The sequence below is a fragment of the Haliotis rubra genome, unplaced genomic scaffold (assembly GCF_003918875.1).
Source record: "Haliotis rubra isolate DU_JTF1 unplaced genomic scaffold, ASM391887v1 Scf892, whole genome shotgun sequence".
Classification (NCBI taxonomy): Eukaryota; Metazoa; Mollusca; class Gastropoda; order Lepetellida; family Haliotidae; genus Haliotis; species Haliotis rubra.
The window spans coordinates 18,010-304,621 of NW_025767626.1; the positions used below are offsets into that span (position 1 = coordinate 18,010).

Genomic DNA, 286,612 nt, shown 5'->3' on the forward strand with positions numbered 1-286,612 from the left:
TTTGGGTGATGAAAAATCGATGAATTTCCTTAGACCTGAGCAAATGGTTCTCCTCTGCACCTGCTGTCCTACTGTCACAGAGACACATCATCCATACTCAGGATTTTTATTTCCATTTATCTTGAGAAAAGCAAAGAATTATACCCAAAGTCATCATTCATACCTAAAGAGCTCTCTATTATCCATTTTCAAGACAAATGTTGTTATTTGGGTCCTTAAGGCACCACTGGTGTATGCGCTTTGGAGGGAAGCATGGGTTTTGCAAGGAACTTCAAAAATCTTCCATTTTTTCTTTCAAAGCATCACCAGCTGCACGTGTTTGAAGCAAACTTGAATAAAGGGTGAAATGTCAAATAACTTTCTTTATGATGACGATTCAGTTCAGAAAGGCCAGGAAATTAATTTTTCCACCAGATACCCCACACTGTCATAAATACTGGCTGATCCAAGTCACACAGAGGCATATGATAAGTGAAAGTACACAGCACACCATCTGTATCTATACATGGCCTGCATTATCAGACTGGATGTTGTAGCAGAACATGATGAAGATACACCAGTATTGGCTGTTCTCAAAGGTATTGTAGTGTATTGCAAAGAAAAATACTTTGTCCTCCAAAGCACAGACAAACTATCTTGGTTTAATGAACATATTTTGCATTACATTTTAAAACCAAATACTTAGAAAGACTTCATATTTGAGATCATTCACAAGTCTGCAAAGTAAGTGATCACTCAGTGTATATAATTATACACAGTAAAAAAAGTGTTGCACCCCCATATTAAAACTCTGGTTACGTTGGCATATCCAAAACACACGATCAGGTTGTTGATGATAACCATTCTGCTAGGATTTGGTGTTGAAGTCATTAATGTTTTCGTAGTGAAAACGATCTCTAAAACATAGCAACCTGCACGTGAATATCATACTTCATGATTTTTGCAAATTGCAGTATGCTCATGTGATGAATCTCGCCTATAAAAATTGTTTTTCTGGCCGTTGAATCCATTGTAACGCAGCATGCCGGGTGCGAGAATAGCAGATGCAGTCAAGTGGCAGATTATTGGACTCCATAGGGCAGGTCTGTCCTTCAAGGAGATTGGCAGAAGAACCGGGCGTCATTACTCCACAATAAGCCGCCTGGTGAGAAAACATGCGCAGACTAATGATGTAAAGAATCGCAGACCTTCAGGCAGACCACGTATAACCACAGTCAGGGATGGCAGAGCATTGCTAAGGCTGGTCAGGCGACAACCCTTTGCTTCAAGTGCAACCCTGAAACGCCAATGGCTTCCTCATCGTCAGATCAGCGACCAAACAGTGAGAAATCGTTTCAAGGCCGCTGGATTGAGGTCCAGAAGAGTCATCAAGAGCCCCCAACTCACAGAGAACCACTAGAGGTTACGTCTAGCCTGGTGTAGACAAAGACAAGGGTGGAACTTGAGGTCTTGGAGAAAAGTCCACTGGTCAGACGAGAGCAGATTTCTTCTGCATGTTGTGGATGGCAGAGTCAGAGTTTGGAGGCGTCCGGGTACAGCTTATGCACCTAGGAACATCATGCCAACGGTACCATATGGAGGTGGATCGGTTATGGTATGGGGTTGCTTCTCATTTGACTGTAAGCTGTATCTAGTGACCATACAAGGCACTTTCACGGGCGATTGCTACATTCAGGAAGTGCTTGATCCAGTTGTTGTGTCCCATTTTGACAATCATCCACTTGCAACCAGGCCAATATTCATGGATTATAATGCTCGGCCACATCGTTCACGAGCTGTGACCCAGGTCATCCAGAACAATGCACTGACTCACCTCCCATGGCCAGCAATGAGTCCAGATCTCAATCCCCTGGTACACATATGGGACATTTTGGGCCGTCTGATACAACGCAGGGATCCTCCTCCACAGAACGTCGCGGGAACTGGAAGCAGCATTGCCGCGAAGAGTGGCAGCAGCTGCCCATAGAGCGATTTCGGACGTCTGGTGAGGGGTATGAGACGACGACTGGAAGCTGTTATCCAAGTACTGGGCGGAAGTTCACGATATTGACTGTTAGGTGTTTGTCCACTCTCTGTATGTCAGTTTCAGCCTAAGAGAAGTTTTGTTTCGACATTAAATTTCCATTTTTTACCATACTTAAAACCGTCTCGTTTTCCTTGAATTTGAACACAATACTTAAGGGCAAGATCCTTACATACCATGAGGTCAGGGGATACCCCATTTCAGTTCATTTTATAGGCACAAGACTGGTTTTTGGTGTATGCACCATCCAGGTTCTAATTCCCATTCTGTTATCGTTCAGTTACGCCAAAAACATCATACCCCGGAAAAAAAGATAGGGGGTGCAACACTTTTTTTACCGTGTATATAATGAAAAGCCAGCTACAATGAATTCTAAACTCTCACACTTTGGGAATTCTTCTAAGTTGACAGTAGTCTACTGTGCGAATTGCATCCTTGAAAATCCCAAATGCCTTTATGCAAAGTCTTGAACAACACAAGAAGCTTGAAAAAGTGTGTTTTTGCTCAATCTCTAGAAGAGTTGAAGGAGAAAGGTAAATGTTACTGATATAATGAGGTATTTGGGAAACAGCGTCGCTTAAGGGTTTCAGCGTTATCAATATTCATGCAGCATGATAAACAGTCTATCTTAAAAAGAGAGTGTAATGTTTGATTCAGATAAGTAAAATAACTTACCCATGAATTGTCATTCCATCCATACGGTTGTTTAAATTGATAAGGATTCTGTTATACCTTGTTGATCAGTGATATCAGGACTGTTTGACTTGCAGCTTGCAAAACACTGGATGTTGACAATCATGACATACGAGTCAACACATTAAGTGATGGAACAGAAACTGATGAGGATGATACAGATGTGCTCATACTCCTACAATCTGTACCAGCAACACCATTGGGAACCTGTACCAGCAACACCACTGGGAACCTGTACCAGCAACACCATTGGGAACCTGTACCAGCAACACCATTGGGAACCTGTACCAGCAACACCATCGGGAACCTGTACCAGCAACACCACTTGGAACCTGTACCAGCAACACCATTGGGAACCTGTACCAGCAACACCATTGGGAACCTGTACCAGCAACACCACTGGGAACCTGTACCAGCAACACCATCTGGGAACCTGTACCAGCAACACCATTGGGAACCTGTACCAGCAACACCACTGGGAACCTGTACCAGCAACACCATCGGGAACCTGTACCAGCAACACCACTGGGAACCTGTACCAGCAACACCTGGGAACCTGTACCAGCAACACCATCGGGAACCTGTACCAGCAACACCATCGGGAACCTGTACCAGCAACACCATTGGGAACCTGTACCAGCAACACCACTGGGAACCTGTACCAGCAACACCATTGGGAACCTGTACCAGCAACACCATCGAACCTGTACCAGCAACAACCAGCAACACCATCTGTGCCAAGGAACCTGTACCAGCAACACCATTGGGAACCTGTACCAGCAACACCACTGGGAACCTGTACCAGCAACACCATCGGGAACCTGTACCAGGAACACCATCGGGAACCTTACCAGCAACACCATTGGGAACCTGTACCAGCAACACCACTGGGAACCTGTACCAGCAACACCATCGGGAACCTGTACCAGCAACACCATTGGGAACCTGTACCAGCAACACCATCGGGAACCTGTACCAGCAACACCATCGGGAACCTGTACCAGCAACACCACTGGGAACCTGTACCAGCAACACCATTGGGAACCTGTACCAGCAACACCACTATGAACCAGTACCAGCAACACCATCGGGAACCTTTACCAGCAACACCATTGGGAACCTGTACCAGCAACACCATCGGGAACCTGTACCAGCAACACCATCGGGAACCTGTACCAGCAACACCATCGGGAACCTGTACCAGCAACACCACTGGGAACCTGTACCAGCAACACCATTGGGAACCTGTACCAGCAACACTATCGGGAACCTGTACCAGCAACACCACTGGGAACCTGTACCAGCAACACCATCGGGAACCTCTACCAGCAACACCATCGGGAACCTGTACCAGCAACACCATCGGGAACCTGTACCAGCAACACCATCGGGAACCTGTACCAGCAACACCACTGGGAACCTGTACCAGCAACACCATCGGGAACCTGTACCAGCAACACCATTGGGAACCTGTACCAGCAACACCATCAGGGAACCTGTACCAGCAACACCATTGGGAACCTGTACCAGCAACACCATCGGGAACCTGTACCAGCAACACCACTGGGAACCTGTACCAGCAACACCATTGGGAACCTGTACCAGCAACACCATTGGGAACCTGTACCAGCAACACCACTGGGAATCTGTACCTGCAACACCATCGGGAACCTGTACCAGCAACACCACTGGGAACCTGTACCAGCAACACCACTGGGAACAGATAACATCCAGCCCGCAACACAGGAACTGAGTACAGTTGAAGACACTGCACACCATGAGAGTAGTGTCAGCTTGTTAACGGCTGATAACATCCAGCCCGCAACACAGGAACTGAGTACAGTTGAAGACACTGCACACCATGAGAGTAGTGTCAGCTTGTTAATGGCTGATAACATCCAGCCCGCAACACAGGAACTGAGTACAGTTGAAGACACTGCACACCATGAGAGTAGAGTCAGCTTGTTAACAGCTGATAACATCAAGCCCCCAACACAGGAACTGAGTACAGTTGAAGACACTGCACACCATGAGAGTAGTGTCAGCTTGTTAACGGCTGATAACATCCAGCCCGCAACACAGGAACTGAGTACAGTTGAAGACACTGCACACCATGAGAGTAGAGTCAGCTTGTTAACAGCTGATAACATCCAGCCCGCAACACAGGAACTGAGTACAGTTGAAGACACTGCACACCATGAGAGTAGTGTCAGCTTGTTAACAGCTGATAACATCCAGCCCCGCAACACAGGAACTGAGAACAGTTGAAGACACTGCACACCATGAGGTAGTGTCAGCTTGTTAACGGTTGATAACATCAAGCCCGCCAACACAGGAACTGAGTACAGTTGAAAACACTGCACACCATGAGAGTAGTGTCAGCTTGTTAACGGCTGATAACATCCAGCCTCCAACACAGGAACTGAGTACAGTTGAAGACACTGCACACCATGAGAGTAGTGTCAGCTTGTTAACAGCTGATAACATCCAGCCCGCAACACAGGAACTGAGAACAGTTGAAGACACTGCACACCATGAGAGTAGTGTCAGCTTGTTAACGGTTGATAACATCAAGCCCGCAACACAGGAACTGAGTACAGTTGAAAACACTGCACACCATGAGAGTAGTGTCAGCTTGTTAACGGCTGATAACATCCAGCCTCCAACACAGGAACTGAGTACAGTTGAAGACACTGCACACCATGAGAGTAGTGTCAGCTTGTTAACGGCTGATAACATCCAGCCCGCAACACAGGAACTGAGTACAGTTGAAGACACTGCACACCATGAGAGTAGTGTCAGCTTGTTAACGGCTGATAACATCCAGCCCCCAACACAGGAACTGAGTACAGTTGAAGACACTGCACACCATGAGAGTAGTGTCAGCTTGTTAACAGCTGATAACATCCAGCCCGCAACACAGGAACTGAGTACAGTTGAAGACACTGCACACCATGAGAGTAGTGTCAGCTTGTTAACGGCTGATAACATCCAGCCCGCAACACAGGAACTGAGTACAGTTGAAGACACTGCACACCATGAGAGTAGTGTCAGCTTGTTAACAGCTGATAACATCCAGCCCGCAACACAGGAACTGAGAACAGTTGAAGACACTGCACACCATGAGAGTAGTGTCAGCTTGTTAACGGTTGATAACATCAAGCCCGCAACACAGGAACTGAGTACAGTTGAAAACACTGCACACCATGAGAGTAGTGTCAGCTTGTTAACGGCTGATAACATCCAGCCTCCAACACAGGAACTGAGTACAGTTGAAGACACTGCACACCATGAGAGTAGTGTCAGCTTGTTAACAGCTGATAACATCCAGCCCGCAACACAGGAACTGAGTACAGTTGAAGACACTGCACACCATGAGAGTAGTGTCAGCTTGTTAACAGCTGATAACATCCAGCCCGCAACACAGGAACTGAGTACAGTTGAAGACACTGCACACCATGAGAGTAGTGTCAGCTTGTTAACAGCTGATAACATCCAGCCCGCAACACAGGAACTGAGTACAGTTGAAGACACTGCACACCATGAGAGTAGTGTCAGCTTGTTAACGGCTGATAACATCCAGCCCCCAACACAGGAACTGAGTACAGTTGAAGACACTGCACACCATGAGAGTAGTGTCAAGTTGATCAATGTATTTCTTCCCAACGACTAGGTTGGTCTTTAAGTATACATCTTTAATTTTAGCTCATCAGGTCTGAAATCCAGAGTTAGCTCCCTTTGAATTATCTGCCCACCAGAGCTTCATTGAGACCTGATAACCTTGACATTCTTCTGTTCCTGAAGGAAAACATGAAGTGAGAGTTTGTTTGTGAAACTTTGTTATTACAAACTGTGCAACTGAAGTTTAGTTTAACCATATATATATTTTGTGGTATCAGTGCATCTCCACTCATGTGGATACATACCTGTCAACTCTCATGTATTTACCCAGAAATGTACGCATAAAATGTGACTGTATGGCACTGTGGCACTGTGGCACTGTATTCGTTCTGTCTGTTCATCAACCTTAAACAATTCACTTTCATATTTTGTCTTGGAGGTTTAGTCCCTTCTGCCATGTAGGGTGCCTGGGTAGCTGAGAAATTAGCTCTCATAAGCTTATCATGACAGATAATTTAAATGTCTAGTTTAGCAATGTTACAACTGTGACAATAATTTATTATTGTGCAAAGGTTTTAAAGTGCTGTTATGTTTATTTCAGCAAACCTTGTAGGAATGATGACGAATGAACCATATTCATAGTTCGTTGATGGATCAAATGACACAGGCATGGAGAGAAGATGATTCCTTTGACAGTTCGAGTCTTCGATGTTAATTCAAGTAGAGTAGAATTTCATCTTTTTAACATGCCGCACAACCGGAGTCAGTTCTGCAACTGCTGCTACGATATTTGATAAAATCATATATTTCAAAAACTTATATGGCATGACATTCTGTGGCAAAATTGTGTTGTGTTTGGTGTCGACAACACCAGTGTCAATCTTGGAAACAAAAACAACATCAAGACAAGAGTTGTGCAACACGTCATGTTACTCTGTTTGATGTGCTTGCCATTTAGTGCACAATGTAGCCTGCAAAGCATCAGATGCTTTTCAACATGCTGTGAATTTCAACATTGAAGGTTTTGAGTTGATGTTTACTACTGGTTCCAATCCACAAAGCATAAGGCCTTCCTCACAGACTCCACACAGGTAGTCAAACATGTATGGCTCAGTCCGGAGAGAGCAGTGTCGCGAAATCTTCAACTCTATGAAGGAAGCAAACGCTACTGTACATCCACAGATGAGAGTAATGCAAGGTTCCACAGATGAGAGTAATGCAAGGTTCCACATATGAGAGTAATGCAAGGTTCCACAGATGAGAGTAATACAAGGTTCCACAGATGAGAGTAATGCAAGGTTCCACAGATGAGAGTAATGCAAGGTTCCACAGATGAGAGTAATACAAGGTTCCACAGATGATGAGAGTAATACAAGGTTCCACAGATGAGAGTAATGCAAGGTTCCACAGATGAGTAATGAGGTTCCACAGATGAGAGTAATGCAAGGTTCCACAGATGAGAGTAATGCAAGGTTCCACAGATGAGAGTAATGCAAGGTTCCACAGATGAGAGTAATGCAAGGTTCCACAGATGAGAGTAATACAAGGTTCCACAGATGAGAGTAATGCAAGGTTCCACAGATGAGAGTAATGCAAGGTTCCACAGATGAGAGTAATGCAAGGTTCCACAGATGAGAGTAATACAAGGTTCCACAGATGAGAGTAATGCAAGGTTCCACAGATGAGAGTAATGCAAGGTTCCACAGATGAGAGTAATGCAAGGTTCCACAGATGAGAGTAATGCAAGGTTCCACAGATGAGAGTAATGCAAGGTTCCACAGATGAGAGTAATGCAAGGTTCCAGCAGGCTTCGAAGTTTTAGAGATAGAGGAAGAGGCTGCTGATCGCAAGAATAATTCGGCAGTAAACATTTCCCGGAAAATGAAAACATACCATTTCATTGCTACTGCCTATATGTTGTCAGATGTAGTACCTCACTGAAATGTCTGAGAAACATGGACAACCCTGACTATACTCAATACAAATGAATTCTGCTTCAGATTCTTGAGTCTGAATACTGACTACAAAATAATAAATGGTTAAAACTAGTAATGTAGCACTGTGATAATGATAATATGGAGACCAACAAACGTTTCTAATGCAGACCATGCACTAATGTAAAAGAACTTCAAACTGTTTTCTTTTTTTCAAAGCTATGAAATCACTGTTGTAAGCATACTCTCCCAAACAATGTAGTGAGAATATACACTCCTATAACATTGTCAGCAGCTTCCCAGTTGATGGATTAGCACAGGACAAATGGACTAGTTTTAATATGATTATGATCATTCTTTAAACATCGGTGTTGTCAAATATCAAAACTATCATTTTAATAAAAATGAAAGTTCGCATAAATAAAATTGTAACAAATGCATAAAGATACGCTTCGAAAGTAACTTGCTTGAGAAGTTCACATTCGTTTGAGAACACTGAGGGCAAACTGTGACTCGATCAAACTATGGCATCAGCACCAAGAGGAAAATTGCACTTACCAGGTTTTTTTCTCATAAACATATTTGTTATGCCAAGTTTTGTTAGTGTTCTCAGATTATTTAAACTATATATAAACTGTCAAACACTAGACACAGATAGTCACATAGACAGTCACAGTGCCAACACAAGACAGACATGACATGACATGACATGACATGACATGCTGGCACCATCACACAAGACACTAACCTGACATCCATGATCTTCAATGCACATACATGCCTACTGGAAAGAAGTGAAGAAAACTGAAAAGTTTGGGAATTTTCCTAAAAAACTAAAGCTTTTTCAGTAGAATATTCAGGGTGGGAGTGTGTCATTTCTACAAGAGAAACCAGTGACAGTGTGACAATGTTGTACCTCCCCTGGTGCTATCTAGAGTAGGTCAGTGTTCTAGACATCTATGGCCATCCCATGCCCTTCATGAGCCTCAAGGTCCACATCAACATTCTCACTTGTTTCAGTGGCAGAAGCAACATTTGTGTTCACATCTGATTCAATGTCATCAACATGTTCAACTGTTTCACCACCAAAAGTTACAGGAATGTCTGTCACAGGAATGTCTGTCACAACAGTAGACAAATTCTCTAAGTCACAGTTTTTAGCACCAAACTTGTTTTTCTCAGCAAGGATGCAATTTTTACATTTGTCCAAGTCTGCAGTTTCTGCATCTCGCTCTGCCATGTGATTCAAGGTCAACTGCCAAGCAATGGCTGTTTTTTCACAACACGGCAAGTCACTGACAAAGTCAAACAATTGTTTCTCATCCAAACTATCTGTCTTTGGAGACACTTTCAATATAGACCCTTTGGACGACAACACCAAATCACATTCTGTTTCTGATTCACTGCAAAACAGAGACACAACACGTTCAGAACTGAATCTCTTCAATTTTGGTCCTTTCACAAATGTATGGCTTAACTCTGACAGAATTTCTGCCTCTGACGAAATAACTCTTGAATGTAATGCTGAATCCGCAGAGATAGACTGATCACCAAGACTAGATTCTTCCACCTGAGTTGTAGTATATGAAGACGCTGCCTGCGATGACGTCTCCTTGATATCACTGTCATACCCAGACAGGTCGACCTTGTCCTCATCATCAGGAAGGAGATGCAGCCCCGGGTCAGGACTCCCGACCTCAAGACGTCCTTCCAGCCCGCAGAGAGAAGCAGCCATGTCCTTCCCTCCCCGCGGTTTCTTTCGTGGTTTCTTTCGTGGTTTCCTATGTTTCTTCACCTTTTTCTGTAAAAATAAAATATTCATGAAGAAAAGAGTAGATATGTGTTGTGTTCAGTGTGTTGTGTATAGAATTATGGTATGTTGATACTGGCCAGGGTCAGAATCCTCATGCCTGATCCCAGGGCATGGCTGGACGGGTTGTGTTGTGGCCAGAACTGATCCCAGGGTGGATGGCCAGGACAGAATCCATGGACCCCAGTGGCACACGCAATAAAACACACGCATGGACATGCAGGGCCAGGGTGGTGGCCAGAATCATGGCACACAGGACCCAGGGTGGCATGGCTGGTGTGGATGGGTGTTGTGTTGGTGGTGTGGCCAGGTCAGGCCTAGAATCCATGTCAGATCCCAGGGCGGTGGCTGCATGCTGGCTGGCCGGGACGGGTGTCAGGGTGGCTGCACAGAATCATGGCTGTCGAGGATCCCAGGTCAGGCATGAATCATGGTCAGGACCTAGGGACAATCACCAGGACCAGGAGACGACATGGACATGTTAGGTTGTGAACTGAGGATCCCAGGGTGGACAGGAAGGACAGGAAGACCAGGAAGGAGACCAGGAAGAAGACTTGTGGTATGGAAAGAAATGAGGAAGACCAGGACACAGGAAAAGGAAGTGGTATGGGAAAAGGAAGGAAAGGAAGGAAGGTGGAATCCCTGTGGCATGGCATGGCACAGGATCCCCAGACCTGTGGCATGACCAGGACCCAGAATCCCAGGAAGGAAGAACATGGACCCATGGCCAAAATGGACCCCAGGAAATGGACATGGACCCAGGCACAGGACCTGAATGCAGGACCTGGGAAGGATCCCACAGGGACCCAGGAAGACCCAGGAAGAGGACCAGGACCCAGGACCCGGCACAGGACCCGTGGAAGGACCAGGCTGGTGGAGCTGAGCCCAGCCAGTGGACCGGACCCAGGAAAACGGAAAGGACCCAGGAATGGACACAGTGGACCAGGAAGAACGGAAGGACCCAGGAACCCCAGTGGACCTGACAAAGGAAATGGACCTGTGGAAAGGACCCAGGAAGGACCCAGGAGGGACCCAGGACCCAGGACAGGACCTGAAGAACGGGACGGCAGGATGGACCCGGACAAGGACCAGGATGGACCCAGATGGACCCCAGGAAGGACCCAGGACCCAGGACCCCAGGAAAACGGACGCAGGACCTGACTGGTGGACCCCAGGACCTGGAGGACCCACAGGAAATGGAACAGCCCAGCAGACCAAAATGACAACAAGGCCCAGGCCAAGAGGTCCATGGACAAGGCCCGAGACGGAGGAACCCACACATCCCAGACGCAATGACCGGACAGGACACATCCCACAGTGGCTGAACAACCCACAAAGAACACCACAGTCCACGGAAGAATGGAAGGAGTCCATTGAAGAATGGCATGAACACCATTGAAGAATGGAAGGACATCCATGAATGGAAGGAAAAGACAGGAATGGAAGGAAGGAAAATGGCCCATTGAAGGAAGGAATATCCATTGTAAAGAATGGACATCCATTAAAGGGACAGTGGCTGACACCATTAGGGACAGGAACACGACAGGGAAGGAAAGACACCATTGTGTGGATTGTGTTTTGTACCTACCTTAGGCAGAGGTCTGTTTGCATCATGGAGACTCAAATGTTGAAGCATCTTGTTCTGCAAGGCAAGGAAGACAGTCAGATCCCTACACCGATTCTTTCCCTACCTCTTCAAGATATATAGAACCAGCATATATTGTTTACTGTTATGAAACATTTGCTCCTGTGTTGCCCTCTTCCACTGGTCAGATATAACCCAGCTGTTTCAGAATGGCCACTGATTCATGGTCATCAACACACTGAACCCTACAATCTACACTGGCACGGTACAACAGTACACACTCATCTTTATCCCTTAAAAGTGATACTTAAGACATATTTTCAAGTCAAAGAGATGCTGACGACAAATTCTCTTGTCGAAGAGATACTGACGACCAATTTTCAAGTGAAAACTGGTTGACAACAAGTTCTCAAGTGAAAGAGAAACTGACAACCAATTCTCATGCCAAGAGGAAACTTCCTGTCTTCAACTATGATAATGACTCACGCGGTAGGAGAAGGTCCTGTCACAGCCCTGATGCTCACATGGAATGCGTTTCCCATCATGGTAGGATCTGACATGAGCCTGCAGGTTCTTCTTGCTGAGGTACATGCGCCCACAGTTATCCCTGCTGCACTCAAACACAGGTCTCTCTTCCATGTGGACTGGCAGGTGCTTCTTCAGATTAAACTTATTCAGGAACTTCTTCCCACACTCAGGGCAGTTTAGAGCTGAAAACAACATTCTCACTTTTTTCATCTATAACTCACTGAGATGGAGTGAGTGAGTGAGTGTAGTTTTACGTCGCACTCATCAATTTTCCAGCTATATGGCGGCGGTCTGTAAATAATCAAGTCTGGACTAGACAATCCAGTAATCAACAGCAGGAGCATCGATCTGCGCAATTGGGGACCGATGACATGTGTCAACCAAGTCAGCGAGCCTGACCACCCGATCCCGTTAGTCGCCTCTTACAACAAGCATGGGTAACTGAAGGCCAATATTCTAACTCGGAACTTCACGGGTCACTGAGAAGGAAACATCACTTACACTTAGTTCATCAATAACTAACAGACTTGGAAACATCACACATTTAATTCACCTAGAATTCTAGGTTATTGTGAGGGATGACTGTATATATACTTCAAAATACTTTGTTGTTGTCACATTTAGCTTGAAAACGATGTAAGAATCTACACAGAAACGATGTTCTATGTAATTAACAAGAAGTTGTTATCCATAAAGTCAGACACTTTATTGTGAAACACTTACAAGATAAGAGTTTAAAATCTGAGCAAATATCTGTTCATATCAAGAGGAAATTTCATCATAGCTATTATATCTAGCATCACTGTGTCCTTTCTCTGCCCCCACTATTGGTACAACGTTGAGACAAGGGAAGGGAAAACATCTTTGTATAAATGTACACAGCAGGTGCTTGAATACGCATGCAGGTGTTAACACAAGTGAAACACTCACCACTATGCTGCAGTGCCACATGTTTCCGCACGAGTGACCACGTCTCGAACTTCTCCTGGCATCCTGGCACTTGACACAGATACCCTGAAATATTACAACCACATCATCAGCACACATTACCCTGGAACTTTACAACAACCACACATCATCATCGACACACATTACCCTGGAACTTTACAACAACCACACACACATCATCGACACACATTACCCTGGAACTTTACAACAACCACATCATCATCGACACACATTACCCTGGAACTTTACAACAACCACACATCATCATCGACACACATTACCCTGGAACTTTACAACAACCACACATCATCATCGACACACATTACCCTGGAACTTTACAACAACCACACATCATCGACACACATTACCCTGGAACTTTACAACAACACACATCATCATCGACACACATTACCCTGGAACTTTACAACAACCACATCATCATCGACACACATTACCCTGGAACTTTACAACAACACACATCATCATCGACACACATTACCCTTGGAACTTTTACAACAACCACACATCATCATCGACACACATTACCCTGGAACTTTACAACAACCACACATCATCGACACACATTACCCTGGAACTTTACAACAACCACACATCATCATCGACACACATTACCTTGAACTTTACAACAACCACACATCATCATCGACACACATTACCTGAACTTTTACAACAACCACACATCATCATCGACACACATTACCCTGAACTTTACAACAACCACACATCATCATCGACACATTACTCCTGGAACTTTTACAACAATACACATCATCATCGACACATTACCCTGGAACTTTACAACAACCACACATCATCATCGACACACATTACCCTGGAACTTTACAACAACCACACACATCATCATCATCGACACACATTACCCTGGAACTTACAACAACCACACATCATCGACACACATTACTCCTGGAACTTTACAACAACCACACATCATCGATACACATTACCCTGGAACTTTACAACAACAACCACACATCATCATCGACACACATTACCCTGGAACTTTACAACAACACATCATCATCATCGACACACATTACCCTGGAACTTTACAACCACACACATCATCATCGACACATTACCCTGGAACTTTACAACAACAACACACATCATCATCGACACACATTACCCTGGAACTTTACAACAACCACACATCATCATCGACACACATTACCCTGGAACTTTACAACAACCACACATCATCATCGACACACATTACTCCTGGAACTTTACAACAACCACACATCATCATCGCACACACATTACCCTGGAACTTTACAACAACCACACATCATCCATCGACACACATTACCCTGGAACTTACAAGCAACATTACATCATCATCGACACACATTTTGGAACTTTACAACAACCACACATCACATCATCGACACATTTACCCTGGAACTTTACAACAACCACACATCATCGACACACATTACCTCTGAACTTTACAACAACCACACACATCATTCCACTGACACATTACATTACTCCTGGAACTTTACAACAACCACATCATCATCGGCACACATTACCCTGAACTTTTACAACCACACATCATCATCGACACACATTACCCTGGAACTTTACAACAACCACACATCATCATCATCATACACATTACCCTGAACTTTACAACAACCACATCGACACATCATCATAATACACATTACCCTGGAACTTTTACAACAACCACACATCATCATTTCCATAATACATACTCCTGGAACTTTTTACAAATAACCACCCATCATGGAACTTCTTTTTTTACAAACAACCACACATCATCATCGACACATTAACTTTCTGGAACTTTACAACAACTACACATCATCATCGAATACACATATTACCCTGGAACTTTACAACAACCACATCATCATCGACACACATTACCCTGGAACTTTACAACAACCACACATCATCGACACACATTACCCTGGAACTTTACAACAACCACACATCATCATCGCATACACATTAATTCTGAACTTTACAACAACCACATCATCATCGACACATTATCGCATAATACATTCTGGAACTTTTACAACAACCACACATCATCGACACACATTACCCTGAACTTTACAACAACCACATCATCATCGTATTAATATTACCCTGAACTTTACAACAACCCACATCATCATCGACACATTACCCTGGAACTTTACAACAACCACACATCATCATCGACACTACATTACCCTGGAACTTTACAACAACACACATCATCGACACACATTACCCTGAACTTTACAACAACCACATCATCGACACACATTAATTCTTGAACTTTACAACAACCACACATCATCGACACATTACCCTGAACTTTACAACAACCACACATCATCATCGACACATTACTCTGAACTTTATAACAACCACATCATCATCGACATACACACATTACCCTGAACTTTACAACAACCACATCATCATCGACACACATAACCCTGGAACTTTACAATAACAACCACATCATCATCGACACACATTAATTCTGAACTTTACAACAACCACATCATCATCGACACACATTACTCCTGAACTTTACAACAACCACACATCATCGACACATCCTGGAACTTTACATGTAATCACACATCACATCATCACACATTACCCTGGAACTTTACAACAACTACACATCATCATCGACACACATTACCTTGGAACTTTTTACAACAACCACACATCATCATCGATTACATATTATTACCTGGAACTTTTACATAACAACCACACACATCATCGACACACATTAATTCTGAACTTTTACAACAACACACATCATCATCGACACATTACTCCTGAACTTTTACAACAACCACACATCATCATCGACACATTACCCTGAACTTTTACAACAACCACACATCATCATCGACACACATTAATTCTGAACTTTACAACAACCACACATCATCGACACACATTACCCTGGAACTTTTACAACAAACACACATCATCAAATAAACACACATTACTTACTATGAACTTACAACAACCACATCATCATCGACACACATTACCCTGAACTTTTACAACAACCACACATCATCATCGACACATTATCACCCTGAACTTTTACAACAACCACCATCATCATCATATACATAATTCTGAACTTTACAACAACCACACATCATCGACACATATTACCTTGAACTTTACAACAACCACACATCATCATCACACATTAATTTGAACTTTACAACAACCACACATCATCATCGTTGCCACACATACCTCTTGAACTTTAGTAGTAACAACCACACATCATCATCATAATACACATTACTCCTGGAACTTTTACAACAACCACACATCATCATCACACACATTACCCTGAACTTTACTTACAACCATACATCATCATCGCACACATTACCCTCCTGAACTTTACAACAACCACACACATCATCGGACACACATTACCCTGGAACTTTTTACAACAACCACACATCATCGACACACACATCGACATTACATTCTGAACTGAACTTTACAACAACCACACATCATCATCATACACATTAATTTGAACTTTTACAACCACCACATCATCATCGACACATATTAATTCTGGAACTTTACAACAACCACACATCATCATCGCATACACATTACCCTTGAACTTTACACAATCCACACATCATCTGAACATTAATAACACACACATTCTTGGAACTTTACAACAACCACATCATCATCGCATTACATTACCCTGAACTTTACAACAACCACACATCATCATCGACACACATTATTCTGGAACTTTACAACAACCACACATCATCATCATACACACATTACCCTGGAACTTTACAACAACCACACATCATCATCTGAACACACATACCATACACATCATCGAACTTTACTGGAACAACCACATCATCATCATCACACATAATACACAATTCTTGAACTTTTACAACAACCAATGGCATCATCACATATCACATTACCCTTGAACTTTACAACAACCACACATCATCATCATTACACTTTTGAACTTTTACAACACCACATCATCATCGACACACATTACCTCCTGGAACTTTACAATGTCAACACACATCATTGACACATTACTCATTCTGAACTTTACAACAACCACACATCATCATCGCATACACATTAATCCTCCTGAACTTTACAACAACCACATCATCATCGACACACATTACCCTGGAACTTTACACACAACCACACATCATCACACATCACATCGACACACATAATTGGAACTTTACAACAACCACACATCATCATCACACATTACCCTGGAACTTTACAACAACCACATCATCATCATCACACACATTACACCCTGGAACTTTACAACAACCACACATCATCATCGACACACATTACCCTGGAACTTTACAACAAACACACACATCATCGACACACATTACCCTGGAACTTTACAACAACCACACATCATCGACACACACATTACTCCTGAACTTTTACAACAACCACCACATCATCATCGACACACACATTACCCTGGAACTTTTACAACAACACATCATCATCACACACATTACCCTGGAACTTTACAACAACCACACATCATCATCGACACACATTACCCTGGAACTTTACAACAACCACACATCATCATCGACACATTACCCTGGAACTTTACAACAACCACACATCATCATCGACACACATTACCCTGGAACTTTTACAACAACCACACATCATCATCGACACACATTACCCTGGAACTTTACAACAACAACACACATCATCATCGACACACATTACCCTGGAACTTTACAACAACCACACATCATCGACACACATTACCCTGGAACTTTTACAACAACCACACATCATCATCGACACACATTACCCTGGAACTTTACAACAACACACATCATCATCATCGACACACATTACCCTGGAACTTTACAACAACCACACATCATCATCGACACACATTACCCTGGAACTTTACAACAACCACACATCATCATCGCCACACATTACCCTGGAACTTTACAACAACCACACATCATCATCGACACACATTACCTGGAACTTTACAACAACCACATCATCATCGACACACATTACCTGGAACTTTACACAACAATCCACACATCATCATCGACACACATTACCCTGGAACTTTACAACAACCACACATCATCATCGACACACATTACTCCTGGAACTTTACAACAACCACACATCATCATCGACACATTACCCTGAACTTTACAACAACCACACATCATCATCGACACACATTACCCTGGAACTTTACAACAACCACACATCATCGACACACATTACCCTGGAACTTTACAACAACCACACATCATCATCGACACACATTACCCTGGAACTTTACAACAACCACACATCATCATCGACACACATTACCCTGGAACTTTACAACAACCACACATCATCGACACACATTACCCTGGAACTTTACAACAACCACATCATCATCGACACACATTACCCTGGAACTTTACAACAACCACACATCATCATCGACACACATTACCCTGGAACTTTACAACAACACACATCATCATCGACACACATTACCCTGGAACTTTACAACAACCACACATCATCGACATACACATTACCCTGGAACTTTACAACAACCACACATCATCATCGACACACATTACCCTGGAACTTTACAACAACCACACACATCATCGACACATTACCCTGGAACTTTACAACAACCACACATCATCATCGACACACATTACCCTGGAACTTTACAACAACCACACATCATCGACACACATTACCCTGGAACTTTACAACAACCACACATCATCGACACACATTACCCTGGAACTTTACAACAACCACACATCATCGACACACATTACCCTGGAACTTTACAACAACCACACATCATCATCGACACACATTACCCTGGAACTTTACAACAACCACACATCATCATCGACACACATTACCCTGGAACTTTACAACAACCACACATCATCATCGACACACATTACCCTGGAACTTTACAACAACCACACATCATCATCGACACACATTACCCTGGAACTTTACAACCACACATCATCATCGACACACATTACCCTGGAACTTTACAACAACCACACATCATCGACACACATTACCCTGGAATCATCACACACTTTACACATTACCTGGAACTTTACAACAACAACCACACATCATCATCGACACACATTACCCTGGAACTTTACAACAACCACACATCATCATCGACACACATTACCCTGGAACTTTACAACAACCACACATCATCATCGACACACATTACCCTGGAACTTTACAACAACCACACATCATCATCGACACACATTACCCTGGAACTTTACAACAACCACACATCATCGACACACATTACCCTGGAACTTTACAACAACCACACATCATCGACACACATTACCCTGGAACTTTACAACAACCACACATCATCGACACACATTACCCTGGAACTTTACAACAACCACACATCATCATCGACACACATTACCCTGGAACTTTACAACAACCACACATCATCATCGACACACATTACCCTGGAACTTTACAACCACACATCATCATCGACACACATTACCCTGGAACTTTACAACAACCACACATCATCATCGACACACATTACCCTGGAACTTTACAACAACCACACATCATCATCGACACACATTACCCTGGAACTTTACAACAACCACACATCATCATCGACACACATTACCCTGGAACTTTACAACAACCACACACATCATCGACATACACATACATTACCCTGGAACTTTACAACAACCACACATCATCATCGACACACATTACCCTGGAACTTTACAACAAACCACATCATCATCGACACACATTACCCTGGAACTTTACAACAACCACACATCATCATCGACACACATTACCCTGGAACTTTACAACAACCACATCATCATCGACACACATTACCCTGGAACTTTACAACAACACACAACCACACATCATCATCGACACACATTACCTGGAACTTTACAACAACCACACATCATCATCGACACACATTACCCTGGAACTTTACAACAACCACACATCATCATCGACACACATTACCCTGGAACTTTACAACAACCACACATCATCATCGACACACATTACCCTGGAACTTTACAACAACCACACATCATCATCGACACACATTACCCTGGAACTTTACAACAACCACACATCATCATCGACACACATTACCCTGGAACTTTACAACAACACACATCATCATCGACACACATTACCCTGGAACTTTACAACAACCACACATCATCATCGACACACATTACCCTGGAACTTTACAACAACCACCACATCATCATCGACACACATTACCCTGGAACTTTACAACAACCACACATCATCATCGACACACATTACCCTGGAACTTAAACAAACCAATAGTTAAAAAGGAGGCAATACATAACCCGGGCCCAAAAATGGCAACAGTCACACTTTTCACAAAGACATCTGGCAACAATGAGAAAAGATGAGTGTATGTTGTGGAAGCACACTGAATAGTTATATATGAATCTCAGTTCAGAATTATCCCAGACTGTTGCTCCTCAACAATAACTGATACACAATTGGAAGCACACAATTCCAGGACCCATCTATACATTCACACCTGCTTACCACACCATTATTCAACACTGTCTCAGTTTGCTGACAAACAGACACCTACCATCATGCATCTTTTGATGCCTCTTCAGATTGGCCTCACAGCTAAAAACCTTTCCACAATTCTCCTTTGGGCACCTGTGAACATGAGGTTATTTAAACATCTTTGGCTTTCTTACACAACTGTGATGCTACTGAACTAATAAGCTAATAAGCTAATACACGGGCTACCAAAGAATCTGCCAGTAAAACGGCCGAAAAAAATAACAAGTTCTTAAACTGTGAGGCAAGAGCAGGCTAAGAACTTAGTCATGATGCTGTGTGGAGATCACAAGTGTAAAGGGAACCAATCTATCCGCGGGCCATTGTCATACCTATAACGGCTCAGAAGGGATGGAGGTAGGTGACTGTCGTTCTATCTACATCAAGGTGATCAGCAAAAAAAGAGATGTGGACTGGCAAACCTGTCACTAAGGCATCAGTAATACAAGTTCAAATTCAAATACGAATTATATGAAAGGACAAAGGTCAAACTAGATGAAATTCATGCTACAGTGAAAGATGAATTCTGGGATGAAAGCACGCTAAAGAAGTTCACAGTTCAGTTGGACTAAATCACTTCTGGGGGAAATTGGTGCCTGTTCTAATTTGAATCACACTGAGGTTAAAAACTGACAGGAACATCTTCCTCCAACAGAAGCTGCTGATCATAATGCATCCACGACAGTAACATCTGCTGTTGAGTTGAGTTGAGTTGAGTTGAGTTGAGTTGAGGTGGTGAGGTGAGGGAGTGAGTGAGTGAGTGAGGTTTACCACTATTCCAGCAATATCACGCTTCAAACACTGTTTCCCTGTGGCCAAATAGAACATGAATGAAGATAAACCTCCCACCTGTACGAGTTCTCAAGCAGGTGCTCCCGATGATGGCGCCGCAGGTGCTTGTGAGACTTACAGACCTTCCCACACCCCTCCTCTGGGCACTGAAACACAGTTACTCATTATCAACTCCATCTATTGCTGTAGGCAGTCACTGTAACCCGGGTCTTCGGAGCCAACGCTTTAACCACTAGGCTACCCCACCGCACTCACAAGCCTTGACATTCAAGTGACCTGAGCAGTAAATTGGTAAGAATAATATTAGAGGTTAAATATTAATAAATATAATTTCCTGAAAATGAATCAATATCAAATGCATTTTTATAACCTCTAAAATTATTCTTACCAATTTACTGTTCCGTACATCATCAAAAATAGAAGGAATATTGCAAAGTTCATATTTCGCGACCATTAGCAAACAGAAAAATCTTACAGTATATTTTATTTTCCACCAATCGGATGGCCTGAGTCAGTTTGTGCGGATCTGCTCAGGTCACTTGAATGTCAAGGTCATCTATGGCCAGCAAGTGAGTATGATTGCCGATGATTTTGGAGAAAATGCCAGCTAACTGTCGAGGAAGTGATATATAGATGTTGCAAAAAGTTTTTAGACCCATGGAATACCGCTGCCCAATTAATTTAGTTCTACATAGGTGCTGTCAACGTGCCAGGAATTAATAAACGAATTTAAAAGGTGAGTTTTCGCTGTCTTGGCTGATCCATGATTTTGGTGTGGAATTGCGGAGGTAGCTGTTTTCGGTGAGTCGTTGCGTTCAGGGTTTTACACAGACTTTTAAAAATGGGAGTCATGGTGACACAATATATATATTTGGGAGTCATTTTCAATATTTGGGAGTCATGAAATTTTTAATATTTCTTTGTGTTAATCATTCTCAGTATGTAACTGTGTATGTCACACCACCAAATGAAACTACAGCATTGTTCAATTCAAACAGCCAGGATTACTGTCTCCTCTGAGTTCTCTGGAACAATCTGACAGCTCTGTAAAAGTCAAACTATCATCAAATCGATTTTATTGAACTGAATTGTGAGGGCCACCCATAAAACTTGCGTCAAGCTTGACTCGTATGATAATATTTTGAGAGTCGCTTACAAAATTGTTGCGTCAAATACGCAGGAATTACGCGTCATGTAAAACCCTGGGCGTTTCACTTTTGAAATAATGATCCGAATGTGACCATTTATAGCCCTTTTTGTAGGGAAATCATCTAGCTTTCGATCCGTAGGCCTCGGAGGGGCCTTAAAAATATTTTGCATGGTGAAATTTAATTTTGATTTGAGGAGGGATTGGTTTCGTTGTTACATCCCTTTCCCTTTATATAGTACTAAGGTAGGGTCTATATACCTATATATCTTTCTAACGCTGTTTTAAGCGCAACACGCCCCTGTGGCTACAGAAACCCTCTTCATGTTACTTCATGTTACTTCATGTTACAAATGATGGAACTAAGAGTCAGGTTTTACTGCTTCGCTACAATTTCCAACAGGCCCCCAAAGTCGAAGTCCATTGGTCCTCAGCCCTAGCTAGGGAGTTCTTCGAAACTGTCAATCAATGAAAGGCGGAGCAGCTCAGCAAACACTCCGTTTCATGTTCAGCACCCATCCCATCAATGACAGCACATATCCCTCCATCAGCCTTGTTGTCATCAACAGTCAGTGGGCGAGGGAGACGAACACTTCATAATCTCCCACAAGGATTCGGAATACACACTCCACTAGAATTTAGCAAGTACCGTTTTTCTTCTAATAAGCGACTGGGTGCTTATTTTTTTTTCACAGACTTCCAGATCCGGTGCTTATTACAGACCCGGAGTTTGTTGAAGCCCCAGCACTTATTGCGCTTACTGGTTATTGGTGCTTAATTGTTAGTGAGTGTTACATCAAAGTTAGGGACCATACCTTAATAAACATATTTTTTATCAAGGGTGAATGCATTAATATAAAACGTACCCAGTGCTTATTAGAGACCCATCGCTTATTAGAGACCTGACATTTATTAGAGTCCCGGGGCTTACTAGAACCCCAGTGCTTATTTCTTAAATTGCTGCTTTACCTCCAGCACTAATTAGAGGAAATACGGTACGTGTGATCACCTTGGTGTGGATGTACAAGGACAACAGTGGAATAGTGAACAATCGCTGTAGCCATAACCAAGTGAAGCTTCTACAAGAAGCGAGGATGTTTGATAGTGCAATAGTGAACAATCGCTGTAGCCATAACCAAGTTAAAGCTTCTACAAGAAGCGAGGATATTTGATAGTGCAATAGTGAACAATCGCTGTAGCCATAACCAAGTTAAAGCTTCTACAAGAAGCGAGGATGTTTGATAGTGCAATAGTGAACAATCGCTGTAGCCATAACCAAGTTAAAGCTTCTACAAGAAGCGAGGATATTTGATGATTGTCCATGCACCTTCAAAGGTCTTCCAGTGAGTGGGAGAGGTGAGCCGACATGATCGCCTCCATGAATCTCTACCTGTATACTTTGGCTATCACAGATCTCTAAAGATATAAACGTGATCTAAATGCTAAATGGTAAGATGTAATGTCTGTGGAGACCAATGCAGATGGTCGGAGTGAGTTCAGATCAGCACATTTAGGAGATAAACGTACTGTGTTTGGAAATTAGATGAATGTTAGACCGAATTGATAGTCTCTAAATTTCATTTGAAGCCAATAACCCCCCCCCCACAAAACGCGTCGCGGGGGATAAAAATACAGCAATATGCAATACAAAAATCATTATTCACAACTGCAATAATTCTGCAAAAAGTAATCATCACAAATGATTTAACGCACTACAAACATTGAGACACAAGCACTGCATGGATATGTAAGTCAGGGAAGGTACATACCACATATCTGCTGGGCGACTCATGCTTCCTCTTCACGTGCCTGGCAAGGTTCCACTGGTTGGAGAATTTGCTGTCACAATCTTTAACTTGACACCTGCAATATTGTCACATTCATTGAAGCATCTGCTCTCTCTGGATCTCTATTCCAACACTGCATATGGTATCAGTCTACACTCAACAGCTGACCCACCCAGGGTGTCAACATTTATCACTGGCATATTGATGCCATGGATCCATGAACAAATAACCAAGGGTTTATCAGATGCAAACTTAAGAATGACTCAACTGGACTAAATAACTGAAGCATCCACATAAGATTCATCCCACATTTCTGTAATAATTCAAACCATGGCGGTGACCTAGTTTTTTAGGCATGTCACAAGAACTTTGCCTCTGTGTACATATTAACTTTTGGAAGTACATGTCACACTTTCTTCACTCATTAACTAAGTTTATATTCTGAAATGGTAATCCACATTTATCAACAGCACAAGGCCCCACACATAGTTTGTATTTAACATACTGGGATCCCCATTGTAAAGATTATATGTCCTAGGTCCTAACCTTCCGTCCATTACCAATCAGTGCTTATTGCCTGTCCTCACTAACTCCTGGCTTCCATTTGTTCACTGCTATTACCATTCCGCATACACTTAGAGAAATAGACTTGTGATATAAGAAGGTGAAATTCTTCCCCAATGTGCATCACTTCCAAACGTCATTGAAAGACTTGAAGAGCGTCACTGTTGTCACTGTATTGTGAAGATGAGGCTCTGACCACAGTTTCCACAGGGATGTCCACAGTCAGTCTTGTTGGAGTTGCTGCCCGTCATGTCCAGCACAACGAACTGTCAGCTTGAAAACATGGAAGTGGAACTGCTGGGAAGCAGACAGCCCGGACCCAGCAGGGCCAGTTGGCACTGGCAGGCTTCACAATTATTCAGCCCAAAATGTCTGTAACATTTCCAAAATATATCTATAATTTCCCAAATAATGCCCCAGATAGCATTCAGACGTTGACCCAACGTTGGCAATGGTTTTGCCAACATTGCAAACGTTATTTAACGTCGAATGCTATCTGGGGCTATGTTAGTTCTACATTAGATCCCAGTTTTGTAGAGGTGACTTGTACCGTCCTGGATTTAGGAGAAGTAATGGAGCCACTGCATAGCTGAAAATACTGCTAGAGAATACCTCAGACAATATTTCCTAGTATTTCCTCTTTCTAATTTTCCTGCCAAGTGCACTCACTGTCTCAGTTAAGAGTCACAGACAAGTCCGTTTACTGAACAGTTCTAACAGCAGTGCCCACCTGACTTGCTGGTTGGTGTCCGTGGCCTGATCTCTATGTGTGAAGTCAACATGTCTCTTGAGATGGGCCGCTCTGCTGTAACTTTTAACACAACTTTCATGGCTGCAGACAAATGGTCTCTGAAAACAAAAAATTAAATCTCTTTCCTTTATCCAGAAATACAACTGCAAAGTTATTTCATAAACAAAAACGAATACTGAAATTTACTAGTTTTACGGACTGTGAAATTTGTTAGACAAGAACCTGTATATGTTATGGTGTTGGTCCTGCATCACGTCTTGGAGTGAGTGAGTGAGTGAGTATAGTTACTTCTCTGAAAATAAGTAATGCACTTCTCTCAATAATACTATCAGCCCTACTGTAAACTCCAGTCAGCCCTAACAGACAATGGATTTTACCATATTTACAGGAAGCACAATACTGTTTCCCATATGAAACTATACAGTCCTGTGACGTAACTTGTACACACAATGTCAACTGGATATGTTTGCAAAATGTTTGACATGTGTTTGATAGGAAATTCCTCAAATGTAACAATCAAATTTGCAAAACATCAGTAGGACACATGAGACAGATGTGGAAGACTAGTTTAGTCCAGCGGACTAATTTATTGTTTGACCTGTGCAATGCCAATGGTGAGGCTGTTCGAAACAGTTATTGTTTTACAACTGACATTTCTATTCTGGTATCAATGTTTAGAGTATTAACAGTTCAGACAGGTCCATAATCCTAATCTGCAAAAGGCTGAAGGCTTGATATGCTTCATATGACAGTTGTAAAAATCTAAGAAATCAAGTGAAGCATGTAGCATATTGCTTGTCTTTGACTTGAAACTAGACACTGGAATTTGACATGTAAACAACAATCAAGTGAAGCATGTAGCATATTGCTTGTCTTTGACTTGAAACTAGACACTGGAATTTGACATGTAAACAACAATCAAGTGAAGCATGTAGCATATTGCTTGTCTTTGACTTGAAACTAGACACTGGAATTTGACATGTAAACAACAATCAAGTGAAGCATGTAGCATATTGCTTGTCTTTGACTTGAAACTAGACACTGGAATTTGACATGTCAACAACAGTCAAGTGAAGCATGTATCAAGTACAACACACCTGAAACGGTCAAGACATATCAGTCAGCCAATCAATAACAGACTCAAGGCCAGCCAAACAAGTCACTGATAACATGAGCGCTGTCTTGCAAATTTGGGTCAGATTACAAGCAATGAATGTAGTCACATTCTATGACAACCAATAGCCATGCTGTACTCATTTGCTCATCAACATGTTTCAAAGAGTTAGCAATTCTGATACGACAGTGACATCAGTGATCATAGGGTGATACTATACTGAGTCAGCAACCAATCCAAAGCCAGTGTCTTGCTTAGTTAAATATGGTGAAAATTCACAAGTTCATCACTAAATATCATCCAATAGTCAGGAAGAGCGCACTTTACCACGCTCACTTTTTCAGATTAATTAACAGTGCAGGGGCCCGAATGCTCCTTGCCGGATTACTGACTTCATTAATCAGTGACGTAATTAGCGCTATCACAGTTTATGAGTTCTCATTTTAACAGGTCATTAGCACAGCAGTCATGTGCATGTGCACACCTTTCCCATTCTATGGTTTTTTTTCGTGCCATTGTTTCTGGGACTGCACTGACAAGTTCCGAATGGGGCGAAATGTGTTTCAATTAGATATATTCAGATTACAATGCCCTAAGGCAAGGTCTAACCCTGAACCCTATGGGTCGGAAAGGGTTATTTGCCTCTACAGACATGTCAGCTCCCATGTCAGGATCGGGTCCCCAACCCTAAGGATCGGATAGCGAATCTAGCCGTAAAACTAAAGATCGTAAAGGGTACCTCACCCTTACCCTAATGATCGGGGAAAGAGTGCCATACCCTAACCCCTAAGGATCGGAAAGGGTTGTTTGCCTCTGAAGAAGTGCATTTATTTGTAAGAAAGCACTGGAGCGTGAGGCGAGCAACGATATAGCGAGACAGCGGGCGCGCTATTTAGTGCGAGTTTGCTCCGCGGAGGGCAGTCATCGCTGGCTGGTGCTGCACCCGGTAAACTGCATTCTAGCACAACAGTCCCCAAACCCACAAGCTGTGTTGACATACATAGGATACAAAACGTACAGTATTGAGATTTAGTATTGCTTGGCCCACACAATTCTAACTAGATCTACATGATACTGGATCCGGATGCAGCTTGAATAAGAATGTCATTTAATAGGACAGATATAACTAATTACCTCTCCGGTATGAGAACGTAAATGTATCAGCAATCTGCTCTTTTTATGGAAGGATTTCCCACATGTTTCGTGGGAACAAACAAACAAGTTGCCTCCACGTGGGCTTGCGTCCGCCATTTGCTTCGGCTATACTTCAATAATAACAACTCAATGTGTTTGTGAGCCAGGACATAGTAACTGAAATTACCTGTTCAGTTTTGTCTCATTCGGATCCTAGAACTTTGATTGTATGATTGTAGCTTACATAGAGTAAATACACTAAAAGAAATCGGTGAAAAGTACTGGAATGTCCGACACACCAAAGTTCAAACGCACGCCTTGACTCCATTGATAAACACGATGTTTTGGTCTAGTAAGGTTCCTTTTAGAGTTGACCCGACGAAGAACCATGCCACAAGATCTGACGTTGATCACTGTAACTCTCTATCTTCCACATCTAATAGTTCTTCCGAGACACTGAAGATTTACCGACTGCATGTATACATGCTGTGTCACTATGGTCATGCATGAAACGCTTGTATGAAACATGTACTTACTGCAGAGTGAATATAACAGCAAATTTGACACAGCCGAATTTCTTTGAGTGAGTGAGTGAATGAGTGAGTGAGTGAGTGTGGGTTTACGTCGCTTCTGCGCGTTGACAGAACTATCACGCCAAAGGACACCAGAAATAGTGCTTCACACATTGTGCTCATGTAGTGAATCAAACTCAGTCTTTTGGGATGACGAATGAATGATTTAAGCACTAGCTAGGCTACTCCAACCGCCCGGCTTCTCCAATGGCTGGGAAACAGCAACCCTTAGACAGTAGAGGACATGGTGAGTGTCAGAACGGTCTGTTCACCGCTACATTTTAAAATTTACAAACATGAAGTAGGCTAGACAGGCGACACCCCAGTTCATTAAGGTACTGTAGTATCTGTCAACCAGTCTAGTCATTAAGGTACTGTAGTATCTGTCAACCAGTCTAGTCATTAAGGTACTATAGTATCTGTCAACCAGTCTAGTCATTAAGGTACTATAGTATCTGTCAACCAGTCTAGTCATTAAGGTACTATAGTATCTGTCAACCAGTCTAGTCATTGCTATAGTATCATGTAGTACTATAGTATCTGTCAACCAGTCTAATCATTAAGGTACTATAGTATCTGTCAACCAGTCTAGTCATTAAGGTACTATAGTATCTGTCAACCAGTCTAGTCATTAAGGTACTATAGTATCTGTCAACCAGTCTAGTCATTAAGGTACTATAGTATCTGTCAACCAGTCTAGTCATTAAGGTACTATAGTATCTGTCAACCAGTCTAGTCATTAAGGTACAGTCTAGTCATTAAGGTACTATAGTATCTGTCAACCAGTCTAGTCATTAAGGTACTATAGTATCTGTCAACCAGTCTAGTCATTAAGGGCTATAGTATCTGTCAACCAGTCTAGAAGGTACTATAGTATCTGTCAACCAGTCTAGTCATTAAGGACTATAGTATCTGTCAACCAGTCTAGTCATTAAGATTACTATAGTATCTGTCAACCAGTCTAGTCATTAAGGTACTATAGTATCTGTCAACCAGTCTAGTCATTAAGGTCTAGTATCTGTCAACCAGTCTAGTCATTAAGGTACTATAGTATCTGTCAACCAGTCTAGTCATTAAGGTACTATAGTATCTGTCAACCAGTCTAGTCATTAAGGTACTATAGTATCTGTCAACCAGTCTAGTCATTAAGGTACTATAGTATCTGTCAACCAGTCTAGTCATTAAGGTACTACAGTATCTGTCAACCAGTCTAGTCATTAAGGTACTATGGTATCTGTCATTAAGGTACTATAGTATCTGTCAACCAGTCTAGTCATTATCTGTCAACCAGTCTAGTCATTAGTCACTATGTAGTGACTATACAGTCAACCAGTGTCATTGTCATGAGTGACTATACAGTGAGTGCATGATATCGCCTAGTTGACTCTCATGGTACCTGGCCTGGGTAGCCTGACCGTGTTGATTCTGTGTCATGGATCTTTGTTTATTGTGTACCTTGGTATCTGGCCTGATTATTGGTCATGGAATGTGGCCTTTGTTCTGATCTGAGAACAAGCTGCTTTACACAGTTTTCACAGTTACAAGAACATTGTCAATAAAGTTACTTGTCGATGTGCAAATTGACACATTCAGTTAACCATCTGAATCAACGTTTATCGAACCCTGACTCTTAGCCTTCTCAGCTCGACACCCCTCTGGTAGTCCCACCAAGGTCACACAACAGCTACATATCCATAGCAACACATCCACAGCTACAGCAACATATCCACAACTACAGCAACATATCGATGGGTTAGTTATACAACAGTTGTATACACTAGGTCAGCAGATCGCGACAGTCACCTGTTATCTATTGATCTTTAGACGCCCTAGTTTTACGTTCCAGTGATTAGGTGATGGGACGCCATACAGTAATTAGTGCCCAACTGGGCCTATGCACCTCAACTCGGCCATCTTTGCACAGGTATATCGATGATCATATAAGGTTAAAAAACAATCAAATAGCCAATATTTTCCCACTGATTTAACCCCCTAATTTTGAAATAAGCGAGGTGTAAGACGCCCCCATATTGAGATCTACCCATTGACACCTATACTTGTGCCGTGTGGTCACTGTCTAGGTCTGTCCTCTGAGACTGGACACGACTTCATAGGCGGATCCAGAAAGGGGGTGCAAGGGTACGCACCCTTCCTTTTGTCCTGAAAGTTTATTAAATGACCTTTGAAACTCTCGTGAAAATGAAGTGTGCACCCCCACTTTCTCAAGAGTGTGCACCCCCTCTTTCTCAAAAAGCTGTATCCGCCCCTGGACTTCTGTTTGGCGAACACCTGGTATCACCACTGTTAGTGATTCATAGCATGCCCCTGACATAGTCATACTGTGAGCACATACTTCTTATGAACTAACGGGATCGGGTGGTCAGGCTCGCTGGCTTGGTTGACACATGTAATCGGTTCCCAATTGCGCAGATCGATGTTCATGCTGTTGATCACTGGATTGTCTGGTCCAGACTCTATTATTTACAGACCGCCACCATATAGCTGGAATATTGCTGAGTGCAGCGTAAAATTATACTCACTAACTCAATCAATCAATCAAACAATCAATCGATCACACACGCTGCAGCGTTTTCAGACATTCTACAGATCATGTGACCTGCTTGCTATCTGACAACACGAGTGACATGTGACGCTACTGATGGCACACTCTGGGTGATAACAGCTATTATCACCACATGACATAAACATTATTAGTCGCGCCCCGTGGGATGTAGGGAAGCATTCTTTGTCAAAAGGTAGGAATATTCGATGTCATGATGTTATTTAACAGTACCATACCACTTGTGTTTGTTTTACACGCTACTTTTGGTGTTGCTACGTCACATGGTAGGTGTTACCAGGGACAATGTCCAAAACAACATAACCATCTGTAAACACCACTACATATAATGGTTGTCGAAGAGCTTCATACAAGTGGCGAATAAAGCAACATATTTGGCTCCTATGTTAACAAAAGAATTCTGAAAAAATGCATCAGTACGATCAAGCTAAATAAACCTCATACAATGCCAGCTGCGTGTACCACCAAAACCCTGTCTCATAGATCAACTGTACACAGTCCTCGTCGTTATCCATATTCACAGAAAGTGTTGGACACAAGTAGAACTATCACGATGAGTATTCTCCCAAACTCACAGGAGTTGCTTCAGTGTTATCACTGTCAGAAGAGAAACAAGCTGAACTACATCAAAACATTTGACTTTTCAGTTTTGTCAGAAAGAAATCCAATTTCTCACAAACAGCAATATGTGAAATGCTAATCACAAATAACACCTATGTGGAATATATAGAGAATCTCACCCAAGTGTCTTCTGATATCAATTATATCGACCCGAGTTGATAAAGTTACAAATGTCCGAGGCTTGCCGAGGATATTTTTAACTTTATCAACGAGTGTTGATATATTTGATATCAGAAGACACGAGGGTGAGATTCTATTTATCATCCAAAATCACTCTTCATTAATTTTCAATGAAAAATGTACATCTCTGAACATGGTACTGCCATTAGACTTGCAGTGCAGCGATGTCATAGCATTGTGACGTCATCAAGTACATGATGTCATAGCATTGTCAGGGCATTGTACAAAATCTACTGTCAAAACGATATCTCCTAGGAGATATTGTTTGATCTCACACAAGCCATATCTCCTGTGGAACACAGTTTTGGATGATAAAGACAAGAAGTAGGCATCCCTACGGGCACTCATTGTGTCCCCCATCTTGCGAATCTGCATGCGTATAGGAATCTGCTCGGACTGACTAAAGAGACTCTAACCACGAAGCTGAACCTAGGCTTCAGGTATACTGATGATCTGATATTGTTCACAATAATGGTCAGATGGCCAGTTCCCTTCCACTGGTCTACCACCTGAACTAGATACACAGGGGTCCAGTCAGACCTTATCTAACATTTCCTATTTAAATCTATGTATAAAGATCCAGTGACAGCAGACTATTCACAAGACTCTTGTCTTTGCAAAAGCCAACAATTAACCCATTATGTCTAGTATTATTTCCGAAGGTGTTAAAGTGCCTCATACGACTCCTGCTTAAAAGTTCTTTGATCAGATCTACAGAAGCCTATCTGTAACATTCCATGTTAGACACGTCGAGGACAATTCCAAAATCGACGTATCAACGACCAAACTGTGTCCGAATGAATTCGTTTTCGACTTGCACCAATTGTCCCATGTTGTTTCTAAATGTACAACTGTACACATAAACCACACAGACACACACATGCACACACATACGTTCGCATGCACGCACACACTCACTCGCGTTGAGGAGTAATTGACATACGGATCTTTCTTCCTCACGATTCAATGTTGCTGGTCACATACGCTGTGAATTTAATTGATTGTGATAATATCAACAACCCAACAGCTACCCGGAACAATATCTATATGAGTGATTAGTATTTGATTAGTAGAAGTGTGGCATTCTGAAAAGATCGGGTTTTCCTGGCAAAATATAAGGGGAAGTGTGTAAAGTCTGACACAAGTTTCGTGACACTAAATATGTACTTCATGATCATCCAATTTCCTCCTGGCACCAACACCCGCCTCGGACAACGTGGTGGCTACTGTTGGGGAACCCAGTGGTTTGTGTGAGAAACCTTGATTAACGCCATCTTTCCCTCCCGACAATAACATTCAGGTATTCGACAAATGGAACTGTTTCTCCGATAGGTGATGTGTATGCGCCATCTTTCTACACAGTGATGAAAGAATGTTATTTATATCATAAGGCAGGTATCAGTCTGCTAGGTGACAGGAACAGGGAACTCTGTTTATAATAGTTTCGAATCGAAACAGTTTTTATGATAATTGTAAATCTCCGTTTAATGTGCTACTTTATTGTACATTTGATAAAGACGTACAGTCAGCCCGTTGTAGGTGTGTGTTGTCAACATGGTTGACGTGTGAACATATCTTGGCTGCCATCAAGTCTCGGGATAAAGACGTACAGTCAGCCCGTTGTAGGTGTGTGTTGTCAACATGGTTGATGTGTGAACATATCTTGGCTGCCATCAAGTCTCTGGATAAAGACGTACAGTCAGCCCGTTGTAGGGAACATGGTTGATGTGTGAACATATCTTGGCTGCCATCAAGTCTCGGGATAAAGACGTACAGTTGTCAACAGGTGTGTTGTCAACATGGTTGACGTGTGAACATATCTTGGCTGCCATCAAGTCTCGGGATAAAGACGTACAGTCAGCCCGTTGTAGGTGTGTGTTGTCAACATGGTTGACGTGTGAACATATCTTGGCTGCCATCAAGTCTCGGGATAAAGACGTACAGTCAGCCCGTTGTAGGTGTGTGTTGTCAACATGGTTGTGTGAACATATCTTGGCTGCCATCAAGTCTCGGGATAAAGACGTACAGTCAGCCCGTTGTAGGTGTGTGTTGTCAACATGGTTGATGTGTGAACATATCTTGGCTGCCATCAAGTCTCGGGATAAAGACGTACAGTCAGCCCGTTGTAGGTGTGTGTTGTCAACATGGTTGATGTGTGAACATATCTTGGCTGCCATCAAGTCTCGGGATAAAGACGTACAGTCAGCCCGTTGTAGGTGTGTGGTTGCCATCAAGAATCCGGCTGCATTACATGTCCACTCGACTTGAACAACTCACTGCTTTCCCAATATCCTTTATCAAGTCGTATGGAGACTTCCGTATCGGATATTCTATTACTGAAAAGAGAATCGCGAGCTGTTCTTCCATGAAGTATACATGTATATTTGTTATAATGAACTTCAAACTAAAGCCCTGTTTATACGGCAACATTTGAACACGTGTGTATTTTTTGCATATATGTAAATTTGCTTACACGAGTATATTTGGTCGTATAAACGCAATTACACATATGCAAATTTTACTACCCCAAGCAAACATACGCCTGGCCTAGACCAGGTGCAAATGTTTTACTACCGATGGATAAATGCTTATTTTTGCTACCCTAAGCAATTGTGGTCGTATGAACGCAGGGTGAGCATTTTACTCAGGGTGAGTTATTTTTTCCCGCTCGATTTCATAATGGCTATTTTGGTGGTTTCCCGCCTAAACTTTATGCGCCTTATTGGTCAGATATCTATCAGTTGATGTCTAACTTCCATTAAGAACAGACACACGACAATAGCGAACCGGAAAGAAACTCGTGGTGCCAAAAGATGCGGTTCCGCTTGGAATGACGAGGAAACAAACTGCCTATTGGCAATATGGGAAGACAACAGTATAGAGGAATTACTGGAAAACCCCACAGCAGCAATGTTTCAGTTTACAATACTGTCGCCTAAAGAGGACACACAGAGAGGGTAAATCTAACCTGAAGAAAAGTGGAAAGGAAAGGAAAATTTGTAAGTTTTTTGAAGAACTGGACGCATTCTAGGTACCAGACCAGCCTCGTCGCCTCTGAAGGTTATAGATACATTGACCAAGAAAGTCGAAGATGAAGGAGGGGATCCTTGTGAACCTGCTGATACAGCACAGGCGAACACACAGGCTGTTGATGACAGTTGTGCTGACATGACACCTTGTTGATAATAGAACTGAAAGGGATGAAAAGGATGCATCTGACACGGAAAGCAGAAAGAACTGGAGGGGAAAATGAAAAAGTGAAGAGCGAGAAGAAAAGAGCTCAGAAGACAAGGATGGAAGTAGCACTAAAATCTGTGATGGATGGATTTAGTGCAGCAAACAAGAGAGCTGATGATAAGGTTCTTGACCTTGAACGCCAGAAAATAGAACTTGAACGCCAAAAACTTGATGTTGAGAAAGTCAAGATGAAATCAGATGAAAGACAGAAGCGTGAAGAGCGACAGCACCAATTCAACATGATGAATATGATTATGAGAGCTGTACGGGGGACAGGACAGCAGCCCCCACCTGCCCCATACAGCACGGGTCGTACAGCACAGTATGATTATGAGAGCTGTACGGGGGACAGGACAGCAGCCCCCACCTGTCCCATACAGCACGGGTCGTACAGCACAGTATGGTTATGAGAGCTGTACGGGGGACAGGACAGCAGCCCCCTCCTGTCCCATACAGCACGGGTCGTACAGCACAGTATGGTTATGAGAGTTGTACGGGGGACAGGACAGCAGCCCCCTCCTGTCCCATACAGCACGGGTCGTACAGCACAGTATGATTATGAGAGCTGTACGGGGGACAGGACAGCAGCCCCCTCCTGTCCCATACAGCACGGGTCGTACAGCACAGTATGGTTATGAGAGCTGTACGGGGGACAGGACAGCAGCCCCCTCCTGTCCCCACAGCACGCGGTCGTACAGCACAGTATGGTTATGAGAGTACAGGGGCACAGTACAGCAGCCCCATCCTGTGAGAGTCGTACAGCACAGTATGGGGGACGGGGGACAGGCAGCAGCCCCTCCTGTCCCATACAGCACGGGTCGTACAGCACAGTATGATTATGAGAGCTGTACGGGGGACAGGACAGCAGCCCCCTCCTGTCCCATACAGCACGGGTCGTACAGCACAGTATGGTTATGAGAGCTGTACGGGGGACAGGACAGCAGCCCCTCCTGTCCCATACAGCACGGGTCGTACAGCACAGTATGGTTATGAGAGCTGTACGGGGGACAGGACAGCAGCCCCCACCTGCCCCATACAGCACGGGTCGTACAGCACAGTATGATTATGAGAGCTGTACGGGGGACAGGACAGCAGCCCCTCCTGTCCCATACAGCACGGGTCGTACAGCACAGTATGACGGAGGTGTAACGGTCAGGTCCGGGCCCTTCATCAAGCTATTCCTCTACAGTCAACCAGCAATCTTCAACTGACGATTCTTGGATAACTGATACTGAAGACGGAACAAGTTTCTACAATTTGTAGACTTCATTAATGACACAAGACTATAAATGATACATTCATGATTATTTTAACTATTGCTCAATTCTGTGTTCTCATCAACCGCCATGAAGATTCATTGGCGTTTTGTTTCTACTTCATCCTTGGAGTTAGTTCCAGTTTGTGTCTTGAGACGTTTCCGTTGTGGAAGTTAAGTGTTTGTCCAGTCATATGCTTAGTGATGCTGTAATCATCTTGTTCATTTGAGCAATCTAGACATTATCTAGATATAAGTCTTGCAGTGATTCATGTTCTCTTATAAATAAAGGATTTTTAGATTTAGTGCACATTTTACTTTTTCCGAAAAGAAGAAAAAGCATGGTTTTCACCTTCTGTTACCAGCTTTGTATAATTACTGAAAGCTCTCGTAATTAACCTTACAGCTTTAAGATGATGCTGTTGAAGCCATGACTTGTCATTCACTAACGTCAAATGTTTACGTATCTTAACGTTTCGAAAATCATGATCCTGGTTTTGAGGCTATCGAAAGTGTATATTATTGCTAATGTAAGATGTCATGTGAAATTGATGTGGTAACATAAAAGAAATGATTGATTATATCTTCACAAAATACTTTAATTTGAATTTTGAAACACGTGCATGTACAAGTGTAAATGTTTACAAAAATCACCAATATGAACTATACATGGTTTACTCAAAGTAAATGTCTTCACAAATGAATAATGTCTTTAAAACACATCATTGCAGAAAGCCTGCGCGATTTCATCACGCTGAGCTTTCGCACATCGGATCCCTTCGTCGCCCCTATCCTTTACATCCAGTTGGTAGTCATTTTCTTCTTCGTCTTCTTCTGCGTCCCAATCCTCCCTGTAGAGATCACGTACACTCTCGCAAATGTTGTGGAGGACAACACGGCATGTAATTACCGTGCAGGCAAATTTGACGTCAACGTCCATCTTCTTCTGCAAACACCGCCAACGTCTCTTCAAGCGACCAAACACGTTTTCAATCGTCATCCTGGCTCGGCTGAGTCGATAGATGAAGGTACTCTGAGTTGGAATGAGATTAGCTCTGCCTGTGTAGGGCTTCAATAACCATGACTTTAAGGGGTATGCTGCATCACCAAGGAGGTGAGGTGAAATTGGGTTTAACGTCGTGCTTGAGAATATTTCGCTCATATGACGACGTGCATGCGTGTGTATGTGTATGTGCGGCTGCTTGTACTAGCCCAGACTTAAGCTGGTTTATAGTGCTAGCCCACTGAGATACCATGCCGCAATGAAGCATGAATACCCCACTCAGAAACATTATACTGACTCCGAGCCGACCAGTCCTTGTTGTACCCATTAATGCCGAGCGCCAGGCAGGGACCAACAAGTACCATATTTTAACGTCTTTTGGTATGACGCGGTCGTGAATCGAACCCGCGACCTTCCGCTCTCCGGGCGGACGCTCTAACCACTACACCACGGAGGTGGTCGCATCACCAAGGAGCACCAAGGGCATTTGTGTATTTCCGATGTTTTTCAATCAGTTTGGTAAGAGAGAACCATCATCGAGGAAATAAACCATCATCAAGGAAATAAATGTCTGAGTTCACCAAGACACTGGCGTCATGCACTCTGCACACTGGCCAGCCAATATTGATGTTTGTAAACAGCAGGTTGTGGTCACATACCCCTTAAAGGATAAGAGAAAAGAAACCTTTCCTGTTCAGGTAGTCACCGTGTGAATCTTTAGGAGCTATGATATGGATGTGACTGCCATCTATAGATCCTACACAGTTTGGAAATCCCCAACGCTCCTCATAACCCTTGATAACATTCTTCAATGCGTCTCCCTGGGGAACCTGACGTATTCAGTCAGGAGAAGTTTCATGATGGCTCCACACACTTGATGGACGCAGACACATATGGTTGCCTTCCCGACACCAAAAAGGTTGGCCACAGTTCTATATTCTGCGGAGGAAGCCATCCAATAGATTGTTATAGCAAGCTTTTTCTTCACATCCAGTGGTTCCTCAACCGTATGATCAGAGGGAGAGCTCATCGTTTAGTCAAGTGCAGATGAATTCATATGTTTCGCGTTGCATTCTAAAATTGTCAAACCATTCGGCATCAGTGAAATGATGGCAAACAACTTCAGTATACCAATGATTTGATCTTGGCTTTCTTCTAGAAGTTCGATCATGGGAACATCCCGGTATCAGACCAAGACTGATGTAATATGGGAAATGCCTATACCTTCTTGATATCTCACGTCTTACGCCATCCATTGTTAGGTCAGAAATGAACTATAATCAAGATTTACTACCACTTTGCCTAAAGTACGTATGAACGCATAGCAAATATGCTCACCCTAGCAAATTACACACCCTATGTAAATTTAGTCATGTAATGTTGCCAACGTTAAATTTGTACATCTATTACTGTTGTATATTTTTGCCGTATAAACAGGCCTTAACAGACAGTGTAGCTGTTGAAACGAAGCATTGCATTCTTGTATTCCTGTTGCCAACGCACGTTGCCTACGCTAGGCGCTGTCCTATGTTACTTGTGTTCTGTTACCCACGCTACTTGTGTCTAAAAGTTTGAGCTGGATGCCTAATGTATTACTGTTTGCTGTCACGTTACTTGTATTACTGTTGCAAAGAAATGTTGCTCGTTACTTGTGTTACTGTTGCCTATGTGTTACTGTGTGTTACTGTTGTTGCCAGCGTTACTTGTGTAGCCTTCTGTTACTGTTGCCAGCGTTACGTTGCTTTGTGTTACTGTTGCCAACGTTACTTGTGTTACTGTTGCCAGCGTTACGCTACTGTGTTACTGTTGCCTACGTTACTTGTGTTACTGTTGCCAGCGTTACTTGTGTCTAACTGTTGTACGTTAGCTGTTGCCAGCGTTACCGTGTTACTGTTACCTTGTCTGTTTGTCTACAGCGTTAACCTGTGTTACTGTTGCCTACGTTACCTGTATTACTGTTGCCAGCGTTACCTGTGTTACTGTTGCCAGCGTTACCTGTGTTACTGTTGCCGTTAGCGTTTACCTGTGTTACTGTTGCCAGCGTTACCTGTGTTACTGTTGCCAGCGTTACCTGTGTTACTGTTGCCAGCGTTACCTGTGTTACTGTTGCCAGCGTTACCTGTGTTACTGCTGCCAGCGTTACCTGTGTTACTGTTGCCAGCGTTACCTGTGTTACTGTTGCCAGCGTTACCTGTGTTACTGTTGCGTTACCTGTGTTACTGTTGCCTACGTTATCTGTGTTACTGTTGCCAGCGTTACCTGTGTTACTGTTGCCAGCGTTACCTGTGTTACTGTTGCCAGCGTTACCTGTGTTACTGTTGCCAGCGTTACCTGTTACTGTTGCCAGCGTTACCCTGCGTTACCTGTGTTACTGTTGCCTACGTTACCTGTGTTACTGTTGCCAGCGTTACCTGTGTTACTGTTGCCTACGTTACCTGTGTTACTGTTGCCAGCGTTACCTGTGTTACTGTTGCCAGCGTTACCTGTGTTACTGTTGCCTACGTTACCTGTGTTACTGTTGCCAGCGTTACCTGTGTTACTGTTGCCGTTACCTGTGTTACTGTTGCCTACGTTATCTGTGTTACTGTTGCCAGCGTTACCTGTGTTACTGTTGCCTACGTTACCTGTGTTACTGTTGCCTACGTTACTTGTGTTACTGTTGCCTACGTTACCTGTGTTACTGTTGCCTACGTTACCTGTGTTACTGTTGCCTACGTTACTGTGTTACTGTTGCCAGCGTTACCTGTGTTACTGTTGCCAGCGTTACCTGTGTTACTGTTGCCAGCGTTACCTGTGTTACTGTTGCCAGCGTTACCTGTGTTACTGTTGCCAGCGTTACCTGTGTTACTGTTGCCAGCGTTACCTGTGTTACTGTTGCCAGCGTTACCTGTGTTACTGTTGCCAGCGTTACCTGTGTTACTGTTGCCTACGTTACCTGTGTTACTGTTGTTGTTACTGTTGCCACGTTACCCTGTGTTACTGTTGCCAGCGTTACCTGTGTTACTGTTGCCAGCGTTACCTGTGTTACTGTTGCCTACGTTACGTTACTGTTGCCAGCGTTACCTGTGTTACTGTTGCCTACGTTACTTGTGTTACTGTTGCCAGCGTTACCTGTGTTACTGTTGCCTACGTTACTTGTGTTACTGTTGCCAGCGTTACCTGTTACTGTTGTTACCTGTTGCCTACTGTTGTTACTGTTGCCTACGTTACCTGTGTTACTGTTGCCTGCGTTACTTGTGTTACTGTTGCCCGTTACCTGCGTTACTGTTGTGTTACTGTTGCCTACGTTACCTGTGTTACTGTTGCCTACGTTACCTGTGTTACTGTTGCCTACGTTACCTGTGTTACTGTTGCCAGCGTTACCTGTGTTACTGTTGCCTACGTTACTTGTGTTACTGTTGCCAGCGTTACCTGTGTTACTGTTGCCGTTAGCGTTACTGTTTACGTTGTGTTACTGTTGCCTACGTTACTTGTGTTACTGTTGCCTACGTTACCTGTGTTACTACGTACTTTATTACTGCCATTGTTACTTGTTACTGTTGTTACTGTTGCCAGCGTTACCTGTGTTACTGTTGCCAGCGTTACCTGTGTTACTGTTGCCAGCGTTACCTGTGTTACTGTTGCTGCGTTACTGTGTGCGTTGCCTGCGTTGCCTGTGTTACTGTTACCTTGTGTTACTGTTGCCCACCTGTGCGTTACCTGTGTTACTGTTGCGTTACCTGTGTTACTGTTACGTTACTTGTATTACTGTTTGTTACTGCTTGCCAGCGTTACTGTGTTACTTGCCTACGCCTGTGTTACTGTTGCCTACGTTACTGTTGCCCATTACGTTACGTTACCTGTGTTACTGTTGCCACGTTACCTGTTACGTTACCTGTGTTACTGTTGCCAGTGTTACGTTACTGTTGTACGTTACCTGTGTTACTGTTGCCAGCGTTACCTGTGTTACTGTTGCCTACGTTACTTGTGTTACTGTTGCTAGCGTTACCTGTGTTACTGTTGCCAACGTTACCTGTGTTACTGTTGCCAGCGTTACCTGTGTTACTGTTGCCTACGTTACTTGTATTACTGTTGCCAGCGTTACCTACATTGCCAACGTTACTTATATTACTGTTGCCAGCGTTACCTGTGTTACTGTTGCCTACGTAACTGGTATTAATGTTTCCCCGAGAAAAGTTTATCGACTATGGAATGCAGTTCCCAATTCACCATCGATTTAATCAACGTTGACAATCCGAAAGAATATAATATAACACGTGTCTTATGTTAAATATCATCCTAAAATTTTTCATTTTTGTTTATACCGATAGCCCAATTGTTTAATCTATACACAAGTGGTGGATAAGAAGGTTTGCTCAAAGTACCTCACTACCCCTGGAGCTGATAGCAGACAATTCCCATACACCCAATATCTCTCCCCCTATCTCGTGTCGACGGCCTGCGTCTGTTATGACATGCCTCATCCCGTTGTCAGCAGCGAGTATTGTTCCTCTTGATGTCCCCTAACCCCCACCCCAACTCCTTGAGATCCACACCCCAACCCTGCTCCTCGTTGTGTCCCTTATCGCCTGAAACTGCGTTGTTCGTGTATCTGATGGTTCTGCTCAGACCTATAGTTCGTCACTGATGACATACGGGTGGGACAATTGCGATCTTTAGACTCAAATAAGTGTCAGTACAGCTGATATATTAATAATCTATAGTCAAAGGGGTGATATTATATTTATGGCTTTTCAAATCTATTCTCTGAGAAAATTCAGGGTAAACAAGTTGTAACAGAGAGCCCTCTCTGCGGAACAAATATCAGGTGAGAGTTGGTAGTTTGGTAGGGTTTCCAAACCGTCATGCAAATAGACGTGAGACAGATTGCATGTCCCTAGATGCAGTGACACAACAGGGTCCCGACGAGTTACCGCAACCACCACCATACCAGCATTAGGTATAGCGTACTTGGTACCGTAACATCTGACTGGTGACAACAGGGTCCCGACGAGGTACAGCAACCACCACCATACCAGCATTAGGTATAGAGTACTTGGTACCGTAACATCTGACTCAGATCCACTTGGACCACTAGGTCAGCGCCGGTCCTGTAGCCCAGTTTCACTCCGACAGTGGTCAGGTGGTCCTCTATGTCTGTGTTTATATAAAAACAACTATTGACAGGTGTATTTACTCTCGAATATTTGAAAAAGTTATTACACGAATTTGTGAAATCAAACACTTACCTTCAAAGGCTTTCCATAACTCATCTTCTTGCGACAACAGGTATGTATATATTTGAAAATTTGGACGAATAGTATTATTTAGATCGTGTGTGACGAATAGATTATTCGTCTGATATAGTACTGATATAGTACTACACGGATTGTATAGTACTGATATGTTATTGCGCGGACGATATAGTACTGATAGAGTACTGCACGTATGATATTGTATTAATATAATATTGCACGGATGGTATTGTGCTGATACAGTACTGCACGGATGGCATTGTACTGATATAGTACTGCACGTATGATATTGTATTAATATAATATTGCGCGGATGTTATTGTACTGACATAGTATCGCACGAATGGTATTGTACTGACATAGTATCGCATGGATGGTATTATACTTACATAATATTGCATGGATGGTATTGTACTGTTATAGTATTGCATGGATGGTATTGTACTGACATAGTATCGCATGGATGGTATTGTACTGACATAGTATTGCACGGATGATATTGTACTGACATAGTATTGCATGGATGGTATTGTACTGACATAGTTATCGCATGGATGGTATTGTACTGATATAGTATTGCACGGATGGTATTGTACTGATATAGCATTGCACGGAAGGTATTGCATGGATGGTATTGTACTTACATAATATTGCATGGATGGTATTGTACGGATGGTATTGTACTGATATAGCATTGCACGGATGGTATTGTACTGATATAACATTGCACAGATGGTATTGTACTGATATAGCATTGCACGGATGGTATTGTACTGATATAACATTGCACGGATGGTATTGTACTGATATAACATTACATGGTATGATATGCATTGCACGGATGGTGTACTGATATAACATTGCACGGATGGTATTGTACTGATATAACATTGCACGGATGGTATTGTACATGATATAACATTGCACGGATGGTGGTATTGTACTGATATAACATTTGTATTGTACTGATATAACATTGCACGGATGGTATTGTACTGATATAACATTGCACGGATGGTATTGTACTGATATAACATTGCACGGATGGTATTGTACTGATATAACATTGCACGGATGGTATTGTACTGATATAACATTGCACGGATGGTATTGTACTGATATAACATTGCACGGATGGTATTGTACTGATATAACATTGCACGGATGGTATTGTACTGATATAGCATTGCGCAGATGGTATTGTACTGACATAGTATTGCACGGATTCGATTGTACTGATATAGTATTGCACGAATGGCATTGTACTGATATAGTATTGCACGGATAGTATTGTACTGACATACTATTGCATGCTTGGCATTGTACTGATATAGTATTGCACGGATGGTGTTGTACTGACATAGTATTGCACGGATGGTATTGTACTTACATAGAATTGCATTTTTGGCATTGTACTGATATAGTATTGCACGGATGGGATTGTACTGATATAGTATTGCACGGATGGCATTGTACTGATATAGTATTGCACTGATGTATTGGATGAGTGCACAATTGCACGGATAGTACTACACAGATTTATGTTTGCTTGGATAGTACTATATGGATTCAGTACTGCACAAGAAGGCATTTTAGTATTGCACATATGGTATTGTACAAATATTGTATTTCACGGATGATAATGGATGAATTTGGTATTGCACGGATGGTACGATATGGATATCGCTTTGCATGAATGGTACTATACTGACGTCGTATTGCACGGGTGTTGGGGTGGGGAGGGGTATACTCACCACGTTGCTATAGTTACTTGTCATCCCATCCAGGATTCGATGATCTAGCACCAGCATCAACTGTCACGTCATGCCTCGCGCCAAGCGCTCCGCCAGCATCGACGGCATCAGAATCAACCCTCACGTAACGTTCCGAAGCAAGTCGTCGAATGGAAGGGCGTCGTCGTCGGAGGTGTTGGTGCAGAAGGGGAACCTGACGCCGCAATCCTCAGTAGAGACTTCGTTGTCAGAGACGTCGCCACTTCTGCCCGACACAGTGACGATAAGGCTGGGAAACGGGTATGTGTTACTTGTGTGGGTGGGACCTGACGTACACACAGCACACATTGGCTGAACATTGAGGTAGAGGCTTGGCGCTGGTCTGCATCCCATGGAGCAGAGATGCTGCTGAAGATAACCAAGCATTTTCACGGCTTCATGAGTTATAATGGGGTTTTCATACATTTATCAGCACATTTGAAAAATATTCTTTAGAATAGTTTGGATAATAATCAGGGAGCTGAAGCGATCTAAATGCCCGGTTATGAAGTAAAGAGCAGCTGAAGTAAAGATGAAGTAAAACAGTTAAGAAAAGTATCCCGTCATTTGGCTGAACTGCTTGACATCAACAGTACCTTGGCTCATCATTAATGACACATGAAATGACGGAATCGTGTATTTTCCAGGACTGTGAGGGAGTCGGAGAAACAGCTGCTGGAGGAAGAGCTAGACGACGACGTCTTCACGCCTTCAAAGCCGTTAACGAAGAAGGCCGTCTTCCATCACATCAAGGTCGCCGTCATCCTTGTCCTCACTGTGGTGTGCAGTGTGAGTATACCACCAGGTGTTCACAGTTTCCACTGTATATACCCCAATACCAGGTGTTCACAGTCTTCGCCTGTGCTTCGGATAATCCCAGGTGCCGTATACCCGACACCTGGAGGCCACAGTCTTGGCATGTGCGGATAATCCCAAGTGGCGTATACTTGACACCAGGTGCTCACAGCCTTCGCCTTTAACTCCGAGAAACCCCAGGTGCCGTATACCCGACACCGGGTGGTCTCAGTCTTCGCATGTATTCCTGATAATCCCAGGTGCCGTATACCTGAGCAATCTCAAACTGTGCTATAGTGATCCCAAGTAGCTGTAAGGAAGTAAGCGAGTTTGGCCGCATCGGTCAGTATTACAGTTGTATGATAGGGTGTCAGATCGATATAGTGCGTGAAGAGGTGTTTGCGGGAAGTGAACTCACGTGGCCGGGAAGAGGAGGTGTTTGCTGGATGTGAACCCACGTGGGAAGCGGGATGGTCCTGACAAACCAGGACAAGATTAGGGAGAGGTGGAATAGCGACTTTTGGTAAATCAATTGGGTGCGTGAGGAAACCGGTAGTGACGGTAGCACTTTTACCGCGACCACAGTGATTTGTTGAGAAACTAATCAGGACGAATCAGGATTCGAACTTACATTAATACGTACCTGGCGCGCCTCGGGGCGCCTTAGACTCCGATCCCCGACACCACGTCGCCAGAACTGCACTGAAATGTTCCTGATCTGTTGCAGTTCTACATCGCCGTGAACCACGAAACAGAGAAGGAGTGGCGTCAGTTTAGCGTGGAGCCGCTACAAAGAAAAGGTAAATCTTATGATATATATGGCGTCTAGTTGTACAGCATGCCCTACGACGCAAAGGTAATCCTTACATGGCGTCTTTCTGTACGACATGTCCTCCAACAAAAAGGTAAACCTTACATGGCGTCTATCTGTACAACATGTCCTCCAACACAAAGATAAGCCTTACATGGCGTCTATCTGTACAACATGTCCTCCAACACAAAGGTAAACCTTTCATGGCGTCTATCTGTTCAACATGTCCTCCAACACAAAGATAAACCTTACATGGCGTCTATCTGTACAACATGTCGTACAACACAAAGGTAAGCCTTACATGGCGTCTTTCTGTACAACATGTCCTCCAACACAAAGGTAAACCTTACATGGCGTCTACCTCTTCAACATGTCCTCCAACAAAAAGGTAAACCTTATATGGCGTCTTTATGTACAACATGTCCTCCAACACAAAGATAAACCTTACATGGCGTCTAGTTTTACAACATGTCCTCCAACACAAAGGTAAACCTTATATGGCGTCTACCTCTTCAACATGTCCTCCAACAAAAAGGTAAACCTTATATGGCGTCTTTCTGTACGACATGTCCTCCAACACAAAGATAAACCTTACATGGCGTCTTTCTGTACAACATGTCCTCCAACACAAAGATAAACCTTACATAGCGTCTATCTGTACAACATGTCCTCCAACACAAAGGTAAACCTTATATGGCGTCTTTATGTACGACATGTCCTCCAACACAAAGATAAACCTTACATGGCGTCTAGTTTTACAACATGTCCTCCAACACAAAGGTAAACCTTACATGGCGTCTATCTGTACAACATGTCCTCAAACACAAAGATAAACCTTACATGGCGTCTTTATGTACGACATGTCCTCCAACACAAAGATAAACCTTACATGGCGTCTATCTGTACGACATGTCCTCCAACACAAAGATAAACCTTACATGGCGTCTATCTGTACAACATGTCCTCCAACACAAAGGTAAACCTTACATGGCGTCTATCTGTTCAACATGTCCTCCAACACAAAGATAAACCTGATGTGGCGTCTATCTGTTCAACATGTCCTCCAACACAAAGATAAACCTTGCATGGCGTCTAGTTCTACAACATGTCCTCCAACACAAAGATAAACCTTACATGGCGTCTAGTTCTACAACATGTCCTCCAACACAAAGATAAACCTTGCATGGCGTCTAGTTCTACAACATGTCCTCCAACACAAAGATAAACCTTGCATGGCGTCTAGTTCTACAACATGTCCTCCAACACAAAGATAAACCTTACATGGCGTCTATCTGTACAACATGTCCTCCAACACAAAGATAAACCTTACATGGCGTCTATCTGTACAACATGTCCTCCAACACAAAGGTAAACTTTACATGGCGTCTAGTTCTACAAAATGCCCTACAACGCAAAGGTAAACCTTATATGGTTTCTTGTTATGCCAGCATATACAACCCAAAGCAATCCTTATACTGCATGGCCTGCAACGTCAAGGTAATCCTTATACTGCGTCTATCTATACAGCATGCATCCCGGGTTGTTAAGGGGATATCTGTGTCTTTCAGAAGTCCATCAGTGGGTCCACAACACTTTTATTCGTGTCAATTTGTATAACTACATGATGTTACAACAATGACTAGGCGGCATGTCGGAGGCGATGGTCAGCCAACCCGCCTAGTCGCTGTCTCAGGGTCAAGTCTCGATTAACACAAAGCATTTTCAATTTATCCCTGAGGGTCGAAACCTGATCAGACTGTCACGTGTCGTATTTGTGACAGATGTGTGGTCAGCCTGCAGTATCTCGCACCTCATCCACAATGTCATGCTTCAGTGGCCAACCAGCCTTTGTCTAACTTTGATTATAGGCAGCTAATGACTCTATGATGGTGGCCATGATGACAATGATCAAGCTGTGTTGATTTCATTTCTATTGACAGCATGGTCATTACTTAGAGAGATATTCAATTTGCATAACTCAAGGAATATCATAAATATCCCTGATAAACACTGTTCAAACGTGCTTGCGATATACGCCCTTTCTGTAAAGAAGGACGTGACCCACGTCCTTATGCACATTGTGAATGAGGTAGCGATAACATTTCAACATATCTAAATTATAGGGATAAACATAAAATGCTATAATCAGTTGGGGCTTGGTTTTACCTTGACAAATAATTATACAGGCAATACAATTCGGAAGCTGATGTGACCAATATCTTTCATTATTTAGTGATGACATGAATTACACAGTCTTCAGTAGCCTATTTGGATATGCTTTGTACCATATGACACATGGTGTCAAACACTGATGATATGCATTCATAAAGTTGAAATGACTAATTTAAATGAGATTTGCTGATAGCAATATCGACATTAAATGACAGTAAATATGTTTTTAAAGACAATTTCCTTTGGTAAATTAAGATACATGTCGTGGAACCCATTTATCTAAATCAACATATTGACAGACGAATAACACACTAAATCAAAGTAAGGCAGATACAAGAAACAACTATAGATGAATACCGTCCACTGAATAACCTGTACGATGACAAGTGTATCAGAAACAAAAAGTACAAAGTAGCATGAATATGGACATGAAATGGATCGTCATTTTCTATCATCCTATCAATCAGGCAGGACAACAGTCACTCTCCTTCTCTCTCTTTCAATCTCTGTTACAAAATGCTCTCTCTCTCTCATTCTCTCTCATTCTCTCTCTCTCTCTCTCTCTCTCTCTCTCTCTCTCTCTCTCTCTCTCCTGTATCTTTTCTACCCTTTCTCTCACTGTCTCTATTTCACTCTCTATCACTCTATCGCTCTCTCTATGCCTCTCTCACAATTACAACTCCCTTCTTGTATCTCATCTCCTTGCGTCACGCAACTCAAATCCTATACACACATCATTTGATACATAATATCCATAATTTGACATATCAATAACATTATATTAAAATTCAAGGGCATAGCATCAACATGCTGATCACAAAAAGACATTATAAGCTGTTCTCGGGAACACACATCAGCGACATGACGATCAAATCAATGTACATGAAAGCTAGTACATATTGATAAGAAACGGGCAGTGGTACAGAGTACTAATAGAACGGTACATACTCAAATATGTGTATGCTACTACCGATAGAATACAGAAAATGGACATGAAATTGAACATATTGACAAAGAAAGCATTTAGTGGTGCAGGAAAACAATTGACGGGGTAGAGGGGATTGAGGCGACACTCCTGGGGACTCAGATGGTATAACCCACAGTGGACACACTTGTATGGGTGTGTGTGGGACTGGTAGATTGGAGGCGGGGTGGGAGGTGCTGGGATGGGAAAGAGTGGGGTGTGTGTGTGTGTGTGTGTGTGTGTGTGTGTGTGTGTGTGTGTGTGTGTGTGTGTGTGTGTGTGTGTGTGTGTGTGTGTGTGTGTGTGTGTGTGTCGGCCGTGTGTGGGAAAGCATTGTTCGGGGAAGGTTGAAAATAATTTGCTGGGTTATGTCGCTCCTCCTGCAGTCTGTTCGGCTGAACGTTCGTGGGTGAAGCGACAGACATGAGTCCGTCAATACCTGCTAGTTTGTAAATGTCCTCTGCTACCTGAACACTTTCAATCATGTCCGACAAAGTGTCATGGCGCCTGGTGACAATAAATTGGACGATGTGGGGGAGGGCGTTTCTGAAAATGAGGTCTTTAATAAATTGATCATCATTACAATCCAAAAGGGATGCCTCATACCGCACAGATTGAAGCAATGAACGAAAGTCTTCATGTTCTGTTTGTTTTCTGTCAATCAGGGCATTCTTCCGAATAATGGCTTGGATGGACGTTGGACCATACCATTGTGAAAAACATTGTCTAAGTTCAGGCCATGTCATGTTATCTTTACTAGGAAGTCCTTCATACCAAATTGAAGCTGACTGTGATAAATATAAGGGGAAAAGGTTAACAATTTCGTCATCATTGTAATTTTGAATTGCCACAAATTTCTGGAATCGACTAAGCCAGGAAGGTGCTGATCGGGAATCATGTCCGTCGAATAATGGCATTGGAATGGTTGTGAAGTTTACACGGGGTGGGGTACAGACAGCGTGACGGTCAGCGGGCAGGGAGGAGCATGGAGGGTGAGAACAGCAACGGCCACAACAATGGGGATTGTAAATACGGCAGTGGTGATCAGGGTGTTGAGGGGCAGATGGAGAATCTGAGCGGGTGGATGTATTGTCGTGAGTCGTGATTTACTGGAGGATCCGTCATAAGATTTAGAAGAAAAGAAAGGTATTGAAAAAAAAATGAATGAATGAATGAAACGGTTAACATGTGACGTGTAATGTACATCGGAAATTGATTTCACCTACACACAAATCTTCTGACCATTTCGCGTGATATACGTTTAAACCCCTTTTCTCTGAGAGAGTTCCTCTATAGCTTAAATACTGGTAACCAAAGCAGCGTTAAACTGGAATAATGTACCTCTCCTTCAGAGCTTGAGTTTGGGGATGCGAGTGCCTCGTACCCCGTCGTCAGGGTGTCGCTTCAGGGACCCTTCCTGGAAGAGGAGGACGCTGAGGCGGAAGCGGAGGGGACGGGCGGGGTGGAGTCGACGGAGCCGATGCAACTCCAACTAGATAATCAAACGGTCAGTACTCAAAGCTACAACATGGTGTCCAGTGTTATACACTGCTCTGACAGGGGTAACCAGTGGTGTCATGGTATTTATAGGTACTCTAACATTGTATGAGAATCCTTTAGTGCATCATGGCATGATAAATTGTTTTGTGAAGAAGTATATTTGTCAGTGATAAGTCCTTGGCGGCATTGTTTCTTTAACTCTGATACAGATTATTGTGTAGTCGACTTTGAATTAGTGAGAAGTAGTAGTACTACTACTACTAGTAGTAGTAGTAGTAGTAGTAGTAGTAGTAGTAGTAGTAGTAGTAGTAGTAGTAGTAGTAGTAGTAGTAGTAGTAGTAGTAGTACCAGACATTGCGATAGTAACAGTGGTTGTGATAAGGTTCAGATGACGTTGCTTGATACTGATGAATTTCGCCCCTAGTGGACGCTGCACGTGAATGCCACCCAGATCCAGGGCGGAGTCCCCGTGACACTGAACCACATCTTCACATGCCACAGGTGAGTCACATCTATATTTTAATGAAAATAGGAAACTGCGAAATGAAATCGACGGCCGTCAATGTGCATGTGAGCATAAAATGCGACGTCACCATCAGCTGTTATCCTGTTCATACAACCATTATCCTGTGCATACAGCCGTTACCCTGTGCATACAGTCGTTACCCTGTTCATATAGTCGTTATCCTGTTCATACAGTCGTTACCCTGTTCATACAGTCGTTACCCTGTTCATATAGTCGTTATCATGTTCATACAGTCGTTACCCTGTTCATAAAGTCGTTACCCTGTTCATATAGTCGTTATCCTGTTCATACAGTCGTTATCCTGTGCATACAGTCGTTACCCTGTTCATAAAGTCGTTATCATGTTCATACAGCAGTTACCCTGTTCATAAAGTCGTTACCCTGTTCATATAGTCGTTATCCTGTTCATACAGTCGTTATCCTGTGCATACAGTCGTTACCCTGTTCATATAGTCGTTATCATGTTCATACAGTCGTTATCCTGTGCATACAGTCGTTACCCTGTTCATATAGTCGTTATCATGTTCATACAGCAGTTACCCTGTTCATAAAGTCGTTACCCTGTTCATACAGCCGTTATCCTGTTCATACAGCCTGTTATACAGTCGTTACCCTGTTCATACACAGTCCTGTTACAGCCGTTATGTTCATACAGTCGTTACCCTGTTCATACAGTCGTTACCCTGTTGATACAGTCGTTATCCTGTTCATACAGTCGTTATCCTGTTCATACAGTTGTTACCCTGTTCATACAGTCGTTACCCTGTTCATACAGTCGTTATCCTGTTCATACAGCCGTTATCCTGTTCATACAGTCGTTATCCTGTTCATACAGTCGTTATCCTGTTCATACAGTCGTTACCCTGTTCATACAGCCGTTACCCTGTTCATACAGCCGTTATCCTGTTCATACAGCCGTTACCCTGTTCATACAGCAGTTACCCTGTTCATATAGTCGTTACCCTGTTCATACAGCCGTTATCCTGTTCATACAGCCGTTACCCTGTTCATACAGTCGTTACCCTGGTCATACAGCCGTTACCCTGTTCATACAACCGTTATTCTGTTCATACAGTCGTTATCCTGTTCATACAGCAGTTACCCTGTTCATACAGTCGTTATCCTGTTCATACAGCAGTTACCCTGTTCATAAAGTCGTTACCCTGTTCATACAGTCGTTATCCTGTGCATACAGCCGTTATCCTGTTGATACAGCCGTTATCCTGTTGATACAACCGTTACCCTGTTCATACAGCCGTTACCCTGTTCATACAGCCGTTACCCTTTAATACAATCGTGTATGTGCGACCAAACGATGTCAGGCAGTGAAAACATACCAATGCTAGCATTTTTCCCGTGCCCACGAGTCATCGTATTGTCGACGTTTTCACTTCCAGTTTTCTTAGACCATGTTCCGTGGACGTCAACAGCAGCTCAGACGCCACCATCTCCTTCTTCTACTCCTACCATCCTGTCGCCTCTGACCACGAGAACAACGTCATCTACGCACTGGTCGTCCTCATCCTCGTCTACGTCCTCATCATCCTAGAGGTGAGCGTGATGGGATGGGTACGCTGGCCGTGGGTCGGTGGTAGGGGGCAAGTGATGTCAGCTGGGCACAGGTAGATAGCCTGAATCCCACGAGGGCGTTGTTTACAAACCTACAGACACGATCAGTGCGAATTCCAAATGACGCTGAGTAGAACTAGATGAATGTTGTATTACTTATTACTGAGTACAAGCAGAAGGTGACTAAGCTGTGTCTATAATACTGTATGGTTTCCATATTTCAAAGGAAGGCAGACGAACTGAGAACTGTTTTTACCAAAAGGTAACAGGCTTTGTCAAAACTTCACTAGGATTAAAATCTGTCACCCAAACACCTAAATCGTAAGATCAAGCCTCAAGTATGTATGGGATATTTCACCATCGAATGACCATCTCTTATTTGTATCAGACTACCACCAAACTTACTCTCTCTTGCGTGGCAGTTTGGTCGTGTTTAAATGCTACTTGACCAAGTTCTGTATACTGTATTGACTAACATGTGAACACGTCATTAAGTACATTTTCTTCAAACCATGTTTGTGACTCTGGCAGGCGATACTGTTGGCGTTATATAAGGGAGGTTAATTGTGTCCGTCCCTGTATTTCAGCTGGTCCACAGAACCCTGGCCGCACTGCTTGGCTCCCTGGCCGCCGTGGCGGTGTTGGCTGCGCTCAATGAAGTACGACGTTTTCGCATAGCCAGTTGTCCAGAGTTATAAATAGTGAATTTTATATATACATGTATGTATAAAGAGAGAGAGAGAGAGAGAGAGAGAGAGAGAGAGAGAGAGAGAGAGAGAGAGAGAGAGAGAGAGAGAGAGAGAGAGAGAGAGAGAGAGAGAGAGAGAGAGAGAGAGAGAGAGAGAGAGAGAGAGAGAGAGAGAGAGAGAGTCTAATATTTCTGGGCAGAATGGAATGGTTCTATTATGTAAACTTTGTCCGTTGTGTCTGGAGGTGTGATAACGACGTGTGTATTTAGTCAGCGCCCCACCTGTATTATAATTATGTACAATGATATCCGTCGTGTCTGAAGGTGTGATAACGGCGTGTGTATTTATTCAGCGCCCCACCTGTGATATATGTACAATGATATTTATTGTGTTTGAAGGTGTGATGACGGGGTGTGTATTTATTCAGCGCCCCACCTGTAATATACCTACAATGATATTTGTTGTGTCTGGAGGTGTGATAATGGCGGGTGTCTTTATTCAGCGCCCCTGCAGTATAGAAAGAATGATATCCGTGGTGTCTGAAGGTGTGATAACGGCGTGTGTATTTATTCAGCGCCCCTGTAGTATAGAAAGAATGATATCCGTGGTGTCTGAAGGTGTGATAACGGCGTGTGTATTTAAGCCCCCTGTAGTATAGCGCCCTGTAGTATCTGAAGGTGTGATAATGATATCCGTGGTGTCTGAAGATATCCGTGATAACGGCGTGTGTATTTATTCAGCGCCCCTGTAGTATATAAATAATGATATCCGTGGTGTCTGAAGGTGTGATAACGGCGTGTGTATTTATTCAGCGCCCCTGTAGTATATAAATAATGATATCCGTGGTGTCTGAAGGTGTGATAACGGCGTGTGTATTTATTCAGCGCCCCTGTAGTATATAAAGAATGATATCCGTTATATCTGAAGGTGTGATAACGGCGTGTGTATTTCTTCAGCGCCCTACGATGGAAACGATTGTTAGCTGGATAGACACGGGAGACTCTCGCCCTCCTGTTCGGCATGATGATCCTCGTCGCCATCTTCTCCGAGACGGGATTCTTCGACTACTCGGCGCTGAAGGTGAGTAAGTGAGTGATATTTATGTGTCTGGCTCAGCGGGCAAGATTAAACAGCACACATTCATGATAATGCGCATTCACGCACACGCGCACGCACACACACTACCACTGAATAACACACTCACACACAAAGAAACGCAGACACTCAAAACACACACTAACACATGCCCGCTCGCACGCACGCACACACGCACCTGTGACGCTGAAGCCACAGTATCCCTGGAAGCGCCGTAAAATCCTACCTGGGAATCGTGGTATCACCTCAGTCTCTGTCCCACACAGTGTGCGAAATAGGCACTGGTCCGCTACCCCGTGGCTAGTAAAAATCCAGTTGGGCCAGTAAATCTCTACAGTCACTGGCCCGATTGGCTAGTGAATTTTCACGAGGTCATTTTGTAAATATATCACTCTTTCCAACTTGTTTAGTTATAATACACTTTTAAATCATGAAAGATTATGGCCTGATAAAAATGTTCATCATATCAGCAGCTTAATGATGAAACCTGAGTCATGTGGCAAATATCTTATTCTCAACTATTTTCAAAATCTTTTGCTTAGTTCCTACATTCAAATTTCGGGCTAGTGAATTATATTGTGGGCTAGTAACTTTCCGGGATAGCTTGCCCGACTGGCTAGCAAATTTTGGAAACTATTTCGCACACTGCAGTCCTACATACATCCAGTCATAATTCTTTATCGACCTTTATCGTGTTTATCTTACAGGCTTACCAGCTTGCTAAGGGGAAGATATGGCCGCTCATCACGCTGTTGTGCATCTTTAGCGGTGTCGTCTCCGCTTTCCTCGACAACGTCACCACTATACTTCTTCTTGCACCTGTCACCATCAGGTACAAATATATTACCCGTTACCATCAGGTAGAAATATAACACCTGTCTCCATCAGGTAGAAATATAACACCTGTCTCCATCAGGTACAAATATAACACCTGTCAACATCAGGTACAAATATAACACCTGTATCCATCAGGTACAAATATTATACCTATCACCATCAGGTACAAATATAACACCTGTCAACATCAGGTGCAAATATATTACCTGTCACCGTCAGGTACAAATGTAATTCCTGTCACATTCAGATAATATCACCAATGTTACAACGAGTTAACTTTGTCATACTTGTCATCATCAAGTGATATTGTCATCTCCGTCACAACCAGGTATAACTGTCTCACTTGTCGCCATGAGTTATTATCATAGCACCTGTCACTAGGAGGTAACATCGTGCCTGTTGTACGTTCTGTGTCCCAGACTATGCGAGGTCCTCAACCTTGACCCGAAGCAGATTCTCATGGCGGAGGTACTGTTCTCGAATATCGGCGGGACGGCGACAGCAATAGGCGACCCTCCTAACGTCATCATCGTGGGTGCTACAGCGAGTCAGGTTGGTTGGTTTGTTGTTTAACGCCGCACTCAGCAATATTCCAGTTGTATGGCGGCGGTCTGTAAATAATCGAGTCTGGACCAGACAATCCAGTGATCAACAGCATGAGCATCATTCTACGCAACTGGGATGCGATGACATGATATGATAAAACAAGTCGGCGAGCCTGACCACCCGATCCCGTTAGTCGCCTCTTACGACAGGTATGGGTTACTGAAGGCCAATTCTAACCCCATTTTCATGGGTAACGAGCCAGCTAACTGGAGCAGGTATATATCGCCAAAACAGATCACAGGCACTACACCATGACTGACACCTGTGCCTTTGCTGTGATTTTTATTTGTCTATTTGTTTTACAGGTGTGAAATTTTTTGTAGACACGAATGTGCCTTCTTCTCCGTGTTTCAGTGTAGCCCCAGACACCTGTGTGTAGCATTGTATAGACGCTGGTTTACCTGTCTCCGTGTTTCAGCGTGGCCCCAGACACCTGTGTGTAGCATTGTATAGACGCTGGTTTACCTGTCTCCGTGTTTCAGCGTGGCCCCAGACACCTGTGTGTAGCATTGTATAGACGCTGGTTTACCTGTCTCCGTGTTTCAGTGTAGCCCCAGACACCTGTGTGTAGTATTGTATAGACGCTAGTTTACCTGTCTCCGTGTTCCAGCGTGGCCCCAGACACCTGTGTGTAGTATTGTATAGACGCTAGTTTACCTGTCTCCCGTGTTTCAGCGTGGCCCCAGACACCTGTGTGTAGCATTGTATAGACGCTAGTTTACCTGTCTCCGTGTTTCAGTGTAGCCCCAGACACCTGTGTGTAGCATTGTATAGACGCTGGTTTACCTGTCTCCGTGTTTCAGCGTGGCCCCAGACACCTGTGTGTAGCATTGTATAGACGCTAGTTTACCTGTCTCTCCGTGTTTCAGTGTAGCCCCAGACACCTGTGTGTAGTAGTGTATAGACGCTAGTTTACCTGTCTCCCCGTGTTTCAGTGTAGTCCCAGACACCTGTGTGTAGTATTGTATGGACGCTAGTTTACCTGTCTCTCCGTGTTTCAGTGTAGCCCCAGACACCTGTGTGCAGTGTTGTATGGACGCTGGTTTACCTGTCTCTCCGTGTTTCAGGGTATCACGTTCTCTGTTTTCACGATGCACGCCGCGTTTGGCATCATTTTCGTCTCCGTCTTTGGCTACGGTTTTCTCCGCGTCTACTACCGCAATATCGAGAACCTCAAAAACCAGGAACCGCCCGATGTCATAGGTATCACTCGCCAGCTCACGTGTAAAATATTCAGTAAACACATTTGTGTTGTGTAAAACATTATTTGAAATTATTAATCTAAAATCTTAAAATAAATTGAACGTCTTAAACCTTTACTACATTGAGTTTAATTGTTACCTTTTTCTCAATCTTTATTAGTACTTAACCAACGTCACAATGTCTGCAAGTGGCTCTTTGTCTGTCGAATCAGTCCACTGGTTTTCAGTTCCAGACGCGTGTCCGCCTGTTTCGTCAAAGTAGACATTCATTTATTTAAAACGTGAATTATGAAAAAATAACCTTTATTAATAACGTGTTTGTTTCCTCTGTGTAGAACTGCGGCGTGAGATCGAGCTGTGGCAGAAGACAGCGTTCCGTGTAGGGATGCTGACGAGGGAGGAGAGTATTGTGAAGGCCCTGATACTGCAGAAGACGGCGGAGTTGGAGACCACGCTCAGCAGAACTCTCCTTAAACGGAGGTGGGAATCCGACATCACCATCACCGACATAAACAACGCACACCATCAGACGTCACCATCACCGACACACACCACTCACCTTATCAGACATCATCGCCATGCACAACTCAAATCATCTGACTTCACCATTATCGACATGCACCACTCACCTCATCAGACGTCACCATCATCGACATGCACAACTCACCTTATCAGACATCATCGACATGCACCACTCACATCATCAGACGTCACCATCATCGACATGCACCACTCACATCATCAGACGTCACCATCATCGACATTCACAACTCACGTTATATCAGACGTCACCATCACCGACATGCACAACTCATGTTATACCAGACATCATCAATACCGACATGCACAACTCATGTTATATCAGACATCACCATCACCGACATGCACAACTCACGTTATATCAGACATCACCATCACCGACATTCACAACTAACGTTATATCAGACGTCACCATCATCGACATGCACAACTCATGTTATATCAGACATCACCATCATCGACATGCACAACTCACGTTATATCAGACGTCACCATCACCGACATTCACAACTCATGTTATATCAGACATCATCAATACCGACATGCACAACTCATGTTATATCAGATGTCACCATCACCGACATGCACAACTCATGTTATATCAGACGTCACCATCACCGACATTCACAACTCATGTTATATCAGACGTCACCATCACCGACATGCACAACTCACGTTATATCAGACGTCACCATCACCGACATTCACAACTCACGTTATATCAGACGTCCCCATCACCGACATGCACAACTCATGTTATATCAGACGTCCCCATCATCGACATGCACTACTCACGTAATATCAGACGTCCCCATCACCGACATTCACAACTCATGTTATATCAGACGTCCCCATCACCGACATGCACAACTCATGTTATATCAGACGTCCCCATCACCGACATGCACAACTCACGTTATATCAGACATCACCATCACCGACATGCACAACTCATGTTATATCAGACATCATCAATACCGACATGCACAACTCACGTTATATCAGATGTCACCATCACCGACATGCACAACTCATGTTATATCAGACATCATCAATACCGACATGCACTACTCACGTTATATCAGATGTCACCATCACCGACATGCACTACTCACGTTATATCAGACGTCACCATCACCGACATGCACTACTCATGTTATATCAGACGTCCCCATCACCGACATTCACAACTAACGTTATATCAGACGTCCCCATCACCGACATTCACAACTCACGTTATATCAGACGTCACCGTCACCGACATGCACAACTCATGTTATATCAGACGTCCCCATCACTGACATTCACAACTCACGTTATATCAGACGTCCCCATCACCGACATTCACAACTCATGTTATATCAGACGTCCCCATCATCGACATGCACTACTCACGTTATATCAGACGTCCCCATCACCGACATTCACAACTAACGTTATATCAGACGTCGCCATCACCGACATGCACAACTCACGTTATATCAGACGTCCCCATCACCGACATGCACTACTCACGTTATATCAGACGTCACCATCACCGACATGCACTACTCATGTTATATCAGACGTCACCATCACCGACATTCACAACTCACGTTATATCAGACGTCCCCATCACCGACATGCACAACTCATGTTATATCAGACGTCCCCATCACCGACACAACTCATGTTATATCAGACGTCCCCATCATCGACATGCACTACTCATGTTATATCAGACGTCCCCATCACCGACATTCACATCTCATGTTATATCAGACGTCCCCATAACTGACATGCACAACTCATGTTATATCAGACGTCCCCATCATCGACATGCACTACTCACGTTATATCAGACGTCACCATCACCGACATTCACAACTAACGTTATATCAGACGTCACCATCACCGACATGGACAACTCATGTTATATCAGACGTCCCCATCACCGACATGCACTACTCACGTTATATCAGACGTCACCATCACCGACATGCACTACTCATGTTATATCAGACGTCACCATCACCGACATCCCCATCACCGACATGCACAACTCATGTTATATCAGACGTCACCATCATCGACATGCACAACTCACGTTATATCAGACGTCATCATCACCGACATGCACAACTCATGTTATATCAGACGTCATCATCATCGACATGCACAACTCATGTTATATCAGACGTCACCATCACCGACATGACAACTCATGTTATATCAGACACTATCACCGACATGCACAACTCAAGTTATATCAGACATCACCATCACCGACATTCACAACTCACGTTATATCAGACGTCATCATCACCGACATGCACAACTCATGTTATATCAGACGTCACCATCACCGACATAACACAACTCACGTTATATCAGACGTCACCATCACCGACATGCACAACTCATGTTATATCAGACGTCATCATCACCGACATTCACAACTCATGTTATATCAGACGTCATCATCACCGACATGCACAACTCATGTTATATCAGACGTCACCATCACCGACATGCACAACTCATGTTATATCAGACGTCACCAACACCGACATTCACAACTCATGTTATATCAGACGTTATCATCACCGACATGCACAACTCATGTTATATCAGACATCACCATCACCGACATTCACAACTCACGTTATATCAGACGTCCCCATCACCGACATGCACTACTCATGTTATATCAGACGTCATCATCACCGACATGCATAACTCATGTTATATCAGACGTCACCATCACCGACATGCACAACTCATGTTATATCAGACGTCACCATCACCGACATTCACAACTCATGTTATATCAGACGTCACCATCACCGACATGCACAACTCATGTTATATCAGACGTCATCATCATCGACATGCACAACTCATGTTATATCAGACGTCACCATCACCGACATGCACAACTCATGTTATATCAGACGTCCCATCACCGACATTCACAACTCACGTTATATCAGACGTCACCGTCACCGACATGCACAACTCATGTTATATCAGACGTCCCCATCACCGACATTCACAACTCACGTTATATCAGACGTCACCATCACCGACATTCACAACTCATGTTATATCAGACGTCCCCATCATCGACATGCACTACTCACGTTATATCAGACGTCCCCATCACCGACATTCACAACTAACGTTATATCAGACGTCACCATCACCGACATGCACAACTCATGTTATATCAGACGTCCCCATCACCGACATGCACTACTCACGTTATATCAGACGTCACCATCACCGACATGCACTACTCATGTTATATCAGACGTCACCATCACCGACATTCACAACTCACGTTATATCAGATGTCACCATCACCGACATTCACAACTCATGTTATATCAGATGTCACCATCACCGACATGCACAACTCACGTTATATCAGACGTCATCATCACCGACATGCACAACTCATGTTATATCAGACATCATCAATACCGACATTCACAACTCACGTTATATCAGATGTCACCATCACCGACATTCACAACTCATGTTATATCAGACGTCCCCATCACCGACATTCACAACAAACGTTATATCAGACGTCACCATCACCGACATTCACAACTAACGTTATATCAGACGTCCCCATCACCGACATGCACAACTCATGTTATATCAGACGTCACCATCATCGACATGCACTACTCACGTTATATCAGACGTCACCATCACCGACATTCACAACTAACGTTATATCAGACGTCACCATCACCGACATGCACAACTCATGTTATATCAGACGTCCCCATCACCGACATGCACTACTCACGTTATATCAGACGTCACCATCACCGACATGCACTACTCATGTTATATCAGACGTCCCCATCACCGACATTCACAACTAACGTTATATCAGACGTCCCCATCACCGACATTCACAACTCACGTTATATCAGACGTCACCGTCACCGACATGCACAACTCATGTTATATCAGACGTCCCCATCACCGACATTCACAACTCACGTTATATCAGACGTCCCCATCACCGACATTCACAACTCATGTTATATCAGACGTCCCCATCATCGACATGCACTACTCACGTTATATCAGACGTCCCCATCACCGACATTCACAACTCATGTTATATCAGACGTCACCATCATCGACATGCACAACTCACGTTATATCAGACGTCATCATCACCGACATGCATAACTCATGTTATATCAGACGTCATTATCATCGACATGGACAACTCATGTTATATCAGACGTCACCATCACCGACATTCACAACTCACGTTATATCAGACATCCCCATCACCGACATGCACAACTCATGTTATATCAGACGTCACCATCATCGACATGCACAACTCACGTTATATCAGACGTCATCATCACCGACATGCATAACTCATGTTATATCAGACGTCATTATCATCGACATGGACAACTCATGTTATATCAGACGTCACCATCACCGACATGCACAACTCATGTTATATCAGACGTCACCATCACCGACATGCACAACTCAAGTTATATCAGACATCACCATCACCGACATTCACAACTCATGTTATATCAGACATCATCATCACCGACATGCACAACTCATGTTATATCAGACGTCACCATCACCGACATGCACAACTCATGTTATATCAGACATCACCATCATCGACATTCACAACTAACGTTATATCAGACATCATCATCACCGACATGCACAACTCATGTTATATCAGACGTCCCCATCACCGACATGCACAACTCATGTTATATCAGACGTCACCATCATCGACATGGACAACTCACGTTATATCAGACGTCATCATCACCGACATGCACAACTCATGTTATATCAGACGTCATCATCACCGACATGGACAACTCATGTTATATCAGACGTCACCATCACCGACATGCACAACTCATGTTATATCAGACGTCACCATCACCGACATGGACAACTCATGTTATATCAGACGTCACCAACACCGACATTCACAACTCATGTTGTATCAGACGTTATCATCACCGACATGCACAACTCATGTTATATCAGACATAACCATCACCGACATTCACAACTCACGTTATATCAGACGTCCCCATCACCGACATGCACTACTCATGTTATATCAGACGTCATCATCACCGACATGCATAACTCATGTTATATCAGACGTCACCATCACCGACATGCACAACTCATGTTATATCAGACGTCACCATCACCGACATTCACAACTCACGTTATATCAGACGTCACCATCACCGACATGCACAACTCATGTTATATCAGACGTCATCATCATCGACATGCACAACTCATGTTATATCAGACGTCACCATCACTGACATGCACAACTCATGTTATATCAGACGTCCCCATCACCGACATTCACAACTCACGTTATATCAGACGTCACCGTCACCGACATGCACAACTCATGTTATATCAGACGTCCCCATCACCGACATTCACAACTCACGTTATATCAGACGTCACCATCACCGACATTCACAACTCATGTTATATCAGACGTCCCCATCATCGACATGCACTACTCACGTTATATCAGACGTCCCCATCACCGACATTCACAACTAACGTTATATCAGACGTCACCATCACCGACATGCACAACTCATGTTATATCAGACGTCCCCATCACCGACATGCACTACTCACGTTATATCAGACGTCACCATCATCGACATGCACTACTCACGTTATATCAGACGTCACCATCACCGACATTCACAACTAACGTTATATCAGACGTCACCATCACCGACATGCACAACTCATGTTATATCAGACGTCCCCATCACCAACATGCACTACTCACGTTATATCAGACGTCACCATCACCGACATGCACTACTCATGTTATATCAGACGTCCCCATCACCGACATTCACAACTAACGTTATATCAGACGTCACCATCACCGACATTCACAACTCACGTTATATCAGACGTCACCATCACCGACATGCACAACTCATGTTATATCAGACGTCCCCATCACCGACATTCACAACTCACGTTATATCAGACGTCCCCATCACCGACATTCACAACTCATGTTATATCAGACGTCCCCATCATCGACATGCACTACTCACGTTATATCAGACGTCCCCATCACCGACATTCACAACTCATGTTATATCAGACGTCATTATCATCGACATGGACAACTCATGTTATATCAGACGTCACCATCACCGACATTCACAACTCACGTTATATCAGACATCCCCATCACCGACATGCACAACTCATGTTATATCAGACGTCACCATCATCGACATGCACAACTCACGTTATATCAGACGTCATCATCACCGACATGCATAACTCATGTTATATCAGACGTCATTATCATCGACATGGACAACTCATGTTATATCAGACGTCACCATCACCGACATGCACAACTCATGTTATATCAGACGTCACCATCACCGACATGCACAACTCAAGTTATATCAGACATCACCATCACCGACATTCACAACTCATGTTATATCAGACATCATCATCACCGACATGCACAACTCATGTTATATCAGACGTCACCATCACCGACATGCACAACTCATGTTATATCAGACGTCACCATCACCGACATTCACAACTCATGTTATATCAGACGTCCCCATCATCGACATGCACTACTCACGTTATATCAGACGTCACCATCACCGACATTCACAACTCATGTTATATCAGACGTCACCATCATCGACATGCACAACTCACGTTATATCAGACGTCATCATCACCGACATGCATAACTCATGTTATATCAGACGTCATTATCATCGACATGGACAACTCATGTTATATCAGACGTCACCATCACCGACATGCACAACTCATGTTATATCAGACGTCACCATCACCGACATTCACAACTCACGTTATATCAGACATCCCCATCACCGACATGCACAACTCATGTTATATCAGACGTCACCATCATCGACATGCACTACTCACGTTATATCAGACGTCACCATCACCGACATTCACAACTAACGTTATATCAGACGTCACCATCACCGACATGCACAACTCATGTTATATCAGACGTCACCATCACCGACATGCACTACTCACGTTATATCAGACGTCACCGTCACCGACATGCACAACTCATGTTATATCAGACGTCCCCATCACCGACATTCACAACTCACGTTATATCAGACGTCCCCATCACCGACATTCACAACTCATGTTATATCAGACGTCCCCATCATCGACATGCACTACTCACGTTATATCAGACGTCCCCATCACCGACATTCACAACTCATGTTATATCAGACGTCACGATCATCGACTTGCACAACTCACGTTATATCAGACGTCATCATCACCGACATGCATAACTCATGTTATATCAGACGTCATTATCATCGACATGGACAACTCATGTTATATCAGACGTCACCATCACCGACATTCACAACTCACGTTATATCAGACATCCCCATCACCGACATGCACAACTCATGTTATATCAGACGTCACCATCATCGACATGCACAACTCACGTTATATCAGACGTCATCATCACCGACAGGCATAACTCACGTTATATCAGACGTCATTATCATCGACATGGACAACTCATGTTATATCAGACGACGTCACCATCACCGACATGCACAACTCATGTTATATCAGACGTCACCATCACCGACATGCACAACTCATGTTATATCAGACGTCACCATCACCGACATGTCAATAACTCACGTTATATCAGACGTCATCATCACCGACATTCACAACTCATGTTATATCAGACGTCACCATCACCGACATGCACAACTCATGTTATATCAGACATCACCATCACCGACATTCACAACTCATGTTATATCAGACGTCACCATCATCGACATGCACAACTCATGTTATATCAGACGTCACCATCATCGACATGCATAACTCACGTTATATCAGACGTCACCATCACCGACATTCACAACTCATGTTATATCAGACGTCACCATCACCGACATGCACAACTCATGTTATATCAGACGTCACCATCACCGACATGCACAACTCATGTTATATCAGACATCACCATCACCGACATTCACAACTCATGTTATATCAGACGTCACCATCACCGACATGCACAACTCATGTTATATCAGACGTCACCATCACCGACATGCACAACTCATGTTATATCAGACGTCACCATCACCGACATGCACAACTCATGTTATATCAGACGTCACCATCACCGACATTCACAACTCACGTTATATCAGACATCCCCATCACCGACATGCACAACTCATGTTATATCAGACGTCACCATCATCGACATGCACAACTCACGTTATATCAGACGTCATCATCACCGACATGCATAACTCATGTTATATCAGACGTCATTATCATCGACATGGACAACTCATGTTATATCAGACGTCACCATCACCGACATGCACAACTCATGTTATATCAGACGTCACCATCACCGACATGCACAACTCATGTTATATCAGACGTCACCATCACCGACATGCACAACTCATGTTATATCAGACGTCCCCATCACCGACATGCACAACTCATGTTATATCAGACGTCACCATCACCGACATGCACAACTCATGTTATATCAGACGTCACCATCATCGACATTCACAACTCACGTTATATCAGACGTCATCATCACCGACATGGACAACTCATGTTATATCAGACGTCACCATCACCGACATGCACAACTCATGTTATATCAGACGTCCCCATCACCGACATGCACAACTCATGTTATATCAGACGTCACCATCACCGACATGCACAACTCATGTTATATCAGACGTCACCATCACCGACATGCACAACTCACGTTATATCAGACGTCACCATCACCGACATTCACAACTCACGTTATATCAGACGTCACCATCACCGACATGCACAACTCATGTTATATCAGACGTCACCATCACCGACATGCACAACTCATGTTATATCAGACGTCCCCATCACCGACATTCACAACTAACGTTATATCAGACGTCACCATCACCGACATGCACAACTCATGTTATATCAGACGTCACCATCACCGACATGCACAACTCATGTTATATCAGACGTCCCCATCACCGACATTCACAACTCACGTTATATCAGACGTATCATCACCGACGTCACAACTCCATCATCAGACATCCCCATCATCGACATGCACTACTCACGTTATATCAGACGTCACCATCACCGACATTCACAACTCACGTTATATCAGACGTCACCATCACCGACATGCACAACTCATGTTATATCAGACGTCACCATCACCGACATGCACAACTCATGTTATATCAGACGTCACCATCACCGACATGCACAACTCATGTTATATCAGACGTCACCATCACCGACATGCACAACTCATGTTATATCAGACGTCACCATCACCGACATTCACAACTCATGTTATATCAGACGTCACCATCACCGACATGCACAACTCATGTTATATCAGACGTCACCATCACCGACATTCACAACTCATGTTATATCAGACGTCACCATCACCGACATGCACAACTCATGTTATATCAGACGTCACCATCACCGACATGCACAACTCATGTTATATCAGACGTCACCATCACCGACATGCACAACTCATGTTATATCAGACGTCACCATCACCGACATTCACAACTCACGTTATATCAGACGTCACCATCACCGACATGCACAACTCATGTTATATCAGACGTCATTATCACCGACATCACAACTCATGTTATATCAGACGTCACCATCACCGACATGCACAACTCATGTTATATCAGACGTCACCATCACCGACATGCACAACTCATGTTATATCAGACATCACCATCACCGACATGCACAACTCATGTTATATCAGACGTCACCATCACCGACATGCACAACTCACGTTATATCAGACGTCACCATCACCGACATGCACAACTCATGTTATATCAGACGTCACCATCACCGACATGCACAACTCATGTTATATCAGACGTCACCATCACCGACATGCACAACTCACGTTATATCAGACGTCACCATCACCGACATTCACAACTCATGTTATATCAGACGTCACCATCACCGACATGCACAACTCACGTTATATCAGACGTCACCATCACCGACATGCACAACTCATGTTATATCAGACGTCACCATCACCGACATGGACAACTCATGTTATATCAGACGTCATCATCACCGACATGCACAACTCATGTTATATCAGACGTCACCATCACCGACATGCACAACTCATGTTATATCAGACATCCCCATCACCGACATGCACAACTCATGTTATATCAGACGTCACCATCACCGACATGCACAACTCATGTTATATCAGACGTCACCATCATCGACATGCACAACTCATGTTATATCAGACGTCATCATCACCGACATGCACAACTCATGTTATATCAGACGTCATCATCACCGACATGGACAACTCATGTTATATCAGACGTCACCATCACCGACATGCACAACTCATGTTATATCAGACGTCACCATCACCGACATTCACAACTCACGTTATATCAGACGTCACCATCACCGACATGCACAACTCATGTTATATCAGACGTCACCATCACCGACATGCACAACTCATGTTATATCAGACGTCACCATCACCGACATTCACAACTCATGTTATATCAGACGTCACCATCACCGACATGCACAACTCATGTTATATCAGACGTCACCATCACCGACATGCACAACTCATGTTATATCAGACGTCACCATCACCGACATTCACAACTCATGTTATATCAGACGTCACCATCACCGACATGCACAACTCATGTTATATCAGACGTCACCATCACCGACATTCACAACTCATGTTATATCAGACGTCACCATCATCGACATGCACAACTTCATGTTATATCAGATATCACCGACATCACAATCACCGACATGCACAACTCGTTATATCAGACGTCACCATCACCGACATGCACAACTCATGTTATATCGACATCATCACCGACATGCACAACTCATGTTATATCAGACGTCACCATCATCGACATGCACAACTCACATCATCAGACGTCACCATCACCGACATTCACAACTCATGTTATATCAGACGTCACCATCACCGACATGCACAACTCATGTTATATTATATCAGACATGCAACAACTCATGTTATATCATCACCGACATGCACAACTCATGTTATATCAGACGTCACCATCACCGACATGCACAACTCATGTTATATCAGACGTCACCATCACCGACATTCACAACTCATGTTATATCAGACGTCACCATCACCGACATGCACAACTCACGTTATATCAGACATCCCCATCACCGACATGCACAACTCACGTTATATCAGACGTCACCATCATCGACATGCACAACTCATGTTATATCAGACGTCACCATCACCGACATGCACAACTCATGTCATATCAGACGTCACCATCACCGACATGCACAACTCATGTTATATCAGACGTCACCATCACCGACATGCACAACTCATGTTATATCAGACGTCACCATCACCGACATGCACAACTCATGTTATATCAGACGTCCCCATCACCGACATTCACAACTCACGTTATATCAGACGTCACCATCACCGACATGCACAACTCATGTTATATCAGACGTCACCATCACCGACATGCACAACTCATGTTATATCAGACGTCACCATCACCGACATGCACAACTCATGTTATATCAGACATCACTCCATCACCGACATTCACAACTCACGTTATATCAGACGTCACCATCATCGACATGCACAACTCATGTTATATCAGACGTCACCATCATCGACATGCACAACTCACGTTATATCAGACGTCACCATCAACGACATTCACAACTCATGTTATATCAGACATCATCATCACCGACATGCACAACTCATGTTATATCAGACGTCACCATCACCGACATGCACAACTCATGTTATATCAGACGTCACCATCACCGACATTCACAACTCATGTTATATCAGACGTCACCATCACCGACATGCACAACTCATGTTATATCAGACGTCACCATCACCGACATGCACAACTCATGTTATATCAGACGTCACCATCACCGACATGCACAACTCATGTTATATCAGACGTCATCATCACCGACATGCACAACTCATGTTATATCAGACGTCACCATCACCGACATGTGCACAACTCATGTTATATCAGACGTCACCATCACCGACATGCACAACTCATGTTATATCAGACGTCACCATCACCGACATGCACAACTCATGTTATATCAGACGTCACCATCACCGACATGCACAACTCATGTTATATCAGACGTCACCATCACCGACATGCAACTCATATCTCATGTTATATCAGACGTCACCATCACCGACATTCACAACTCATGTTATATCAGACGTCACCATCACCGACATGCACAACTCATGTTATATCAGACGTCACCATCACCGACATTCACAACTCATGTTATATCAGACGTCACCATCATCGACATGCACAACTCATGTTATATCAGACGTCACCATCACCGACATGCACAACTCATGTTATATCAGACGTCACCATCATCGACATGCACAACTCATGTTATATCAGACGTCACCATCACCGACATTCACAACTCACGTTATATCAGACGTCACCATCACCGACATGCACAACTCATGTTATATCAGACGTAACCATCACCGACATTCACAACTCATGTTATATCAGACGTCACCATCACCGACATGCACAACTCATGTTATATCAGACGTCACCATCACCGACATTCACAACTCATGTTATATCAGACATCACCATCACCGACATGCACAACTCATGTTTATATCAGACGTCTCCATCACCGACATTCACAACTCACGTTATATCAGACGTCACCATCATCGACATGCACAACTCATGTTATATCAGACGTCACCATCACCGACATGCACCATTCACACTCATGTTATATCAGACGTCCACCATCACCGACATTCACAACTCATGTTATATCAGACGTCACCATCACCGACATGCACAACTCATGTTATATCAGACGTCACCATCACCGACATGCACAACTCATGTTATATCAGACGTCCCTTATCACCGACATTCACAACTAACGTTATATCAGACGTCACCATCACCGACATGCACAACTCATGTTATATCAGACATCACCATCATCGACATGCACCACTCACATCATCAGACGTCACCATCACCGACATTCACAACTCATGTTATATCAGACGTCACCATCACCGACATTCACAACTCATGTTATATCAGACGTCACCATCACCGACATGCACAACTCATGTTATATCAGACGTCCCCATCACCGACATTCACAACTAACGTTATATCAGACGTCACCATCACCGACATGCACAACTCATGTTATATCAGACGTCACCATCACCGACATTCACAACTAACGTTATATCAGACGTCACCATCACCGACATTCACAACTCATGTTATATCAGACATCATCAATACCGACATGCACAACTCATGTTATATCAGACATCACCATCACCGACATTCACAACTAACGTTATATCAGACGTCACCATCATCGACATGCACAACTCATGTTATATCAGACATCACCATCATCGACATGCACAACTCACGTTATATCAGACGTCACCATCACCGACATTCACAACTCATGTTATATCAGACATCATCAATACCGACATGCACAACTCATGTTATATCAGATGTCACCATCACCGACATGCACAACTCACGTTATATCAGACGTCACCATCACCGGCATTCACAACTCATGTTATATCAGACGTCACTCATCACCGACATGCACAACTCACGTTATATCAGATGTCACCATCACCGACATGCACAACTCATGTTATATCAGATGTCACCATCACCGACATTCACAACTCACGTTATATCAGATGTCACCATCACCGACATGCACAACTCACGTTATATCAGACGTCCCCATCACCGACATGGACAACTAACGTTATATCAGACGTCATCATCACCGACATGCAGAACTCATGTTATATCAGACGTCATCATCACCGACATGGACCACTCATGTTATATCAGACGTTATATCAGACGTCACCATCACCGACATGCACAACTCATGTTATATCAGACGTCACCATCACCGACATGCACAACTCATGTTATATCAGACATCACCATCACCGACATTCACAATTCACGTTATATCAGACGTCCCCATCACCGACATGCACTACTCATGTTATATCAGACGTCATCATCACCGACATGCACAACTCATGTTATATCAGACGTCACCATCATCGACATGCACAACTCATGTTATATCAGACGTCCCCATCACCGACATTCACAACTCATGTTATATCAGACGTCACCATCACCGACATGCACAACTCATGTTATATCAGACGTCATCACCATCGACATGCACAACTCATGTTATATCAGACGTCACCATCACCGACATGCACAACTCATGTTATATCAGACGTCACCATCACCGACATGCACAACTCAAGTTATATCAGACATCACCATCACCGACATTCACAACTCATGTTATATCAGACATCATCATCACCGACATGCACAACTCATGTTATATCAGACGTCCCCATCACCGACATGCACAACTCATGTTATATCAGACGTCACCATCATCGACATGGACAACTCATGTTATATCAGACGTCATCATCACCGACATGCACAACTCATGTTATATCAGACGTCATCATCACCGACATGGACAACTCATGTTATATCAGACGTCACCATCACCGACATGCACAACTCATGTTATATCAGACGTCACCATCACCGACATTCACAACTCATGTTATATCAGACGTCACCATCACCGACATGCACAACTCATGTTATATCAGACGTCACCATCACCGACATGCACAACTCATGTTATATCAGACGTCACCATCACCGACATTCACAACTCATGTTATATCAGACGTCACCATCACCGACATGCACAACTCATGTTATATCAGACGTCACCATCACCGACATTCACAACTCATGTTATACCAGACATCGTCATCATCGCCAAGGACAACTCATGTCATATAAGATATCACCGATATGCACAACTCACATTATCAGACGTGCACCACTCACCTCATCAGACGTCACCATCATCGACATGCACAACTCACCTTATCAGACATCATCGACATGCACCACTCACATCATCAGACGTCACCATCATCGACATGCACCACTCACATCATCAGACGTCACCATCACCGACATTCACAACTCATGTTATATCAGACGTCACCATCACCGACATGCACAACTCATGTTATATCAGACGTAACCATCACCGACATTCACAACTCATGTTATATCAGATGTCACCATCACCGACATGCACAACTCATGTTATATCAGACGTCACCATCACCGACATTCACAACTCATGTTATATCAGACATCACCATCACCGACATGCACAACTCACGTTATATCAGACATCTCCATCACCGACATTCACAACTCACGTTATATCAGACGTAACCATCATCGACATGCACAACTCATGTTATATCAGACATCACCATCATCGACATGCACCACTCACATCATCAGACGTCACCATCACCGACATTCACAACTCATGTTATATCAGACGTCACCATCACCGACATGCACAACTCATGTTATATCAGACGTCACCATCACCGACATGCACAACTCATGTTATATCAGCCGTCCCCATCACCGACATTCACAACTAACGTTATATCAGACGTCACCATCACCGACATGCACAACTCATGTTATATCAGACGTCACCATCACCGACATTCACAACTCATGTTATATCAGACATCATCAATCACCGACATGCACAACTCATGTTATATCAGACATCACCATCACCGACATTCACAACTAACGTTATATCAGACGTCACCATCATCGACATGCACAACTCATGTTATATCAGACATCACCATCATCGACATGCACAACTCACGTTATATCAGACGTCACCATCAACGACATTCACAACTCATGTTATATCAGACATCATCAGAACCGACATGCACAACTCATGTTATATCAGATGTCACCATCACCGACATGCACAACTCACGTTATATCAGACGTCACCATCACCGGCATTCACAACTCATGTTATATCAGACGTCACCATCACCGACATGCACAACTCACGTTATATCAGATGTCACCATCACCGACATGCACAACTCATGTTATATCAGATGTCACCATCACCGACATTCACAACTCACGTTATATCAGATGTCACCATCACCGACATGCACAACTCACGTTATATCAGACGTCCCCATCACCGACATGGACAACTCACGTTATATCAGACGTCATCATCACCGACATGGACAACTCATGTTATATCAGATCACCGATATCACGTCATCACCGACATGCACAACTCATGTTATATCAGACGTCACCATCACCGACATGCACAACTCATGTTATATCAGACGTCACCAACACCGACATTCACAACTCATGTTATATCAGACGTTATCATCACCGACATGCACAACTCATGTTATATCAGACATCACCATCACCGACATTCACAACTCACGTTATATCAGACGTCCCCATCACCGACATGCACTACTCATGTTATATCAGACGTCATCATCACCGACATGCACAACTCATGTTATATCAGACGTCACCATCATCGACATGCACAACTCACGTTATATCAGACATCTCCATCACCGACATTCACAACTCACGTTATATCAGACGTAACCATCATCGACATGCACAACTCATGTTATATCAGACATCACCATCATCGACATGCACCACTCACATCATCAGACGTCACCATCACCGACATTCACAACTCATGTTATATCAGACGTCACTCATCACCGACATGCACAACTCATGTTATATCAGACGTCACCATCACCGACATGCACAACTCATGTTATATCAGACGTCCCATCAATGACATTCACAACTAACGTTATATCAGACGTCACCATCACCGACATGCACAACTCATGTTATATCAGACGTCACCATCACCGACATTCACAACTAACGTTATATCAGACGTCACCATCACCGACATTCACTGCGGCTCATGTTATATCAGACATCATCAATACCGACATGCACAACTCATGTTATATCAGACATCACTATCACCGACATTCATAACTAACGTTATATCAGACGTCACCATCATCGACATGCACAACTCATGTTATATCAGACATCAGCATAATCGACATGCACAACTCACGTTATATCAGACATCACCATCACCGACATTCACAACTCAACGTTATATCAGGACGTCACCATCATCGACATGCACAACTCATGTTATATCAGATGTCACCATCACCGGACATGCACAACTCACGTTATATCAGACGTCACCCATCATCGGCATTCACAACTCCATGTTATATCAGACGTCACTCATATCACCGACATGCACAACTCACGTTATATCAGATGTCACCATCACCGACATGCACAACTCATGTTATATCAGACGTCACCATCACCGACATTCACAACTCACGTTATATCAGATGTCACCATCACCGACATGCATTAAACTCACGTAATATCAGACGTCCCTCTCACCGACATGGATATGGGGTTACGTTATACGACAGACGTCATCATCACCGACATGCGGGAACTCTTATGTGATTATCAGACGTCATCATCACCGATATGGACCACTCATGTTATATCAGATGTCACCATCACCGATATGCAACAACTCATGTTATATCAGACGTCACCATCACCGACGTGCACTACTCTGTGTTGCATCGGACGTCAACAACACCGACATTCACAACTCATGTTATGTCGGACGTTATCGTCACTGACATGCAATAACTCATGTTATATCAGACATCACCATCACCGACATTCACAATTCACGTTATATCAGACGTCCCCATCACCGACATGCACTACTCATATGTTATATCAGACGTCATCATCACCGACATGCAACCTCATGTTATATCAGACGTCACCATCATCACGACATGCACAACTTCCATGTTATATCAGACGTCCCCATCACCGACATAAAACAACTCATGTTATATCAGACGTCACCATCACCGACATGCACTTCATGTTATATCAGACGTCATCACCATCGACATGCACAACTCATGTTATATCAGACGTCACCATCACCGACATGCAACATCATGTTATATCAGACGTCACCATCACCGACATTCACAACTCATGTTAAATCAGACGTCACCATCACCGACATTCACAACCATGTTATATCACATCATCATCACCGACATGCAATTTCAATGTTATATCAGACGTCACCATCACCGACATTCACAACTCATGTTATATCAGACGTTATCACCGACGGGGATATGTACAACTCATGCTATATCAGACGTCACTCATCACCGACATGCACAACTCATGTTATATTAGACGTCCCCATCACCGACATTCACAACTAACGTTATATCAGACGTCACCATCACCGATATGCACAACTCATGTTATATCAGACGTCACCATCACCGACATTCACAACTCATGTTATACCAGACATCATCATCATCGCCAAGGACAACTCAGGTCATATAAGATATCTCCGATATGCACAACTCACATTATCAGACGTGCACCACTCACCTCATCAGACGTCACCATCATCGACATGCACAACTCACCTTATCAGACATCATCGACATGCACCACTCACATCATCAGACGTCACCATCATCGACATGCACCACTCACATCATCAGACGTCACCATCACCGACATTCACAACTCATGTTATATCAGACGTCACCGAACATCACCGACATTCATAACTCACAACTCCATGTTATATCAGATGTCACCATCACCGACATGCACCAACTCATGTTATATCAGACGTCACCATCACCGACATTCACAACTCATGTTATATCAGACATCACTTCATCACCGACATGCACAACTCACGTTATATCAGACATCACCATCACCGACATTCACAACTAACGTTATATCAGACGTCACCATCATCGACATGCACAACTCATGTTATATCAGACATCACCATCATCGACATGCACCACTCACATCATCAGACGTCACCATCACCGACATTCACAACTCATGTTATATCAGACGTCACCATCACCGACATGCACAACTCATGTTATATCAGACGTCACCATCACCGACATTCACAACTCACGTTATATCAGACGTCACCATCACCGACATGCACAACTCATGTTATATCAGACGTCACCATCACCGACAATCACAACTCATGTTATACCAGACATCATCATCATCGACAAGGACAACTCATGTTATATCAGATATCACCGATATGCACAACTAACATTATCAGACGTGCACCACTCTCATCATCAGACGTCACCATCATCGACATGCACAACTCACCTTATCAGACATCATCGACATGCACCACTCACATCATCAGACGTCACCATCATCGACATGCACCACTCACATCATCAGACGTCACCATCACCGACATGCACAACTCATGTTATATCAGACATCACCATCACCGACATTCACAACTAACGTTATATCAGACGTCACCATCATCGACATGCACAACTCATGTTATATCAGACATCACCATCATCGACATTCACAACTCACGTTATATCAGACGTCACCATCACCGACATTCACAACTCATGTTATATCAGACATCATCAATACCGACATGCACAACTCATGTTATATCAGACATCACCATCACCGACATTCACAACTCACGTTATATCAGACGTCACCATCATCGACATGCACAACTCATGTTATATCAGACGTCACCATCATCGACATGCACAACTCACGTTATATCAGACGTCACCATCACCGACATTCACAACTCATGTTATATCAGACATCATCAATACCGACATGCAGCAACTCATGTTATATATCAGATGTCACCATCACCGACATGCACAACTCACGTTATATCAGACGTCACCATCACGACATTCACAAACTCATGTTATATCAGACATAATCAATACCGACATTCACAACTCACGTTATATCAGACGTCCTTATCATCACATGACATGTTATATCAACTCATGTTATATGCACCACTCAACATCATCATCACCATCACCGACATTCACAACTCATGTTATATCAGACGTCACCATCACCGACATGCACAACTCATGTTATATCAGACGTCACCATCACCGACATGTATAAACTCATGTTATATCAACGTCCCCATGTTAATATCAGACGTCACCATCACCGACATGCACAACTCATGTTTATATCAGACGTCACTATCAACCGACATTCACAACCTCCATGTTATATCAGACGTCATCATCATCGATAAGTGACAACTCATGTTATATCAGACATCACCGATATGCACAACTAACATTATCTCATGTTATATCAGACGTCACCATCATCGACATGCACAACTCACTGTTATAGACATCATCGTCACCATCACTGACATCATCAGACGTCACCATCATCGACATGCACCAGACATCATCACATCATCACCGACATGCACAACTCATGTTATATCAGATCGTCATCATCAATCACCGACATGCATAACTCATGTTATATCATACATCACCATCACCGACATTCACAACTAACGTTATATCAGACGTCACCATCATCGACATGCACAACTCATGTTATATCAGACATGACCATCACCGACATGCACAACTCATGTTATATCAGACATAATCAATACCGACATGCACAACTCACGTTATATCAGATGTCACCATCACCGACATGCACAACTCATGTTATATCAGACATCACCATCATCGACATGCACCACTCACATCATCAGACGTCACCATCACCGACATGCACAACTCATGTTATATCAGACGTCACCATCACCGACATGCACAACTCATGTTATATCAGACGTCCCCATCACCGACATTCACAACTAACGTTATATCAGACGTCACCATCACCGACATGCACAACTCATGTTATATCAGACGTCACCATCACCGACATTCACAACTCATGTTATACCAGACATCATCATCATCGACAAGGACAACTCATGTTATATCAGATATCACCGATATGCACAACTAACATTATCAGACGTGCACCACTCACCTCATCAGACGTCACCATCATCGACATGCACAACTCACCTTATCAGACATCATCGACATGCACCACTCACATCATCAGACGTCACCATCATCGACATGCACCACTCACATCATCACACGTCACCATCACCGACATGCACAACTCATGTTATACCAGACATCATCAATACCGACATGCACAACTCATGTTATATCATACATCACCATCACCGACATTCACAACTAACGTTATATCAGACGTCACCATCATCGACATGCACAACTCATGTTATATCAGACAAGACCATCACCGACATGCACAACTCATGTTATATCAGACATCATCAATACCGACATGCACTACTCACGTTATATCAGATGTCACCATCACCGACATTCACAACTCATGTTATATCAGACGTCATCATCACCGACATGCACAACTCATGTTATATCAGACATCATCAATACCGACATTCACAACTCACGTTATATCAGATGACACCATCACCGACATTCACAACTCATGTTATATCAGACGTCACCATCACCGACATTCACAACTAACGTTATATCAGACGTCCCCATCACCGACATTCACAACTCACGTTATATCAGACGTCCCCGTCACCGACATTCACAACTCATGTTATATCAGACGTCCCCATCACCGACATTCACAACTCACGTTATATCAGACGTCCCCATCACCGACATGCACAACTCATGTTATATCAGACGTCCCCATCATCGACATGCACTACTCACGTTATATCAGACGTCACCATCACCGACATTCACAACTAACGTTATATCAGACGTCCCCATCACCGACATGCACAACTCATGTTATATCAGACGTCCCCATCATCGACATGCACTACTCACGTTATATCAGACGTCCCCATCACCGACATTCACAACTCATGTTATATCAGACGTCCCCATCACCGACATGCACAACTCATGTTATATCAGACGTCCCCATCATCGACATGCACTACTCACGTTATATCAGACGTCACCATCACCGACATTCACAACTAACGTTATATCAGACGTCACCATCACCGACATGCACAACTCATGTTATATCAGACGTCCCCATCACCGACATGCACTACTCACGTTATATCAGACGTCACCATCACCGACATGCACTACTCATGTTATATCAGACGTCACCATCACCGACGTGCACAACTCATGTTATATCAGACGTCACCATCACCGACATGCACAACTCGTTTTAACAGACATCACCATCACCGACATTCACAACTCATGTTATATCAGACATCATCATCACCGACATGCACAACTCATGTTATATCAGACGTCACCATCACCGACATGCACAACTCATGTTATATCAGACGTCACCATCATCGACATTCACAACTCACGTTATATCAGACGTCATCATCACCGACATGCACAACTCATGTTATATCAGACGTCATCATCATCGACATGGACAACCCATGTTATATCAGACGTCACCATCACCGACATGCACAACTGATGTTATATCAGAGGTCACCATCACCGACATGCACAACTCACGTTATATCAGACGTCACCATCACCGACATTCACAACTCATGTTATATCAGACGTCATCATCACCGACATGCACTACTCATGTTATATCAGACGTCATCATCACCGACATGCACAACTCATGTTATATCAGACGTCACCATCACCGACATTCACAACTCATGTTATATCATACGTCACCATCACCGACATGCACTACTCATGTTATATCAGACGTCATCATCACCGACATGCACAACTCATGTTATATCAGACGTCACCATCACCGACATGCACAACTCATGTTATATCAGACGTCACCATCACCGACATGCACAACTCATGTTATATCAGACGTCACTATCACCGACATTCACAACTCATGTTATATCACACATCATCACCGACATGCACAACTCATGTTATATCAGACGTCACCATCACCGACATGCACAACTCATGTTATATCAGACGTCACCATCACCGACATGCACAACTCATGTTATATCAGACGTCACCATCACCGACATGCACAACTCATGTTATATCAGACGTCACCATCACCGACATGCACAACTCACGTCACCATCAACATTATTCACAACTCATGTTATACCAGACGTCACCATCATCGACAAGGACAACTCATGTTATATCAGACATCATCATCATCGACATTCACAACTCATGTTATACCAGACATTATCATCATCGACAAGGACAACTCATGTTATATCAGATATCACCGATATGCACAACTAACATTATCAGACGTGGCCATCATGGCCACACACCACTCACATCAGGTCACGGATTGGCTGGCAATATATACATGTACCTTGATGCGTCACAAGCCCCTGTAGCATCACCTGTCACTGGCATTCACCACACGGCGGCCGAGTTATACAAGTTTATTTAACATATTGCTTATGACGAACTGTTCCCTTAAACTGTCTCCGTCCAAGCCTCCAGGTGAGTGCAGACCCTTTGCTGTTGTCTCAATGTATAACACGTGCTGTGTTGTTTCAGGCAAGACGAAGAACAAGACTTCCTGTCCACGTATCACGATTTAAAGAAAAAGGTACTTGTCGTGCGGCGTGCTACTGATACCCGTCACTATAACGCCGTATTTCTACATAAACCAATAACTGGTGTTCCTTTTCTTTAAGGACTATCTGATCCTCAATTCTGTTTGTTTCCGTGCTAAAAGAAAGTACTGAGGTTTTAATTTAAATAGTCATATTCCCAATACTGGTGCCTGTTACCCAGTGTAGTAGTTCCTGACGCCTCATCTGCCTTGTCGGGCGCTGGGTTAGCCTAGAGGTTAAAGCGTTCGCTCGTCACGCCGAAGACCAGGTTCGATTCCCCATGGGTACGACGTGAAGCCCATTTATGCTGTTCCCCGCCGTGACATTGCTGGAATATCGCTAAAAGCGGGCTAAAACCCAACTCACTCACTCACTCATCTGGCATGTTTCAGTACCGGATTACCAACTTTCCCTCCTCATCAAGAGCGGGTGTGTGCTGTTCGCCGTGGTGCTGCTTCTGTTTCTGCACTCATTCATACCCGCCTTGCACGTAGGCCTAGGTGAGGTCACGTGTTATCTCACGTGTCTATATTGCTCACGCGCATCCGACGTTAATATAGCTGGCACTTGCGTTAAAGCTGGCACTTGTGTTAGAGGCATACTTTGTTTACCTCACTCCGTCAGGAGAATTATTTTCTAAAAGAATTCATCAAATTATGTTCATCTGAGTAAAACATGATGCAATCAGAAATCTCTGAAAAAACGTTCATATTTCTTAAATGACCTTCACACATGATTGTTTACAATGAACGAGTATTACATGCGGCACATCAGGTTGGATTGCGATCCTGGGGGCGCTGTGGCTGCTTGTCCTCGCCGACATCTCAGACATGGAGTCCATCCTGCACAAAGTGGAGTGGTCCACTCTTCTCTTCTTCGCCGCGCTCTTCACGCTCATGGAGGTAGGAAGAGCTACGTCATATTTTAACATGCAAGACCAAACTTCAATCTGACAATACCATTTCCTCATCAATCTCGTTTGGTGATCCCATATTTGTGACGTTCCTGAAGACAGTTCCTTGAAAACAGTGTTAGTTGGATGTCGACTTACACTCACTCCTTGAGGGGGATGACACAACATCTGGCTGATCAATCCCTCATGTCGTGTACGGCGGTTAACGCCCTTCCCCCATCCTACTTCCCATCCCCGCCAACTTCTGTCACCGCCTGTGTTTACATGTGTCTGTATTGGTCACACAGGCATTAGCAGAACTGGACCTCATACATACGATCGGGACGGCCATGAGTGACGTCATCAAATCCGTAGACGAGAGTCCAGGCTGTTGGCGGCTCTTGTCATTATCATCTGGGTGTCTGCATTGGCCTCCAGCTTCATCGACAACATTCCCTACACCACCGCCATGGTCAGTTGCGACGTTGACAACTAGATGATAACTAGGAACTGAAGACTACTTTAAGGATAAGATATTCTTGGATAGTATAGGTCCCAAGCAGTTTAGCGGCCGTATGACGGCAATCAGTACACCGCTGTCAGCAAGTTATAATGCTGAACAATCTTCACAACGGGTAACATTTGTAAACAAAGAAACATAAGACATGTGGAATCAAACTGACATAAGACATTTGTAGAACGTCTCTGCCATAATCTGCCTTGTTGATTGGCCCGTTGTAGTAATGACGTCATGCTGTTGCTAGGTACCGGTGTTGCAGCAGCTGAGTGAGGACAAAGAACTCAATCTGCAGTTAGTTCCCCTGATGCTGGCTTTGGCGTTCGGCGCATGTCTGGGAGGTGAGAGGAAGGGTTTGTTGGCACGAGGAGAACTACTCAAACGTCACTATTCAAACATACATGATCCCCGAACAGTGCCATTGTTAAAACTCATTTAACTCATTTGCACTCTTGGTCAAATACATGGGTGGAGTCAGGTAACATGTTGGCCCCTTGGTCAAATGCACGTTGGTGGAGTTCGGGAACGTTTTGCACCCTTGGTCAAATACGTGGGTGACAAATTGGCCCCTTAGTCAGATACATGGGTGGAGTTCGGGAACGTCTTGGCTCTTTAGTCAGATACATGGGTGAAGGTCGGGAACGTTTTGCACCCTTGGTCTGTTACATGGACGGAGTTAGGTAACAGCTTGGCCCCTTTGTCAAATACATGGGTGAAGGTCGGGAACGTTTTGCACCCTTGGTCAGATACATGGGTGGAGTTAGGTAACATCTTGGCCCCTTAGTCAGATACATGGGTGAAGTTCGGGAACGTTCAAGTTGCACCCTTGGTCAGATACATGGTTGGAGTTAGGTAACATCTTGGCCCCTTTGTCGAATACATGGGTGAAGTTCGGGAACGTTTTGCACCCTTGGTCAGATACATGGGTGGAGTTCGGTAACATCTTGGCCCCTTAGTCAGATACATGGGTGAGTTCGGGAACGTTTTGCACCCTTGGTCTGATACATGTTTGGAGTTAGGTAACATTTTGGCTCCTTAGTCAGATACATGGGTGGAGTTAGGTAACATCTTGGCTCCTTAATCAGATACATGGGTTTGGAGTTAGGTAACGTTTTTCCCTTAGTCAGATACATGGGTGGAGTTAGGTAACATCTTGGCTCCTTAATCAGATACATGGGTGAAGTTCGGGAACGTTTTGCACCCTTGGTCTGATACATGTTTGGAGTTAGGTAACATTTTGGCTCCTTAGTCAGATACATGGGTGGAGTTAGGTAACATCTTGGCTCCTTAATCAGATACATGGGTGAAGTTCGGGAACGTTTTGCACCCTTAGTTAGATACATGGGTGGAGTCCGGGAACGTTTTGCACCCTTAGTTAGATACATGGGTGGAGTCCGGGAACGTTTTGCACCCTTGGCCTGATACATGGGTGGAGTCAGGGAACGTTTTGCACCCTTAGTTAGATACATGGGTGGAGTCCGGGAACGTTTTGCACCCTTGGCCTGACACATGGGTGAAGTTCGGGAATGTCTTGGCTCCTTAGTGAGATACATGGGTGGAGTCCGGGAACGTTTTGCACCCTTGGCCTGATACATGGGTGAAGTTCGGGAACGTTTTGCATCCTTGGTCACATACCTGGGTGACCTACGTACGCTCGAGCTTACCCTGGTTCTTGATATGTGTGGTAAAATGGCTGGTGTGTTCTGGCGTAAGGACATACTTACCGAAACATGTCAGGAGTTCACCATCCGGGATACCAAGACTTGGACCTGACCCCCAGCAGCCTCGGGACGGTGTGGGTCGTTGCTCTCAGTGGATTCACAAACTTTCACTTCAAATTATATTTTTTGTATTGGGTACAGATTCGCATTTCTTGGTCAGGTATCATCCAGTTGTTTAGGTACGAGGGGGTACGGGTTGTCCAATACTTTGATATGAGACTGCCCAAAAAATCTCGGTTAAACTTTCCTTGAGTACAGATTGTCCAGTTCCCCTAGACTGGAATATTAGTAGGCCGCCATGTCACAGCAAAGAATGCAGTGTTAAAACACACAGAAGGAATACTGAATACACCAAAATGTCAGCTCACACCATACTATAACTGAGCTGACAGGTCGCTAATAATTCAATCATTTGATACGGTTTATATTTCCAAGGCAACGGGACTCTTATCGGAGCTTCTGCCAACGTGGTATGTGCCGGCATAGCAGAGCAGCACGGGTACGGCATTTCCTTCAGAGAGTTTTTCAAGTAAGTACTTCATGATATCATCACTAAGTAAATGCGGTGACAGAAGTGTAATCTGCTGGTAAACGTTCCAAGCAATTATCCGTTATTCTTGAGGTAATGTTTTCAGGGTGTCGAATTGCGTCCCTTATTTCTGTCAGATATACGATCTGAAAGCTAGATTTGGTAATGATCCGTGGACTGTCAGCGCCATATTTCAGATTTTGCTCACAACACAGCAGAAAATGTGTAAGATCTTCATGGCTCCGCTCCTGTGGTTGGCATGCTGTGACATAACCTATGTCCAACCTCAATATCTGAGTCTACAACAGGCTTAGTGAATGTACCTAAAGGCTTTTTTCCAGGATGGCATTCAACATGATTGTGTACACAAAACATGATTGATAAAATATTCTGTTGCAGAGTTGGATTTCCAATGATGCTCGTTACTGTTGCCGTAGCAACAGTGTACATGATCGTCTGTCATGTGTGGATTGGCTGGAACACATAGATGTACACAGATGTTCTGGTTTAGATTGGATGCTAAATTTACTGCTGAACTTTGACGGCAGAGCTTGCCAGTCTATTCCAAGATGCCTGGGGTGAGTGGCCTGTACCACAACTATCCACTTGGAATCGGGAGCGGCTACTCTAGCTGGGACTGTACCACAGCTATCCACTAGGACCTGGGAACGGCATTCGAAATAGCTACTGGCCCGCTAGCCAAAATGCTGGCTGATTGTGAATCGGGCCAGTAATATATCGTTAAAGTTATCCAGACTGGCTAGCTGAAAATCTCAGATAATTTGTTGTTTATTTAATGCACATGAACATGATGAAGCCAAGTATTAAGGTGTTAAAAGTCCGTCCGCAAAAGTTTCGTGATATTTATTCTCTTGTCACACGAAGATCGCTATATAAAAGATGTTAATAGCGTTGCGCAAAAGAGGTTAGGAGCCATAACAATACAAATGTAACGTTTCACTTGATTGGCCAAGGCTCTACTAGTATCCAATCAGCTTCGCTGTTGTCAATTACCAAACATCACACCAATTCTGGCCGATTTCCATTTTGATATTGATATTTTGCTGGGCAGGTGAAGTATGATGTGGGCTAGCAACATTTAACTAGCCCTCCTGGCCAGTGACTTTTCAAAATTATTCATACACTGCTTGGGAGTGGCTACTGTAGCCTGACTGTACCATAGCTATCGACTAGGATTTGTGTAGCTCTGTGTACTTTTTTACGGTGTGGGGGATCAGCAGCTTCTGTAAAGGTGGATGTAACTGTCTGGAATCATGATACTAGGTGGGCATGACCACGCTATGTGCATTCTTCCAGAGACCAGTGTTGTTCCACATGAACTTTGTTAATATTACTAAGCACTTCCTTTGTTGACCTGGAACTTGCATGAGCTACCACTCTTCCAGAAAGATGACAGAGGAATTCCGTCCCAGTTTGTAGGCTGGGTGCTCACCGTGCATTACTGTGTTCTACAGGTCATGCAGGATGCTGTCAGGATTTGGGTTGACCACCATGTCTGTACTTCAACAATACTGAAACCAAGACTAGATACCATATATTTTGCCTGCACCTCAGTTTGTACATGAAGCACGGTATGAAGATCCACATTCAGCCCTCATCAATCAGCTCTCTGTGCATGATTAGGGAATTCAAATGATCGTTTCTTTCCACATCATATCTGATATTTGATACACCTTTAATTAGTCATGATATGAGCATTACATGATGTCTCACTTGTTTTAGTTCATGTTCATATTTATTCATAAATGACATGTACCACCATCAGCATCCATAGTTCATCATCAGACAACTGATCAACTGAAATAAAATATCATCGCTCTCAGCTCTGTGTGACTTTCTATGCAAAAACAACATCAGATCGGAGATGATTTGGACAAGTCAGCCATGGCCCAGGTCATGTGAGAATTGGCCTTCTTGCATAATCATCATCTGCGATATGTGATTATGGGTACTGGGATGGGATAAGGGGTAGTGGGTTTAGGGTGGGATATGTTATTTTGGGAACATTTGGAAACTGGTGTGGTGGAATATAGGGTTGTGGGTATGGGGTAGTGGGATATGGGATGGGATAAGGGGTAGTGGGTATGGGGTGGGATATGGGGTGGGATAAGGGGTTGTGGGTATGGGGTGGGATAAGGGGTAGTGGGTATGGGGTGGGATAAGGGGGTAGTGGGTATGGGGTGGGTATGGGGTGGGATAAGGGGTAGTGGGTATGGGGTGGGATATGGGGTGGGATAAGGGGTAGTGGGTTTAGGGTGGGATATGGGGTGGGATAAGGGGTAGTGGGTATGGGGTGGGTATGGGGTGGGATAAGGGGTAGTGGGTATATGGGGTGGGGTAGTGGGTATGGGGTGGGATAAGGGGTAGTGGGTATGGGGTGGGTATGGGGGTGGGATAAGGGGTAGTGGGTATGGGGTGGGTATGGGGTGGGATAAGGGGTAGTGGGTATGGGGTGGGATATGGGGTGGGATAAGGGGTAGTGGGTATGGGGTGGGATAAGGGGTAGTGGGTATGGGGTGGGATAAGGGGTAGTGGGTATGGGGTGGGATATGGGGTGGGATATGGGGTGGGATAAGGGGTAGTGGGTATGGGGTGGGATATGCGACTGTGGGTACATTTAGAAACTGGTGGGCTGGGATATATTAGCGATCTATTGTGACCTTTTGCCCCAATCTCCAGCCAAGAAAGCTCCTTAGAGCAATTCTTCAAAGGCATTTAGAAGTTGGTGTAGTAATACAAGACAAATCTTATGGATAACAACTTCTTGGTTTATTTTTCAAAACGTTTCTGGGCTAGTTCTTGCCCCTTCTTCAGGTGAATAATGGTGATAGTGAACAGTACAGTATATATATAGATGTACAGGAAGCCAGATATGGAAATTGAGTAATTGAGTATATACAAGGTATAATTAAGTATGTACAAACAATGCAGTGAGATCAAAGAGCAGAATACAATGATACGGTATGTTTTTACTGTAAGGGGCAAGGGTGTGTTTACATAGCAGAGTGGTTAAAGCAGATAGAGTTTGAGAGTCTATGATTTCTGGGTGATGGACCAGGTGCTGGGGAGGTAAACCCCCTGATCTCTGTTGATCTCAGGCACTAATCTTCTTATGTTGACTGACTCACACAGTTTTCATTGGCGCCAATTGCTGATGTTGGAAGCCAGGACTTCGGTGTGTTGCCAATATTGATAGAGTGGTTGGGATTGTTAACGATGTGTTCTGAGAGGGCAGATTTGAGATCAGATTTTCCAACTGAAGTTTTATGTTCTTTAAGTCTTATGTAGAGTCAGTCAACATAAGAAGATTAGTGCCTGAGATCAACAGAGATCAGGGGGTTTACCTCCCCAGCACCTGGTCCATCACCCAGAAATCATAGACTCTCAAACTCTATCTGCTTTAACCACTCTGCTATGTAAACACACCCTTGCCCCTTACAGTAAAAACATACCGTATCATTGTATTCTGCTCTTTGATCTCACTGCATTGTTTGTACATACTTAATTATACCTTGTATATACTCAATTACTCAATTTCCATATCTGGCTTCCTGTACATCTATATATATACTGTACTGTTCACTATCACCATTATCCACCTGAAGAAGGGGCAAGAACTAGCCCAGAAACATTGTGAAAAATAAACCAAGAAGTTGTTATCCATAAGATTTGTCTTGTATTACCTTAGAGCAAATTCTTCATTCTCCAGCTGTCGGTTCCAGTGTGATCAGGTTAACAAAGCTCTTTGAAACTGGTCAAGATACACCTGAAATCTGGATTTCATAGTTGTATTTGAATAACATATAGAGCTTGGGAAAGTTTCTTACTGACGTCACTGCAGGTTACAGTCTTGTGATGCAGGGTGAGACAGGAAACAAATCTTGGACAGCTTTAATGGTACCTCCATATCTGTCTGTCCGTACGTAAAACACATATACATGTATTTTGCTTGATCATCTGCTCCCAACTGTACTACAGTAAAATCACACTTGTTTATCAATTTTGTTCACTCGAACAACCCATCATAAAAGCATGTTTTTGATTCTTTCTCTCCACTGTGACGAGGGGCTTGCCTCAACAGCTCCCTGTCACATCAGCAGTAAAACCTCAACTCACACCAGAGACAGCACCATCCAAGCATTCTCCATGGGAAGTATACACTTGGCATGCTCTACGGGCTGCGCCAACTTCAGGAGCCCCACAAACTAGCCATGTGTCATGGATGGCGGTCGGTGTGGTACAAAATGTTAGATGCTATCACAGAATTGGGATACGATCACATTCTGTCAACCAATTGAGCGAGCCTGACCACCCGATCCTGTTAGTCGCCTCTTACGACAAGCATGGCTTACTGAAGATCAATTCTAACCCGGATGTTCACGGGTCATTGAGACATGAAGTACCCACTCAGATACTAAGACATACACATATACATATCTGTGACATATCTGAAATGATTTTTAAAATATTTTTAAACCAATGTAACAATGTACAACAAGGTGGGTATATTCTTGGTGTGATTTTGATAGTTTCTGTGTTCAGCGTCTGCTTAACAAAAACACACAGTGACAATGACTTCTATAATTCATACACTAGTATCTGTAAACTATTGTGTGATGTAGAAGATAGCCATTGCACATTACTTTTCACACTGTTTGCTTCTAAAACATAAATAAAAATAATATGAGCATTCCTCCATTGTGAATTTTGTTGAGTCATTAGTTATCGCTGAGAACAGGTCCCATGGAAACCATTCAGTCATACTGTTTGTCACACAGCAACCATTTAATTATCACTGTCTCTCTGTCTGACATTCCGTGCGCCAGACGCCAACTTTCTCTTCTTGAAGGTCACTGACCCTGATCCACCTCCTAGAGAGGTCACCTTCTTCTCCTTGAACCGCGACTTGGGCTCCTGTTTTGGAAGATCAGGGAGGGGAATTTCATTCACCATCTTAGGCAGCTCCATATCGGGTGGACTGGAAACAAATGTGTAAATCATATTTGATCACCATGAATTGAAATGATATATCATGGAAGAGTGAGGTACAGACTGTGACATATCTCTCAGGAAGGTATGAGTGAAAATTGACTTATGTCATACCTTCATGTAAAATACTTTAATTTCATTGGTCAATGATGCTTTAGCATGTTTCCATGTGACCCCTCCCAAAAGGGTGACAACTGGAAAAAATATTACCTGCTGCCACGGAAACCACCAAACTCTCTGCCGAGAAGCTGTATCACTAACAATCATATGACATCATAATATGACGCATGCAGAGCCCAGAGTTAAAAAAACGTTCGATTAGCTGTTTTGAGTTCACTGTGTGCACATTTACAGTGTCTATTCTAGAACTAAAAATCTAGGGGGGATTTGTCCCCCCATCATGTAAAAAAGAGGGGGGATTTGGAAACAGTAGGGGGGGATACCAGTATTGCTGTCCCTCTAAATAATGTACCTGTAACCTCATGTGAATAAAGAATAACAAACAATATGAAGTTTGTTTTTTAGGTGAGTTCTATCTTTTTCTGTAATGACTGAAATGAATTTCCCAAAATTGAACTAGATTCCTTGAAATTCACATCTTTAAAACTCTATTCAATGCTTACAAATAATTTGTCCACATCCTGTCCACTCAAAGTCAACTTCATAACTTCTGATTCAGATTGTTACATATTGAAAGAAAATCTTTGAAAGATCCTCCTTTGCTTTTTGGTTTTGAATTCCTCAAGGGCCTTGCTGGCATCAAAGGTTGAAACAGGTGGGCCCTCAATACTTATTATCATCAACTCTTTGAGTGCCTTCTCACTCAGTCTGTTTCTATGTGATGTTTTTATAATATTTTGACTTGAGAAACCACGTTCACAAATTGCTGTCTGGACTGGCAAAGTTAATCCAATACAGGCAAGCTTCAGAAGGTTTGGGAAAAGGTCCTTGTGATAGCCATCAATGATTCTCCATAATTCATGGAATTTGTCTCTTGGATACTTCTGCTGAATCAGGAGGCGTTTTAACAGGTCAAATTCTTGTTTAGCTGACTCTGCATCGATGAGGGCGGGCACATCACCCTTAGGGCTGCCATGTTGAGAGATCAACACATCTAGTTTCTCCTTACCATGACTTTGAAGATTTGTTTCAGCAACAAATGACATGTCCCTGAATGCCAACACATCAAAAGATGAAATCACTGTAACACTTTCAGGGGGGAATCTTGTGTTAAGATTTCCGATGAGTGTCTTAATAAAGGTTGTCATGGTTGACTTCACAACTGCCTCCTGCTGTTTCTTGTATTTCAGTTCGTGCCCATAGAGGTGATTATCATCTGTCAACAGAGACTGGAACTCTTGTCTGTAATGTCCATCATTTTCTTTCAGGTACTGAAGTTTATCAATTGTACTGGCAACCACTGGCTTCAGTGATGCAACATCCAAACTGTCTTTTTGCATCACCAAATTAAGCTCAGTTATCACTGGTATTACATCCATAAGACTCCAGGTCAGCGCAGCAAACTTGAAGTTAGTGATTGACTTCAAAAGACCTGTAGCTTTTGGATCCCTTGATAGTTCCGTTGATTGAAAATATACAACCAGGCTGTTCCAGGATTTGTAGATAGCTTCCAACACATTGTAGAAGCTGAACCATCTTATATCATGCATTTCTCTTACTTTGATATGAGGCTGATTGAGCAGTTCCTGTAGCCTAGCTAGTCTGCTGCTTCTAACTGATGACCCCTTGAAATAATAGTACAGGCTTGTGAGAGTAGATTTGTACTGTTGCATAACGTCAATCTTGGCAGCAGACTGGCTTGTACATAATGCAAGTCTATGTGCAACGCAATGGATGTTGATAAGAAATGGGGATGATCTTCTAAGCTGTGCTGCTACACCATTTATAGATCCAGTCATAACACTGGCACCATCAGATGCAAAACACAAAATCTGTTTCACATCAACACCAATATCATTGAAAATTGCAAGGAGTTTCTGGGTTATAGCATCTGCTCCCTTTTCACCTAAGTCAAAATTTCCCAGAAAGTGTGATCTCACATTAAAGTCTTTGTCAACAAATTTGACATAAACAATGAGCTTTCCTGTCACTGAAATGTCTGTGCTATTAGGGAAAGCTGGTGGTCACTGGTTTGTGCATGTCTAGATAGTGTGGATGTACGAAAGTTATTGCAGCCATCACCAGTAAAACTATTGCTCATTTTATTTGTGTTACAATAGTCACATAACATCGCACCAAGCTCGTTTTGAGAGAGCCATGGCCATTCTTTCAACCATTTTTTTCTGAAAAACACTTGGTTTCATCTTTTTAGAGTCGGAAGGACCGGGGTCGGTCTCAGGGTTTTGCTCGCCTTTCGATTCACACGTCACTGTAAGAGACGTATCGGTCTGGGAAGACGTGGTTGTCACTTTCTCAATGGTACTTTGTGCAAAGAAATCAGTTATTTTCATTCTTTTGCACGACATTATTCACGCCAAATTACCACAAACCGTTGTAAATACAAAAATTCGTCTACATTCGTCGTCTGCATTACTTCAAGTGATAATATTATTTGATTTCGAAAATGAAACTAAAACGAACGGATTTTCTTAAAAAGATCGAGGAAACTGTGTCTTGAAAGCGATATACAATAAGCAATGTGTTTAGAGTTTTTAGTCTATGGTTTTCAAACAATTAATTAATCAAATCATAATTTTATTGAAAAGTTTTATCTATTTTCATACTGAAGTGAATGGGATTTCGTTTCCTCAGTGCCGGTAGTGGATTTTACCAAGGGAGGTTACTCTGTCGTGTATTCCTGTTGCTATCGACTCTGTGGCTGACTCTGATTTAAAAATCATTCTCTGTCAATATAAAGCTTTTTACGTATGGTTTTTGAAAGGTAGGTAGGGATAAAATTACTATGCGCGACAATTCGCGCTGTGCTGTTTTTTATGAGGGGCGATTTGATAATCATCAGCGTGAATCGCGCAATCGCGCGTCCTAGAATAGACACTGCATTTATTTTACCAACTTTCAATGCTTTATCTAAACTATTTTGCAGCATTTGCACACTCAACTTAAACATAATTAACCATTTCTATATCAGTTTTAAGCCTGTCAAAATATGTTTCACTGATTTTAAAAATCCAGTCGAGAGGCAGATGTCATTTTGTTTACATGTAATATAGTCAGGAGCGAGCTTATCAATCTTCAAAATAAAACAAAAATGTAATTTTCTGAGTAAAATTGATATTTTATACTTATCCTGACTCATGCTCTTTTGCTTGTCTTCTTCTTCTTGCGAACATAGTGGAACACTTGTATCTCCCTAATTGAAGCTCCCTTCAATGTAAAATCACTAATTAGTACTCACCACGAGTTGCCTCCCTTTGCCTTTGCGCGTGAAAGGCGGCGCCACCTTCTGGCCTCATGCTTCACTCTCTCCTGATATAGCGAGCCCAACACTTGAATTTACAGGTTAATCCAAAGTGTTATGTGGGGAGGATGGGAGGGCTTACCTCATGACTCAGGATAAGTATAAAATATCAATTTTACTCAGAAAATTACATATTTTTCCTTATCCTGACTCATGCTCTTTTGCTTGTAGAATCCTACGGAAACGGAGGTGGGAAGACCAGAATACTTTGGATTTTATAAAATTAATTAGTGATTTATATATATATATGTAATAACCCCCTTTACGGGAACTTCATAATGGCACTGAATTAGGATAATTCCTGCTACTATAAACCATAAGTTTATCCGCTGCCATAGATGGGGTATTACAATAATAATATACTATGATAATAGCAATAAAGGTATAAAAAGCGACTCCAACATGGAGAAGCTACCCAACTGTACATAACCATCAGTACTGGGCTTAAGGCTAAGTAGACTTAAGCTAAGTATATAAATAGCCCTAAAACTTCATAGAGTTATAAGCTAGATAATACTGGTATGAAATATACATAATAATCTCGTAAGAATATGTCTTATCGTCTACGAGGGACTGTCAACTGCTGTGCGAGGACCATGGGACCGAAATGGTGAATACCTGAGACGTCCTCGGTGGTGATATCTCTCAGATAGTGATTAGCAAACACCATGTCGGATTTCCAAAAGCAGCCCTCCATGATGGTATTTAATGAGCAGTTACCATGTAGAGCGAGTGTGGAAGCCAATGCTCTGATCTCATGTGGATTAGATGTTCTTGGAGGGTCGAGTCCTGCAGCCTTGTAGGCGTGAAGTATGACAGTTCTGATCCATATAGACATGGTGGTACGAGAGACTTCGGTCTGAGTCGTTGCCGATAGAGGGATGAATAATCGTTTGAGATGTCGTCGCCTCGTTTTGGAACGTCGTAGATAGATTTTGAGAGCTCTGACTGGGCACAGAGATAGGTCCAGCGTATCTTGAGATCTGAGAATCGAGGAGAGTGCAGGAACATGGAATAATCTGTCTGGTTAACCTGGCAATTGATTTTTGGCGATGAAATCCCATCGTAGTCCCAAGTGCACTGTATTTTGATTGTCATCAAACCGTATCCTCTCATATATTATGATAAGGGTCTTGGGTCCAAGTGATGGTTCCGGTGAAACCCCTTATCTAACTGACGTGCTGGTCTGCTTGGGGGAATTAGCTCAGCAAAGAGTCCGAAGTCACAAGAAGCTAATTACAGTTTTATTAACAAGAACAAAAATAACATGGGGTGGCCACAGAGAGTCGGTACAACCCTCTGGGCTGAGGGTTAGAGCTGACCTGTGTTGGGAGTCTAAACCCTACTGATGAACAAATGGAGTTGGTGACTATTTATCTAAAATTGAAACAATAAAAAGATTCCTTGAATGATACAAAATGGGTGTTCCCTATACTAACCAATGAAATACAGAATATGCGGTATGGGGTGTGTCCTACAAATGAAATGACCAGACAGGGAGAGTACTTAATCCTACTAATCCTATTTCAACTGGCACTAATTGTGTTGACGCATGTCCTGGAAGCTTCCTAATTTAACTGGCACTAATTGTGCTGACATGTTGCTTGGGTGGTTATGGTGTTACAATAGATGGCTTAATGACCCTAATTTAAAGTGTTTGCACAATATATTTTAATGGAGATGATGACATGTTTACTTTATCAAAGCAGTTCATTAAATCGTCTAGACATTACTTTGTCTTACTGAAAGGTTTGAGTCCTTGAAACCTTAGGCTAAGATTTATCTTGAACATCTGTGATATTGTAACTTATACCTTTTTCAATAGTATGTCTGTGAGATGAGTTTTACTACTTTTGACTGGAGTCTTTCTCTAAGCTATTACAGATACATGATGAAACTAATATTCTATATTTTATATTTTCCTAATATCTGAATCCTAATATATCGCTTGTAGTGGTTATAATTAATAATGAATTTTCGTATGAATTATTATTCCATGATAACTTCCCCGCTGTCTGAAAAAGTTTGGTCCCCAAACTTGGACAAAATAAAAAAAATGATTCTTAGATGGACAATGGTACAAACTTAGTTGATGGACAATCATCTGAAACTGGTAGTACAGTAAATAATAATTATATATATAATATTCTCTCTTTGTATTTGGGCAGAGGTTGTTTCTGTTGTCATCAGGGTGTCTGGATGTGGAATCTGGCTGGTTTTGGCACTGTACTGGTTCATCTTGAAGTGATGGAGGTGCAAGAACGCCTTGTGATGGTTCCACATCCCGAGTTTGGAGTTGATTTGTCAATTATCCCATGCAGATAGATGATTTTCATGAAAATACAAAACAAATGAGAGTTAGCTTGCCGTCAAAATATATGAAAACTTATTCTGATGGTTTCAAGTGTACGGAGTACATATAAATGAAATGTACATGAAGTAAATATATGGAGATACATTTCCCTGCAAATAAATTTGAGTTGTTAATGCATAGAAGAAAACAAAATGACAGTCGCGGACCTGGAATGAAATGATACTCTTTATGCTGGACTACACAATGTACGTGGGTATATTATATATTGATATATAATATTGTGTATGAGCAATTATATATAGATGTGCTAGTACATATAACAAGTGCATAGGTTCATTGAGCTCATACATATACATATTTTGTTTTGAACCATTTGTTAGGTACCTTGTTAATTTGGCTGATTTTGTTAGTTTCAACTTTTAAACATCTCAATTGTTTAGGATTTTGTTTAATTTTATTTTATTTTAGCTTTGGTTTATTTTGAGTTTACTTCACTCAAATTTTGGTTCGTTTGTTTTGTGTTCGCTAAGTTTGTTCTGCATTTTCGTGCAGAGTATTTCGCCGCTTCGCGGTTGGCTAAGTTCATTCTGCTTCGGTGCAGAGTATTTCGCTTTCGTTTCGTGTTGGCTAAGTTTGTTCTGCTTCGGTGCAGAGTATTTCGCTTTCGTTTCGTGTTGGCTAAGTTTGTTCTGCTTCGCAGAGTATTTCGCTTCGCTTTGTGTTGGCTAAGTTTGTTCTGGCTTCGCAGAGTATTTCGCTTTCGTTTCGTGTTGGCTAAGTTTGTTCTGCTTCGTGCAGAGTATTTCGCTTCAAGCTTCGTGTTGGCTAAGTTCGTTCTGCTTCGTGCAGAGTATTTCGCTTGCTTCGTGGTTGGCTAAGTTCGTATGAGTTCACTTTGCATTTGAGATTGGTTGATCAGATCAATGCTCAAAATCTGTTGTGATGCAAATAACTCAGATGATCAGGCTGATGTCATTTGCTCACAACTAGTGATATCAGGTAACACTAAGTGAAATGACAGGACAAATATACGCTACCCAGAGCTAACAGATCCATTTATTAACGAGGTACTGTACCTTTGCAGGAATATGATTATCTGGCGACCACAGGTGTGGGTCGGAAATGAATATTGGTAAGGTATATGGCATCTGTAATCAGTGTGCACTGCACGGTATTCAAAGGAGCCAACAATGCCGATGCCTTCTTCTTGTACAAAAGAGCGCTTTGGATTTATAGATGGGTAATTCACCAGGAGTATCATAATCCTCTGGGGTGTCAGTATCAAACCATTTACAGAGATCCACCCAGCTCTCATTGATGTAATCCTGTATGAGGTGGAGAGGAACAGCTTCAAAATACGCTGTATGATATCTATGATCACTTTGTCATAGTTATATGAGACTTTGACATAGCAATCTCCTTGAACTATTTCAATGCCCACAACTCTCTTTATATTTGGATTGATTTCTCGTGAGGTGTATAGGTTCCATTGGGTATGGTTCAACGCCCAATACTTGGTCTGTAATGATTGATTGCTGTCTGAAACTTTTGACAGTACATTGACTGATTTATCGCTTTGTGTTGATTCTCTTTGGTTGAAAAATTTGTGATTCTTCAGTGGCCGCTTTGGCCGCTTTTCCTGACATGTTTTCTCTTGACGGAAATTCTCCGAATTGAGTCTGGAATGCTGCTGCCATATTCCCATGTGTTTCCTCTTTCTGGATCCGCCCATTTCACTCTGTAGTAGATTTTGTTATTTGCTCTCTTGGAAGCAAGAATTGAGTGAATGTCATCAGGATTGAAAACCTTGGCATCATTTGTTGACGTTGGTTGTTGGGTTGGTTGTTGAACTTGACTTGCTTCTGATTGTGGCCTTGATTTTGGCTGATGATGCTTGTTGTTTATTCCTCGCTTTTCCCTTGTTTGTATTTCCTTTCTCCTTGCGCATTGGTTGGATTACTTGGACCTGGGGTGCTCTGCTTCTGCTTAGTAACTGCTGCACTGGGGCCAGCAGAGTTTTCCGGAGTGGCTTTCTTCTTCGTGAGGAGTATTTGGTTTGTCTGCTTTCGCTTTTGGATTGGTTTTCTTACTCTCTGTTGTACAGGTGATTGATCTTTGGTTGAACTTGTTGACTGGGCGTTGTTGCTGTCAAGCTGTGGGTCGCTGACTTGTTCCTCGTTGTCATCTACGACGCCTGAATCCATATTGTTTCTGTTGTTGAGGTATGGTTCTGGCGGATACTGTGGGCTTATCAGCTGGATCGAAATATGGCTTCAGACGGTTGGCATGGACCAGTGGTTTGTGTAATTTGTCGTCAGAACTTCGGCGTAGTTTGTAGGTGAAATTTGGACCTAAATGAACAATGTAATAACTGCCATACCACTTTTTTGTTAACTTGTTGCAGAGGCCTTTTTTCTACTTTTTGACAATATAGCCAAACTCTTTGGCCTGGGGAGAAATCTGGCTCTTTAGCCTTACGATTGTATTGTTCAGAATACACCTCCTTTGCTCGAGTGGTGTTTTCAGCTGCAATAGTCCTTGTAATTTCTAACTCCTCAAGCAAATTTGAAAGATAGCTTTTGTGGTTGTGGCCTAAATTTTCCTTTGGAATTAACGAAACATCTTGTGGAGCTCTCATTTCTCGGCCAAAAAGCATAACAAAAGGGGACTTTTGGGTTGATGAATTTGGAGCCATCCGATAGGCCATCATGATGCCTGGAAGAAACCGGGGCCAATCATTTTGAGTTTTGTTACAATAGGCTCTAAGTGATTGATTGATGTAGGAATTGAGCCTTTCTACACAGCTATTTGTTTGGGGATGGTATGGGCTAGTATGAGTGAATTTGATGGCCAAAAGTTCACAAATAGCCTTGATTAATTTGGACATGAAGTTCTGACCTCTGTCTGAAATTAAGGTCCTTGGAGCACCATACCGGCAAAATATTTCTCTCACTAGAACATCTGCTACCTCTGTGGCTTCTTGGGTTCTGAGGGGAAAGGCTTCACACCATCTAGATGCTGCATCAGTGATGACCAAAATGTGCTTGTACTTATCTGGTGTTGTTGGCAAAGGACCAAGGATGTCAACATGCCATCGGGTGAAGACTTCTTCAACAGGTAGTGGACGTAGAGGTGCCTTTTTGCTGTGGTAGTGCCTCTTGGTCTGTTGACATACCTCACATGTCTGGACATATGTCGCAATATCGGTGTACATCTTGGGCCAGTAGTATTTTGGTCTCATGGTGTTGTGCATCCTTTCTTTTCCATGGTGGCAACCGCCAAACTCGGAATCGTGGTAGGATCTCAGGACCTGATTCCTGAGAGTTCTTGGAACTGCCAGCTGTTTAATGAATTTGTCCGCATGGCCCTTCTGTCTCTGTGGGACAAATCTGTATAAAATTCCTTCATCGATTTCAAAGGTAGTGGCTTCAATAAGAATCTTTTGGCGATCCTTTTCATTTTCTGGAAGGACATCATCTTCTTTGTAGTCGAAAATCTGTGTGAAATCTGGACAAATCCTTTGTAAATGACGTAAGTTGGGATGTGCATTAATATTTACCTGAACCATTGTGGCTTGTGTGACATCGCCACTTGTAGCGTGTAATGCTGCAACAACGCTTGCTGGTACTGTTTGGTAGTCCGCTTCATATTCAAAGGTGACAGACAAATGAGTTGTCTGTGTTTCACTAACTAAGTGATTAACACTTGGTATGCAATCATCCTCAGTCTGAGTTGATTGGGTGACGTGTGAGGATAGTTGTGGGCTTGTTGAAATGTTGGTATGGCTTCTTTTCCCAAGTGAAGTTACTGTAAAGACGGTTTTCTCAGCATCTTCTTCTGTTTGATTCTGACAGTTAATATTTTGCTCATATTCCCCTGCGTGAGAGCCGCGATCGGCATTCCCGCTGGCTTTGCCGCCAGCGATGAACGATATCAAAAGTATAGGTAGACAGTTCTAATGACCATCGCCCTAACCTACCTGTGGCATCCTTTGATGGATTTGAGCCATTTTAATGCGATGTGGTCTGTGTAGACAGTGAATTGGGAATTTGCAAGGTATGGACTAAATGATCTAATGGCTTCAACTAAAGCTAAACCTTCTTTTTTCTGTGATGCTCCAGTTCTTCTCGCTGCCGTGAAGAGCTCTGCCTCCAAAAGCTATAGGGTGTTCATTATTCTTCTTGTCTTTTGACTTAAGACAAACCCTATGCTCATATCGCTGGCATCAGTTATGCAGAAAAAATTTTGTCAAAGTCTGGATAAGCCAGAACAGGTGTGTTACACATAGCATGTTTGAGTGTGTTGAAAGCCTGATCACACTCAAGTGACCACTGGAACTTTGGTTTCTTACCAGTTTCTGCCTCTGAATGCTTTTTTAACAATGCATTCAATGGCAGTGCTATTTTAGCATAATCTTTCACATATTTTCTGTAAAAGTTTGTGAGGCCTAAAAATGAACGAACCTGTTTTTGTGATTTGGGTATTGGGAAGGTTTTAATTGCTTCGACCTTTTTGTCATCAACTTGAACACCTCCAAGAGGATAAAACATGACCAAGAAATGAAACCTTGTCTGTTGCAAAATTGCATTTTGATGGCTTCAGTGTTAATTTTGCCTGTTTGAGATAGTAGAAGACTTGCTCCAAATGTTGGAGATGTTCTTCAAAGTTTTTGCTGTAGATTATCAAATCATCAATGTAAATCAACGCAACTTTGAAAAGCAATTTTCTTAGCACTTTGCTCATGAGTTGCTGAAAACAAAGTGGAGAATTAGACAAACCCTGGGGCAAACGTTTGAATTGATAAAGGCCTTGATGGGTGACAAAAGCAGTTTTATGCTTTGAGTCTTCATGTAATGGCACTTGGAAGAAGCCATTGGCAAGATCTAAAGTGGAGAAAATTGTAGCTTGGCCATTGCCGATGTGATCAACAACATCGCCAAAAACAGGGAGTGGCCATGACATTGGTAATGTGACAGAATTTAATTTTCTGTAGTCACAAACAAATCTATATGAGCCGCCACGCTTCTTAACTAAGATGATGGGGCTGAATACATTGAAGTGGACTCCTCAATTAAATCATATTTGAGAAAATCTTCTACAAGTTCTTCAGTGACTTTTGGAGATGAGGAGACTGACGATAAGGCCTACACTTAACAGGGGATGGTTGCCGCGTGTCAATGACATGCTCTGCATGCCAGTTTTTCCTAAATCTGCAAGGCTTGTTGAAAACATGTCTCTATTTTGTCCTAAAAAGCTGAGTAGTCTTTGTTGTTGGTCAGGTGTCAGTTGTGTCTTGGTCAAGTCGAATCCTAAATCTTGAGCAATTTTGACATAATCCCTAGTGGCATTGTCTGTTTTCTTAACGCCATTGTTAACTGTATTATGAAAGGTTGGTTGCAGTCAATTTCAAAGATAGAGTGGTTGTCAATGTAACTAAATTTGCCTACAACTGTACCCCTTGTCTAAAACCTTTTCTTCTTGGGAAGGATTCATAAGCCTAAATGTAGCAGTTTTCCTGTGCTTTTGAGAGGGTCCTACCACCTGCTACTTCAGAATGAGCAGTGAGGGAGGCAATTGGTTCAATGAGGATGAGGGAATCATCTTTGCCTCAGGCAGTTTTACCTTAAAATGAATTTCACTCTGAGGGGGCATATAAATTTGATCTATTGTTTTTGCTAATCCACAAATTTCTTGAACTGAAGTGGCAATGAAATTGATGTATTGCCTATCTGAGGTGCTGTTGCCTATTATGAGGGAATGGCAGCTATAATCTAAGACTGCATCGTTGTCATTGAGGAAGTTTTCACCTAGTAGGACTGACTGTGGTAATGAGGGCAGGACATAGAATTGTTGTGAAAATTCCTGATCTTCAATGACAAAATCTAACACAACTGAACCCAACACTTTGTGCAATTCACGCCAACACCTTGAATGTGTGGAAAAGGTGAGTTTCCAAATACAGGGTTGTTGAAAGCTTTGTTTAGAAAAGCAAACGAAATGCAGCAAATGGATGCCCCTGTATCTATTAAACAAGTTGTTGTTTCAGTGCCAAATGTTACCTGAATTACACTTTTGGCAAGGGGCGTGACTAAGGACACAGTTGGAATTTCACTTGCAAAGTTACTTTCCATACCAGACTCCATATTGGCCATGACACCTTATAGTATGTACCGTGACTATAATTAAGAAAGACAAGAAATCAACAATGTAAAGTAGTACTTACAATTTTTGAAGACTTTTTCTTCCTTGGTTGGTGACTTTAAGAGTTGGTGGTCCTTAATCCAGTGTTGAGATCAGAGGTGGATGCAGTCGCTTGTTATTCCATATGTTCTTGTAACTGGTTGTAGTTAGTTCCTGGGCTCCGAGGTTCAAAATCGCTGATTCTCCGCCAACTATTATGATAAGGGTCTTGGGTCCAAGTGATGGTTCCGTGAAACCCCTTTATCTAACTGACGGTTGGTCTGCTTGGGGAATTAGCTCAGCAAAGAGTCCGAAGTCACAAGAAGCTAATTACAGTTTTATTAACAAGAACAAAAAAATAACATGGGGTGGCCACAGAGAGTCGGTACAACCCTCTGGGCTGAGGGTTAGAGATGACCTGTGTTGGGAGTCTAAACCCTACTGATGAACAAATGGAGTTGGTGACTATTTATCTAAAATTGAAACAAGTTGGTGAAAAAAAGATTCCTTGAATGATACAAAATGGGTGTTCCCTATACTAACCAATGAAATACAGAATATGCGGTATGGGGTGTGTCCTACAAATGAAATGACCAGACAGGGAGAGTACTTAATCCTACTAATCCTATTTCAACTGGCACTAATTGTGTTGACGCATGTCCTGGAAGCTTCCTAATTTAACTGGCACTAATTGTGCTGACATGTTGCTTGGGTGGTTATGGTGTTACAATAGATGGCTTAATGACCCTAATTTAAAGTGTTTGCACAATATATTTTAATGGAGATGATGACATGTTTACTTTATCAAAGCAGTTCATTAAATCGTCTAGACATTACTTTGTCTTACTGAAAGGTTTGAGTCCTTGAAACCTTAGGCTAAGATTTATCTTGAACATCTGTGATATTGTAACTTATACCTTTTTCAATAGTATGTCTGTGAGATGAGTTTTACTACTTTTGACTGGAGTCTTTCTAAGCTATTACAGATACATGATGAAACTAATATTCTATATTTTATATTTTCCTAATATCTGAATCCTAATATATCGCGCTTGTAGTGGTTATAATTAATAATGAATTTTCGTGATGAATTATTATTCCATGATAGTTATCGCTGGCGGCGGAAACGCGTATGCATTGAAGCCTTCCCAGGATATGCTTAGAGCGTCCGTTGCCCACGTTCGTGGATCCGGGACTGGTGATACGAATGTCATTAGCTGATTGTTGAAGCGAGTGGCGAATAGATCTACTAGCGGAGCTCCTATTTGCTTGATAATCTGTGCAAAAATTTCTGTATGGAGCATCCATTCTGTCGGTGACGGTAGATGTGGCCGAGAGAGTGCGTCTGCTAGTACATTCTTGGCTCCGGGAATGTGACATGCTCTGACATGTAAGTTGAGATCGTCGATTAGATCGAACAGTTGAAAGCATAAAGTCAATAGGTTTAGTGATCTCATTGAGCCTTGTTTGTTCACATAAAACGCCACTGTTGAGTTGTCGGTATGAATCATCAGATGCGCCTTTTGCAGAATGGTGTTCCAATGAAGTATGGCGTTGATTACCGCTTTCATCTCTAACATGTTTATATGGAGCTTGCTTTCTTGCTGATTCCATTACCCTGAAGCCGTCCGGTTGGCGAGATGAGCTCCCCAACCTTGGAGCCGGCAATCGCTGCCTACATAGAGATGGGTTTTGAATTCTCGCTCTGTTAAACAAATACCTTCGCAGACATACGACCTCCTGGTCCACCATAGTAGATGAGGTCTGAGGTGTTTCGGTAGACTGAATGGTTGTAGGTCGTTGAGATGTGCATTGATGAAGACCTGTAACGGACGTAACTGTAGTCTGCCTCTGACTGTCATGTCTTGGGCTGACGTGAGGAGACCCAACATACTCTGCCAATGTCGTAGTGGTAGCGGAGAGAGTAGGGCTAGTGGAATGGTCTGTTGGATCTTGAGCCATCGGTCTTCTGGTACGACGATACGGTTGAGAGTCGTGATAAATCGAATGCCTAGAAATTGCAGATCTTGCGAGGGTACTAGGTCCGACTTGAGTAAATTTACTAACCATCCTAGCTGTGTTAGTAGCTTGATGATGTAATTTAACTGTAGTTTGAGACGCTGTGGATCTTGATCTACTTGTATCCCGTCGTCGAGGTAAAACGCACTGCGTAGCCCTAGACGATGTATGTAGGTGACGATAGGTTTCGTTACTCTTGTGAATAACCAGGGGGCCGATGATATTCCGAATGGGAGTACTTTCCATTGGTAATGCCGTCTAGTGTAAACCGTAGGTATTTCCTGGATTCGGGATGTATCGGGATGTGTAGATACACGATCTTGCAGATGTATACTGGCCATGTAGTCCATGGGACTAATTAAGTGTCAGAATTGAGGTAGATGTATCATGCTAAACGCTGGTGGTTTATGAGATAATCTCCGCTGAATGTGCTCATGTTGTAAATGAGTCTGTATTTCTCCTTGGAGTTTTTCTTGGGCACTAGGAAAACTGGGGAGTAGAAGCCTGGCTTCGATGTTTACTTGATCTAGTACTTCTATGGCCTGCTTGGTTAGGAGAGATGTAACAGCCTCTCTTAACTTTGGTAGTTGTTGTGCCTGGAAGCCTAACTTGTGAGGGTTGACTGTCAGCGAGGCATGGCCTGTAGTGGGATACGACATCCGTGCTGAAGAATGTTGGAGACATATGGGTCTTGTAACATTCCCCAGTTCTCCCAGTGCAGTTGAAGGCGTCCACCCACTTGTGACGGTTGTACTGGAACGGCTGGGGGTGGAAGACTCCAGTCGTTCCGAACCTGTCTTTCATCGTTTATAGTTGCGGGAACCTCTGGGTGCCCTGCCTCTTCCTGATCCTCTTCTGTAGTTGCCATATGGGCTTAATTTAAAAGAATCTTTCCCCTGAGCTGGCCATCTTCCTATCCCGCGCTCTCTGTAATCCAGTGAATTTAGATTTCCATGAATATCTTTGTGAAGTCTGCCTGATGACGCTGGCTAGCGTGTCCATCGACTTTATCATAAGGACTTCTCTAGAATCCTTAGTGACTTCCTTGGAGAGTTTTTCTATTCCTCCGTCAAAGATGGATGGTGAAGACAACGGGGCTGTATAGAGTGGAGCTGTAAACTGCTCACCCCAGCTGCAGGAAGCGAGGAGGCCTTGACGACAAGCTAAAGTTAACGCTGCTGAGACTGATGTGAGATGATCCGTTAAGAACTGCTGGTCCTTCTTCTGCATAAGTAGGGTCGAGTAGATCATTCTATCATCCTCAGATGTCGTGGTCTCAAATCTGGTGATAAGAGTCTCATTGATCGCTCTAGATCTATTAAGGCCAAAGAACATTCGCTTTGTCATGGTTTCTATCTGAACCAGCTTGCGATCGCCAATCTTTATAGTTCTTATTCTTGACATCGCTGATCACTTTGTAATTATCATCGATGTCTTGTGCCTTGAGGAAGGGGTCCATATTATGGGTTGAGAACTTCTTAGCTGAAACTGCGGTAGGTGTGGGCTTTGGACTTTAGTGGCTTTATGGAAGGCTGTGTCCAGATTCTGTGGCACCGGTGAAAGCAATCGGTCGATCGGAGGTAGGGTGATGGCGCCTGCATCGTCCTCCTTCATCAGGTAAGTATGCTCGAATTACCACTCTTGGAAGGTGAAGATAGGTCTAGGTTGTTAACCATCCAATAGCCGTGATCTCAGCCGCCTGAGAAAATGATGCCTCCATCATCTTCTACAACGGGATCGCTGATGAGAGGTTGATGCTCTTCTGATGGTGAGCTATATGCTTCTACCGCTGTACAGGGTGATGTTAAAGGAGACCTGACTTCCGTGAAGACTTGTGTGGTGACCTGCGAGGAGATCGACGTGGTGATCTACGAGGAGATCGGCGAGGTGAATGGCGAGGTGATCGGCATGGAGAATGGCGAGGCGATCGTCTTGGTGAACGGCCTGACGAGCTGCGTCTAAAGGTTGACTTTCGCGGAGATCTGTGAGGTGAATGTTGATAGCTTCACGAAGCCCTTGTGGAATCCCTGGATGATCTTCTGGACGAAGATGATTTAGAACCTGTTACTGGTGCCCTTCGCGGAAGACCTTCGCTAAGCTTCATCTGCGCGTCCGTCCTGGGGAGCGACGACTTGACCTTCTGCTAAGGCTTTCGGAAGTCTGGGGGTCCGAAGTCAGAGTCCAGGGATGAGGTGATCTTCCTTCTCGAGCCTTTATGTGAGTGTTGATCATCAGAGTCCAGGTAGGTGATGATCTAGAAGCCCTTCGAAGGCTGTACATCTGGGTCCTTCGTCGAGGTGGTCTGTGACTTCCTTCGCGGAGGTGGCTTAGTCGCGGGCCGCCACGCTGGACGGGGTCCTCTGGTGATGTCGTTTACGTTGGAGCCTTCGCGAAAAGGCTCAGGCTCTGGGCTGGTTGTCTCTCCAGTCTGTAACGGTCCTCCATCATCTTCATGATTTGCCGCATCAGGTCGCCTGGGGACGGTTCAGAAGATGTAGTCGGTGCCCCTCTGGCGATGTTAGCGACGGGCCCTCAGGAAGATCGTCCGACATCAGTGTAGACACATCAGGCTGCATGGCGATCTGTGCTGACGTAACTGTTGCCGCAATAATCGGGTCGTCTCTTGTGGCATAGATCGGGTATGATGATCGGCTGATCATCATACAGGCCCAGTTCAGCAGCGGGAACAATCTCGCTGAGAACGTTCTTGAAGACTTCGTGAGATTTCCCCTTGGAGGTAGACGCTGCCCTGGGGGTACGGAGTCTGGCGCTGAGTAGATGTCGAGGCCCTCTTAGACTTTGGCTCTTGCGATGGGACGGGATGTCTGGGGAAGCAGGACGCTTCTTGGAGACGGCGGACTGAATCCCACGCCTCCTCCGAGGGAAACTCTAGCGGAACACCAGACGGGAGGGGGTCAGTCCGACAGCAGCTGACTGGCTAGGGTCCCATGTATCGCCATGGCTAAACCTTGTTTATGTGACTCTATCTGCTGCACGCCTCAAGACGCAAAGATGATATTTATTAAATGCAGAATTAGATAGATTAATACAGTAACTGCAACGTGAAGAAAACGCACAAGGCGTAGTACAGCTAGGGCATATTAAATGCGGGTCAGCAGCAGAAAAATGTAATCTACAAATAGTACAGATTCTCATCAACGTAAACTAGCTGAACAATCACGAAATCCCGTGAATAAACAGTAGAAATACGAATAATTATCAATACATATTAATGAAGGATACTAGCTACACCTCTATAGTAAACTATAAGAGGTAACTAACTAAGAATAACCAAAGGATATAGTGTGTAGGGAGACACAGGCGCTCTCACATCCTGCTCACTGGGCGAAGAAGGAGAGAGTGAAGCATGAGGCCAGAAGGTGGCGCCGCCTTTCCCGCGCAAAGGCAAAGGGAGGCAACTCGTGGTTAGTACTAATTAGTGATTTTACATTGAAGGGAGCTTCAATTAGGGAGATACAAGTGTTCCACTATGTTCGCAAGAAGAAGAAGACAAGCAAAAGAGCATGAGTCAGGATAAGGAAAAATTGATAGATTTTGTACATTCATCATGGCGGTAAGATAAATATGTTGTAAACTTCTCACTCAGGTAACACGGTCTGATGTAAGACAGTTTGACCCCCATCAGAGAGAAGCATACAACTTATAGTATACATATCCAGAATGTTAGAGTTAGGGGCATACAGAAACACGTACAGACTTCGGTATAGTAACACTGAAAGTATGAGTGATGTACAGACTGTGGTATAGTAACACTGGAAGTATGAGTGATGTACAGACTGTGGTATAGTAACACTGGAAGTATGAGTGATGTACAGACTGTGGTATAGTAACACTGGAAGTATGAGTGATGTACAGACTGTGGTATAGTAACACTGGAAGTATGAGTGATGTACAGACTGTGGTATAGTAACACTGGAAGTATGAGTGATGTACAGACTGTGGTATAGTAACACTGGAAGTATGAGTGATGTACAGACTTCGGTATAGTAACACTGGAAGTATGAGTGATGTACAGACTGTGGTATAGTAACACTGGAAGTATGAGTGATGTACAGACTGTGGTATAGTAACACTGGAAGTATGAGTGATGTACAGACTGTGGTATAGTAACACTGGAAGTATGAGTGATGTACAGACTGTGGTATAGTAACACTGGAAGTATGAGTGATGTACAGACTGTGGTATAGTAACACTGGAAGTATGAGTGATGTACAGACTGTGGTATAGTAACACTGGAAGTATGAGTGATGTACAGACTGTGGTATAGTAACACTGGAAGTATGAGTGATGTACAGACTGGTATAGTAACACTGGAAGTATGAGTGATGGTACAGACTGTGGTATAGTAACACTGGAAGTATGAGTGATGTACAGACTGTGGTATAGTAACACTGGAAGTATGAGTGATGTACAGACTGTGGTATAGTAACACTGGAAGTATGAGTGATGTACAGACTGTGGTATAGTAACACTGGAAGTGAGTGAGTACAGACTGTGTACAGACACTGGAAGTATAGTAACAGACTGGAAGTATGAGTGATGTACAGACTGTGGTATAGTAACACTGGAAGTATGAGTGATGTACAGACTGTGGTATAGTAACACTGGAAGTATGAGTGATGTACAGACTGTGGTATAGTAACACTGGAAGTATGAGTGATGTACAGACTGTGGTATAGTAACACTGGAAGTATGAGTGATGTACAGACTGTGGTATAGTAACACTGGAAGTATGAGTGATGTACAGACTGTGGTATAGTAACACTGGAAGTATGAGTGATGTACAGACTGTGGTATAGTAACACTGGAAGTATGAGTGATGTACAGACTGTGGTATAGTAACACTGGAAGTATGAGTGATGTACAGACTGTGGTATAGTAACACTGGAAGTATGAGTGAACAGACTGTGGTATAGTACTGGAAGTATGAGTGATGTACAGACTGTGGTATAGTAACACTGGAAGTATGAGTGATGTACAGACTGTGGTATAGTAACACTGGAAGTATGAGTGATGTACAGACTGTGGTATAGTAACACTGGAAGTATGAGTGATGTACAGACTGTGGTATAGTAACACTGGAAGTATGAGTGATGTACAGACTGTGGTATAGTAACACTGGAAGTATGAGTGATGTACAGACTGTGGTATAGTAACACTGGAAGTATGAGTGATGTACAGACTGTGGTATAGTAACACTGGAAGTATGAGTGATGTACAGACTGTGGTATAGTAACACTGGAAGTATGAGTGATGTACAGACTGTGGTATAGTAACACTGGAAGTATGAGTGATGTACAGACTGTGTGGTATAGTAACACTGGAAGTATGAGTGATGTACAGACTGTGGTATAGTAACACTGGAAGTATGAGTGATGTACAGACTGTGGTATATAGTAACACTGGAAGTATGAGTGATGTATGAGGACATAGACTGTGGTATAGTAACACTAAAGTAGTAAGAGTGATGTACAGACTGTGGGTATAGTAACACTGGAAGTATGAGTGATGTACAGAACACTGGTATAGTACAGACAGTAACACTGGAAATGGAGTGATGTACAGACTGTGGTATAGGAGTGGAGTATGAGTGATGCAAACGACCGGACAGACAACAGACCAGATGACACTGGTATAGCAACACCGGGGCATGAGTGATGTACAGACTGTGGTGGCCCAGAACACTGAAATGAGTGGACACAGACCGTGGAGTATGGAGTGATGTACACACCGGAAGTGGAGTGGTACAGACAGTAACACTGGAAGGACACTGGTATAGTAACACCGGAAGTATGTGATGTACAGATGTATAGTAACACTGGAAGCATGATGGAACAGACCATAGCACCACTGGAAGAACATGACTGTGGTATATAACCTGGAAGTGGTACAGACTGTGGTATAGACACCGAAGCATGAGTGAACAGACCAGAAGTATGAGTGATGTACAGACTGGTGGTGCATAGTGAGCATGACCGTACAGACTGGATAGTAACACTGGAATGCATGAGTGATGTACAGACCAACATGGAAGGAGCACGAACACAGAGCACACACCGGATGATGTACAGACTGTGGTATGACATGGAGGAGTGATGCACAGTACACTGGAAGTAAGGTGGAGTAACACCAGACTGTGGTACATCAGTAACACTGGAAGTATGAGTGATGTACAGACTGTGGTATATAAACACTGGAAGTATGAGGATGTGGACAGACTGTGGTACAGTAACACTGGAAGTATGAGTGGTACAGACTGTGGTATAACACTGGAAGTATGAGTGAATGTACAGGACAGTGTGGGTATGACACAACCACTGGAAGTACAGACCAGCAAGTGGCAGTACAGACTGTGGTAGGAGTAACACAGAAGTATGAGGATGTACAGAGTATGAGTGATGATGCACAGTAACACTAGAAGCGGCACAGACAATAGTGGAGATGTACAGACAGCTAACTGGGTAGGATGGAGTGGATGTAACACAGAGTGATGGACAGTAACACTGCAACATGAGGATCCCACTGGAAGTATGAGTGAGAGACACCTGGAAGTGGACCAGACACAGGAGATGTACAGACTCACACTGGAAGTATGAGTGGACAGACTGTGGGAGATGTACACAGACTGGAGTGAGTAACTTGTGGTATAGACCTGGAGTATGAGTGATGTACAGACTGTGGTATACCTGAACCAAGGACCGTGGTACAGACTAGTATGAGTGATGTACAGACTGTGGTACAGGCCCAGACTGTAAGCACAGGAGTATGGAAGGATGCACAGACAGACTGTGGTGGAAGTATAGTAACACACTGGAGTGGAGACTGTGGCATAGTAACAGTATGAGGATGGACAGTACAGACTGTGGAAGGAGGATGCACTGACTGTGGAGTGAAGTATGAGTGATGTACAGACTGTGGTATAGTAACACTGGAAAGGAGTGGACAGACTGGTGGTATAGTAACACTGGAAGGATGAGTGATGTACAGACTGGTATAGTAACACTGAAGTATGAGTGATGTACAGACTGTGGTATAAGAACACTGTAGTAACAGAGTGATGTACAGGTGGTATAGTAACACTGGAAGTATGAGTGATGTACAGACTGTGGTATAGTAACACTGGAAGAGTATGAGTGATGTACAGACTGGTATAGTAACACTGGAAGTATGAGTGATGTACAGATGGTATAGTAACACTGGAAGTATGAGTGGATGTACAGACTGTGGTATAGTAACACTGGAAGTATGAGTGATGTACAGACTGTGGTATAGTAACACTGGAAGTATGAGTGATGTACAGACTGTGGTATAGTAACACTGGAAGTATGAGTGATGTACAGACTGTGGTATAGTAACACTGGAAGTATGGAGACTGTGGATGTACACACTGGTATAGTAACACTGGAAGTATGAGTGATGTACAGACTGTGGTATAGTAACACTGGAAGTATGAGTGATGTACAGACTGGTATAGTAACACTGGAAGTATGAGTGTCGTACAGACTGGGGTATAGTAACACTGGAAGTATGAGTGTCGTACAGACTGTGGTATAGTAACACTGGAAGTAGGAGTGGAAGTATACTGTCATATCCAGAAAGTATGATTGAGATACTCACGGCTCAGCCTCCCTGACTGTCTCCCATGTGCCGTAAGCACATCGTGCCCACTTGGGGTCGTCCCTCTTCTTGGGGGGTGGTTCATCAGCTGGAAGGGGTATGTCTACAGGTAAGGGGTCGTCACTAGTTGGAGAAGGTTTATCGCTAGGCAAGGGGATGCTCTCTACAGGTAGGGGAATTGATGAAGGAGTTATATCGTCTGTACTCTCTTCATCATATTTCCTTTTCAGTGAATCATTCTGTTTCTGAAATCAACAAATATATGATTTACCATAACAACTTAATAAAAGAGTGACAGAAAACTGTTTAAAACAGTTACAAAGTCAGATTCCTCAGTTTGATACCAGCATAAAACAGCAGTAGACATGAGTATTTTCATACAAAACAAAAAGCTTGTCTGCTGCAAAAACCTCTCAGCTGAGAGTTCAAAGCTGCAACTATTAACCACTCTCTACCTCAGTGCCACGATATCATCACACAGCATCACATCCTTGTGTTAAAACGGGACAGCGCCGGCCCAGGAGTGTGATAGTTCACAAATGCATCTAGTATGTTATTGGTATTTACTTCACTGACTGCTTCATCCTGGGTTGTCTCCCCTTCCTCTGTCTGTTCCTGCTCTGCAAGTGTCACAAATGAGTCGGGCGTCTCCCACACAGATTCTGCCAAGACCAGGAGGATACTAAGTGGTATGCGATCAGGTTATTTAAGTGAACTGCCTGAAGTTTAACCCCACACTGCCTCCCATCATCGAATGTCTCCCCTAGGTTAAAATTCAAATACATTTGATTCCCCATAACTCGCAGCTTAACCCCATCAATCAACAACTTGACCCCCATATAACCCACCCATGACCCAAAGAACTCACCACTATCACCAACACTCAACACTCTGTTGAAGCACCAGCCATTTGGTTCAGCCCATAGCTGGCTGCAGAATTGATCGCGGGTGCTTAACCCAGCACTGGCTGGATCAAAAATAAAGAACTCTGCCCTAAGGCTGGCCCGTGTCATCTATGGGACTAGCCCGTTTACACCTTCACTCACCCCCTTGCCTTGGCCCTCAGCACTCACCCCCTTGACCTCATTCACTCACCCCATTGACTACTTTACTTACCCCCTTGCCTTGGCCCTCAGCACTCACCCCCTTGACCCCTTCACTCACCCCACTGACCCCTTCACTCACCCTCTTGACCCCTTCACTCACCCCTTGGCCCCCTTCACTCACCCCCTTGGCCCCTCTTCACTCACCCCTTGACCCCTTCACTCAACCCCTTGGGCCCTTCCTCACCCAATTGATCCCCCTTCACTCACCCCTTGACCCCTTCACTCACCCCCTTGATCTCCCCTTCACTCACCCCCTTGGCCCCCTTCACTCACCCCTTTGACCCCTTCACTCAACCCCTTGGGGCCTCTTTAGGAGTAGCCAAGTATGTTAAAGCGTTAAACTCATCTCAAGGACCCCTTCCGAATCCCCCAGATTTACATTGTGTGAAGCTCATTTCTAGTGTCCCCCTTTGATATTGCTGGAATAATGCTAAAAGCGGCGCAGAAACCAAACTCACTCACTCACCAACCCCTTGGGCCCTTCCCTCACCCAATTGACCCCTTCACTCACCCCTTTGACCCCCTCCCACTTCCAGGTCCCTTCACTACCCCTTGACCCTTCACTCAGCCCTTGGACCCTTCACTCCCCAATTGGACCCCTTCACTCACCCCCTTGACCCTTCACTCACTTGCCTTGGCCCTCAGCACTCACCCCTTGCCTCCCCTTCCTCACCCCTTGACCCCTTCACTTCAGCCTTGGGCCCTTCACTCACCCAATTGACCCCCTTCACTCACCCCTTGACCCCTTCACTCACCCCTTGCCTTGGCCCTCAGCACTCACCCCCCTTGACCCCTTCACTCACCCCTTGACCTCTTCACTCACCCCCTTGACCCTTCACTCACCCTCTTGATCCCTTCACTCACCCCTTGACCCCCTTCACTCACCCCCTTGCCTTGGCCCTCAGCACTCACCCCCTGTGACAGTACTCCAGTAGTATGTGTAGCCCTCAGGAGACTTTGCCTCGAACCACTCCTTCACATCCACATAATCCGGGAGTCCCTCTTCCTCAGCCCCTTTCGTGTTAACGGGTTCCCCCTTTGTTTTTGTTTTAGAAGCATCTGCAACACAGATATAAGTAGTGTTCATGCACTTGCAATCTGACAACACAATCAATGTTCACACACTATCAATCTAACAACACAAAGCGTGCTCACACACTATCAATCTGACAACACAATTCATGTTCACACACCATCAATCTGACAACACAACCAGTGTTTACGTACTATTAATCTGACAACACAACCAGTGTTCACACACTATCAATCCGACAACACAACCCATGTCCACACACTATCAATCTGACAACACAACCCGTGTTTACACACTATCAATCTGACAACACAACCCGTGTTCACAGACTATCAACCTGACAACACAACCCATGTTCACACACTATCAATATGACAACACAACCAGTGTTCACACACTATCAGTCTGACAACATAACCTGTCCTCACACACTAACAATATGACAACACAACTCGTGTTCACACACTATCAATCTGACAACACAATCAATGTTCACACACTATCAACCTGACAACACAATCCATGTTCACGTACTATTAATCTGACAACACAACCTGTGTTCACACACTATCAATCTGACAACACAATCCATGTTCACACACTATCTATCTGACAACACAACTCGTGGTTACACACTATCAATCTGACAACAGAACCCTTGTTTACACACTATCAATCTGACAACACAATTCATGTTCACACACTATCAATATGACAACACAACCTGTGTTCACACACTATCAATCTGACAACACAGTCCATGTTCACACACTATCAACCTTCAGAAAACAGTGTTCATCTCAAACTCACCTTTGGCAGATTTTGCCTTAGCAAAATATTTGGCTGCTAAAGCTGGATCATTCTCTAAATCTTTTCTGAATGCTTCCAGGGCAGCCTGAAATAAAAATAACGTTGAAATGTGGGAGAGGAGCGGTGATGTTCAGTCCTGTGGGTGGGAGAGGAGTGTTGATGTTCAAATCCTGTGGGTGGGAGAGGAGAGTTTATGTTCAAATCCTGCGGGTGGGAGAGGAGAGTTTATGTTCAACTCCTGTGGGTGTGAGAGGAGTGTTGATGTTCAATCCTCTGGGTGGGAGAGGAGGGCTGATGTTCAATCCTCTGGGTGGGAGAGGAGTGTTGATGTTCAATCCTCTGGGTGGGAGAGGAGGGCTGATGTTCAATCCTCTGGGTGGGAGAGGAGGGCTGATGTTCAATCCTCTGGGTGGGAGAGGAGAGTTGATGTTCAGTCCTGTGGGTGGGAGAGGAGTGTTGATGTTCAGTCCTGTGGGTGGGAGAGGAGTGTTGATGTTCAAATCCTGTGGGTGGGAGAGGAGAGTTTATGTTCAAATCCTGTGGGTGGGAGAGGAGTGTTGATGTTCAGTCCTGTGGGTGGGAGAGGAGTGTTGATGTTCAATCCTCTGGGTGGGAGAGGAGTGTTGATGTTCAGTCCTGTGGGTGGGAGAGGAGTGTTGATGTTCAAATCCTGTGGGTGGGAGAGGAGAGTTTATGTTCAAATCCTGTGGGTGGGAGAGGAGAGTTTATGTTCAACTCCTGTGGGTGTGAGAGGAGTGTTGATGTTCAATCCTCTGGGTGGGAGAGGAGGGCTGATGTTCAATCCTCTGGTTGGGAGAGGAGTGTTGATGTTCAATCCTCTGGGTGGGAGAGGAGGGCTGATGTTCAATCCTCTGGGTGGGAGAGGAGGGCTGATGTTCAATCCTCTGGGTGGGAGAGGAGAGTTGATGTTCAACTCCTGTGGGTGGGAGAGGAGAGTTGATGTTCAACTTCTGTGGGTGGGAGAGGAGAGATGATGTTCAACTCCTGTGGGAGGGAGAGGAGAGCTGATGTTCAATCCTGTGGGTGGGAGAGGAGAGTTGATGTTCAACTCCTGTGGGTGTGAGAGGAGTGTTGATATTCAACTCCTATGGGCTGGCTGACTGAGTATGGTTTTACGCCGTTTTTAGCAATATTCCAGCAATATCACGGCAGGGGACAACAGAAATGGGCTTCACAAGTTGTACCCATGTGGGGAATAGAACCCGGGCCTTCGGCGTGACGAGCGAACGCTTTAACCACTAGGCTACACCACCGCCCAACTCCTGTGGGTGGGAGAGGAGTGTTGATGTTCAACTTCTGTGGGTGGGAGAAGACAGTTGATGTTCAATACTGTGGGTGGGAGAGGAGAGTTGATGTTCAACTCCTGTGTGAGGGAGAGGAGAGCTGATGTTCAATCTTGTGTGTGGAAGAGGAGAGGTGATGTTCAACTCCTGTGGGTGGGAGAGGAGAGGTGATGTTCAACTCCTGTAGGTGTGAGAAGAGCGTTGATGTTCAACTCCTGTGGGTGGGAGAGGAGAGGTGATGTTCAGTCCTGTTGGTGGGAGAAGAGTGTTGATGTTCACTCCTGTGGGTGGGAGAGGAGAGCTAATGTTCAACTCCTGTGGGTGGGAAAAGAGTGTTGATGTTCAATCCTGTGGGTGGGAGAGGAGAGGTGATGTTCAGTCATGTGGGTGGGAGAAGAGTGTTGATGTTCACTCCTGCCGGTGGGAGAGGAGAGTTGATATTCAACTCCTGTCGGTGGGAGAGGTGATGTTCAGTCCTGTGGGTGTGAGAGGAGAGTTGATGTTCATCTCCTGTGTGGGGGAGAGGAGTGTTGATGTTCATCTCCTGTGTGGGGGAGAGGAGTGTTGATGTTCATCTCCTGTGTGGGGGAGAGTAGGGTTGATGTTCATCTCCTGTGTGGGGGAGAGGAGAGTTGATGTTCATCTCCTGTGTGGGGGAGAGGAGAGTTGATGTTCATCTCCTGTGTGGGGGAGAGGAGTGTTGATGTTCAACTCCTGTGTGGGGGAGAGGAGAGTTGATGTTCAACTCCTGTGGGTGGGAGAGGAGGGTTGATGTTCATCTCCTGTGTGGGGGAGAGTAGGGTCGATGTTCCATTCCTGTAGGTCTGAATGGAGAGTTGATGTGGGTAGCTGAAGGTCATTTGCAAAAGAAGCTGTCTAAGGCACCAGGCAAGTGATCCAGCGAGCTTGGAGGTGCCGGAATCAAGCACACCTGTGACCCGGGTGTAAAAACCTTGGAGTCAACTTTGTGTGCAGATTCTATCCATGTTGTCACAACCCTTAGTGTACAGTACACAATGCTGTGCACTTACAAGAACCCACGAATCTGTTGGTAAATGACCAGATGGTGGCCACATGAATACATGCAAACACCTAGTTGCGGGTACAGAAACGTGCAGTGAACTTGGACAAAGTAGTATGACTATGTGTCCCAGGCCACCATGCTGTGAATGGGTACCTTGTAAGGATGAGAAGGCCACATTAACTTGGTGCGCCTAGTGGCTGCATGAGGTGTATGATCCCCAGGGAGTTGAGATTGAAAATATGAAGTGCTGTTGAGATTGACGTCCAATGATCGAGGGAAAACAAAGCGCTTTGAGCATGCATGTAGATGGGATGGACTATAGAGCTATATAAATACGCATGTAATAATAATAAAAACAAAACAAAAAACCAACCCCAGATATACTAAAAACACCCTTCCTAAAGCTTACCTTCTCCATCTTCTGTAGATCTGACTCCATTTCCTCTTCTCGCTGGGCCTTCTCGATGCTTTTTTTCTTGACCTAAAAAACATTAATGTGTATATTCTTGGAGCTGTCAAAACCAACAAACAAAAGGATATGTTCAAAATTCTGATAACATAATGCATGACTGGAAACTGGATAACCTAGAGATAGTTATCAAGAGATATATGGAGGCTGTATAATCTAAAAGAAGTCATCACACAATATCTGTATGCCGGAAGACCTAAATGAAGTTGTCAAGTGATATCTGGAGGCTGGAAGACCTAAACGAAGTTGTCAAGTGATATCTGGAGGCTGGAAGACCTAAACGAAGTTGTCAAGTGATATCTGGAGGCTGGAAGACCTAAACGAAGTTGTCAAGTGATATCTGGAGGCTGGAAGACCTAAACGAAGTTGTCAAGTGATATCTGGAGGCTGGAAGACCTAAACGAAGATGTCAAGTGACAGCTGTATGCTGGAAGACCTAAACGAAGTTGTCAAGTAGTGTCTGTATGCTGGAAGGTGAGGTGAGGTGAAATAGGGTTTAACGTCGTGCTTGAGAATATTGGAGGCTAAGACCTAAACGAGTTGCGATATCTGCATAAACGAAGATGTGTGTGTGGAGGTATGTGTATGTGAATATGCGGCTGCTTGTACTAGCCCAGACTTAAGTTGGTTTTATAGTGCTAGCCCACTGAGATACCATGCCGCAGTGAAGCATGAATACCCTACTCAGACACATTATACTGACTCCGAGCCAACCAGTCCTTGTACCCATTACTGACGAGAGCCAGGCAGGGACCAACAAGTACCATATTTTAATGTCTTTTGGTGTGACGCGGTCGGGGATCGAACCCGCTACTTTCCGCTCTCCGGGCGGATGCTCTAACCACTACACCACAGAGGCGGTCGTATGCTGGAAGACCTAAACGAAGTTGTCAAGTGATATGTGGAGGCTGGAAGATCTAGCATGTCATCTAACAACTGAAGGAATTAATTGTATATGACACCAGAATTAAATGTTTAACTTCTTATAAGGACTTTTGTGTAAAAACTCATTTTTCATAACAGGCTTGTTACTTTCCTTTAGACTTACCTCTTCGATTCTTTTCTTGACATTTTCTTGATGTCTCTTCCCCTTTTCGTGAAAATCAACACTCTGAAAAATATGGATGCAAAATTTTATAAAGATGCCAGCAACATGTTTTTCCAAATAATCAATATAAATCTTTTTAAAGTTGAACTTTAATCACACATTCTACATGCTCTGCATCATTAAGTACATATCATTTTTGCTTTTCATTTATAGACATTGCTGAAAATCCCACTTGTGAAATATACGGCAACAACAAATTCTGAATCTATTGTTTATTTTGTGAATTATGTTCTACTGGATATGTGGTCATGTGCAGCTCTTTCATCAGGGGACCAGTACATTACTACCTAGGAACTTGGTCAGGACAGGTCAGTGAGTCAGTCTGTGTTGGTACACGTGCACTCACCGGCTTGTTGTCAGTGATCCAGCATTTACAGAAGTCGCAGAATTTGCGCGGGACAGACTTCCAGTAGGTGGCCATGTTGAGGCAAGCTGCAACAAACATGATTAGTCCATCTGACTGACAACTATTCTGTCTGTAGTCCGCTCGAGGCATCTTTATGAAGTAGATTAAAAATAAAATGTACTGGAAATGATTGGCAGCATATTTGTGCTTGTAGAATCTAAAACTTTAGGGCAGACTGAAACTATTTCAGTCAAAATATGATTTACTGTTATTAGCTGAACTTTCTAAATAGATGTGGGAATGGTTTTCTGATCCTACACATAGTATCCCACCTGCTAATGATGGAAAGACAGGATAAGGAATTAGAAAATAAGGAAACATACCACCTCAACTTTGATAACAATATTGACATTGACATATGTCATATCATTTTCATGTAAAAAATTAAGAGCTTTTCTTCTTTAGCAATTTAATTTTGAGACCCTGTAGGATCTGGTTTGGTTTATTATTTCACACGATATTGTTTGGCCGCAGCACAGTTGAAACTAAAGGGAAGATAATTACAGGTGACTGAAAGGGCAGATAATTACAGGTGACTAGTCACATGTTTTGAAGTTTGTTTCATGGCGACATGCATGGTCGTCAGGTATCAAGTTCGTCTTTTTTCGAGAGCGCATATAAAACGGTAAGACAACATATTAACATGAATTGATGTTTGCAATGATTTGGTAATTGTATAAGTTATTGTAAATAAACAAATGAAAACTATGCAGTCCATAATAAGTTATGTACTGTTGTAAACATTTAAAGGTCACTGCTGTATGTGAAACTAAGTTAGTTTTGTTTATTGTTACAGTCAAGCTCAACTCAACTCAACTCAATCAATCTTCTACGGATAAAGATGTGACGTCGCTTTTTCTTAATCATCGTTCGTTCGTTTGTTAGTTATAATAGACCCTTAAGCATGTTAACTGAATAATATTTATTATGACAAGGACACAAACAATTCCTCTGTTTCCAACCCTGTATTAGCAACAAAAACAACATCATCATGTAACTAACGCAATGTGAGACATACAATGGAAACACATTTATCTCTGTCAAACAGCCACACTCTCTAGTAACAACAACCATGTAGAAAAAGTAGAAATCTGCTTGCTCTATTTATTTCACCAATCCAACAGATTTACAATACACTTTCATGACTGACTGCCTTTAAAATGTGGGTTTTGTCTTTTAGCTTTTATGATACACATTTTGTCTTGATTGGACAAAATGACATCACTCCCTGAGTTGGAGTGATAGGTATATAAGCATTGTGTGAAGAAGAAAACTAGCCACTCCTGATGTAATTGTCAGTTATTTTTAATACGAAAGGCAAACATATGGCATAATTGAGGAACCAAAAACTGAAGCACCAGCATCTGTTTTGCACAGTTTGTGAACGTTAATTTATACATTGATGCTTCAATTAGATTGTTCGGTCAAGGTAAGCTATATTCTTTGTGACGAGACTTCATACAAGGGGAAATAGTCTGTCTCAATGTGTGTGCAGTTACTGTTTTTAAGGACTTTTGTTGATATATGTACTGTTCCAGACATTCCTTTGCGTGTACAATCCAGTGACATATAAGCCTACGCTGTTTGTATGAACATTGGCCATGATTGAGTCCAGGGAGTCTGTCAATTTTGGTATGACCTGTGTACGTTTCAAGCATGTAATAAAGACAAAACCCATGTGTTATTCAAAATGCCAGCTTTAAAATGTCACCTTATATGTGGGTGATCAATGGAGTTTCAATTCACAATCAATGATGATTATCCTTATAATCGCTCAAGTTTACACTGTGACCCATGCTGTCGGAAGTTTACAATGATGGGCATGCGTGATAAGGAGCTGGGGATTTCTTCTGACGCTATTTGGGTTTGTGGAACTGATTGGTTGGAATGAATCATGCTGACCAATGAGATAGCTAAATACTATATATACGCACCGGTTTTGTCACGTGATTACCAGTGTCCGAAATAATATAGTAGAGATAATATGATTGGGTTATACGCAAAATTTGTGCCAGGTTCCGTAAATTCAACCAATAGAAATTTATTTTGGATGTTATGCAGATTTTACGTGCGCAGGCGTAATGAGGTGGCCTTTGTTGTCCCTGAAAATCTGGGCACCACGACGATGGTTTTAGAGACAGAAGTGTCATTGCATTAGAACTAATTAGCTGTCAACGAGTTTACATGTGTGTGCAAGATGGTATGTGTTTATATTCTGTAAAAGCTTGTAGTAGAACGCTCGTACGTACATTTTTGAACAGCCGTCATACACTAGGCTCCGTTTTAAGGCAGACCGAACTGTTTTGAGCTTGCAGCTGGTTGAATGTTTATGTTTTGCCTCAGTCAAAACACACGAATTATGTGACCCACTTACGATATAAATACACCGTGTGTGGAATAGTAAAGGAACCTTTGCTAATATCGACAGTGCTTGAGAAACATTGGCAGTGTGGTTAAATACTTTCCCTCTGATATAGCGAGCAGAGACGTCGATCTGTCAAAATGCTCCTAATTAGGTCGCTCCGAACATCAGGTTACAAGAGCGGTGTTATGCCGTGTTACCTGGGCAGCGTAGAAGTACGAAAGTCATCTACACGCCATGTGTGATATACTTAAATTCAATACGTTTATGAACGATTAAATGTAGCCTAATATGTGGGTAAGAGCCCCAGTAATAGTTCCCTGGTGTAGTGTGGACAGAACTATACTCAAAGTTAAGTGATCTACAGTAGGTAGATGTGTAATTGATGGAAGGAAAGGGAGACAATTTCAGATCTCAAAATGAACTAAAGGCGCTTCTTGATGTGAAATGTTATCCAGGGTGTCTTTATCAGTATGCATTTGCTTGATTTAAGATTTAGATTTCCCTGGTTTAACTTAAACTTGATTTTTTTGTTTTTTTCCAGGATCCAGGGGATACAGGTATGTACTATTTGCATGGACATTATTCATCATCATTTTGTCTTTTCATACATAAGGCTGGTGGGGTAGAATATTGGCCTTGTAGTTAAAGTATTCAATCTTCATCAGAAGACACGAGTTCCATCCAAGATGGGTACAATGTGTGAAACCCATGTGTGGTGTTGACCTCCATGTTTTTGGTGCAGTATTGTGGCAACATAAACCATACTCGCTTGTGTATATGCATGACAAAGTCAGTAAGTAATAAGGTCTATTATCTAGGTTATTTTAGAAGCAGTAACACATTGTTTGTAAACACAATTCTCAAGAAACCTCATGGATTATTTCAACTATACATTTCCCAGCTCATAATGGTTATTCTTGCCCTTTTTCAAAACCAATCATTATTTACATTTGGTAAAAGACACTTATAGCAGATGCCCATCTTATGCTATGCTGAAGCAGTTGCATGTGTGCATAATGAATTATTGATTGCCTTTTTATCCAGATTGGGGAGGCTTAAATTTGACTGAACCGAATGAGGTTGACTCAATGATTGATGCTTATCAGAAGAATGATGTTACTACAATAGGATCTGCAGATGTCCGCTCTGACACAGTGTATGATAACACTTCCATGGGGGTGAGTAGTAGGCACAGCACACTTGGGGCAATGAATCCCTCTCTAACCACTTCCATGGGGGTGAGTAGCAGGCACAGCACACTTGGGGCAATGAATCTCTCTCTAACCACTTCCATGGGGTGAGTAGCAGGCACATCACACTTGGGGCAATGGATCTCTCTCTAACCACTTCCATGGGGTGAGTAGCAGGCACAGCACACTTGGGGCAATGGATCCCTCTCTACCCACTTCCATGGGGTGAGTAGCAGGCACAGCACACTTGGGGCAATGAATCCCTCTCTACCCACTTCCATGGGGTGAGTAGCAGGCACATCATGCTTAGGGCAATGAATCCCTCTCTAACCACTTCCATGGGGGTGAGTAGCAGGCACATCACGCTTAGGGCAATGAATCCCTCTCTAACCACTTCCATGGGGTGAGTAGCAGGCACATCACACTTGGGGCATTGAATCCCTCTCTAACCACTTCCATGGGGGTGAGTAGCAGGCACATCACGCTTAGGGCAATGAATCCCTCTCTAACCACTTCCATGGGGGTGAGTAGCAGGCACATCACACTTGGGGCAATGAATCTCTCTTTAACCACTTCCATGGTGATGAATTGCTGAATAGTTTTTAAGATGATAGGTCGAATATGGGAAGCATTTATGAACACATAAAATAAAAATTTCAACTTTAGTTTAGCATTTGAGTCATTGTTTGTTGTAGTGCTGTAAATGTCCACCGGTTGAGTCAGTATTTGTTGTAGAAGTGTAAATGTCCAACTGCTGAGTCAGTGTTTGTTGCAGTGCTGTAAATGTCCACCTGTTGATTCAGTGTTTGTTGTAGTGCTGTAAATGTCCACCGGTTGAGTCAGTGTTTGTTGTAGTACTGTAAATGTCCACCTGTTGAGTCAGTGTTTGTTGCAGTGCTGTAAATGTCCACCTGTTGATTCAGTGTTTGTTGTAGTGCTGTAAATGTCCAACTGTTGAGTCAGTGTTTGTTGTAGTGCTGTAAATGTCCACCTGTTGAGTCAGTGTTTGTTGTAGTGCTGTAAATGTCCACCTGTTGAGTCAGTGTTTGTTGTAGTGCTGTAAATGTCCACCTGTTGAGTCAGTGTTTGTTGTAGAAGTGTCAGTGTTTGTTGTAGAAGTGTAAATGTCCACCTGTTGAGTCAGTGTTTGTTGTAGTGCTGTAAATGTCCACCTGTTGAGTCAGTGTTTGTTGTAGTACTGTAAATGTCCACCTGTTGAGTCAGTGTTTGTTGTAGTGCTGTAAATGTCCACCTGTTGAGTCAGTGTTTGTTGTAGTACTGTAAATGTCCACCTGTTGAGTCAGTGTTTGTTGTAGTGCTGTAAACGTCCACCTGTTGAGTCAGTGTTTGTTGAAGTGCTGTAAATGTCCAACTGTTGAGTCAAGTAGTGTAAATGTCCACCAGTTGAGCCAGTGTGTGTTGTAGTGCTGTAAATGTCCAACTGTTGAGTCAAGTAGTGTGAATGTCCACCTATTGAGTCAGTGTTTGTTGTACTTTTTGTAGTGGTGTAAATGTCCACCTGCTTAGTCAGTGTTTGTTGTCGTGCCGTAAATGTTTACCTGTGGAGTCAGTGTTTGTCATGCTGTGAATGTCCTTCTGTTGTTTACAGGTTGATGATGACTACATGAACACATTGGTGTTGTATGATGGCTACGACAGCTACAATGAGAGTGGTGAGAGCTCAGAGGAGGATGAGGAGAGTCAAGGGGATTACTTTTCCTCCTTTCAGGGATTCACACAGTCAGGCTTCAGTAAACCCACACAGTTCCGCTTCATGAACGGGAAGGATGGCATGGGTAAGCAGGGAAATTCAGACAATGTATTTAGCTTTTCTACGCGAGAGTGTACATATCAGTTTTCAACATGACAGGGTACGAAGGAATCTGCTAGTTTGAAACAAGTGCAGTTCATGAAAGACTGGTCAATCATCCATGTGGACTACCACTTGTACCATCATATTGGTGACAGCTATAATAGAGCTGTTCTGAAGTGGTGAAAATGTAAATAGCATGAGGATGATTCCAATCCTATTGGTTGGGTGAAGGTGGTAAGTGTGGTGGCGGGTCTGAAGTATAGGGCATGAATGAACAGCTTCAAGAATTTAAATATACAGCAGTATAGCTTCTGAACAATTCATTTGACATGGATTAGCTCTTATGGTACTGTATACGATCTGTGATTTCTGTTTTTTCTTTGCAGCAACATGTGAGAAGTGTGGCACAGTTGGTATCAAACATGCTTTCTACTCCAAGTCGAAGAGATTCTGCAGCTTGTCCTGCTCTCGAAGCTTTGCAACGGCCCGCAGAGAGGGCAAACCCTCACCTCCACCATACAAGGAGGAGCCCCCACCAAAGAAACTTCACGTCTTGGCTGTGAGTGTGACTCATTTGCATCAGTTCCACAGTCACACATATGTCATTTATGTTACTTTCATTGTTAAGGAAGTGAGTGTCACTGAGGGCCATATTAGCAGGTCCTTGCTGGCAGGTGGTGGAGTAGATAGGGGGCCTCACATAGGTCCTTGCTGGCAGGTGCTGGATTTGATTTTCAAGGCCACAGCGACACTTTGAAGATTTCAGCATGTGAACCTGCATGTTAAGCTTGTCAGCGAGATACCTCAAGAACCATTCACTGGATTTTCTTCTTTGTAGACTTTCAAGACTTCTCTTAATGTTTTTTCATAAGCAATTTCTCTATTACCATATTTTGCATATTTCATGCACCATGACATTCATGGCTAGGTCAAAGTCAGTATTGAAAATATTTGTGTGTTTGAACAGCTACAGAGTAGAACAAGATATCAAGAGAGGTTGACTGGTCATGTTTTTGTTGACATTTAACTTCATCAGAACCTAGGACCTTCACTTTCAGTTTACTCTTTAAGTTTGATTTGATAATTTGCGGCGGGGGATTATGTCACCTTAGTGACAACTGCTTGTTTCTACGTTAAGTTTGTTTAAAAACAATCTTAAAAATGTCTGTTTCAGAGCAAAGGACGACAGACCCCCAAGAAGCATTCAAAGCAAAGCATTGGACATTCTCAGAAGTCTCCTGCAAGATTTGGTGAGTTGACATGATGGATGTACTGAAACAATTCAACTATTTCAAAAATCACATCTTATAAAACATGGTCACCAGTGGTACAGATAAGGTACTACTGATCCATGTATATGGTTGTGATTCATTTAGGTTTCATCTAACGTTTTGTTCTCTTGTGTAACAGACTCGTTCAGAGTATTTGACTGGGGTCCGTACCTCGTCTCCACCGGATCCCAGGCTGCACCTGTCAGTTGCTTCAAACATGTAAGTAGCACCACATACCTCATGAAACATTTGAGTAGCACTACAGACATCCTCAAACATTTGACTAGCACCACATGCATCATTTAACATTTGAGCATCGCCACACATATCTTCAAACATGTGAGTTCCGCCAAACGACTTTATGATGGTGTATTTCTACACAGAACTGGTCTGGCTTAGGGAATTGTCTGGACAATAAGAAATGAGAAAATTTCAATTGTTTTGATCCCACTTGGATTTGTAGGCAATATGAAAACCAAACACCAAGTTAAGAGCACATTATCAAACATTGAGCGTCTTTAAACTCAAGTTTGTTCCCCTATGTATTGAAAATAATCTTCTTTCATATGTTGCATGCCCCCTTGCAGGTACCAATGTCTGACTGCTGGGATCAGATGACTGTGGGGATGAAGGTGGAGGTTGCCAACAACGATAGCGACGTGGCCTGGGAGGTCTACTGGATAGCAACTGTCATCAAGATAGCAGGTAGGTTTCATTGTTGTGAAGGTAGCTGGTAGGTCCCTTCAACAAGGGAGATCCCACCTTCATCAAGGGAGATCCCACCTTCAACAAGGGAGGTCCCACCTTCAATAAGGGAGATCCCACCTTAAATAAGGGAGATCCCACCTTCAACAAGGGAGGTCCCACCTTCAACAAGGGAGGTCCCACCTTCAACAAGGGACCTTCATCAAGGGGATCCCACCTTCAACAAGGGAGATCCCACCTTCAATAAGGGAGGTCCCACCTTCAATCAAGGGAGGTCCCACCTTCAACAAGGGAGGTCCCACCTTCAATAAGGGAGGTCCCACCTTCAATAAGGGAGATCCCACCTTCATCAAGGGAGGTCCCACCTTCATCAAGGGAGGCCCCACCTTCAATAAGGGAGGTCCCACCTTCAATAAGGTAACAGGAAGTCCTGCTGTCATCTAGGTTCAATAGTCTTAAAGGTAGGTCCATTGTCAACAAGATATTAGGTATATTGAGAATTCAAATTAAACTTCATGTGAAACATAATGTTATATGCAATGGATAGATGGTGTTTACACTGGCCACTGTGTTTGTCGCCAGGGTACAAGGCACTGATGAGGTACGAAGGGTTCAGCAGCGACTCATCCAAGGACTTCTGGCTGAACCTTTGCACCCAGGATGTGCACCCAGTGGGTTGGTGCGCCACCGTAGGGAAACCCCTTGTCCCTCCCAAGAGTGAGTAGGCAATGTCTAATTGTCTAGAATACTATAGCCTCTATACTAGGGCCCAATAGAGATTAAAAGTGGTACTTGTGATTCAGCACTAAACAAAGGCTTGAAGTCAGTATCCTAATGTGTTCGTGGGGTGTCCATGTATGTCTGTGCTGTGATGTCTGAGTGGTTTGTTTGATGTTTACTCCACACTCAGCAATATTCCAGCTGTATTCCTTGCTGACAAGGTGTCTCACTTTGGATCAGGTCACTGGTTTGAATTCCAGCGTGGGTCTCGAAGATTGTTGCCTATAATAACATCACTAGTTTTCTGGTCAATTCTTGAATAGTTAAGCTGCTATCATATTGTCATATTGCGTCCTTAAACAAAATATATTTTAATACACCGTCTTAGTAAATGCTAAAATGAAAACAGTTGTAATGTTCATTGAGGCCACTTGGGTTTTTTAGAGTAAAATGTTACATATGGAAGCAACTTATTGATTTTTGGAATTCAAATGTTTATGGTTTATTAAGAAACCCAGTGGTATTAAGGTTGCTGTGTTTGTGTGGCATGAAACAGTGAATAATCATTTACAGCAATTCAACACAAGTGTTCGGACTGGAAAGATTTCTTGGTGAAGAGATTGACTGGAGCACGAACATTGCCCAATAACTTCTACAATAAGGTAAATCCTGTCTGTAATTGGGAATGTCCGATACCTCTTGCCCACCATGAGAGCATAGCAAAATACTCTGACCTAATTGATCAGGTGTCATCATTTCCCAAATATTGATGAGTAGCTTGGTTTGCCTGTTGAATTGACACGGCAGTAGCAAGTATTTGGAGTTTACTGCAGGCCTCCATGTTTTAATGATACACTGTAGCCAAGGTAACACTTGTGCCCAGATGCTAGTGATGCACTGCAACCAAGGTAACGCTTTTCCCCAGGTGCTATTGATTCACTGTAACCAAGGTAACGCTTTACCCCAGGTGCTAGTGATACACTGTAACCAAGGTAACACTCGTAAGCTAACACTCGTCCCCAGGTGCTAGTGATACACTGTAACCAAGGTAACGCTTTACCCCAGGTGCTAGTGATACACTGTAACCAAGGTAACACTTGTCCCCAGGTGCTAGTGATACACTGTAACCAAGGAAACACTTGTAAGCTAACACTTGTCCCCAGGTGCTAGTGATACATTGTAACCAAGGTAACACCTAGTGATACACTGTAACACTGTAATATGTGTTAGTGACATAGTGTGACAATAGTAGTTTCCATGTGTTAAGTGAGACAGTGTGACCATGTTTGACCCCATGTGTTAGTGTAACAGTGTGACAATGGTTGTACCCATGTGTTAGTGTAACAGTGTGACAATGGTTGTACCCATGTGTTAGTGACACAGTGTGACAATGGTTGTCTCTATGCGTTGGTGACACTGGGTAATCATGGCTATCCCCATGTGTTAGTGACATGTGTTCGTGGTTATCCCCATGTGTTAGTGACATGTGTTCGTGGTTATCCCCATGTGTTAGTGACGTGTGTTCGTGGTTATCCCCATGTGTTAGTGACATGTGTTCGTGGTTATCCCCATGTGTTAGTGACAATGTGACCATGGTTATCCCCATGTGTTAGTGACAATGTGTTCGTGGCTATCCCCATGTGTTGGTTGTGGTTATCCCCATGTGTTAGTGACCATGTGTTAGTGACATGTGTTGGTGGTTATCCCCATGTGTTAGTGACATGTGTTCGTGGTTATCCCCATGTGTTAGTGACATGTGTTGGTGGTTATCCCCATGTGTTAGTGACATGTGTTCGTGGTTATCCCCATGTGTTAGTGACGATGTGTTGGTGGTTATCCCCATGTGTTAGTGACAATGTATCCCCATGTGTTAGTGACAATGTGACCATGGTTGTACCCATGTGTTAGTGACAATGTGACCATGGTTATCCCCATGTGTTAGTGACAATGTGATTATGGTTGTGTCCATGTGTTAGTGACGTGTGTTCGTGGTTATCCCCATGTGTTAGTGACGTGTGTTCGTGGTTATCCCCATGTGTTAGTGACATGTGTTGGTGGTTATCCCCATGTGTTAGTGACGTGTGTTCGTGGTTATCCCCATGTGTTAGTGACATGTGTTGGTGGTTATCCCCATGTGTTAGTGACGATGTGTTCGTGGTTGTACCCATGTGTTAGTGACAATGTGACCATGGTTGTATCCAGGTATTGGAGAGTATGGAGAACCACAAGTTCCACCGAGGAGTCCAGGTGGAGGTGGTCGACAAGATGTGTGTGTCTGCCATGCGGGTTGCCATCGTGCATGAAGTGATTGGCGGGCGTCTACGGCTAGCTTATGTTGACAAGAGAGTAAGTATACTCATCCGTAGAGCTTCTTGATGACTGGGAGTAAACATGTTCCTATTGTTCTAACACATTAATTTTTCTTATCCTGACTCATGATCTTTTGCTTATCTCCCTTTCCTTTTCGAATGGTAGTGGAACACTTGAATCCCTTGAAGTTCCCGCAGTGGACGTATAAATACACTCACCCATGAGTTACCTCCCTTTTGCCCTTTTTCCGCGCAAACAGTCATGTGACCAGCCTTACTTGTCACTCTCTCCCTTTTCGCCCAAGCGGATGTTTGGGCGAGCACTGGCGTCCCTTATACGGCATTATATCCTTTTTATTTAGGTCCTATTCTTCAAAATTACACTGTATATGGATTTGGCAATAACTACTATGTATTATTTGTAATAATTTGTAAAAATTATTGTATTTATGTCATAAATTCATCGTAATGTAACTTTGTTTACATTTCATGAAATCTTGCAGTGTTTGCAGGCACAGGTTATCCGTGGCTGATCCTCACCCCTAGTGCCCTTCGTGCACAAAACCATGTTCTTCCAGCTTGCGCTGTACTTATTGTGTTGATTTATCAAACCTTCAGTTTAATCCATATTTGTCTTATATATATGGGGGCGGTGGAGTAGCCTAGTGGTTAAAGCCATGGATCGGGTGAGGAAGTCATTCTCAATGGTCACGGCTGATAAAACAGGAAGATCAGCGGCGTAAAACTACATCAGTCAGTCAGTCTTATATATGTTGCCATGGATCGGGTGAGGAAGCTACAAGTCACGGCTAAAACAGGAGATCAGCCTACATACCATATGTTGCTTGCTACTGCTGAAGTTCATTATACTGATGCTATGTTTAGTATGTTGCAGGGGCAGTCTGCTGGTATCGGGGCCAAGAAGAGATCGGCTACAACGCCGTTGACTCCGACTCAAGCTAAGAAAAAGACGTCATCTTCTACATCGCAGAAGAAAGCATCTGTTACCAGATCAGAGGGTAAATCTACGTGTGCTAGTAAGTCAACGCAGCAGAAATCCTTCAATGAAGAGATATTAACTCCACATCAAGTAGACGTTTTGATGGCCCCCCCGTTACTTCTACCCGAAGTACCTACGAGATCAGCGACTATATCGACTTCTAGTAGATGCCTACTCACAGCTCTACATCCGCGAACCCTCAACGTTCGAGAACATTGAAGGACCCATCTCCTACACCTAGCCGCTCTAGATCAAGATCTCATATCTCTCAGACGTTCGCGAAGTCACTCATCACGAGACAGAGGTTCGTGAAGAGAAGGCTCACATCACAGAAGTTCGCGAAGGGATACATCTAGCGACAGACGTTCGCGAAGAGATAGCTCACATCACAGAGGTTCGCGAAGAGATGAATCTACAGATAGAGGTTCGCAAAGAGAGCACTCTCAAGATAGATGTTCGCATAGGGAGGAATCTTCAGATAGAGGTTCGCGAAAGGATGATGAAGGTTCGAGAAGGGATACAGGTTCGCAGATGGAAGAGTCGCAGAGGCCTAGCTCTAATAATCAGGAGACTCTGGATCAGCAAGCAAACTTCGTCTTCCCAGACTCAGAGGTTACAGCGTGGATTGCCAGCGGGTTGAAATTGGAGTCTCCTTCTAAGGAAGGATAAAGATGAAATCAACACTTATATGATGCGTAACGACTCCGTCACTATCCCGCCGATTGAACCTATATCCAAGGTACCCTCTAACCTACGCACAGCTTTCGCTTTCTCGGTCTACTAACCTTGGCGCAGGGTTTGACTCGCACAGGAAGGTTACAACTAAGTCCGCTGCAACGGTTCCTGACAAAACATCTAGACAGCGTCAACCCTATCTTGCTGCCAGACAACCTCAAGAGGTATCTACTATGGTGACACACAGGTCGGACGTTTGCGTGGGGACCTATTTACAAGAGGCGGCCTTCGACTCGCATCTCTACATAGACGCTTCGATACAAGGCTGGGGTGCGCATCTCAACAATCAAGTTGCATCAGGAAGGTGGTCCAAAATAGAGCAGCATCTTCACATCAATCTGCTGGAGATGAATGCCTTGAGCAACGCCTTACAACTATGGTCGAGTTCGCTGAACAACAAAATGCTGATGGTCCACACGGACAACTCTACAGTGGCATTCTCCATAATTCGGCAGGGATCCACAAGGTCTCCAAGCCTGCTACAGCTCACATTCCAGTTGTTCCACATCACGGAGGAAGCAAACATCTGGATAAAGGCGTGTCACATACCCGGAGCCAAGAACGTACTTGCAGACGCTCTATCCCGACTACTGCACCCGTCACCTACCGAATGGATGCTCCATCCAGAAGCGTTCCGGCTCATCATAAGGGAAATAGGATCCCCTTGCATAGACCTGTTTGCCACGAGGTTCAACAAACAAATACAGACGTTTGTCTCACCAGTTCCAGATCCTCAAGCCTGGGCAGCAGATGCACTGAGCATATCTTGGGAAGAACTAAACGCTTACTCGTTTCCTACCCCTATATTACTTCCGGAAGTACTGTTGAAGATCAAACAGACACAGGCGCTACAACTGACTTTGGTCCACAATACTGGCCAGCGAGAGTATGGTTCCTAGACCTAATAGAAGATCTCGGAAGTCCAACAATCAAGTTACCAGATTGGCCGAACCTACTCATACATCCGCACACCAAGTCCATGGAACCCGACAGTGTTCCAGCTACACGTTTGGACCGTATCAAAACATGCTTGAAGAAAAGAGGATACTCCGCCAGGGCAGCCAAGTCAGTAACGCTAGCGTTATTCAGATCTACTTGTAACCTGTATGATGACAAATGGCGAAAGTTTGAGACTTATGCAAGGCGGAAAGGCTTCACTGCGATGAAAGCTACTCGTCCTCAAGTGGCGGAATACCTGTGTCATCTGAAAGATTCAACATTATCTACATACCTCACCGCCATCAGTACAGTGATTACCATGAAAACAGGCATCAAGTTGACGAAAGTTCCAGAATTACTTGCTCTGCTGAGATCTTTTAAGCTGGAGGACCAGCAAAAGAAGTTCAGAGCTCTGGCCTGGGATCTGAATGTAATTCTACGTCATCTTATGAGTGATGCCTACGAACCTCCAGACCAGACTACCTTCGAGCTGCTGACACACAAGACTCTGTTCCTGCTTGCGCTAGCCACGGCAGCTCGAATATCAGAGATACATGCGCTGGACTTTGGTCGAACCAGATTCAACAAGGGGCAACATGCTGCAGTTCATCTAGGACTTAGATGGGACTTCATTGCCAAGAACCAACTACCTGGTCAGCCAGATAGACAGTTCCACGCATCAGCGCTTATCTACAATCCTGGCCCAGTGGCCCTCGCCCAGTGGATATATTCTTCAAGGAAGACAAGTTGAAGACGCCTCTTCAGCAGCACAGCAACTAACGGTACCTCAAAGGCGCTGAGTTGGAAAATCTCACCCTTTATCACGTTGACTTGTTGATAACTTTTACTAAGGGAAAAGTTTTAGTTTGAAAGTCCATGCGCACAGTCTAGGACAGGCTAGCATGAGTGATTAAAGATCCTGTACGGGTAAAGATCTTACCTGTACGTGAAGGGGTCGCAACTCATTTATGATAAAGATCTTATCATAATCTATGGGTTGTTATGAGATATCTAGTAATAGGAGATACTAGTTTATCTGTAGCCACATGAATCAACATGATTCAACTTGTCTGTGACTGCAGTAAGACAAGAAAGTGGTCCCCCCAAGTTATAACGGAAGAATAGGATCACGGAAATGCCGTTTCGCAGTTCCCATGGGGGGATACAGGACGTATCTAAGGACAGCTGATGAATCCACAAAGTGGCTTGACCCACCACCAATCCGTTGGATTCTATATGCAAAAGATCACGAGTCAGGATAAGAAAAATATGAAATTTTTCAAGTAAAATGGATATTTTTATACTTATCCTGACTCATGATGAGAAGCCCTCCCAACCTCCCCGCTGAAGACACTTGAGATTTCACAGCAGATCCAAGTGCATGGGCAGAAAATCAGGAGAGACAAGTAAGGCTGGTCACATGACTGTTTGCGCGGGAAAATGGCAAAAGGGAGGTAACTTGTGGGTGAGTGTATTTTTACGCCCGCTTCGGGAACTTCAAGGGATTCAAGTGTTCCACTACCATTCGAAAAGGAAAGGGAGATAAGCAAAAGATCATGAGTCAGGATAAGTATAAAAATATCAATTTTACTTGAAAAATTACATTTTTGTCGATCTGTAAGAAGTTGAGGTTAACATTATTGATACAGTGATTCAGACATCTGTAGGAAGAGACTACCTTATCTGTGTCTGGGCTGAAAGTGATTCTGTGTTGAATCTGTGTCTGCACTGAAAGTGATTCTGCATTGAATCTCTGTTGAACCTGTGTCTGGACTGAAAGTGTTTCTGTGTTGAATCTGTGTGTAACTTGTGTCTGGACTGAAATTGATTCTGTGTTGAACCTGTGTCCTGACTGTAACTTAGTGTAAGTGATTCTGTGTTGAACCTGTGTCCTGACTGTAACTAAGTGTAAGTGATTCTGTGTTGAACCTGTGTCCTGACTGTAACTTAGTGTAAGTGATTCTGTGTTGAACCTGTGTCCTGACTGTAACTTAGTGTAAGTGATTCTGTGTTGAACCTGTGTCCTGACTGTAACTTAGTGTAAGTGATTCTGTGTTGAGTCTGTGTTGAACCTGTGAGTGATTCTGTGTTGAACCTGTGTCCTGACTGTGTTTGCCTTATCCAGGATGAGAATGATGAGTTCTGGTGTGACATGAAGTCTCCACTCATCCATCATGTGGGATGGGCCCAGCGAGCAGGACACAAGCTTCATGCCACTCCAGGTCAGTATTCCATTAGGGCATTGTCTTCTGTGGAGAATAGGGTAATTCAGTGTGTTGTAAATTGATAACAAACTCTATGAAATATAGATCATTTCAGGGAGTAATTTTTTTGCAGCTTAGAGAAATGTATGTTTTCTCATGCATATTCATAATTTAACGCAGCTGATTCTAACACATAACTCTGATAATTTGAACTAGTCATATAGTGGAAGAAAAAACTGAACAAGTTTGTAAGTGGATGTACGAGAGAGTTGACAGGTTGAGGACTGGTTTCAGAATACAAGGCAGAGTGTTTGACCAAGATAACGATGCAGAAGTTTCACCCCGATGATTCCATGCCGGACATGTTTCCCAAGGTGAGAAACCTCAGTCAATAGTTCTGTCTTTGTGCTACATCACATGCTCCAGTGCTACCATTGTACTGAAATATATGAACTAAAGAGAAGGGGTTTATTAAATCCAAATGTAAATATCTAAATGTAGCCCTCACTACGTATTTTACATGGCAGTAACATTGCAGGCCACAGAACCTACATGTTCTGTTAGCACTTGTGTTGTGTGTCTTCAGTGGATGGCCAGGAATGTCTTGTCACCTCAGTATTTCTTCAAAATGTTGGGTAGGAATTTGAAACCAAGACAGTCGTTAATGTTTGTTGTGTTTCAGACAAGTGAACCTCCTCATGGATTGAAGTTCCAGGCCGGGATGAAGCTGGAAGCCATTGACCCTCTCAATCTCTCCACTATTTGTGTTGCTACTGTTATGAAGGTAGGTCTGTTCCAGGGGATTCTTACCTGATAATGCAGTAAATTCCAAAGCATCAAATAGTTAATAGTGTGTTTATATATTCTAGTGCATTTAGGGGCTGGGCAATGTTATTTTTAATCCAAGCAAATTTTAAACCAACAAATGTGATAGGCTGTGCAAAATTGAGTCTCAAACTCTTGAACAGTTTTGAGTAAACTAACACACTGTATGCATCTTATGTTTTGGAGTAAACTATGACATCATCATGATTGGCTGTTGACAAGTGAGTTTTATTTGTCCATCTCAGTGTCTACGGAATAACTTCTTGATGATTGGAATTGATGGCTCCATCGCCCAGAACGGAACTGACTGGTTCTGCTACCATGCCTCATTGATGGCTCCATCGCCCAGAACAAAGTCCATGTGTAGCCGGAGGTACATCCTCCCATAGGAACTGACTGGTTCTGCTACCATGCCTCATCCTCCCAGTCCATGTGTAGTATTCTTCCCTGTGGGCTTCTCCCAAGTCCATGTGTAGTATTCCCCACCTGGAGGTACATCCTCCCATAGTCCATGTGTAGTATTCCCCACCCGGAGGTACATCCTCCCATAGTCCATGTGTAGTATTCCCCACCCGGAGGTACATCCTCCCATAGTCCATGTGTAGTATTCCCCACCCGTATTCCCACCCGGAGGTACATCCTCCCATAGTCCATGTGTAGTATTGGAGGTACATCCTCCCATAGTCCATGTAGTATTCCCACCCGAGGTACATCCTCCCATAGTCCATGTGTAGTATTCCCCACCCGAGGTACATCCTCCCATAGTCCATGTGTAGTAGGTACATCCTCCCATAGTCCATGTGTGTAGTATTCCCCACCCGGGAGGTACATCCTCCCATAGTCCATGTGTGTAGTATCCTCCCACCCGAGGTACATCCCCACCTCCCATAGTCCATGTGTAGTATTCCCCACCAGGAGGTACATCCTCCCATAGTCCATGTAGTATTCCCCACCCGAGGTACATCCTCCCATAGTCCATGTGTAGTATTCCCCACCCGGAGGTACATCCTCCCATAGTCCATGTGTAGTATTCCCCACCCGGAGGTACATCCTCCCATAGTCCATGTGTAGTATTCCCCACCCGGAGTAGTTCCCCCCAGGTACATCCTCCCATAGTCCGTATTCCCCACCCGAGGTACATCCTCCCATAGTCCATGTGTAGTATTCCCCACCCGGAGGTCCCATAGTCCATGTGTAGTATTCCCCACCCGGAGGTACATCCTCCCATAGTCCATGTGTAGTATTCCCCACCCGGAGGTACATCCTCCCATAGTCCATGTGTAGTATTCCCCACCCGGAGGTACATCCTCCCATAGTCCATGTGTAGTATTCCCCACCCGGAGGTACATCCTCCCATAGTCCATGTGTAGTATTCCCCACCCGGAGGTACATCCTCCCATAGTCCATGTGTAGTATTCCTGTGTCAAGCAGGGATCTTTGTTGGTTATCGACCTGCATCTCTCTAGGCTGACCTTCCACCTCCATGTTGTAATGTAACTGAAATACTCGTGAGTGCTGTGACACTCAACCACTTACTTTGTGCATCTGTGTTACCTTTCTTGTCTCCTTAGGTTGTTAGCATGAATCTTGAAGTATCATGATTGACTGTTTCAGGTCATAAAGGCCCCTTCAAGTGGTTTGACTACTTGAAACACACAAAAGCTGTTGCAGCCCCGGTGAAGCTGTTTGATAAGGTAAGCTTGCAGTGTGTTTCTATCTTATCCATTGTTTGCCATGGTAAGCTAGCGGTATGTGTGTCTCATTGGTGAACTGTTTGACATGAGATAGCATGTGTCTGTCATTGGTGAACTGTTTGACATGGTGAAATAGCATGTGTCTCTCATTGGTGAACTGTTTGACATGAGATAGCATGTGTCTCTCATTGGTGAACTGTTTGACATGGTGAAATAGCATGTGTCTCTCATTGGTGAACTGTTTGACAAAGTGAGATAGCATGTGTCTCTCATTGGTGAACTGTTTGACATGGTGAGATAGCATGTGTCTCTCATTGGTGAACTGTTTGACATGGTGGGCTAGCTTATGTCTGTCATTACTGCCTCTGTGGTGTAGTGGTTAGAGCGTCCTCCTGGAGAGCGGAAGGTCGCGGGTTCAATCCCTGATCGCGTCATACCAAAAGACGTTAAAATATGGTAGTTGTTGGTCCCTGCCTGGCGCTCGGCATTAATGGGTACAAGAAGGACTGGTCGGCTCGGAGTCAGTATAATGTGTCTGAGTGGGGTATTCATGCTTCACTGCGGCATGGTATCTCAGTGAGCTAGCACTATAAAACCAGCTTAAGTCTGGGCTAGTACAAACAACCGCACACACACATACACATACACATACACACGCATGTACATCGTCATATGAGAGAAATATTCTCAAGCACAACATTAAACCCAATTTCACCTCATCACTTATGTCTGTCATTGGTGAACTGTTTGACATGGTGCGCTAGCTTATGTCTGTCATTGGTGAACTGTTTGACATGGTGAGCTAGCTTATGTCTGTCATTGGTGAACTGTTTGACATGGTGAGCTAGCTTATGTCTGTCATTGGTGAACTGTTTGACATGGTGAGCTAGCTTATGTCTGTCATTGGTGACCTGTTTGACATGGTGAGCTGGCTTATGTCTGTCATTGGTGAACTGTTTGACATGGTGAGCTAGCTTATGTCTGTCAATGGTGAACTGTTTGACATGGTGAGCTGGCTTATGTCTGTCAATGGTGAACTGTTTGACATAGTGAGCTGGCTTATGTCTGTCATTAGTGAACTGAGTGATGTAGTAAGTTAGCAGTGAGTATCTGTGATAGATCAACCATTTGACAGAGTAAGCAAGCAGTATGTGTCATTTATGGGTGAACCATTTGAAATGGTGAACTAGTAGCATGTGTCTGTCATTGGTGAACTGTTTGACATGGTGGGCTGGCTTGTGTCTGTGATTGTTGAACTGTTTGACATGGTGGGCCAGCAACTGGTGTCTTTGTGCGTGATTGTTGGCAATTTCCATACATGCTGGGCTTGCTATTTATTCCAGGAAGGTTACATGTATTTTGATGAATAAGCAAGTTTAGCAAGACAATTATCTGTTTGATAGGAAATTCCCAAACATGGATTCAAACCAGGAATGAAGGTTGAAGCTGTGGACTTGATGGAACCAAGGTAGGACTTTGTCAAACAACTCCCTAGGTGTTGATGGCTTTAAGTTAAGTTTACTAGGGAAATGTACATAAGTCTTAGGAACATAGCTTGCTGCTTTAGTCCTGTCAGTTTATGGGCAGTTTGCAGGTTATGTACAGGCTGAATTTTTGTTTCTGGAATATTGCTGACTGCAGCAGAAAACAACTAAATCATTAGATTATAAGTCTGTACACAAATCTGAACACATAGGTCCTGGACAGTAACAAGAAGCTAGGGGTCATGATTGTGTGGACATCCATTCACTCCATGTTGATGTGTGTAGGCTCATCTGTGTTGCCACGGTGACGAAGGTGGTTGGCCGACTGATGAAGATCCACTTTGATGGTTGGGAGAATGACTATGACCAGTGGGTGGATGCCCAGACTCCGGACCTCTACCCCGTTGGTTGGTGCGAGATCATGAACTACCCTCTGGAAGGACCCCGCATTAAAAGTAAATCCCATAAAGACCCATCAAGGCTGAATGGTCATGAGGGTTGTATTTCCAAGATGTGATGTGCATGTTTGCAATTTTGTGATTCATAATCATGATTTGTCAGTGCTGACTAAATGCTAAATAAATGGCAACTGAATGCAAGGGCTGTAACTCACTAAACTCAGGGGAGGTAACTCACTAAACTCAGGGCGGTAACTCACTAAACTCAGGGGAGGTAACTATCTAAACACATGGAAAAGTAAGTGACTGCATCTATGGAGGCATATTTTGTGTAAGGATAGTGACTTGATGTCATGACATGGGAGTAAAGTAAATGTTTTGTTTAATGTGCGTCAGTGACAAGACAGCAGCGATATTTGTTTGATATTTGCCGATATTTCATGATGAATCTTCCAGCTGAACAGGTCTTGGCGCCGTCCCCACCCATTCCAAAAAAGAAGAGAGGCAAGACGCAGATTTACAAGGGACCCAGGAAGAGTAGGTGTCACTAGATCTGTATAAGAGGCATAATATGTGCTTGTTACACCTTGCTGGCTGCATAGATTGACAAAATAGGATCAGCTGTGATTACACTATGCCATTTAGAAATTGGTCAAATGTAGCATATGTTATATTTGGGATTCCAGGATTCAAACCCACACCCTCAGAGTCAGGCACCTAATCGCCAGCACACAGTCAGTTGCCTAACCTGCTCAGCCACCGCGACATCCACAAGAATGGAAGTCGGAAAACTGGTAGTCTTAGACTGCAGACTTTGTGTACCCCTCTGATAAGGGTTGAAAACCCAGATGGGACTCAACCCAACTTAAGTACTAGAATCTGTACTCTATTAAGAAAGTGTAATCCCAAATATAAGATATGTTACATCAGCTGGTTACAATAACTAACTGACATTTGTCAACCACTTGCATCATGATGGTAACATTGCTGACATGCTAACGCTATTCAGTGATAAGTAATTAAGGTGTTCACACCAAGGTTATGTAACACTGGCATGGTCGTGCTTGTATACACAGGATGAACACCTCAAACACGATGAGATGTTAGATCACTGATACAGCTGAATCTCATTAAGTAGAACCTGGATAACTGAAAACCAAAGAATATAGAACAGTTCTGTTTGTTCTGGTTTGCTCATCAAGGATTAGTCCCTATTGTTACTGATGCCCCAAGTGTTGGAATACATTCAGAAGGCGTCACACAGTGCCTGTTGTACTACCTGTATAGTTGCTGTGACCAGGGTTATTCTTACCAACCACATTGTCTACATGTTTCTTGTCTTCAGAGAGGAAATCAAAACCACTTGGAAAGCCTCTGCCGCCAAACTTTAAGTTTGTGTCATCTTTTGGAGATGAAGATGATGTAATCTGTCCCCCCCATGTACCACTCCCCCCGGAGACTGTTGCCGCTACGTTACCCCCCCTGCTGGACCCCTCAAACCCCAGTGAGCTTGTAAAGCCACCTACAGGTAAACAGATGGTTGGAGCAAGGGTTCACTGTATGTCAGGTCATGTAGTAACTATGTGTTATGTAATCATACTATCCAGACAGTGTATCGCTGACAGCCAATGTTACCTGGCACTGAATGGCAACAGCCATAGATTGCTATCAGTGTCTTGCTACACTCCTTGTTTCCTGACAGTGTCTTGCTACACTCCTTGTTTCCTGACAGTGTCTTGCTACACTCCTTGTTTCCTGACAGTATCTTGCTACAGGAAATGTCATTCTAAATTCTACTAGTTTGCTGATTTTGTACGCTTCTGTAGTTTGTATGTTGACAATACAGCCCTAGGGTCAGGTATCTGGTTACTGATGTCATCTTCTGTTTCAGTCAAGACAGAAGGGGTGGATACACCTCAGTTAGGGGCAGTGGAGGTTCCCCCTCCCATCCTCAGCCCGAATGGTCCAGGTGATCACACCCCTTCCCCAGCCACCACAACGGTCATGCCAACCCTCACACAAAACTTGGCCCCAAGGGCAGATAACTCTAACAAGGATGATGGTGCAGCTCATCCCAGTGTAGAACCTGGGTCCACTCCAGTTCTCCTAACAACAGGTAGGGTTAACTAAAATATCCTAGTTGGTACACAAGGGAGGGTTAACCGTAAGATCTTTACCTGTAGAACAAGAATGGTTGACTCATTCACACAGATCAGTGCTAAGAAAGGAGAACGATTTACTGTTGTATTTGTTATCCACACACTGTTGTAGAACTGTAATTTGATATCATTTTGTTTTGTGTTTATGTTTAGTTGCAAAAATTACTCTTTCAATGAATGAATAATACTTTATATGACACTTTTCCTCTGTTCCAGTTGAACCAAAGTAATTCCTGATGCAAAATGAGGATGCATTTGTTGTTGGCGAACAAATGTGAAAGTGTGACCCTAAGCTGTGCCCATCTGTGATTCCACCACAGCAAGTCATCTCACATAATACATTACTGTACATATGTCGGAGAATCATCTCATTCATAATATCATAGAATCATGATAGCAAATGAGTCAGTTCCCTGTCTTGTTTCATCTATGTCTCACTGAATCAAGATCACTCTGGACATGTTTCGAATGTCAAGGGTCTCGGTATGAGGCCGACCTGCAGAAAGTCAGCCAATCAACAGTACTATGCAGGAAGATCCTACAGAAGATCACTTGTCTCTATCCATGTGTGAAGAGGACAGGACCATAGTAACTGTCCTTTCAAATCTAACGATGGTTACAAATTACTGATGTATTCCTCTCCACAAAGTTTACCGAACCCAAGTCAACAGGCCTCAGGAGACCACCAGTAGCATATGAAGGAAGTGCAGATGTCGTATGCCACATACACTGTTGTGGACTGCCCACCATGCTGGCTTACTTCATGCATTGACAGAATAATCAGTGCCAGGATGTCAAGATTACCCGCGATATGAATTACATTTTCTTCAAGAATATTTTATGCCCATCTTTGAAGCTGTGTTGATGGACATTCTGCTGCTGCTGAAGCAGGCTGTGGGAGTACAGTCGTCGTCGTCGTCGTCATGACAGGATGGAGAGAAGCTGCGGTGTCTTGTCATACATAGCAGATCTGTCTCAGTGATTCAGTATTTTTCCTCAGTCACTTGTTGTTAACAGGGCGGTGGTCACCATGGCAACAAACCAAGGCATGTGCTGAAACGCATTGTGTGAATCTGACACGTGTTGTGAAGAGTGTCGGATGACAGAGCTCCAGATAAGATTTAGCTCATGTGGGTACTGTACCCACTGTATTTTTTTGGAGTGGGTATTATGAATGTTGAATGGGTATTTCATTTTCCGTTACCCACTGCTTTCAAATATGTGCGTATTTCAGTCATTTTACTCACATAAGTATTTTGTCATTGAGTAAGTTTACTAAGCAGGTATGTTCTGCCTCATGTCATACCTAATCAAAACCAACTTAAATATAATGGAAATGATTCATAAAAAACTCATCCTATACTGACAGTACAACACTTGTCCTATACTAAGAGTACAACTTGATAGCAATCGAGGTCTTTTTCATTACGCAAGCAATTTTTCTAAATATATTCCGTACGCATTTGTTTTAAACTTGTTGCGTATCAAACATTTAAAATGCGTAATTTGTACGCAACAATTATTTTTCAATGCGTAATTGGAAATTTTCTATGCGTATTTTACCCGGATACGCAGCTTATCTGGGCATCTGGATGACCAATTCAGATCGACCATCTGTCCTCAACTAGATGCCTCTGTAAGATCGGACATATGTATGCGAGGCATCGTTCTTGTTGATATTGTGTTCATTTTAGAAAATACCCCACCCTTAACTTAGAAAACAAATACTTTTTGTATAATTGGAATAATCATGAAATGGTTAGGTACTTTGTTTCCTTAATGAGTGAAGTGTTTGTGCTATCTATTCAAATGGTCAAATTACATTAGCCATGAACTGTACAATGTCTGTCTCATCAAGCATGGATGTTTTGATGGTGGATGCGTTCTAGGAATGTAAATATGTTACATGAATACTGGGTGAGTTTAAAGCATTTATTTATTTGTTGGTTTTTTTTTTATCCTCTGATGAGAGACTTTGCAGTTAAGGGCAAGAAAGGGAACAAGTGGTGTTTCTTATAAGTGCTAACAACAAGTGTGTGGATTGTTTGCTCCTAAGTGCTATCTGCAGGGTCCAGCTTGTTTGTTTATTCATGTAAAAACAGTAGCAAAACTGGCTGCGATGATGTGCAGAACTGGTATTTCATCCCGGCCAGGGTAACATTGGGTCTACATGATGGATCAAGCTGGCAGGGCCACAACTCCTCCACATTAGTTTGCTAGTACTGGTTGCAGGACGTGGATTCAGATCTTATTGTCATCCCCAGTCCATCCCTCCTTTCTACTCTTGCATTTTGTGATTTTTGTAAATCGTTTTCTTCAGGCTCCCTGGGATAAAAGTAACTCATCCATGTAAATGGTGAGGTAAAAAGTTTACGTTTGTGCAGTTGGTCTGTTTGTTTTATTGGTTAGGAAACAAAGATGTCAGTTGTGTAAAGTGCTGAATTTCCTGCTCCAAGCTGCACCTCGCCTAGATGCCGCTTGAGTTCTCTCATCTTATTTTAGATAAAATCCTGTAAATACGTTGCGGACTGAAGAGGAAGTAGGAAAGTGAGTGAGTGAGTGGAGGGATACCAGTCTGTTCTTTGGGCAAGTCAACAACCTGGATTGTATAATCAACACAACAATTGCCATGATTTTGAATTCATTTGCAGTGGTGGGAATGAACCCGATTTGTTCACCAGCCATGACACATAGCTTGATCCACAATGGAAGATACGACACATACTCAGGATCATCAGACAAATTCTGACTTCTTTTGGGAACTGAGTTTTTGCTTTGCAATCGCTCTGATTACTTCAAACAAGAATTGTTATGCAATGTCAAGTTGTTGGAGGGAACATTACTAGCAATACTGTCATGTGCAGAAACAACCCCCAACCAACCTATGTCTTGACCATTGACATGTTGCCCGAGAAATCAGCTGATGTCTTGACAATTGACATGTTGCCCGATAAATCAGCTGATGTCTTGACCATTGACATGTTGCCCGAGAAATCAGCTGATGTCTTGACCATTGACATGTTGCCCGAGAAATCAGCTGATGTCTTGACCATTGACATGTTGCCCGAGAAATCAGCTGATGTCTTGACCATTGACATGTTGCCCGAGAAATCAGCTGATGTCTTGACCATTGACATGTTGCCCGAGAAATCAGCTGATGTCTTGACCATTGACATGTTGTCTGAGAAATCAGCTGATGTCTTGACCATTGACATGTTGCCCGAGAAATCAGCTGATGTCTTGACCATTGACATGTTGCCCGAGAAATCAGCTGATGTCTTGACCATTGACATGTTGTCCGGGAAATCAGCTGATGTCTTGACCATTGACATGTTGCCCGAGAAATCAGCTGATGTCTTGACAATTGACATGTTGTCTGAGAAATCAGCTGATGTCTTGACCATTGACATGTTGCCGAGAAATCAGCTGATGTCTTGACCATTGACATGTTGTCCGAGAAATCAGCTGATGTCTTGACCATTGACATGTTGTCCGGGAAATCAGCTGATGTCTTGACCATTGACATGTTGTCTGAGAAATCAGCTGATGTCTTGACCATTGACATGTCCACCGAGAAATCAGCTTATGTCTTCATGAAGAAAATGTCAGTCACCAGTGAACATCAAGTGAAATGTGGGCAAGTCTGCAGCCAGTGTTATGCTATGTTGTGTGGAAGAGTATTTGTGTTGAGATTTTCAAATATTTTAAGCATGATCCCTTTGAGGAGTAAAAAACAATGTTATGACTGATAAAATCTATGTGAGTGAGTCATTTCACTTTCACAATCTGGTTTAGTGAGAGGCCTGCCAGCACAGGCTTTTTCAGTCAAGGAGACCAAAGAGCACAGGCTTATTCAGACATGTACGCCCGGCACCACGCCAAGCACCACAGGCTTCTTCAGCCAAGGAGGCCAGGCAGCACAGGCTTATTCAGCCAAGGAGGCCAGGCAGCACAGGCTTATTCAGCCATGTAGGCCAGGCAGCACAGGCTTCATCAGCCAAGGAGGCCAGGCAGCACAGGCTTCATCAGCCAAGGAGGCCAGGCAGCACAGGCTTATTCAGACATGTAGGCCAGGCAGCACAGGCTTCTTCAGCCAAGGAGGCCAGGCAGCACAGGCTTCATCAGCCAAGGAGGCCAGGCAGCACAGGCTTCATCAGCCAAGGAGGCCAGGCAGCACAGGCTTCATCAGCCAAGGAGGCCAGGCAGCACAGGCTTCATCAGCCAAGGAGGCCAGGCAGCACAGGCTTCATCAGCCAAGGAGGCCAGGCAGCACAGGCTTCATCAGCCAAGGAGGCCAGGCAGCACAGGCTTCATCAGCCAAGGAGGCCAGGCAGCACAGGCTTCATCAGCCAAGGAGGCCAGGCAGCACAGGCTTCATCAGCCAAGGAGGCCAGGCAGCACAGGCTTCATCAGCCAAGGAGGCCAGGCAGCACAGGCTTCATCAGCCAAGGAGGCCAGGCAGCACAGGCTTCATCAGCCAAGGAGGCCAGGCAGCACAGGCTTCTTCACGGTCATCTGTCCTCATTTGCCATGTGTAGGGAGTTGTCTCAGTGATCACTTGGAAATGACTCCTGCCATGTTTCCATGGTAACAGGGCACATCTCTTGACAGAATATACTTTGTTTTCACAAGTCATGTATTGTCTCCACTGAAATGTTTTGGTGTGGAACATAACTTCTCACTTGATGAACTGTCACTCTGTGGTGTTTATCGAGCTGTTTGTTGTTTTGGTTGTGAAGTCTGCCTACGTAGTGCAAGTGTGTATGCAGACTGTGTAAGAGATATAGAAACTCCGTTATAACTGCCCTAGCTTATGTCCCAGAAGTCAGGATTCCATCTTGTGTCTTTTGATTGCTGTCAGACTGTGATCAGTTCAACATCAGGAGTTATTGACTTGAGTCACATTTCTTAATTTTCAGTTTCTTTCCATACAAATATTTATCAAAACAGCAGATGAATAGGTTGTAAACACAATGACAGGTTGTTTTAGAATGCTTCAATCATTATGACAATAGAACTCCAAATGTTTTCTCTATATCTGCAACATGAGATTTTGTAAGTCAACACATCGCCTTGTCATTGACAAGGTTCGATGTATATTTAATTATGCCATCATATTGATCACATTGATGTGGTTCTATGTGTAATTCATCATCTCGATCACACTGACAAGGTTCTATGTAATTGGTCACTTTGATCACTTTGACAAGATAAATACATCACATTGATCACGACAAGGTTTTTTGTGTAAAATGTCCGCACCCTGATCCTGATGACAGGGTTCCATGCTGTTTTGTATTGGTTGTACAGACAACAGATTGTAAACTGGTTACGTTGAAGGATTCTGTTCTTGTTGATGCCCCGTTCCACTACGCTGTCAGTGAGAGGACTGTCATTAGCCTGTGTTCAAGTAATGGAGTAGTGATACTCACCTAGCTACCAGTTATACCAGGACTCTTGTATTGGGGGGGTGTTGTTATGGACACTCGACTGAAGTAACACAAGTTATGTGAAACTTGTCCTGTTGGGAGTTCAATATCGGAGTATCTCGGAGGTGATTTAACAAAAGTTATTCAATATACGAAACCTGGAAATAGGTTTGAGTAAACTTGGTTTTAAAAGGCCTAAAGCTTTTCACCTCTGTTGATGATGCCACAGAGTGAAATAGTGAATATCATGAATAGTTACCGGTGCTGAGCATGAATAATTACACCGTCATGAATTGTGTCCATAAACCTATTAAGAACACTGCCTGTTTTCTACTAATCTGAAGTTGTGTTATTATTGCAGATATCTGCCTTTGTTCAATGAGGGCCAAGCTTTAAACTAATCATCTCCGATTCTCCAGTGCACTGTATTTCCATTTTGACATGACAGATACCTTAGACTTGTTCAGTGCAATAACGACATCTCCATTACTTGATATGAACATTTCTCTCTCCAAGTCGAAAGTATTTTGATTGGATGGCATGACATAAAGAACCATTGTTGTAGTAATGATGCATGCTGGGTATTAACGAAATACAGTATATTGGATAATCAAGAGCGTTCACTGACATGAACAGCATGATAACTGTGGTTCAAGGCCAAGTGTTGCTAGCATGTCCATGAACCTGTTGCAGACAATTTGTTACGTCACCCCATGTTTTCCAATATATCTGTTGTTTCTATCCATTGTTTCTGTCAGTTAACCTCAACCTGACATACTTAATGGTCTGGCCAAGAATGCTTACAGCCATCACAACTACCAACAGTCTACCTCTGCCTTGACTATTTCAGTGAAATTTGGTTATTCGTACTTTATGTTCGTGTGTTACTTAAAAATGGTTTTACCAAGCAGAATCTTCATCTAATTTTAGCATTTTGCAGAACTACATATAACAATACCTGCCCTGGATTGTCTGCTTACAACTTACATCAGCCTGGAAGTAATTAGTGTTGGAATATTGCTGATCGTGACATTAAGCATATCACGGAAACGCTTGGAATCTAATCCTGTTTCCCTGAGGGGAAACTGGGAAATACAATTGTGTTAGGTTTTTGACACATAAGAAATACTTCCTGGAAAAAAACGTATTTGCAGACACAATTTTGGTTCCCCCTTGCTGGCATCTTAAAGCAGCAAACATATTTTCTGCCTGGATTCCCCTGTATAATATGCTTTCTATGTAAGGAACTGTAGAGCAGTGATGCGATGGCACAGGGCGTTAAGTATGTCCGGTATGGCGCTGGTTCATCTTACTACTCCTGAGAGCACCTGTCTGTGCTACTGGCTCTCTTACGGCAATAAAATTGGGGCATTTTATATGTTTGTACTTGGTTGTACAAGGGATGGTACTTTTGTTGTGACCGATGGTGAAACACCATCGTCCAGACAGGAAGGGCAGCAACTACATAGGACACATCTTTATTTATCAGATTAAACAATCATTATTACAATGTCTGTGTTGTGTCTTCATCAGTGACAAGCCAGTTCAACATCACAGGAATTTAGCTACATGTTGTGCTGGGTGGGGAATGACAACACACCAAAGTATAGGGCAGATCATGGAACAGCGATGGAGGCACCATATAACTAGGATATTGGTTTCTATGGTAACATTTACGGTAAAGTTTGCATATATGTGTCCCCAGAAGGGGATCACGGCTATTGGGACAGTAGTCACAGTACTTTGTCCAAGTTTACTGTATGTTGCTGTACCCTCAACTAGGTGTTTGCACGTATTCATGTGGCCACCATCTGGTCATACCAACAGATTCATGGGTTGTGATAACACTGAAAGAGTCCACACAAAGTTGACTCCAAGGTCTTGGCCAGCTCGCCCACCCTGCCCCTGTATCATGCAGTTGCTATGCTTGAGGGTCAGGACAGTGTCCAAGCTTCTGATGACCTTTTTGTGAATTTTGGTACCTGTAAATTTCCATGTAGTTTCATGCAATTTTCCGTGTCACCGTAAACAGGACAACTGCATGAGCTGCTTTTACGTGGCCATCCCACCAGGTAAACGTATTGCTGCTGGGTGACCAGGGGATTCTCTTTGAACAAAATCATGAGGCAAGCAGCTTGTATAAATTTAAGGCCATAGAAACTCAACCTGACAAATATTCGTCCACCTACTCTCACTGATCAACATGCTGATTTGTTTGTATACAGCGTCATGTGCAGATTGCCTAATTCACCGCCATCACTCTGATCAGTCACATCACCGCAAGCCTTTGACCACAATGGGATCAACCTACAACCTCTATAAACATGGCAAGGCTGGGACTAACACTGTTACTGGTTGTCAAAGCCAAATCTGCATACAAGACCGGAACCCCTATCCTTTGTATCACAGTAATAAGACAGAAAACAAGATGTGTTACAATGATACATGTTTAATGACAACCAGTGATATTGACATTTAGGAGACAATGAATTCTACTGTATCTTTGATTTGGATGGCCAGTCGCCAGGTGATTGGTAACATTCAATTATTGGCATTAACAAGTTGTGGAGACAGTCAATGGTATTGTAACTGAAAAGTCAACCAGACTGAAACAAATGTCAACTTAGGGAGAAGTGACGATCTGGCAGTCTTGGTACTACACACGGATACAGTTTGGCTACACTTGAACCCAGGGTGGAACGAATGCAAACAAACGTACATGAAATACTTGATGCCGAACAATGAACATATCAGGGTTGGAAATTAACCATGTTACAAGTAATTAGATTGTGAAACAAAATTTCCCTGAAACTATCATAAAATAAGTCCAATCTAAAACACCTTGTTTGTTGAATGCAGTAGTAATACAATGGAAACTGACAATGTCTCATTTGGCCAGTGATAATGAAATTGATAAATGAAGTGCAGCATAAGTCTTTACTTGCTGTAATTTCGAACCCTGATGAACAACGCGAAATCGCTTTACATGATGCAAAGATAAATAGTACGACTATCACCCTGCCCGGAAACCCCTGCAATGACAAAACATGATACACATGACTAAGAGTAGAAGACGATGACAAACTGTACAAAAAATGAATAGAGTGGATCTATTCAACCTTTCTGAGGGCTGGTATCCATTGCGGATGCGTTCAGTCTTTCACCGTTTTCACTTCACATGGTCCGCAAACACCCTTTGAATGGTAATCACATGACTCGAGTCAATCAGTGGCACCACTTTCCTCCTGTCTGCTGTTGGAATACGTCTATTGAATCTCCATCCTCCATCTCCAGCTGAAACAGACACGATCATCAGCTCACTCCAAGACTGTGCCTCATTTACACTGGTGTGTGTACCAACGCTGGTCTGATGACCCAAGCCTAATCAATTTTTCATGTCATTAGAATATAAGTTATTATTGAACTCAATTTCTTTCTAACAAATGAAAATACTATAGTTTATTCAATCATATGATGTGGCTTCTGTCCTCTGGAAAGGCTTCAGCAACATAAATTCCACACTAAATGCCCTTGGCTAGCAAGTAAAAACTGAACAAATATATTATTTGCTTAAATACTGATTAATCCTACCATGGCATTTCAAGCCTCATCCCCTGTATTGATGGTTTTCGGTGAAATGTCACCTCAATGAAACCACTAATACAGCATAAACAAGGAAATGTTGACTTATGGTTGGGGAATTACAACTGTCATTTGCTGCTGACTTGCGGTCAACTATCCCCTGAGAACACGTGTATGCATGCAGGAACAGTGATTCAGTCAATGGAAGCTCGGTAGCTTTTCTAGCTAAACAACTAAAGTACTCACCAAAGAAGGGGAATCTGACTCGTTAATTGGATTTCCATCAAACCGGAATCGCACTTGTTGGGCTTGAATTCCCTGAGAGAAAAACATGGTGGTCATAAGAATCATTAACACTGTGCCCAACTTAAAACAGAAGTGTAATTTAACAACTAATAAAGCAATTCTTTGTGTATTTAAAAAAATTAAAAAGTTAGTCCCCAAACTAGAAAGAATCTAACCAATAGTTAAAATTATTGGTCAAGAAAATGTCTTTGTTTGGATGAACAAAATTCCTTGGTGTAGCTATAATGTTTACAGATTGAGGATAAAATTACACAACATAATCCTTTAAAATGCTGCCTAGCATGCAGTCAATACAATTGACACTAAGTCAACATACAGGTCGGTTCATGGTCAATTGCATATTGTACATTTTCATCAAGGAAGTTAACACCTCTCTTCATTCAACTCAAGCAATATGTCCTAAACTGTATACAGAATAGTAATTTGTGATGTACTTGAAAAGTTGTCACATACTTAAGGTTAGGTACATACCAACAATTGTGTACATGGAAGTGCTGATCACATGTTAGCTACTCTCTATAATGGTGGGAAGTAAGGCTGTTAGGAACAGAAGCCCTTCATTAATTCAATTTGTTGTTCATGGTCACCAGAACCAAATAGTTACCATTTTTTAAAGGGAGCTTGTTTTATTTGACCCGTATGTCCATTTTCAAAGAGAGATAAGCAAGAATGGAATATGTTCTAGCCTTTCAGGAGTGTTAGTTGTGTCAGTTTGCAAGAGCCGTGCTATAACATACCTAATTTGACGGTCATGAGATCACTGGTCATTGCTGTGGCAAATTAACAATGTCAACATGGGCATTGCATATTGTGCATCAATCTCTTGACAACATTATTGTATTCATGAATAAATATTCTTATTTGTTAGCCAATATTAGTGATATGTATTGTATTCAGCCACATAGTGTATTCGTTGCAGCCCTAGTGGAAAGGAAATTGATTTGTAATCTTGACCTTAATAATATGGACTGTGACCAGGGATTTACCTTGAGTCCTGTTTTTGAGCTTCCCTGGGAATTTTCAGGGGTCCTGGACATCAAAGTGGGGGTGCCAGAAACTTAAATATTATTACTAATACTGTTATTGTATTGTGTATCATGATTGTAACTGTAATTGTTACAGTAATGAAATTTCAAATGATACCATAACTCAGCTAGTAGCAAATTCAGTGATAACTTTTTGTTACTTGATTGAATTTTTACAAATGTATTTGGACTTTTTCTACGTCCCTGTGGATGAGCTAATAAATTTTGTTGCGTCCATTGTCAATTTTTATGTGTATAGGACGCAGGAATTCGCATCCTGTAAATCCGTGTGACAACAGGAATTTAGTGCTATGAACCCAGTCAGGAATATGTCACAATTCTTCTGTAACTGATAGACCGTTACAAGCAGACAAAAAGCACTGCTTGCAAAAAATGCATTCCAAATATCTGGTCTGTTGTATTTTTTGCATGAAAGACACGTGTTTCTGTTTCTTGTGAGCACTGTATACCCATGTCAATCCCTGTTGATACCCTCCCAACTAGCCAACTAAGATAAATGTCAGAAATAGAATTACTTCCGCTTTGCAATCCCAACTCTGTAACATCTTTTGACATTTCTGCAAAGAGTAAGAATTGTTTCCCTTGACACAAGTCCACCAATTGAAATGAAGGTTGTTTGTATAGTGACACTATCAACAAAGGGAGGGCTGGGCTTCGGAACCATATTTGGTTACTGACGACATCACTGACCATGTCATGCCCCAAAAGATTTATTGTCACTTTGACTTAATGCTGCTTTGAAAAGTGTTTCCGACATCTACAATACTGCATCATTCATCGTTCAGAAATATTGCACTTACGACTCTTTGACAATAGGCAGACATGAGTTTCCTCAGCTGTGTGTTCTTCTTGATCTTGAAATGCACCACGCTGCCATCTTGGCCGGCCACCTTCAGGTTGATGTGCTCACTGTTCTCGGGCTTGATCTCATCAACACCCTGGCAAATTACAAATTAACATTCAGAGTGGGTCAACATTTAAAGGGCCATCATTGTTTGGAAAACACAAATCCACGGAGACTACATGAGGATGTGCTCTAAACAGCCTAATGTGTAAGGGAAGCTCAAAATGGCTCAAATATGCAAGGAACACAGACTATAATAGATGGGAATCCATCATAACATCTTCAGGTCAAAATCAACAATATTCTCGACATCCCCTACATCTTTGCTTCAGAAGTCCGGTAAAGGTTTTTGTTGTACGGTAGAGGTCTTCTTGTTCTACTTGTTGCAAAGAAAAAAAAGACATGCAAAGTACAACCAAGTCACTAAGTCTGATTACCTGGTCTATTTCGTCAACCCCTTTGATGAGCAAATGCTGCTGGAGACATCTTTAACCAGACAGGCATCATAAACAATAATTCAAGGCAACAAGATGGACCAGTCAGTGTAAGTTGTCCTTGACAAGTTTACGGAAAGCCAAAGCTTTTTTTTCAAACATCATAATCCTAGTTTTAAAATGAAAGATTTAGATAATATATTATTTGACACAATACAGTGTACAAATAATCTTTAGCTAATTACGATTGTTAACTAGTGGCTCAACAGAACACAGGTGTGTCACAACAGGAATGTCACAATTTACTAATATATTGTTACATTGATAACATTCTCACAAGACAATACCTGATGAACACATTGCTCTGATAAATAACAATTTAATCTTGTATCATTTAACACTGAATATTTGAAACAGCAATGGAAAGACCATGTTGGCAAAATGGGTCAAGTCCAGTCTACACAAAAATTGTACTTTCTCATTTATTCAGTCAACATTACAAGATATACAGTTTTTAGACTTAAAGTCTGTTCTAGTCTTTGTGTTGAACTGATACTCAGACATGTCTGACAAAAAAGTAAGTATATGGACTGAAATCAGACATAATTATTTTCAATTATGACACCAGACATTCTGGACGCCTCAAACTTTTTAAATATTGTCAATGCCATAGTAAATACAACAATTCACTGAAAACTGTGGCACATTAGGTATCTTGATATACATCATACTATGAAGACAATTGTGATGTGAGAGAGTGGCTTCTTAACTTTCAGAATCACTTGATACTGTCCTACTACAACAGCTACCATCTTATACTAAATATAACAAACCATAGTCAATGATAGTACTCCACAATGAACAAAGTAAGAGGGTAGATATATCTAGAATCCCAATCTATATATTATCGGTCTAATGCAGCATACAAAAGGAACCTATAATGACTTGTAAAATATGTAAACACTGTTTTGTGATTAGTTACTAGCATATATACAGATCTGACAAGGGAGCGTTTAATCCCTATCCTTGTGATCGAGGCTAAACATTACACGAAAAGAAAACATTTAAGATCGTTTCTCGATTACTTTAAAACAAAACAAACAACATAACAACAGCCTGTAAGACTTAAGTACGAACATAATGTGGGAAGTTACATCAAAACCCATAATGAATTCTAGAAAGAATTATTTTAGTTGTCAAAATAGTTCGACCATGTAAGGAAGAACATGTGGCGTAAAAGGGAACTGGTATCAAAACAAACAATGCCGTTTCGTTGAGGTCGAAATTAAAGAAAACATTTCATGAGGACTACAACAGCAGACACCGTTGTTCACAGGATTTAGCTACGGTTGAAAATAAAAAATCGCAGACACAGCTTTCAGAATATTTTTAGAACTAAGGAGAAAGAAACCGAAGATGGAGAATGCGTAGCGGGATCTCGGAATAAAACGTGCTCAAAAGGGATCAAAATACGAAGTAATCCTTTTGTTTCTAGATTCCCATTAGCACAACGTTTGTGGATTTCATTTCAACTGAATGATAATAATTTTACCCCTTGGTTGCAGTTCTGTTGCAGCTGTTGTTCTGACATCTTTTCTAGGTGGAGATCCGCACTCCTTCTGAACGAAAATGGCGCACAAAGAAGGCAGCCTGGGATATGTTCCGAAAGAAGGTTCCCTGTGATTGGTCAAATATTTGACCTTCAGATGACCTTGTCTTATTTTGTCTATGTTGCTTATTTAATACACCGGTAAAGTATATAACAACTGGCTGTTAGTTATTTCTTATTTTGAGATAAATGTCAGAGACTAAAGAAAGCATGCATAAAGCCTTTACTTTCATCAATACGTTGGGCTTTCGTGCACTTTTAGAGAAACAGTCACACCAATGAAATGCTTTCTTACAACTCTAGGTCATGCTTTTTATCAGACCGCGGGAAAATGTCTAACTTTTAAACCACACAAACGTGTCTGTTTTAAATTTAACCACATCATTTCTATAACTTATTTAGGGGTGAGCGTGTAACGGGAAACTACTGTAAATACACGTATGAATTAAGGAGCCCTACCTAATTTGGGTACAGAAACAATTGTCCGTGGGTACATAGGCCTGAGGGTATAAAAGATATAGGTACAGGGAGGTCTATTGTTGGTACAGTCTGTAGGCCCATGTATACCGGCCTCTGGTACGGTTTCTAGCGTATAACATCAATTGTTGGGTGCACTGATTGTGTTATTTGAGTATGCTGATCAGCGAATATTAACGACCATGCGTTTACCGATACATCGTGAATTGATGCCGAACGTTGCGAGATACGACATTCGCGCATCGCATGGAACGATTGTTTATGGGCCATCACGTACTAGCCGAGCAATAGAACCCGTACTACAACAGATTCTCTCCCAATCTGACAGACAGCTACCAGATATACCTGAACTAACCCGTCCCGCAAGCGAAACCCAGCATTCTGTCACCCCATGCACCTATCCGAATCCTTCATGGTGGGTGCAACACGTTGTTTCAAAATCCGTTCTCGTTACCCGTTTCCATTTCAGGTTTAGTTTCTCATGTTGTCTTCTTTACAGATCATTGTCAAAATAGTGTAAGAAACATTTTGTATCAACCCATTTTTACAAAATCGTATTCTGGTATTTGTACCCCCGCCCCTTGTCACCCAGTCCCCGCAACGCGAAGCTGTGCACCCCACGTGGAGGATAGCGCCACATGAAGTCTTATACCATAAAGGGTAATAAGTGTCAAGTCACAGATCACAACCCTCCGTATCGTAATTCGTCTCTGTTAGACACATGTAGCTTAGACTAACATCTAGTCTTTGAAATGAAACATATTATTTATTGAAAACCGGTCCCTAGATTTTTTGTATTATGTCCTATGATAGACAAAGAGCATCACCATGCTAGTGTGTCTCAGTAGACAGATGTGAAGTAACGTGTGTTTTGACAACAATATTATAGATGTGACCACATGATGCACAACGGCCATGTCATATACCGATCCCTGTGATGTCACACAGCTACCATGTCACATGTGACAGATGTGAAGTAACGTGTGTTTTGACAACAATATTATAGATGTGACCACATGATGCACAACGGCCATGTCATATACCGATCCCTGTGATGTCACATAGTTACCATGTCATATGTGACAGATGTGAAGTCACGTGTTTTTTACAATATTATAGATGTGATCACACGATGCACAACGGCCATGTCATATACCGATCCCTGTGATGTCATATAGCTACCATGTCACAAGTACAGATGTGAAGTCACGTGTTTTTTTGACAATATTATAGATGTGATCACACGATGCACATACAGCCATGTCATATACCGATCCCTGTGATGTCACATAGCTACCATGTCACATGTGATCAGATGTGAAGTCACGGTGTTTTGACAATGTTATAATGTGATCACTGTGATGTGCACGTCTACCATGTTACATACCGATCACTGTGATGTCACACGTCTACCATGTCACATGTGACAGATGTGAAGTCACATGTGTTTTGACAATATTATAGATGTGACCGTCTACGATGTTACAAGTGGCCATGTGATATCACCGATCCCCGTGATGTCACAGTGATCAGCTACCATGTCACATGTCTGTAATGTGAAGTGATCACTGTGATGTCACACAAGCTACCTTATAGATGCTATCACCACACGATGCACATAACGGCCATGTCATATACCGATCCCTGTGATGTCACATATAGCTACCATGTCACAAGTCATCAGATGTGAAGTCACATGTAGCTACCTTATGACAATATTATAGATGTGACACACGATGTTACAAGTGCCATGTCATATACCGATCCCTGTGATGTCACACAGCTACCATGTCTACCATGACAGATGTGAAGTCACGATGTTTTGACAATAATATTACAAGTGATCACTGTGATGCACGTCGGCCATGTTATAACCGATCCCTGTGATGTCACACGTAGCTACCATGTCACAAGTAATCACTGTGAAGTCACATGTGTTTTGACAATATTATAGATGACACCGTATGTCATGCATCAACTGTGGATGCACATGTCTGTAATATATAACCGATCCCTGTGATGTCACACAAAGCTACCATATTACAAGCTGACACTGTGAAGTCACGTGTGTTTTGACAATATTATAGATGTGATCACACGATGCACAATAGCCATGTCATATACCGATCCCTGTGGATGTCACATATAGCTACCATGTCACATGTGACAGATGTCAAGTCACATGTGTTTTGACAATATTATAGATGTGACCACATGATGCACAACGGCCATGTCATATACCGATCCCTGTGATGTCACACAGCTACCATGTTACAAGTGACAGATGTGAAGTCACATGTGTTTTGACAACAATATTATAGATGTGACACGCGTCTACCATGTTACAACGCCATGTCAAATAAGTATCGATCACTGTGATGTCACATATCTACCATGTCATATAAGTGATCCCTGTGATGTCACATAAAGCTACCATGTTACAAGTGATCCCTGTGATGTCACACAAAGCTACCTTATTACAAGTGATCACTGTGATGTCACACATCTGTAATATTACAAGCTATCACTGTGATGTCACATATAGCTACCATGTCACAAGTGATCACTGTGATGTCACATATAGCTACCATGTCACAAGTGATCACTGTGATGTCACACATGTCTACCATGTTACAAGTGATCACTGTGATGTCACACAAAGCTACCATGTCACAAGTGATCACTGTGATGTCACATATAGCTACCATGTTACAAGTAATCACTGTGATGTCACATATAGCTACCTTATTACAAGTGATCACTGTGATGTCACACGTCTACCATGTTACAAGTGATCACTGTGATGTCACACGTCTACCATGTTACAAGTGATCACTGTGATGTCACACATCTACCATGTTACAAGTGATCACTGTGATGTCACACATGTCTACCATGTTACAAGTGATCACTGTGATGTCACACATCTACCATGTTACAAGTGATCACTGTGATGTCACACGTCTACCATGTTACAAGTGATCACTGTGATGTCACACATGTCTATCATGTTACAAGTGATCACTGTGATGTCACATATAGCTACCTTATTACAAGCTATCACTGTGATGTCACACAAAGCTACCATGTCACAAGTGATCACTGTGATGTCACACATGTCTGTAATATTACAAGTGATCCCTGTGATGTCACACAAAGCTACCATGTCACAAGTAATCACTGTGATGTCACATATAGCTACCATGTTACAAGTGATCACTGTGATGTCACACAAGTCTACCATGTCACAAGTAATCACTGTGATCTCGCATATAGCTACCTTGTCACATGTGATCATGCTGATGTCACACATGTCTACCATGTTACATGTTATCACTGTGATGTCAACATATAGCTACCATGTTACATATGATCACTGTGATGTCACATATAGCTACCATGTTACATATGATCACTGTGATGTCACACATGTCTGCACTATTACATGTGATCATTGTGATGTCACACATAGATTCCATGTCACATGTTATCATTGTGATGTCACACATAGCTACCATGTCACATATGATCACTGTGATGTCACATATGTCTACCATGTCACATGTGATCACTGTGATGTCACACAATGTCACCGACTGATAATCCTTGTTCTAATATATAGCAAAAACGGAATCATGTCAGAATGATCACAAACATGTCATTTTCTCACTTATTTTATTACACCTTCCTCACTGGCATAGTCAATAGAGCTACTCTCACAAACAATGAATACACAGATCTTCTTAAACAATGAAGATTCTGATTAATGGTGCATAAACATTTTGTCATGGAATACCATGGTCAAATTATGAATGTAACTTTGATTATTTCATCAGGCTTCATTTTCTATCACTAGATTATTAGAATCTGATACACATAAATACATTGTATGTACTATAGCAAACTTGCAAAAACCAAAAACAAACAACATAAAGAATATATATCGAAGGTGGCACAGTTGGCTCAATCCACAAAAGTGCTGGAGTTCACAGTGCTGAGCTGTCTCTGTTGGCAGTGCAACAATCTACCAAGAATTCAAACTTCAGATTCATGCTAAGTATGAGTTGTTTCTAAGTACGATACCTGCCCTTGTATTTAGGGTTTCAAGAAAGGTATAAACATGTATAAAAATGAAGACCCCCCAACCCCAACATTTATATTGTTCAATGCATGACAAAATACCTCAGATTGTCTCCCCATCTCAGTAATCATTAAGATGTTTGAACTTGCCCAATACATATATTGCACTCATTACACAGAAAATACCAGGTGAGCAGAATATGTGGGCTGGATGACACTGTGTCGCGTCATAGCGGTATGCTGGGGACCTGGCAAAACACATGATGTGCACTGGTCACCTCCATGATGTCACAGGCCAACAACCACACGTTGGTATCAGTGTGCGAAATAGCTGCTATCCCGCTAGCCCATGGCTAGTAAAATTCCAGTTGGGCCAGTAAATCTCTACAGTCACTGGCCCGACTGGCTAGTGATTTTTCATGGGGACATTTTGTAAAATAATATATCACACTCTCCGATTTGTTAAGTTATAATACACTTTTAAATCATGCAACATTATGGCCTGATAGAAATGTTCATCATATCAGTAGCTTAATGATCAAATCCGTGTCTACATTCAAATTTCGGGCCAGTGAATTATTTTATGGGCTAGGAACTTACAGGCATACCTAGCCCGACTGGCTTGCAAAATTTGGAATTTATTTCACATACTGGTTGGTATGTGTGAGAATCAAGACGGTAGACACAAACATTGTATGGTCAACTTATATAAACATTGTTCTGTACTCACATTAAAGTAACCTTCTCTGTCTTTGAAGAGAAAACAAAGCCAAACTTTCTGCAGTAATGTTTGTATATTGAACCAAAGATGATTGTAGGCGCATTGTTACTAAAAGACCAGAGCATTGTGGGAAGGGTGAGTACAGGCTACACTACATATACATGGTACATGGTACACATGCTGTAATGTCGTTAACTAAACTCAGTCAGTCATGGTGTAATGTCGTAAACACACATGGTATAATCTCTGTATTGTTATACAGACACATGGTATAATCTATGTATTGTTGTACAGACACATGGTATAATCTATGTATTGTTGTACAGACACATGGTATAATCTATGTATTGTTATACAGACACATGGTATAATCTATGTATTGTTGTACAGACACATGGTATAATCTATGTATTGTTGTGCAGACACATGGTATAATCTATGTATTGTTATACAGACACATGGTATAATCTCTGTATTGTTGTACAGACACATGGTATAATCTATGTATTGGTATAATCTATGTATTGTTATACAGACACATGGTATAATCTCTGTATTGTTGTACAGACACATGGTATAATCTCTGTATTGTCATACAGACACATGGTATAATCTATGTATTGTTGTACAGACACATGGTATAATTTCTGTATTGTTGTACAGACACATGGTATAATCTATGTATTGTTATACAGACACATGGTATAATTTCTGTATTGTTGTACAGACACATGGTATAATTTCTGTATTGTTGTACAGACACATGGTATAATCTCTGTATTGTCATACAGACACATGGTATAATTTCTGTATTGTACAGACACATGGTATAACCTCTGTATTGTTGTACAGACACATGGTATAATCTATGTATTGTTGTACAGACACATGGTATAATTTCTGTATTGTTGTACAGACACATGGTATAACCTCTGTATTGTTGTACAGACACATGGTATAATCTCTGTATTGTTGTACAGACACATGGTATAATCTCTGTATTGTTGTGACACATGGTATAACACATGTATTGTTATACAGACACATGGTATAATCTCTGTATTGTTGTACAGACACATGGTATAATCTCTGTATTGTTGTACAGACACATGGTATAATCTCTGTATTGTTGTACAGACACATGGTATAATCTCTGTATTGTTGTACAGACACATGGTATAATCTCTGTATTGTTATACAGACACAGGTTACTCATTCTGTCATGATATATAGTTGCATGCTATAATCTCCATAATGGCATAAGACATGTGATACAATATTTGTAAGGATGTTAAGACACATAGGAAAAATCCTGTAATGATAGAAAGGCAAACAGCATATCTCCCACCGATATTAACACACATGGTACAATATTTGTAGTGGTATAAAGAGATAGGGAAACAATCTGCAATGATATAAAGGCACATGGTACAATCTCTGCAAATATATAAGGACACATTGTACAAGTTCTGTAACAAAATAACATTGAGTACATAAAGACACATGAGTTTTGAGAAAAGGTCAGATTCAGATGTGGCAAGTTCGACACAGTTGGTAGAACTACCCTCATGCTGAACACAGCTAATATGATAGATGCACAATCATGTTGGCTGTTTGGCTGTATAGTGTTGTGTGCTGTCCGACAATCATGTAGGCTGTTTGGCTGTATAGTGTTGTGTGCTGTCCGACAATAACATGTGTTCTACAGCAAGTTCGACACAGTTGGTAGAACTACCCTCATGCTGAACACAGCTAATATGATAGATGCACAATCATGTTGGCTGTTTGGCTGTATAGTGTTGTGTGCTGTCCGACAATAACATGTGTTCTACAGAGCCACCAGGGCGGTCAGCGCTACCGTGGGTCACCCTCCTGCAGGACATGGATTATAGTAAAGCTTGTATATACAAATGTTTAATACAGGCAATGGTTTTTCGTTACTTCATTGTTTACATTAATGAAACAAGTTTTTGTAAACCCGGATAATGACTACAATGATTATCGATTACCTGCAGTCTAAAATCAGGAGGCAACAGACTTATTAGTAAGAAACATTCATTTTCTCCAGTATTTAAATCACAAAACCTAACTGATTCTGTGTTTCTATTAAAGGGGCACTGATCCAGAGCGAATTATGTTTCTCACCAACAGTCTAATTATGAAACCTAGCTGCAAGCAGGTCAGCCCCTGCTCCCTCGACCGTGACGGACACGGGGACTGGGCTACTGTCCATCTTGGTAGAATTTCTTCAACCTAAACATTGGGACATTAGGAAGGATGGATGCCCATCAGATGTCATTATTTGACAATATCCCGGTAGTTCTTGTCTGATTGTCATAAAGTATCCCAGCAGTGTAGGCTTTTTCGGACTTTCTAATGCCTGGATGGTATAGTGACTGATCCAATTTGATCTAATTTCTGTGTTTTTTACCTTGATATTTAATCATGTCATGTAAATGTATGATGTCTATTACCTATGATATTAAAAACACACATTTGATTTATTTGAATCCGTAAACTAAACAACCCAAATAATCTGAATATTTACTTAGGTAAATAGGTATACACAGTTTATAATTTAAGTACACAGCGAATGCTTATATGTATTTCTTATGCAACAAAAAACAGTGTCTGCCCATTTCAGGCAATTAAAACTGCATGCAATACAGCGATTACGAACCAGCAATTACTACTCCATTACTGTAAGTCGTGTTTGGTGGTATAAACCTACACATGTTATTTGTCATCATTCACTGGATGGTCAGTTAATGAATTTATAACAGGCATAATTAGTGGTCACACCACTCACATTACCCGACAAAGGTTCCCATTTGGCATTTCTTGTGTCTGGAGTAAATACACAACATTATTAATTAAGGCCTGATGTGGCAAATGTCTTACATGTTATGTAATATGCGCATGGAAGTGCAGCAAGAGGAATTATTAGCTGAGTTACAAAAACAAACATCGATCAAAGGATTAACCGATAACACGCTGATTGATTAATTGCGTTTATCTTGCACACGGATTTGTCAAAAGGAAGTGTTTATGGATGTAGATTAACTAATCTATGCTGAATACACCCTGTCGTAAAGTGCCCGTGTAAAAACAATGTCCTTCCTTCAAAGGATTAACCGTCAATACTTTGATTGATTGCTCATTATTGGCTAACTCAACTCTTGCTTTAAACAATGGCGGACATCATGCAATTAGTTGCCAGGTGTGCTATCTTGAGTGACCAATGAGACTACACCGATGTGAAAAACTGAAACGATATATCACTGTTTTGCTTATTAGACTGTTAAAAGACACATGACATGGAACAAGATTAGAATATTTGTCAGCTGCAGATGAATGGCATATCGTTTCTTTATGTGGATATTAATGGACACATTCCTCGAAACAAGGTAATAGCCTGACATTCTTGCTATAACTTTAGTCTGTTTTAGTTTTAATGTTTGCATTGTGTTTTTATTCATTTGTCGTAGCATTCAACAGAATCATTGTTTTCGCAGTGATGTGTAATGAGACAGACAACATACACTAGGTCGCACTTAGGGCGTGTGTGTGAAATATGATTCACGTAGGCTATCTATAAAATGTCATGCAAAACAAAATGTAAGATATTACAGTCATGTTATAAATTCACTATAAGTACAAGCAGATCATTAAGTTTCAAAATGCATGCAAATATGATAATAAGCTACATGTAATTAGGATTATAAGACAAAATATAAAGACGTACATTAGCTTTGCTATTCTTAAGTCTTAACATTTTTCGCCCTGGCAAATGGTTAAACTTCAAAATGTTTTCATTTGTTATCATAATAATAAAGATGGAAATATTATCGAGTAAAAATCATTTCATCTTTTTTTCATCAATCTATACTTTAACTATCAATTGCGCATGCGGGTGGCGCAGCAGAGGTCACGAACCAGTCAAGAATTCTGGGATATCATCCAGGTACTCACGGGAGAAAAACAATAACAAAAGCAACAACCAGTCCACGGAAATTGCTCTGGATCAGTGCCCCTTTAATATCCCCCAAATATCTTACATCGTGATATAGAGATGATCAACATCTGAATCTCGTCTGCACATTTTGGAAGGATTTTAGTGTTACATTCAGTAAGTATATTACTCTACACATTAGTGGTGTTCCGATGATCGAAAATCGATCGAAAGAACGATTAAAAATGATTATCGATTGTAAAAAAAATCATATTTTCGATTAATTGGAATTGTGTTGTTTTAGTTTAACACACTTGAATGAACTAAACTAGCGGTTAAATTTGACGAATATCCATGTACAAACATGCGCTTAACAGTGTAAAGCGTTGCGCGTTGTAAAATTTAACTACTTTTATTGTTTAATTACAATTCCAGTGTCTTTCTTTCTTGCATGCATGCATTTCATTGCATGACAGTATTAGTTATAAGAAACATTTTTTTAAAAACCCTGGGGAAAACCCTTCAAATTGGTGATTTCATTAAAAATGTATATATTTCGATTATAATCAATAATCGTTCACCTCAATCCTCCGATAATCGATAGTGGATTTGGTTTCCGATTCCCAACACTACTACACATGCTAAACATCACACAGCAACTTTACATCTACATAGGGGGTGGTCTGGACCAGACAATCCTGTGATTGACATCATGAGCATCGATCCACACAATTGTGATCTGATGACATGCATCAACTGGGTCAGCCAAGACAAACATGGGTTGTTGAATTCTAGCCATTTTAGCAGGGGAGTTAGTAGCAATCAAACATCAGTGAGCAGGATTCAGTATTTTTTTTTATAATTTTATTGTTTTTAAAGATGTTTACAGTATTGTTTTCAGTATTGTTTCTCTTCCAGTTTGCCTCGGTACTTCACTTCTACTGCCTGTAGTTGCCATGAAGTAATGTGTGTCCGATGGCGTCTGCTTGGGTACAGCAGCACTTACATGAGTCACTTACACAAGTATTCCTTTTGATTGTATCATGGAGCAATCTTAGCACTAAGACATGTGTCTATGTGAAAGAGTGGGAGCCACAATTATCACAGCATTAAGATTGTCTTAATGTTGCTGTTGAGATGTCAGTGGACATTGTCCACAGAACTTACACGCTACCTACACCTCAGGCAGCCAGTGGTGGACAAGTGCATATGTCACTGTAGTATCTGACACTAGGGGCGGATCCAGAGAGAGTGTGTGTGTGTGTGTGTGTATTGTGTGTGTTGGTGTGTGTGTGTTTGTGTGTGTTGTGTTTTGTGTGTGCGTGTGCGCGTGTGTGTGTGTGTGTGTGTGTGTGTGTGTGTGTGTTGTTGTTGTTGTTTTTGTTTTTGTTTATTTTCCCTCCTAACATTTGGACTTCAGGATATATGTCCCTTCTCCAAACTCCTGGATCCACCCCTGGACACATAGCACATAAACAGACCTGTCTAGGATACAGGGTCATCAGATGTATCTCATAATAGTCACCTATTTTGATTGGAAGACAAATACAAAAACAAACAATCTGAACAGAAGCTGCGATAACTTTCACTCAATCATCTGTGACTGAAACAGTGTTGAATGTAACTGTCATACATCAGTGAGCGTGGATGTCCCCAAGCCCAAGCGACTTCACCGCATCTTCCCGCATCTTGTACTTCCGCACCTTCCCCGTTACAGTCAGAGGGTACTCCGTCACAAACTGGACATAGCGAGGAACCTTGAAGCGAGCCAGCTGGAGGAAACACAGGACATCCTTTACACATGGCATAAACTGACAACATAATGATATGGTGCTGGTATATGGTGCACCTTAGCTGGAAGCTTGGTAGTAGGTGAGTAGTATGTCGTGAGTATTGCCAATATCTACTGGTATATTACATGGTAGTAGGTGAGTAGTATGTCGTGAGTATTGCCAATATCTACTGGTATATTACATGGTAGTAGGTGAGTAGTATGCCGTGAGTATTGCCAATATCTACTGGTATATTACATGGTAGTAGGTGAGTAGTATGTTGTGAATATTGCCAATATCTACTGGTATATTACATGGTAGTAGGTGAGTAGTATGCCGTGAGTATTGCCAATATCTACTGGTATATTACATGGTAGTAGGTGAGTAGTATGTTGTGAATATTGCCAATATCTACTGGTATATTACATGGTGTGGTGAGTATGCCGTGGTGCCAATATCTAGTATATTACATGTAGTAGGTGAGTAGTATTGAGTATTGCCAATATCTACTGGTATATTACATGGTAGTAGGTGAGTAGTATGTAGTATGTGAGTATTGCCAATATCTACTGGTATATTACATGGTAGTAGGTGAGTAGTATGTGAGTAGTATGTGAGTATTGCCAATATCTACTGGTATATTACATGGTAGTAGGTGAGTAGTATGTCGTGAGTATTGCCAATATCTACTGGTATATTACATGGTAGTAGGTGAGTAGTATGTCGTGAGTATTGCCAATATCTACTGGTATATTACATGGTAGTAGGTGAGTAGTATGTCGTGAATATTGCCAATATCTACTGGTATATTACATGGTAGTAGGTGAGTAGTATGTCGTGAGTATTGCCAATATCTACTGGTATATTACATGGTAGTAGGTGAGTAGTATGTCGTGAATGTGAATATTGCCAATATCTACTGGTATATTACATGGTAGTAGGTGAGTAGTATGTGTGTATGCATGGTAGTAGGTGAGTAGTATGCCGTGAGTATTGCCAATATCTACTGGTATATTACATGGTAGTAGGTGAGTAGTATGTACTGGTATATTACGTGAGTATTGCCAATATCTACTGGTATATTACATGGTAGTAGGTGAGTAGTATGTACTGGTGTAGTGTGCCAATATCTACTGGTATATTACATGGTAGTAGGTGAGTGGTATGTCGTGAGTATTGCCAATATCTACTGGTATATTACATGGTAGTAGGTGAGAGTGGTATGCCGTGACTGGTATTGCCAATATCTACTGGTATATTACATGGTAGTAGGTGAGTGCCAATATCTAGTATGTAGGTGTGTGTAGTATTGCCAATATCTACTGGTATATTACATGGTAGTAGGTGAGTAGTATGTCGTGAGTATTGCCAATATCTACTGGTATATTACATGGTAGTAGGTGAGTAGTATGTCGTGAGTATTGCCAATATCTACTGGTATATTACATGGTAGTAGGTGAGTAGTATGTCGTGAGTATTGCCAATATCTACTTGCTGAATGAAGACCACATATTCTTCCATATCCTGACATCTCCACAACAACATTTATGATCAGTCTTGGAGTCAAAGTGTCAGTTCTTTTATTAAAGCAAGCAGGTAACTTGCATTCCTATTGGATGCAACACTTTAAGCATGGGCGATATACAGTAGCGATATACAGTAGCGATATACAGAAGGGGTATACAGAAGGGGTATACAGAAGGGGTGTACAGAAGGGGTGTACAGATCACGATATACAAAAGGGATATACAGTAGTGATATACAGAAGGGATATATAAAGCAATATACAGAAGGGGTATACAGATCAATATACAGAAGGGATATACAGATAGTGTTATACAGAAGTTGTATACAGAAGGGGTATACAGAAGGGATGTATAGAAGCACGATATACATAAAAGGGGTATACAGATCACGATATACAGAAGGGGTATACAGAAGGGGTATACAGAAGGGATGTATAAAACAATATACAGAAGGGGTATACAGATCAAGTGATATACAGTAAGGGGTATACAGATGTATATACAGATGCAATATACAGAAGGGGTATACAGAAGGGATGTATAAAAGCAATATACAGAAAGGGGTATACAGATGCAATATACAGAAGGGGGTATACAGAAGGGATGTACAGAAGGGGTATACAGATCACAATATACAGAAGGGGTATACAGAAGGGATATAAAGCAATATACAGAAGGGGTATACAGAAGCAATATACAGAAGGGGTATACAGAAGGGATGTATAAAGCAATATACAGAAGGGGTATACAGAAGGGATGTATAAAGCAATATACAGAAGGGGTATACAGAAGGGATGTATAAAGCAATATACAGAAGGGGTATACAGAAGGGATGTATAAAGCAATATACAGAAGGGGTATACAGATGCAATATACAGAAGGGGTACACAGATCACGATATACAGATGCAATATACAGAAGGGGGTATACAGAAGGGATGTATAAAGCAATATACAGAAGGGGTATACAGATGCAATATACAAGGGGTATACAGAAGGGATGTACAGAAGGGGGTATACAGATCACGATATACAGAAGGGGTATACAGAAGGGATGTATAAAGCAATATACAGAAGGGTATACAGAAGGGTATACAAGATGCAATATACAGAAGGGGGTATACAGAAGGGATGTATAAAGCAATATACAGAAGGGGGTATACAGATCACGATATACAGAAGGTGTGTACAGATCACGATATACAGATGCAATATACAGAAGGGGTATACAGAAAGGATGTATAAAAGCAATATACAGAAGGGGTATACATGCAATATACAGAAGGTGTGTACAGATCACGATATACAGATGCAATATACAGAAAGGGGTATACAGAAGGGATGTATAAAGCAATATACAGAAGGGGTATACAGATGCAATATACAGAAGGGGTATACAGAAGGGGTATACAGAATGGATATATAAAAGCAATATACAAAAGGGGTATACAGATGCAATATACAGAAGGGGTATACAGAAGGGGTATACAGAAGGGATGTATAAAAGCAATATACAGAAGGGGGTATACAGGGGTATACAGATCACGATATACAGTAGCTTGATATACAGAAGGGGTATACAGAAGGGATGTATAAAAGCAATATACAGAAGGGTGTATACAGAAGGGATGTACAGAAGGGGTATACAGATCACAGATATACAGATACAATATACAGAAGGGGGGTATACAGAAGGGATGTATAAAACAATATACAGAAGGGGGTATACAGAAGGGATGTACAGAAGGGGTATACAGATCACGATATACAGATGCAATATACAGAAGGGGTATACAGATGCAATATACAGAAGGGGTATACAGAAGGGATGTATAAAAGCAATATACAGAAGGGGTATACAGATGCAATATACAGAAGGGGTATACAGAAGGGATGTATAAAAGCAATATCAGAAGGGGTATACAGAAGGGATGTACAGAAGGGGTATACAGATCACGATATACAGATGCAATATACAGAAGGGGTATACAGAAGAGATGTATAAAGCAATATACAGAAGGGGGTATACAGAAGGGATGTACAGAAGGGGTATACAGATGCGATATACAGAAGATGCAATATACAGAAGGGGTATACAGAAGGGATGTATAAAGCAATATACAGAAGGGGTATACAGAAGGGGTATACAGAGCAGGATATACAGAAGCAATATACAGAAGGGGTATACAGATGCAATATACAGAAGGGGTATACAGAAGGGATGTATAAAGCAATATACAGAAGGGGTATACAGAAGGGATGTACAGAAGGGGTATACAGATCACGATATACAGAAGCAATATACAGAAGGGGTATACAGATGCAATATACAGAAGGGGGTATACAGAAGGGATGTATAAAGCAATATACAGGAAGGGGTATACAGAAGGGATGTACATAAGGGGGTATACAGAAGGGGGTATAAAGATGCAATATACAGAAGGGGTATACAGAAGGGATGTATAAAGCAATATACAGAAGGGGTATACAGATGCAATATACAGAAGGTGTGTACAGATGCGATATACAGTAGCGATATACAGAAGGGGGTATACAGAAGGGATGTACAGAAAGCGATATACAAAGGGATATACAGAAGCGATATACAGAAGGGATATACAGAAAGCGATATACAGAAGGGATGTACAGAAGGGGTGTACAGAAAGGGATGTACAAGCGATATACAGAAGGGATGTATACAAAGCGATATACAGAAGGGATATACAGAAGCTGTGATATATAGAAGGGATGTACAGAAGGGGTGTACAGAAGGGGTGTACAGATGTGATATACAAAAGGGATATAGAGAAGCGATATACAGAAGGGATATACAGAAAGAAGGGATGTACAGAAGGGGGTGTACAGAAGGGATGTACACAAACTGATATACAGAAAGGGGTATACAGAAGGGGTGTACAGATCACGATATACAAAAGGGATATACAGAAGCGATGTACAGAGAGGGATATCTAGAAAGGGATGTACAGAAGGGATGTACAGGAAGCTTGATATACAGAAGGGATTTACAGAGCGATATACAGAAGGGGTATACAGAGCTGATATACAGAAGGGGTATACAGAAGCGATATACAGAAGGGATATACAAGCGATATACAGAAGGGATATACAGAAGCGATATATACAGAAGGGGTATACAGAAAGCGATATACAGAAGCGATATACAGAAGGGATATACAGAAGCGATATACAGAAGGATATATAGAAGGCGATATACAGAAGGGGTATACAGAAGCGATATACAGAAGCGATATACAGAAGCGATATACAGAAGGGATATACAGAAGGGTGTACAGAAGGGGTGTACAGATGCGATATACAAAAGGGATATACAGAAGCGATATACAGAAGGGATATACAGAAGCGATATACAGAAGGGATGTACAGAAGGGGTGTACAGAAGGGATGTACAGAAGCGATATACAGAAGGGATATACAGAAGGGGTGTACAGAAGGGGTGTACAGATCACGATATACAAAAAGGGATATACAGAAGCGATATACAGAAGGGATATACAGAAGGGATGTACAGAAGGGGTATACAGAAGGGATATACAGAAGGGATATACAGAAGGGGTGTACAGATAGCGATATACAGAAGGGATATACAGAAGTGATATACAGAAGGGATGTACAGAAGGGGTGTACAGAAGGGGTGTACAGAAGCGATATACAAAAGGGATATACAGAAGGGGTATACAGAAGGGGTATACAGAAGGGGTGTACAGAAGGGATATACAGAAGGGATATACAGAAGCGGTGTACAGATAGCGATATACAGAAGGGGTGTACAGATGCGATATACAAAAGGGATATACAGAAGCGATATACAGAAGGGATATACAGAAGGGATGTATAAAGCGATATACAGAAGGGGTATACAGATGCAATATACAGAAGGGGTATACAGAAGGGGTATACAAAAGGGATATACAGAAGAGGTATACAGAAGGGGTATACAGAAGCAATATACAGAAGGGGTGTACAGAAGCGATATACAGAAGGGATATACAGAAGGGATATACAGAAGTGATATCCAGAAGTGATATACAGAAAGGGTATACAGAAACGTTCTACAGAAGCAATATACAGAAGCGATATACACAAGGGGTGAGACAGACAACAAGCTATGGGTGGTAAGAACACCTACCCTCTCCTTGCAGTAGGCCTTTATCTCTACGTCTGTCACAGTCTGTCCATCCTTCAGCTGAACCCAAGCACACACCTCCTCCCCCAGACGCTCGTCTGGCACACCAATGACCTGCACAAACATGTTGAAGTGCAGATAACACAATGTTGCAGTGGGATAACACAATACTGAAGTGCAGATAACACAATGTTGCAGTGGGATAACACAATATTGAAGTGCAGATAACACAATGTTGCAGTGGGATAACACAATATTGAAGTGCAGACAACACAATGTTGCAGTGCGATAACACAATATTGAAGTGCAGACAACACAATGTTGCAGTGGGATAACACAATATTGAAGTGCAGATAACACATTGTTGCAGTGGGATAACACAATATTGAAGTGCAGACAACACATTGTTGCAGTGGGATAACACAATATTGAAGTGCAGACAACACATTGTTGTTGCAGTGGGATAACACAATATTGAAGTGCAGATAACACAATGTTGCAGTGGGATAACACATATTGAGATTGCCAGACAACACAATGTTGCAGTGGGATAACACAATACTGAAGTGCAGATAACACAATGTTGCAGTGGGATAACACAATGTTGCAGTGGGATAACACAATATTGAAGTGCAGATAACACAATGTTGCAGTGGGATAACACAATATTGAAGTGCAGACAACACAATGTTGCAGTGGGATAACACAATATTGAAGTGCAGACAACACAATGTTGCAGTGGGATAACACAATATTGAAGTGCAGACAACACAATGTTGCAGTGCGATAACACAATATTGAAGTGCAGACAACACAATGTTGCAGTGCGATAACACAATATTGAAGTGCAGATAACACAATGTTGCCGTGGGACAATTAGCAGTAGAATAACACAACATTGCAGTGCAGATAACACAATGTACAGGTGTCAATAACCCAATGTAATAATGGGTCAATGTAATATTGTATATAACAAAATGTAGCAGTACCAGAATGGCATTCACCCACCAAGTGTTGATACCCAACTAGCTCTCTATCTAACCCAGGCTGATATCTACCTACCTGCACGTCCTTGACCTTGGGGTGCTTGTAGAGCAGCTCCTCAATCTCTGTTGGGTAGATGTTTTCCCCACCCCGGATGATCATGTCCTTGGTCCGACCAACGATTTTACAATAGCCGTCTTCATCTATAGTGGCAATGTCCCTGCACAAAAACATTCAGTGCGTCACATACCGTGGCCAACCACTGACCCAGACATCACCACACACACCCAGACATCACCACACAGACCCCAACTTCCCCAAACACAGACCCACATAACTTCCCCAAACAGACCCTGTCTTCTCCACACAGACCCTGACTTCCCCAAACAGACCCTGACTTCCTTACACAGACCCTGTCTTCCCCACACAGACCCTGTCTTCTCCATACAGACCCTGACTTCCTTACACAGACCCTGTCTTCCCCACACAGACCCTGTCTTCCCCACACAGACCCTGTCTTCCCCACACAGACCCCGACTTCCCCCACACAGTCTTCCCCCCCGACTTCCCCACACAGACCCTGTCTTCCCCACACAGACCCCGACTTCCCCATGACTTCCCCAAACAGAATCGACTTCCCCACACAGACCCCGACTTCCCCACACAGACCCTGTCTTCTCCATACAGACCCTGACTTCCCCACACAGACCCCAACTTCCCCAAACAGAATCAGACTCCCCACATAGACCCAGACTTCCCCAAACAGAATCAGACCCCCAGACTTCCCCACACAGAACCAGACTTCCCCTAGACCCAGACTTCCCCAAACAGAATCTCCCCCCACATAGACCCGACTTTCCCACACAGACCCTGACTTCCCCACACAGACCCGACTTCCCCATAGACCCAGACCCCAAACAGAATCAGACTTCCCACATCCCCAGATACAGACCCTGACTTCCTTACACAGACCCTGTCTTCCCCACACAGACCCGACTTCCCTACACAGACCCCCGACTTCCCCACACAGACCCCGTCTTCCCCTCACAGACCCTGACTTCCCCGCACAGACCATGAATTTTGCAGTAATTATTATTACCCTGTGAAGAACCATCGGTCTGGCTTGATGGCCTCAGCTGTCTTGTCAGGATCATTCCAGTAGCCCAGCATTGTTGTGTATCCGCGCGTACACAGCTCGCCTGGAGTACCAACAGGTACCACCTCCCCCGCCTCATCCACAACCTTGGCCTGTGACACACATAGAAATACAGGGGCACTTGCTGTGACACACATAGAAATAGAGAGGCACATTCTGTGACATACATAGAACTATAGGGGCACTTTCTGTGACACACATAGAACTGTAGGGGCACTTGCTGTGACACACATAGAAATATAGGGGCACTTGCTGTGACACACATAGAACTATAGGGGCACTTGCTGTGACACACATAGAAATAGAGAGGCACATTCTGTGACATACATAGAACTATAGGGGCACTTGCTGTGACACACATAGAACTATAGGGGCACTTCTGTGACATACATAGAACTATAGGGGCACTTGCTGTGACACATAGAAATATAGGGGCACTTTCTGTGACATACATAGAACTATAGGGGCACTTGCTGTGACACACATAGAACTGTAGGGGCACTTGCTGTGACACACATAGATATATTGGGGCACTTTCTGTGACGCACATAGAACTATAGGGGCACTTTCTGTGACACATAGAACTATAGGGGCACTTGCTGTGACACACATAGAAATATAGGGGCACTTGCTGTGACACACATAGAACTATAGGGGCACTTGCTGACACACATAGAACTATAGGGGCACTTGCTGTGACACACATAGAACTATAGGGGCACTTGCTGTGACACACATAGAACTATAGGGGCACTTGCTGTGACACACATAGAACTATAGGGGCACTTTCTGTGACATACATAGAACTATAGGGGCACTTGCTGTGACACACATAGAACTATAGGGGCACTTGCTGTGACACACATAGAAATATTGGGGCACTTTCTGTGACACACATAGAGCTATAGGGGCACTTTCTGTGAGAAACATAGAACTATAGGGGCACTTGCTGTGACACACATAGAGCTACAGGGGCACTTGCTGTGACACACATATAAATATAGGGGCACTTTCTGTGACACACATAGAGCTATAGGGGTACTTGCTGTGACACACCTAGAACTATAGGGGCACTTGCTTTGACACACATAGAACTATAGGAGCACTTTATGTGACACACATAGAGCTATAGGGGCACTTGCTGTGACACACATAGAAATATAGGGGCACTTGCTGTGACACACAGAAATAGAGAGGCACATTCTGTGACATACATAGAACTATAGGAGCACTTGCCGTGACACACATAGAACTACATGGGGCACTTGCTGTGACACACATAGAACTATAAGGGTACTTGCTGTGACACACATAGAACTATAGGGGCACTTCCTGTGACACACATAGAACTATAGGGGCACTTGCTGTGACACACATAGAACTATAGGGGCACTTGCTGTGACACACATAGAACTATAGGGATACTAAAGGGGCACTAACTGTGACTACGAAACTTGCACATATTTACATCTCACAAAGTACTATAATTGTGTTTCCTCTACACCTACTATACTACTATAGCTGGACATACTTGAATCTGAATGTACTGAAGGGGCACCTGCTTACATCTGTAACTATAGTGGGAGTACTAAAGGGCACCTGCTTACATCTTTAACTATAGTGGGAGTACTGAAGGGGCACCTGCTTACATCTGTAACTATAGTGGGTGTACTGAAGGGGCACCACTTACATCTGTAACTAACACAGAGTATGAAGGGGCACCTCCTGTGACACTGTAACTATAGTGGGAACTAGGGGCACCTGGCACATCTGTAACTATAGTGTGAGTACTAAAGGGGCACCTGCTTACATCTATAACTATAGTGGGATATTACTAAAGGGGCACCTGCTTACATCTGTAACTATAGAACTAAGGGGCAAATGCTTTCATCTGTATCTACAGGGAGGAGTACTAAAGGGGCACCTGCTTGACATCTGTAACTATAGTGTGAGTACTGAAGGGGCACTTGCACATCTGTGACTATAGTGGGAGTACTATAGGGGCACCTGCTTGCTGTGACACTATAGTAGAATTACTAAAGGGGCACCTGCTTACATCTTTAACTTTAGTAGTACTATAGGGGCACTGCTTACATCTGTAACTATAGTAGAGAGAACTATAGGGGCACCTGCTTACATCTGTAACTATAGTGGGAGTACTAAAGGGGCACCTGCTTACATCTGTAACTATAGTGGAGTACTAAAGGGGCACCTTACATCTGTAACACACAGGAGAACTAAAGGGGCACCTGCTTACATCTATAACTATAGTGGGAATTACTGAAGGGGCACCTGCTTACATCTGTAACATAATAGGAGGAACTATTAAAGGGGCACCTGCTGTGACATCTGTAACTATAGGGGCACTGAAGGGGCACCTGCTTACATCTGTTACTAAAGAGTACTATAGGGGCACCTGCTTACATCTGTAACTATATTAGAACTAAGGGGCACCTGCTTACATCTGTAACTGTAGTAGGACTATAAAGGGGGCAAATGTTTACATCTTTAACTATAGTGGGAGTACTAAAGGGGCACCTGCTTACATCTGTAACTATAGTAGGAGTACTAAAGGGGCACCTGCTTACATCTGTAACTATAGTGGGAGTACTAACAGGGCAAATGCTTTCATCTGTATCTATAAGGAGGAGTACTATAAGGGGCACCTGCTTACATCTGTAACTATAGTGTGAGTACTGAAGGGGCACCTGCTTACATCTGTAACTATAGTGGGAGTACTGAAGGGGCACCTGCTTACATCTTTAATTATAGTAGGAGTACAGGAAGGCACCTGCTTACATCTTTAACTATAGTGGGAGTACTGACAGGGCACCTACTTACATCTGTAACTATAGTGAGAGTACTGAAGGGGCACCTACTTACATCTGTAACTATAGTGGGAGTACTGAAGGGGCACCTGCTTACATCTGTAACTATAGTGGGAGTACTGAAGGGGCACCTGCTTACATCTGTAACTATAGTGGGAGTACTGAAGGGGCACCTGCTTACATCTGTAACTATAAGGAGGAGTACTAAAGGGGCACCTGCTTACATCTGTAACTATAAGGAGGAGTACTTAAGGGGCACCTGCTTACATCTGTAACTATAGATAGGAGTACTAAAGGGGCACCTGCTTACATCTGTAACTATAAGTGGGAGTATTAAAAGGGGCACCTGCTTACATCTGTAACTATAGTGGGAGTACTGAAGGGCACCTGCTTACATCTGTTACTATAGTGGGAGTACTAATGGGGCACCTGCTTACATCTGTAACTATAGTGGGAGTACTAATGGGGCACCTGCTTACATCTGTAACTATAAGGAGGAGTACTAACAGGGGCACCTGCTTACATCTGTAACTATAGTGGGAGTACTGAAGGGGCACCTGCTTACATCTGTAACTATAGTGGGAGTACTGAAGGGGCACCTGCTTACATCTGTAACTATAGGAGGAGTACTAATGGGGCACCTGCTTACATCTGTAACTATAAGGAGGAGTACTAGCAGGGGCACCTGCTTACATCTGTAACTATAGTGGGAGGGGGCACCTGCTTACATCTGTAACTATAGTAGGAGTATTAAAGGGGCACCTGCTTACATCTGTAACTATAGGAGGAGTACTTAAGGGGCACCTGCTTACATCTGTAACTATAAGGAGGAGTACTTAAGGGGCACCTGCTTACATCTGTAACTATAAGGAGGAGTACTAAAGGGGCACCTGCTTACATCTGTAACTATAGGGAGGAGTACTGAAGGGGCACCTGCTTACATCTGTAACTATAGTGGGAGTACTAAAGGGGCACCTGCTTACATCTGTAACTATAGGAGGAGTACTGAAGGGGCACCTGCTTACATCTGTAACTATAAGGAGGAGTACTAATGGGGCACCTGCTTACATCTGTAACTATAGGAGGAGTACTATAAGGGGCACCTGCTTACATCTGTAACTATAGTGGGAGTACTAATGAGGACCTGCTTACATCTGTAAAGGAGTACTAATGGGGCACCTGCTTACATCTGTAACTATAGTGAGGAGTACTTAAGGGGGCACCTGCTTACATCTGTAAGCTATAAGGAGGAGTACTAATGGGGCACCTGCTTACATCATCTGGAGTACTGGGGCATACATCTGTAACTATAGTGGGAGTACTAAAGGGGCACCTGCTTACATCTGTAACTATAAGGAGGAGTACTGAAGGGGCAAATGCTTACATCTGTAACTATAAGGAGGAGTACTTAAGGGGCACCTGCTTACATCTGTAACTATAAGGAGGAGTACTTAAGGGGCACCTGCTTACATCTGTAACTATAAGGAGGAGTACTAGAAGGGGCAAATGCTTTCATCTGTAACTATAGGGAGGAGTACTTAAGGGGCACCTGCTTACATCTGTAACTATAAGGAGGAGTACTTAAGGGGCACCTGCTTACATCTGTAACTATAAGGAGGAGTACTTAAGGGGCACCTGCTTACATCTGTAACTATAAGGAGGAGTACTTAAGGGGCACCTGCTTACATCTGTAACTATAGATAGGAGTAGGGGGGCACCTGCTTACATCTGTAACTATAAGGAGGAGTGGAGGGGCAAATGCTCATATATAAGGAGGAGTACTAAGGGGCACCTGCTTACATCTGTAACTATAAGGGAGTATTAGAAATGCTTTCATCTGTAACTATAAGGAGGAGTACTTAAGGGGCACCTGCTTACATCTGTAACTATAAGGAGGAGTACTAAAGGGGCACCTGCTTACATCTGTAACTATAAGGAGGAGTACTTAAGGGGCACCTGCTTACATCTGTAACTATAAGGAGGAGTACTTAAGGGGCACCTGCTTACATCTGGAACTATAAGGAGGAGTACTAACGGGGCACCTGCTTACATCTGGAACTACTCATGTATTGTTGAAAGCATTGTGAAATATCAGCAGTTCTGTAGCCTCGCTCAAGTACAAGTACGAAGCTTGCAATTACGATCACACTGAAATATAATACAATAGCAGGTTAATTATGTGGATCATCCATCACATTTCCTAAAGTTAGCATTATAATGTGTAAAAGTTCCTGGGAAAACAAGTTCCTACCTCTGTGTGTGCCCCACACTGGCCCACTGTGCTAACTCTCTTCTGAGTGGGGCTGTCTCGATAACTCTGCATTGTCACCGGACTCGTCTCGGTCAGTCCATAGCACACCTGCACAGACACACCACGGCTTCAGTCACAATGGCTGCAGTAGTATTTACAATGCTTGCACCATCTACAGGCCCCATCAGTAAAGTAATTAAAGGGGCACTGATCCAAAGAAATTTCCGTGGACTGGTTGTTGCTTTAATTATTGTGTTTCTTCCTTGAGTACCCGGATGATATCCCAGAATTCTTGACTGGGATTCTGACTGATTCGTGACCTCTGCTGCGCCACCCGCATGCGCAGTTGATAGTATAAGTATATAGACTGATCAACAAAGAGAGAAATCTTTTTACTCAATAATATTTCCATCTTCCTTATTTAGATAACAAATGAAAATATTTTGAAGTTTATCCATCTGCCAGCGGTAAAAAATGTTAGGACTGAAAAATAACAAAGTCAATGTACGCCTTATATTTTGTCTTATGATCCTAATTAGTTTATTATCATATATGTATGCATTTTGAAACTTAATAAAATGCACACAATCTGCTTATATTTATAGTGAATTTATAACATGACTGTAATATCTAGACATTTTATAGCTTGCCAACGTCGATTATGTATTGTTTCACATGCTCGCCCTAAGTGCGACCTAGTGTATGTTGTCTGTCTCATTACACTTCACGGCGAAAAACAATGATTCTGTATAATGCCACAACAAATGAATAAAAACAAAATGCAAATATTAAAATTGAAACAGACTAAAGTTATAGCAACAATGTCAGGCTGTTACCTTGTTTGAGGAATGTATCCATCAATATCCACATAAAGGAACGATATGCCATTCATCTGCAGCTGACAAAGAATCCTGCTCCATGTCATGTGTCTTTTAACAGTCTAATATACGAAAAAGTGAAATATCGTTTCAGGTTTTTCAAATTGGTGTATAGTCTCATTGGTCACCCAAGATAGCACACCTGGCAACTAATTGCATGATGTCCGCCATTCTCTTAAACAGTAATTTAGTTAGCCAATAATGAGCAATCAATCAATATATTGGCGGTTAATCCTTTGAAGGAAGGACATTGTTTTTACACGGGCACTTTACAACAGGATGTATTCAGTATAGATTAGTAAATCTACATACATCAACACTACCTGTTGACAAATCCGTGTGCAAGATAAACGCAATTAATCATTCAGCATGTTATCGGTTAATCCTTTGATCGATGTTTGTTTTTGTAACTCAACTGATAATTCGTCTAGCTGCACTTCCATGCGCCTATTACATAAGATGTAATACATTTGCCACATCAGACCTTAATTTATAATGTTGAGTATTTACTCCAGATACGAGAAATGCCAAATGGGAACCTTTGTCGGGTAATGTGAATGGTGTTACCACAGTGGTGTGGCTGAACACTTCTGAACTGAACCAGGCAGGTGCTACACTTCTGAACTGAACCAGGCAGGTGCTCCACACAAGGGGTGGCTGAACACTTCTGAACTGAACCAGACAGGTGACTCACACAAGGGGTGGCTGAACACTTCTGAACTGAACCAGACAGGTGACTCACACAAGGGGTGGCTGAACACTTCTGAACTGAACCAGACAGGTGACTCACACAAGGGGTGGCTGAACAGTTCTGTAGTGAACCAGGCAGATGTTCCACACAAGGGATGGCTGCGCACTTCTGAACTGAACCAGGCAGGTGCTTCACACAATGGGTGGCTGAACACTTCTGAACTGAACCAGGCAGATGCTTCACACAAAGGGTGGCTGAACACTATGTTGGACTGGGTTTATGGCTTTTCCCCGCCACGGTCATTACCTTCATGCCAAAAATGCTGGAGCGCCAGGATCCAATGTGGAAAATATGCCCAGTTCTTAGATGGTGCCCTATTTTTGACTATTGTGAATATGGAGGATGTACAAAGAGTTCATAACCACAGCCATGCATGCTTGTACAAGACTTATCACCTGTGCCTTGGCCTGGTTGAAGAACACTTCTTCAGGGAAAGTTAAATCACATTAGTCTACATATTCTTGTATATCCTCATGTTACTAAACTGTGTACCTCAAAAGTGGACGCCTATATTCTATGTGTAATTATTTACATTTATAGATGCATGTCTACACCACATGGAACCTCAGTCAGATTAAACAATAAATTGACATAACATCTGTCTGGACTATTGTAACAGTCGACCTCACAGGATTCACAAAAACCTGACAGACATGTTACAAATACTGCAGCCAGACCACACTGACCACTACTTCCTGTAAGAAGTCATCTTCAAACTATTGCTTGTCAACAAACTATGTTGAGCAGCTGACAAGCCACGATGACTTCTTCTGTCACCAACCTGCCTCTGACCCAGATGCCACTAACACTTGAAAACAGACACGCAAATGTCCTGTGACCTTCACCTATGACCTTTCGTGTAAGAAGAATTCCCTTGCGTCAGGCGCAGGTGTTATGGACTGAAGGAGGTCCTACCGTCACTTCTGGCATGTGCAGGAGTTGGTTGACCTTGGTCATGACAGCAGCAGGACACGGTGAGCCGGCCATGATGCCCGTGTACAGGGAGGAGTAGTCGTAGCGGGAGAAGTTGGGGTGGTTCAGCATGTCGATGAACATCGTGGGCACTCCGTACAATGAGGTGCATCTGAAACAATCGGGTGTCTTGACATGAAACTCATTTATTTCACTCAGAAGTAACTACACATAATTGTTTTCGAAATGAAATCAGGAGAGAAAATCTGTTACATATAATCAGACTTTACTTGATATTCTCAAGCATGCTGAAGGTAATCTTCATAAGTGCAAGTTGTTAACATTCCTTCATCTTTAACATAACATTCTAAAGTCATACATGTAAGCATTCTTAATTCTTTCTTACAATGTAAATGTCAACATTCCTACACAGTAAATGTCAACATTCCTACACAGTAAATGTCAACATTCCTACACTGTAAATGTCAACATCCCCACACTGTATATGTCAACATTCCTACACTGTAAATGTCAACATTCCTACACAGTAAATGTCAACATTCCCACACTGTAAATGTCAACATTCCTACACTGTAAATGTCAACATTCCTACACAGTAATTGTCAACATTCCTACATTGTAAATGTCAACATTCCTACACTGTAAATGTAAACATTCCTACACTGTAAATGTAAACATTCCTACACTGTAAATGTCAACATTCCCACGCTGTAAATGTCAACATCCCTACACTGTAAATGTAAACATTCACATACCATATAAATGTCAACATCCCTACACTGTAAATGTCAACATTCACATACCATCAATGTCAACATTCCTCCACTGTAAATGTCAACATTCCTACACTGTAATTGTCAACAATCTTACACTCTAAATGACAACATTCCTACACTGTAAATGTCAACATTGCCGAACTGCACACTGTAAATGTCAACATTCCTACACTATAAATGTCAACATTCCCACACCGTAAATGTCAACATTCCCACACTGTAAATGTCAACATTCCTACCCTGCCGTGAGTGTCCTCACCTCTCCTGCTGCACAGCCTGCAGCGTAGCCTCGGCCTCAAAGCTGGGAGAAGGGAACACACAGCATGCACCATGGGAGGGGATCTGGAGGCAACCCAAGACCATCCCGAAACAGTGGTACAGCGGCACCGGCATACACACACGGGTTTCCTGGAGTCAAACCCAGACTGCAATCTAACACTGACTATAGCACAGAACTAAACAAAACAGACAAGCATGAGGTGTTGGGGAGCTATTCTGTCCTGGAACCTTTACAGGGAGACAAGCATGAGGTGTTGGGGAGCTATTCTGTCCAGGAACCTTTACAGGGAGACAAGCATGAGGTGTTGGGGAGCTATTCTGTCCAGGAATCTCCACAGGGAGACAAGCATGAGGTGTTGGGGAGCTATTCTGTCCAGGAATCTCCACAGGGAGACAAGCATGAGGTGTTGGGGAGCTATTCTGTCCAGGAATCTCCACAGGGAGACAAGCATGAGGTGTTGGGAGCTATTCTGTCCAGGAATCTCCACAGGGAGACAAGCATGAGGTGTTGGGGAGCTATTCTGTCCAGGAATCTCCACAGGGAGACAAGCATGAGGTGTTGGGGAGCTATTCTGTCCAGGAATCTTTACAGGGAGACAAGCATGAGGTGTTGGGGAGCTATTCTGTCCAGGAATCTCCACAGGGAGACAAGCATGAGGTGTTGGGAGCTATTCTGTCCAGGAATCTCCACAGGGAGACAAGCATGAGGTGTTGGGGAGCTATTCTGTCCAGGAATCTCCACAGGGAGACAAGCATGAGGTGTTGGGGAGCTATTCTGTCCAGGAATCTTTACAGGGAGACAAGCATGAGGTGTTGGGGAGCTATTCTGTCCAGGAATCTCCACAGGGAGACAAGCATGAGGTGTTGGGGAGCTATTCTGTCCTGGAATCTTTACAGGGGAGACAAGCATGAGGTGTTGGGAGCTATTCTGTCCAGGAATCTTTACAGGAGACAAGCATGAGGTGTTGGGGAGCTATTCTGTCCAGGAATCTCCACAGGGAGACAAGCATGAGGTGTTGGGAGCTATTCTGTCCAGGAATCTCCACAGGGGAGACAAGCATGAGGTGTTGGGGAGCTATTCTGTCCAGGAATCTCCACAGGGAGACAAGCATGAGGTGTTGGGGAGCTATTCTGTCCAGGAATCTCCACAGGGAGACAAGCATGAGGTGTTGGGGAGCTATTCTGTCCAGGAATCTTTACAGAGAGACAAGCATGAGGTGTTGGGGAGCTATTCTGTCCAGGAATCTCCACAGGGATACAAGCATGAGGTGTTGGGGAGCTATTCTGTCCTGGAATCTCCACAGGGAGACAAGCATGAGGTGTTGGGGAGCTATTGGTACACTTACAGAATACCGGATACCTAATTATATACATTCTATTGTGCGCGTGAGGCTCCTATATGTAGAAGAAACAGAGAGCGCGAGCCTGCGAGCGATCCAATAAAAATACGAATTTAAGGTAAAAAATAAGGTTAAAATCGAATTCCTCACCTTACTTCCGGTTTAGGAAACCTAAACTGGGGATTTTAACAGCGTTCACTGACGTAAACAGAGTAAAAAGTAATCGTGTGTTGAAATTTTATTCAAATGCATGCTGGGAAAAGGAACTCTACAGTGTGGGAACACTCTGATGGTAAGTGATTTTTGATTGGTAAGGTAAGGTAGGTAAGGCTTTTAAATAAAGGGGGGTACCCCCTTTACCCCCATTATCTTACCTTTTTTTAGCTTTAATATTGTTTAATATTTAATATTTACTATTAAACGCTGCTTCAACACAGCCTTCTTTCATCGTGTGCCGTTGCTAAGGAAACAAAATGGAAGTGCGCAAAAATAAATGCGCAATCAAAATAAAAATGGCGGATAGGTATCCGGTATTCTGTAATCTTGCCCTATTCTGTCCAGGAACCTTTACAGGGAGACAAGCATGAGGTGTTGGGGAGCTATTCTGTCCAGGAATCTGTACAGGGAGACAAGCATGAGGTGTTGGGGAGCTATTCTGTCCAGGAATCCCCACAGAGAGACAAGCATGAGGTGTTGGGGAGCTATTCTGTCCAGGAATCTCCACAGGGAGACAAGCATGAGGTGTTGGGGAGCTATTCTGTCCTGGAATCTCCACAGGGAGACAAGCATGAGGTGTTGGGGAGCTATTCTGTCCAGGAATCTCCACAGGGAGACAAGCATGAGGTGTTGGGGAGCTATTCTGTCCAGGAATCTCCACAGGGAGACAAGCATGAGGTGTTGGGGAGCTATTCTGTCCAGGAATCTCCACAGGGAGACAAGCATGAGGAGAGGTGTTGGGGAGCTATTCTGTCCAGGAATCTCCACAGGGAGACAAGCAAGAAGCTTGGTGTCGAATATGAATAAAATCCTGTGAATGATTCTTGAGATATCTCGCTGACAAGGGTAAAGCGTTAAAGTCACCTTGCGACCTTGAAATGAAGGTCAAGGTCACCAAATCTGACTGGGACTTTTTTCATACTGTGATGAACCTAGGTACCATATATGAAAAGAATCTAGTCAACGGTTCCTAAGATATTCCAATTCGCGTACGTACGGATTGATGGACGGAGCCTAATACTATATCCCCCGCTTCGAGCTAGTAAGTAATTACTTCACTGGCATGTGTGTTTCATGCAATCAAACATTGTCTGTATTATGGGTCTGTTTGTCTGTCTGTCTGTCTGTCTGCATATTGTGATTTTAATACCAACAGGTTCCAAAAATGTACTCCATCCCCACTAGATATAGCTACAGTGTTTTTATGTAACAGGAAAACGGACACATTATGAAATAACTGTTTTTTACTAAACATGTCTTTAACAAACTTAAGCACAACCTGGGAGTGTGTGTCTATTAAGAGTAGGGTGGGGAATGGGGTACCCTCAGTTTGATATATATCATAGTCATAGTATTCTATATCCAGTAGATAACACGCCAGTGGTCCGATGTGTAAACTTCTCGGTAGCATCATGCAGATGTTGCCATACCATGACTATTGTTATACTTTTCACAATCAATGCCTATTGCATCACCATGATCAACCCCATGCAAAACGGAAGAATAGATATGGATGCTTTATTGAATTCATATATGCCATATGAATAAAACTATTAAATATATTCTTCTTTATTATTATTCTATTTTTTAAAGCACATAGATTGTTAAAAATACATGGTTGAATTAATTAGTTATGTGTTTCAAATTCATTATTAATTCTATAATGTGGTAACAACCATTTTGCAGTTACTATTTAACCAAACCTGAAGAGGTTTTAAATTCTTCGAAGAGAGTCGTCCTTGGGGTACATATTATGCATTTTCCGAGCTGAAAATATCCTGTGACAGTTGTATCAATGTTTTTGAATAAAAATATTGTACAATAAATAAAAACCTTTTATTTATTATATGGCCCCCACCTCGTGGAGTTACCTCCCGTTGAGCATGCGCACCAACTGGGTAAGCATCTAGGCCCGTATCATCATTCCTTCTGCTGAATAAATCAGTTAACAGAATTGCGGGGAGGCGGGAGGCCCTACCCCAAGGACGACTCTCTTCAAAGAATTTAAAACCTCTTCAGGTTTGGTTAATTCTTCTTCATAGAGATCGTCCTTGGGGTACATATTATGCATAAACACAGACTCCCAAAGACCGGAGGCCAGGGAGGAGGGAATTCTGTCAAAGCCCACCCAAATAGCGATCGTTAATTGAATAATGTAACAGACGCCATAATCACTCACCTGTCACATGTCCCGGTTTGCGCTTCCGCGAGAGGCATTATGGGAGGGTAACTAACAGGGAGGAATAGTACTCAGAGACGACCTCGCAGGTAAGCATAAGAATTCGCACATGGTGTGAATGTAAACAAAAACCCCACCCACCTTGTGTCGATTAGAGAGCACCGGAGGGTGGAATTTAAAAACGCTCACTACCGACCTATATTCTCCGTAGAGGATCGAAAGGAGGTTAAACACCCAGCAGCGGATAGGTCAATAAAAACACAGTATTGAACAGCAGCGTCAACAAAACCAATGAACCAAGACTCACTCGGTCAGGGTGGCAGGACACTGTCCACTGGAGAGAACAGAAAGGCCAAAGCTCGCACGATCACGGGAATGTGTATCGAGCTGATAGTGCCGAATAAACGTGCTAGGCCGGCTCCAAATAGCGGCAGAGCAGATCTCTTCAATGGGGAGTGCCGATGCAAAAGCTTTTGATGCGGCTACTGCCCTGACCGAGTGAGCCTTCAACCCCTCAGGGGGAGGCTTGCCCTTAGCCTGATACGCAGCACAAATAGCCGAGACGAGCCAGCGAGACAAAGTCTGCTTGCTCGCCGGCACACCAGCCTTCCCGCCACCGTAACAACAGAACAGCTGGGTACCCGTACGGATTCCCTGTGTTCGTTTGATATAGACCTTGAGAGTCTTACGGACATCCAACGGGTGAGTGCTCGTTGCAGAGGTCCCCGATGTGGAAGGCTGGGTAAGAGTGGGAAGTTCGATAGGAGCTGTCACATGGAAAGCGTGATCGACCTTCGGGCGGTAAGTATCCGGGAGGCGAATACTGACACGATCAGTGTGAAACACAGTCAGCGCCACCGCCACCAGAAATACAGCCTTCCAAGTTAACAACTGAATGGAAATAGCCGATAGGTGTGAGAAAGTGGGACCGGACAGCCAATCGAGCACGATTGACAAATCCCAAGGTGGGCTGGTTTGCCTGACAGCAGGTCGAACCCGATCCGCGCCAGCTAAAAAGCGAGAGGGTGCTGCCCCAGAAGAGCACCAGGGGTGTGAAAAGTGGAAATAGCGGTGGAGTAGCCACGGATGGTCGAAGCCGCCAGGCCTTCTTCCAAACGAGCTTGCAAAAACTCCAATACTCGGACTAAATCCGCAGAAAAGGGATCTGCAATCCCCCTATCTGAACACCAGCGCGCATAGCGGGACCACCTATCCTCGTACTGAACGTTTGTCGAATCCCGTCTTGAAGCCAGAATTGTGTCTGCAACTGCTGCAGGAATTCCGCGTGCTTCAAGGCTAGACCTGACAGAGGCCAAGCCACCCACTGAATCCTTGGATTGGGGTGGGGTGCTCCGTTCTGAGTGAGAATGTCCGGTCGCAAAGGTAATAGAACAGGAGGCTGAGCCAGAAACCTGAGAATTACCGAAACCAGCTCTCCAGGACGGCCAAAGCGGTGCCAGTAGCACAAGCAGCCGAGCTGGCTGGGTGGACAGCTGTGAGAGGACACGGGAATGAGTGGTAACGGCGGAACGCCCAGAGTACTTTGCCCGTCCAATCCAGCAGGAAGGCGCCGGCAGCCAACGCCCTCGGTCCGTATTCGAGAGCAGAACACGGTGTCTGATTCGCCCCGCCGACGCAAACAGATCCACCTGGAACGCACCCGCATAACTGGGGAGATAACTCTGAATATCTGCCGGTCGAAAGCATCCACTGCAAGGGGCCAGGATCCGCGCGAGAGAGCGCCTGCTCGCACGCTCTCCAGCCCCGGAGATAAACAGGGAGTACCTGACAATCGCACTGGTCGCACCAGAGGAGAAAGTCCCATGTCTCCCGGAGGAGCCAGGACACCGCGTCGCCTTTGCTTCAGGATGTACGACATGGCCGCCTGGTTGTCCAACTGAAGACGAACCACCTGGCCCTGGACATGCTCTCGAAGCCGAAAACCAACCGCACAGCTCTCAGTTCCAACACGCTGATGTGAAGGTGGGCTTCGCTTCGACCAGAGTCCGGACACCGACAGACTGCCCAGAACACCCCCAGCCCGTGAGGGACGATCGGGTCTGAACTGTAAGAGCTGGCGCGGGATTTCCAAGGGGACCCCCTGGTGAGATTCCCGACATTGGTCCACCACTGAAGGTGAGGAGACAACCACCCGGGACTGTGAGACTCGCCCAGGTCCTCCGAAAGTGAGCCCACAGACTCGCCAAAGCTTGTTGTATCGGGTGCATCCTCAACCCGCCTCGCCACACTACAGAGATCGCCGCCGCCATATGGCTCCAGTAGACGGAGCCAAGTCCGTGCTGGTGCCTGGGGCTGGGAGAGGAACGAAGACACCATCTCCGCATTTGGTGACCCGGTCGGGCGACAAGGAAACAAGATCCTAGTGTGTTTGGAACCTCGCCCCGAGAAAAACCAAGTCCTGGGTGGGTACCAGGTCGGATTTCTTGAGGTTGATGATCCACCCCAGTCGAACTAGAATGTCTATCACCTTGTGAGTAGAATCTAGGCTCGCTGGCTGTGTCAGTGCACCGAGCAACCAGTCGTCGAGGTAAGGGTAACAACGCCTTCCTTGCGAGCGAAGCGAGGGTAGCCGGGACTAACATGAGCTTGGTGAACACCCTGGGGGCAGTGGATATGCCGAAGGGGAGCACCGTGAATTGGTAACACATCCCGTCGTAAGAGAACCGAAGGTACTGCTTGAACGATGGATGTATGGGCACATGCAGATACGCATCCTTGAGGTCGATTGACGTGAGCCAATCGCCTGGCTGAACAGAGGAGATCACCGAGCGCAGTGTCTCCATCTTGAAGGATGGAACTTCAAGCATGCGATTCAACCCCTTGAGGTTGAGAATGGGACGGAACCCGCCGTCTTTCTTCGGAACGAGGAAGTACGTGGAGTAAAATCCCGCCTGTTCCTCGCCTGGTGGTATGCGCTCGATAGCGGACTTGTCCAGCAAAGCCTGGACTTCGTCGCGCAGTATGTCCGCCCTTGCCTGACATGACGGCACCGGAGTGCGGCGTATGCCGGTGAAGTCTGGCGGACCTCGCTTCCACAGTGGTAAATGGCCGACACCGACGGTGGCCAGCACCCAAGGGTTGCTGGTAGCCTTCTCCCACTCCGGCAGGAATAGAGAGAGGCGGCCTCCCACTGGGACGTTGGGTAAGAGCGCGTGAGTGGTCCCGAGTAGCGGAGCTGACTGGGAGTGACACACGTCTTGTGCTACAGCCTGATGGGTTAACGGGAGGTCGGGCAGACCTCCCGCGCCCGCGAAAAGGCTGGGAGCCAGTCGAAGAGGACTGCTCTTTGCCCTTACCCTTGGCGGGACGGCTCCTCCGCCTACCCCTGCCTAGCGGCCGAGGCCAGCCAGCAGACTCGGGTGTAGGCTGCACCCCGGCGGAGGAAGTCGGAACGGGAGCGTGGGGGCGAGAAGCCCGCGGGTGCTCCAACAAGGCCTTAGAGTCCTTGAAGGAGGTAGCTGCAGCGGCAGCCTCCCGGATGACCTGCTGTGCCCCAGGAAACAGCGTCGCTCCCAGACGGTAGGGGAGGGCCAGCAAGGTCTGCTGTGTAGCAGCCGAAAGTACCGGTGACGCCGACAGCCACAGCTTTGGCGATCCCCATGACTGCGCGACATCACCGCCGCCGACGCAGCCCACCGCAAAGAGTCGCGCGCGAGGTGTGCCTGGACTTCGGATAGTTGACGGAGCAGAACGACATGCGGAGAAACGTCTCCAGCGTGCCCCTCCGCCTCCAGGGCCGACCTCTGGATCGAGGAGAGGTAGGCCTCGTGGACCACTACCCGCACCTGCTGCATAGCTGCCCGCAGACCTCCTCGTGAGGTCCAGCACGCATGCCGCAGGGGGCTTCCGCCGAGAGGGCAAAAGGTGGTGTCAAACGCCCTTGCCTGGCAGCCGGAGCTGCCCGAGGAAGCCGAAGCCTCCCCAGGGCTTAATCGGCGAAAACACATTCGCCGACCATTGGTACAGCTTAACAGGGAATCTTCCCCAGCTGGTACCTCCGACAAGCTCAGGCAAGTCAAACGGAGGCAGGACCCAGACAGGAGGGGATCGACCACGCCCTGCACCAAGGACGGCAGAATGCGGAGCTGCGCCTGCCGGGCTGCCGAGGGCAAACGCCTCGCCTGGCAAGCGGAACTCAGTCGAAGTCCGAAGGCTGGTAGGCACCGCTGCCTGGGGAAGGAACTTGGCAATGCGCTGCCGGACTTCCCTCAGAGCTGACGAAAAACGGAAGGCACCCTCCTGCTCCTCAACCTCCCCAGTGTCCATGGACTCGCCGCCGGAGCCCGAAGTCCGAGGCTGGGTCTCCCCTCGCGAAGAGGACCCAACCCCGACCCGGGGGGCGCCTAGCACCAGTCACAGAGGAGAGGGAAGAACAGACAGAGCGCCCCGCGTCAGCACCTGCCATCACGCACGAACCCCGGTCCCGAGATGCTGGAGGCAGACCAGGCAGAACTGGTGCCTCCGCTCTCATGGGGCGAGACGGCGCAGGGACCGGAACCCCAGGAATCGTCAACGGACCCTGCGCCAACTCCGAGAGGGGGACTGGGAGCGAAGCCTCCCCCTCCGGGGCAGCCGAGGCGTCTGGACCCGAAGCCAGAGGCAACGGATCAACAGACGCCTCCAGGCCGAGGGATCGAGCCGGGCTCGGCGATCCCACCCTCAGACTCTCCGTCCCCTGCTCCGAGTGGGCGAGGAACTCCTGGCAGAGACCTCCAACCGACTCGTGAACAAGGGACTTCACCGAGTCCATGTGCTGCTGGAATAACTGAGTAATCAGAGACATATCAAATACGCTACTAGGAGCATTGGAAGGCGACTGACTTCGCGACTTTCTGCCTTTACTTTTAGGCTTTTTTGCTTTTGACGGGGACCTGGGTCAATTCCCCTCCCGCCTCACGCATCTCCCTATAGAATAGGAAGTCGGCCGCCCGTCTCTTCTGGGCCCGGGGGGAGAAACCCATACAGATCTCGCAAGTTTCCGTGATATGGTCAGTTTTCTCAAGGCACACGATACACTTATCATGGCGGTCGGCCCGGGGATACTTTGCCCGCAGACCTAACATGAAGAAAACGCCTGAAAGCAAACACGCAAGCATGTAGCTAACAGCGACCAGCAGTCTAAGATACACGTGAGAAAACATTGAAAATACGTGAATACTAACCACGGGAAGAAATAGTTGGTTCAATACGCAATATTACAACCACGTGGCACGCTAAACTTCCCGCCATGGAAGAGCAACATGCGCAAAACCACGGAAAGTTAGCTTAAAATAATTAACACAAAGTCACAATTATGAAACAACCGATCATAAAGCTTTTTTACTGTTCCTTTACAAGGACAAAATAAAGACCATACATACAGGTGGTGGCGTCTCAGACATTATTCTCTTTGGTTCACAAGAGTACAGCTCTGCTCGACACATGCGTCTTTACAAGGCAGTGACAGCAGAAGGAATGATGATACGGGCCTAGGTGCTTACCCAGTTGGTGCGCATGCGTAACGGGAGGTAACTCCACGAGGTGGGGGCCGTATAATAAATAAAAAGGTTTTATTTATTGTACAATATTTTTATTCAAAAACATTGATACAACTGTCACAGGACATTTTCAGCTAGGAAAATGCATAATATGTACCCCAAGGACGATCTCTATGAAGAAGAATGCTGGGCGTTCAGTTTATATACAGCAGGAGAAAATGTGTCCAAATCATTGAATCATACGTTATCAAATTTGCTAAAATAAAATTGATAACTATATTCAGTCAATGTGGTCATTCAGATCCTTGCTGTTATGTGTACAATTTTGTGACAATAGCAAGCTACACAAAATATCAATGCACATGTTGGTGTTGAATACAATGCTGGGAACCCGGCTGCAGGGAGACAAGCATGATGAGAGGAGAGTCAATCTTTTTCACAGTACAATAAAGTGGTACCCACCCTCTGGTGGTAGTCAAGTCTCTGCCCGACGAGGTAGCTGTTGTTCAGGATGTTGTGGTGGGACAGAGTGGCGCCCTTCGGGAAGCTCGTTGTTCCCTGGAGCCAAATACGACACATGGCAAGAAATGGTGATAAACTCGGTCAACATTGGAGAAACTTGGACACGTCAGGCCACTTCCTTGTCATGTTATGTCACCTGAAAACTGACCTACTTACTGATCATCCGCTGATTCATCGGGATGAATATTCAACACATAAAAGACAATCCTGGTCGTGATATATGAACTGTTCACTTAGAAATGAATTTAAATGATAAACCTTCTTAATACTGACAGACATCTGTATCCATACACTGGAGTTTACAAGGCTGGCAAATCCTGCTTTCCTAAGCAAAGAACCCAGAGATATACTCACTGACGTAAACTGAACATTGACGGGATCATCAAACTGCAGGCGATTTTGTAAATCCAAGATGGCTGCTCTGTCCTTGCTAGTTCCTGCTTCCATCACCTGAGAGAATTTCAGTGCCCCTCTAGAACAAAGAAGAGTGAGTGAAAGGGCAAGTGGAAGGGTGGGGGATAGGGCAAGTGTCTACCTGTACAGGTACATGGGGCCTTCAACATTGTCTACCTGTACAGGTACATGGCACCTTCAACATTTTCTACCTGTACAGGTACATCGGACCTTCAACACTGTCTACATGTACAGGTACATCGGACCTTCAACACTGTCTACCTGTACAGGTACATGGCACCTTCAACACCGACTACCTGTACAGGTACATTTGTGAGTGTGAGTGAGTTTAGTTTTACGCCGCACTCAGCAATATTCCAGCTATATGGCGGCGGTCTGTAAATAATCGAGTCCGGACCAGACAATCCAGTGATCAACAGCATGAGCATCGATCTGCGCAATTGGGAACCGATGACATTTGTCAACCAAGTCAGCGAAACTGACCACCCGATCCCGTTAGTCGTCTCTTACGACAAGATAGTCAGCCTTGTTATGGCAAGCACATGGGTTGCTGAAGACCTATTCTATCCCGGATCTTCACGGGTTTACAGGTACATGGGACCTTCAACACCGACTGTCTACCTGTAGAGGATCATAGGACCTTCAACACAGACTGTCTACCTGTACAGGTACATGGCACCTTCAACACCGACTGTCTACCTGTAGAGGATCATAGGACCTTCAACACCAACTGTCTACCTGTAGAGAAACATGGGACCTTCAACACAGACTGTCTACCTGTACAGGTACATGGCACCTTCAACACCGACTGTCTACCTGTATAGGTACATGGGACCTTCAACACCGACTGTCTACCTGTACAGGTACATGGCACCTTCAACACCGACTGACTGTCTACCTGTACAGGTACATGGGACCTTCAACACCGACTGTCTACCTGTACAGGTACATGGGACCTTCAACACCGACTGTCTACCTGTACAGGTACATGGGACCTTCAACACCGACTGTCTACCTGTACAGGTACATGGGACCTTCAACACCGACTGTCTACCTGTACAGGTACATGGGACCTTCAACACCGACTGTCTACAGGTACATGTACAGGTACATGGGACCTTCAACACCGACTGTCTACCTGTACAGGTACATGGGACCTTCAACACCGACTGTCTACCTGTACAGGTACATGGGACCTTCAACACCGACTGTCTACCTGTACAGGTACATGGCACCTTCAACACTGTCTACCTGTACAGGTACATGGCACCTTCAACACAGACTGTCTACCTGTACAGGTACATGGCACCTTCAACACTGTCTACCTGTAGAGGAACATGGGACCTTCAACGACGACTGTCTACCTGTACAGGTACATGGCACCTTCAACACTGTCTACCTGTACAGGTACATGTGACCTTCAACACAGACTGTCTACCTGTACAGGTACATGTGACCTTCAACACCGACTGTCTACCTGTATAGGTACATGGGACCTTCAACACCGACTGTCTACCTGTACAGGTACATGGCACCTTCAACACTGTCTACCTGTAGAGGAACATGGGACCTTCAACACCGACTGTCTATCTGTAGAGGAACATAGGACCTTCAACACTGACTGTCTACCTGTAGAGGAACATGGGACCTTTAACACCGACTGTCTACCTGAACAGGTACATGGGGCCTTCAACACCGACTGTCTACCTGTACAGGTACATGGCACCTTCAACACCGACTATCTACCTGTACAGGTACATGGGACCTTCAACACCGACTGTCTACCTGTACAGGTACATGGCACCTTCAACACCGACTGTCTACCTGTACAGGTACATGGGACCTTCAACACTGACTGTCTACCTGTACAGGTACATGGCACCTTCAACACTGACTGTCTACCTGTACAGGTACATGGCACCTTCAACACCGACTGTCTACCTGTACAGGTACATGGCACCTTCAACACTGACTGTCTACCTGTACAGGTACATGGCACCTTCAACACTGACTGTCTACCTGTACAGGTACATGGCACCTTCAACACCGACTGTCTACCTGTACAGGTACATGGCACCTTCAACACTGACTGTCTACCTGTACAGGTACATGGGACCTTCAACACCGACTGTCTACCTGTATTGGTCGTCTCCCATCATGATGAGCAGTTTCAACTGTGGCAGGCTGTAAACAGAAATTGAACTTGTTTAACACTGTCCCACCTTATGGGGAGACAGGTAGGGAGTGGAAGTTGTTTATCACTGTCCCACCTAATGGGGAGACAGGTAGGGAGTGGCAGTTGTTTAACACTGTCCCAACCTAATGGGGAGACAGGTAGGGAGTGGAAGTTGTTTAACACTGTCCCACCTTATGGGGAGACAGGTAGGGAGTGGAAGTTGTTTAACACTGTCCCACCTAATGGGGAGACAGGTAGGGATTGGAAGTTGTTTAACACTGTCCCACCTAATGGGGAGACAGGTAGGGATTGGAAGTTGTTTAACACTGTCCCAACTAATATGGGGAGACAGGTAGTTTAACACTGATGGGGGGAGACAGGTGGTTTAACAGTAGTTGATTAACACTGTCCCAACTAATGGGGAGACAGGTAGGTGGGGAGACAGGTAGGGAGTGGAAGTTGTTTAACACTGTCCCAACTAATGGGGAGACAGGTAGGGAGTGGAAGTAGTTGATTAACACTGTAACACAGGTAGGAGTGGCAGTAGTTGTTTAACACCACCTAATGGGGAGAAGGTAGGGATTGGGACTGACAGGACAGGTAGGAGTGGAAGTAGTTGTTTAACACTGTCCTAATGGGGAGACAGGTAGGGAGTGGAAGTAGTTGTTTAACACTGTCCCACCTAATGGGGAGACAGGTAGGGAGTGGAAGTAGTTGTTTAACACTGTCCCAACTAATGGGGAGACAGGTAGGAAGTGGAAGTAGTTGTTTAACACTGTCCCAACTAATGTTTAACACTGAGACATGGGGAGACAGGTAGGAGTGGAAGTAGTTGTTTAACACTGTCCCAACTAATGGGGAGACAGGTAGGAGTGGAAGAAGTTGTTTAACACTGTCCCACCTAATGGGGAGACAGGTAGGGAGTGGAAGTAGTTGTTTAACACTGTCCCACCTAATGGACAGGTAGGGATTGGAAGTTGTTTAACACTGTCCCAACTAATGGGGAGACAGGTAGGAAGTGGAAGTAGTTGTTTAACACTGTCCCACCTAATGGGGAGACAGGTAGGGAGTGGAAGTTGTTTAACACTGTCCCATCTTATGGGGAGACAGGTAGGGAGTGGAAGTAGTTGTTTAACACTGTCCCACCTTATGGGGAGACAGGTAGGGAAGTTGTTTAACACTGTCCCACCTAATGGGGAGACAGGAGTGGAAGTAGTTGTTTAACACTGTCCCACCTAATGGGGAGACAGGTAGGGAGGGAAGTTGTTTAACACTGTCCCAACTAATGGGGAGACAGGTAGGGAGTGGAAGTAGTTGTTTAACACTGTCCCACCTAATGAGGGAGACAGTAGTTGTTTAACACTGGTAGGGGTAGTTGATTAACACTGTCCCAACCAATGGGGAGACAGGTAGGAGTGGAAGTAGTTGTTTAACACTGTCCCACCTAATGGGGAGACAGGTAGGGAGTGGAAGTAGTTGTTTAACACTGTCCCACCTAATGGGGAGACAGGTAGGGAGTGGAAGTAGTTGTTTAACACTGTCCCACCTAATGGGGAGACAGGTAGGGAGTGGAAGTAGTTGTTTAACACTGTCCCACCTAATGGGGAGACAGGTAGGGAGTGGAAGTAGTTGTTTAACACTGTCCCACCTAATGGGGAGACAGGTAGGGAGTGGAAGTAGTTGTTTAACACTGTCCCACCTAATGGGGAGACAGGTAGGGAGTGGAAGTAGTTGTTTAACACTGTCCCACCTAATGGGGAGACAGGTAGGGAGTGAAGGTTTAACACTGTCCCACCTAATGGGGGAGACAGGTAGGGAGTGGAAGTAGTTGTTTAACACTGTCCCACCTAATGTGGGAGACAGGTAGGGAGTGGAAGTAGTTGTTTAACACTGTCCCACCTAATGGGGAGACAGGTAGGGAGTGGAAGTAGTTGATTAACACTGTCCCACCTAATGGGGAGACAGGTAGGGAGTGGAAGTAGTTGTTTAACACTGTCCCAACTAATGGGGAGACAGGTAGGGAGTGGAAGTAGTTGATTAACACTGTCCCACCTAATGGGGAGACAGGTAGGGAGTGGAAGTTGTTGTTTGGCAAGTCAGCTGTATTTCAGCCACATGATGATCTACATATGTGAGTCTGGCAATCCAGTGACTGAAGCATCACAACACAACAACCCAGGATAGGCCCTCCTGGCTACAATCATCTTCCACACATTTAAGCCAAATTTTCATCTTTCGTTTCCTCCTTGTAAAGGCAAGATTATGTGTACATGAAGTTGTGAGTATAAAACATAGAGTGCATTATAAAGGTAATGAAGATACATAAAGTACTCGCTGTGGGGTTTAAGTAGTACAAGCAGGGCTGGGAATACAACCATCTCTAATTCATGTCTTATGACTCGAGGATGGTCTGTACTTACATGTTACTGTGGATATCTCCAGGGTGGTCTGTACATACATGAGACTGTGGATATCTCCAGGGTGGGCTGTACTTACATGTTACTGTGGATATCTCCAGGGTGGTCTGTACGTCATATGACTGTGGATATCTCCAGGGTGGTCTGTACTTACATGTGACTGTGGATATCTCCAGGGTGGTCTGTACGTACATGTGACTGTGGATATCTCCAGGGTGGGCTGTACTTACATGTGACTGTGGATATCTCCAGGGTGGGCTCTGTAATTACATGTGACTGTGGATATCTCCAGGGTGGGCTGTACTTTACATGTGACTGTGGATATCTCCAGGGTGGGCTGTACTTACATGTGACTGTGGATATCTCCAGGGTGGTCTGTACTTACATGTGACTGTGGATATCTCCAGGGTGGGCTGTAATGCTACATGTGACTGTGGATATCTCCAGGGTGGGCTGTACTTACATGTGACTGTGGATATCTCCAGGGTGGGCTGTAATTTACATGTGACTGTGGATATCTCCAGGGTGGGCTGTACTTACATGTGACTGTGGATATCTCCAGGGTGGGCTGTACTTACATGTGACTGTGGATATCTCCAGGGTGGGCTGTAATTTACATGTGACTGTGGATATCTCCAGCATGGTCTGTACTTACATGTGACTGTGGATATCTCCAGGGTGGGCTGTACTTACATGTGACTGTGGATATCTCCAGGGTGGGCTGTACTTACATGTGACTGTGGATATCTCCAGGGTGGGCTGTACTTACATGTGACTGTGGATATCTCCAGGGTGGGCTGTACTTACATGTGACTGTGGATATCTCCAGGGTGGGCTGTACTTACATGTGACTGTGGATATCTCCAGGGTGGGCTGTACTTACATGTGACTGTGGATATCTCCAGGGTGGGCTGTACTTACATGTGACTGTGGATATCTCCCAGGGTGGGCTGTTACATGTGACTGTGGATATCTCCAGGGTGGGCTGTACATACATGTGACTGTGGATATCTCCAGGGTGGGCTGTAATGCACATGTGACTGTGGATATCTCCAGGGTGGGCTGTACTTACATGTGACTGTGGACATCTCCAGGGTGTGCTGTACTTACATGTGACTGTGGATATCTCCAGGGTGGGCTGTACTTACATGTGACTGTGGATATCTCCAGGGTGGGCTGTACGTACATGTGACTGTGGACATCTCCAGGGTGGGCTGTACTTACATGTGACTGTGGATATCTCCAGGGTGGGCTGTACTTACATGTGACTGTGGATATCTCCAGGGTGTGCTGTACTTACATGTGACTGTGGATATCTCCAGGGTGGGCTGTACGTACATGTGACTGTGGATATCTCCAGGGTGGGCTGTACTTACATGTGACTGTGGATATCTCCAGGGTGGGCTGTACTTACATGTGACTGTGGATATCTCCAGGGTGGGCTGTACTTACATGTGACTGTGGATATCTCCAGGGTGGGCTGTACTTACATGTGACTGTGGATATCTCCAGGGTGGGCTGTACTTACATGTGACTGTGGATATCTCCAGGGTGGGCTGTACATGCATGTGACTGTGGATATCTCCAGGGTGGGCTGTACTTACATGTGACTGTGGATATCTCCAGGGTGGGCTGTACTTACATGTGACTGTGGATATCTCCAGGGTGGGCTGTACTTACATGTGACTGTGGATATCTCCAGGGTGGGCTGTACTTTACATGTGACTGTGGATATCTCCAGGGTGGTCTGTAATGTACATGTGACTGTGGATATCTCCAGGGTGGGCTGTACTTACATGTGACTGTGGATATCTCCAGGGTGGTCTGTACTTACATGTGACTGTGGATATCTCCAGGGTGGGCTGTACTTACATGTGACTGTGGATATCTCCAGGGTGGGCTGTACTTACATGTGACTGTGGATATCTCCAGGGTGGGCTGTACTTACATGTGACTGTGGATATCTCCAGGGTGGGCTGTACTTACATGTGACTGTGGATATCTCCAGGGTGGGGCTGTACTTACATGTGACTGTGGACATCTCCAGGGTGGGCTGTACTTACATGTGACTGTGGATATCTCCAGGGTGGGCTGTACTTACATGTGACTGTGGATATCTCCAGGGTGGGCTGTACTTACATGTGACTGTGGATATCTCCAGGGTGGGCTGTACTTACATGTTACTGTGGATATCTCCAGGGTGGGCTGTACGTACATGTGACTGTGGATATCTCCAGGGTGGGCTGTACTTACATGTGACTGTGGATATCTCCAGGGTGGGCTGTACTTACATGTGACTGTGGACATCTCCAGGGTGGGCTGTACTTACATGTGACTGTGGATATCTCCAGGGTGGGCTGTACTTACATGTGACTGTGGATATCTCCAGGGTGGGTTGTACTTACATGTGACTGTGGATATCTCCAGGGTGGGCTGTACTTACATGTGACTGTGGACATCTCCAGGGTGGGCTGTACTTACATGTGACTGTGGACATCTCCAGGGTGGGCTGTACTTACATGTGACTGTGGACATCTCCAGGGTGGGCTGTACTTACATGTGACTGTGGATATCTCCAGGGTGGGCTGTACTTACATGTGACTGTGGATATCTCCAGGGTGGGCTGTACTTACATGTGACTGTGGATATCTCCAGGGTGGGCTGTACTTACATGTGACTGTGGATATCTCCAGGGTGGGCTGTACTTACATGTGACTGTGGATATCTCCAGGGTGGGCTGTACTTACATGTGACTGTGGATATCTCCAGGGTGGGCTGTACTTACATGTGACTGTGGATATCTCCAGGGTGGGCTGTACTTACATGTGACTGTGGATATCTCCAGGGTGGGCTGTACTTACATGTGACTGTGGATATCTCCAGGGTGGGCTGTACTTACATGTGACTGTGGATATCTCCAGGGTGGGCTGTACTTACATGTGACTGTGGATATCTCCAGGGTGGGCTGTGGCCAACTCAGGGATGATGCTGTACAACAGCTGATAGTAGTCCATATCCTTGTATCCTGGGGCAGCTATGAGAGCCTTGCAGCCTACCTGGGGTGGCAGCCAGATCAGTCAGTGAGGACACCACAAAACAATAGTTCATGTAGCTGGCCCTGATACACAGTCTACGATACCCACTTTAGAACATTTAGTTTCACAGGTTCTCTATAGTATGCTTTGTATTTGTGACCCGTGAAGGTCTGGGTTAGAATTGATCTTTAGTAACCCATGCTTGTCGTAAGAGGCGACTAACGGGATCAGATGGTCAGGCTCGCTGACTTGGTTGACACATGTCATCAGTTCCCAATTGCGCAGATCGATGTTAATGCTGTTGATCACTGGATTGTCTTGTCCAGACTCGATTATTTACAGACCGCCGCCATATAGCTGGAATATTGCTGAGTGCAGCATAAAACTAAACTCACTCACTCACTTTGTATCTGTTGAAACCCTTCTGTAGTACATGTGCTGTTATAGAGATATTAGACAGAGCTGTGAGTGAGTAAATTGTGATTTATATTGCAGTAAAATTAAGGCTTGTCAGTAAAATGTGAGACTAAAGATCATTGTTAACCTTGTATTCCAGCCCATAACGATTGGTCTCTGACGACTAAGAGCCACAACTCTGCCTGAGATGACTTGGCTGGTACAAGCCCATCAGTCCAACAGATTCAGGAAATATAAGATAACCTCTCACCTTGTTCAGTGCATACTCCAACTCCTTCTCCCTGTACTGAGGGTTGATGTTCACCTGCAACAGTTACCATGGTTACTGGGTGACATGACCAAATGTTCACATGATATTATCAGGGCCCATATATATTTAAGTAACGTTATCAGGGCCCATATATATTTAAGTAACGTTATCAGGGCCCATATATATTTAAGTAACGTTATCAGGGCCCATGTATATTCAAGTAACATCAGGGCCCATATATATTCAAGTAACATCATCAGGGCCCATATATATTCTAGTAATATCATCAGGGCCCATATATATTCAAGTAACATTATCAGGGCCCATATATATTCAAGTAACATCATCAGGGCCCATATATATTCTAGTAATATCATCTGGCCCCATATATATTCAAGTAACATTATCAGGCCCCATATATATTCAAGTAACATCAGGGCCCATATATATTCTAGTAACATTATCAGGCCCCATATATATTCTAGTAATATCATCAGGGCCCATATATATTCAAGTAACATCATCAGGCCCCATATATATTCAAGTAACATTATCAGGGCCCATATACATCTTCAAGTAATATCATCAGGCCCCATATATATTCTAGTAATATCATCAGGGCCCATATATATTCAAGTAACATCATCAGGCCCCATATATATTCAAGTAACATCATCAGGCCCCATATATATTCAAGTAACATCATCAGGCCCCATATATATTCAAGTAACATTATCAGGGCCCATATATATTCAAGTAACATCATCAGTAACCCAGGCCCATATATATATTCAAGTAACATTATCAGGGCCCATATATATTCAAGTAACATTATCAGGGCCCATATATATTCAAGTAACATTATCAGGTATTCAAGTAATATCATCAGGCCCCATATATATTCAAGTAACATTATCAGGGCCAATATATATTCAAGTAACATCATCAGGGCCCATATATATTCAAGTGACATCAGCAGGCCCCATATATATTCAAGTAACATTATCAGGCCCCATATATATTCAAGTAACATCATCAGGCCCCATATATATTCAAGTAACATTATCAGGCCCCATATATATTCTAGTAATATCATCAGGGCCCATATATATTCTAGTAACATCATCAGGCCCCATATATATTCAAGTAACATTATCAGGGCCCATATATATTCAAGTAACATTATCAGGGCCCTATATATTCAAGTAACATCATCAGGCCCCATATATATTCAAGTAACATTATCAGGGCCCATATATATTCAAGTAACATTATCAGGGCCCATATATATTCAAGTAACATCATCAGGGCCCATATATATTCAAGTAACATTATCAGGGCCCATATATATTCAAGTAACATTATCAGGGCCCATATATATTCAAGTAATATCATCAGGCCCCATATATATTCAAGTAACATTATCAGGGCCCATATATATTCAAGTAACATTATCAGGGCCCATATATATTCAAGTAAAATCATCAGGGCCCCTGTATATTCAAGTAAAATCATCAGGGCCAATATATATTCAAATAACATCATCAGGCCCCATATATAATATCACAAGGGCTTGTAAATATAGCTGGTGACCTAGTCTGGACAAGACAGCCATGTGGCTCAGTGACTAGGTTGGCACACATCACGTCGTACCAGTATGATCCCTGCTCTGGCCGTGGCATACTGGGTGACAACCCACTCGAGAGAGTTGGGCCCCCATATCCCAACCCTCTCTCCTCGTCTCACCCCGAGCTGCAGAAGCCCCGCCGCAAGCTGGTCCGCCTGAAACAAACACCCAAACTTCAGTTTACATACACACTTTCACATTCTTGCTGAATGAGGTGTTGAACAACAAAATAACCCAAAGAAAGAAACAAATCTTTCCTTATGCCACAACGTTTCTCGCCTGAGTACACAGACAATGTTAAAAAAAGTACAGTCAACTCTCGTTAATCCGACACTTGTGGTTGCAGAGAAATATGTCGGATTAACGAAAATGTCGGATTAATGAAAATGTCGGATTAATGTATTTGTATGAAAATATCAATGTTTACTAAATGTCATGATCGTCATACTGTTGCATGCATGGTAGATCTAGTTATCTTCATCGTATGTAAAAATATTCACAGAAATAAAAGATACTAACAATACATACTTGTTTTCATTTATTAACATTCATAGATGGCATAACATACATATACAATCACATAAGCGAACAGTTTCATATCTATTTCATGACCACATTGGCACAAAACTCACGTTTGTTTTTACCGCATATCTGCTGCCATTATGACCCGGATGTTACAGTTTCCATACAACTAATTCCATAATAACATGTGGACGTCGAATGTACACTCAGGCGTGTATCATAACATATATAATTTATAACTTGAAAAAATCTTTGATGGTCATTCACATCAAACACATCTAAGTGGTGTGTCAGAAATGTTTGCAAAGTGTTCAACAATGTTTTGGCCTCAGATAGCTTGAAGCATTGGAATCAGTCATAGAGACGCTCAACCACTAAGCAGACTGCTTCAGGATGTCAGATACGGTTGATCGTCCAATCTTCACATCAAACTTCTGCTCAGCAAAAGTGATGACTTCTTGTTGTGTTGTCTGGGGTTTGTCTTTCTTCAAAAGGAGATTTTTCTTGATCAATGGCGTAACTTCTACAAGGGGTCGCTTAGCAGGTGGTGTACTCGTGACCAATATCTTGTGATGAAAACTCCTGTCGGTTGTATCATATACATTTTATACAGCTCGCTCCACTGTTATTTCTTGATTAAATCGTCTCAATTAATTATCCTGTGTTCCTAATTAACAAGTTTGATGTTCACTGACGCCGTTGTCAAGCAGCCAGTAAGGCACACGCTAATTATCACTCACGTGTGATTGTTTGTATACGGTCGGATATACGGTCGGATCATCCGACCGGCTGTGTTGATTGTTGGATTAACGAATGTTTTTACACTGTATTTACAATAATCAGCTGCTAGATTGGTGTGTCGGAGTCGGAATGCGAGAATGTCGGATTAACGAGAGTAATTATCACTGTTTTAAATGGTTCCCTAATTTTTTGTCGGATTAACGTGATTGTCGGATTAATGAGTGTCGGATTAACGAGAGCTGACTGTACATCATTATCTAGGTACACAGGAACTATTGTCAATCTTTAAGTATCTTGATTAGTACCTCGTCGAGCAGCTGTGCTATTGTCCTCCTGACATTTTCGCGAATGAACACAACTGCATCTTTGTCCGGGTTGATCTCAGCCTGGTGCTGCAGACGCTTCCCGATAGTCACACCAAACAGTGGGGTGGAACTGGCTCCATGGGTGTAACTCAACGTCAGCTTTTCCACTGCTGTGTGACTACATCTACAACAGCAACACAACGTGACTACATCTACAACAGCAACACAACGTGACTACATCTACAACAGCAACACAACGTGACTACATCTACAACAGCAACACAACGTGACTACATCTACAACAGCAACACAACGTGATTACATCTACAACAGCAACACAACGTGACAACATCTACAACAGCAACACAACGTGACTACATCTACAACAACACAATGTGACCACATCTACAACAGCAACACAACGTGATTACATCTACAACAGCAACACAACGTGATTACATCTACAACAGCAACACAACGTGACAACATCTACAACAGCAACACAACGTGACTACATCTACAACAGCAACACAACGTGACTACATCTACAACAGCAACACAAGCGTGATTACATCTACAACAGCAACACAACGTGACTACATCTACAACAGCAACACTGGCGTGATTACATCTACAACAGCAACACAACGTGACTACATCTACAACAGCAACACAACGTGACAACATCTACAACAGCAACACAACGTGACTACATCTACAACAGCAACACAATGTGACTACATCTACAACAGCAACACAACGTGATTACATCTACAACAACAACACAACGTGACTACATCTACAACAGCAACACAATCTGACTACATCTACAACAGCAGCAACACTGGCGTGACTACATCTACAACAGCAACACAACATGACAACATCTACAACAGCAACACAACGTGACTACATCTACAACAGCAACACAACGTGACTACATCTACAACAACAACACAATGTGACCACATCTACAACAGCAACACAACGTGACTACATCTACAACAGCAACACAACATGACTACATCTACAACAGCAACACAACGTGATAACATCTACAACAGCAACACAATGAGACTACATCTACAACAGCAACACATTGTGACTACATCTACAACAGCAACACAACGTGACTACATCTACAACAGCAACACAACGTGACTACATCTACAACAGCAACACAACGTGACTACATCTACAACAGCAACACAACGTGACTACATCTACAACAGCAACACAACGTGACTACATCTACAACAGCAACACAATGTGACCACATCTACAACAGCAACACAACGTGACTACATCTACAACAGCAACACAACGTGATTACATCTACAACAGCAACACAACATGACTACATCTACAACAGCAACACAATGAGACTACATCTACAACAGCAACACAATGAGACTACATCTACAACAGCAACACAACGTGATTACATCTACAACAGCAACACAATGTGACCACATCTACAACAGCAACACAATGAGACTACATCTACAACAGCAACACAATGAGACTACATCTACAACAGCAACACAATGAGACTACATCTACAACAGCAACACAACGTGATTACATCTACAACAGCAACACAACATGACTACATCTACAACAGCAACACAACGTGACTACATCTACAACAGCAACACAACATGACTACATCTACAACAGCAACACAATGTGACTACATCTACAACAGCAACACAATGAGACTACATCTACAACAGCAACACAATGAGACTACATCTACAACAGCAACACAACGTGATTACATCTACAACAGCAACACAACATGACTACATCTACAACAGCAACACAACGCGTGACTACATCTACAACAGCAACACAATGTGACTACATCTACAACAGCAACACAACATGACAACATCTACAACAGCAACACAACGTGACAACATCTACAACAGCAACACAACGTGACTACATCTACAACAGCAACACAACGTGACTACATCTACAACAGCAACACAATGTGACTACATCTACAACAGCAACACAACGTGACAACATCTACAACAGCAACACAACGTGACTACATCTACCACAGCAACACAACGTGACTACATCTACAACAGCAACACAACGTGATTACATCTACAACAGCAACACAACGTGACTACATCTACAACAGCAACACATTGTGACTACATCTACAACAGCAACACAACGTGATTACATCTACAACAGCAACACAACGTGACTACATCTACAACAGCAACACATTGTGACTACATCTACAACAGCAACACAACGTGACTACATCTACAACAGCAACACAACGTGACTACATATGCAACAGCAACACTTGTCAAAGTTTGATTCACATTTGATATTTCCGCAATACCAGACAACAAAACAATATCTCCCCGAAACTTTCCAAATTCCCAATATGGCGGTAATGTTAATTAGTTTTGGTAATGAATAATGTTATGGCAAGATGAATAAATACAGAATACTTGGTTGGGGCACATGTATAACAACAGACCGCCAGGCCCCAAATGTACAGTGATGAAGACTATTACTGGGATGCTAGAGTTATAACGGTTATGTATGATTACTTGCTTCAAAAATCTCTACTGACGTCGAGCATATTTTGACATATTGTAAGAAAAATCAATGTTAACGAAAGTATATGTTTTTACATATCGAGAATAGACGAACAGGCCAATCAAGAAAAGTTATCTTGTGGGTCTGTGCGATGATTTACCACAAGAAAAGCTGTAAACAAACACAAAGTAACGTAAATTACCCTGACTCTACCGACATTATCTAAACGTAAGTTTGGGGTTTTGGTTGGTAAACCATCGACATCGCTAATTATGTCCCTGAACATGGAATGAGAATCAACCTGCATGTATTTTGGTTCTTTGCAGACATGACACTGGACTTGAAAATACAACAGAACTTAAGTTGGATAAACTTTTGCAGCAAGCTTAAATGAAAAGAATACGCCCTACCGACATAGCAAACATGCCATCATAGAACCAAATGTGTGTTTGAACTGACGCTGCAATATGACTTAGTGCCATCTTTTTGAAGGTTGATACTGATTGTAAACATTGTTATTTAGAATATCTGCACAGATACACCTCGACCTATAACTGTGGGAGAGTACCTCGCCCTTGGCTTCCAGATAGTTTACCTGGATGAAACTTGGGTCAACAAGAACCATCTGGAAAGGGCAACCGAATGATTGTACATTATGCAGGAAGCCGGGACAAAAGTTTGATCGAGGGTTGCAAGTTGGTCTTTGAAACAAAGAAATCAAGTGGAAATTACGATCTGGAGATGAACGGCGATGTCTTCATTGATTGAATGGAACATCAGCAATCTCTATGAGCCAACTGTCACAGTGATTGACAATGCCAGCTACCATAATATGCAGGAACCACCTAGCATCACACAGACAATGTCAGCTACCATAATGTGCAGGAACCATGTAGCATCACACCGACAATACCAGCTACCATAATGTGCAGGAACCATGTAGCATCACACCAACAATACCAGCTACCATAATGTGCAGGAACCATGTAGCATCACACCGACAATACCAGCTACCATAATGTGCAGGAACCATGTAGCATCACACGACAATAAGCTACCACCAGCTACCATAATGTGCAGGAACCATGTAGCATCACACCGACAATACCAGCTACCATAATGTGCAGGAACCATGTAGCATCACACCGACAATACCAGCTACCATAATGTGCAGGAACCATGTAGCATCACACCGACAATACCAGCTACCATAATGTGCAGGAACCATGTAGCATCACACCGACAATACCAGCTACCATAATGTGCAGGAACCATGTAGCATCACACCGACAATACCAGCTACCATAATGTGCAGGAACCATGTAGCATCACACCGACAATACCAGCTACCTTAATGTGCAGGAACCATGTAGCATCACACCGACAATACCAGCTACCATAATGTGCAGGAACCATGGAGCATCACACCGACAATACCAGCTACCATAATGTGCAGGAACCATGTAGCATCACACCGACAATACCAGCTACCATAATGTGCAGGAACCATGTAGCATCACACCGACAATACCAGCTACCATAATGTGCAGGAACCATGTAGCATCACACCAACAATACCAGCTACCATAATGTGCAGGAACCATGTAGCATCACCGACAATACCAGCTACCATAATGTGCAGGAACCATGTAGCATCACACCAACAATACCAGCTACCATAATGTGCAGGAACCATGTAGCATCATCACCGACAATACCAGCTACCATAATGTGCAGGAACCATGTAGCATCACACCGACAATACCAGCTACCATAATGTGCAGGAACCATGTAGCATCACACCGACAATACCAGCTACCATAATGTGCAGGAACCATGTAGCATCACACCGACAATACCAGCTACCATAATGTGCAGGAACCATGTAGCATCACACCAACAATACCAGCTACCATAATGTGCAGGAACCATGTAGCATCACACCGACAATACCAGCTACCATAATGTGCAGGAACCATGTAGCATCACACCAACAATACCAGCTACCATAATGTGCAGGAACCATGTAGCATCACACCAACAATACCAGCTACCATAATGTGCAGGAACCATGTAGCATCACACCGACAATACCAGCTACCATAATGTGCAGGAACCACCTAGCATCACACCGACAATACCAGCTACCATAATGTGCAGGAACCATGTAGCATCACACCAACAATACCAGCTACCATAATGTGCAGGAACCATGTAGCATCACACCCGACAATACCAGCTACCATAATGTGCAGGAACCATGTAGCAGCATCACACCATAACAATACCAGCTACCATAATGTGCAGGAACCATGTAGCATCACACCAACAATACCAGCTACCATAATGTGCAGGAACCATGTAGCATCACACCGACAATACCAGCTACCATAATGTGCAGGAACCATGTAGCATCACACCGACAATACCAGCTACCATAATGTGCAGGAACCATGTAGCATCACACCAACAATACCAGCTACCATAATGTGCAGGAACCATGTAGCATCACACCGACAATACCAGCTACCATAATGTGCAGGAACCATGTAGCATCACACCGACAATACCAGCTACCATAATGTGCAGGAACCATGTAGCATCACACCAACAATACCAGCTACCATAATGTGCAGGAACCATGTAGCATCACACCAACAATACCAGCTACCATAATGTGCAGGAACCATGTAGCATCACACCGACAATACCAGCTACCATAATGTGCAGGAACCATGTAGCATCACACCGACAATACCAGCTACCATAATGTGCAGGGAACCATGTAGCATCACACCGACAATACCAGCTACCATAATGTGCAGGAACCATGTAGCATCACACCGACAATACCAGCTACCATAATGTGCAGGAACCATGTAGCATCCACACCGACAATACCAGCTACCATAATGTGCAGGAACCATGTAGCATCACACCAACAATACCAGCTACCATAATGTGCAGGAACCATGTAGCATCACACCGACAATACCAGCTACCATAATGTGCAGGAACCATGTAGCATCACACCAACAATACCAGCTACCATAATGTGCAGGAACCATGTAGCATCACACCAACAATACCAGCTACCATAATGTGCAGGAACCATGTAGACATCAGGCACCACCCATCACACAATACCAGCTACCATAATGTGCAGGAACCATGTAGCATCACACCGACAATACCAGCTACCATAATGTGCAGGAACCATGTAGCATCACACCAACAATACCAGCTACCATAATGTGCAGGAACCATGTAGCATCACACCGACAATACCAGCTACCATAATGTGCAGGAACCATGTAGCATCACACCGACAATACCAGCTACCATAATGTGCAGGAACCATGTAGCATCACACCGACAATACCAGCTACCATAATGTGCAGGAACCATGTAGCATCACACCGACAATACCAGCTACCATAATGTGCAGGAACCATGCATAGCATACCAGCACCATAATATTGCAGGAACCAATACCAGCTACCATAATGTGCAGGAACCATGTAGCATCACACCAACAATACCAGCTACCATAATGTGCAGGAACCATGTAGCATCACACCAACAATACCAGCTACCATAATGTGCAGGAACCATGTAGCATCACACCCAATACCAGCAATACCAGCTACCATAATGTGCAGGAACCATGTAGCATCACACCGACAATACCAGCTACCATAATGTGCAGGAACCATGTAGCATCACACCGACAATACCAGCTACCATAATGTGCAGGAACCATGTAGCATCACACCAACAATACCAGCTACCATAATGTGCAGGAACCATGTAGCATCACACCAACAATACCAGCTACCATAATGTGCAGGAACCATGTAGCATCATAATGTTGCGGGAACCATGTAGCATCACACCGACAATACCAGCTACCATAATGTGCAGGAACCATGCAGCATCACACCGACAATACCAGCTACCATAATGTGCAGGAACCATGTAGCATCACACCAACAATACCAGCTACCATAATGTGCAGGAACCATGTAGCATCACACCAACAATACCAGCTACCTTAATGTGCAGGAACCATGTAGCATCACACCGACAATACCAGCTACCATAATGTGCAGGAACCATGTAGCATCACACCGACAATACCAGCTACCATAATGTGCAGGAACCATGTAGCATCACACCGACAATACCAGCTACCATAATGTGCAGGAACCATGTAGCATCAGCTACCATAATGTGCGACAATACCAGCTACCATAATGTGCAGGAACCATGTAGCATCACACCGACAATACCAGCTACCATAATGTGCAGGAACCATGTAGCATCACACCGACAATACCAGCTACCATAATGTGCAGGGACCATGTAGCATCACGCCGACAATACCAGCTACCATAATGTGCAGGGACCATGTAGCATCACACCGACAATGAGCAGCCTGAAGAAGACGATGCAGGATTTCCTCATATCGTGTGCTGTTCACTGCAGACACAAAGACACAGATGATTGAGAAGTTCCGCATGAACAGAAGGCCCAATTAGTACAGGGCCGACGTGCTGGCTGCTCAACACGTTGTGCTACGTTCACCAGTGAGACATTGTGTTACGTGCACCTGTGAGACATTGTGCTACGATCACCTGTGAGACATTGTGAACTGAACCCAATCGAACTTATCTGGGCAAACTGTAAAGGGTTTGTTATGAGGAAGTGAATGAGTTGATCCATGCATCGTTTGGCAGGAGAACCCCTGAAGTGTGGCAGAGGACAGTCTCAGGACCAGGTCCTTGACATAGAACCTCAATACGTAGGCGTTGTTGGTGTGAGAAATGGATAATCCTTTTATGGATATCACATGATCCCTTACATAAACGATATGTACACTATGCGTACACATGTTCAACATTTTGAAGATAGAAAACTATTGAGATGAACCCTCAGGTGCTCAGGTGTCTATTTCACCTGTCCATAGACAGAGCATGTTGATGACATAATAAAGGCAGTTAATGTTTGTTTCAAATAATGTTCATTCATCATAAAATTGTCCTCATTCTTCTGTTCCACTACCCCTTATTATTTCTAAGTTTTTGATATTTTAATACGCAAAACACATTTTAAGGCATGTCTCAAAATTTATTTCTACATTAGATAGATCATTTTTAAAGTGATATTTGTTATTTAAGTAACTCTAATATCTCTAAATTTTAAATAAAAATAAAAAAGAAGTTTTCAAGAATTTCCGACAGTACTTTATATGTAGGAGTGTAACTGCTCCGATGTACAAATACATCGTCAGGACAGTCGATACAACAGTTATATACCATAACGTGGTCAGTTGACCTGCCAGCCAGCCAGTCATCCGTGGAGCTTATTTATATATCTTCGCCCTTTCAGCCACACTTGTCAAACATGAAACCTTACCACTTTGCAACAAACAAACTGCATATTTGGGCGTAAATGAGATAACTACGAGATAAAAAGTTTCGATACTGCACCTGACTAGTTGTTGCAGCTGTTGCTGCTTGTGGTGCAAGGTGCACCGCTCTTGCACTCTTGTGAAAGGTACCCTCCCAAACACCCTGCTCGCCATCATGTAGAACACGTATGTTAACAAGCCTTCTAACCTTACAAAAATCTAGAGTAATCTCCCTTTCTCACTGAAGCTAGTGTGCTAAAACTTAAAGAAGCGTCATACAATATTGATGAACAATATCACACACAGTAGAGGGGCTTATGTCTGACTGACTGAGTTTAGTTTTACGCCGCTTTTAGCAATATTCCAGCAATATCAGGGCGGGGGACACCAGAAATGGGCTTAACACATTGTGCCCATGTGGGGAATCGAACCCGGGCCTTCGGCGTGACGAGCCAACGCTTTAACCACTAGGCTACCCCACCGCCCAGAGGGGCTTATGTAATTCCGTGGGAATTAATGTTAATTGTTTGAACCAATAATAATTGTAATCACTATTGTGTATGGATTCAGAAAAAAACATGGTTCCATTTTTTCTGTTTGCTATAAGTGTCATTGTGGGATGATTGAATATGAGTTCCCAAAATTGCTTGCGACACCATTTCGATACAAATACATTTTCATAAACATATCACAACATAGTCATGTAGCATATCAAACGGTAGCTTATGATGCATGGTTGAGGAATAACCAATAATATGCTTCTAATTTCAGTTTGGTGACATAAAATTTGACATAATCATATAAATTAATCAAATATTGTCTTTCCTTCATCGGACACCAACATTGTAAATATTGGCCTATATTAATGGAGACCATTTATTCAATTAATGTATTCTCCCATTTCATAATATATACTACCATGACACACTAGTAATAATAGTACCCAGGTAAGGTTAATGTGACTATCATGTAGCACTGGCGGAGTGTGTGTGTGCGTGCGTGCGTGCGTATGTGTGTGTGTGTGTTTGTTTCAAGGGGTTCGAACCCTCAGAGATTGGGAAAGGTAGGGGCCATTGGCCATTTTGCACATTAGAATAGAAAATGGCCCATTAAAATTTTGTATATTACTATTGATACAAGGGCAGTGGCCCATTCTAAATTCAGAAAATGGCCAATTATCTTGAAAATGGCCCATTGTCAAAGTTCCCTATCCCAATCCCTGAAACCCCTCCCTTTTGAAAATGACTAAAGACCACATGTACAGATCAGAAAGACCGCGAGTCACCACACCAGCCCAACACCGCTACATCCGTGACTGCCATCGTTCCGCCCTCTCGTCAGCTATGACAGGGTTTACTTTAGAATGTGTAAAGCCCTGAATTTGACATATAATCAGGTTTACAAAGTTGTAAACAAATCAGTTACCTCAGGGGTCGTGTCAAAATCAAAACCAGGTAGGAAACACAAACTGGATAGCTTTGATAAGGGTGTCATACGCCGTGCAGTTTATAAACTGTATGAACGCAAAATCCCACCGACGTGTGCAAAAATACAAAATGAGATCAAAGATACAATAAATGTCTCGAAAACAACACTTATTGTAGCTCTGGTAGAAATGGGGTTCAGGTACACCAAAAGGGGAGATGACAGCTGTGTTTAGAGAAAAGTACTCAATCCTGTCCATGCGATCAGCTTATCTCAGAACAGTTGAAGAATACCGCAATTTGGGTTTTCAAATGATATACCTTGATGAAACCTGGTGTAATAAAAATCACTCAACCGATCGGATGTGGCTTCCATCAGATTGTTCTAAGGCACCAGTGTTACCATCAGGCAAAGGTAGACGCTTGATCATCTTGCATGCTGGTACCCGTTGCAAGGGACTGATTGGGGGTTGTGACTTTATTTTTGAGGTCAAGATATCTGATGGTGATAGCAAAATGAATGGGCATTGGGCAGCTATTTTTGGATTGGTTCGAACATCAGCTTTTACCGCAGCTGGACGAACCAAGCGTTATCATTTTGGATAACGCCAGTTACCATAACCTGCGTGTCCCTGGTACCATCACACCCACCACGAGCAATCTCAAGGCTCAGTTGCAGGATTTTCTCACTTCCTGTGACGTGCCTTACAGGCAATCAGGAACAAAGCCCCAGCTCATAGAAAAAATCCGGCAGCACAAAATGCCAATCCAGTACATCACTGACAAACTAGCTGCAAAACAAGGCGTACACCACTAGGGCACTGTGAGCTCAATCCCATCGAGCTGATATGGGGTAACTCTAAGAATTTTATTGCTCGCAATAATACCACATTCAAGTTCTCAGACGTTAAAGAGCTTGTGTATGCTTCTTTTGCGAGAATTACCCCAGAAGTGTGGCAAAAGGCAGAAGACCGTGTTCCTCAAAATCGAGGACGAATACCGTCTTAGGGACGGCGTTAACGTCAGCCGAGTTGCACCTGTTGTAATTCCGCTAGAGTCCTCGACCAGCAGTGATACTGATACTTGGTATTTTGAGACGGTCCCTGACATGTACTGCCCGTAGGTTACATGAACGCTGTCACCCTATCTGCCTGCCAGGTGGGTCACAGTATAGTTTGTTTCGATGAAGTTTTTCGATGTTTTACGAGTAATCATTATGATTAGGGAATGGTACATCGTGACTACTCATATGCCATATTAGGTCGAGGTGGTATGAATGATTGTATATGATTTTGAATCTGAAATATCAACCATTATCAAATAATTGCCTCAGTAAAAACCAATTGCGTACCTTACCCATCTCCCTACCACTGAGACTGTAGTTAGGCCGAACTTAGTTTAACAAATATGTCACACTTTCAAATATCAACTACAGTAATTGTCGATATAATTTTTTCCGACAGTACTTTTTTTAATAAGGGGCAAACAAATGTCTCCAGTATCCCATATTAGCCGTTATGTGAAGAGCAATGGCAGTTTCTGTGTTACATTGTTTCCGTTAAGTGAGTGAGTTTAGATTTACGCCGCACCCAGCAATATTCCAGCTATATGGCGGCGGTTTGTAAATAGTCTGGACCAGACAATCCAGTGATCAACAGCATGAGCATCTATTTACGCAACTGGGATACGATGACCAACTCAACGAGCCTGATCCTGTTAGTCACCTCTTACGACAAGCATGGGTTGCTGAAGATCAATTCTAACCCGCATCTTCTCAGTTTCCGTTGAGACTCACTATAGAGGGCAGTGGTGAGTTAATATATTTACACCTGTCAAGACCTGTTGGGAAGCGTCTGGAGCACCCGGGATAACCGAGCGTAGTCACCCCCGGCTGGTTTCAGGATGGTCAAGAAGGAAACTGCTTGTACACATATATACAGGTGATGTTATCCCACACTGCGGAGTGATCAGCTTTCACCACCTTCCGGCTCTTGTACACATATATACAGGTGCTGTTATCACACACTGCGGGATGATCAGCTTTCACTACCTTCCGGGTATTGTACACATATATACAGGTGCTGTTATCACACACTGCGGGATGATCAGCTTTCACCACCTTCAGGCTCTTGTACACATATATACTGGTGATGTTATCCCACACTGCGGGGTGATCAGCTTTCACCACCTTCCGGCTTTGTACACATATATACAGGTGATGTTATCACACACTGCGGGATGATCAGCTTTCTCCACCTTCCGGCTCTTGTACACATATATACAGGTGATGTTATCCCACACTGTCGGATGATCAGCTTTCACCACCTTCTGGCTCTTGTACACATATATACAGGTGATGTTATCACACACTGAGGGATGATCAGCTTTCACCACCTTCCGGCTCTTGTACACGTATATACAGGTGATGTTATCCCACACTGTGTGGTGATCAGCTTTCATCACCTTCCGGCTCTTGTACACATATATACTGGTGATGTTATCCCACACTGTAGGATGATCAGCTTTCACCACCTTCAGGCTCTTGTACACATATATACAGGTGATGTTATCCCACACTGTCGGATGATCAGCTTTCACCACCTTCCGGCTCTTGTACACATATATACAGGTGCTGTTATCACACACTGCGGGATGATCAGCTTTCACCACCTTCCGGCTCTTGTACACGTATATACAGGTGATGTTATCCCACACTGTGTGGTGATCAGCTTTCATCACCTTCCGGCTCTTGTACACATATATACTGGTGATGTTATCCCACACTGTGGGATGATCAGCTTTCACCACCTTCAGGCTCTTGTACACATATATACTGGTGATGTTATCCCACACTGCGGGATGATCAGCTTTCACCACCTTCCGGCTCTTGTACACATATATACTGGTGATGTTATCCCACACTGCGGGGTGATCAGCTTTCACCACCTTCAGGCTCTTGTACACATATATACTAGTGCTGTTATCACACACTGCGGGATGATCAGCTTTCACCACCTTCCGGCTCTTGTACACATATATACAGGTGCTGTTATCCCACACTGCGGGATGATCAGCTTTCACCACCTTCCGGCTCTTGTACACATATATACAGGTGCTGTTATCACACACTGCGGGATGATCAGCTTTCACCACCTTCAGGCTCTTGTACACATATATACAGGTGCTGTTATCACACACTGCGGGATGATCAGCTTTCACCACCTTCCGGCTCTTGTACACATATATACAGGTGATGTTATCCCACACTGCGGGGTGATCAGCTTTCACCACCTTCCGGCTCTTGTACACATATATACTGGTGATGTTATCCAACACTGCGGGATGATCAGCTTTCACCACCTTCCGGCTCTTGTACACATATATACAGGTGATGTTATCACACACTGCGGGATGATCAGCTTTCACCACCTTCCGGCTATTGTACACATATATACTGGTGATGTTATCCCACACTGCGGGGTGATCAGCTTTCACCACCTTCAGGCTCTTGTACACATATATACAGGTGATGTTATCCCACACTGCGGAGTGATCAGCTTTCACCACCTTCCGGCTCTTGTACACATATATACAGGTGATGTTATCACACACTGCGGGGTGATCAGCTTTCACCACCTTCCGGCTCTTGTACACATATATACAGGTGCTGTTATCCAAAACTGCGGGGTGATCAGCTTTCACCACCTTCCGGCTCTTGTACACATATATACAGGTGATGTTATCCCACACTGCGGGGTGATCAGCTTTCACCACCTTCAGGCTCTTGTACACATATATACAGGTGCTGTTATCCAAAACTGCGGGGTGATCAGCTTTCACCACCTTCCGGCTCTTGTACACATATATACTGGTGCTGTTATCACACACTGCGGGGTGATCAGCTTTCACCACCTTCAGGCTCTTGTACACATATATAAAGGTGATGTTATCCAACACTGCGGGATGATCAGCTTTCACCACCTTCCGGCTCTTGTACACATATATACAGGTGCTGTTATCACACACTGCGGGATGATCAGCTTTCACCACCTTCCGGCTCTTGTACACATATATACAGGTGCTGTTATCACACACTGCGGGATGATCAGCTTTCACCACCTTCCGGCTCTTGTACACATATATACAGGTGCTGTTATCCCACACTGCGGGATGATCAGCTTTCACCACCTTCCGGCTCTTGTACACGTATATACAGGTGATGTTATCCCACACTGTGTGGTGATCAGCTTTCATCACCTTCCGGCTCTTGTACACATATATACAGGTGCTGTTATCACACACTTGCGGGATGATCAGCTTTCACCACCTTCCGGCTCTTGTACACATATATACAGGTGATGTTATCCCCACACTGCGGGGTGATCAGCTTTCACCACCTTCCGGCTCTTGTACACATATATACTGGTGATGTTATCCAACACTGCGGGATGATCAGCTTTCACCACCTTCCGGCTCTTGTACACATATATACAGGTGATGTTATCACACACTGCGGGATGATCAGCTTTCACCACCTTCCGGCTATTGTACACATATATACTGGTGATGTTATCCCACACTGCGGGGTGATCAGCTTTCACCACCTTCAGGCTCTTGTACACATATATACAGGTGATGTTATCCCACACTGCGGGTGATCAGCTTTCACCACCTTCCGGCTCTTGTACACATATATTCAGGTGATGTTATCACACACTGCGGGGTGATCAGCTTTCACCACCTTCCGGCTCTTGTACACATATATACAGGTGCTGTTATCCAAAACTGCGGGGTGATCAGCTTTCACCACCTTCCGGCTCTTGTACACATATATACAGGTGATGTTATCCCACACTGCGGGGTGATCAGCTTTCACCACCTTCAGGCTCTTGTACACATATATACAGGTGCTGTTATCCAAAACTGCGGGGTGATCAGCTTTCACCACCTTCCGGCTCTTGTACACATATATACTGGTGCTGTTATCACACACTGCGGGGTGATCAGCTTTCACCACCTTCAGGCTCTTGTACACATATATAAAGGTGATGTTATCCAACACTGCGGGATGATCAGCTTTCACCACCTTCCGGCTCTTGTACACATATATACAGGTGCTGTTATCACACACTGCGGGATGATCAGCTTTCACCACCTTCCGGCTCTTGTACACATATATACAGGTGCTGTTATCACACACTGCGGGATGATCAGCTTTCACCACCTTCCGGCTCTTGTACACATATATACAGGTGCTGTTATCCCCACTGCGGGATGATCAGCTTTCACCACCTTCCGGCTCTTGTACACGTATATACAGGTGATGTTATCCCACACTGTGTGGTGATCAGCTTTCATCACCTTCCGGCTCTTGTACACATATATACTGGTGATGTTATCCCACACTGTAGGATGATCAGCTTTCACCACCTTCAGGCTCTTGTACACATATATACAGGTGATGTTATCCCACACTGTCGGATGATCAGCTTTCACCACCTTCCGGCTCTTGTACACATATATACAGGTGCTGTTATCACACACTGCGGGATGATCAGCTTTCACCACCTTCCGGCTCTTGTACACGTATATACAGGTGATGTTATCCCACACTGTGTGGTGATCAGCTTTCATCACCTTCCGGCTCTTGTACACATATATACTGGTGATGTTATCCCACACTGTGGGATGATCAGCTTTTCACCACCTTCAGGCTCTTGTACACATATATACTGGTGATGTTATCCCACACTGCGGGATGATCAGCTTTCACCACCTTCCGGCTCTTGTACACATATATACTGGTGATGTTATCCCACACTGCGGGGTGATCAGCTTTCACCACCTTCAGGCTCTTGTACACATATATACTAGTGCTGTTATCACACACTGCGGGATGATCAGCTTTCACCACCTTCCGGCTCTTGTACACATATATACAGGTGCTGTTATCCCACACTGCGGGATGATCAGCTTTCACCACCTTCCGGCTCTTGTACACATATATACAGGTGCTGTTATCACACACTGCGGGATGATCAGCTTTCACCACCTTCAGGCTCTTGTACACATATATACAGGTGCTGTTATCACACACTGCGGGATGATCAGCTTTCACCACCTTCCGGCTCTTGTACACATATATACAGGTGATGTTATCCCACACTGCGGGGTGATCAGCTTTCACCACCTTCCGGCTCTTGTACACATATATACTGGTGATGTTATCCAACACTGCGGGATGATCAGCTTTCACCACCTTCCGGCTCTTGTACACATATATACAGGTGATGTTATCACACACTGCGGGATGATCAGCTTTCACCACCTTCCGGCTCTTGTACACATATATACTGGTGATGTTATCCCACACTGCGGGTGATCAGCTTTCACCACCTTCCGGCTCTTGTACACATATATACAGGTGATGTTATCCCACACTGCGGGGTGATCAGCTTTCACCACCTTCCGGCTCTTGTACACATATATACTGGTGATGTTATCCGACACTGCGGGGTGATCAGCTTTCACCACCTTCAGGCTCTTGTACACATATATACAGTGCTGTTATCACACACTGCGGGATGATCAGCTTTCACCACCTTCCGGCTCTTGTACACATATATACAGGTGCTGTTATCCCACACTGCGGGATGATCAGCTTTCACCACCTTCCGGCTCTTGTACACATATATACAGGTGCTGTTATCACACACTGCGGGATGATCAGCTTTCACCACCTTCCGGCTCTTGTACACATATATACAGGTGATGTTATCACACACTGCGGGATGATCAGCTTTCACCACCTTCCGGCTATTGTACACATATATACAGGTGCTGTTATCCCACACTGCGGGATGATCAGCTTTCACCACCTTCCGGCTCTTGTACACATATATACAGGTGATGTTATCCCACACTGTGTGGTGATCAGCTTTCACCACCTTCCGGCTCTTGTACACATATATACAGGTGATGTTATCACACACTGCGGGATGATCAGCTTTCACCACCTTCCGGCTCTTGTACACATATATACAGGTGATGTTATCCCCACACTGCGGGGTGATCAGCTTTCACCACCTTCCGGCTCTTGTACACATATATACTGGTGATGTTATCCAACACTGCGGGATGATCAGCTTTCACCACCTTCCGGCTCTTGTACACATATATACAGGTGATGTTATCACACACTGCGGGATGATCAGCTTTCACCACCTTCCGGCTATTGTACACATATATACTGGTGATGTTATCCCACACTGCGGGGTGATCAGCTTTCACCACCTTCAGGCTCTTGTACACATATATACAGGTGATGTTATCCCACACTGCGGAGTGATCAGCTTTCACCACCTTCCGGCTCTTGTACACATATATTCAGGTGATGTTATCACACACTGCAGGGGGTGATCAGCTTTCACCACCTTCCGGCTCTTGTACACATATATACAGGTGCTGTTATCCAAAACTGCGGGGTGATCAGCTTTCACCACCTTCCGGCTCTTGTACACATATATACAGGTGATGTTATCCCACACTGCGGGGTGATCAGCTTTCACCACCTTCAGGCTCTTGTACACATATATACAGGTGCTGTTATCCAAAACTGCGGGGTGATCAGCTTTCACCACCTTCCGGCTCTTGTACACATATATACTGGTGCTGTTATCACACACTGCGGGGTGATCAGCTTTCACCACCTTCAGGCTCTTGTACACATATATAAAGGTGATGTTATCCAACACTGCGGGATGATCAGCTTTCACCACCTTCCGGCTCTTGTACACATATATACAGGTGCTGTTATCACACACTGCGGGATGATCAGCTTTCACCACCTTCCGGCTCTTGTACACATATATACAGGTGCTGTTATCACACACTGCGGGATGATCAGCTTTCACCACCTTCCGGCTCTTGTACACATATATACAGGTGATGTTATCCCACACTGCGGGATGATCAGCTTTCACCACCTTCCGGCTCTTGTACACGTATATACAGGTGATGTTATCCCACACTGTGTGGTGATCAGCTTTCATCACCTTCCGGCTCTTGTACACATATATACTGGTGATGTTATCCCACACTGTAGGATGATCAGCTTTCACCACCTTCCGGCTCTTGTACACATATATACAGGTGATGTTATCCCACACTGTCGGATGATCAGCTTTCACCACCTTCCGGCTCTTGTACACATATATACAGGTGCTGTTATCACACACTGCGGGATGATCAGCTTTCACCACCTTCCGGCTCTTGTACACATATATACTGGTGCTGTTATCACACACTGTGTGGTGATCAGCTATCACCACCTTCCGGCTCTTGTACACATATATACTGGTGATGTTATCCCACACTGCGGGATGATCAGCTTTCACCACCTTCCGGCTCTTGTACACATATATACTGGTGATGTTATCCCACACTGCGGGATGATCAGCTTTCACCACCTTCCGGCTCTTGTACACATATATACTGGTGATGTTATCCCACACTGCGGGGTGATCAGCTTTCACCACCTTCAGGCTCTTGTACACATATATACTGGTGCTGTTATCACACACTGCGGGATGATCAGCTTTCACCACCTTCCGGCTCTTGTACACATATATACAGGTGCTGTTATCCCACACTGCGGGATGATCAGCTTTCACCACCTTCCGGCTCTTGTACACATATATACAGGTGCTGTTATCACACACTGCGGGATGATCAGCTTTCACCACCTTCAGGCTCTTGTACACATATATACAGGTGCTGTTATCACACACTGCGGGATGATCAGCTTTCACCACCTTCCGGCTCTTGTACACATATATACAGGTGATGTTATCCCACACTGCGGGGTGATCAGCTTTCACCACCTTCCGGCTCTTGTACACATATATACTGGTGATGTTATCCAACACTGCGGGATGATCAGCTTTCACCACCTTCCGGCTCTTGTACACATATATACAGGTGATGTTATCACACACTGCGGGATGATCAGCTTTCACCACCTTCCGGCTCTTGTACACATATATACTGGTGATGTTATCCCACACTGCGGGGTGATCAGCTTTCACCACCTTCCGGCTCTTGTACACATATATACAGGTGATGTTATCCCACACTGCGGGGTGATCAGCTTTCACCACCTTCCGGCTCTTGTACACATATATACTGGTGATGTTATCCCACACTGCGGGGTGATCAGCTTTCACCACCTTCCGGCTCTTGTACACATATATACAGGTGCTGTTATCCCACACTGCGGGATGATCAGCTTTCACCACCTTCCGGCTCTTGTACACATATATACAGGTGATGTTATCCCACACTGCGGGATGATCAGCTTTCACCACCTTCCGGCTCTTGTACACATATATACAGGTGATGTTATCACACACTGCGGGATGATCAGCTTTCACCACCTTCCGGCTCTTGTACACATATATACAGGTGATGTTATCACACACTGCGGGATGATCAGCTTTCACCACCTTCCGGCTATTGTACACATATATACAGGTGATGTTATCCAAAACTGCGGGGTGATCAGCTTTCACCACCTTCCGGCTCTTGTACACATATATACAGGTGATGTTATCCCACACTGCGGGGTGATCAGCTTTCACCACCTTCCGGCTCTTGTACACATATATACAGGTGATGTTATCCCACACTGCGGGATGATCAGCTTTCACCACCTTCCGGCTCTTGTACACATATATACAGGTGCTGTTATCACACACTGCGGGATGATCAGCTTTCACCACCTTCCGGCTCTTGTACACATATATACAGGTGATGTTATCCCACACTGCGGGATGATCAGCTTTCACCACCTTCCGGCTCTTGTACACATATATACAGGTGATGTTATCCCACACTGCGGGATGATCAGCTTTCACCACCTTCCGGCTCTTGTACACATATATACAGGTGCTGTTATCACACACTGCGGGATGATCAGCTTTCACCACCTTCCGGCTCTTGTACACATATATACAGGTGCTGTTATCACACACTGCGGGATGATCAGCTTTCACCACCTTCCGGCTCTTGTACACATATATACAGGTGCTGTTATCACACACTGCGGGGTGATCAGCTTTCACCACCTTCCGGCTCTTGTACACATATATACAGGTGCTGTTATCACACACTGCGGGATGATCAGCTTTCACCACCTTCCGGCTCTTGTACACATATATACAGGTGCTGTTATCACACACTGCGGGGTGATCAGCTTTCTCATCCTTCCGGCTCTTGTACACATATATACAGGTGCTGTTATCACACACTGCGGGATGATCAGCTTTCTCCCCCGTCCGGCAATGTGGATGTTATCACCACTGTCCTTAATGCGACAATCAATGGTTTAATATAATGTAGTCATTGTATTTGTACTGCAATTAAATTTGAATTTGTATTTTCTTCTTTGGTCCCCTTATTTTTCATGATATTGTTATTGTAACAGCCATGAATGTGTTTCTGTGAAGATATCACAATGCACAGGCTCGGGTGTGAGGTCCTTTTATTTATTTCTGATACAAACTTGTGAGTTGCAAACTGACACCCCTGTGAATCCCACGGGTGTGTTGTGGTCCACACAGTTGACAATGTGACAATGTCATATCAATCCCTTCAGTCTCCGATCCTGTGTCTGTATCCCAGTGTAGAGTGTTGTGTCGTGAGAAAAATGCAGATGTGAAAACGAAGGGCTTAAAAGTAGGACACTCTGTTCAAAACAAGCCAGTCAATAAAACATCTAGGCTTATACGTTGATTGATAGCTGATCTACCTTACACTGAAGTGGACTTACCCAATAAAATACACTTAACAAAAGAAAAGAGGTTTTCTGATATTACTTTACTTACAACTGTTTAAATATCCTATGCAGCCTGAAATGAGAGATTTGATTATTCATAAATCAGTGAAAATGACTGCTCTATACATCTGAAATAAAACCAATAAATAGGTATTAGTTACTGTTTTTACTGAAATATACAAATGCCATTGTTTAAACATGTTAAAGTAAAACAGCTGAATGATAAAACCTGATCACTATGTACAGACTTAAACTCTACCACATTATTATCAACGTTTACACTTTTTAGCCTCAGTTTGATTTTACACGTGGATGAAGATCATGACTAAGGGACAGTATGTTATTTCCTCGAGGTTTTCGGAATATTCCAGCGTATTCTGACGCAGAGAGTAAGGAAAAGTTCAAGAACGTAAACTTTTGGTTGTGTTATTTATATGTAATTCAGTTTATAGATAACATAATTTCCAGTCCTTACCAAGTCTAAATATAAACTGGCGGGCTAAAGAAACGCTATCATAGATTAGAAACCGTACTGTGAAATAACCACAAAAGATAGATCCATAAAACAAAATGAACAGAGAGAAGCGGCTTTCATTCGAGAATAGCACCCTCTGCCACTCACGTCGCTGCCAACGTCGAACCATCTGGGCTCATCTAAGTCTCCGTCGACGATGTTCGGCTGTCATCTGCTGTCTCCGGAAAGATCTGTAAGCCCGGATTCCATAGGACCTCAGTCGTCTGTCTACTGTGTATCGGCTTATACGGTGACCCAAGACATGCGCCCCTGATGACGTCACCGCCAGGAAGCAGTTTCTCAGATGCAGCGTGCGCAGACACTGGTCCTCATGGGACGTTGTTGACTCGAGGTTGTGTGCCTGTCTGAGGTCAGTCCTGTCTGACGGTATCGCTGCACGAGTCTGGTGACGGTGAAGTGATGACAGCCAAGGTCTTGCAACGTGTTTGAGAGGCTCCCATTTCGATACTTCCAATCGCCCGTTCTCGTTGTCGCAAAGTTGATCGAGCCATTGTTTTGGTGTTTTCGTCAATAGAATGAATGTCTGACAGCCCGTTTGCAGTGGTTCTATACACGTTTGGCATTGAGTTTTTTCGCTTTGCGTGAAAAACATGCAAACCATATTTGGACAAAATGGCGAAAAAGCATGCATTGCATGCCTCATTTCCAAGTGGAAAACTCATTGTTGCGTTTGGACGATGTGTTTTCATGTGATGGTGATTGCAGCTGAATTTGGAATTGTTGGTAATTTCAATTTCAAAGTGGTAACATTTCTTTAGCCCGTCAGTTTATTTACTAAATATAGTGAAATATAGTAATGTATGGATGTCTGCACTGTCCATCTGTATGTCTACTTCTGTAGACCAGCAAATGTATGAAGATCACTGCCCATCCTGGATTCTCAGCCCAGGCCTAATCTTGAGGCTTGACCACTGTTACAGTTATGTTATCCTCCCTGTCTTATTGCTGTAATCACTGCTTTCATATTTTGATATTGTACTGCCATTTGTTGATATTTGTAAACTTAAATACATTTAGAATACAATTGTTTATTATTTCGCATTTGATTATTCACTGTTAGTTTCATACCGAACTAATGGTTTCGAGAACCCCTGGTGTCATCACTATCATCATATTGTCTGAACTACATCGTCTCTGAGAGTAACAGAGATGTCTTATGGATGTGGAAAGGGTTTTGTCACTTTTATGTACATACTGATTTCCAGTTAACCTTTTCTTTCAACACGGGAATCAACAGTAGCAGTGTGGTTATTTGAAAACAGATTGGCGAGACATCAGTAAACTGTCTGTCTGTGTCACAAATTAAGAGCACACCTGAAGGACAGGCAGCACGTATTACTACGAATGAAAAGGCGACCTTAGGGATAATCACATCAATTACAGACGATAGCCTTGCTCCACATACCTTTAAATGAAACAATGACGTTCCACATTAGAGAAAGAACATTAGAAGTATATCCTTGTTGCTGATCAGAACCAATGATCTCACATCAACATTTCACATATCAGGACGAAGGTCAACAGCACACAACTGAACACTGAATGTCGATCCATAATGGAAACAGTCCAAGGCTGAAGTCTTCAAGACAATTTATAACTGTTTTTGTTTTACATACTCCCGTCGTCCAGAATGGTGTAGGGCTGTACTACATTCAGCGATGAACTCTTGAGTAGGCAATCAGAAGTAGGAGCATTACCCCCCAAGCAGAATGCCTTCTCCTGAGGTAGGTCTCCCATGACAGTATAAACATCAACTGTGTTTACATCAACAAGACAACATTATATAGCAGATGTAGAGAGGCATAATGCATGTGTCCCACCTGTGTAAAATGGTGTGTCCTGGAGATATAATCCCGTTTAAAGATGACATCAACCAAATACACCCAAAATAACTATGATGAAAGAGCATAAAACGTGGCGGTCTGTCGGTTTCGCTGCCGACACCTTCCATCCGGGGAGAACAAAGTGAGAACAGTTTGATTGAGTGTCGATGCAATGAGCTGTATGCTTCTCTCGGGGGTAATACGGTCTGATACGATCATTTTATTCTATTTTGAAGATCGCTAAGCCCTGTACCGATTATATTAACACGGAAAAATTGGACAAAGTTTTACCAATATTTTATAACGATATGACTTTTTGAAAACTGGGAATATTACAGACTAATTGACCACGTTCCTCAATCTTAAACCTGTCAAGGGTCACATTGATAACGAGCATCGGACATAATCCGGGACCAGTATCTCTAAAGCTTATAGAACCAAGGTGCATTACGTTTATCTGTCTTTACGGCTGTTTGTATTCCATGTTGGTCAAATCACGTGCGTGTCACATATACCTTCGTGGCATACTCGCGACTGGCCATCGATGCTTCGGTCCAACTAAATGACATAATCTCACGTTCACAATAACAACGTTATCGTAAGTTATATCTGTAAACGCGATTCTTTGCGATAGCTAGAATAGATATATATTACAGATGACAGTCACAAATCAGGGGGTGTCTGTCTAGTAAATTCACTCAGGTATGTAACTCTACTTTCTTCAAGTTCGATAAATCTTGACCATTGCTATGCTATGTTAACTTTAATCTAGTGGACATCTCTTTACTATGTGTTACCCTCGGCACAACCGTCTATGTGGAACGTGGCGTCGCTTAATATATCTCACAATTACTCTGTATTACAGTTTAGGATTGTTTTTTTAATACTGATTGACACTACACTTTTTTTTCGACTATTATAGAATGTATAGAGTGTGTGGGATATTTTAACTATTGCATTACGTTGTGAATACTATGCTGTTTAGGACCGTTACAGAATGTAGATTGTATGAACCCCCACTGGGGTGATGTGTAGTGTACTGAACTATTGTTGTGTACATTGGAATATGTATCGCGATTAATGTAGTATGTGTCGTGTATAACGAATCTACATGTGATGTTTATGTATCAGTTTATGTATCAGATTGATATCTGATTGCATTGTGAACATGTTCTAATAATTAATTGTAAACTATGCTATTATTGACTGATTATGTAAGATGGTTCAGTGACTGCTGTGTAATAAACTCCTTGTTTATTTACTCAGGTGTTGTGTTGTGTGTGGGTTGGTATGGGCAGACCTCTTGCCAAGCGAGCTGATTCCCCAAAGCTCGCGTTTAAATAACTATATAACATGTAAGATAATGTTGCATGTCTGATGCTAAGTTTATTATGACGGTGTAGCCTTTGACAACGTGTGAACTTGGAGTTACATGACCTGACACAGATTGTTACAATGTATCCATGTATAGGTCACTGACTTTTTAAGGCTGCCAAACAACAGCTGAGCTGCACCTTTTTTTAAAGTGGTCCAGGAATGCGATAAGATAATTTGTGTTTTATAAACTGACGAGCAAACTTTATCTTGTCACTTGAGAATTCACAGACCATCAACTCTCAGAGTCTTGAGCTAAGCACCATGTCCCTTCTGAAAGTGCTGGTCTTCTTGTGTACGGTGCTCGGGGCCGCCGTCGGAGAATGTCCGTCTGGCTATTTACGGCATGAGGAATCATGTTATGCACTTATTCTCATCAAGGCAAGCTGGGCAGAGGCTGCTGTGTATTGCCAAGCTGTGGGCGCTCACCTGGCGTATGTGGAAACAGCAGCAGAACAGACCTTCCTCGAGGGCTTGCTGGGCAGATCTTCATCCAATCTGAGCACTGGGTACGTGTGGCTGGGGGCCATTGGATACCTTGTGAGAGGGGAGTGGCAGTGGGGATTCAAGGGAGGAAAGGTTGGCCAGACGTGGTGGTCTCCTGGGTCACCAGGGTACAGCAGCCACAATGGCGAACGACAGGCATGTCTGACCATGACCCGAAGTCTCGGCTTCAAGTGGAACGACGAATTCTGTGATGTGCGTCACAATTTCATCTGTGAGACAGACGCTGCTGGATCTGGAAGTCTTGTCGGATAAATGTTCGTCAAAGGTGACATTCAATGTCATGCCATGTATGGACTTTCTTGACTCGAGATTAAATTAGATTAAATGGTTAATAATTGATCACTTTGGTCATATATATAATAAATCAAGAGATTTACGTATAACTGATTCTTCTGACACATTGTGAAGGTAGGCTGGTGGGGGGTTTGGGTGGGTCTACTGCGTGGTACCCCTTGTGATACTCCGTGTGACACCCTAGAGTCATACCCATATGTGATACTCCTGTGCGATAGCCCTGTGCCATACCCACATGGGATATCATGTGATACCACTATGTAATACTAGTGGGGTACCCATGTTGGACTGGTACCGCGGTTCGCCAGAACAACAACACCAGCATACGTCCATGCACGGCTCTTTATGTGTAAACATATTTAGAACCCGACTTTACCCCCGCTTTCTCATTACATCCCCCCTTACCATATCGTCACAACACGTGGAGACCCATCGATACAGAGCGCAAAGGGGTAGTTTCTTCTCCCGAGACACTTGGGTTTGCCAGGAGTGAGTGAGTATGGTTTTACGCCGCTTTTAGCAATATTCCAGCAATATCACGTCGGGGTACACAGGAATGAGCTTCACTCATTGTATCCATGTTGGGAAACTATCCCGGGCGAAGGCTTTAACCACTAGGTTGCCCGCAGTGTGCTATGGGATTCATTAAAGAGGTCAGTACTACATAACAACGATATTGCAGTTTCACAATCTGATACAGACACCTCACAAATTGTTGTGTCAGTGGATATTTAAAGCATAGGAAAATGAGAAGCAATCATTTTCTAGAACTGACGTTTACATCATTTCCCGAGTTAGCAAAGGACACAGACAGTCGCATACCTGTCAACTCTCACGCATTTGGCGTGAGTCTCACGCTTTATTGACAAATGTCACGCTCTCACGCCTCCAAATAATAATCTCACGCATATCTGGTAGCCAAAAATAATTTCAAAATTAATACGCATTTTCGTTCGTTTTTGCGTAAAGTTGAACATTGAAAGAACGCCTGAATGAACGAAGTACTACAATGATGTTTATGCGAATGATTCGGCTTATTATTTTTTCTTAGCATGCATCTTTTAGTGTCAAGATAATGCCACCAGAAGGCTCCAAATGCTCCTGAAAATCACTAAACTTCATTTTCGGGGGCGGGGGGCTTCGCCCCCCAAAGACCCCCAACCAGGGCGTCGCCCTCGACATGACCCCGGCTGGACCCCGGCTTATTTTTTTCAGTCTCACTCCAAACCATCTTTAGGGGTTGACAGCTCTGCAGTCGGTTCTCACTCTCTAAAACAGCACAATGAATGCAAAGAAAATCACATGCGACAAAACAAACACATCAACATTGTATCATCACCACGGTACATTAACGACGTTTGGATATAAAGCTCACCCACTGTTGTACGTAATGCATGCTGGATATACCGTGTTTACCAGCTGTTATAATACGCCGTTACAAAGACCATGGTATAAGGCCCATATTCACCACATATATCAGGGTGTGCAGGCGACTACCTGCATGGATGGGAGGTGACAGGCACAACTGTAACAACAGCCAGATTCTACAAGGTGGAATCGATGAGGAGGCAGGAGGTGGATACCAAAATACGTGTACAGTCCTGATCTGCATTCTTACTGCTTTCACAATGTAACTGGATTTTAAGCAACGATTTAGAGTTAGATTGAATTATAGATTTCGTTTAGACTTAATGAGAAGATTTAACGATTTAAAGGATAAATTATCCCAAATACACATTTGGTTGATCACCTCAAGATATATAGATATTTCTATACTAATTATGAAATGCAAGTTTATAATTTAAATTAATTTGAAAGTTAACCTAGAGATATACAAAATAATGTTTCAATGCATTACCTAACTGTATCTATTTAATAAAACAATATACGCAGATGTATCTACAAGATACATAGATATGAAGCAAACATAAACAAACCTTTTATAGAATCCTGGGACCTGGATCCTGGGACCTGGATCCTTGGACCTGGATCCTTGGACCTGGATCTTGCTGCAGAGGGAGGAGACCTGCCCATAGTCAAGCCACAGATGATCTACCACTTACCACAAGTCACCCGTGGGTATCTCTCACGGGAGTTGAGAATATTCTGATGGGAGTTGAGAATGTTCTGATGGGAGTTGAGAATGTTCTGATGGGAGTTGAGAATGTTCTGATGGGAGTTGAGAATGTTCTGATGGGAGTTGAGAATGTTCTGATGAATGAACAGGGCGTGGATTCTTAACCATGGGTGTTTGGGTCACTATAGACTAACGCTTAGTCTCTGAATATACGGTGTTGTCCATTTGAGATTTCTTGATGGTTAACGTTATTTAGAATCATTTGGAAGTTGGGGCAGTAAGGAAGGAGAACAATATATGGGTGTACAAGCAAGCGATGCTTGATAACGGTGTTAGAACCTACACCGAAACGTCGCTCTCGCTCTCAAGGAAGGAGAACAAATATCGCTGGGTGAACAAGCAAGCGATGCTTGATAACGGTGTTAGAACCTACACCGAAACGTCGCTCTCGCTCTCAAGGAAGGAGAACAATATATGGGTGAACAAGCAAGCGATGCTTGATAACGGTGTTAGAACCTACACCGAAACGTCGCTCTCGCTCTCAAGGAAGGAGAACAATATATGGGTGAACAAGCAAGCGATGCTTGATAACGGTGTTAGAACCTACAGCGAAACGTCGCTCTCGCTCTCAAGGAAGGAGAACAATATATGGGTGAACAAGCCAGCGATGCTTGACAACGGTGTTAGAACCTACACAGAAACGTCGCTCTCGCTCTCAAGGAAGGAGAACAATATATGGGTGAACAAGCCAGCGATGCTTGACAACGGTGTAAGAACCTACAGCGAAAGGTTGCTCTCGCTCTCAAGGAAGGAGAACAATATATGGGTGAACAAGCCAGCGATGCTTGACAACGGTGAATGTTCTGATGGGAGTTGAGAATGTTCTGATGGGAGTTGAGAATGTTCTGATGAATGAACAGGGCGTGGATTCTTAACCATGGGTGTTTGGGTCACTATAGACTAACGCTTAGTCTCTGAATATACGGTGTTGTCCATTTGAGATTTCTTGATGGTTAACGTTATTTAGAATCATTTGGAAGTTGGGGCAGTAAGGAAGGAGAACAATATATGGGTGAACAAGCCAGCGATGCTTGACAACGGTGTTAGAACCTACAGCGAAACGTCGCTCTCGCTCTCAAGGAAGGAGAACAATATATGGGTGAACAAGCCAGCGATGCTTGATAACAGTGTTAGAACCTACACCGAAACGTCGCTCTCGCTCTCAAGGAAGGAGGAACAATATATGGGTGAACAAGCCAGCGATGCTTGATAACGGTGTTAGAGCCTACACCGATGTTAGAAACGTCGCTCTCGCTCTCAAGGAAGGAGAACAATATATGGGTGAACAAGCCAGCGATGCTTGACAACGGTGTTAGAACCTACAGCGAAACGTCGCTCTCGCTCTCAAGGAAGGAGAACAATATATGGGTGAACAAGCCAGCGATGCTTGATAACGGTGTTAGAACCTACACCGAAACGTCGCTCTCGCTCTCAAGGAAGGAGAACAATATATGGGTGAACATGCCAGTGATGCTTGACAACGGTGTTAGAACCTACACCGAAACGTCGCTCTCGCTCTCAAGGAAGGAGAACAATATATGGGTGAACAAGCTAGCGATGCTTGACAACGGTGTTAGAACCTACAGCGAAACGTCGCTCTCGCTTTAATATGGAAGTTGTTCATCCATATATTGTTATCCTTCCTTCTTGATGGTTGATACTCTTGAATCCCAGGCTGAAATAAATAATGAACAAATCTGTTGAAACACACAGGATTAGTTTGACAATCGCAGGGCGACACAGTGGTTGAATCGTGTAACAGCAGCAATACTGTATAGGCCTATGAACCATTTCTATAATCCAACTCGACCTCTGTTAAAAGGTGAGTCCGCGATATAGACTGTATCAAGTCTGTGAGTGACTATCAAATACTGGTAATATAAGGTGGTTGGTAAACATGAGCACATCCTGCCAAACCCTCGGCCCTCGTCAAAAAACACATTCCAAGAAAAGTCAATATTTCAGGCAAAAAACACAAAAGACTACAACTAAACCTTTTGAATGTCGATACGAGTTTATATATCATACATCACAAACAGCGTATGTATCCTCAGTATCATATAGAGCTTATATATCATATACCACATAGATCTTTTATAACATATAGAGCTTTTGTATCATATATCATATAGAGCTTATGCATCATATATCATATATAGCTGATATACCCTATAGAGCTTAATTACCACATTTCATATATAGCTTCTATACCATATATCACATAGAGCTTATATATCATATACCATATAGAGCCTATATACCATATATCACATAGAGTGTATGTATCTTATATCACGTAGAGCTTATATACCATATATCATATACAGCTTACGTAGCATATACCATATAGAGCTTACGTAGCATATACCATATAGAGCTTATGTACTATATAGAGCTTATGTATCATATATCATATATAGCTCACATACCATATATAGCTTACATATCATATATACCATATATAGCTTAAATATCATAAATCACATAGAGCTTATTTATCATATACCATATAGAGCTTATAAACCATACATGATATATACCTTACATACCACATGGAGCTTATGTATCATATATCACCGTTATCAGCACCAGTATTTAACCTTGTCATAGTAGTTTCTTATTTGGTCTCCTTCAGTTGTTTTTCAGGATCTGTAGTGTCACCGTGAACAATGTATAACAGTTGAAACGTATAAAACTGCATATCGTATAACACTGACTCATAACACGCCATGCTTGTTATTATCAACGTTTACACTTTTTAGCCTCAGTTTGATTTTACACGTGAATGAAGATTATGACTAAGGGACAGTACGTTATTTCCTCGGGTTTTCGGAATATTCCAGCGTATTCTGACTCAATGAGTAAGAGAAAGTTTAATATCGTAAACCTCTGGAAGTGTTATTTATATGTAATTCAGTTTATAGATAACATAATGTGCAGTTCTAATCCAGTCTAAATATAATTGACTGGCTAAAGAAACGTTATCAAAGGCGCCGACAGTAGTTTATCAGGCGATAATGTACACTTTTTGCATGACGTCACACTGTATTGTGACATTCTCGCTTGCCCCCTCGTTATCAACCGTACCCTTGGTAACCGACGTCACCATGCATGTCAGTTGTCATCGCCTCGTACAACCTCCCAACAGTAAACTACGCCGCAGAACACCGTTTCTTGCTTTGCAGTTGCTTCACTCGGCTAACATCACTGCTGGAAACAATACGTTTATATGTTTCGACGGATAAAATGTCTCAGCTCGACTCACAATTAAACAGCGACACGGCAACGTTGGCAATGTTTACATTCCCACAATGCATCCGTTGAATGTCGCGTGACAAGTCAGCTTCATCTGGATGTATGGTTTCTAAACTTACGTTGATAGAAGAAATGCGACGTTCATATTGCCCCATATGGTTAACGTTAATCATAGATGCAATTGAAATAATTCAAAGAAGATATTTAACACAAACGTAAACCGCCATCAAACTCTTTATCATTTGTTTTTCTGGTAATAACGTAGGGGTGCAGACACGTCAATAGAACAGCAAATCAGTTGGCCCTAAGCGAGGATTGTTAACTTAGGTTACCGACACCGTCGTTTTGCTGACCTTCGGGGCAGAACAGAGTGAGAACAGTTTGGTTGAATGTCGATACTGTACCAAGTGTGATGCTGATATTATTCAGACGATGTAGCCTTGGGCAAAGTGTCGACTTGGGTTGGCATGACCTGACACAGATTGTCCCACCTGTCACATCTCAGGTAGAAAGTCTGGAACTATGACGTAACAATCATTACTTTGTTTAAGATAACAATTGCATATTTGCAGTGTATGATATAAGCCCAAAACCCAGCCAGACATCAGGGCTGGTAACTTCAAAATGTTACCAGCCCAAAATGGATATCACCAGACCAAATATGGTAATTTTACTTAGATATATGAAACATCTACAATTTTTACCAGACCATCGGGCTGGCTAGCTGTAAATTTAGACCGTCCGTCAGAAATCTAGACCGTCTCGGGCTGTTGGACGGGCCTTATTACATACACTGATATTCATCAGAAATGTTTTATAGATAATGTCCTCCACTGAACATACGTTTCGGTTATACGTGTCTAGTTACAATGGAAACGTTGCTTAGTTCACTGAGTTTATTAGACTTTTTGAGCGAGTTTAACAACAGGTGCTGAGCTGCACCACTCTAAAGTGGTCCAGGAATGCGATAAGATACGTCTATAAACTGACGAGCAAACTTTATCTTGTCACTTGATTGTTCACAGACCATCAACTCTCAGAGTCTTGCGCTAAGCACCATGTTCCTTCTGAAAGTGCTGGTCTTCTTGTGTACGGTGCTCGGGGCCGTCGTTGGAGAATGTCCGTCTGGCTATTTACGGCATGACGAATCATGTTATGCACTTATTTTCATCAAGGCAAGCTGGACAGAGGCTGCTGTGTATTGCCAAGCTGTGGGCGCTCACCTGGCGTAGGTGGAAACAGCAGCAGAACAGACCTTCCTCGAGGGCTTGCTGGGCAGATCTTCATCCAGTCTGAGCACTGGGTACGTGTGGCTGGGGGCCATAGGATACCTCGTGAGGGGGGGGGGGAGTGGCAGTGGGGATTCAAGGGAGGAAAGGTTGGTCAGACGTGGTGGAATCCTGGATCACCAGGGTACAGCAGCCACAATGGCGAACGACAGGCATGTCTGACCTTGACCCGAAGTCTCGGCTTCAAGTGGAACGACGAATTCTGTGATGTGCGTCACAATTTCATCTGTGAGACAGAGGCTGCTGGATCTGGAAGTCTTGTCGGATAAATGTTCGTCAAAGGTGACATTCAATGTCGTGCCATGTATGGACTTTCTTGACTCGAGATTAAATTAGATTAAATGGTTTATAATTGATTACTTTGGTCATATATATAACAAATCAAGAGATTTACGTATAACTGATTCTTCTGACACATTGTGAAGGTAGGTTGTTCAACCGGGTGGGGGGTTTAGGTGGGTCTACTGCGTGGTACCCCTTGTGATACTCCGTGTGATACCCTTGAGTCATACCCATATGTGATACTCCTGTGCGATAGCCCTGTGCAATACCTACATGGGATATCATGTGATACCACTATGTGATACGTCTGTGTGATAGCCCTGTGCCATACCCACATGGAATATCATGTGATACCACTGTGTGATACTTCTGTGTGATAGCCCTGTGCCATACCCACATGGGATATCATGTGATACCACTATGTGATACCAGTGGGGTACCCATTTTGGACTGGTACCGCGGTTAGCAAGAACTACAACACCAGCATAGGTTATCTCCCATTTGACAGACACCCAGTCAGTTGGCAGACACCCAGTTGGCAGACACTGAGCAAGAAGGTTAATTAGGGTAACACCTATGGGTATAATGGAACAGTCCACAGTCTAGTGAGTGGAGGAGGCTGAGGTTCGTTATTGAGAAGCTTGCTTTGGTTGAGTGTAAATAAAACTTTGTTGTGAGTAAATGATAATCTGTTTTTTCTTCTCGAAGTTGTTCTTACTATCAATTACTATCGAATAGAGGTTTGTCACTGTGTTTACACAGAACATGGTCGCCGATTAATGATAATCTCTCTTCTCTCCTCACTTTGTTTTTAGTATCAATTGATCTTTGTATGAGGAAAGATCTTAAGAGAGTTTTACATCTGTTTTTAAAAACAAGGATTAATTAATTAATTTTATCAATAGACTAATTTTAAATTTGACTCAACAAATATATAAAATGGTGAAAAGCATATCTGTTCGATATCAATATGGCTGGAGTGCGGAGAGTGGAGTATCTGATGTCACAGAGAGGGGGCCCTCAAATTGTTCTGGATGGTTATGTTTACACCAGAAATAAGGTCAGACAGACCTGCACCCACTGGAGATGCATCGTCAAGACCTGCACGGGGAGGTGTTCAACTGTCGGAGACTTCCTTCGAACACAGACAGAGCACAACCATGCACCAGATGACTGCCCCAAGCAAAGATTTGTCAGTGAACTGCGCAAGCGAGCTAGAGAGGAGACAACTCAGATGCAGACCTTGTACACAGAGCAGCTGTCAGTAGAGGAGGAAGACAACCTACACGTTCTTCCATCTTTCACCAGCGTCAGCAGTTCTCTGTACAGACACCGCCGCAAGACCATGCCAGCGTTACCTACCACCCTCCGACGAGAAGTGCATTTGGAAGACAGTTGGACAGAGACAAGTAATGGACGTCGTTTCCTTCTTCTTTCTGATGGAGAACAAGACAAGATCCTAGTGTTCTCTACCACTGAACAGCTCCAGGTGCTGCAGACCGCCGATACCATCTACATGGATGGAACTTTCACTGCCTGCCCTGGGCTTTGGGATCAGGTTTACATAATTCATGCCCGTTGCAACTCGGTGTCATACCCCTTAGTCTTTGCCCTTCTGCCTGATCGTCAAACCACCACCTACGTTAGACTGTTCCGCCTCCTCAAGGAGAAGGTGTTGGAGGAACTGAATCGTCCCCTGGCCCCAGCAAAAATACAGACAGATTTTGAGCTTGCAACCATCCGAGCCATCGAGATGGAATTTCCAAATGCAGAGACCAAGGGATGCTTCTTCCACTTCTCCCAAGCCCTGTGGAGGAAGACACAAGATCTAGGTCTCACAGTTGCATACAAGGAGGATCCAGCAGTAAAAAGAGTTCATCAGGAGCAGCTGCCCTTGCCTTATTGCCACAAAGATCAGGTTCAAGACACCTGGATTGATGCCATGGACTCCTCCCAGCCTCTGACCGCATTGAGGACTTCAAGGATTACATGGTCGTCACATGGGTGGACTATGACGCCCGATTCCACTGTCACTTTGGAACCATCCCACAACACTGTAGGACCAAGGACCAACAACAACTTGGAAGGTTTCCACAGTCGGATGAACAGATCTCTTCCACACCGCCACCCCAACATATTTCGCTTTGTGGAAGTAATTCGGAGGATCGAGATGGCTGACAGAGCCAAGCTGAGACAATTCGACTTTGGGGCTGCTCCTCCAAGTCGCAAGCGAGTCTACAGAGAGATCGACAACAGGATCCTGAGGCTCAAAGACACACTGAGTCGCGGCGAGAAAACTCCTCTTCAGTTCCTAGATGCGGTGGCAAACCTCATAAAACTTGGCTAACAAGACATGAACTTTACTGGACTTGCTATAACTAAGCTTTAATTAGATCTATAAATACAGAAAAATATTGCTATGTCAAAGATATATCTACTTAAAGCTACTGTGCTACTACACTCTCTCAAAAAAGAAACGCAACCCCTATCTAAATATCTGACATCATTTCTAGAATAAAGATGGTGAATGTAAATTAGAATTTTCTTCAAAATACTGTTAATACGTTCCCATTTGATCAGTATAAGCTCCCAAACGGAACCATTTTCACACATGATGACCTTTGTATCCGTGTTATTTGAGAAAGTGCGAAATTGTCATGTACAAAATGCTAAAAGCCTGTTGCACGTGCAAATCGTTGAAAACACAGTTCATGTAGAGGGTTTTAAAAGCACGCGTAGTTTGTAATTTTCTCTCATAATTTGCTCTGCAAAGCAAGTTCGAAAATGCCCCGTTTGAGTACAGCAAATCGAAATATTGCCATTGGTCGCATTGAGGCCGGGGAAAGCTTTGGAACAGTTGCCCGTCATCTAAACGTACACAAAACAATAATCTCACGACTTTGGAATCGTTACACACAGTTCCATGCAATTGAAGATCGTCCCAGGAGCGGTAGACCCTAGGATCACCACGCACCGGCTCAGGATCGCTTTATTCGACTCAGCCACCTACGTAATCGGCATGCCACACCCACCATCACTGCAACACAGGTGCCAGGTTTGAGAGAGTATCGGCCCAAACCATCAGGAACCGTTTACATGAGGCAAATTTACGTGCAAAGAAGACCAGTTGTTGGGCCCGTCTTGAAACGCCAACATCGACGCCAACGTCTCAGGTGGTGTACTAACGTAAGGAGATGGACCCTAAGAAACTGGAGAAGAGTCTGGTTTAGTGACGAGTCTCGTTTTCTTCTTCAACGACGTGACGGTGAACAACGTGTCTATAGACGAGCAAATGAACGTTTTGCACCGAACTGCGTTCGACAGGTCGACAGATTTGGAGAGTCAGCATCATGGGTATGGGGAGCCATGTCTTACAACCAACGGTCAGACTTGGTCATCATTCGTGGCAATTTGACGGCACAACGGTACATTGATGACGTCTTACAGCCACATCTTCTGCCGATAATCGACCCACAGAGGGAGTTGTTTCAACATGACAATGCCCGCCCTCATACAGCTCGTGCAACAGTGGCATTCCTACAGAATTCAAACGTCAACGTGATGCCGTGGCCCTCCAGATCGCCAGACATCAATCCTATCGAACATCTGTGGGACCAGCTGGATCGTCGTGTTCGTGCACGTACACCACAACCGCACACGTTGGTTGAACTGGCCGCAGCACTCCAGGAAGAGTGGAGAGCAATCCCCCAGGAAAACATCCGCCGTCTGATTCGTTCTGTTCCGAGGAGGTGCACTGCTGTGATTAGAGCTCGTGGCTCTACAACGAGATACTGAAGACAACGCCCCCTAGCGTAAATTGAGAGTTCGATACTGACCTGCATAAACTGTTACCTTATACCGTGCTGACCTAAGGTTCACCATGTCAAATTATCTTTAAAAATACCAATGTAATAACCAGTTAAAATTGATATAAACATTACCAAAAAAACAGGGGTTGCGTTTCTTTTTTGAGAGAGTGTATTATGCATTGTTAAATTGAAAAATATTGTATTCTTGTGATCAAATAAATATTAGATTTTTTTTTTGTGTTTTTATTTGGACTATTCCATTATACTGTGTAGGTAACAGGTAGTTGCTCATCTGTTCATTGAACCGTAAATGATGTTGTTTTAAGGTGTCTGCGAACTGGCTGTCTGCGTAATGGGAGGACACCCCAGCATACATCCATGCATGGCACTTTATGTGTAAACATATTTAGAACCCGACTTTACCCCGCTTTCTCATTACATCCCTCCTGACCAAATCGTCACAACACGTGGAGACCCATTGATACAGAGCGCAAAGGGGTAGTTTCTTCTCCCGAGACACTTGGGTTTGCCAGGAGTGAGTGAGTGTGGTTTTACGCCACTTTTAGCAATATTCCAGCAATATCACGTCGGGGTACACAGGAATGAGCTTCACTCATTGTATCCATGTTGAGAAACTATCCCGGGCGAAGGCTTTAACCACTAGGTTTCCCGCAGTGTGCTATGGGATTCATTAAAGAGGTCAGTACTACATAACAACGATATTGCAGTTTCACAATCTGATACAGACACCTCACAAATTGTTGTGTCAGTGGATATTTATAGCATAGGAAAATGAGAAGCAATTATTTAGAGTTAGATTGAATTATAGATTTCGTTTAGACTTAATGAGAAGATTTAACGAATTAAAGGATAAATTATCCCAAATACACATTTGGTTGATCACCTCAAGATGTATAGATATTTCTATACTAATTATGGAATGCAAGTTTTTAATTTAAATCAATTTGAAAGTTAACCTAGAGATATACAAAATAATGTTTCAATGCATTACCTAACTGTATCTATTTAATAAAACTATATACGCAGATGTATCTACAGGATACATAGATATGAAGCAAACATAAACAAACCTTTCATAGAATCCTGGGACCTGGATCCTGGGACCTGGATCTTGCTGCAGAGTGAGGAGACCTGCCCATAGTCAAGTCACAGATGATCTACCACTTACCACAAGTCACCCGTGGGTATCTCTCATGGGAGTTGAGAATGTTCTGATGAATGAACAGGGCGTGGATTCTTAACCATGGGTGTTTGGGTCACTATAGACTAACGCTTAGTCTCTGAATATACGGTGTTGTCCATTTGAGATTTCTTGATGGTTAACGTTTTTTAGAATCATTTGGAAGTTGGGGCAGTAAGGAAGGAGAACAATATATGGGTGTACAAACCAGCAATGCTTGATAACGGTGTTAGAACCTACAGCGAAACGTCGCTCTCGCTCTCAAGGAAGGAGAACAATATATGGGTGAACAAGCCAGCGATGCTTGATAACGGTGTTAGAACCTACACCGAAACGTCGCTCTCGCTCTCAAGGAAGGAGAACAATATATGGGTGAACAAGCCAGCGATGCTTGATAACGGTGTTAGAACCTACACCGAAACGTCGCTCTCGCTCTCTAAGGAAGGAGAACAATATATGGGTGAACAAGCAAGCGATGCTTGATAACGGTGTTAGAACCTACAGCGAAACGTCGCTCTCGCTGTAATAAAGAAGTTGTTCATCCATATATAGTTATCCTTCCTTCTTGACGGTTGATACTCTTGAATCCCAGGCTGAAATAAATAATGAACAAATCTGTTGAAACACACAGGATTAGTTTGACAATCGCAGGGCGACACAGTGGTTGAATCGTGTAACAGCAGCAATACTGTATAGGCCTATGAACCATTTCTATAATCCAACTCGACCTCTGTTAAAAGGTGAGTCCACGATATAGACTGTATCAAGTCTGTGAGTGACTATCAAATACTGGTAATATAAGGTGGTTGGTAAACATGAGCACATCCTGCCAAACCCTCGGCCCTCGTCAAAAAACACATTCCAAGAAAAGTCAATATTTCAGGCAAAAAACACAAAAGACTACAACTAAACCTTTTGAATGTCGATACGAGTTTATATATCATACATCACAAACAGCGTATGTATCCTCAGTATCATATAGAGCTTATATATCATATACCACATAGATCTTTTATAACATATAGAGCTTTTGTATCATATATCATATAGAGCTTATGCATCATATATCATATATAGCTGATATACCCTATAGAGCTTAATTACCACATTTCATATATAGCTTCTATACCATATATCACATAGAGCTTATATATCATATACCATATAGAGCCTATATACCATATATCACATAGTGATCTGTTTGATTGGCATTTAGAAGTTGGTGACTAATAAGAAAGTAAGAAAGTTTATGGATAACAACTTCTTTATTATATATGATGCGACGTTTCGGTATGGATTCTTATACCGTTGTCAAGCAAGAGTGAAGTACTACAGCACAGAACAGACTTATATACATGAACAGGGATTAAGTAATAACAACATGTAGGACTGAAAGGGGGATTAACAATAACAACAAGGCACGGTGGCAATAATGTAGTGACAATAGGAAGCCAATGGTGGTTGATGTAAAAACAAAATATACATGCTGATGAGATTAATTAACAATGATGGCTGAGGTGCTCTAATCTGTTGTTTTATGAGATCATTGTATGCAGAAGGGATGAGATATCCCTGGTCTCTGTTGATTGAGGGCTTGTGTCTCCGGATTTGAACTGCTTCTGCAAGTTTCCTTTTGGTGAAGTCCTGGTGGTTTTTGGATAATATGTCCACATTGTCCCAAATTATGTTGTGATTGGGGCAGTTGATGATGTGGTCTGATATTGCCGATTTTCTATCAGATTTAGTGGTAGATGATAAGTGTTCTTTGATTCCGGATATTTATGGGCCGGGAGGTTTCGCCTACATAGGCCTCGCCACAGTCACAGTTGATTTTATAGACAACACCTTTGGGTTGATGTTGTCGTTTAGAGGTGTTCCTGCCATTCGCTTTCAGTAGGGTTTTTAGTGGTGTAGAGCTGGTAAAGTAGGTTTCGATGCCTGCTTCTCGCTTGAGGAGACGGCTGATGTGGTGAGAGGTTTTCCTATGCCAGAGGGATAAAAATCCACGAATAGGTGCTGGTTCAGACTTGTTGTGTGCTCCAGAGACACTTGTTGGGTACAGTGTGGTGCTCCTAACGGAAATCGACTAGGTTCGACAGCGGATGGTTGAATCTCTGGTGAAAACGGATTTCTGTAACAAACTCCTCAAAATAACTGAAGCAGACCAGATCCTGAGTTACGATGTTGTGGACCTCTTCACAAGTGTCCCCATAGAAGAAACTCTCCAAATCCTCCGCCAACGCATCTCTGAATTAGAAACCCCCTTGACACCAACCTCACCACTGGCTCCATCATTGCCCTCACCTCTGCCTGCATCACCTCCACTTACTTCACCTGGGAGACGACTACTATGAACAAATCCACGGCCTGCCCATGGGCTCCCCTCTGTCCCCAATACTCACAGAAATCTACATGACCTCCTTCGAACAGCAAGCACTCAGCACCTCAACCATCAAACCAACCTGCTGGTACAGGAAGGTCGATGACACGTTTGTCATCCTTCGGCAAGACCAAGACCCAGCAGCCCTCCTGCAACACCTCAACCAACAGCACCCCGGGTCCAATTCACCTTAGAAACAGAATCCAGTGGTCAACTTCCTTTCTAGATGTCCTTGTAACCAGAACACCAGCCAACAAGATCCGTACCAGTGTCTATAGAAAGCCAACCCACTCCGACCAATACATTCATTTTGACTCCAACCACCCTTTGAGAACCAAAACTGGCATTATCTCCACCCTCACCAGACGAGCCATCAACCTTTCCTCCACCAGTCCCACTACAGAAATACAGCACCTCCGCCATGTTTTCACCAAGTTCAACCACTACCCGTCGAAACTAGTCGATAAAATTATCAGCACCACACTCCACCCAACAAGAAAACCGGCCTCCAACAAACCTGAACCAGCACCTATTCGTATCTCCTCTCCCTTCATAGGGAAAACCTCTCACCACATCAGCCGTCTCCTCAAGCGAGAAGCAGGCATCGAAACCTACTTTACCAGCTCTACACCACTAAAAACCCTACTGAAAGCGAATGGCAGGAACACCTCTAAACGACAACATCAACCCAAAGGTGTTGTCTATAAAATCAACTGTGACTGTGGCGAGGCCTATGTAGGCGAAACCTCCCGGCCCATAAATATTAGAATCAAAGAACACTTATCATCTACCACTAAATCTGATAGAAAATCGGCAATATCAGACCACATCATCAACTGCCCCAATCACAACATAATTTGGGACAATGTGGACATATTATCCAAAAACCACCAGGACTTCACCAAAGGAAACTTGCAGAAGCAGTTCAAATCCGGAGACACAAGCCCTCAATCAACAGAGACCAGGGATATCTCATCCCTTCTGCATACAATGATCTCATAAAAACAACAGATTAGAGCACCTCAGCCATCATTGTTAATTAATCTCATCAGCATGTATATTTTGTTTTTTACCTCCACCACCATTGGCTTCCTATTGTCACTACATTATTGCCACCGTGCCTTGTTGTTATTGTTAATCCCCTCATTCAGTCCTACATGTTGTTATTACTTAATCCCTGTTCATGTATATAAGTCTGTTCTGTGCTGTAGTACTTCACTCTTGCTTGACAACGGTATAAGAATCCATACCGAAACGTCGCATCATATATAATAAAGAAGTTGTTATCCATAAACTATTCTTACTTTCTTAATCGTAATTTCTTTCGAGTCAATTAATCTATCTGGCAATTCACCTTCGTCACAGATATTAGCAGGAGAAAGGTAACTGAATTTTGTTGTTTGGGTTTATAATTTTATAAAACTCGGGAAACACAACCACATGTTCATGTTGCAGATCGTTTCGGTATCTATAAATAGATTATCAACACTGCGCGGGGCGCCTTACTTATCCGTTGGCGTTGTTCAAATTTAGTTCAATAATCTGAAAACATGGGTTTCTATCTTTTAATGAATGAAGAGAATGGTAAATAAAAGCAAAAATATTTCCCGTCTACTACTTCATGCATCTTATTTGTCTGTATATTATTAATGTAAACAAATCAATCACATCATAACCTATTTGATCTTTTGGAAATCTGGAAAAGATAATTGGGCTTGTAAACAGTATGTTTCCATGGACGTGTCTGGACATACCCAGAAGTAAATATTCAACAGCTGATCTGCAGCAACTCTCAGTAAAGTTTTCTCTCTTCAAAATCTTTACACCATGATAAAATGACACTGAATATAAGGAAATCATATTTGTAATCATCATTTCCATTTTATTTTTCTATATGTACTTTGTTGTGGAATCCTAATTTACATAGAAACTTCCACAATACTAGACTTCATGAACTGCCATCGTTTATGTACAGGTATGTCGCAGCACCAGAACACAAAGAAGATCCAAGATACAGTCTGCACCTGTACACTAGCTAAGCCATCTTCCAGAAATAGGAAACATGTGATGCAAAATCTTGGAACAGAGGATCGATCCATAGTTATCCGAACAATTAACTAGCATTGAAATAGAATGTTACCCAAATGTAGATCTATTGTTTCTTCATCAGAGATGTTTAACTGCTAACTACCAGTGTAAATAAGGTGCAAAGAAACTATCCTATGTTCAAAGCTTTTTGTCAATACAATTACATATTGACATTATTGCTTCTTAAACAATGATAATCTTTGTTTCATTAGATCTGAGACCATATCCCTAGACATAACACTGATTTTGATCTATTTCCTTTTCTGAGATACTTACTGGTGCCATAAAATTATAGTAAAGTTGATTCAAAATTTGGTAAAAGTCATAACAAAGGTTTAGGAAAACAGACATGAAAATGTCCTGAAGCCTTCACCTCCTACAAACCAGTGTGCAATTTAATATGAAGCTCATCTTCCAAATAACCATCAACAAACCTTGAACAATTTGTCCAAATCCATCATCTTAATAAACACTAACATTTGCTAAGAATCAAATATTAGTAACCTCCTAAAACACTGATGATTTATCAGAAGAATTACATCAAATATGGGTTAAATATATGTTTCAATATTTATTCCCTTACATGAAAAGTCAACTGAGACTTTTGTAAGTTATTCTGTACCAGGACTGGATAATGCCTGACCAGGATGTGACCAAAACGTAGCCTTTTCTTTTTCAAATTCTCTGGATGTTGAAAAAACTTTAATGAGTTATGATACTAGCAATCACTTTCAGAATTATCTTCTTAGGTAAATGTAGTATTTAAAAAACCCATCTAAAAGCAGGAGCCAAGAAACTAAATTAATACCAAGTGATTGTCCTGCCATGATATGTATGGTGTTTGTTTGCCTAGTTCTGTCTTAAAATCATAAGAATATGTCAATCAATTAAATAATTATTTATTATTGATTAGATTTTTATTAATTTTATTACCCTTCCACGTTTACTAAAAAAGCAAGATGTTAAAACATACCTTGCTATCACTTCCAGTGAATTTATCAAAATTACAGTTGTAATATTACTCCTAAAATGTACCAATATATGTGAATAATTTATGTGGTACCAAAACTTCAAATAATGTTCTCATATTTAAGATATACACTTTTTTTCACTCCGTCCAATACTCCAGAAAGTCACTGTTCTTCTCACATAGTTTTCGTATTCGATCAACCTGGAGGAAGGTTATTCAGTTCAAAGTCCCATGCAACTCTTTATAAAAAATCTGAAATATTTAAGGCATGGTTTTATAGGCACTCATATGAATTAATTTTGATACTTGGATATGGCATGATAGGCAACTGCTGACACTGACAATATTTCCGTTTGAATATAAAATATTACTCCTCGAATATTTCGCTCTGTTAACAAGATACTGTAGGCCTTCGGATTGTGCTTATGAAACTTAAAAACATCCTAAAATGTGTGACAAATTGAAGAATATCTAAGAGCGAACGGGACAATATCCGCCACATTGTTCTTTCATGTAACAAGTTTGATATTTCGGTTGACCCTAACCGAAATGAGGATTTATTTACATTGTGTCACGGCTTTCTCGCCTGTCTCATTTGAGCCTTATGGCGTACCAACTCAATGCCTAGTAGTGACTAAAAACGTTAAGCAAAAACATTTTTGTAGTTACAAGAATTGTCCGTGTTTATAACACTTGCAAAGTCTTAAACTGCTATTTGTTGTCATCAATTGGTAATGATTTTGACCATGTGCAAAAGTGTGGAAATTCGTGCAAATTCTCATCAGCAGGCAGACGTAGGTTTCCTGAACGATGGTGCAGACATTTAACTGATCGTCAGGCCTATCGCGTTTCTTGATCCGCCTCCATTTTTTGTTGTCTTGACCGTAATGGTTTGGTTAAGGTACACATCAAATCGCAGCAATATGTAATAAATATAGCGAGTGTAAGTGGCATAATTCGAAGCACATCGCTTCGGATGCATCGTTTGACCCCGGAAATAAGTCTGACAAATCCACACAGCGCGCCCGGCCTGCTGATTGGCCAAAATTGACGCATGCGCCAGTTTTGATTGACAGACTGGATCGGTCTATTGACTGGCTAAAGAAACGTTATCAAAGGCGCCGACAGTAGTTTATCAGGCGATAATGTACACTTTTTGCATGACGTCACACTGTATTGTGACATTCTCGCTTGCCCCCTCGTTATCAACCGTACCCTTGGTAACCGACGTCACCATGCATGTCAGTTGTCATCGCCTCGTACAACCTCCAACAGTAAACTACACCGAAGCACACCGTTTCTTGCTTTGCAGTTGCTTCACTCGGCTAACATCACTGCTGGAAACAATACGTTTATATGTTTCGACGGATAAAATGTCTCAGCTCGACTCACAATTAAACAGCGACACGGCAACGTTGGCAATGTTTACATTCCCACAATGCATCCGTTGAATGTCGCGTGACAAGTCAGCTTCATCTGGATGTATGGTTTCTAAACTTACGTTGATAGAAGAAATGCGACGTTCATATTGCCCCATATGGTTAACGTTAATCATAGATGCAATTGAAATAATTCAAAGAAGATATTTAACACAAACGTAAACCGCCATCAAACTCTTTATCATTTGTTTTTCTGGTAATAACGTAGGGGTGCAGACACGTCAATAGAACAGCAAATCAGTTGGCCCTAAGCGAGGATTGTTAACTTAGGTTACCGACACCGTCGTTTTGCTGACCTTCGGGGCAGAACAGAGTGAGAACAGTTTGGTTGAATGTCGATACTGTTCCAAGTGTGAAGCTGATATTATTCAGACGATGTAGCCTTGGGCAAAGTGTCGACTTGGGTTGGCATGACCTGACACAGATTGTCCCACCTGTCACATCTCAGGTAGAAAGTCTGGAACTATGACGTAACAATCGTTACTTTGTTTAAGATAACAATTGCATGTTTGCAGTGTATGAAATAAGCCAAAAACCCAGCCAGACATCAGGGCTGGTAACTTCAAAATGTTACCAGCCCAAAATGGATATCACCAGACCAAATATGGTAATTTTACTTAGATATATGGAACATCTACAATTTTTACCAGACCATCGGGCTGGCTAGCTGTAAATTTAGACCGTCCGTCAGAAATCTAGACCGTCTCGGGCTGTTGGACGGGCCTTATTTCATACACTGATATTCATCAGAAATGTTTTATAGATAATGTCCTCCACTGAACATACGTTTCGGTTATACGTGTCTAGTTACAATGGAAACGTTGCTTAGTTCACTGAGTTTATTAGACTTTTTGAACGAGTTTAACAACAGGTGCTGAGCTGCACCTCTCTAAAGTGGTCCAGGAATGCGATAAGATACGTTTATAAACTGACGAGCAAACTTTATCTTGTTACTTAATTGTTCACAGACCATCAACTCTCAGAGTCTTGCGCTAAGCACCATGTTCCTTCTGAAAGTGCTGGTCTTCTTGTGTACGGTGCTCGGGGCCGTCGTCGGAGAATGTCCGTCTGGCTATTTACGGCATGACGAATCATGTTATGCACTTATTCTCATCAAGGCAAGCTGGGCAGAGGCTGCTGTGTATTGCCAAGCTGTGGGCGCTCACCTGGCGTATGTGGAAACAGCAGCAGAACAGACCTTCCTCGAGGCAGATCTTCATCCAGTCTGAGCACTGGGTACGTGTGGCTGGGGGCCATTGAATACCTCGTGAGGGGGGAGTGGCAGTGGGGATTCAAGGGAGGAAAGGTTGGTCAGACGTGGTGGAATCCTGGGTCACCAGAGTACATTAGCAATAATGGCGAACGACAGGCATGTCTGACCTTGACCCGAAGTCTCGGCTTCAAGTGGAACGACGAATTCTGTGATTTGCGTCACAATTTCATCTGTGAGACAGATGCTGTTGAATCTGGAAGTCTTGTCGGATAACTGTTCGTCAGAGGTGACATTCAATGTCGTGCCATGTATGGACTTTATCTATTCGAGATTAAATTAGATTAAATAGCTTAAGCGATGTATAATTGATTACGTTTGACATATTTATAGTGTTACCTGGGGTTTCAGGGTGTTCTACCATTCCTCCCTAGGCAATCTGTCTAGCCACTCTGGTTCTGGGGATGATGTAGCTAAGATGAATAGTGAAGGTTAAGTCCGGTATGGTGTTCAAGTCCATTTATTTTAGCATGAATCCTTTCACAAAGGTCCTCAGAAACTACCTAGCTTTCCTAGTTTACATGCAACACAGATTCACAAATCTCCTGGAAGAACTTGTTGGTTTCTTGTACAACTCCTAAAGTTACAATTTCATCTGAGCCATTCTCTCAATATACGGAGAGAACCTCTCAAGTCAACGGAGGGGCCTAGAGTCCCCCGCTCTCCCTCAGTCAGCTAAGTTTTGGTTCTCTTCACAATTTTTGCCTCCTCCCCCCGAAATGATGTCCTACCTCCTACAGAAATAACTCATATCCAATCTTGATAATTAGTTACTTTCATTAGTCCCTTCCGGAGACTTTATTTGGTACCATCAATTTCTTCCAGTGATAAAATGACATTGCTAGTTATCCTTAAGCCATACATCAACCAAACCATGACATATCTAACTAATATCTCAGATTGGTAGGCGCTAGAAAATACTTTATCAAATCATTTCAGATCCTATGCGTGCCCCTTTATTGACAAACTGACCAAACTGACCATCTGTATCCCAAATGTCCATCCACCCAATTTGTGTAGAAACACCAGTTTGAACGTTTCACCCTCATTTATGTCAATTCAGAGAATTTGTTATTCCCCCAAGAAAAGTGAATCAATAACAGTTCGGTTAGCTTGGTCAATGCACTTTCCCAGTACATTCACCCTTCTTAACTTGACTTCAAATTTTCCTTAAATATTTATAAAATATATATAATGTTTTCAACTCTAAATATCCTGGTTATAATAGTCAAGAGATTTACATGTAACTGATTCACCTTCTTACACATTGTGAATGTAGGCTGGTAAACCGGGTGGGCGGCGGCTGGGGTACCGTATGATAACCCGTGTGATACCCTGTGCATGGGCGTTTGTTGTGCCCTTAAACGCACAAGGCACAACAGGCGTTCGACCCCTCTGAACCCCCCATTGGCTCCACCAACGCAAACAAAAATCTTCAACGTGGACTTAAGTTATTTTCAAAGGGGAGTTCGAACCCCCCCCTCCCCCCTCCTCTCTGGATCCGCCAATGCTGTGTTATATGAGAGACCAAAAGAACTAAAGAACTTAGTGTCGAATACACAGTTGACATTAATTGTTAAACGAACCCCAATACATACCCCACATAGACAAGACTGTGGATTGCCTCTAGTGAGCTACACAAACCAGCCTCATATAACCCTGCTCTTATCATAGAAGTACAGAGCAATAGGACTGCTCAAACAGCATGAACTGAACCAACCATAAACAACACACATGATACGTATATAGAAATAGAACCTTCAGCTGATACTTGTTTCACTTTCACATTTTACAAAACACGAACATATTTTTGTTCCAATTTGACGACCATCAATTGATTAAGATAATTGAAGACTGTGAAATATCGAGTCTGGACCATCCTCAGCTTCGATCTACGCAACTGCGATACGATGACATTGCATTACATATGTCCACCAACACAGCGAGCCTGTCCACCCGTCAACCAACACAGCGAGCCTGTCCACCCGTCAACCAACACAGCGAGCCTGTCCACCCGTCAACCAACACAGCGAGCCTGTCCACCCGTTCCCGTTAATAGCCTCTTGCGACTGGCATAGGTTGCCGAAAGCCAATTCTGACCCGGATCTTGAGGGGGCGCACCGAATAGTAGATAGACAGACACAGATACCCGAAGTTAAACGCCGTGAGGAACAGGGAAGACTGAGGCCGTCGTATCTGTGTGACGTATATATCAGCCACTTGATACCACAGTGGACAGTGGACACCGACAATCTGCATCTTAGATAGCGTAATACACATGACATATTCAACATGGCGTTGCTGGTTTGGGGAGTAACGCTACTGCTTCTGTCGTCCTCTCTCGCCGTGTTCGAGCCTGGATGCAGCTTCATGAACAACCAATGTGTCTACAACGTCAAACTGGGACACGAGGGTCAGTGTGATACCCAGAGAACAGCGACCACTACCGGAGGGTTCGGACAACTGCTGCAATGCCGTACAGGTGGGGTTTCTTGTCTAGACTAAACATTCTGACGTGGGACAGTCGGTTTTAAAGGTTTTGTTAAAGAGAATTTCGGGTAATCATTTGTCCCTTTTAAGCGGCATGGGATAAAGACCTACACTTTACAGTCGATACCATGTCGTCCGCTACGGTATCGACCCAAGGGAGGTTACTCCCCTTCATGTACCTGCTCTGCTGTACACGCCATATATGGAGCAGTAGTAGCTGGAGGTGTTACTTACAACCAACCTCATAAAGATCAGATCAAAGTTCTCGCTATCGCTAAGCATCCCAGGACATCCCATTACCGACCACGTCAGAACGACCGTTCACTTCACCAATCAGAGTATCTTTTACGAGTTCGGGAAAATGAGAGTCGGAATGTGATTTCTAATCATGTGACATCGAACTGGTTAACACGGGGCATTCCGACAGACGGTTACGGCCCGTTCGACTAATTCCGTCAACATCGTTCTCTCTGAGGTGTATGTTTTAGTTATATACAGAAGGTACACTGGGGGCGTCTGATTGACTCTGAGACTTTCATTCCAGGGCAACATGAACAATCTACAGGGCGTGGTGGACGACCTCGTGAAGCAGATGCATGGAGTTCAGCAGAAACTAGGAATGAACCAATCAGCGTCCGTCTTACTGAACAAAACAACCAATGAGAGGGACCAGTTACTGCAAGAGCTGACTGCCAAGGCGGCAGCACTGAACACGTCACAGACCAACCTGGCACAACTTGTACAGCAGTCGGCCAATGCCATTCAGAAATATAAGGAGGAAATCGCCAACCTGACGCGAGACCTCAACAACTGTAAAGGCGTTCTTGGTCTGCGAACAAGCAATGTCAGCCAGTCCACAGGTCGCTCTATACTCTTCCCTATTGTAGTACTTAATAAACTTCATGAAAACATGGTTGTAAAACTTCAGGTCAGACAAGATAAAACACTGCTACACAGAACTTAGTCAGCTATAGTCTGCCGTAAGGTAGTAAAAGTGTATCTTGACGACAAAGCTGAATACAGTATGCAGCTGTGTCCATAGTGATACCAGTCTCAATTAACCAAATAGTCTCCAACAGAAATATACTCGGCTTTAAAACGTATATTTTTAAAAAGTAATCAGTTATAAACTTAGTTAAATACGTACACGTATTACGTACTGTATTTCAGCTTCAGATGACTACACGGTGTCATTGTGCACATTCGAGAATACCAATTGCGGATACACTGATCTTAGTTCTGTGAACAAGTGGAAGATTGGGCATGGTATAGAGAACCGTTATATCGGCCCTCAAGAAGACCACACAACTGGCGCACCAAAGGGTAAGGTTATACCACATATACGATTGTAGAAGTCATGCTGGGAAGAGTTAAGGGCTCAGGTGGAAACTTTATAGGCTTCAAGGGTGGTCTGCAGCATCCCAGAGTTGTCGTAAGAGGATCGATGCATATCATCGTCCCCCAGATGCCCCGAAAGTCAGTCACTAGATTGTTTGGCACAGATTAGTGACAGACCGCCGCCATACAGATGAAACATCGTGTGAGCGGCGTAAAACAACAATAAAACTCATCTGTGTCAAGGCGCCTCTACTTGTCGCCATACAGCTGAAACTCATCTGTGTCAAGGCGCCTTTACTTGTCACCATACAGCTGAAACTCATCGGTGTCAAGGCGCCTCTACTTGTCTGTCGCCATACAGCTGAAACTCATCTGTGTCAAGGCGCCTCTACTTGTCGCCATACAGCTGAAACTCATCTGTGTCAAGGCGCCCTCTAGGCGCCTCTTGTCGCCATACAGCTGAAACTCATCTGGTGTCAAGGCGCCTCTACTTGTCGCCATACAGCTGAAACTCATCTGTGCCAAGGCGCCTCTACTTGTCGCCATACAGCTGAAACTCATTGGTGTCAAGGCGCCTCTACTTGTCAGGCGCCTCTGCTTGTCGCCATACAGCTGAAACTCATCTGTGTCAAGGCGCCTCTACTTGTCGCCATACAGCTGAAACTTATCTGTGTCAAGGCGCCTCTACTTGTCGCCATACAGCTGAAACTCATCTGTGTCGCCAAGGCGCCTCTACTTGTCGCCATACAGCTGAAACTCATCTGTGTCAAGGCGCCTATACTTGTCGCCATACAGCTGAAACTCATCTGTGTCAAGGGCGCCTCTACTTGTCGCCATACAGCTGAAACTCATCTGTGTCAAGGCGCCTCTACTTGTCACCATACAGCTAAGAAACTCATTGGTGGTGTCAAAGGCGCCTCTACTTGTCTGTCGCCATACAGCTGAAACTCATCTGTGTCAAGGCGCCTCTACTTGTCTGTCGCCATACAGCTGAAATTCATTGGTGTCAAGGCGCCTCTATTTGTCGCCATATATACAATGGACAAAACAACCACTCTTGGAAAAAGGTTCCCATATTTCAGTTATATTGATATCTCAAGTTCCAAAGAAATGTTAGAGATCCACCCATGCATAGCCTACTCGGAAATTATCCATAACCCTCATTGATAACATGGCACATGGGTTTTGTTTGGGATTGCACTTAAAAGTACAGATTCTAGTAGTTTTAGGTTGAGTCCCATCCAAGATTCGAACCCTCGCTGTCAGATTCAGGCACATAATTGCCAGCGTACAAAGTTTTACCCACTCGGCCACAGCGGCTTCTAAATGACATTGTGTACCGCTGTTATCGGTTTTCATCAAAATCAGATTGACTGACATGCAACACATATCGAGGATAGGAGGGGTGACATAAATATATGTTAAAGTATGGGCGTTACAATCGTCTTAGCACGACAATCGTTTTGTGAATGCATTGCAGGAACCTACATGTACATTGATCCGACATCAGGAGATTACGACTACCATAGGACCAACAGAACCTTCTACCTCGCCTCCCCCGACTTCCAACCCGCCCCTGCCTACTGTGTCAGGTTCTGGTACAACTTGGACGGTGCAGATGCCAGATCTCTTCTGGTGTACGCCAAGGTTGGTACAACATGGACGGTGCAGATGCCAGATCTCTTCTGGTGTACGCCAAGGTAGGTACAACATGGACGGTGCAGATGCCAGATCTCTCCTGGTGTACGCCAAGGTAGGTACAACATGGACGGTGCAGATGCCAGATCTCTCCTGGTGTACGTCAAGGTTGGTACAACGTTGGCGGTGCAGATGCCAGATCTCTCCTGGTGTACGCCAAGGTAGGTACAACATGGACGGTGCAGATGCCAGATCTCTCCTGGTGTACGCCAAGGTAGGTACAACGTTGGCGGTGCAGATGCCAGATCTCTCCTGGTGTACGCCAAGGTTGGTACAACATGGACGGTGCAGATGCCAGATCTCTCCTGGTGTACGTCAAGGTTGGTACAACGTTGGCGGTGCAGATGTCAGATCTCTCCTGGTGTACGCCAAGGTTGGTACAACATGGACGGTGCAGATGCCAGATCTCTCCTGGTGTACGTGTGAAGGTTGGTACAACGTTGGCGGGGCAGATGCCAGATCTCTCCTGGTGTACGCCAAGGTAGGTACAACATGGACGGTGCAGATGCCAGATCTCTCCTGGTGTACGCCAAGGTTGGTACAACATGGACGGTGCAGATGCCAGATCTCTCCTGGTGTACGCCAAGGTAGGTACAACATGGACGGTGCAGATGCCAGATCTCTCCTGGTGTACGCCAAGGTAGGTACAACATGGACGGTGCAGATGCCAGATCTCTCCTGGTGTACGCCAAGGTAGGTACAACATGGACGGTGCAGATGCCAGATCTCTCCTGGTGTACGCCAAGGTTGGTACAACGTTGACGGTGCAGAAGCCAGATCTCTCCTGGTGTACGCCAAGGTAGGTACAACATGGACGGTGCAGATGCCAGATGTCTCCTGGTGTACGCCAAGGTAGGTACAACATGGACGGTGCAGATGCCAGATCTCTCCTGGTGTACGCCAAGGTAGGTACAACATGGACGGTGCAGATGCCAGATCTCTCCTGGTGTACGCCATGGTAGGTACAACGTTGACGGTGCAGTAGCCAGATCTCTCCTGGTGTACGCCAAGGTTGGTACAACATGACGGTGCAGATGCCAGATCTCTCCTGGTGTACGCCAAGGTTAGGTACAACATGGACGGTGCAGATGCCAGATCTCTCCTGGTGTACGCCAAGGTAGGTACAACATGGACGGTGCAGAAGCCAGATCTCTCCTGGTGTACGCCAAGGTAGGTACAACATGGACGGTGCAGATGCCAGATCTCTCCTGGTGTACGCCAAGGTAGGTACAACATGGACGGTGCAGTAGCCAGATCTCTCCTGGTGTACGCCAAGGTTGGTACAACATGTGACAGATGCCAGATCCCTCCTGGTGTACGCCAAGGTTGGTACAACGTTGACGGTGCAGAAGCCAGATCTCTCCTGATGTACGCCAAGGTTGGTACAACATGTGACAGATGCCAGATCCCTTCTGGTGTACGCCAAGCTTGGTACAACATGTGACAGATGCCAGATCCCTCCTGGTGTACGCCAAGGTTGGTACAACGTTGACGGTGCAGAAGCCAGATCTCTCCTGATGTACGCCAAGGTTGGTACAACATGTGACAGATGCCAGATCCCTCCTGGTGTACGCCAAGGTTGGTACAACGTTGACGGTGCAGAAGCCAGATCTCTCCTGATGTACGCCAAGGTAGGTACAACATGGACGGTGCAGATGCCAAATCTCTCCTGGTGTACGTCAAGGTTGGTACAACGTTGACGGTGCAGATGCCAGATCTCTCCTGGTGTACGCCAAGGTAGGTACAACATGGACGGTGCAGATGCCAGATCTCTCCTGGTGTACGCGCAAGGTAGGTACAACATGGACGGTGCAGATGCCAGATCTCTCCTGGTGTACGCCAAGGTAGGTACAACATGGACGGTGCAGATGCCAGATCTCTCCTGGTGTACGCCAAGGTAGGTACAACATGGACGGTGCAGATGCCAGATCTCTCCTGGTGTACGCCAAGGTAGGTACAACATGGACGGTGCAGATGCCAGATCTCTCTGGTGTACGCCAAGGTAGGTACAACATGGACGGTGCAGATGCCAGATCTCTCCTGGTGTACGCCAAGGTTGGTACAACGTTGACGGTGCAGATGCCAGATCTCTCCTGGTGTACGCCAAGGTTGGTACAACATGGACGGTGCAGATGCCAGATCTCTCCTGGTGTACGCCAAGGTAGGTACAACATGGAAGGTGCAGAAGCCAGATCTCTCCTGGTGTACGCCAAGGTAGGTACAACATGGACGGTGCAGATGCCAGATCTCTCCTGGTGTACGCCAAGGTAGGTACAACATGGACGGTGCAGATGCCAGATCTCTCCTGGTGTACGCCAAGGTAGGTACAACATGGACGGTGCAGATGCCAGATCTCTCCTGGTGTACGCCAAGGTAGGTACAACATGGACGGTGCAGATGCCAGATCTCTCCTGGTGTACGCCATGGTAGGTACAACATGGACGGTGCAGATGCCAGATCTCTCCTGGTGTACGCCAAGGTTGGTACAACATGGACGGTGCAGATGCCAGATCTCTCCTGGTGTACGCCAAGGTAGGTACAACATGGACGGTGCAGATGCCAGATCTCTCCTGGTGTACGCCAAGGTTGGTACAACGTTGACGGTGCAGAAGCCAGATCTCTCCTGATGTACGCCAAGGTTGGTACAACATGTGACAGATGCCAGATCCCTCCTGGTGTACGCCAAGGTAGGTACAACGTTGACGGTGCAGATGCCAGATCTCTCCTGGTGTACGCCAAGGTAGGTACAACATGGACGGTGCAGATGCCAGATCTCTCCTGGTGTACGCCAAGGTAGGTACAACATGGACGGTGCAGATGCCAGATCTCTCCTGGTGTACGCCAAGGTAGGTACAACATGGACGGTGCAGATGCCAGATCTCTCCTGGTGTACGCCAAGGTAGGTACAACATGGACGGTGCAGATGCCAGATCCCTCCTGGTGTACGCCAAGGCTGGTACAACGTTGACGGTGCACAAGCCAGATCTCTCCTGGTGTACGCCAAGGTTGGTACAACATGGACGGTGCAGATGCCAGATCTCTCCTGGTGTACGCCAAGGTAGGTACAACATGGACGGTGCAGAAGCCAGATCTCTCCTGGTGTACGCCAAGGTAGGTACAACATGGACGGTGCAGATGCCAGATCTCTCCTGGTGTACGCCAAGGTAGGTACAACATGGACGGTGCAGATGCCAGATCTCTCCTGGTGTACGCCAAGGTGGTACAACGTTGACGGTGCAGATGCCAGATCTCTCCTGGTGTACGCCAAGGTAGGTACAACATGGACGGTGCAGATGCCAGATCTCTCCTGGTGTACGCCATGGTAGGTACAACATGCACGGTGCAGATGCCAGATCTCTCCTGGTGTACGCCAAGGTTGGTACAACATGGACGGTGCAGATGCCAGATCTCTCCTGGTGTACGCCAAGGTAGGTACAACATGGACGGTGCAGATGCCAGATCTCTCCTGGTGTACGCCAAGGTAGGTACAACATGGACGGTGCAGATGCCAGATCTCCTGGTGTACGCCAAGGTAGGTACAACATGGACGGTGCAGAAGCCAGATCTCTCCTGGTGTACGCCAAGGTGTAGGTACAACATGGACGGTGCAGATGCCAGATCTTTCCTGGTGTACGCCATGGTAGGTACAACATGGACGGTGCAGATGCCAGATCTCTCCTGGTGTACGCCAAGGTTGGTACAACATGGACGGTGCAGATGCCAGATCTCTCCTGGTGTACGCCAAGGTAGGTACAACATGGACGGTGCAGATGCCAGATCTCTCCTGGTGTACGCCAAGGTTGGTACAACGTTGACGGTGCAGAAGCCAGATCTCTCTGATGTACGCCAAGGTTGGTACAACATGGACGGTGCAGATGCCAGATCCCTCCTGGTGTACGCCAAGGTTGGTACAACGTTGACGGTGCAGAAGCCAGATCTCTCCTGGTGTACGCCAAGGTTGGTACAACATGGACGGTGCAGATGCCAGATCTCTCCTGGTGTACGCCAAGGTAGGTACAACATGGACGGTGCAGATGCCAGATCTCTCCTGGTGTACGCCAAGGTTGGTACAACATGGACGGTGCAGATGCCAGATCTCTCCTGGTGTACGCCAAGGTTGGTACAACATGGACGGTGCAGATGCCAGATCTCTCCTGGTGTACGCCAAGGTTGGTACAACGTTGACGGTGCAGAAGCCAGATCTCTCCTGGTGTACGCCAAGGTTGGTACAACATGGACGGTTGCAGATGCCAGATCTCTCCTGGTGTACGCATAAGGTTGGTACAACATGGACGGTGCAGAAGCCAGATCTCTCCTGGTGTACGCCAAGGTTGGTACAACATGGACGGTGCAGATGCCAGATCTCTCCTGGGTGTACGCCAAGGTAGGTACAACATGGACGGTGCAGATGCCAGATCTCTCCTGGTGTACGCCAAGGTTGGTACAACGTTGACGGTGCAGATGCCAGATCTCTCCTGGTGTGTGCCAAGGTTGGGTACAACGTTGACGGTGCAGTAGCCAGATCTCTCCTGGTGTACGCCAAGGTAGGTACAACATGGACGGTGCAGATGCCAGATCTCTCCTGGTGTACGCCAAGGTTGGTACAACATGGACGGTGCAGATGCCAGATCTCTCCTGGTGTACGCCAAGGTAGGTACAACATGGACGGTGCAGATGCCAGATCTCTCCTGGTGTACGCCATGGTAGGTACAACGTTGGCGGTGCAGTAGCCAGATCTCTCCTGATGTACGCCAAGGCTGGTACAACATGTGACAGATGCCAGATCCCTTCTGGTGTACGCCAAGCTTGGTACAACATGTGACAGATGCCAGATCCCTCCTGGTGTACGCCAAGGTTGGTACAACGTTGACGGTGCAGAAGCCAGATCTCTCCTGATGTACGCCAAGGTTGGTACAACATGTGACAGATGCCAGATCCCTCCTGGTGTACGCCAAGGTAGGTACAACGTTGACGGTGCAGAAGCCAGATCTCTCCTGGTGTACGCCAAGGTTGGTACAACATGGACGGTGCAGATGCCAGATCTCTCCTGGTGTACGCCAAGGTAGGTACAACATGGACGGTGCAGATGCCAGATCTCTCCTGGTGTACGCCAAGGTTGGTACAACGTTGACGGTGCAGATGCCAGATCTCTCCTGGTGTACGCCAAAGGTAGGTACAACGTTGACGGTGCAGATGCCAGATCTCTCCTGGTGTACGCCAAGGTTGGTACAACGTTGACGGTGCAGAATGCCAGATCTCTCCTGGTGTACGCCAAGGTTGGTACAACGTTGACGGTGCAGAAGCCAGATCTCTCCTGGTGTACGCCAAGGTAGGTACAACATGGACGGTGCAGATGCCAGATCTCTCCTGGTGTACGCCAAGGTTGGTACAACATGGACGGTGCAGAAGCCAGATCTCTCCTGGTGTACGCCAAGGTTGGTACAACGTTGACGGTGCAGAAGCCAGATCTCTCCTGGTGTACGCCAAGGTCGGTACAACGTTGGACGGTGCAGATGCCAGATCTCTCCTGGTGTACGCCAAGGTTGGTACAACATGGACGGTGCAGATGCCAGATCTCTCCTGGTGTACGCCAAGGTTGGTACAACATGGTGTGCAGATGCCAGATCTCTCCTGGTGTACGCCAAGGTTGGTACTGTATGCGCCAACATGGACGGTGCAGATGCCAGATCTCTCCTGGTGTACGCCAAGGTTGGTACAACATGGACGGTGCAGATGCCAGATCTCTCCTGGTGTACGCCAAGGTAGGTACAACGTTGACGGTGCAGATAACCAGATCTCTCCTGATGTACGCCAAGGTTGGTACAACGTTGACGGTGCAGTAGCCAGATCTCTCCTGATGTACGCCAAGGTTGGTACAACGTTGACGGTGACAGTAGCCAGATCTCTTCTGGTGTACGCCAAGGTTGGTACAACGTTGACGGTGCAGATCCAGATCTCCTGGTGTACGCCAAGGAGTTAGGTACAACGTTGACGGTGCAGAAAGCCAGATCTCTCCTGGTGTACGCCAAGGTTGGTACAACATGGACGGTGCAGATGCCAGATCTCTCCTGGTGTACGCCAAGGTTGGTACAACGTTGACGGTGCAGAAGCCAGATCTCTCCTGGTGTACGCCAAGGTAGGTACAACATGGACGGTGCACAACATACGGTGCAGATCTCTCCTGGTGTACAACGTTGCCGCCAAGGTTGGTACAACATGGACGGTGCAGATGCCAGATCTCTCCTGGTGTACGCCAAGGTTGGTACAACGTTGACGGTGCAGATGCCAGATCTCTCCTGGTGTACGCCAAGGTTGGTACAACATGGATGATTGCAGATGCCAGATCTCTCCTGGTGTACGCCAAGGTTGGTACAACATGCTCGGTGCAGATGCCAGATCTCTCCTGGTGTACGCCAAGGTTGGTACAACATGGACGGTGCAGAAGCCAGATCTCTCCTGGTGTACGCCAAGGTTGGTACAACATGGACGGTGCAGATGCCAGATCTCTCCTGGTGTACGCCATGGTAGGTACAACGTTGCCGGTGCAGTAGCCAGATCTCTCTCCTGATGTACGCCAAGGCTGGTACAACATGACGACAGTGATGCCAGATCTCCTGGTGTACGCCAAGGTTGGTACAACATGTGACGGTGATGCCAGATCTCTCCTGGTGTACGCCAAGGTTGGTACAACGTTGACGGTGCAGAAGCCAGATCTCTCCTGATGTACGCCAAGGTTGGTACAACATGTGACAGATGCCAGATCCCTCCTGGTGTACGCCAAGGTTGGTACAACGTTGACGGTGCAGAAGCCAGATCTCTCCTGGTGTACGCCAAGGTAGGTACAACATGGACGGTGCAGATGCCAGATCTCTCCTGGTTGTGTACGCCAAGGTAGGTACAACATGGACGATTGCAGATGCCAGATCTCTCCTGATGTACGCCAAGGGTGGGGTACAACGTGGACGGTGCAGATGCCAGATCTCTCCTGGTGTACGCCAAGGTTGGTACAACATGGACGGTGCAGATGCCAGATCTCTCCTGGTGTACGCCAAGGTTGGTACAACATGGACGGTGCAGATGCCAGATCTCTCCTGGTGTACGCCAAGGTAGGTACAACATGGACGGTGCAGAAGCCAGATCTCTCCTGGTGTACGCCAAGGTAGGTACAACATGGACGGTGCAGATGCCAGATCTCTCCTGGTGTACGCCAAGGTAGGTACAACATGGACGGTGCAGTAGCCAGATCTCTCCTGGTGTACGCCAAGGTTGGTACAACGTTGTCGGTGCAGAAGCCAGATCTCTCCTGGTGTACGCCAAGGTCGGTACAACATGGACGGTGCAGATGCCAGATCTCTCCTGGTGTACGCCAAGGTTGGTACAACATGGACGGTGCAGATGCCAGATCTCTCCTGGTGTGTACGCCAAAGGTGGGTACAACGTTGACGGTGCAGATGCCAGATCTCTCCTGGTGTACGCCATGGTTAGGTACAACGTGGACGGTGCAGATGCCAGATCTCTCCTGGTGTACGCCAAGGTTGGTACAACATGGACGGTGCAGATGCCAGATCTCTCCTGGTGTACGCCATGGTAGGTACAACATGGACGGTGCAGATGTCAGATCTCTCCTGGTGTACGCCATGGTAGGTACAACGTTGACGGTGCAGTAGCCAGATCTCTCCTGATGTACGCCAAGGTTGGTACAACATGTGACAGATGCCAGATCCCTTCTGGTGTACGCCAAGCTTGGTACAACATGTGACAGATGCCAGATCCCTCCTGGTGTACGCCAAGGTTGGTACAACGTTGACGGTGCAGAAGCCAGATCTCTCCTGGTGTACGCCAAGGTTGGTACAACATGGACGGTGCAGATGCCAGATCTCTCCTGGTGTACGCCAAGGTTGGTACAACATGGACGGTTGAAGCCAGATCTCTCTGGTGTACGCCAAGGTAGGTACAACATGGACGGTGCAGATGCCAGATCTCTCCTGGTGTACGCCAAGGTAGGTACAACATGGACGGTGCAGTAGCCAGATCTCTCCTGGTGTACGCCAAGGTTGGTACAACGTTGACGGTGCAGAAGCCAGATCTCTCCTGGTGTACGCCAAGGTTGGTACAACGTTGGACGGTGCAGATGCCAGATCTCTCCTGGTGTACGCCAAGGTTGGTACAACGTGGACGGTGCAGATGCCAGATCTCTCCTGGTGTACGCCAAGGTAGGTACAACATGGACGGTGCAGATGCCAGATCTCTCCTGGTGTACGCCAAGGTTGGTACAACGTTGACGGTGCAGTAGCCAGATCTCTCCTGGTGTACGCCAAGGTTGGTACAACGTTGACGGTGCAGAAGCCAGATCTCCTTGTGTACGCCAAGGTTGGTACAACGTTGACGGTGCAGTAGCCAGATCTCTCCTGGTGTACGCCAAGGTTGGTACAACGTTGACGGTGCAGAAGCCAGATCTCTCCTGGTGTACACCAAGGTTGGTACAACATGTGACAGATGCCAGATCTCTCGTGGTCTGCACAAAGGTTAGTACAGCTGGTATGTCACAGATTCCAGATGTTTTCTGGTCTGAACTTTTTCAAATGGTCTATTAAAACCATATGATGACACATTGGTTTTCCGAATATGTCTACCCGTAATGAACGTTGTTAGGTGGTGGTTAAGAGATTATAGCAATAAGTACATTGAAGGTAATATTCACCTTAACAACTGTAATCCAACTCGTAACTATAGGGCAAGGCTGAGTACCATGATGATCACACAGAGTGATGGTCTTTTGGAAACTTGAGATGAATGTGTGATGAGAGGCACAGCTAGCTCCCTTACATACACAGAATAAGATGCAAGACAACTCCTCACTAAGAGCGCAAGTCTAAAATATAGCCAACCAGTGTTCCCTACAGAATCTACAGGCACAACGAATAGCAGTTAAAAACAATGTTTCACAACACTCCCACAGAGCAACGCGTCAAGTGCCATTTCTTCTAATTAAAACACCACTGCCAGCAATATTGTCGTGCATTCTTCACATGATATGGCACAACTGTTAGCGTCTATTAATTTCAATGTTTTCAAACTTTTGAGCAAGTGTTCTTTTTATGCTTGCTACAGGTTGGCTCAGGTCTTGGTTATCCCATTTGGCGAAGCTATGGAAACCATGGGCAAACATGGCATCTTGCTGAGATTAACGTGGACTCTGAATTTACAAGTCAACCGTTCAAGGTGATTTGGAGTTTCTGGCGTGTTGATGGGGTTGTCTTATTTAAAGAGTAAATGCTGTTGTATTGTGAATGTTAGTGTACTGTGAATGTTGGTGTATTGTGAATGTTGGTGTACTGTGAATGTTGGTGTATTGTGAATGTTGTTGTATTGTGAATGTTGGTTGTATTGTGAATGTTAGTGTACTGTGAATGTTGGTGTATTGTGAATTTTGTTGTATTGTGAATGTTGTTGTATAGTGAATGTTGGTGTATTGTGAATGTTGATTTATTGTGAATGTTAATGTATAGTGAATGTTGTTGTATAGTGAATGTTGGTTTATTGTGAATGTTGGTGTATTGTGAATGTGAATGTTAATGTATTGTGAGAATGTTGTTGTATTGTTAATATTGATGTATTGTGAATGTTGTTGTATTGTGAATGGTGTTGTATAGTGAATGTAGTTGTATTGTTAATGTTGATGTATTGTGAATTTTATTTGTATTGTGAATGTTGTTGTATAGTGAATGTTGTGTATTGTGAATGTTGATGTGTAGTAAATGTTGGTGTACGGTGAATGTTGGTTTGTTGTGAATGTTGGTGTATTGTGAATGTGAATGTTGATGTATTGTGAATGTTGTTGTATTGTTAATGTTGATGTATTGTGAATGGAGTTGTATGTGAATGTTGTTGTATAGTGAATGTTGTTGTATTGTTAATGTTGATGCATTGTGAATTTTGTTGTATTGCGAATGTTGGTGTATTGTGAATGTTGATGTATAGCAAATGTTGGTGTACGGCGAATGTTGGTTTATTGTGAATGTTGGTGTATTGTGAATGTGAATGTTGATGTATGGTGAATGTCGTATTGTGAACGTCGATATATCGTGAACGTCGATGTATTGTGAATGTTGATGCTTTGTGAATGTTGTTGTATTGTGAATGTTGGTGTTTTGTGAATGTTGGTCTACGATGAATGTTGGTGTATTGTGATTGTTGTTGTATTGTGAATGTTGATGCATTGTGAATGTTGGTGTACTGTGAATGTTGTTGTATTGTGAACGTTGCTGTATTGTGAATGTTGTTGTATTGTGAATGTGAATGTTGATGTATTGTGAATGTCGTATAGTGAACGTCGATGTATTGTGAATGTTGATGCATTGTGATTGTTGTTGTATTGTGAATGTTGATGTATAGTAAATGTTGGTCTACGGTGAATGTTGGTTTATTGTGAATGTTGGTGTATTGTGAATGTGAATGTTGATGTATTGTGAATGTCGTATTGTGAACGTCGATGTATTGTGAATGTTGATGCTTTGTGAATGTTGTTGTATTGTGAATGTTGGTGTTTTGTGAATGTTGGTCTACGATGAATGTTGGTTGATTGTGAATGTTGTTGTATTGTGAATGTGAATGTTTATGTATTGTGAATGTCGTATTGTGAACGTCGATGTATTGTGAATGTTGATGCATTGTGAATGTTGTTGTATTGTGAATGTTGTTGTATTGTGAACGTCGATGTATTGTGAATGTTGATGCATTGTGAATGTTGTTGTATTGTGAATGTTGTTGTATTGTGAATGTTGTTGTATTGTGAATGTTGGTGTATTGTGAATGTTGTTGTATTGTGAATGTTGGTGTATTGTGTATGTTGCCAACAAGGAAACGAAGGTTCTACTTGTAATCACGGCCATGCCCTCTCACAGCAACAAGTTACTCCCATTCCATTTCTAATTAACAAGGTATTGACGTTCCCTTTCTAAGGAACAAGGTATTGACGTTCCCTTTCTAAGGAACAAGGTACTGACATTCCCTTTCTAAGGAACAAGGTATTAACGTTCCCTTTTTAAGGAACAAGGTAATGATGTTCCCTTTCTAAGGAACAAGGTATTAACGTTCCCTTTTTAAGGAACAAGGTACTGACATTTCCTTTCTAAGGAAGAAGGTACTGACGTTCCCTTTCTAAGGAACAAGGTATTGACGTTCCCTTTCTAAGGAAGAAGGTTATAACGTTCCCTTTCTAAGGAAGAAGGTAATCACGTTCCCTTTATAAAGATGAAGGTATTGACGTTCCCTTTCTAAGGAACAAGATACTGACATTCCCTTTTTAAGGAACAAGGTATTGACGTTCCCTTTCTAAGGAACAAGGTATTAACGTTCCCTTTTTGAGGAACAGTGTATTGACGTTCCCTTTCTAAGGAACAAGGTATTAACGTTCCCTTTTTAAGGAACAAGGTATTGACATTCCCTTTCTATGGAACAAGAAATTGACGTTCCCTTTCTAAGGAACAAAGCACTCGCGTTCCGTTTCTGAGGAACAAGGTATTGACGTTCCCTTTCTAAGGAACAAGGTACTGACATTCCCTTTCTAAGGAACAAGGTATTGACGTTCCCTTTCTAAGGAACAAGGTATTGACGTTCCCTTTCTAAGGAACAAGGTACTGACGTTCCCTTTCTAAGGAACAAGGTATTAACGTTCCCTTTCTAAGGAACAAGGTACTGACGTTCCTTTCTAAGAACAACAAGGTATTAACGTTCCCTTTTAAGGAACAAGGTACTGACGTTCCCTTTCTAAGGAACAAGGTATTGACGTTCCCTTTCTAAGGAACAAGGTATTGACGTTTCCTTTTTAAGAAACAAGGTATTGACGTTCCCTTACTAATGAACAAGATATCATTGCATAGCAGACAAGGAACTGACGTTTTTTTCTAATGGACTACGCTGTATCGTCCTTGCTCAAAAATAGGTTATTGACGTTGCCAACTCGATACTTACGAAGTTGAAACGTACTGAAGATTGCAAATTATACACGGTGCTGACGTTCCCATAAAAAGTAACAGCGTACTGACGTTGCCTTGCACTGCAACAGCGTACTGACGTTACCTGCAATACAACAACGTACTGACGTTACCTTGCACTGCAACAGCGTACTGACGTTACCTTCCACTGCAACAGCGTACTGACGTTACCTTCCACTGCAACAGCGTACTGACGTTACCTTGCACTGCAACAACGTACTGACGTTACCTTGCACTGACACAGGGTCCTGACGTAACCTTGCACTGCGACAGCGTACTGACGTTACCTTTGCACTGTAACAGCGTACTGACGTTACCTTGCACTGCAACAGCGTACTGACGTTACCTTGCACTGCATGCAAAACGGTGGGTGATGTTACCAAGCACTGCAACAAGATGCGGACGTCACCCTGAACACGTGTGTTTCATGTTTCCGACAGTTTGTGCAGTTGCTGTTTGTTTTCTGTGATGTTCCAGGTGGTGTTGGCTGCAGTCACAGATGCCTACAAGGTCCGCCTAAGGTTTCGCACCATACTACCGGGACGAAAACGAAAGGATATCGCACCCCCGTCACTGAAACACGCTATATTCACTGTCCACAGGTCACTCACTACATTCACTACCCCGTCACTGAAACACGCTATACTCACTGTCCACAGGTCATGCTCTACATTCACTACCCCGTCACTGAAACACGCTATACTCACTGTCCACAGGTCATCACTACATTCACTACCCCGTCACTGAAACACGCTATACTCACTGTCCACAGGTCAACTCACTACATTCATTACCCCCGTCACTGAAACACGCTATACTCACTGTCCACAGGTCATGCTCTACATTCACTACCCCGTCACTGAAACACGCTATACTCACTGTCCACAGGTCATGCTCTACATTCACTACCCCCGTCACTGAAACACGCTATACTCACTGTCCACAGGTCATGCACTACATTCACTACCCCGTCACTGAAACACGCTATACTCACTGTCCACAGGTCATGCCTCTACATTCACTACCCCCGTCACTGAAACACGCTATACTCACTGTCCACAGGTCATGCTCTACTACATTCACTACCCCGTCACTGAAACACGCTATACTCACTGTCCACAGGTCATGCCTCTACATTCACTACCCCGTCACTGAAACACGCTATACTCACTGTCCACAGGTCATTCACATTCACTACCCTCACTGAAACACGTCTATACTCACTCGTCCACAGGTCACTGTCCACACTCTACATTCACAATCCCAGTCACTGAAACACGCTATACTCACTGTCCACAGGTCATGATACCCCCTACATTCACCGTCCCCAGTCACTGAAACACCTTTATATTCACTGTCCACAGGTCATGCCCCTACATTCACCATCCCCAGTCGCTGAAACACGCTATATATTCACCGTCCCCAGGTCATGACACACTCTACATTCACTACCCCAGTCACTGATACGCTATACATTCACCGTCCACAGGTCATGGCACGCTCTACATTCACCGTCCCCAGTCACTGAAACTCGCATTCATCCCCAGTCACTGACGTCCATTCACCGTCCCCTTTCACTGATACCCCCTCACATTACACCGTCCCCAGTCACTGAAACCCTTTATATTCACCGTCCCAGGTCACTGATACCTCTACATTCACCGTCCCCAGTCACTGACACACTCGCATTCACTCACTGTCCACAGGTAACTCACTACATTCATTACCCTTATACTGTCACTGAAACACGCTCATACTCACTGTCCACTGTCCACAGGTCATGCTCTACATTCACTACCCCCGTCACTGAAACACGCTATACTCACTGTCCACAGGTCACACTCTACATTCACAACCCCAGTCACTGAAACACGCTACATTCACCATCCCCAGTCGCTGACACATGCTCTACAGTCACTGTCCCCAGTCACTGACACACTCTCCATTCACCGTCCCCAGTCACTGACATACTCTCCATTCACCGTTCCCTTTCACTGATACCCCCTACATTCACCGTCCCCAGTCACTGACACACTCTACATTCACCATCCCCAATCACTGATACCCCCTACATTCACCGTCTCCAGTCACTGACACACTCTACATTCACCGTTCCCAGTCACTGATACCCCCTACATTCACCGTCCCCAGTCACTGACACACTCTACATTCACCATCCCCAATCACTGATACCCCCTACATTCACCGTCCCAGTCACTGACACACTCTACATTCACCGTTCCCAGTCACTGATACCCCTACATTCACCGTCCCCAGTCACTGATACCCCTATACTACCTACCACTGTCCTCCAGTCACTGTCACACTCTACATTCACCGTTCCCAGTCACTGATACCCCTACATTCACCGTCCCCAGTCACTGACACATTCTCTACATTCACCATCCCCAGTCACTGATACCCCTACATTCACCGTCCTCCAGTCACTGACACACTCTACATTCACCGTTCCCCAGTCACTGATACCCCCTACATTCACCGTCCCCAGTCACTGACCCCCTTTACATTCACCGTCCCCAGTCACTTCTACATTCACCGTCTCCAGTCACTGACACACTCTACATTCACCGTTCCCAGTCACTGATACTCCCTACATTCACCGTCCCCAGTCACTGACACCCTTCTACATTCACCGTCCCCAGTCACTGACACCCCTACATTCACCGTCCCCAGTCACTGACACACTCTACATTCACCGTCCTCAGTCACTGATACCCTTTACATTCACCGTCCCCAGTCACTGACACACTCTACATTCACCATCCCCAATCACTGATATCCCCTACATTCACCGTCTCCAGTCACTGACACACTCTACATTCACCGTTCCCAGTCACTGATACCCCCTACATTCACCGTCCCCAGTCACTGATACCCCCTACATTCACCGTCTCCAGTCACTGACACCCTCTACATTCACCGTTCCCAGTCATTGATACCCCCTACATTCACCGTCCCCAGTCACTGACACACTCTACATTCACCATCCCCAATCACTGATACCCCCTACATTCACCGTCTCCAGTCACTGACACACTCTACATTCACCGTTCCCAGTCACTGATACCCCCTACATTCACCGTCCCCAGTCACTGACACCCTTTACATTCACCGTCCCCAGTCACTGACACACTCTACATTCACCGTCCCCAGTCACTGATACCCTTTACATTCACCGTCCTCAGTCACTGATACCCTTTACATTCACCGTCCCCAGTCACTGACACACTCTACATTCACCGTCCCCACTCACTGACGCTCTCTTCATCTACCGTCCCCAGTCGCTGACACACTCTTCATCTACCGTCCCAAGTCACTGACACACTCTTCATCTACCGTCCCCAGTCACTGACACACTCTTCATCTACCGTCCCCAGTCACTGACACACTCTTCATTTACCGTCCCCAGTTCACCGTCCCCAGTCACTGATACCCCCTACATTCACCGTCCCGAGTCACTGACACACTCTACATTTACCATCCCCTGTCACTGATACCCCCTACATTCACCGTCCCGAGTGTGCTGCAAGTGGCGTTCCCGTATGAACCCTGTCATATGTTTTCTGTGTTCACACTAAAGTTACATATGTATCAGTTTTATGTTTAAGTGTAACAAAAACGGTTCTTACAATATAAGTAAATAAATGAAGATATCTGTAATTTATTCGCGATTTCCAAAGTAATGGTAATTTCGTGTTAAAAAGAATAATTCGTGATATCTCAAAATGTGTTTTGACATGAATAAAACACTTTACGGAAACTAGCGAACACTTTAATCGCCTTGTTTTTACAACCGGCCTTTCTGCGGTGAGGGATTTGGACATACAACTGAAGCAAACATGAGATTGTAGTTAGATGGGTGTTTCAAGCACCGGTCTAAGCAGAATAACGCCTGATTTCTTTCCCTCTCTTGTCAAGATATCCCAGATAGACTGGTGTTCCATCTACCGATCTTGCAGACTAATGCCTGGTTTCTTTCCCTCTCTTGTCAAGATATCCCAGATAGACTGGTGTTCCATTTATCGATCTTGCAGACTAACGCCTTTCCCTCTCTTGTCAAGATATCCCAGATAGACTGGTGTTCCATCTATCGATTGTGCAGACTAACGCCTGGTTTCTTTTCCCTCTCTTATCAAGATATCCCAGATAGACTGGTGTTCCATTTACCGATCTTGCAGACTAACGCCTGGTATCTTTCCCTCTCTTGTCAAGATATCCTAGATAGACTGGTGTTCCATTTACCGATCTTGCAGACTAACGCCTGGTATCTTTCCCTCTCTTGTCAAGATATCCTAGATAGACCGGTGTTCCATTTACAGATCTTGCAGACTAACGCCTGGTTTCTTTCCCCCTCTTGTCAAGATATCCCAGATAGACTGGTGTTCCATCTACCGATCTTGCAGACTAATGCCTGGTTTCTTTCCCTCTCTTATCAAGATATCCCAGATAGACTGGTGTTCCATTTATCGATCTTGCAGACTAACGCCTGGTTTCTTTCCTTCTCTTGTCAAGATATCCCAAGCTGCCCACCTGGAGCCATAACACGCAAGGGAAGTAACTCCTCCTCCTGCTACACGTTCCACACGACTCCTACAGCCTGGTACCAGAGCGCCGAGGCCTGCCGCCAAGAGGGCGCCACCTCGCACCTGGTGACGATCACATCTAAAGAAGAGCAGGACTTCCTTGTCAGCACTATCAAGCAAAGTGCTGGTACGTTCACACTTAATGTAATTATAGTGACAGAAAGAGAGAATGGTAGTATAGAGAAAATGGTAGTGATGCAGAGAGAATTGTAGCGACACAAAGAGAGAGAAAATTGTAGTGACAGAAAGAGAGAATGGTAGTATAGAGAAATGGTAGTGACAGAGAATTGAAGTGACAGAGAGAGAATGGTAGTGGCAGAGAGAGAATGCTAGTGACAGAGAAAGAATTGTATTGACAAAACGAGAGAATGGTAGTGACAGAGAGAATGGCAGTGGCAGAGAGAGGATGGTAGTGAAAGAGAGAGAATGGTAGTGACCGAAAGAGAGGATGGTAGTGACAGAGAGAGAATGGTAGTGACAGAGAAAATGGTAGTCACAGAGAAAGAGACAAACCGAAACACGAGTCTCATTAACCTATTCAGACAATGACCTACTTTTCGGCCGATCAGAATTTTCTCGTGTGAAAGTGAAAAGAGACACCACAAACCACTATGGTTACACTGAATTCCAATTCCTTGTTTGATAAGAAAAATGGTATTTGCAAGTTATTTGTATGGTAGTGACAGCGAAATGGTAGTGACAGAGAAAGAGAGAATGGTACTGACAGAGAGAGAGAGAAGGGTAGTGACAGAGAGAGAGAATGGTAGTGACAGAGAAAGATAATGATAGAGAGAGAGAGAACTGTAGTGACAGAGAGAGAGAATTGTAGTGACAGAGAGATAATGGTAGTGCCGGAAAGAGAGAATGGTAGTGGCAGGAGAGAATGGTAGTGGCAGATAAGGAATGGTAGTGCCATAGAGAGAATGGTAGTAAAAGTGGTATTGACTAAGAGAGAATGGTAGCGGCAATGGGAGAATGGTAGTGACGGATCGAGAATTGTAGTGAGAGAGAAAATGGTAGTGGCAGAGAGAGAATGGTAGTGACTGAGAGAGAATGGTAGTGACAGAGAGAGAGAATGGTAGTGACTGAGAGAGAATGGTAGTGACAGAGAGAGAGAATGGTAGTGACTGAGAGAGAATGGTAGTGACTGAGAGAGAATGGTAGTGACTGAGAGAGAATGGTAGTGACAGAGAGAGAGAGAATGGTAGTGACTGAGAGAGAATGGTAGTGACAGAGAGAGAATGGTAGTGACTGAGAGAGAGAATGGTAGTGACAGAGAGAGAGAGAGAGAATGGTAGTGACTGAGAGAGAATGGTAGTGACAGAGAGAGAATGGTAGTGACAGAGAGAGAATGGTAGTGACTGAGAGAGAATGGTAGTGACTGGGAGAGAATTGTAGTGACTGAGAGAGAATGGTAGTGACTGAGGGAGAGAATGGTAGTGACAGAGAGAGAGAATGGTAGTGACAGAGAGAGAATGGTAGTGACAGAGAGAGAATGGTAGTGACAGAGAGAGAATGGTAGTGACTGAGAGAGAATCAGAAGACTGAGAGAGAATGGTAGTGACAGAGAGAGAGAATGGTAGTGACAGAGAGAGAATGGTAGTGACAGAGAGAGAATGGTAGTGACTGAGAGAGAATGGTAGTGACAGAGAGAGAATGGTAGTGACAGAGAGAATGGTAGTGACAGAGAGAGAGAATGGTAGTGACAGAGAGAGAATGGTAGTGACAGAGAGAGAATGGTAGTGACTGAGAGAGAATGGTAGTGACTGAGAGAGAATGGTAGTGACTGAGAGAGAATGGTAGTGACAGAGAGAGAGATGGTAGTGACTGAGAGAGAACAGTAGGACTGAGAGAGAATGGTAGTGACAGAGAGAGAGTGACTGAGAGAAGGTAGAGACAGAGAGAGAGAGAGAATGGTAGTGACAGAGAGAGAATGGTGAGTGACAGAGAGAGAAATGGTAGTGACAGAGAGAGAATGGTAGTGATAGAGAGAGAGAATGGTAGTGACAGAGAGAGAATGGTAGTGACTAGAGAGAGAGAGAATGACAGAGAGAGAATGGCAGTGACAGAGAGAATGGTAGTGACAGATAGAGAGTGTAGTGACTGAGAGAGAGAATGGTGGTGACAGAGAGAGAATGGTACTGACTGAGAGTGGTAGTGACAGAGAGAATGGTAGTGACTGAGAGAGAATTGTAGTGACAGAGAGAGAAAGGTAGTGACAGAGAGAGAATGGTAGTGACAGGGTATAGCACACTATTCTGGTGTGGAAGTTACCTACCAGGACACAGTATAATATATTCTACCTAATGTCTATCATGGCATCACGTGTTATTTGTATGGTGATGTAGTGTTTCGCCAACATTCTCTGTTTTCCTTAGTGTTGAATGCCGCTGGCGGCTATGGCTGGTACACAGGCGGAAATGACGAAAGGAGTGAGGGCATGTTTGATTGGACAGACACCGGCCTTCCATACCAGAGTGCGTACAGCGACTGGCACCAGGGACAGCCCAACAACGTTGCCAACGACCAGAACTGCCTGCTGCTTCAATACGCTAACGCCAACTATGAATGGGGAGACGTGGACTGCGACGAGGCACACCCGTACATCTGCGAAGTGGAACTGCCTGTGGTGTAACAAAACAGCGTTTATCTACACTGTACTCATCTGGATATAAGTATAATGTGACAACTACGTACATGAAACATTGCATCTCCAATGTAATACTAATAAATTAATGCATTTGAACCCACTTGTTGGAGCCTTTCTTCCTGCGTATAGTCTCACGTATTAGTCACGTGACCTCGTGTAACATTCCCCTTGTGGATTACTTCAGTGTCGGTACTACAATAAAGCGAAATGTTAGTTTAAAGGAAGGTGTTTCCTAGGGAAGCAGTGAGTTATGATTGAGTAGTGTTTTTCTTTCAGTGATATCAATTTGCATGAAAACATGTCAACGTCCACCACTGACTTGGATGAAAACATGTCAACGTCCATCACTGACTTGGTTGAAAGCATGTCAACGTCCACCACTGACTTGGATGAAAGCATGTGAACGTCCATCACTGACTTGGTTGAAAGCATGTGAACGTCCATCACTGACTTGGTTGAAAACATGTCAACGTCCACCACTGACTTGGATGAAAACATGTCAACGTCCATCACTGACTTGGTTGAAAGCATGTCAACGTCCATCACTAACTTGGTTGAAATCATGTCAACGTCCATCACTGCCTTGGGTGAATACAGAGCGTGGTGATACAGCTAAAATATACTGCTGACTACCGGGTTAATCCAGATTAAGCCTAGATCTTAGTGAATGTGTTTCACGGGTGTCGTGTCTTGGCCACCAAAACCCAGCTAAGACAAAGCACTCACCTAGTGACATAGTTCACTTTATATATTTGTTTGAGTGGGATTCAAGAAGTTGGTGGTATAGAGATGACAATACATGATACTTTATGGAGGATCATAGTGAAAATAAAGAAGTTGATCATCCATAAAGCTTTGTCATCACTTTCAGTGTGTCATATGTCGTTACATTTTCTTGACATACCTTTGATCGGATCATATTCTAAGGTAATTTGACATTTTACATGTACACCAGGTCCACGGCTCCCTGCAGCAACACACGTGCTATCGGCAGGAAATACCACTTCCACTATAAACATTTTTGGTAATTTTCTACACAAATTAATAAAACACCAAGAAATTATACTATTCAAAAAAGAAACGCATAACCCAGAAATCTGTTGCGAAAATGTAGTTTGAAACATGTATAACTCGTCCACAAATAGAGTTTAGTACATGATTTTATACATCAGTTTAGAAGAAGGTAATGTCTATACAAACAGCCAAGTGGATAATTTTAGTTAACGGAGACGCTGAGCGCGATGGTGACGACGTAGCACGGTCGCGACCTCGGATCTCCTGGCTCTCAGTCCAATCTCTCGAAACCTGTTCCGTACAGTTTGACCGGATATCCTCCGATGTCCAGGCACCCTGGCAGCTGTGCCCTCACCCGTGGCAGTACGATCACGCAATTGTAGTACCGGGATGTACTGATCTTGGGCTGCAGTGGTGACTCGATGTCTGCCTGTACGGGGACGGTCATTTGTTATACCTGTTTGGTTGTAACGAACTGCAATCCGTGATATTGTGCTCAGACTAACATTCAGACGCCTGGCAACAGAAGATTGATAATCTCTAGCGTGCATTCTTTCAATGGCGATGTTCCGTGTCGCAGCGTCAAGACATGGCGTAGTGATCTGACCTTGAACTTTCTTCAAAACGAATGTCGATTTCCGAGTGTAATCTGGATTTTATAGCCAGATAGTGCATGCTCTTTTGCTGCACAAGTTCAACTGAAAGCTGATTTTTGCATATGATATAGATAATAATAACAATAATGTGTCCATTTATATCGCGCCAAACTCCACACTAGGTATGCTCATAGCGCTAACAATCAAGGCCATTATTACCCCGGATAACCCAAGCTGCCTGTTAGGCGCTAGAAGGTTATAGTCATATGACTTTTTTCCACCGGGTACCCATTTTCCTGCTGGGTGAACAGAGACAATTTTGAACAAACTCACTTGCCTAAGGTGAGACCACATGTGTCACATGTGCTTCGTTGTGGGGCAGGACTCAAGTCCTAGAAACTCTCAGGAGTCAAGCTGCCAAAAACGGTCACCCATCCAAGGACTCTCCGAGCTCGACGCTGCTTAAATTCACCGATTTGTGACCTGAGCTTTAAGCACAGGACCACGCGCCAGCACACACCAACGTAGTTTTAGTGCACATGCTGTGTAAGAGAACAGTTCTAATGCGCTGAAGTACATGATACAGAAAAATCCTGACATCTTTTATGATACAGTCATTATGTGTTTTCATAATGTTAATAAAATTGGCATTTGGATCAAAATCAGTCAAATATTTCTGAATATATCTTAACCTTAAATCAGAAGAACGTTCACACTTACGGAGTACATCTTCAATAACATTTTTGTCATCCAATTTAAAAAATAAACATAATCTCTCATTGTAATTAACTTTATTGTATCTTCCAGTTTCAACAGCTAAATTAAAATTACCACATCTAAATTTAGAGAGTGCAGATCTGAGATGTAAAGGAATATCAGAATATAAATACCTTTCCACATTTAAAAATGTCTTAAACTGGGAGTAATAAGAACATTTATTAGAATTTTGAATTGAAGCGAACCAACATTGTTTAAGATTATCCGAAAGTCTCTGCTTAAACAAGGGTGTGAGTTCGAATCCCGGAAGGGGCTCAACTCAAAAAGTACTAGAATTTGTACTTTACTAAGAAAGTGTAATCCCAAAATATAACACATGTTACATTTGACCACTTTCTAAATGGCATTGTGTAATCATACCACTTCGTTTGTTTTATACCACGTATGTAACATCTTATGACAAGTTTATAATCACTGTATTGGATAAAAAGTGGTGTCACAGATTTGTTGAGTGCTGCTTTTACATGGCTGGGTAACCAACGAAAGACGATGTCGTACTGGCCAGTAACAAGAACATTGAATAATTCAATAATTTCAATTAAAAGTGGATGTTTAGAAGACATGTTTTTAGTAGCCTGAAGGCAGGAAAGCGAGTCTGAAAATCTGATATATTGTTTATACTTGTTACGTTTCTTTCTATATTTAAGAGCTGTACAAGTTAATATGGCGAGTCCCTCGGCTGTGAAAATTAAGATGTTAGCGGGCAGTCAAGAATTCGAAGATATTGTTCTTGATTGATTGACAGTGGCACAAGCAACTGCGCCACCATCCTTGGATCCATCTGTAAATAAAGATCTGTATCTATTATACTTATTTCTTAATTGATTAAATTCCTGTCTGTATTGTAATTAACTGGTTTCTGACTTTTGTTAATATGGTCAATGTAAGGTCGACCTGTGTTCTTACTAACTGCCAAAGAGGAAAAGAAAGCAGGTGGAAAAGAGATATATTTTCCAGCTCAATGTTAGCAGCAGAAATGAATGATTTGATTCTTACCCCAAGAGGTGAAACAAGTGAGAGTTTTTTATTATACAGATCCAGATAAAAGAGGATTAAGAACACATTTGTATGCAATTTTGGATTCATTAGAATAAAGGTTTGTGATAATATTATATTGTAAAGATAATTTTATACGGCTATATTTTAAAGATGGCTCATCGGCCTCAATGTAGACCGTCAATACGAGAGCTTCTGAAAGATCGAAGACAAAGTCAAAGAACTTGATGGTGGGCAGAATCAAGAAGGTTAAGGTTGATTTTGCAGGCTCCACCATAGGGACATAATGGAGCTTTTCGAACGGATCAGTGCCCTGTACAGTGGGAAGAGGGTCTTCTGCTCCCCATTTCAACTTTCAATATGTCTTGTGCCAATATATCTTATTTTTCAAACATTTTATATGTGTCTGAAAGGTGAAATCTTGATCGAAAATCAGACCCAGAAACTTGACCTCTTACATTTTTAATAGGTGCGCCGTCTAAAACTAATTCTGAGTCCTTGTGTATTATTTACTTTCGGCCAAACTGGATACAATTTGTTCGTGATTTTGGAAATTTGAATCTGTTTTCTAAACACCATATATTAATCTTATTCAAACACAATTGCAATTGCCTTTCAATAGTATGCATATTTTTTGCCACGACAGGAAATATTAAACTCATCCACAAATAACGATAAAATGAGTTAAAACCTTTGATAAACTATCAATTTTTATACTAAATAGTGTGACAGACAAAACACTGCCTTGTGGGACACCCTGGTCCTGAGTGTAGTGGTCAGACAGGGTTGAACCCACGCGGACTTAAAATAGTCTGTCATTCAAAAAGTTGGATATAAATTCAGGCAAACGGCCAAGTAATCCAAAATCTTGTAAATCTCTTGAAATACCATGTTTCCATGTATTTATCATAGTGTCCTATGATTTTTCTATATCGAAAACGATCGACACTGCATGTTGCTCATTAATCATGGCATTTTTGACAAAAGATTCCAAACGCACTAAATGATCAATGGTACTTCTGTTTTTAAGGAAACAACACTGTATATCAGAAGATATTTGGTTTCCAAGTACCAAACGTGTCGATTATTGATCATGCGTTCCACGGTTTTGCAAAGGCAGCTAGTTAGTGAAATCGGTCGATAACTTGAAGGATCGGTATGATCGGGACAGGGACAATTATAGCATCACCCCATGAAGAAGGACATTTTCCAGACGCCCAAATGTCATCAAAAATATGTAAGAGCGTCTCTAAGCATGGCTCTGGTAAGTGCTTCAGGAGTTGATAATGTATGTTATCAACTCCCGTACTAGTATCGTGAGCTTATTCAAGGGCAGTATGGAGCTCATGAATCGAAAATATTTCGTTGTAATCTTCCCCATTATCTCAAGTGAAATTGATATATTTCTTTTCTTGCTGTTTTTGATACTTTTGAAACTGAAGAATATAATTAGATGGGGACGAATGCTTGGCCAACGTCTCATCAAGTATTTTTGCAATTTCTGATTTATTATCAACAAGAAGACAAAGTCATCAATATCCCCCGCAATGGCAAAATACTGTTCATGATTATGTCTATGAGTTATGATTATGTCAAATATTTAGGTGTGTATATAGAAAAGTGGAAGGAGAGTATTGAAAGGTTTCAAAAGTTCTGCTCCAGAAAGGAGCACTATCACCAATTTCAGTCTATGTCAAACTTGTTGCCATGGAATGCCAAAAATATTTTATTCAGAATTCCAAAACTACTAAAAAGGAACCAGTACACCACCAGACCTATCTATGTATCAAGTTTGGTGAAGAAATAGTGAACGGCTTTAGAGTTCAGCTCCGGAAAAGAGCACTACCACCAATTTCAGGCTAAGTCAAACTTGTTGCCATGGAAACGCCAAAAATATTTTATTCAGAATTCCAAAACTACCAAAAGGCACCAGTACACCGCCAGATCTATCTATGTGCCAAGTTTGGTGAAGAAACAGAGAACGGTTTTAGAGTTCTGCTCCGGAAAAGAGCACTACCACTAATTTCATTCTAAAGTCGAACTTGTTGCCATGGAAACGCCAAAAATATATTTTATTCAGAATTCCAAAACTACCAAAAGGCACCAGTACACCACCAGATCTATCTATGTGCCAAGTTTGGTGAAGAAACATAGAACGGTTTTAGAGTTCAGCTCCGCAAAACGTGTTGCGGGGGATAATAATTGGTTCCCAACTTTCAAATGGTGAAAGCTAGATTTAGAGCCCTTACCTGGATCATGTTCCATTCATTTGAAATCAGTGTACGTGAATTTATCTTTGATACATAATTCGCCAAGATTACTTTCTTTAAAAGTATTCCGTGTTTTAGCGCTTAAAATTTTGAATTTGTTCAAATTGTGGACCATAGGATGGCGACAGAAATAACGTTCAGCCTTTTCCTGTACCCTTCCAGCTAGTTTGGAATCCTTGTTACACAATGGTTGTGGTATATGTGGAATTGCAGAAGACGCTGGAATACACTCATCAGCTATGTTGCTCAGTTCCCCAGAAAAACATTTCATGGCATCAGGAACGTCAACAAAAAGTTCACGTTTAAGTCTGTAATAACACAATGTTTCATATAAAGGCCAGTTAGCTTTTCCCCCATCGTCATCTTGGTTTTAGTAGTGTTGGGAAATGATCACTACAACAGAGGTCATCGTGGACTTTTCAATTTCATTCAGACCGTTTGAGTCTGTAACTGACATATCAAGAGCTGAATATGTTCCTGTGCCAGGATGTAAATAGATGCTTGAGCCATCAATATAATTGCATAAATCACTGTTCAAAATGTAGCTGAACCACCTCAGAGTGGGTTGTGGCCATTTAGATCACCCATAATGATACAGGGTTTGGGAAGTTGATAAAAAAGAGCTTGCGTCTACCCCGCACCTCATCATCTCAGCTCCCCACCCATCATGGCGTATCATGAAGACAATGCTAAAAACAAGCGAGAAAAGCGGACAAACTAAAAATTAATTTCCCCACCAGATTGGCCCATGAGCCACCAGCTGCATAGTTGTAGCACAGGGCATGGCGTTACCAGCCGATTGATAGCACCAGGCCCATTCTACCACCGCCTAGGTGAAGTAAGTGTCGAAGTGGTGTATTGGCCAAAGGAACACTATTCCTGGAACCAGTGCCCTCAAACACCAGAATACCGTCCTCACCGACACAGGGGCGCAACCCACGACAAATAGGTTGCAAATTTGGTCGCCTCTTACCACAAACAGTGGAGTGCTGTGGTCACATTTTAGTCCAGGTCAATACGGGAGCAGAGCTATTAGCGATACCCAGCACTCACAACGAGGTTGCTCTTCACAAGTGCCCGAATATCCACAAACCTGGCTTTCAGAAAAAGCAGAGACAGGGAACATCGCCAAGGGTGTTGTGTTATGATTTCAGAGGAGCCCCAGTTGGACCCACTGTAATGACCTGTCGAAGGTCGTGAGATCGGCAACGTGAGGCAACAGACGCATTCGGGGGTGGCTCTGTGATGACATCTGGCGAAATCACCTCAACCAGCAGAACGTCGCTCAATATCCTCCACGGATGGAGGTGAGGTGAGGTGAAATTGGGTTTTACGTCGTGCTTGAGAATATTTCGCTCATATGACGACGTCCACGGATGGATCAGTGGAGTGTACTACCAAGACAACATTCTGGAACCAATACTTGTGCAGTTTCTGCTGTGTCATGATCGTCCACCTTTTGTCTTTCAAGACGCTAAGGGTTACAGTGCACAAATCCCCATGTAACGTGGTGGTGTAATAAATCGGGGAAAGGTGTTGTAATTGTTCTACATTGTTTTCTGGTGAGTCTCAGTAGAGGTCAGGGGTGTGCTAGTAACTAGATCGGGAAGCTTCTAGATCATCCGGAAGCCATCCACCAACGTAAAGGAACTTATGGAAGCTGTACACATTTAGCCCTTGACATAGCATTAATTAATGACCACTGAAAATCATGAAGCAGTTTCCATGCTTATCGGATGATGTTCAATTTACAGAACCTTAGTTTTGGGGACAACTCAGCTCAATGTCCTTCGTATGGGTTGGGTATGTGAGACCAAACCGAGACAGTGAGTGAGTGAGTTTAGTGTTACGCCCCACTCAGCAATATTCCAGCTATATGGCGGCAGTCTGTAAATAATCGAGTCTGGACCAGACAACCCAGTGATCAACAGCATGAGCATCGATCTGCGCAACTGGGTACTGATGACATGTGTCAACCAAGTCAGCGAGCCTGACCACCCAATCCTGTTTTTCACCTCTTACGACAAGCATGGGTTACTGAATGTTCATTCTAATCCGGACCTTCATGGGTTCAAACCGAGACAAGAGCCGTTGTACCCACAATGGCACAAGATGGTGTGCATGAGGCGTCATGCCCACAGTCCTTAGCTGTTCTCAAAGTTGTAAATGTATTTGACTAGTGCAATAATGAGGTCCTTCCTCACTCACAATTGAAGCAGATCAAAACAATTACTTATTGTTTAGAAAAAAACAATTTATTAACAGATTGCAAGTATATACCATTCAATATACAAGTTTCAAGTATAGTACACAGAAAGGTCAGAGTTCAACTGTACAAAAATACCGGCTTCATGTCTAACCAGCAGTATGAGAAAGAATACAAAAATATGGATAAATCTTTAGACACTTTACACTGCAACATTAGATCTAATTATAAACACTTAAGATAAAACCTGATTCTCATAACAATGATCTGAAAACCATAGTTAGAATTATAAAGTATTTCATAAGTCATGACAGTTTTCTATCCAATGTCATCATGGATTTGAAGGTACGAGAATGCTACTTTCTCAAGAAGCGTTGTAAAGAGTCAAAACAATAGTGAAGGAAACTGTCGATCGACCTACAGAAGAGTGGAAAGCAGAAACGTCAGAACATATTTCATTAATGTATCCCATTTGCATAAAGGAACCACTGTCACGTGACCCGTAATCACGTGATTCATGTACATCCAGTCAGTAACACATATCGAGTAGTGATCTTGCATACATTAATTACATACAAACACATAAATACATCTCTTGGCTATCAATAATTCAGCTGATAATGAAGGAAATGATATGCAAATGACATGCACAGATCACATGTCAGCGTGAACACCATTAGACGAGACTACCAGTGACAATGATATATTTCTGTAAAACCACTGAAATTTCACAACAATAAGTAAAGAAAGCCTTGAAACAAAATCAAAATTCAAATGCAAAATCTACCCCTGTCGTAAGTAATGTGAAAGTTAACATCAGAGATGATCTGCACTGCTGTGAGGGAAAAGACAGGCCTTCCAAAATGTATGTCACTAACACAAACAATAATATATCTAACGAATGCTAGTTCATGTGAATTTGGCGCAAGTGTACCTTGTTTTTAAACAAATAATATATATTTTTGGGGGGAATGTTGACAACAGGAGGCTGGAAGAGTAACAACTCGTCACTGAAGATTCAGTTGGTGCACATGGAACTCCAACAGCTGAATTAGAAGCAGAGCTCCCTGGAGTAGAGAATTTACGTTTATGCTGGTCATAACAGACACTCCGGTTGAGTGAATCTAGTACTTCAACTAACTTCAGTGGATACTCCATATATGGGATATGCCTCAATATTTTCTCCTTGTTTCATTTGCTCCAAAGTAAATATCTGAAGAGACATAATGGATATTGTAACATTGAAATATTTATGTTTGAAAATACATACAGAGAGTTGGTAGAACATTGACATGCACTGCCATGTATGGTAGTATCATATACATTTTACAAACGTTGAATAATGGCGGAATGCATAATTTTGACAGGGGAACATGTTCACTGGTATTACTCTTTTGGAAGCCTTCAACACAGAATTGCTATCAACTAAAACAAAAAAATACAGAAATACATTTCAATGAAACATTGAACTGTAAGTATAATATGCAATGGAAATATGGAACATCAAACAGCTGAATGGAGTCAGGTCCCATGTAAACAGCAGGGGAGCTCTGCATCACATCAAATACTTGCACTGTGTCATGGTGCCTTCGATATTGAAGGTAGACATCTTTGAAGAAAATAGTAAAAGCTTCCACTACATCTGACCCTGGTCAACAAATCCCAAAGTGTACAAGTCATCAGCCAGGATGCTGATACTGAATCATTGGTGCTCACATTGTCACAGATACAGCAGGCGTGTATTCTGTCACAAGTGACATATTCTTTGATTTCAAGGTTCTTCCCATCTATATAGTGGAAAAAGAAATGGATGCTACAATTTTGGATGATGACGAAAATCTACCCTGATTACGTGGTACAAGTTTCAAGTTTACTGTAAAATAACAACTCATGTTGCAGGTTCAGTGTTGACAACTTATTCATTATCCGTATTCAAAAAAGGAAATCTTTTGGGCAAATGTTTTCCTTTCAATCACAACATTTAGGCAAAACTATATTGATTTTCATGTGATTTAAGTCAACCACCCAAAAGAATTCAGAATTGAATGATTTGGGAATGTAGCTGAAGGAACGAGAGTTCTAGCTGACAACACCTCTACTGACATTACACACCCGGAACATAGTGTTAAAACTTTGGAAAGTGAAGGACAGTCTCACATCTAAAACTCTATTGCACACACAAGATCAATAAATAATTAAAAGTAAACATGCAGAAAGCTGTTATGGTCTGTGAGACAAACCAGACTAGACTGGTGCCACACATCCTTAATCCTCGGAGTGGTCAGCGTCCGGACGCAAGTCTTCCTTTGGGGGACAGCTGATGTTAAGTAGGTCCCCACTCTGTAACAAGCCTGCACGGACTCTGACGAGGGATTAAATTGGAAACCAGGTGAGAGCTGACACAAGAATGCTGATTAAGCTGAGGTTAACTTGTTGCGGATCATGTGACTTTCATCGACTTGTAAATAGTTGGCTGTTAGCTTTGTGGCCGGGTAAAAGAGATTTTGTCACAAGGAATATGGATGAGATTATCATTCATGTCTTCCCAAAAGCCCTGACAAACCTCTTCACTTCTTCAGTGGCAATGCTAAATATCCAACTGCTCTCATGACCTCAAGTAGCTAGCCATTAACTCAGAAGTGCTCACAATGTATTTAACCAAAACATATCTAGTGAACAGCATTAACCCATGACAGGCTGTCTACATTAAAAACTAAAAGACAAATATATCTATAAATAGATTAAAGGAGTGATCTTCCTAATTACAAAGATTCAACAAACATAATTGATTCAACATACATAATTGATTCAACATACATTATACATACAAATAATTTAACTGTTTCATGTGGAGCCAAAGATATGCACACATCTAGCTTCATCATCAGCCATACTGAATTTATACATATATACATGAACTGTCTCTTACAAGGAAAATGAGTAAATAAGAACCAAATACATATAGATGTACATTCAACAGAAGTTAATATGTCGATACACACAGAACTGTATAGTGTTCATAAAGCTTCTTGTTTAGATGTCTTCAAGTCCTCTCTGGGACCAGACCATCTTGGTAACCATTGGCAACCACGAGCCAGACAGAAGTGAGAACCGCTGCACGCACTGTCAGACCCCTCTAATTGGTCAGTAAGATTGTGGACAGCACCACCATGTGTGAAGCATGGGTATGTACACGACGAGAGCAGTATGTACAACAGTGGAACAACATGTACAACAACAAAACTGCGGAAACCAGCAGGCTGGTGTAACAACAACAACAAGGCTACAGAGTGAAGTCCTCCGACACGTACAACTGGAGTCTTAAATTTGCAAATTGCAGATACCACTCTTAAGCACAACTTAGCATTTCTGCCATAAATGATTACATACAAACAGCTGATAGTTCCTATTGGGTACAGGGGTCGTTGCTGAACAAACAACTGTTGCTGACGAGAAGGTGATTGCTGGGGAACAAGCTTGGCGTTTGTGGCTTTGAGAAGGTCGTTGCTATGGTAGGCTTGCACAAGGTTGTTGCTAGTAAGGATCCTGTTGCTAGGGAGAATGTCATCACTATGGGGTAGGCTTTTGTTCATAGGGAATCTGTTGCTAGGGAGAATGTCATTACGACGGGGTAGGCTATTGTTTATAGGGAGTCTGTTGCTAGGGAGAATGTCATCACTATTGGGTAGGCTATTGTTCATAGGGAGTCTGTTGCCAGGGAGAATGTCATCACTATGGGGTAGGTTATTGTTCATAAGGAGACTGTTGCTAGGGAGAATGTCATCACTATGGGGTAGGTTATTGTTCATAAGGAGACTGTTGCTAGGGAGAATGTCATCACTATGGGGTAGGCTATTGTTCATAGGGAATCTGTTGCTAGGGAGAATGTCATCACTATAGGGTAGGCTATTCTTCATAGGGAGTCTGTTGCTAGGGGGAATGCAATCACTATGGGGTAGGTTATTGTTCATAAGGAGACTGTTGCTAGGGAGAATGTCATCATTATGGGGTAGGTTATTGTTCATAAGGAGACTGTTGCTAGGGAGAATGTAATTACTATGGGGTAGGCTATTGTTCATAGGGAGTCTGTTGCTAGGGAGAATGTCATCACTATGGGGTAGGCTATTGTTCATAGGGAGTCTGTTGCTAGGGAGAATGTCATCACTATGGGGTAGGTTATTGTTCATAAGGAGTCTGTTGCTAGGGAGAATGTCATCACTATCGGGTAGGCTATTGTTCATAAGGATTATCAAGGCAAATTTCAATGTACACCATTAATGGATGCCATTCTGTGAGCACCAGAATATCACAGTTATCAAGCAGACCAACATGTAGTATCATTCCTCTACCATGTACCGATTCCTGGACTAGACACCAACATGTAGTTGTTGGTAAGGATGAAGATGGAGACACAAGCTACTTAAAACATGTAGTATCATTCCTCTACCATGTACCGATTCCTGGACTAGACACCAACATGTAGTATCATTCCTCTACCATGTACCGATTCCTGGACTAGACACCAACATGTAGTATCATTCCTCTACCATGTACCGATTCCTGGACTAGACACCAACATTAACATGGCACTCTCGGCACCATGCCTATCACATAAGTGGAAGCACATAAAGCATAGTTGTCACTGTGCCTGCAGCCCTCATACCAACTAGATAGTACATGTTTCCTGAAACAATGGATCATTCTGAGCTGTTTCTCCATGAGTAGTGGAAAAAAGCTTAATTTTTTTTCACTGAGCTGAATTCTCCCCAGTATGACACACAGAAGAAGTTTATAAATGAAGATTACAACTTTACGGATAACAACAGTGTAAGGATCCACAGAAATGTTGCTCTATGCAATAAACAAGAAGTTGTTATCCATTAAGTCGTAATCTTTGTTACTGACTCCCCAGCTTCAAGAATCCCAATCAAACAATCAGCTAGCTGCTTCTGCTTCCTGCTGTTGTCTGACACAGGTATATCGGCAGTGCATCACTCATTGTATGTCACAAGTAACATCATCACCACAACAACGCAACATCTGCAGTGATGCAGCCTGATTTATATTCCCTTTCTGTAACTGGTCACTCATCTCGGGAAGTTTAGCTGTAGACAGTTGATGCCAATTGTGCAAGTTCCTACACTTGGTATAGAAACCTTTCCCATAGCATCTCTCTCAGTAACAGACATCCAGGAAACTTTTGGCTGTTTTTAAGACAAGAACCAATAATTGTTGCCTTGGAAACGCATGTACACACATTTCCATCATTTTGGATAACATGAAATCACTTGGTGTTTAACACCATATTAAAGCTGCATCGTTCTCCATTACTGCACATTATCTTGTGTCTTCAGGTTGGTATGAATTACTAGAATACTACTGACAGGAAAACATTCATGGCTGAAAGACAAGGCATTACAAAGCTGATATCACACATTAACACTTGGGCTGATATTGG

The 286,612-nt window shown here is 43.5% G+C and overlaps 14 protein-coding genes across 17 annotated transcripts; 9 read left to right on the top strand and 5 right to left on the bottom strand.

Moving 5' to 3' along the window:
- Positions 1 to 3,780: 3,780 nt before the first annotated feature.
- Positions 3,781 to 6,389, top strand: LOC124263648. Its single transcript, XM_046698301.1, has 3 exons — positions 3,781 to 3,838; positions 4,347 to 4,924; positions 5,052 to 6,389. The coding sequence occupies exons 1-3, from the start codon at positions 3,781 to 3,783 to the stop codon at positions 6,387 to 6,389; spliced, it is 1,974 nt and encodes a 657-aa protein (XP_046554257.1).
- A 2,205-nt stretch (positions 6,390 to 8,594) lies between these two features.
- LOC124263656 (transcription factor IIIA-like) lies at positions 8,595 to 28,430 on the bottom strand. The gene is made up of 10 exons (XM_046698310.1): positions 28,202 to 28,430; positions 25,933 to 26,051; positions 24,621 to 24,714; positions 21,762 to 21,850; positions 20,935 to 21,008; positions 13,125 to 13,208; positions 12,153 to 12,376; positions 11,670 to 11,723; positions 9,135 to 10,072; positions 8,595 to 9,102 (listed from the first exon to the last, which is right to left on the bottom strand). Exons 1-9 carry the CDS (start codon positions 28,316 to 28,318, stop codon positions 9,221 to 9,223), a joined length of 1,707 nt encoding a protein of 568 aa, XP_046554266.1. The 5' UTR covers positions 28,319 to 28,430; the 3' UTR covers positions 8,595 to 9,102; positions 9,135 to 9,220.
- Positions 28,431 to 31,423: 2,993 nt separating this feature from the next.
- LOC124263649 (P protein-like) lies at positions 31,424 to 87,356 on the top strand. Its single transcript, XM_046698302.1, is given in 22 exon segments — positions 31,424 to 31,529; positions 44,672 to 44,917; positions 45,304 to 45,445; positions 46,179 to 46,251; positions 50,751 to 50,905; positions 51,323 to 51,399; positions 52,822 to 52,975; positions 53,581 to 53,652; positions 54,639 to 54,674; positions 54,676 to 54,762; positions 55,485 to 55,609; positions 56,034 to 56,166; positions 57,288 to 57,423; positions 57,758 to 57,939; positions 81,796 to 81,847; positions 82,247 to 82,354; positions 82,629 to 82,756; positions 83,055 to 83,124; positions 83,127 to 83,218; positions 83,511 to 83,604; positions 85,420 to 85,513; positions 85,913 to 87,356. Coding segments are annotated over 21 exon segments (2,307 nt in total). The 5' UTR covers positions 31,424 to 31,529; positions 44,672 to 44,708; the 3' UTR covers positions 86,001 to 87,356.
- A 2,402-nt stretch (positions 87,357 to 89,758) lies between these two features.
- LOC124263654 (WW domain-binding protein 4-like) lies at positions 89,759 to 121,240 on the bottom strand. The gene is made up of 9 exons (XM_046698308.1): positions 121,085 to 121,240; positions 119,314 to 119,399; positions 118,908 to 118,970; positions 117,800 to 117,871; positions 115,063 to 115,147; positions 114,132 to 114,278; positions 112,681 to 112,775; positions 112,114 to 112,358; positions 89,759 to 90,512 (listed from the first exon to the last, which is right to left on the bottom strand). Exons 2-9 carry the CDS (start codon positions 119,386 to 119,388, stop codon positions 90,320 to 90,322), a joined length of 975 nt encoding a protein of 324 aa, XP_046554264.1. The 5' UTR covers positions 119,389 to 119,399; positions 121,085 to 121,240; the 3' UTR covers positions 89,759 to 90,319.
- A 210-nt stretch (positions 121,241 to 121,450) lies between these two features.
- On the top strand, positions 121,451 to 142,376 carry LOC124263653 (MBT domain-containing protein 1-like). The gene is given in 23 exon segments (XM_046698307.1): positions 121,451 to 121,573; positions 122,280 to 122,295; positions 122,783 to 122,916; positions 124,538 to 124,724; positions 125,128 to 125,300; positions 125,916 to 125,991; positions 126,152 to 126,231; positions 126,600 to 126,717; positions 127,300 to 127,434; positions 128,011 to 128,099; positions 129,640 to 129,783; positions 134,546 to 134,642; positions 134,919 to 134,998; positions 135,307 to 135,408; positions 135,695 to 135,804; positions 135,877 to 135,941; positions 137,064 to 137,143; positions 138,547 to 138,611; positions 138,913 to 139,082; positions 139,482 to 139,562; positions 140,371 to 140,553; positions 140,917 to 141,141; positions 141,401 to 142,376. Coding segments are annotated over 23 exon segments (2,427 nt in total). The 5' UTR covers positions 121,451 to 121,570; the 3' UTR covers positions 141,415 to 142,376.
- A 185-nt stretch (positions 142,377 to 142,561) lies between these two features.
- LOC124263658 lies at positions 142,562 to 145,055 on the top strand. Of its 2 annotated transcripts, none has more exons than XM_046698313.1 (3): positions 142,562 to 144,085; positions 144,164 to 144,567; positions 144,762 to 145,055. In XM_046698313.1, exons 1-3 carry the CDS (start codon positions 143,996 to 143,998, stop codon positions 144,931 to 144,933), a joined length of 666 nt encoding a protein of 221 aa, XP_046554269.1. In that variant the 5' UTR covers positions 142,562 to 143,995; the 3' UTR covers positions 144,934 to 145,055. The 2 variants fall into 2 exon arrangements, with proteins under 2 accessions (XP_046554269.1, XP_046554268.1); XM_046698312.1 differs by having other exon boundaries at positions 142,563 to 144,099; positions 144,139 to 144,567.
- Positions 145,044 to 148,123, top strand: LOC124263650. Its single transcript, XM_046698303.1, has 3 exons — positions 145,044 to 145,054; positions 145,086 to 145,221; positions 145,254 to 148,123. Exons 1-3 carry the CDS (start codon positions 145,044 to 145,046, stop codon positions 145,773 to 145,775), a joined length of 669 nt encoding a protein of 222 aa, XP_046554259.1. The 3' UTR covers positions 145,776 to 148,123.
- A 923-nt stretch (positions 148,124 to 149,046) lies between these two features.
- Positions 149,047 to 154,516, bottom strand: LOC124263659 (small ubiquitin-related modifier 2-A-like). The gene is made up of 4 exons (XM_046698314.1): positions 154,378 to 154,516; positions 152,348 to 152,485; positions 150,442 to 150,513; positions 149,047 to 149,907 (listed from the first exon to the last, which is right to left on the bottom strand). Exons 1-4 carry the CDS (start codon positions 154,414 to 154,416, stop codon positions 149,839 to 149,841), a joined length of 318 nt encoding a protein of 105 aa, XP_046554270.1. The 5' UTR covers positions 154,417 to 154,516; the 3' UTR covers positions 149,047 to 149,838.
- Positions 154,517 to 164,570: 10,054 nt separating this feature from the next.
- LOC124263647 (medium-chain acyl-CoA ligase ACSF2, mitochondrial-like) lies at positions 164,571 to 211,811 on the bottom strand. The gene is made up of 15 exons (XM_046698300.1): positions 211,688 to 211,811; positions 203,622 to 203,805; positions 202,080 to 202,208; positions 200,427 to 200,480; positions 199,662 to 199,780; positions 194,268 to 194,315; positions 192,072 to 192,189; positions 191,658 to 191,753; positions 181,943 to 182,091; positions 180,890 to 181,058; positions 178,346 to 178,453; positions 173,210 to 173,358; positions 172,189 to 172,330; positions 171,130 to 171,240; positions 164,571 to 165,436 (listed from the first exon to the last, which is right to left on the bottom strand). The coding sequence occupies exons 1-15, from the start codon at positions 211,783 to 211,785 to the stop codon at positions 165,299 to 165,301; spliced, it is 1,812 nt and encodes a 603-aa protein (XP_046554256.1). The 5' UTR covers positions 211,786 to 211,811; the 3' UTR covers positions 164,571 to 165,298.
- A 15,046-nt stretch (positions 211,812 to 226,857) lies between these two features.
- On the top strand, positions 226,858 to 228,483 carry LOC124263655 (perlucin-like). The gene is made up of 2 exons (XM_046698309.1): positions 226,858 to 226,926; positions 227,830 to 228,483. Exon 2 carries the CDS (start codon positions 227,863 to 227,865, stop codon positions 228,355 to 228,357), a length of 495 nt encoding a protein of 164 aa, XP_046554265.1. The 5' UTR covers positions 226,858 to 226,926; positions 227,830 to 227,862; the 3' UTR covers positions 228,358 to 228,483.
- Positions 228,484 to 236,332: 7,849 nt separating this feature from the next.
- LOC124263651 lies at positions 236,333 to 237,709 on the top strand. The gene has a single exon (XM_046698305.1). It carries the CDS (start codon positions 236,333 to 236,335, stop codon positions 237,707 to 237,709), a length of 1,377 nt encoding a protein of 458 aa, XP_046554261.1.
- Positions 237,710 to 248,216: 10,507 nt separating this feature from the next.
- LOC124263657 (perlucin-like) lies at positions 248,217 to 248,820 on the top strand. Its single transcript, XM_046698311.1, is given in 2 exon segments — positions 248,217 to 248,467; positions 248,470 to 248,820. Coding segments are annotated over 2 exon segments (483 nt in total). The 5' UTR covers positions 248,217 to 248,250; the 3' UTR covers positions 248,736 to 248,820.
- A 2,156-nt stretch (positions 248,821 to 250,976) lies between these two features.
- Positions 250,977 to 273,391, top strand: LOC124263652. Its single transcript, XM_046698306.1, has 8 exons — positions 250,977 to 251,001; positions 251,554 to 251,869; positions 252,180 to 252,332; positions 253,828 to 253,994; positions 263,157 to 263,267; positions 266,519 to 266,635; positions 270,466 to 270,772; positions 273,024 to 273,391. The coding sequence occupies exons 2-8, from the start codon at positions 251,560 to 251,562 to the stop codon at positions 273,278 to 273,280; spliced, it is 1,422 nt and encodes a 473-aa protein (XP_046554262.1). The 5' UTR covers positions 250,977 to 251,001; positions 251,554 to 251,559; the 3' UTR covers positions 273,281 to 273,391.
- A 7,790-nt stretch (positions 273,392 to 281,181) lies between these two features.
- On the bottom strand, positions 281,182 to 285,583 carry LOC124263663 (spore coat assembly protein ExsA-like). Of its 3 annotated transcripts, none has more exons than XM_046698321.1 (2): positions 285,530 to 285,583; positions 281,182 to 285,210 (listed from the first exon to the last, which is right to left on the bottom strand). In XM_046698321.1, exon 2 carries the CDS (start codon positions 285,177 to 285,179, stop codon positions 284,172 to 284,174), a length of 1,008 nt encoding a protein of 335 aa, XP_046554277.1. In that variant the 5' UTR covers positions 285,180 to 285,210; positions 285,530 to 285,583; the 3' UTR covers positions 281,182 to 284,171. The 3 variants fall into 3 exon arrangements, with proteins under 3 accessions (XP_046554277.1, XP_046554278.1, XP_046554276.1); XM_046698322.1 differs by having other exon boundaries at positions 285,523 to 285,577; XM_046698320.1 differs by lacking the exon at positions 285,530 to 285,583 and having other exon boundaries at positions 281,182 to 284,717; positions 284,880 to 285,516.
- Between the last annotated feature and the right edge of the window lie 1,029 nt (positions 285,584 to 286,612).

What these genes read in the sequence shown, in the direction of transcription:
- LOC124263648 (XM_046698301.1), top strand. Translation starts at nt 3,781, where the DNA reads ATGAACCAGTACCAGCAACACCATCGGGAACCTTTACCAGCAACACCA. An exon ending in AGCAACACCATTGGGAACCT is followed by an intron (nt 3,839 to 4,346) that starts GTACCAGCAACA and finishes AACCTGTACCAG; the next exon opens with CAACACCACTGGGAATCTGT. An exon ending in CTGCACACCATGAGAGTAGT is followed by an intron (nt 4,925 to 5,051) that starts GTCAGCTTGTTA and finishes CCGCCAACACAG; the next exon opens with GAACTGAGTACAGTTGAAAA.
- LOC124263656 (XM_046698310.1), bottom strand. Translation starts at nt 28,318, where the DNA reads ATGGCGGACGCAAGCCCACGTGGAGGCAACTTGTTTGTTTGTTCCCAC. An exon ending in TGTGGCACTGCAGCATAGTG is followed by an intron (nt 12,377 to 13,124) that starts GTGAGTGTTTCA and finishes TGTTGTTTTCAG; the next exon opens with CTCTAAACTGCCCTGAGTGT. An exon ending in ACAGGACCTTCTCCTACCGC is followed by an intron (nt 11,724 to 12,152) that starts GTGAGTCATTAT and finishes CTTGCCTTGCAG; the next exon opens with AACAAGATGCTTCAACATTT.
- LOC124263654 (XM_046698308.1), bottom strand. Translation starts at nt 119,388, where the DNA reads ATGGCCACCTACTGGAAGTCTGTCCCGCGCAAATTCTGCGACTTCTGT. An exon ending in TAAGGCAAAATCTGCCAAAG is followed by an intron (nt 114,279 to 115,062) that starts GTGAGTTTGAGA and finishes TCTGTGTTGCAG; the next exon opens with ATGCTTCTAAAACAAAAACA. An exon ending in CTGGAGTACTGTCACAGGGG is followed by an intron (nt 112,776 to 114,131) that starts GTGAGTGCTGAG and finishes TGGTCTTGGCAG; the next exon opens with AATCTGTGTGGGAGACGCCC.
- LOC124263658 (XM_046698312.1), top strand. Translation starts at nt 143,996, where the DNA reads ATGCAATGTCAAGTTGTTGGAGGGAACATTACTAGCAATACTGTCATG. An exon ending in ATTGACATGTTGCCCGAGAA is followed by an intron (nt 144,100 to 144,138) that starts ATCAGCTGATGT and finishes GTTGCCCGATAA; the next exon opens with ATCAGCTGATGTCTTGACCA. An exon ending in ATTGACATGTTGTCTGAGAA is followed by an intron (nt 144,568 to 144,761) that starts ATCAGCTGATGT and finishes GTCCACCGAGAA; the next exon opens with ATCAGCTTATGTCTTCATGA.
- LOC124263650 (XM_046698303.1), top strand. An exon ending in AGGCTTCATCAGCCAAGGAG is followed by an intron (nt 145,222 to 145,253) that starts GCCAGGCAGCAC and finishes TCAGACATGTAG; the next exon opens with GCCAGGCAGCACAGGCTTCT.
- LOC124263659 (XM_046698314.1), bottom strand. Translation starts at nt 154,416, where the DNA reads ATGTCAGAACAACAGCTGCAACAGAACTGCAACCAAGGG. An exon ending in AACAGAACTGCAACCAAGGG is followed by an intron (nt 152,486 to 154,377) that starts GTAAAATTATTA and finishes GTAATTTGCCAG; the next exon opens with GGTGTTGATGAGATCAAGCC. An exon ending in AGTCAGATTCCCCTTCTTTG is followed by an intron (nt 149,908 to 150,441) that starts GTGAGTACTTTA and finishes TGTCTGTTTCAG; the next exon opens with CTGGAGATGGAGGATGGAGA.
- LOC124263647 (XM_046698300.1), bottom strand. Translation starts at nt 211,785, where the DNA reads ATGATGGCGAGCAGGGTGTTTGGGAGGGTACCTTTCACAAGAGTGCAA. An exon ending in TCAATGTTCAGTTTACGTCA is followed by an intron (nt 191,754 to 192,071) that starts GTGAGTATATCT and finishes ATTTGGCTCCAG; the next exon opens with GGAACAACGAGCTTCCCGAA. An exon ending in AGGCCTACTGCAAGGAGAGG is followed by an intron (nt 165,437 to 171,129) that starts GTAGGTGTTCTT and finishes TGTTTCCTCCAG; the next exon opens with CTGGCTCGCTTCAAGGTTCC.
- LOC124263655 (XM_046698309.1), top strand. Translation starts at nt 227,863, where the DNA reads ATGTCCCTTCTGAAAGTGCTGGTCTTCTTGTGTACGGTGCTCGGGGCC.
- LOC124263651 (XM_046698305.1), top strand. Translation starts at nt 236,333, where the DNA reads ATGGCTGGAGTGCGGAGAGTGGAGTATCTGATGTCACAGAGAGGGGGC.
- LOC124263652 (XM_046698306.1), top strand. Translation starts at nt 251,560, where the DNA reads ATGAACAATCTACAGGGCGTGGTGGACGACCTCGTGAAGCAGATGCAT. An exon ending in CTCTTCTGGTGTACGCCAAG is followed by an intron (nt 253,995 to 263,156) that starts GTTGGTACAACA and finishes TGCTTGCTACAG; the next exon opens with GTTGGCTCAGGTCTTGGTTA. An exon ending in CACTATCAAGCAAAGTGCTG is followed by an intron (nt 270,773 to 273,023) that starts GTACGTTCACAC and finishes TGTTTTCCTTAG; the next exon opens with TGTTGAATGCCGCTGGCGGC.
- LOC124263663 (XM_046698320.1), bottom strand. Translation starts at nt 285,395, where the DNA reads ATGAACAATAGCCTACCCGATAGTGATGACATTCTCCCTAGCAACAGA. An exon ending in ACCTACCCCATAGTGATGAC is followed by an intron (nt 284,718 to 284,879) that starts ATTCTCCCTGGC and finishes CATAGTGATGAC; the next exon opens with ATTCTCCCTAGCAACAGGAT.